General features: G+C 35.3%; 2 protein-coding genes and 6 pseudogenes across 10 annotated transcripts; all 8 read right to left on the minus strand.

The window, feature by feature from the left end:
• Positions 1–8,532: 8,532 nt before the first annotated feature.
• On the minus strand, positions 8,533–33,860 carry LOC101404399 (UDP-glucuronosyltransferase 2B31-like). 5 transcript variants are annotated; one of them, XM_087434709.1, is made up of 6 exons: positions 33,389–33,860; positions 31,341–31,489; positions 16,311–16,442; positions 14,225–14,312; positions 12,882–13,101; positions 8,533–8,812 (listed from the first exon to the last, which is right to left on the minus strand). In XM_087434709.1, exons 1-6 carry the CDS (start codon positions 33,858–33,860, stop codon positions 8,533–8,535), a joined length of 1,341 nt encoding a protein of 446 aa, XP_087290835.1. The 5 variants fall into 5 exon arrangements, with proteins under 5 accessions (XP_087290835.1, XP_004419182.1, XP_087290837.1 ...); XM_004419125.3 differs by having other exon boundaries at positions 33,137–33,860; XM_087434711.1 differs by having other exon boundaries at positions 31,341–31,485; positions 33,133–33,857.
• Positions 33,861–48,822: 14,962 nt separating this feature from the next.
• LOC101399339 (adenylyltransferase and sulfurtransferase MOCS3-like) lies at positions 48,823–50,134 on the minus strand (annotated as a pseudogene).
• Positions 50,135–52,394: 2,260 nt separating this feature from the next.
• On the minus strand, positions 52,395–73,768 carry LOC147916468 (UDP-glucuronosyltransferase 2B31-like; annotated as a pseudogene).
• Positions 73,769–82,980: 9,212 nt separating this feature from the next.
• Positions 82,981–94,007, minus strand: LOC101399604 (UDP-glucuronosyltransferase 2B31-like; annotated as a pseudogene).
• Positions 94,008–101,190: 7,183 nt separating this feature from the next.
• Positions 101,191–119,394, minus strand: LOC101404855 (UDP-glucuronosyltransferase 2B31-like; annotated as a pseudogene).
• A 14,512-nt stretch (positions 119,395–133,906) lies between these two features.
• On the minus strand, positions 133,907–143,089 carry LOC101399860 (UDP-glucuronosyltransferase 2B31-like; annotated as a pseudogene).
• A 40,332-nt stretch (positions 143,090–183,421) lies between these two features.
• On the minus strand, positions 183,422–198,128 carry LOC101405114 (UDP-glucuronosyltransferase 2B31-like). Of its 5 annotated transcripts, none has more exons than XM_004419127.3 (6): positions 197,387–198,128; positions 195,624–195,772; positions 189,863–189,994; positions 187,792–187,879; positions 186,982–187,201; positions 183,422–183,701 (listed from the first exon to the last, which is right to left on the minus strand). In XM_004419127.3, the coding sequence occupies exons 1-6, from the start codon at positions 198,108–198,110 to the stop codon at positions 183,422–183,424; spliced, it is 1,593 nt and encodes a 530-aa protein (XP_004419184.2). In that variant the 5' UTR covers positions 198,111–198,128. The 5 variants fall into 5 exon arrangements, with proteins under 5 accessions (XP_004419184.2, XP_087290839.1, XP_087290841.1 ...); XM_087434713.1 differs by having other exon boundaries at positions 197,639–198,110; XM_087434715.1 differs by having other exon boundaries at positions 195,624–195,768; positions 197,383–198,107.
• Positions 198,129–211,416: 13,288 nt separating this feature from the next.
• LOC101400121 (UDP-glucuronosyltransferase 2B31-like) lies at positions 211,417–286,641 on the minus strand (annotated as a pseudogene).
• Positions 286,642–288,358: the final 1,717 nt, after the last annotated feature.

Raw genomic sequence — 288,358 nt, forward strand, 5'->3', positions numbered from 1 at the left:
CTTTTTTACATTTTTTGAGGAAGTTCTATACTGTTTTACATAATAGCTGCCCAATTTACAGTCCCACCAACAGTGTACGAGGATTCTCTTTTCTTCACATTATTGCCAACACTTGTTATTTTTTGTGTCTTTGCTAATACCCATTCTGACAGGTATGAGGTGGTATCTTCTTGTGGTTTTGATTTGCATTTTCGCAGTGACTCATAACATTGAGTGTCTTTTCATGTGCACATTGGGCACCTGTATGTCTTCCTTGGAAAATGTCTATTCAAGTCCTCTGCCGATTTTTAGATCAAGTTGTTTGTTTTATTGATATTAACTTGTGGAAGTGCTTATATAATTTGGGTGTTAACCCCTTATCAGATGTATGAATTTTAAATATCTTCCCCTGTTCAGTGGGTTGTCTTCTTGTTTTGTTGATGGTTTCCTTTTTTGTGCAAAAGTTTTTTAGATTGAATAATTTCATTTGTTTATTTTTGCTTTTGTGGCCCTTGCCTGAGGAGACTCTTCTGAAAAAATATTGCTAAAACCGATGTCAAAGAGTGGACTGCCTATGTTTTCTTCTAGGAGTTTTATGGTTTCAGGTCTTATTTAAGTCTCTAATCCATTTTGAGTTTATTTCTGTGTGTGGTGTAAGATAGTGGTCCAGTTTCAGTCTTTTACATGTAGCTGTCCAGTTTTCCCAACACCATTTATTGAAGAGACTATACATTTCCCATTGTATATTCTTGCCTCCTCTGTCATAGATGAATTGGCTGTATAAGCATTGGTTTATATCTGGGTTCTCTATTCTATTCCATTGATCTATGTGTCTCATTTCATTCCAGTACTATAATGTTTGGATTACTATAGCTTTGTAGTTTAGTTTGGAATGAGAGAGCATGATACCTCCAGCTTTGTTCTTCTTTCTCAAGATTGTTTTTGCTATTCAGGGTCTTTTGTGGTTTTACACAAATTTTAGGATATTTTGCTGTAGTTCTGTGAAAAATGCCATTGGTATTTTGATGGGAAATACATTGAATCTGTAGATTGCTTTGGGTAGTATGGACATTTTACAATATTAATCTATAATATGTGGTATATCTTTCCATTTAATTGTGTCATCTTCAAATTCTTTCTTCAACGTCTTATAGTTTTTGGGTTACAGGCCTTTCACCTCCTTGGTCAAATTTATTCTTAGGTACTTTTTTCTTTCTGATGCAATTGTAAATGGGATTGTTTGCTTAATTTCTCTTACTGATACCTTGTTATCGATGTATAGAAATCAGTGTATAGTTGCATTCCTATAGAGTATAGGTAATCTATAAAGTATCTGCAACTTTACTGAATTCATTTATTACTTCTCACAGTTTTTTGTTGGAGAATTTAGGGTTTTCCATATATATAATCATGCCACTTAAAAATAATGACAGTTTTACTTTTTCTTTTCCTATTTGGATGAATTTTATTTCTTTTTCTTTTCTAATTGCTGTGGCTAATACTTCCAATACTATCTCGAGTAAAAGTGGTGAGAGTGGGCATCCCTGTCTTGTTCCTGATCTTGGAAGAAAAGTTTTTAGCTTTTTACCATTGGGTGTGATGTTAGCTGCAGGTTTTTCATATAGAGCCCTTATTATTTTGTGGTATTTTCACTCTATACTCACTTTGTTTAGAGTTTTTATCATGAATAGATGTTCAATTTTGTCAAATGCTTTTTCTGCATATATTGAGATTATCATGTGATTTTTATTCTTTGTTTTGTTAATGTGATGTACTACATTAATTGCTTTGTAGATGCTGAACCATCCTTGCATCCCTGGAGTAAATCCCACTTGATCTTGGTGTATAATTCTTTTAATGTATTGTTGAGTTAGGTTTGCTAATATTCTGTTGTGGATTTTTGCATCTATGTTTGTCAGAGTTTTTGGCCTAGGATTTTCTTTTCTCATGGTGTCTTTGTGGTTTTGGCTTCAGGGTAATGCTGGGCTCATAAAATGAGTTTGGAAGAGCTCCTTCCTCTTCATTTCTTTGAGAAGCATAAGTATTACGTCTTCTATAAATGTTTCATAGAATTCACCTGTGAAACCATTTTGTCCTGGTCTTTTGTTCTCTGTAAATCTTTAAATTACTGATTCAATTTCATTAGTTGTAACCGGTCTACTCTGATTTAGTATTTCTTTGTGATTCAGTCTTGACAGCTTGTGTATATCTAAGAATTTATCCATTTCCTCTAGGTTGTCTAGTTTGTTAGAGTGTAATTATTCATAGTAGTCTTTCATTATCTTTTGTCTTTCTGTGGTGTCAGTTGTAACTTCTCCCCTTTCATTTCTGATTTTATTTATTTGGGCCCTCTCTTTTTTCTTGATATGTCTGGCTAAAGATTTATCAATTTTGTTTATCCTTTCAAAGAGCCAGCTTTTAGTACATTGATCTTTTCTTTTTTTTTTTTAGTTTTTATTTCATTTATCTCTGCTCTGGTCTGTATTGTTTCCTTCCTTCTTCTGACGTTGGGCTTTGCTTGTTCTTCTTTTTCTACTTCCCTTAGTACTAAATTTAGAGTATTTATTTGAGACTTTCGTTATTTTCTGGGCTAGGATTGTATCACTTTGTTCTTCTCTCTTAGAACTGCTTTTGCTGTGTCCCATTGATTTTGGAAAGTTATGTTTCCATTTTCATTTGTTTCAAGGTATTTTTTGACTTCCTCTTTGATTTCTTCATTGACTCATTGGTTGTTTAGTGGCATGTTGTTTAGTCTCCACATGTTTGTGTTTTTCCTGTTTTCTCCTTAAAGTGATTTCTAGTTTCATACTGTTGTGGTCAGAAAAGACACTTGATATGACTTCATTCTTCTTAAATTTATTGAGACTTGTTTTGTGGCCTAATATGTTATCTATCCCGGAGAATGTTCCATGTGCAGTTGAAAAGAATGTGTATTCTGCAGTCTATGGATGGAATATTCTGTATATATCTGTTCAGTCCATCTGGCTTAGTGTTTCATTTAAGGCCAATATTTCCTTATTGATTTTCTGTCTGGATTACCTATGCATTAATATGAGTGATGTATTAAGGTTTCCTTCTATTAGTGTATTACTGTCAATTTCAACCTTTATGTCTGTTAATATTTGCTTTATATATTTAGGTACTCCTATGTTTGTGCATGAATATCTACAAATGCTCAACTTCTTATTGGATTGGCCCCTAGTTACTATGTAATATCCTTCTTTGTCTTTAGTTACAGTCTTTTTTTTTAAAGTATATTTCTTCTGATATATGTATTGTTACTCCATCTCTCTTTTCATTTCCATTTACATGGAATATTTTTTTCCATCCCTTCACTTTCATTCTGTGTGTGTATTTAGATCTGAAGTGAGTTGTTAGAGGCAGCATATAGATGCTTCCTGTTTTTCTATCCATTCAGGCACCCCATGTATTTGGATTGGAAAATTTAGTCCGTTTTCCTGTAAAGTAATTATTGATAAGTATGTACTCATTTCCATTTTGTTAATTCTTTTCTAGTTGTCTTTGTAGTTCTTCTCTTTTCCTTTCTTCTCAGCTTGGTCTCTTCCCTTGTGGTTTGACATTTTTTTTTTTTTATTACGTTTGGATTTATTTCTATTTATTTTCTTTGGATGTATTGTAAGTTTCTGATTTGTCATTACCATAAGGTTCACATATCAACCTATATATATAGCAGTGTATGTTCAGGTAGTAATTGCATAAGTTTGAATGCCTTTTAAAAGCACTGCATTTGTATTCCCCCCAATGTTTATGTTTTTGATGTCATATTTTACATCTTTTTATTTTGTGTATCCTTCAACTATTTATTCTAGTCAGAGTTAATTTTACTACTTTTGTCTTTTAATGGTCATACTAGCTTTAGAAGTGGCTGATCCATTGCCTTTACTAAATATTTGTCTTAAAACTGAGATTTTTTCTTTCATATGTTTTCTTATTTGTAATTATGGCCTTACTTAAAGAAGACCCTTTAACATTTATTGTAAGGCTGGTTTAGTGGTGATGATCTCCTTCAGTTTTTGCTCATCTGGGAAACTCCTTATCTTTCCTTCAATTCTGAATGATAATCTTGCTGGGTAGAGTACTCTTGATTGTAAGTTTTTTCCCATCAGCACTTTGAATAAATCCTGCCCCATCTTTCTAGCTTGAAAAGTCTCTGCTGAAGAATCAGTTTATAATCTTATAAAGATCCCCTTGTACGTGACATGATTTTTTTTCCTCATGCTACCTTTAAGATTCTCTCTTTAGCTTTTGCCATTTTAATTATAATATGTCTTACTGTGAATCTCCATGGTTTCATCTTATTTGGGACTCTCTGTGCTTCGTGTACCTGGATGTCTGTTTGCTTCTCTAGGTTCAGGAGTTTTTTAGCCGTTAATTCTTCAAATAAGTTTTCTATCTCTTTCTCTCCCTTCTCCCTCTGGACACCTATAATTCAAATGTTAGTATGCTTGATATCGTCTCAGAAGTCTATTAAGCTATCCTCATTTTTTTTCAATTCTTTTTTCCTTTTGCTGTCTGTTTTGGTGATTTTCACTATTTTTGCTTTCAGATTGCTGATCTGTTCTTCTGTATCATCTAATCTGGTGTTGATTCCCTCTAGTGTATTTTTCATTTCAGTTATTGTATTCCTCAGCTCTGATTCATTCTTTGTAATATTTTCTAACTCTTTGTTGAAGTTTTCACTGTGTTCCTCAATTCTTCTCCTGAGTTTGGTGACCATTTTTATGACCATTCCTGTGAACACTTTATCAGGTAAATTACTTGTTTCCACTTCTTCAAGATTTTTTTTTCTGTGGTTTTCTCTTCTTTTTTTTGGAACACATTTCTTTGTCTCTTCATTTTGCTTGTCTTTCTCTGACTGTTTCTATATATTAGGGGAAATCGCTACCTCTCCTAGTCGAAGGAGTGGCCCTGTGTTGAAGTGTCCCCTGTGTAGACTGTGTGTGCCAGATGGCTTTGGTAGGCAGTCTGGAGCTGACAGGGGTATGGACCAGGAAATTCCTGAAGCACACGGAGCCTAGGCTATCTTGGCATGCCATCTGGAGCTGGAATGTATGCTGTCTGGAAGAGTCTTGGGGTGCTGCACCTGGGCCATCTTGGTAGGATGGATGGGGCAGGATTGGGTCCTGGCAGTTGTTTCCTGGGGAAAGCCATGACAGGCCAACTTTGGGGGATGCCTGGAGCTGGGTGGTCATGAGATGGGCACCTTGCACTGTGGATGCACCTGGGGATGGCTGGAGCCAGAGTGGGCATGGTCCATGTGGTTCCCTTGGTTCATCATGCTGGAGCCAATCTTGGGAACAGCTGAATCAAATGTACGTGTGAACTGGTTGATTTCCAGATCTCAACTGGTAAAGGCCCACCTTAGGGTATGGCTGGAGCCAGAATGGGCACTGACTTAGGGAGTCCTAGTGCTTACCTTGCTGGGGTTGTCCTTAGGGGGCTGCTGGATCTGGTGTGGACCAGGGGCCTGTGGCTTACTGGTGCAGTCTTAATAACTGGCTAAATCATGTGGATCCTGCTCCCTCAATGCTATCTGGTAGAGGGTAATGCAAAAAATCGTGCTTGCTGACACCTTCCACCCCTGAGGGAGTTCCAGCAATGCCCTGCCTGTTTTGCAGATATTCTGGGGCTAGCAAATTGGATTTCCTTCCCATGTAGTCTAGGTGCTCTCTAAAACATTTTTCTTGCTGTTCCCCAGGGCACAGAACCCTGTGTAGCTCTTCTGTGATATCCATCCCCGCTGCCAGTCACCATATCAGAGGTGGGGCTCCCCTCAAGACTATGTCTCCATGTCTCCTATCCTTTTCTATGCCATCTATTTGCTGTGCAGCAACTATTCAGTCAGACCCCAGTTCTTCTTCAAGAGGAATTGCTCTATATGTAGGAGTAGATTCAATGTGTCTGTGGGAGGAGGTGATTTCAGGGTCTTCCTATGCTGTCATCTTGAAACACTCCTGTAGACATATCTTAAATCACCACAAATATAACCTTTTGAAGTAAGCCAGCAGAGGTCAGTAGGCTACTATAAAATTCATTAAATATTGACAATAAAAACAGTAAAATCATTAAAAATTGTGTTATATTTTTGCAACTATTGAAAATTTTAATAAACATTGTAACATATTTAATTCTAGATATTTTAAACATAAAATGGGTGTCCTAAATAAGGCTCCGATTCAATAAAATATATAGTACACCAGATTTCTGGTCAATTCAAGTATTCTGAATGACACTAATGATAACATAGTATCAAACTCTTGGAACCTTTTAACTAGAATCAATATATTTATTTAATTAATTAACTTTTTAAACTACATAATTAATACTTGAAAACACTATTGTGAAAGGTCAACAATGATGATGAATGTAGAGTAAATATTTAAATTCTTGTCATTGGAAATTCTGTGTTCTTCTAAATGATTTCCTTTGAGTATATACAAATTTACATATAGTTAATTTTATTTTCCAAGAAGAGCTTAATGTTTGTTTTTTTAACATAGACCTTGTTTTTTTATTTAGCACTATGACATGGAGAGCATAACAATAATGTTTGTAATCTACCTGTTCTCTGTAATTTTTGCATACCTTATAACTTTCCTAGGAGGTGAGTGTGTTTGTTGATGGATAGCTATTTAAGTGCTTTAGGGAACTTCCTGCACAGAATTTGTGGATGCCTAAGTATTTCTGCAGTTTCCTAGATGTAGAATATAGGGTTAAACAGTATGCTTCACTTTCATGTGAAAGTGTTATTCCAATTTATACTCCCTAAAAAATAATTTTCTCAGATTCTTATTTTTCATAAATCTTCTCTGTGAAAATAATGTATTGACTTAATTTATATTTCCTGAAGCATCAGTGCTTTTGCTGTCTGTTATACATTATAGGCCATTTTTACTTCCATCAATTGCCTGTTCAATCCTCCATTTATTTTCATATTGGACTATTTTTCTTTTTGTTTGTGATTTATAAGATTTTTCATCATATAATGGATATCAATCTTTTTCCTGTTATATGAGCTGCAGGATAGATTTGAGCAAAAGCTAATTAAGCCTATATGCATATTTTAACAATTGATTCTACTGTGGCACTTCATTAGTCCTATTCTTTTTAAATGTTTCAATTATCTAGAGGAGTCATATTGGAAAATTTGTAATAAACTTATCCTATAATTCCGTAAGCATCATTTATTTTTTAAAATAAATTCATGCAGTTGTCTGGAGAATATTTGTTGAGAGAATTGATGATCGTCTCTTGACCAATAAAACAGATATGTTTTTCTCAACCTGGACAACTTTGATCATGAAGTGAATTCTTGATTCAGGAAGGCCTGGAGAATCATGTTTTTACATTTACCTATTTTCATGAAATTTACATAATTTTTGCATTCTTTGCATTGTTATTGATTATGGTTAGTCATAGTGTGCCTAGGTATAAATGAAAATGGTGATTGTGTTCTTTTTTTTCCAAGTAAAAGGATTTAAAGTTCCCGTATTAGGTTAATGAGAGGGATGAGACAATAGGCTTCTGAGGAAAGAGAGAAGAAAGGAGATGTGTTGATCTAGTATAGTTATATAGAATAAGAATCAATGTTTCAAACTGCTTCCAACAAATACATTGACTTGCTCACCATATCTGTAGGTAGCTAAGTGATGCAGTGCCTTGTTTTGAAATAAGTGGACATATGCCTGCACACACATTTAGAGGGAAAGAAAATTCAGTAAGTCCTTTTAGGAAAAAGATTATATGTTATCACAACCTACAACTGGGACCTTACATCCATTAGCAAAAGCTAAATGAGAATGAGTGAATCTTTTAAAAGGGCTATTAGGTAAAGAGAATAAGTTAGTGAAACCATAGATTTTTCATAAATTGCTAAATTGTATAACATAAAGCAGGTAGCAGTTGTTATATTTCTAAATCCACATACATACCACTGGGAAAAGAGTTAAACTGGATGAAGGCAAACATTTTGCCTTGTCTTTAGGTCAGGGTGATTCTGAGGCAGGATGCACAGTCAAGGCCAAGCAGCATTACTGGTCTCCCAGAAAGAAATAGAAAGGTGAATCTTTTAACACTACTCTTAACTATTGAATAATTTCTTTAGCAAAAGTTAAAACTACAAAATTCTGTACCAAAATGAAGTTAAAATATTCTGAGTATTTGGACAATAATACTGATTTTGTGAATAGACTACTTAATGTTCTCTTGTCCATATGCATTGTTCGAAACAAAATTAAGCTCAATAAGTTTTTTGGTACACCTTTTGAATTAGAATAATAAATTTCCATATACACTCATATAGTTTTATATTTATTTTATTTTTCCCAAGATTATTTTCTTCATGGATGACATATTTCTAACAGTTAAACATGTAATAAATCACTTGAAAACAAATTTTGATCTGAGAAGCTAAAATGTGAAAGGTTGTTTTGTCATAAAAGGAAGGGACCCTTACATCACAACTTCTTCTTGCTGGAATTAACTGGAGGAGTCCCACCTATGAGGCATTCCAGCTTCAGGCCTCAGATTCAACTACTCCCTTTTTTCCTTTCTTTCTGTTTTAGCAAACTTCTGGCAACAAAAGAGACAACATTTTGTGATGACAAATATAGCAGTTCCCACACAGGCCAGCAGGAACCCAAGCACATCCAAAGAGTGGTACTGGAACCAGGTAAGGTCATGGGAGGCTGGCCGCAGGTGTTTGGCTCCTTTGTGGCGCATGACAAACTCGATCCAGAAGACCGCTCGATCTAGAGGCTTCACTGGTTGATCATGTTGAATTTTTGATAATTTCATAGCATTCTCTTTATATCTAAAGGAGAAACACAAAGATGCAACATTGAAAGGAAGTTAATTTGCCTAAGCAAATCATTCCCACGAAATGTTTTTGAAAAGTATCACATATATTTTTCAAAATAAATGTCGTAGAACTGCAGAAGTAATAGTATGTTTTTATTTCGGCTTTCATAGATGGTTTGCCTTATAATTTGCAATTTTCTGATTGACAAATATCTTAAAAAGTGAAAATGGAATTTAAGTTGGGATCATTTAATCTTTTCTAGCAGAGGAAATGATATGAGCCATTGTATGAGCTATAAATTAGATGGTGGAAATGCACTTTTAGAACGATCCGCATGAACTATCTGAAGAGGAATTGTGTCATCGTGGGTGAAATGCCTCCTCCCCAGTCCTTGTGCTTCCACTCTTCTCTTCTACACTCTACTCTTTATTTTCCATTCTGTAGACAAAATCATTTTTGAAAGATTATGACACTCCCCTGCTCAAAATTTCCATATGGCTTCTCATTATATCTGGAATAAATTCCATGTCTAGTCTTTGCCCCTGAAGGACCCTACATGTTCATATCCCTGGTAACCTCTTCTCCTACCACTTTGTCCTATGCACACCCTGTTGTAGGCACATTAGCCTTTTAGCTGATCCTGGAACATGCCTAAGGTGCTCTCACCTCATCACCTTTGCACTTTCAGTCCCCTCTGTCCTTCTCCTGGAACACTCTTCCCTTCCACATCCCAAGGCTTGCTTCCACCTCCTGATAGTAGAGGTAGTCACATCTCAGAGAGGCTTTCCTGGACATGCTATTATAGCATCCCCCACATGTCTTTGAATTTTTTTGGTATTCTTTTCTTTTTTTCTTATTTGATTCCTAAACTTTCTAAATACAATACATTTTTTAAAATATTTCTTTTGATTATGAGATACATAAGAAAAATGCACATATCTTAAGCACTCAGCTCAAAATTTCAAAATTAGCTAGAAAATTTCATTAAAAAAAATACAAATGTCCTCACTACCCAGATATTGATATAGGATTCCACAAGCTACATCAAAGCACCCCATTTTCCTGGACACTTTCACTGTTCCCATCCCTGAATCAACTACTATCTTGACTTTTAGTACCATAGCTTAGTTTTTCTTGTTTACATAGTGGAATCATATAGTATGGACTCGTTTGTTTTTGTCTTTTCTGTACCAATTTTTAGTTAATTACTTTGGTGTATTGTATTTTATGGTGTATTGTATTGGTGTATTGTCATTTTATGACACTACAAATTATCTATTCATTTATTGATTGATGGACACTTGAATTGTCAATAATTTATTGACCCTTACTACTAATGCCATTATAAACATTCTTGTATGTATCTTTTGGTTTACATTTTTATGCAGCTCTGTTGCAAATGTACCTAGAAGTGAATTTGATGAGAAGAAGGTGCATATATAATTATTATTTATTTGTTGATTCTGAATTATTTAGCAATGTATTTCTTAAATTTCAAAATTTAGAGATTCTTTATTTATCTTTTTTAATGATTTTTAACTTAATTCTAGTCTGGCCAAACAATATACTCCATATGATATGAAAATTTCCAAATATTTTATTTTGGTTTATGCCACAGCATATATCTTCAGTTCCACTAATAGTTCTATACACTCTTGAAAAATGTGTTTTCCTCATTGTCATATAAATAAAAGAGGTTACATTTTAAAAACATGTTCTTCAAATCTTTTTTGTACTTATTATTTTTTCATCTTTTTCTATACTATTAGGAAAGGCTTTTAAAAATGTCTTATTATGGGATGATTTGTACATTTTGGTTTTTATTTTTATCTACTTTTAATTTGTTTATTTGGAGGATTTATTTGTAGATGTTACCAGTTAATAACGTGCATTGTTTTGAATGATTAACCTATTTGTCATTATGAAGTTTTTATCTTTATTTTTACTAGTGCTTCTAGACTACTGTGTCTGATATTAGCAGACATAAGGCATCTCTCTATGGTTACCACTAAAAGAGATCCTTTCCTACCTTTGTACTTACAGTATTTTATATAATTTTATGTAAGCATATCTTGTAAACAGTATGTATAGTTAGTTTTTGAAATTTAGTCTGACAATCTTTGTGTTTAAATGATTTAGTCTGTTTAGATTTACTGTAAGTACTGACATCTTTACACTTGTACCTGCTACCTTATCCTGTATTTTCTTTTCTATTTGCCCAACCTGCATTATACTTCTTTTTTCTATTCTTTCTTGTCTCCTTAAAGGTATTTTTTAATTCAGTTGTACTACTGTTTTCTTTTTTTTTTTTTTTTTGCAAAGATTTGCCCTGAGCTGACACCTGTTACCAATATTCCCTTTTTTTTATCTTCACCAAAGCCACAGGGCATGCTTGTATGTCCTAGTTTAAGTTCTCCTATGTGAGCCACCACCACAGCATGGTAACTGACAGATGGGTAGTGTTGTTCCAGGACTGGGAAATAAACCTGGGCTGGACTGGGAAATAAACCCAGGCTGCCAAAGCAGTAAGAGTGCCTATTTTAACCACTAGGCAACCAGGGCTGGCCCCTGTTTTCTTCTTGATAATACATATTTAACGTATTCTTAGGTGATATCCTCCTAATAAAATAATAATGCTGATAGTAGTTATAATTGATGGTCACTGTGCTAGGTCACTAAAAATTCCACATTATTTTCCTTTGGAATATAAAAATATAATTATTAAAGATTTATTTTATCAAAATTAAAAAGTTTTCTACTTGAAAGAACACCAGAGAGTGAGAAATCAACCACCCAGAACGGGAGAAAATATTTGCAAATCAAATATCTGATAAGGTACTTGTATTCATAGTATATAAAGAATTCTTTACTTCCAATAATGAGTAGACAAATAACCCAATTAAAATATTGGCAAAGGATTGAAATCGGCATTTCTCCAAGTAAAATAGATGAATGGCCAATAAGCATAAGAAAAGATCTTCAAAATCTTTGCCTACAAGGGAAATGCTAATCAAGACCGCACTGAGTGACCATTTTACACCCAGTAAGATGGCTATAATAAAAAAGACTGGTGATAATAAGTGTTCACAATGATGTGGAGACTTGGAACCCTCATACACTGATGGTGGGAGTGGAAAATGGTGCAGCCTCTTTGGACATGGGTTTGGCAGGTCATCATAAAGTTAACCATGTGACCCAGTATCCACATGTAGAAGCTACCCAAAATAAATGAAAACATATGTTTATACAAAAACATAATAGCAGTATCCATAATAGCTAAACACGAAACAACCAAAATATCCATGAACTGATAAATGGGTAAAGAATATGTCTGTATTCACATCATAGAATATTATTCAGCAATACAAAGATACAAAAGGGAAAAAACCCAAAAACATTATCTATGTGAAAGAAGCCAGTAGAAAAAACCATACGTTACGTGTTTCCATTTACGTGAAATGTCCAGAAGGGCTAATCTTTGGAGACATAAATTTAATTAACAGTTCCTAGGGCAGCAGGGTAACTTTGAAGGCATGTCAGGTTTCTTTTTGCAGTGATGAATATGTTCTAAATTTATATTATGTTGATGATTTTGTAGCTATGTAAACTTACTACATATTTTTGAATTTTCTACTTCAAAGAGATGAATTTTATGGTATGTAAATAATTTTTATGTATAAAGTATATTAAAATAATGATAAAATCAATTTAGAGCAAAAGATATTTGTAAATTTAGAAATTTTAGGTACTGAATTGATATATTTTATGATGTTTCTTCTAGCTCATCATTCTTTCCTGCTATGAGTTCTACCATAGTCTTAAAATGTGTCCTTTTTACAAATACCTATAGAACTTTACATTTTTTGTGTAAAAATTATTGCACCAGTTGGTTACCCATTAAATCAATGGGGTTAAAATGCACCTTGAAATAAATGTGGTTAAAATTAAAAGTAGATTTAAGAATGGTTAAATCTTGTTAATAATTTCAAATTAACTTATAAATGGGATGAAAATCATATTCACCATTAAGAACAGAACATATCTATAAATAAGATCTATTGAAAAAAACTGTGATACTCACGAAGGGTCGTTAATGACTGTCTTCAATGCATTGAGCAAATCTGTACTAGATATTGTGTTGAAGTCCAGCCTAACAGCTGCTCCCTTGGCCTTCATGTGAGCAATGTTATCAGGTTGATCAGCAAACAAAGGAAGACCCAGCATAGGGATCCCATGGTAGATCGCCTCATAGATGCCATTGGTTCCACCATGAGTTATAAAAGCTTTGGTTTTTGGATGACCTAGGATTGAGTGAATATCAGCAAATTGTTAATTATAAGTCTTAGACTAAACTGACAGTAGGCCCATATAAGGTACTGAAAAGGCAGTGTATTTAGATAACAGATTAATATACATTGAAACTTCAGTAAAATATCTTTGAGTTCTCAAAGGAAGAAGCATCTCATTTAACTGGAGAGGTAAGTGAAGGCTACAGGGAAGATTGGCGTGTTTCTTTTGATTTGAAAAATGAATAAAGGTTTCCAGGTGGACAAATTGAAAGAGATTATTCTAGATAACACAAAGAGTATGTGTGAGCCAGCCCTGAAGGCCAAGTTTTTAAAGTTTAGTGCATTCTTCTTCAGCAGCCTGGGTTATGTTCCTGGGAGTGGAACCACACCACTCATTTGTCAGTAGCTGGGATGTGGCAGTAGCTCACATAGAAGAACTTACAACTAGAATATACAACCGTATCCTGGAGCTACAGAGAGAAAAAAAGAGGAAGATTGGCAACAGATGTTAGCTCAAGGTGAAAATTTCCCAGGGGGAAAAAAATAATAAGAGCAAGTGCCAAAACCTAAGAAGGCATGAGAGAATATACTCTCTTAATGAAGCAGCATAGTCAGTGAGTCTAATAAGTAGTGTGCCAAGGCAGCAGGAAGCATGATGCTGGTGGAATAGGAATCAGTGGAAGGAAAGGTCACACTTTATCATGAAATGTGTTATTACTTCATGAAAAAGACTGGATTTCTTTCCTATAGAAAATAGAGTCACTGGTAATAGAAGATGAGCTTTTATATCAGTGGCACATGGTATACCCCCACAGTGGGGGAAAGGATTTGTAAGAGGAGCATTAGGTGATAGAATGACAACCCAGAATGGTGTTGAAAAAGGCTCTGTGAGAGGTAATTAGACGTGAATTAAAGATACTTTGATTCTGGCCATAAGGAGTGTGACTGTGTATAATAAAATGCCAACTGTTATATCTTACCCTTTTCCCCTAAGACTGGGAAATAAAATAAGAAAGTTAAGTTTTATTTTTGATGTTTACAATAATAAACGTTCAACACATTTCTTTGCTGGTGAAGTATTATCATTCTGGTTGGCTGTTCCTTTCATTTCAGTGTTTGTTTCCCAGAGTCTTACCAAGAAGGTCATTCTGGGGGATCCACTTATAGAGCCGAGTATTTGGCCCTACGGTATCTGGCTTCTTGCCATCAAATCTCCATATAACCTGTTAGAGTAAAAAAAAAGTCCTTATTCCATGAGGCAAACATCTAAGACACAGCATGTTAGAATCTAAAAAGATTGAGTCTTCTAATTAAACCCCTTCCAAATGACAGATGTGGAAATGAGGATAAGAGATGTTAGATAATGAGAACCAATAAAACACTGATGTAATAGGGATACTCGTATTACATGTACTTACTTTTATGTTGATCAGGTATGAATGCAATCATGTTGTTTCACACTTAGGGGTTAGACAATGAGATTATCAGTGACCAAGTAAATCATATAAAAATTTTTAGGTAGTCAATATAATATTAATGCAAAAAGCAGTAGCAAATTACTAATGATCTGCACATTTTGTTTTAACTATTTATCACAATAGCTCTCACCTTCCTGATGTAATACTAACCTGTTTATTTCTTTTTCAGTGATATGGGAGGTGGTTTAGATACATTCTCTTGTTTCAAAAGTTATTTTATTACATTTACATCTTTTGATTTAAAAATCAACTCACATATTGTGAGAATTAAATAATTCTGATATTTAACAATGTACTAATAATAATAAATAATTTCTGCTTAACAAGTATGCTTAGCTTCTTTTAGATTACTAATTATTAATCACTGCTTCCAAGAAAAATTTTAAGTGGTATTATTTTACACGAATCCAGTATTATCACTGTTTCTAGGCTTGAAAATTCTTTAAAAGTAGAAAAGAAGAGCCCATTGGCACTTCATAAATAACAGTATAGCCATTGGAAAAGATTGAACACCATGATATTGCTAAATATCATTTAACCAATGGTTAACACTTCGATGATGTGATAAAATGCATTGACAGCGTTGATTATTATGGTTTTCTATAGCCAAGCCATTTAGAAGTCCCGTACCAAATTTCGGTACAGATTTTGGAATTTCCACGATATCCTTATAAGCTGGACTTTAAAATACCAGTGGTTAACCTCTATTTGCTATGTGAGACTTGAAGTAACTTCAGTTCTCAGCAAATTAGCATAGATTATAAGAAGAAAGGTATATCAGTTAGGAAACTAAAAAGTAGTTCAGAAATATCCAGAGACTTCAGGTATGTGATTCTATATATTAGAAATAATTTACTACCATATTTTATGGAAAAGGGGCATCTGAAAAATTTTTATGCTAGACTTGCTTCTGGATGACTCCTTTTTATGTTTCATTCTCTTTCTTCAACCCAGGAAGTTATTATCTGATGGATTAGAAGCAGAGTCCTTCAGAACCACATTTTGTAAAGTACAAGGTCACCTTAACAGCTGGATCCACCTCTGCCTTTTGTCTTATGTTTTCCTGCTATAGACTTCAGCAGGGCCCAGTTCACAAGGGCAGTTTTTTTCCTTCTTCTTTTTCAGGTTGGTTTTTTTTTTTCTTTCTCTAAGTCATCGTGGCTGAATAGTTACCTGGAGGCAGCTTGGTGAAACCTGGTCATCCTTTATCTAATTAGCACCCTAAAAAGCACATTGAATGGGCCTATTCCAAAATTGAGGGGAAGTAAAAGAGGCCTGGTTTATCTGGCAAGCCTAAATTTGAGGATGCCTTTCCGACTGTTATCAATTCTTGCTTAATGTTATTGTTAAAATTTAACTGCCTTTTGAATACATCTGCAGTGTGTACAGTGCCCTCAGGAATCCTGCAAGGAAAAGGAGCAAATGACAGGGCAGAATTTGGTGATATTTGTAATTGCCTGCAATATCTTTATAATACCAAAACTTCATACCTCTTAAATAAATTTCTTTTTGGTGACAATGTTAATGCCAAAGTTATCATCAGTCAAAGATACCCTCTATACTACTTTAGCACCTGCCGTGTATATTTTGGTTTTTAAATAACATCTGAGAGAAATTGGATCTATATAATACAGTGTAGTTTACCTTTTATGCAGGAAATTTCTGTAATCAGACTAATCAGACATTTTTCCAAGTTTAACAGACCCATTAAGTAATTGTTCACTATAGGGTACTTGATATTACCTTTTGTGGAATCTGGGCAAGGGCTGATGCAATCACATTGGCCCTTTCTTCTGTCATGTTACTGATCATCGACCCCAGAGTAAAGACCACAATACCATTTTCTCCAGAGCTCTGGGCAAACTCCTCCATTTCCTGTGGAGGAAAATTTGTTTCATCACAAAAGAGCAATTGCATAGCAAACACTATTGAAAGGATTATTACAAACAACTAAAGAGAGATAATTTTGTATTATCAGGAATTATTAGAGTAGTGCCTGTTTTTTAATTGTGGTAAAATGCACATAACATAAAATTCACCATCTTAACCATTTCTAAGTGTTAAGTATGTTCACTTTGTTGTGTAACCAGTGTCTGATATTTTTCATCTTGGAAAACTGGGAATACAATAAGTCCCCAATTTCCCCTTCTCCAGTCCCTGACAACCAACATTCTACTTTCTGTTTCTATGAATTTGATTAGTCTAGATAGCTCATATAACTGGAATCATACAATTTTTGTCGTTTTGTGAGTGGGCTATTTCACTTAGCATTATATCCTTAATGCTCAGCCATGTTGTAGCATGTGTTAGTATTTCCTTCAATTTTAAGGTTGAGTAATATGCCGTTGTGTGTAAATTCCACATTTTGTGCATTGATTCATCTGACTATGGACACTTGGGTTGTTTCCACTTTTTGGCTCTTGTGAATAGTGCTGCTATGAAGATGGTGTACAAATATGTCATCTGGATCTTAATATCTATTTGTATGGATATACAACCAAAAGTGGAATTGCTTAACCAAAAGCGGAATTGCTCGACCAAATGGCAACTATTTTTTTTTTTGTGAGGAAGATCAGCCCTGAGCTAACATCTGATACCACTCCTCCTCTTTTTGCTGAGTAAGATTGGCCCCACGCTAACACCCGTGCCTATCTTCCTCCACTTTTCTATGGGACACCGCCGCAGCATGACTTGACAAGCAGTGTGTCGGTGCACGCCTGGGATCCGAACTTGCAAAACCCAGGCCACCAAAGCAGAGTGCGTGCACCTAACCACTCTGCAATCGGGCTGGCCCCGGTAATTCATTTTTAATCTTTTGAGGAACCTGCATTTCTTTTATATGAGTGGCTGTTTATGATAGACCTAATCCCTCATTTCCTTTGCCAGTATACAATTGATATGAGATTGATTTCCTTTATTATACATATATGTGCAAATATGTGTATCTCTGTGTGAGTGTGTGTGTGTTTGTATAAGCAAGAAATGAAATAGAGCCAGTACACAGCATTAAGGAGGAAATGCTCTTAAACAATATTACATCCATACTCTTTATTTATAATGTTACTAAATAGAGGCATACCTTGGAGATATTGCAGGCTCAATTTCAGACCACTATGATAAAGTGAATATTGCAATAAAGTTAGTCACAATTTTTTTTGTTGTTTTCCTAGTGTATATAAACGTTATGTTTACGCTATGCTGTAGCCTAAGTGTGCAATACCATTATGTCTAAAAAATGTACATACCTTAATTAAAAAATACTTTATTGCTAAAAAATGCTAACCATCCTCTGACCCTCAGTGAGTCATAATATTTTTTCTGGTGGAGAGTCTTGCCTCAATGTTGATGGCTGTTGACTGATCATGGTGGTGGTTGATGAAGGTTGAGGTGGCTGTGGGAATTTCTTAAAATAAGACAACAGTGAGGCTTGCTGCATTAATTGAGACTTCCTTTCATGAACAACTTTTCTGTAGCATGTAATGCTGTTTGATAGCATTTTAGCCACAGTAGAACTTCTTTCAAAATTGGGGCCAATCCTCTCAAACCCTGCTGCTACTTTCTTAACTAAGTTTAAGTAATATTCTAAATCCTTTGTGGTCATTTCAACAATTTTCATAGTATCTTCATCAACAGTAGATGATTCCATCTCAAGAAACCACTTCATTTGCTCATCCACAAGAAGCAATTCCTTATCCTTTAAATTTTTTTCATGAGATTGGAGCAATTCAGCCACACCTTCAGGCTTCACCTCTAATTCTAGTTTTCTTGCTATTTCCACGATATCTGCAGTTTCATCCTCCACTGGCATTTGAACCTCTCAGAATCATCCATAAAGTTTGGAATCAACTTCTTTCAAATTCTTGTTAATGTTGATAGTTTGACCTCTTCATATGAATTATAAAGGTTCTTAATGTCATCTAGAATGGTGAATCCATTGCAAAAAGTTTTCAATTTACCCAAATTCAACAGAGGAATTCCTGTGTGTGGCATCTGTAGCCTGACAAAATGTATTTCTTAAATAATAAAACTTGAAAGTCAAAATTAGTCTTTGACCCATGGACTGCAGAAGGACTATTGTGTTAGCAGGCATGAAAACAACATTAATCTTGTTGTATATCTCCAACAGAGCTTTTGAGTGATCAGGTGAATTGTCAATGAGCAGTAATATTTTGAAAGGAATCTTGTTCTTGGAGCAGTAGGTCTCAACAGTGGGCTGAAACTATTCAGTAAACCATGTTGTAAACAGATATACTGTCATCCAGGCTTTGTTGTTCCATTTACTGAGCATAGGGAGAGTCAATTTAGCATTATTAAGGGCCCTAGGATTTTCAAAATGATAAATGAGCATTAGCTTCAACTTAAAATCACCATTAGACCCTAACAAGATAGTCTGCCTGTCCTTTGAAGCTTTGAAGCCAGGCATTGATTTCTCTCTAGCTATGAGAATCCTAGCTGACATCTTCTTCCAATATAAGGCTGTTTCATACACATTGAAAATATTGTGTAGTGTAGCCACCTTCATGAATTATCTTAGCTAGATCTTCTGGATAACTTGTTGCAGCTTCTACATTAGTACTTGAGGCTTCACCTTGGACTTTTATGTTATAGAGATGGCTTCTTTCCTTAAACTTTATGAACCAGCCTCTGCTAGATTCAAACTTTTCTTCTGCAGCTTCCTCACCTCTTTCTACATTCACAGAATTGAAGAGAGTTAGGGCCTTGCTCTGGATTAAGCTTTGGCTTAAGATAATGTTGTGGCAGGTTCAATTTTCTACCCTGACCACTAAAAGTTTCTCCATATCAGCAATAAGTCTGTTATGGTTTCTTACCATTCGTGTGTTCACTGGAGTAGCAATTTTAATTTCCTTCAAGAACTTTTGCTTTGCATGTACAACTTGCTTAACTGTTTGGCGCAAAATGTCTAATTTTTGGTCTATCTTGACTTTCAATATGTCTTCCTTACTAACCTTAAACATTTCTAGCTTTTGATTTACAGTGAGAGATGTATGGCTCTTCCATTCTCTTAAACACTTAGAGGCCATTGTAGGGTTATTAATTGAACTAATTTTAATATTGTTGTGTCTCAGGGAATAGGGAGGCCAGAGGAAAGGGATAGAGATGGGGGGAATTGCCAGTTGGTGGACCAGTTAGAACACACACATTTATTGATTAATTTCATTGTCTTATATAGGCATGGTTTGTGGCATCCCAAAACTATTACAATATTAACATCAAAGATTATGGATCACAGATCACCTGAATAAACATAATAATAATAAAAAATTTGAAATATTGTGAGAATTAACAAAATATGACACAGAGACATGAAGTGAGTAAATGTTATTGGAAAAATGTTGTTGATAGATTTGCTTGATGCAGAGTTACCACAAAGCTTCAATTTGTAAAAAACACAGTATTGATGTAGAATTCTAGGGGGGGAATTGTTCCCTTTGTCTCTCCCCTTGAAGTTACAACCAGTAAGACATCCACAGACCAACAAAGGACTCTCTGCACAGCACACCAGAATGCCTGAGAGATCCATATATCTATGTATCTGAAGGTAGGTGGATGGGACCTCCTGGAGGTGGTGGAACTAGGGGAGCAGTGGGGACAGTTCCTAAGACTGGAGACCAGGAACCATGGCCAGGGGCCACAGGAACTGAGGCAATGCCAATAAATGGAAGCCCCAAGAAACCAGGCAGCCCCCGCCCCCAGATGTTCCAGGAATCAATACAGGGCCTGGGAGCAGGGTCTCTGGGAACTGAGGTGATACCTGTAACTCAGCCCCTGCTCCTTCCCCCAGTGGTAGTGCCTTCAACCCCAGCCATCTCGGCAAAAGTGGCTACATCCAAGACCCTGATACTCCAGTAGTAGTGGAGGTACCTGTGTCCTGATGTTCCAGGAATTGTGCTGGTGCCAGAGACCAGAGGCTGCAGGAATCACAGCAACATTCATGACGAAGGCCCTTCCCTTTCCTGAGCAGTGGTGGGTGGCACACTTGACCTTTAGCTTCAGGAACCACAGTCTTGCCAGTGACCCAGTCCCTGTTGGTGGTGCCCCTGAAACTGGTCCTGACAATAGCAGGGACTGCATATAAGACCCTAAGCCCCCCAGCAGCTGTGGCGGTCTCTGTGACCTAAGGTTCCAGGATCCATGCAGGCCCTAGAGATCAGAAACTTCAGACACTTGCTGTGCTCGTGACTCAAGTACGACTCCCCTCGTGTCAATAGCAGTGCCTCCTGTGACCTTGGCCCACCCAGCAGCATTGGTGACTCTCATGAACCCAGAAACCCTGGCAGTGGTGTTTCCATCAATTCCAGATAATCCTGGAGCAGCAGCATAGGTGGCACATATGGCGGCTGTGCCCAAGCCCATGGAAAGCCTGCAGAGAGCCAGGTAACAATGACAGCAGAGCCCATGACCCTGGTGCGCCTGCCAGTTGCAGGAGTGCTGGAAACTTCAGCACATCAATCCATAGTAGAAGTGCCTGCAGATCCAAAAAACCCAGATGTGGCAGGGGTGCATGTGATCCTGGCTCCCAACTCAATTTCTCCAGCTGTCCCACTGCAGTGGGGGAACCCTGAACAAGGGGAACCCTGAAAAAGCACAGTCACCAGCCCAGTGACCCTGATGGTGAAACCCACACCTGCAGCAACATAATAAGGAGCAAGTTACCAGCAACCTCAGAGGCACAAGCAGCACATCGAGGTCACTGATGACACCTCTGGCAGAGGCAGTGGAGAGTGGAAAATGCAGGTTCTCAAATATAACAAGAAGTAGCTCAGAATCAAAGTAAATAAAGCCTTACCCTAATTAGAAAGGTGTTTGTTGCCACAAATGTGTCAGCAGAGGAACAACTCATCAAGCACTATGAAGAACTACAGCTACACAGTATCACAAAAAAGAAAATGACAACTTTCCAGAAACCAAACTTGAAGTCACAGAAGATTACAGTCTAATTAACAGAGAATTCAAAATAGTCGGCCTTTTGAAAGATATCAAAGACACAAATATACGGAAAGATATTCCATGTTCATGGATTGGAAGAATTAACATAGTTAAAATGTCCATACTTCCTAAAGCAATCTACAGATTCAATGCAAACCTATCAAAGTCCCAACAACATTTTTTCACAGAAATAGAACAAACAATCCTAAAATTTATATGGAACAACAAAAGACCCTGAATTCCAAGAAGAATCCTGAGAAAAAAGAACAAAGCTGGGTCTTTTTTTGCCCTGATTTCAAAATATGCTACAAAGGTACAGCTACCAAAACATCATGGTATTGAAACAAACTGACACACAGATAAATGGAACAGAATTAAGAGCCCAGAAATAAACTCACACATCTAGGGGCAGCTAATTTTTGAAAAGGGAGCCAAGAACTTACAATAGAGAAAGGGAAGTCTCTTCAATAAATGGTATTGGAAAAACTGGACAGCCACATGAAAAAGACTGAAAGTAGACCATTATCTTACACCATACACAAAAATTAACTCAAAATGGATGAAAGACTTTAATGTAAGTCCCGAAACCATAAAACTTCTAGAAAAAAACATAAGCAGTATGCTTTTGACATCATTCTTAGCAGCATCTTTTCTGATATCATGTCTCATCAAGCAAGGGAAACAAATGAAAAAATAAGCAAGTGGAACTACATCAAACTAAAAATCTTCCACAAAGCAAAGGAAGCCATCAACTAAATGAAAAGGTAATCTAATAATTTGGAAAATATATTTGCAAACCATACATCTGTTAAGGGGTCAATATCCAAAATATGAAAAGTACTCATACATCTCAAACAACAAAAATAAACCAACTCAATTAAAAAATGGGCAAAAGATATGAACAGACACTTTTCCAAAGAAGATATACAGATTACTGACATGCACACGAAAATACATTCAACCTCACAAATTATTAGGGAAATGCAAATCAAAACTACAATGTGATATAACCTAAAGCCCATAAGAATGGCTAGAAATAACAAGACAAGAAATAACAAGTGTTGGAGAGGATGTGGAGAAAAGGGAACACTCATACACTGCTGGTGGGAATGCAAACTGGTGCAGCCACTGTGGAAAATCATATGGATATTCCTCAACAAGTTAAGAATAGAACTACCATATGATCCAGCTATTCTGCTTCTGGGTATTTATTCAAAGAATATGAAACATGAATGCATAAAGATATATGCACCCCTTTGTTCATTGCAGCATTTTTCACAATAGCTAGGACTTGGAAAAAACCTCAGTGCCATCAATGGATGAATAGATAAAGAAGATGTGGCATATATATACAGTGGGATACTACTCAGCTATACAAAATGATGAAATCTTGCCATTTGCAACAATATGGATGGACCTTGAGGTTATTATGGTAAGTGAAATAAGTCAAATGGAAAAACTAACATAGCTTATTAATTCACTCTTTAGTAGGAGAGAAAAACAAGGACAAAAACAAACAAATACGTATATACAGAGATTATATTAGCAGTTATCAGAAGGGTGGGAAGGGAGGGAGGAAGGGAAAAAGAGTGATAAGGCATGTGTGTATGGTGATGGATGGTAATTAGCCTTTGGGTGGTGAACAGGATGTAGTGTACACATAAATAAAAATGAAATGATGTGTACCTGAAATTTATATAACATTATGAACCAGTGTTACCTCAATAAAGAAAAAATAGCTGTCATGAAGAAACTTAATGAGTTACAATTAACTCATAAAGATAGTTCAATGAGTTCAGGAATGAAATGAATGAACAGAAGGAGTACTTCACCAAAGAGACTGAAACTCGGAAAAAAACCCCAGAAATTCTGGAGCTGAAGAACACAATAAATGAGGTGATGAATAAAGTAGAATGCATTGGAAAAAGAGCAAACCATATGGAAGAGAGAATTAATGAACTAGGAGATAGAAATCTAATGATACAGATGGAAGAAGAGAGAAGACCAAGATTTGTAAAGAAATGGAGAAATTCTATGAGTAATATCCAATTAGTTAAGAAAGGCAACATAAGGATAATGTATATTCCAGAAGGAGAAGAGAGAGAGAAGGGAGTAGACAGCATATTTAAAGAAATAATAGCTGAAAAGTTCCCAAATGTGGGGAAGGAGTTGGATATACAAGTATGTGAAGTTAATAGAACCCTCAATTTTCTCAATGAAAACAGATCTTCTCCAAGGCACATTATATTAAAACTGTCAAAAGTCCATGACAAAGAAAGAATGTTAAGAACAGCCAGAGGAAAAAAAATAATGACCTACAAAGGAGCCCCTATTAGGCTTTCAACAGATTTCTCAGCATAAACTCTAAAGGCCAGGAGAGAGTGGAATGATATATTTAAAATATTGACAGATAAAAACTGTCAGTCAAGAATATTCTATCCAGTAAAGTTATCTTTCAAATATGAAGGAGAAATAAAGACTTTCCCAGACAAACAAAAGGTGAGGGAGTTCATTACCACTAGACCTGCCTTAAAAGAAATCTTGAAAAGAGCTCTCCTACCTGAAACATAAAGGCAAAGGTATACAAAACTTGAAATAAATAGGTATATATAGGTCACACCATCCCAAAGCAGAAGAATATATGTTCTTCTCAAGTGCACATGGAATATTCTCAAAGATAGACCATATGCTGAGACACAAAACAAGTCTCAATAAATTTAGAAGAGTGAAATCATATAAAGCATCTTTTCCAATCACAGTGGTGTTAAACTACAAATTAACTAAAAGAAGAAAGTTGTAAAAGTCACAAATATGTGTAGACTAAACAACATACTACTGAACAACTATTGGATCAATGATGAAATCAAATGAGAAATAAAAAGATACCTGTAGACAAAATAAAATGAAACACAACATATCAAAACCTATGGGATACAGCAAAAGCAGTACTAAGAGGGACATTCATAGCAACAGAGGCCTATTTGAGGAAACAAGAAAAATCTCAACAATCTAAGACAACATTTAAAAGAAGTATGAAAAGAACAAACTAGCCAAAGTTAGTAGAAGGAAGGAAATAATAAAAATCAGAGGGGAAATAAATGATATGGGGACTAAAGAGACAATAGAAAAGGTCAATGAATCTAAGAGCTGGTTCTTCAAAAATTTTTTTAAAATTGACAAATTTTAGATACACTCATTAAGAAAAAAAGACAGAAGGCTCAAATATATTAAATCAGAAATGAAAAAGGAGAAATTACAACAGATACCATAAAAATACAAAAAGGTTATAAGAGAATACTATGAAAAGCTATATACCATCAAATTGGCTAACCTAGAAGAAATGGATAAATTCTTAGAATCACACAATCTCCCAAAACTAAATCAAGAAAAATAGAGAATCTGAATAGACCAACCACAAGTAAAGAGATTGAAACAGTAATCAAGAACTTCCCAAAAAACTAAAGTCCAGGAGCAGATGGTTTCTCTGATGAATTCTACCAAACCTATCCAAAGATTTAATACCTATCCTTCTGAAAGTCTGAAAAGTTGAAGAAAATGGGATGCTTCCTATCTCATTTTACAAGGCCAGCATTACCCCAATACCAAAACCAGATAAGGACAGCATAAAAAAGAAAAATTACAGGCCAGTATTGCTGATGACCACAGATGCAAAAATCAGCAACAAGATATCAGCAAATTGAATACAACAGTTCATTCGAAGGATCATTTACAGTGATCAAGTGGTATTTATTCAAGGAATGCAGAGATTAACACCCGTAACTCAATCAATGTCACATACCACATTAACAAAATGAAGAATAAAAATCACATGATCCTCTGAATAGATGCAGAGAAAGCATTTGACAGAATTCAAAATTCATTTATCATAAAAACTGTCAATAAAATGGGTACAAAAGGAAAGTATCTCAAAATAATAAATGGCATATGTGACAAACCCACAGCCAACACTATACTCAGTGGTGAAAAGCTGAAAGCTATTCCTGTAAGAAGAGAAACAAGACAAGGATATAAACTCCTGCCGTTTTTATTCAACATAGTATTGTAAGTTCTAGCCAGAGCAATTAGGCAAGAAAAAGAAACAAAAGGGATCCAAATTGGAAAGGAAGAGGTAAAATTGTCACTCTTTGCAAATAACACGAATCTATATAGAGAAATCACTAAAGAATACCTGAAAAACCTATTGGAAATAACTTATGAATACAGTAAATTTGCAGTATATGAAATCAACATTCAAAAATCTATTCTGTTTGTATACAATAAAAACCAAGTTGCAGAAAAAGAAATTAAGAGTAAATCCCATTTACATTCACATCAGAAAGAATAAAATACCTAGGAATGCATTTAATCAAGGAGGTGAAAGACCTTTACACTAAAAGCTATAACACATTGTTGAAATAAATTGAAGAAGACACAAAGAAATGGAAAGATATTCTGTACTTATGGATTACAAGAATTGACATAGGTAAAATGTCCATATTATTTAAAGTAATCTCAGATTCAATGCAATCCCAATCAGAATCCCACTGACATTTTTCATGAAAAGAAAACAAAGAATACTAAAATTTATATCAAACAACAAAAGATCTTGAATAGCTAAAGCAATCCAGAGAAAAAAGAACAAAGCTGGAAGTATCACACTCTCTGATTTTGAAAAACACTACAAAGGGATAGTAATCAAAAGAGCATGGTACTGGCATTAAAAAACACACAGATTAATAGAATAGAATCAATAGCCCAGAAATAAACCCACACATCTATTGACAGCTAATTTTCAACAAAGGAGCCAAGAACATACAATGGAGAAATAAAATTCTCTTCAATAAATGGTGTTGGTAAAACATGACAGCCACATGCAAATGAATGAAAGTAGACCATAATCTTACACATACACAAAAATCAACTCAAAATGGGTTAAAGACTTGAATGTAAGACCTGAAATCATAAAATTTCTAGAAGAAAACATAGGTAGTATGCTCTTTGACATCGCTCTTAGCAGTATCTTTTTGAATACCATATCTCCTCAACCAAGGGAAACAAAGAAAAAATAAGCAAATGTGACTACATCAAACTGAAAATCTTCTGCACATCAAAGAAAAACATCAGAAAAAACCCAAAAGACAATCTACCAATTGGGAGAAGATATTTGCGAATCATATATCCGATAAGGGGTTAATATCTAAAATATATAAAGAACTCATACAATGTAACAAAAAAACAAACAATCTGATCAAAAAATGTGCAGAGGATATAAATGGACATTTTTTCCAAAGAAGATATACAGATGGCCAACAAGCACATAAAAAGATGTTCATCATCAATAATTAAAAAGGAAATCAATCAAAACTACAATGAGATATCACTTCATGTCCATCAGAACGGCTATTATTAAAAAAAAAAAAAACAAGAAATAAGTGTTGGAGAGGATATGGAGAAAGGGAACACTTGTACACTGCTAATGAGAATGTAAATTGGTATAGCCACTATGGAAAATATATGGAGATTCCTCAAAAAATTAAAAATAGAACTACCATATGATTCCATTATTCCATTTCCAGGTATTTACCCAAAGAACATGAAAACACCAATTAGAAAAAAATATGCACCCCTATATTCATTGAAGCATTATTAACAGTAGCCCAAATTGGGAAGCAACCTAAGTGCCCATCAGTGGATAAATAGATATAAAAGATGTGAGATATATATACATAATAGAATACTAGGCCATAAAAAAAGATGAAATTTTACCATTTATGACAACATGGATAGGCCTTGAGATTATTATGCTAAGTGAAATAAGTCAGACAAAGAAAGCCAAATATCATATGATTTCACTTGTGTGTGGAAGCTGAACAATCAAACAGGCATATAGATACAGAGAACATATCAGTGGTTATCAGAGAGGTAAGGGTGGAGGGGAAGGCAACAGGAGTAAAGGGGCAGATGTGTAAGGTGACGGAAGACAACTAGACCTTGGTGGTGAATATGATGCAGTCAATACAGAAGTCATAATATAATGACGTACACTTGAAATTTCTATAACGTTATAAACAAATGTTACCTCAATTTAAGAAAAACGCAATATCTGCGAGCACAATGAAGCAATAGAAATAAAGCGAAGTAGGCTTACATTAGTATAGAGTCTTGGAAGGAAGCTACACAGCAGGATCTTAACTCATCTTTCATTCTTTACCATTATAGTTCTACAAAAACATTTGTGTTTATTCCAGGCAGGTTTTCTTTTTTTTATATAATTTTTTAATTTATTTTTGCCCCAAAGCCCAAGTAGATAGTTGTATGTCATAGTTGCACATCCTCCTAGTTGCTGTATGTGGGACGCGGCCTCAGCATGGCCAGAGAAGCGGTGCGTCGGTGCGCGCCCGGGATCCGAACCCAGGCCGCCAGTAGCGGAGCGTGCGCACTTAACCGCTAAGCCACGGGGCCGGCCCCAGGCAGGTTTTCTGAAGAATGACTATGAGCACTAAAAAGAGTCTTTATGGTTGGGATGACTTCATTATTTTTCCCTCTCAGCTCTACAATAATTTATACCTCACTTTAACCTTTGTCAGAATTTCTCAAAACTCTCTCCCTAAATTACTCATTAAAGGCTGGAGGTTAAGAATCACTCACTCATAAGTCTGATATTACTATTTGGAATTTACCTGAAATAGGCTTAAGATCCCTATTTATAATCCAGAAATATACTTGTCTAGTTACTTATTTTAGAGACCATATTTCTGCCTTATTTATGTTTAACACCTTTTGCCCTGAATTCATATTGTAAAATTGATATCCCAGTAGAATGTGCTATGAGTAACTGGCTGTGAGGGGCCCTCATCATCGCCTCACCAAGTCTCCCAGGGAGCAACTGCCCCACAGTGGGAGAGGTACAGCAGGGCTTTCTACAGCAGAGATCTGGTCACATTCTTGTGGAGCTCAGGTCAAACTAGATAAAGTTCCTGGTGAATCTGTGCTTGCACGGAAATGTTTCAGAATTATTCTGACTGTAGTCCCAGATCTTTGCCAATTAAAAAAAAATATTGCTTTCTATAATAGAACAATTCCTCATTGCTCAAAATACTCTCTTACTACCACCACCACCACCAACAACAACAATAGAAAACAAATGTGTAGGAGCCAAAGTTTTCCTGGATATCTCATCAAAACTGCATATTAAATTTTTCTTCAGTCTTTCTATTTTAAAGTCATGTGTTTATTCTAAATTCATTTATTTGTACTTTTCTCTCTGGAAAATAAAGACCTAATCCTTCCAATATAAAGACTATACTTTCGGGCCAGCCCCGTGGCTTAGCGGTTAAGCACGCTTGCTCCGCTGCTGGCGGCCCAGGTTCAGATCCCAGGCGCGCACCGACACACCGCTTCTCCGGCCATGCTGAGGCCGTGTTCCACATACAGCAACTAGAAGGATGTGCAGCTATGACATACAACTATCTACTGGGGCTTTGGGGGAAAAAATAAATAATAATTTAAAAAAAGAGTATACTTTCTCATCCTAATCATTTTTGTAAAGCTTTTTTTCAAAGATGTTTTTTACAGAATAAAGAAAGAAGGGATAAATTTCCAAATTTTACCTTGCAGACTCTACCTTGTCTAGAGAATTCTTCAAATGTATAATTCCACCCTGATGACATAAGTTTCGTATGAAAGTCATTGTACTTTCCTGTGACTAATGTTGTGCCCTCAGGTAACCTGGGGGAGTCCAGTAACCTGTAGCAAAATTTATAGTTACCTGTGTCCAATATTTTGTCTCATTGGCTCTCTGCCAATAGCCTTCTTCAACCATGCTGTGGAAGATGGTTCCCTACAGAACTATAGTAATACAACCTCTCTTTATAGCTTTATCACTGAGTTGAACTGGTCATCTTCATTCTGTGACACCATTATAAAAACAGCACATGCTTATTGAAACAGCACTAGGAAATGTATGAAAAAGAATCAAGAAGGAAGTATGATTCTGCTCTACTCTCCATCCAGGTATATCCTTGCTGTGAATTTTTATGTATTTTTGCACACTGTGATTACTTTTCTCTGTATAGTTTCATAAGAGTATATTATGAAGTCAAAGTCTATAAGCATTTTTAAGAATCTTGTTGTAATTTGTCAAATGTCTTATTTCTTAAAAAGAAAGTACATAAATTATCTGTGACCTTGACAGTTAATGGAAAGCAAGTAGTTAGGGGAACAATTTACTTTATACAATAAAAAATAAGGACAGGTTTCACAATTATTGACTTGCATTCAAGTCTTGTTTCTGCAACATAATAACAATAGCTGCTATTACTAATTATTATGATTATACCGCTATTCATCCTTCTCCTCGTCTTCCTTCTCCTCCTCATCTTTTTTCACTCCTACTGACTTTGTCACTTCCTGTTAATATGAAGAAGGACATCTTTCAAGAATAGGTTTAGATTAAATAGAACTTTCAATTATCTTACTTCAGTTTTTACCCTTTTGAAAGTTTTCATATGAGCCTAAATAATTTTCCATTGAGAGACATATTGCCTTAACCCTTGAATAAGATCTCAGTTTTATGCTATTGCCAATCAAATGGTAGACAAAAAGGATCTCTTAGTAGATCATTTAATAGTTCATTAAAGGGTGCTTGCTTTCTATTTATGTCTTTTTGTGTGTGTGTGTGTGAGGAAGATTAGCCCTGAGATAACATCCGACGCCAATCCTCCTCTTTTTGCTGAGGAAGACTGGCCCAGGGCTAATATCCATGCCCATCTTCCTCCACTTTACATGGGACGCAGCCACAGCATGGCTTGACAAGCGGTGCATTGGTGCATGCCTGGGATCCAGACCCTGGGCGGCAGCAGCGGAGCGTGTTCACTTAACCGCTGTGCCACCGAACCCGCCCCCTATTTATGTCTTAAAGGTACAATATCAACTTAAAACATACAGATTCTTTCTTTCTCTCATAAGGAATATCATCCTATATACTAACCGAATTATTTTGCAATTTTAAACTAAGGGCAGGTTTCAGATCAAAGTGGTAGAAATTATTTGGTCTTTGTGAAATATGCAGAATTTATGGTTCTTAATATATATGCAGTGCACATTTTCTATTTGATCATTTTGACAAGCAGCTATGATGTTGAGAACCATGTATATCCTTGTAATTATTTGTCTCTAACTTACCTCTCCAGCATCATCTGCCTCTTTACTCAGCCTTTTTCCACTAGGCTAAACCTAGAATTCTTGACAACTCCCATTATTACTCTACCTGTTTTACTTTTTGCATCGTCCTCCCTCTCCAACCCTTCCTCCTGTTACTGCACATCCTTCAGGTCTCACTTAAGTATTAGTGACTCTGAGATCCTGGGGTACATTCTCTAGCATTGTGATCTTTCCTTATTATAATACTTTTCATGAAATTTTTATTACTTGGTTATATTCTATCATTCCAAGTTAAATGTTAGGTGTATATGGATGGAAATTGTTTATGCACTGTTTCTCTGTGTATCCAGCACTATCCCTGGACTATGCTAAGAATATTCTTTGAATGAATGACTGATACTTTCTTATGTGTTGAATAATGAGGCTTTAATTTAACTGATCCTATTCCCAAAGTCTTCCAGCTATAATACTTTATTCAGTAATGATAATGAAATTCAGATAATTGCAATAGTATTGAAATATTTAAGTTTCTAATTGGCAGGTCACTTTACCCAGCTTCCCATATCTCTCTCACTGTCAGTCAAACATTCTAAATAAAGATCCCAGATACCTTCCTACGGAAAATGCCAAGTAAGATAAGCAAAACAAACAGTAATAGGTTACCTTAGGTAGGGGTTTGGCAGGTTTGCAGTGGAGTCCTCCAACAAATTCAAAATGTGGTAAGAGTGGGCGAGGAAATTCAAAATCCCAATAGGTTCGAATGAGCCACATTTCAGCTTTCCTCCTTAGCTCAGATAATGTAGTGGGTCTTCCTGAAGGGACAAAAGCAAACAACGTAGAGAAAGTGAGAATATTGTAATGTGAATATGCAGGAAATTTTCTGAAAGGAGCTTGGAGTGACGTAGCCAAAGATGTTTAAAAGTGTTTGTGGAGTGGAAATGCAAATTTGTATACATATATGTGCATGTGTACATACATATGTATGTGTGTATAGGCACATATAAATATACACGTTTTATATATATGTTGTTCACATATATAGACAAAAAGTGTAATAGACTTTTATCTCTAGTGTCACATCAGGATATACAAGATCATAAACAACTATTAGGCCTAAGCTACCAGAGAACTAAACATGCATTTGTTTATCTGTAAAGCTGCAAAAGTAACAAATGCAAATATAAACAATGATTTTAAAAGCTCCATTAACTCTACCATACCTACAAAACAACTTTCCCTAGAATATTCTGTCTAGTTTCTACAATTTGCAAGCTATTCCCTTGATCCCAGATTTTCCAGGTAAACTCTGAGGTTTTTGAGAATATAGCTACTCTGGCATTTGGTTCATGTTAGGAACCAAATAAACATTAAACAAATATTTAATACTATTTGCATCTTAAATAAAAATATTTGCAAAAACTGCTGGAAAATTGTCATAATGTATGGAAATAGATGTGCTCACTCTTAATTTTGGCCATTTTTTCTTGAATACAAAGATATAATTTTGAAAAAATATAGACTAAAAATGTGTATGTCCCCCTTTCAGTAAGATTTTAGACCTTTAAAAAAGATCATTTGTAAGTACTTAGTGAAGGAATGTGCAGTCATTAAGAACCCAAATTATAGATTCCTGTGTCAGGATAGAGCCACTATATCTTTTAACTGTGAAGGAATGCTTCAAATAATATGGCAAAAGAGTTTAATTTTAAATGACTCTAAAGTATACAAGAGGAAACAATTTCTTCAATGCTCCATAGACAGTTGTGCTAGACGCATGTAATACTTCTAACTAAATCTACGTGTCTGCATTTATAAAGGTATTTAGTGAAATTTCTAATATCTTCTACTAAGGATGAAAAAAAATTATAGTAGGATGAATACACAGAGCAGAAGAGATTTTTAGGGCAGTGAAACTACTCTGTATGATACTATAATGGTGGATAAATGACGTTATAAATTTGTCCAAACTCAGAAAATGTAGAACACCAAGAGTGAACCCTAATGTGAACTGTGGACTTTGGATGATAATGATGTGTCAGTATAGTTTTTTCAATTGTGGCAAATGTGGTTCTCTGGTGATGAATTTTGATAATAGGGGAGGCAATGCATGTGAGCGAGCAGGGAATATATGATAAATTTTTCCTTAATATTGCTGTAAGCCTAAAAGTTTTCTATAAAATAAAGATTATTACAAACAAGCAAATAAGCACGAATGGATATGTGATTGCTTAAAGAACTCCTCATTGTTTCAATTGAGATTTTTGACTTCCTGAAATGTCCTGTACTTGTAATGAACCAGAGGGGTCTATCACACCCTATAATTTAAGCGTTTCATAATATTTGTTAAGTGATCATTTTATATTTTCATTTCATCATTTCTCTTGTAAAAGACAAATACAAACTCATCTTCCCAGGCACTAGGAAAGTTAGGACTTCAAAATACTGAAAACATGACTTACCTAGTATTTCAGTGTAAAACTCATCCCACTTCTTCTCATTAAATGTTTGAAACCAAAAATCAAAATAAAGCACATACATCATATTTTTTACCCTCTCCACGAATGTCATTTGATCACTTAATTCTGACATAACAACAGGTACGTAAGATGGTGGGATTGGAAGTCCACCACTATACTTTTCAATTTGATAACCCGGAGAGAAGCGGAGACTGTACACTAAAGTTATCTTCAGTAGCTCAGCCAGCAGCTCACCACAGGGTCCGATGGCATCTGCGAGAAGGAGATCAAACCCTGACTCTTGTAGTTTTGTTATAAGTTTCTTGTTCAAAACTAAATTTTTACAGAATTTTTCAAAACAATCAGAAAATTCCCAAAAGATTTCTCGCATCAGTGAAAAATATGTCCAAAATGTAGCTTTCGGCAGATCATATGTCAATCTGTGGATCATTTTTTTAAATAAAACCTCAAAATCATGTTTCGTTAAAGATGTAGGATAAATTTCAAATTTAATAGCGGATGGTTTGTTGGTATCAATAAGAATGGAAGCTGAAGATGTCAGAACCGTCACTTCATGACCTCTCTGGACAAGTTCATCCAGGATTGTCTTCATGTTGATCCAATGGCTGTATTCTATTGGCCACACCAGCACCTTTCCACCATTTCCAGGGCTAAAGTAACAACCCAGCTGTAGCAGCAGCAGGACTGAAATCCATTTCATAGACATCCTTGTGGAACGCAATGCTTCTTTCCACCTTCCTATTCCCTTTTGCCATTGCTCATGTTCATATCCAAGGAGAAATCAATCAGAAAGTTAAAATATAACTCTTACACCTCAAAGTAAATATATTATATGAATAGTCAGAGTATTTTTATGATAACTGGAAAAAGCAAAATATAGGTGACCTCTAGTTTATACAAATGTTTTTGATGTCTGTTTTTTTTTAAACAATTATTTATTTTATTTTATTTATTTATTTTTTGTGAAGAAGATCAGCCCTGAGCTAACATCCATGCCATTCCTCCTCCTTTTGCTGAGGAAGACCGGCTCTGAGCTAACATCTATTGCCAATCCTCCTCCTTTTTTTCCCCCCAAAGCCCCAGTAGATAGTTGTATGTCATAGTTACACATCCTTCTAGTTGGTGTTCGTGGGATGCGGCCTCAGCATGGAAAGAGAAACGGTGGGTCCGTGCGTGCCCAGGATCCGAACCTGGGCCGCTAGTAGCGGAGCACGCGCACTTAACCACTAAGCCATGGGGCCGGCCCTTGATGTCTGTTTTATGATTATAAGTGCTATCATTCAGCCATTAGTCAATGACCTGGCAGGTGCAAGTAACCTGTGTTATGTAATATATTTTACAAGAGTGTCAAGGACAGTGGTAATTGAGAGACAACCGTGTCTGCAGTCTCCTTTACTCAAGAAACAGAGATAAAGCTATGATACAGTGAATCAGAATTTCTTGCATATGATGGTGAAACAGAGTTTTTTAAAATAAAAGCTTTGTTGACATATATTTCACATACCATGCAATTGCAAAATTTAAAGTGTAGAATTCAGTGTTTCATATTATGTTCCCAGAATTGTGCAACCACTATTATGATCAATTTAAGAGCATTTTCATCTCTCCGAAAAGAAACTTTTACCCTTTAGAGAGAAATCCCTGACATCTGTCTATCTCAAGCCCTAGCTAACCATTAACGTAGTTTCTATCTCTATATATTTGCCAAATCCAAGCAATTCCTGTAAAGAGAATCATGCAATATATGGTCTTTCGTGAGGGGCCTCTTTCAGTTATTGTAATGTTTTAAATGTTAGTCTGTGTTGTAGCATTTATCAGGTCTCCATTCCTTTTTATTGCTGAATTGTATTCCGTAGAATGGACATACTTTTTTTGTTTATTCATTCATCAGTTGATTGACATTTGTTTTTTTCTTCCAATTTTTGGCTATTATCAATAATGTTGTTTATTAACATTCATGTAAAAGGATTGAGTGGACATGTTTTCCTTTCTCTTTCATATATACCGAGAAATGGACTTGTTGCATTATATGGTAACTCTATGCTAGGCCTATGAGGATATTGCATACTGTTTTCCAAAGTGGTCACACCATTTTCCATTCCCACTGTCTATGTATGATGGTTCCAATTTCTCCATATTTTTACCACCACTTGTTATTATTCGTCTCCTTGGTGATAGCCATGCCTGTGGAAGAGAAGTCACATCTCATTCTTGTCAGCCTTCAAAAATAGAAACCAGATTAAGAGGCAAAGTGTTTATTTGGGATCAAAGAACTGCAATCTGAAGAACACAGCTTCAACTAGAAACATAAATAATGTCTCAACTACAGAGTGAAACCAAGAGGTTTTTATGAGAAAAGGAAGGGGATAATTACAAGAGTTGAAAGAGGAAAGAAAAAAATATTGGTGTTAATAAGCTAAGCAACTCTAGTTTATACATTGATTGCTATTGATTCTATCTTCAGGAAGTCACGATCATCAGTCTTTATGATCAGGATATCCATTTTCTGGCTGACTTCACAAACAATTGCTTGTAAAACAATTCCAATTTTGGCCCAGTCCAAAGGTTTAGCCTATTCTAAGTGTTATGAAACAAGAGGAGCAAGGCAGTTCCCCTCAAATGGCTGCTCTGACTGTATTTTAAAATGGCTCCACTTGTATCAATTTTCATATTTTCCTCTTCTGATCAATATCTTTCTGTAAAAAAATTGCTGATCAACCATTTGAAATAATTGCTTATTGACTATTTGAAAGCATCTTTGACCCCCCCCCCCTCACCAGGAAGACTCGTTTCTAGTATGTCATGTTCTATATAGGAGGGAGAGTGGTTTCATTAGGAGCCTTTAGGCCATATTTGAGCAAGAAGAGCACCAGATCAGAGGAATTGTAATCGAATTTTATGAAATATGCAAAAGTTAGTAAAGTTTCTTTAATTAGCCAACTAAGTATTAGAATTTAGTTTAAAATGTTGTGCTACCATGATTTGCATGGATTTTTTTTAGCATTGTTAAAATAAATAGAAACAGAGTCTCATAATGATAATTCCTAGAATCACAAGCAAGACATTAATATGAAGTGTAGAATAAATCTAAACCATGAAGGTATATCTGAGGGTAGCCAACTACATAGTCCAACACTATTGAATCATCTGTTTCTTAAAACTATCAGCCTAAAGTAATCCTCATGCTAAAGGGATACATTTCGGGTGGGACAATTTTGCTTCCTCATAGTCCTGCCTTTAAAACTCCTCATAAGTTTCACAGTGCAGAAGTTGAGTTATCAGATTGTTCCAACTCATTGAACCAGTCTCTTAGACTTGATAATATGTCAGTACCGTAAAATATATTTCAGGAGACAGTGATGCAGGCGCATTCCCAAAGTTGGGCCTATATTGTGTAAGCCAGCAACCAGGTATTTAATAAGAGGTATTTCTGTGGAAACAAAAGGAAAAAAATGTTAATGGTTGGAGCAAATTATAAACCAGTTTCTGAGCCCAGGGAACAGCCAGTCCAGAAAATTTCTAGATTTCAGAGTCAAAGCATCTTTGCAGTTTTAAATGTCTCTGACGATGTCATTGGTGTTCAGTTAAACATTCTGAGTGGCTAATACAGTAGCAGGCATGAAGATGGTCTAACATGGGCTATTGTGATGATTTCTCTGAAGTTTATATCAAGTCATCGAGCTTCAAGTTGCACACTTACAGAAGAAGGCAGCTTAAGTTCTCAATGATTCCAAGTGAAAAGTGGAGGAAAAGTTGGAAAAATTAGCTTAAGAGTTGTATACAATTATTTGAGGAAACTGGATGATTTCAGGATCCAGCTCAGTTTACAGGTAGAAAATAAAACCATAAAAACAGTGAATAGCATTGGAATCTAATATCCACAAAGGTGTATTACTGAAATGTAATTTTTATTTTTAAAATCACCCTCATTTTTACCAAAGATAGCCAAATTAAGATTAATTTCTTTGCAAAATATGTTTAGTTTCAATAAACCTGGCTTATTTACATAAGAACAGCAAAAATAGTGATTGATTTTATAGGGTAGTTTAAATTTGCTTTCCTGGAACTTTTTGTAAGGAATCCCCAGATTGAACTTTTAAATGTGTCTCGAGACCAGGAAGCCAACCTGAGGACTTGCTATCAGACTTGGTGCAATACCTGTAGATTTGGGTGAATTCCTGTCTTCTCAGGTTCCCCAAAATATTGAGTTTCTTGCACCTGCCGGGAAGTGTCTTTCCTTACTTACCTGGTAAGGATGCTGGAATCCCATAAGCAAACTACAGGCTGTTTTCTCCCTCCCACCCCAAGAGGCTTTATTGGCACTATAAAGTCAATTTAGTTTCTTAAACCTGTCTGGTCATATCTGAGTCTGTACATTTCTCTCAATTATGACATTCCAGTCAAAGCCTTGGTAATATAACCAGTGTTTCCAATTGTATGCTGCTACAAGGAGAACAGATACTTGTTGAACTTATATAAATAAATACATTTTAATGAAAATAAGAATACTCACTGATAGTGTCTGAATTCTGGAGGGATCAGGTAGGGAAAAACTCACCATTTCATCTTTGTTCACAAAGTTATATATTAGCAAATTGTTGATAGCTTAAGAGAAAACATTTTTTTAAATTTAGAAAAACATTAAAGAACCAGAAATATTTTACACACACAGTCATAAAAATTATAATCATCCTCATCGTTTCATTCAGTCCCATATTATTAATTCATGTGCTCCTTGAGCCCAGTTTTTCCACTAGTTCTCTTCACCTTTCCTGATGCTAGAGTGATAGGGACAATGATAATTCCAAGAAGTTTGCAAGGTTTTTTTTTTTTTAAGGCTCATGTGATTTGCACAGTTAAGTTGATACCTTTTTCACTGGAGACTGTGGAAGGTATACCCCACTGCAAAACAGACTCTCTAACAGTTTCTTTGCCATTGTGAGGACATCAGCCTTGGGGCAAGGGAAAGCTTCAACCCATACAAAACCATATATACGATAACAAGAACATATTGACAACATATACGCGGTAGTAGTTGATGAAGTTCAGTTGTGGGCGATCAAAGGATCCTGAGGGAGGAGGTCTGAAGCCTCTGGGGACAAAAATAGTTTATTTTATGGTGGGTGAAGGAATGCAAAGACCAAAAAATGAGATTTTGTCAGGGAGCCTGGAAGAACTAAGTGACTGTCTTGGGTTTCCCATAGCCCAACTGTTTGCTTAATTTGTAGCCATTGTTTTCTCATATTAATATCTCTGACTCAGGTGCAGACTGTTGTCATGTAACAAGAACATCAGGATGGCAAAAGTCTGACAATGAGGACCTGTTCTTTGCAAACTCAGAATGGACTTCCTCCACATGTGTCAAATTCTTTATAGAGTCTCCTGTTGCCGCCTTTGTATAAAAGTTAGCTAGGGCATTTTCCTGATACTCAGATTCAGTCTTTTGAGTGTGATCTTCAATTTTGATGACAATGTTTTATATTGGGACATATCAGATTTCTAGGAATTTCACATAATTTCTAGAAACTTATGTATATATGTGAAAATACAAGATAAAGAAGGCTTAGTAGTACTTTTTATTTGACAATGGTTTGCATGTAATTTAAAATACCAAGTATGCTTAATTAGTCTAATAATTAGACTAATTAGACTTTTGGAATGTTCTAGGTCCTCTGGAAAAATCCCAAGTTTCTTCCAGGTCAAAATGAGTTTATTTAGAATCTGATTTGCAGAAGTATGTATATATATATATACACATGTGTGTGTGTGTGTATATATATACTTATATCATATATATTTATATCATATATATATATCTGTGTGTATATATATAATTATATATACATAAATATTTTAAAACACTTGCCTAAACAGGACTACAGATTATCATGAAACTTAATACTTAATTATCTAGTGGCAAAACATTTCTTTTAATGTTAAGAAGACTCAATTTTTCCTAAGTAATCAAAGATCTGATAAAGCACAGAAAATTATTTTGATAAAACATAAAATCTTTGTTTTCCTTTTTAATTTCTTCTTAGAAGCAGATCTAATAGTCTCAGAAAACTGTGTCCTTTTATCAGATGAAAGAAAATTAATGTTTATTTTATATCAGTTCACTGATCGATATTAAAGCCTTTTTCCAAAACCCTGATAATAACAATCCAATTTTTAACCAACTTGACTACATAAGGTGAAATTTTCCCTTTCTCTCTTCTTAACTTTCTATATACATTCAGGTTGTGCTTCATTTTTTTCTTCCCTTTCTGAAATAAAAGTAGTCTCATTTCCCTTAACAAAAATGCATCTTCATATTAGAATATTTAACCTTTAAAAACCTTAATTTCTAGTGAAAATTAAAAAATTAAACAATTCTGATCTGTCTTTTATATTAGCATTTTGTGGATTGGCAGATTTATAAACACATTTTATAATTTCTAGCAATATGTGTTTTTCCATAGAAAATTTCTCAGTACAGCACAAAACATGTTTATAATAGACCCAAATATCTTCAGTTTCTCTGCACTAGGAAGCCAAAAGTAGATGAATCTATGTTTAGTAATTAATGTTTCACTATTTTATCTTATTTGGAAATGATCCTGGTATTCAAGTAATTTTCATCTTTTAATTTAACTTAGCAAAACTCTAAAGTTTCAAGTTACCAAAGAGACTTGGGAAACTATTTTTTTTAAGTACACAAACCATATGATTATTGCTAAAGTGTTCACCTAAAAACTTTTTATCTTACACCATCTGAATCCTTTGCTCCTAGCAGTTATGTTTAGATTACCCAGAAAAACTTCATGAGACATTAGAGAAAACCAATCATCATTCTAAGTTATTTTTTTTGCTGAAAAATTTCACAACAGATATAACATGAATTTGACTAATAAACCCAGGTAGAATAAAAGTTGTTTATCTGCATTATATTCAATGCTGATAATTTTAAAGACATGTTTGTTTTAATTAAATCAATGAAGTTAAATTGATTTTAGTTACTAAGGATTAATCCTAGATTGTGTAAACTTGAAAACCATTGGGGTTAGTTTTTACATTCCCGAGAGTGTTAGAATACTCAGTCCTGACAAGTGCTTGACCTTTAAACCAACTAAATAGTGTTAGTTTATAAATCAATTTTAGCAATGTCATCTGGAGGTAGAAAAGTATCATACATTTACAACACATATATATAGAGAGAGATGTACATACATAGAGACCCAGGCTTTAGTTATTTAAAATTACTGCCACAAATTAAATACAGTAATGTAAAATTCACTAGTTATGAAAGAATAGTTGGATCCAAACTTTGTTTTGGCAGTTGGAATAGGGTGAGTTTATCTGCTCAGATGGCAAAAGCTTTTTTAATAAATTTGTGGAGAAGAGTTTAGATTTGTATTTGCCCTTGACAAGTTAACTCATGAGGGCTATGGGAGAGGGACTTTATAGCAGTTTGAATTTTAAAAAAGCCTCTTCTCTTTTTTTTTGTCAGTTTTAGGAATTGGGGATGGTCTAGATAAGAGTTACCTGCAGGAGACTTGGTACAATTTTTACATCTCAAAGGCACAGGAAAGAATGCAAACACCTCCAAGAAGGACTTTGGTTTCTTAAGGCCAGAATACTTAAGTAGCCTTTAGAGCGAAAGTTGTGGAGGTTTTGGAATTAATGAAGAGGAGTTGGTGGAATTTGAATTACCACTAGAGTTACATTTCCGGTTTGCAAAGATTTGTAAGATGTAAATTAAATGACATCATAGCTTGATTCACCCATCCAACTATATTGTCCCCAATTTGCTTCTTTTCCTCTTGGTACACAGTCTTATTTTAAATTAGGAGAGAAAGCCTAAAAAAAGTTCCTATCAGGCTCTGAATATCAGCTTCCAATTTGGCCAAATTTCTGATTATTAAATTCTTTCAAGGGGCCAGGCCAGTGGCGTAGTGGTTAAGAGCCTGCGCTCAGCTTGAGTGGCCCGGGGTTTGCAGGTTCAGGTCTCAGGCATGCACTGATGCACTGCTTATGAAGCCATGCTGTGGCGGCGTCCCATATAAAATAGAGGAAGATGGGCACGGATGTTAGCCCAGGGCTAACCTTCCTCACAAAATGAATGAATGAATAAATAAATAAATAAATTCATTCATTCATTCATTCATTCATTCTTTCAAATATCTTGTCAGGTTTTAGCCAGGACAAATAGTAAACATTTCTGGTGATATTAACCAACCCCATGAATTTTTAACTTTAGTTCCACTTTGGCAGTTTAAGAGAATAATGTGGCAGTTTACCAAAAAATTTCTCAGAGTCTCATCAACTGTAGGAGGCAATCATTTGGTGACTCTCCTTTGCATGTAGATATGGGAGTGTCTGTAAGGTCATTAACTTGGCAGACTTTTGTTTAAAGTTTTAGTCTTTTCTTTTAGGTACCTCACATCTTTAATTTTCATTAGCTTTTTTGCAACAAAACTTTCAGTGAAGCTATTTTGGAATTTTGAAGCATTTACTTTTAAGGGCACTTCTTAAATAATCTTATCTAATTTGAATGTTCCTCATATTGGTAATTCTACGTTGTAATTCCCCTGAGGCTTCCAATAGTTTGGTAGGACCTGAGCTGCAAATGGAGTTCATTTTCAATTTCTGCTCAGCCATATCCAGTTGCAAATGGGATGCAACCCACATTTTTGTCTGATTGTATTCTGGGACGCCCAACCTGATGGTTACAAAGCCAAACTCTCAGAACATGAAACAAGCTTAGAAAGATTTTTCTGCTTTTGTAAATATTTCTAGCTTCTGGGACCGTAGTTCTTGAGCAAGTGTGCTGGATGTGTGTACTTAACTTTTAGAAATTCAAGACTTCATTCAATTTGATCTTAAATCAGTGGTTCTCAAGTCTATTGTGAAAAAGGACATTTTGGGAGTTCCTGGGAGAAGAGTCTATTCAGAACCTTTGTTGATTTAAAAAATTGGGTTTATTGTCTTAGTATTGAATTGTGAGATTTTTTTTTCATATAACCTGTAAATAAATCCCTTATGAGATATATTATTCACAAATATATTTTCTAATTGTGTGGGTTGTCTTTTCACTTTCTTGAGAGTGTCTTTTCACTTTCTTGGTCATTTAGACACCAAAAGTTATAAACTTTAATGAAGTCCAATTCATCTGTTTTTAATTTGCTTGTGCTTTTGGTGTCATAGCTAAGAAACCATTGCTAAATCCAAGATCTCAAAGTTTTACCCCTATATGTTTTTCATAAGAGTCTTATAGTTCCAGTTTTACATTTAGGTTTTTTGTCCATTTTGAGTAATTATTGCATATGGTTTTAGGTAGGCAGTCCAACTTCATTACTTTACATGTGGATACTTACTTTTTCCAGAAGAATTTATTTAAAAGTGTTCATTCTGCTGTCAAAAATCAACTGACCATCTATGTCTGAGAACATTTCTGGATTCCAAAATCTATTCTATTGATTTATACACTTGTCTGTATGCCTCTATCACATTCTTTTGATTACTGTAGCTTGTAATTGGCTTTGAAATAAGTGTAATTTCTCAAAAATGTTCTTTTCTTTTTTAAAATTTTTGACTATTTTTAGGTCCCTTGAATATTTATGTCCATTTTAGCATTAGTTTATCAATTCATTAAAAAGTAGTCAGCTGGAATTCTGATAGAGATTGTGTTGAATCTGTATATCAATTTGTAGTGAATGGCCATTACAACAACATTAAGTGTTTGAATCTATGAATAAGAAGGTTTTCATTTTATTTAGAAATTTTTAAGTATCTTTCCACAATGATCTGTAGTTTCCACAGTATAAGTTTTGCGCTTTTCTTCTTAAATTTACTCCTAAGTATTTTATTTTTTGAAGGTATTTAGTGGGATTGTTTTCTTAACTTCATTTTGGATTGTTCATTGAAATTATGCATTGTATATTTTCTAGTAAATTCTCAAAGATTTTCTCAATATTAGACCATGTCATCTGCCAACAGAGAGAATTTTAGGTCTTCTTTCCAAGGTGGATTTCTTTATTTTATGTTCTTGCCTACCTGTTTTGGCTTGACCCTCCAACAAAATGTTGAATAGAAGTGATAAGAGTGAACCTCCTCATCTCAGTCCTTACATTAGAAAGAAAGCATTTAGTCTTTCACCATTAAATATGATGTCACTCTGAATTTTCTGTATACGCCTTCTATCCATTTGAGGAAGTTTCCCTCTATTCCTAGTTTACTGAGTATTTTTATCATGAAAAGTATCGGATTTTCTCAAATGATTTTTCTTTGTTTATTGAGATGGTCACGCATGTTTTGTTATTCATTCTATTGGTATGGGGTATTATAATAACTGATTTTTCAGCTATTAAAGTAACTTTGCCTTCCTAGGATAAATTATAGTTTTTCTTGATGTATAATCCCTTTTGGCTATTCCTGGATTCAGTTTGCTAGCCTTTCATGGAGGACTTTTGCATCTACATGCATAAGAGACCTTGGTCTGTAGTTTTCTTTTCTGCAGTCTTTGTGTGTTTTTAATATCGGAGTCTTATTGAATAACTTGGAAACTGTTCTCTCTTGTTCTTTAATTTGGACAACACTTTTGAACAATTGATATTAATTCTTCTTTAAATTCTTTGTAGAATTTACACTGAAGCAATCAGGACCTGAGATTTTCTTTGTGTTTTTTTTTTTTTTTTATTATGAATTCAATGTCTTGTTTTTGTTATAGGCTTCTTTCTTCTTGACTCTATGTAATAGTTCATCTTGTCTGCATTGAAATTTCTGTCACACTGAGTAAATAGGACAATGAGAGAGTAGATCATGATTCAGATCCTGTAGATTCTTACTATTTTTACCATGTCTTGGCATTTTGTCTGTATAAATCTTTCTTTATTTGCTGTATGTCCTTATGACAATTCCTAGAGACTTTTTTTTTTTTTAGTAAAATCCATCTTAAATGCTAAAGGTATATTGATGTTTTACCTTTGTTACAACTAGGATCTATATGGTATAATTTAAACTTTAAGTTAATAGACACAGTTAAATAGAAGATTTAGATTTTGTAATTTTATGTTCCCATTAACACATTATTATAGTAGTAGTTATTTTTACTACTGTTGTCTTTTAACATTCATACTAGCTTTATAAGTTATTAACCCACCACCTTTACAACTGGAGATTATTCTGAATTTTACTATATATTTTTATTTACCAGTGAGAGTTATAATTTCATATGTTTTCCTCTTTCAAATTAGCATCCTTTTTGTTTCAGCCAAGGAAGTCCCTTTAAAATTTCTTGTAAACATGGTCTTGTGGTTATGAACTCTAAACTTTTTCTTCTCCAGAAAACTCTTTATCTCTTCTTCAATTCTGAAGGACAACTTTTCTGGGTAGAGTATGCTTGGTTGGCTTTTTTTTTTCTTGTCTCACTTTGAGTATATTGTGCTACTCCCTTCTGGCCTACAAAGCTTCTGCTGAAAAATCTGTTGATTGTTTTAAGAAGCTTCCCTCATACATAACACATTGTTTTTCTCTTGCTGCTTTTAAGACTCTGTCCTTGTCTTTAGCTTTTGACATTTTAAATATAATGTGTCTTGGTGTGGGTCTCTTTGGGTTTATCTTATTCGGAACTATCTGAAATTCCTGGATCGGCATGTCTGTTTCCATATCCAGACTAGAGAAATTTTCAGCCATTATTTCATCAGAAAATTTTTTTGCCCCTTTCTCTCTCTCTTTTCAATCTGTGACCCCTATAATGCAAATGTTGGTCTGCTTAATGTTGTCCCATAAGTTTCTTAAGGTATCTTCACTATTCTTCAATCTTTTTTCTTTTTACTGCTCTGATTGGATGAGTTAGTTCCACTGCCTTGTTTTCAATGTCACTGATCGTTTCTTCTTCTTCATCTAGTCTGCTGTTGGACCCATGTATTGTATTTTTCAGTTCAGTTATTGTATTCTTGAGTTCTGTGACTGCTATTTGGTACTCTCTTATATTTTCTGTCACTTTGTTGAAATTCTCACTTGGTTAATCCATTCTTTTCTTGAGGTCAGTGTGCATCTTTATGATCATTATTTTGAACTCTTTATCAGGTAAATCATTTGTAGAACATATAACACAGCATCCAGCCACCAGAGAATAAGCAGAATATACATTCTTCTCAAGTACACATTGTTCAGTCTTCAGTATAGAACACATATTAGGCAACAAAACAAGTCTCACTAATTTACAAAGGTTGAAATAAAAAAAAATAACTTCTTCAGCAATAATGAAATGAACTAGAAATCAATAACCAAAGGAAAACTGGAAATTAAAAAACGTATTCTTATTTAATTAATATGTGACAGGGAAAATCACAGGGTAAGTTGGAAAATGCTCTGAGAAAAATGAATAGAAGAACTCTGTGTGCCACGACTTATTGCATCCAGCGAATGCACTGCTCAGAGGAAACTTTTTATCTGTAAATGCATGCATAAAAAAGAAGAAAGATATCAAGGGTTATTGTTTAGGTTTTTGAAACTAAATATACCTACCTTAAGGACCTAGAAAAAGAACAAACTAACCCACAGCTAGGAAAGAAAAGGAAATAATAAATTTTGAATATAGTTAAAAGAAATAAGGAATAGAAAAATAATAGACATAACAAAACCAAAAGTTGATTCTTTGAAAAAGCAGCAATATAGACAAACCTTTAGCTGGATTCATAAACTACCAAAAGGAAAATGGAAGTAACTAAAATTAGAAATGAAAATAGGGACATAAGTGTTGATTCTACAAAGAAAAATTATAAGAGAATACTGTGAACAATTGTATGCCAAAAAACTAGATAACCTGGATGAAATTTAAAAATTCCTGAAAAAAAATTACTTAAATTGATTTGAGAAGAAATGCAAAAGTTCAACATACCTTGAAAAAGTAAAGAGATTCAATCAGTAATCAAAAACCTTCCAATAAAGAGAAGCTAAGGACCAGATGACGTCACTGCTGAAATCAATCAAATACTGAAGGAAGAATTCACACGAATCCTGCTAAAATTCTTCCAAAAAATACAAGAAGAGAATGTTCTCTAATACTTTCCAACTAATGCTATGAGGTCATCATTAGTCCTATAGCCAATTCAGACAATGTAACAAGAACTAAAATTACAGATTAATATCTCTTATGAATATAATGCAAAAATCCTCAACAACATCCTAGCCAATTGAATCCAAGGACATATAAAAAATTATATAGAATTTTCAAATGCGATTTATCCTAGAAATGCAACGGTGGTTCATCATTAAAAAAAATCAATCAATGTAATACATCGGATAAATAGAATGAAGAGAAAAAGAGCATATGGTCATCTCAATAGACACATAAAAAGATTTAACAAAATCTAACATCCTGTCACTGTGAAAATAGTCAACAAATTCATCCTAGAGGCAATTGCTTCAGCATGATAAGGGTATATATGAAAGCCCATAGCTAATGTGATACTTAACGATAAAAGACGGAAAGCTTTCCCTCTAAGATCAGGAACAAAACAAAGATGCCTGCTCTCGTTACTTTTACTCTACTCTATTGGAAGTTCTAGCCAGAGCAATTAGACAAGAGAGAGAAATAAATGTCATCCAGATTGGAAAGGAAGAAGTAAAATTATCTCTAGTCACAGATGATATGATCTTATATATTTAGAAAATCCTAAAGAATCCACAAAAAATCTACTAGAGCTAATAAAGATATTCAGAGAAGTTTCAGGATACAATGTTATCATACAAAAGTCAGTGTATTTCTTTACACTAGCAATGAAAAATCCAAAAAGAAAATGATTCCATATACAATAGCTTAAAAATATAAAATATTTAGGAATAAATTTAACTATGGATGTGTAATTCTTGTATCATAAAACTACAAAATATTGCTGTAAACAATTAAAGAAGACAAATAAATGGAAGGACCTCGATATTCACAGACTGGAAGACAATATTGTAAAGATGGCAATAACCTCCAAGCAATCCACAGATTCTGTGCAATCCTTATCAAAATTCCAACGGCCTTTTTTGCTAAAGAGGAAAAACTGATCTTGAAAGTCACATGTAATCACAAGGGGCATTGAACAGCTAAAACATCCTTGAAAAAGAACAAACTTGGTGTATTCACACTTCTGATTTCAAAACCTTCTACAAGTCCATGATAATCAAGATTACCTTGGACAGATGTAGATATCAATAAAATAGATTGAGAACCCAGAAATACACCTTTACCTTTTGGTCAACTGATTTTTGACAGAGATGCCAAAACGATTCAATGGGGAAACAATAATCTTTTAAAATATGGTGCTGAGAATATTGTATATCCATATCCAAAGGTAAAAAATGAAGTTGTGTTCTTACATCACTTACAAAAATTAACTCAATGTGAATCAAAACCTAAATGTAGGATATAGAATTATGAAACTGTTAAAAGAAAAGATAGGAGTAAAACTTCTTGACCTTGGATTTGACAACAGTTTCTTGGATATGACTCCAAAGCACAAGCAACCAAAGTAGAAACAGATAATTAAACCTCATGAAAATTAAAAACCTTTGTGCATCAAATGCCATATCAAGAAAGTGAAAAGACAACCCATAGAGCTGGAGAATATATTTCCAAATCATATATTTGATAAGAGACTTGTATCAGGAATATATAAGGAACTCTTACAACTCAACAACAAAAAGAAAAAACAACCCAATTAAAACATGGGCAAAGGTTCTGAATACACATTTCACCAAGGAAGATAAAAAAGTTTCAATGAACATATAAAATGGTGCTTAATATCATTAGGCATCAGTGAAATGCAAATGAAAACCAAAATGAGGGCCGGCCCTGTGGCTTGGTGGTTAGGTGCGCGCGCTGCGATGCTGGCGGCCCGGGTTCGGATCCCGGGTGCGCATTGAGGCACCACTTCTCTGTCCATCCTGGGGCCGAGTCCCACATACAGCAACTAGAAGGGTGTGCAGCTATGACATACAACTATCTACTGGGGCTTTGGGGGCAAAAAATAAAATAAATAAAAAAAAAATTTAAAAAAAAAAAAAGAAAACCAAAATGAGATATCACTTTGTAACCACTATGATGGCTACAATTAAAAAAGCAGAAAAAAGCAACTTTTGGCAAAGATATGGAGAAATTGGAAATCACATCTGTTGCTGCTGAGAATATAAAATGGTAAAACCACTTTGGAGTACAGTCTGTCGGTCCTCAAATGTTAAAGCTAGTATTACCATGTAACCCAGCAATTCCACTCCTAGTAAAACACAAAATCCTATCACTTACATTATATCTCAGATGTTCAAGACACCATTCAAGGGCTGAAAACACAAGACAGTTCTCAGAAATAGTATTATAACCCATTTGCAACTACCTCAGCCAACAAATTACAATAAAAAAAGCCCTTCCTAAAAAGGAATCCATGTATTCACAGATATTGTAGAATCCCAGGCTCTTCTGTACATTACTGAAAAAAAATGCAAATAAATGTATCTTTAATACTGTTTCTGAGAACTGCCTGGTGTTTTCAGCACTTGAAGGGGTATGGAGCATGTGAGATGTAAGAGACAAAATTTTGCATTTTAAACTTCAGATTATTTTCCTGTCCTGCTTTTATTCCACCTCCCCAATCCAAAAGCTCTCTAAATCATCCATTATACAACAATCCACAATTTTCTCAGGTCAGACCATATCCACCACCACAGTACTTCAGAAATGTTCCATGCATTTTGGCAGCCCAGTCCATAAGGCCCCCACAACTCCCTGGATTGTTAAAGAGACTAACTCTTGGACTGCTCTCAAGGACTACAGGGTCTTCATGGCTTTCTGGGAGTCACTGACCAAATTGGAAATCACATAAATGAGGAGAGCTGCCCCTTCCTGTGTGCCCTGCTTCCCTTGCTGGATTGCCTCTCCTAAGAGTTTCAGGCTCTCCATCCCTCTGTTCCAAATATTTCAAAGGGATGCGTAGAGCATGAGGCAAATGACAGATATCTACATCCACTTGAGGCCTGATGTCCAGCAAAAGTTAGGGTGACCCAGAATCTAGAAGTTGCTTATAGTCAGTGACAACTTGCTCCTCTGGGGTCAGCCAATGCAGGGGCAGAACTTATTGGTGGTGAGGAGTAACAGAAGGCTTCCTAGTCCTTCAGGTAGTGACAGTGTATTCCATCTCTGTAGCCAAATACAGCGCTTATGTTTTCTGAGGTCATCAAAGAGCAGCAGGCTGCCACTGTTACACAGACCCAGTCCTGCAACAATATTCAACACTTCCAGTGCCTGCACGTGGCCCAGGACTCCAGTTACTATACCAAGCACCCCGCCCTCAGTTGGCCTCCAGTTGGTCACCATTTCCACTGGAGGTGGTTGGGTGAAAACCAGGCCCACTGCCATAGTGGTAGACTGTGATTTGACCCTCCAAGGGCAAGGCGCTGGCTAACACGAGAAGCCGGCCGGCCAGCACACAGGCATCGATAACCAAGTAGTGAGTTGGCACGCTGTCTGAGCAATCAGCCACCAAGTTACAGCTGCGGACCAGGTCGAGCAGCATGGTTCTGTAAGCGCCTGATACTAGAGCACGCAGCCCCGGGTGGAATCAAGGCAGCGCAGCCAGCCGGCGGCAGAAAAGCTTTGGCTTGGCCGGCCTGTGCCTCGCCATGCAGCAGTTGGCGGGCCAGGTTGCTCATTTCTACTAGCTCGTAGTCCCTAAGGCATGGGCAACCGAACCCACCGCACCCCTTGTCCAGCACTGATGCGGTCGCCATGCATAGCTGTCCCTGCATGCCCAGCAGTCCTAGCTGCTGGCTTATGCGCAGAACCTCTTTTCCGGACAGGGCGGCCTTAGGCTGCAGGGTCAACACCTCAACCGGCCTCTCTGGCTCCTGCTCCACCAGAAAAGCCGCACTCAGTCTCTGCTTCACAGAACTCAGCTCCTCCTCATTCTGGGCAACTTCAGCCTGCAATGACAGTACTTCCCCCCTGGCAGCCATGGTGGCCTCTGCACTTGTGGAATCTTATGTTTGATATATGCTCCGTGGGAGACAATTTATTGACTTAATTTACATTTTCCTACAATCAGTGCCTTTTGCCATCCTTTGTATGTTAGTGGGCATTTTTACTTCTGTGAATCGGCTGTTCACATTCTTCATCTATTTTCATATTGGACTGTTTATCTTTGTGATCTGTAATATTTCTCGCTATACAAGGATTACCAACCTTTATCTGTTACTTGTGTTACAGGATAGATTTGAGGAAAATTAATTAAGCCTATATGCATTATTTAACAATATCATCTACTGTGGCACTATATTATTTCGATTTTTTTTAAATGTGTTAATGATCGAGAGAAGTGTGTGGAAAAATCTGTAGTAAAATTTTCTTGTAATTCCCCTAGCGTCAAAGTTTTTATTTATTTATTTTTTTAATACGAGAAGCAGTCTCCTTTTTTTTTTGTGAGGAATATCAGCCCTGAGCTAACATCTATTGCCAATTCTCCTCCTTTTTTCCCAAGGCCCCAGTAGATAGTTGTATGTTATAGTTGCACATTCTTCTAGTTCCTGTATGTGGGATGCCGCCTCAGCATGGCCCAACAAGTGGTGCGTCGGTGCGTGCCCAGGATCCGAACCTGGGCCACCAGCAGCAGAGCATGTGCACTTAACCGCTAAGCCACAGGGCCGGCCTCTTTATTTGTTTTTAAAATAAAGTCATGACTTATGCTATAGAGTTATGAGACTTTAATGATGGTCTTGACCAATGAAGATAGGTATGTTTTTCTCACCTGGACCACTTGGATACTAAACTGATTCCCTAATGTGTATGTCTTAGGAAGGCCTTGAGCATCCTTGTGGTTTTATTCTTTCTATTTCCATAAAATTGACATAATTTTTTATTCTTTGCATAGTTATTATTTATAGTCAGTCATGGTGTGCCTAAGTTTAAGAAAATGGTGATTGTATTATTTTTTGTCATGCCAAAGGATTAAATGTTTCCATATTGGGTTAATGGGAAGGATGAGACAACAGGCTTCTGAGGAAAGAGAGAAGGAATGAGACATGCTGATCTAGTATGGTTATATAGAATGAGAATCTTTGTTTCAAACTGCCTCCAACAAACACATTGAATTGCTCAGTGTATCTGTAAGCAGCTAGATAATGTTGTGCCTTGTTCTGAAAAAGTGGACATATATATATATATATATATACAGTTTCTATATTATCAAACCTGCAATTGGGAACTTATCTCCATTATCAAAGGCTAAAATCAGAGTGAAAGCAACCAGGTGAATCATTTTAAGGGGCTATGAGGTAAAGAGAAAAAGCTAGTGAAACCAAAGTCTTTCTTAAATAGGTCAGTTTTATAACAGGACCAGGTAGCAGTCGTTATATTTCTAAATCCACATACATTCCACTTGTATAGGAGTTAAATTGGATGAAGACAAACATCTTGCCATGTCTTGAGGTAAGGAATGATGCTGAGGCTGGATGTACAGTAAAAGCCAAGCAGTATTAGCGGTCTTGAAAATGAAATGGAAGGGTAAATCATTTTGCACAATTCCAACTATTGAATAGTTTCTTTAACAAAAGATAAAACTACAAAATTCTGCATCAACATGAAGTTAAAATATTCTGAGTATTTAATAATAATACTGATATTGTGAATAGACTACTTCTTGTTCTTGTGTCCATGGGCAACGTTTGAATACAGTTAAGCTCAATAATTTTTTTGTGTGTGTGTGAGGAAGATTTGCTCTGAGCTAACATATGTTGCCAATCTTTCTCTTTTTGCTTGAGGAAGACTTGCCCTGAGCTAACATCTGTGCCAATCTTCCTCTATTTTGTATATGGGTCTCTGCCAAAATATGGCTGCCCACGAGTGGTGTAGGTCGACTCTAGGAACTGAACCTGGGCTGCTGAAGTGGAGCATGCCGAACTAAACCACTAGGCCATGGGGCCGGCCCCTCAATAACTTTTTTGGTATGACTTTTGAATTAGAATGATAAATTTCAATATACCCATGCAGTTTTATTTTTATTTTATTTTTCCCCAAGTGTTTTTCTCTTTGGCGTGACATATTCCTAACTTTTAAACAGTTAGTAAATCATTTGAAAACAAATTTTGATCTGAGAAGCTAAATTGTGAAAGTTTGTCTTGTAACAGGAGAAAGTGACCCTTACATCTCAACTTCTTCTTGCTGGGATTAACTGGAGGAGTGCCATCTATGAGGCAGACCAGCTTTAGGCCTCAGATACAACTACTCCCTTTTCTCTTTCTTTGCTGTTTTAGCAAACTCTAGGCAACAGAACAGAAAACATTTTGTGATGATGAATACAGCAGTTGCCACACAGGCCGGCAGGAACCCAATCACATCTAAAGAGAGGTACTGAAACCAGGTGAGGTCTTGGGAGGCTGGCCTCAGGTGTTTGGCTCCTTTCTGGTGCATAACAAACTCAATCCAGAAAACTGCTACATCTAGAGGCTTCATTGGGTGATCACGGTGAATTCTTGATAATTTCATAGTATTCTAGATTAAGCAGATTTATGAAATACTTATCTTAAATCCTTTATGGGCTTGCATGTCCATGTTGGGGTTTGGGGCGGATCTGGTGCTTCTGTTGGTGAGGCTTGGTTTATTTGAGTGTGATGTATCCACGGCTTAACTCCAGTGAGTTTTATGGACAAATGGGTGGTAAGTAGCACATCAAAAAGACCTTTCTATTTGGTTGCCAGTTGATTTTCAGGTCCTTGTTCTCTCCAAGTCTTTAGTAGGACTCAGTCAATGGGACAAAAAGGGTGCAAGGATACATTGGATGGGTTAGTTGACCTGTTGGAAGCAAACTCATGAGTAGAGTTTAATATAGACCTCAAAGATTTAACATAAGTTGTAAACGTAATGTCTTTTAGGGTCTCAAAGGATTCTTCTTCAAAAGAAGAAGGCTGAAATATCCTGCCATATAGAATTTAAAAGAGTTTAACTGAAGCCTACTTCAGGGAGCCACTGTAATCCATAATGGCAATGGGTAGCACCTTATCCCAGGTAAACTGCGTCTCCTGACATATCTTTTCAATGCTTCTTTTTAAGGTGTGGTTCATCTTCTCCATTTTCCCAGTTGACTGGGGTCTCTGTATTGAATTTAACTTCCATTTGATGTTCAGTACCTTAGATATCTGTTGTGTGATTTGAGAAATAAAGGCAGGTCAATTGTTACTCTGTAAAGTGTTACACAGGCATCTAGGAATAATCTCTTTTAGTAAAATCCCAACTACCTCTGATGCTTTTTCAGTTTGAGTGGGAAAGGCTTCTACCCACCCAGAGAAGGTATCCACAAACACCAGCAAGTACTGGAAGTTTCCAACTACTTGTGGCATTTGAGTAAAATCTATTTGCCAGGCTTTAGTGGGCCAGTCCCCTTTATGTTGGATTCCCATATGAGAGAGTACTGGAGCTGTCTTAGAGTTGATTTTTGCATGTCATGCAATTTTTAGTCACTTGTATCATTTTCTGTAAATTAGGTCTCATGATGTACTTCTGGAACCATTGTAAGGTAACATATCTTCCATAATGGGTGCTTCCATGTATGTGCTTTAAAATTGGGTACAGAAGAGCCTTAGGAATTAAAATTATTCCCTGGGCATTACTTTTCCTGCCCCTTGGATGCTCAGAGATGAAACTTCATTCTTTTGCCCAGTGTAGGCCCTTTTCTGAGTATGCTGGTTGGTACCCTGATAAATCTATACCACGGAGCAAAAAGCTCCGTGGGTATGGACCACCGAAAATGCATATCAGAAATGTGTATAGACATTTGCCTTTTTCCCTTGAGATAAGAGTAAGGCACTGGTGAGGGCAATGATCTCAACCTTCTGGGCTTAAGTCCCTGGGAGGTAATGCCCTGGCTTCTAGGGTTTTCTGTAAGGTTACAACTGCACACCCCACACCCCTCTTACCTTGGTCCATGAAGCTACTACTATCTACTACTACTACCATGAAAGCTCCAGTTTGGGTTCTTCTAATGGCTGGTCCTTTAGATCTGGCCAGCTAGAATAAACTGTTTCTATGACCTGTAAGCAGTCATGCTCTAAAGCTTGTGAAGTCTCATCGGGGATCAAGGTGGCCAGGTTTAGAGTTGAGGTGATTTGTAACCTGACATTTGGATTGTCCAAAAGGATGGCTTTGTATTCGCCCATCTTTCCTGTTCTGAGCCAGCATCCCCCTTTCTCTTGCTGTAATGTGAGGACGTGGTGGGGTACATATACCTTGGTAAGTTGACCTACAGTAAATTTTTCAGCCTCTTGAAGAATGTCACATGTGGCTGCTACTGTCCAGATGTTAGGGGGCCATCCCGTCACTGTTTGATCCAATTGTTTACAGAAATAGGCCACAGGCCTAGAGGTTGTTCCTAACTTTTGAGTTAATACTCCTGGAATTATGTGTTGCCCCTCATGCACCTAGAGACTGAAGAGCTTGTCCAGGTTTGGCAGTCTTAAGTCTGGAGCTGAAGCCAGCTTGGCCTTAATAGTGTCAAATGCTCACTGGTATTCTTTAGTCCACTCCAAAGATTCTGAGTCCAGACCCTTGAGAACATCATATAGTGGCTTTATTATGAGCCCACAATTAGGAATCCAGATTCAACACAAGCCTGCCATTCCTAAGAAATCTCGCAGTTGTCAGAGAGTTTGGGGAAGACTTAAGCAGGCTATTGCCTTCTTTTGGCACTAATTCTCTTTGTCCCTTGGGTGTATGGCAAATCTCAGGTGTGTGACCTTTTGTTTACAATTTTTAGCTTTCTTTTGAGAGACCTTATATCTGCATTCTGCTAAGTAATTTAAAGTCTCAATTGTGTGTGTTTGACCTTCTTTATAAGTGGGGCTTGCTATCAGTAGGTCATCTACATAGTGTAATAACAGGCTTTCTTTTGGTTTTAGATGACTTAAATCTCTGGCCACTGCTTCCCCAAATAAAGTGAGTGAATTCTTAAAGCCCTGGGAGAGGACAGTCCAATAATATTGTTGTGTCATATGAGTGTCTGAATCATTCCATTCAAAGACAAACAGCTGTTGCGCCTCCTCGGCCAATGGTATGCAGAAAAATGCATCCTTTAATACTGAAAACCAACCATATTCTCCTGGTGTATTTGTTAATATGATATAGAGGCTAGGCACCACAGGGTATAAGTCTTGAACCACCTCGTATGGAGACTGGAAGAGTCTAATTAATCCTGCCTCTAAGAATTTTTTGAGAACAGGCTGTATGCTCCTCTAAGCCACCTGTTTTAACAGATATTGTTTCAGGTTAGGCTTTATTCTCTTCTCTTTTAAGGATATTCATACTGTTGGGCATTCTTTGCTTTCCCAGGGGTCCTATTTGCCCATATATCAGGCCTTACCTTCTCATAGATTTCAGTTGTTCCCAGTTCTGTTTCCAACTCTAAGAGACGCAGCGAGGCCATGTGCAAACTTAGGGACTGTTCTTGGGGGACTGTATATCAAGCTGTCTTGGAGCAAAGGTTACCTGTGCATTTGATTTACAGAGAAGATCTCAACTCAGAAGTGGGACAGGCCATTTTGGCATGTATAGGAAACTGTGTTTCAGAGTCAGATCCCTCACCTTACATTCCAATGGCTGTAAGAATGAGCAATCTTGTATTTCACCAGAGACTCCAGTAACGGGGGTCGACCTTGATATTTTCTTTATTAATTTGGCATTTAAGACAATATAGGTGGCACCAGTTTCAACTGAAAAGTCAATTAATCTGTCCCCCACTATTAGTTGTATCTGGAGCTCCTGTGGGGAAATTTGGATGGGATGCCACAAATCCAAAGGAGCCCCTGGTCCCTTCAGTCTTCATCAGAATATTCATCTCTTTCCACCACTTAGGAGGTACCCCTCATTCTCTCATGTGCACTTCCATTTTCTTTCTTAGGGTGTTCTGTCTTCCAGTGTCCTCCCTTTTTACAACAGTCACTTTTATTTCTCCCCAGGGGTCATTTAATTCACTTTTGTTGCCTTGTTTTCCCTGTCTGATGGCCTGGGTTTTGTCCACCCAAGGCAACAGCCTAGGAGAGCAACATTTCTCTTACAGTCTTCCTGTTTTGTTTGGCGTTTTCTGTTGTTGTAAACATTAAAGGCAATATCTACAAGCTAAGAGGGATCCATTCCTAAAACCCCATCCAGTTTTTGCAATTTATTTCTACTATCTGGGGCACTTTGTCCTATAAAATCATATTAACCATCCTAAGTTTCTCAGGGCCTCTGGATCTGCATCTGTGTAGCACCTATAGGCTCGGTAAATTCTTTTTAGGAGTTCAGATGGGTGCTCATCAGATTTTTATTGGATTCTTTGAATTTTATTTAGGATTTTTTGGTTGGGGCCCCCAGTTCTTAGACTCGCTAAGATGTATCTCTTGCAATGTTCCAATCTTATTCTCCCTACAGGGTCCTTGGGATTCCAAGCTGGTTCAGCTATTGGGACAGCTTTATTAGCCTCAAGGGTACCAGTAGGGTCTGCTAGATAAAGCTGGTGAGCTTCCTCTCTGGCTTTGTCTATTATCATTGTTTTCTCATCTCCCATTAGAAGCATGTTCATTAACATATGAACCTCTGCCTGTGATAGATGACAGGTGTCAAAGATGGATGAGAACAATTCTGTCATCCACAAGGGATCCTCCCAGTAGGAAGGATTATTTTTCCAGTTAAATAAGTCAGTAGTGGAAAAGGGGTTATGCATCCATATGAATCCTGCAGGTTGTCTTTGGGAATTAATCCCTATAGGATATTGTCTTAATGGAAATTGCCCTGCTCCAGTGAGAGCCTCCTGACCAAATTGGGTTCTCTGTCTAGTACAGCAGGGTGAAACCTAGCCCATTGTCCCTGGGTCCATTTCAGCCCTCCTCTCATGTGAGGGTGGAACAATTGCCTCAATTACCGGAGGCAGTGGCCTCAGGGGCGCAGCCACAAGGACTGGTGCTGGTACAACTAGGGCAGGATTAGGAGTTTGTATCAACATTACCTCATCATCATCCTCTTTAACATCCCATAAAACAGATCACTTTTGTTCCTTCTCTGCTCTCTGTACCATAAGGAAGTCTTTTCCTCCCTTTTTTTCATCCTGGTACAACAATATAAAAACTTGTACATACGGGACTTTATCATCTTTTCCAGCTCTTCTACAAAATAATTCTAACTGTAAGATAGTATAGTAATTCAGTGAGCCATTAAATGGCCAACGCTCATCAGATCCCAAAGAATATTGTGGCCATGTGGTGTTACAATAGAAAATCAAACTTAGACATTGGCTTATAACTATAATCAGACCATCTACTCAGAATCAGCCCCAGTGGGCTCCACTTGGGGATGGATGGCACGTTCCCCGTTCTGATACACAGAGATGGACAGACACACAGATACGGATACAGAAAAACCAGACACCAGTGAACCAGTTCCCAGATTCTGGGTAAAAGTCCTACAACTATTTCCACACTGGCAGGGCACCCTATCAACCAGGCAGTCTCCCTCTCAAAGAGGGAAGGACCCCAGATGGAGAGGGAAGGGCGTTTTCAGTTTTCCATACCAAGGTGACTTACCCTACTCCCTGTTGAGGCTGTTGAATCACCAGAAAAGCTGTTGCTCCCTTCCACCACAGACAGTGTTTAGAGGTGGCCAGTGTGGGAATGGGAAAACCAAAAAGAAAAACCTCCAAGGTGAAAGTGAGCCTCAGTAGCTGCTAGAGACTTACCCAAGAGAGTCCCTGTCTGAAGTTGGCGAGCCCTGGGCAGAACTTAAAGGCCCCACATTTGGCACCAATTTGATACCAAGAAAGGTCTTGATTTTCTCACTGTGAGACAAAAGCAAATCTGTCAAGAGGAAAGTTTGGAGAGAGAGAAACTTTATTAAGCATTGAGCTAGCTGATCAGAGGATGGTGGACTATCATCCTAAAACAAAATATCTTAAAGGGGAACTGATTTGGGAACAACTTATATAAGGCAAACAGGGTTAGGGAGGGGCCTCAGGAGTGTAAGGTGTTGGATAACTGCAGATAGTTGGGCACCTCTCCGTAGATAAAAGTTTTGGATCAGCTGAATGTCACATTCCTGAGGAAGCTAAGAAAATATTAGTTATTTTCTTATCAGGTAGAGAAGGAACGGTTTGGGCAGAGGTCTTAAATCTTCTGGTAACAATTCCTTCTCTCTACTGGTTACTGACTAGTTACTGATTAGCTTGCCTTTGTGCAGTTCTAAGCATTTCTCTAAAGCACACTGTGAGAATAAGATGGGGGTGGGTTTTAGACATGGAGTCTCTCACGCTAACTTGGTCTCAATTGTGTTGAATTTGTGTATCAATTTGCAGTGAATTCCCATGACAACAATGTTAAGTGTTTAAATCTATGAACATAAATGTCTTTCTTTTTATTTAGAATTTTTAAAGTATTTTTCCATAATGTCCTGTGGTTTCCACAGTATAAGTTTTGCACATTTTTTGTTAAATTTATTCCTAAGTACTTTATTCTTTTAAGGGTGTTGCAATAGGATTGTTTTCTTAATATCATTTTGGATTGTTCGTTGTAGCTGTGTATTGTTTCTATTTGAATTCCTGAAGATTTTCTCTATATAAGATCATATAATCTGCTGACAGAGATAGTTTTATGCCTTCCATTCCAACGTAGATTTCTTCATTTTATGTTCTTGCCTAATTCTCTGGGCTTGAACCTCCAATAAAATACTCAATAGAAGCGATGAGAGAGGACCTCCTCATCTTGTACCACATCTTAGAAAGAAAGCATTTAGTCTTTCATCATTGACTATGATGGCACTGTGGGGTTTTTGTAAGTGTCCTTTAACTATTTGAGGAAGTTTCCTATTTCACTGAGTATTTGTATTATGAAAGGTATTGGATTTTGTCAAATGATTTTTATGTGTTTATTGAGATGATCATGCAGTTTCTGTTCTTCATTCTATTGGAATGGGGTATTATAATAATTGATATTTCAGAATTTGAAGGAACTTTGGATTCCTAGGATAAATGCCAGTTTTTCTTTGAATATAATCCCTTTTGTATATTCCTGGATTCAGTTTGATAGCATTTAGTGAAGGACTTTTGCATCTACATTCATAACAGGTATTGCTCTGTAGTTTTCTGTGACATCTTTGTGTGGTTTTAGTATCAGGGCCTTATTTAATATCTTGGAAACTCTTTTCTTCCATTCTTTTATTTGGAGGATCTTTTTGAAGAATTGATATTAATTCTTCTTTAAATTCTTTGTAGAATGTATCAGTGAAGCCATCTGGATCTGAGCTTTTCCTTGTAGGTAGTTTCTTTGATTACTAATTCAATCTCTTGTTTTTGTTATAGGTCTATTCAAATTTTCTCTTTCTTCTTGAGTCCATATAATAGTTCATCTTGTGTGCACCTACTAGTGATGGAGTTTCTGTCTCACTGAGTTGAGAGTGCAATGAGAAAGTGGGTCATGGTACAAATGCTTTAGGTTTTCACTGTTTTTACTATGTCTTATCATTTTGTCTGTATAAATGTTTCTTTATTTGCTGAAAGTTCTTATGACAATTCCTAGAGACTTATTTTTGTTTTAGTAATGTTCATTGTTAAATGCTAAAATTGTATTGAGGTTTTATCTTTTGTACAATTAGGATCTTTATGGTATTATTTAAACTTTATTTAGTAGACATAAAGAGAAGTTTTAGAGTTTTTTTTATTTTGTGTATCCGTTAGTGCACTATTGCAGTTGTAGTTATTTTTACTACTGTTTTCATTTAACTTTCATAACAGTTTTATAAGTCATTAACCCACAATCTCTGCAACTGGAGATTATTCTGAATTTTACTGCATATTTTCCTTTCATAGTGAGATTTATACTTTCATATGTTTTCCTCTTTCTAGTTAGTGTCCTATTGTTTAAGCATAAGGAAGTCCCTTTAACTTTTCTTATAAAGATGGCCTACTTGTTATGAACGCTTTAAACTTTTGTTTGTGTGGAAAACTCTTTATTTCTTCTTCAATTCTGTAAGACAATTTTGTCAGGTAGAATATCTTGGTTGGCAAGTTTTTTTCTTTTTGTACTTTGAATATATTGTGCTACTCCCTTCTGGCCTGCAAACTTTCTGCTGGAAAATCTGCTGATAGTCTTACGGGGGTTCCCTTTTATGTAACAAGTTGTTTTTCTCTTGTTGCTTTTAAGATTCTGTCCTTGTCATTAACACTTGACACTTTAAATATAATGTGTGTTGGTGTGGGTTTCTTTCGGTTTATCTTATTTGGAACTTGCTAGACTTCTTGAATCTGGATGTCTGTTTCCATATCCAGATTAGAGAAATTTTCAGCCGTTATTTCTTCAGATAATTTTTCTGCCCCTTTCTCTCTGTCTTTTCCTTCTGTGAGCCCTAATAGGCACATGTTGGTCTGCTTGATGTTCCCCATAGGTTTCTCAAGTTATTTTCACTCTTCTTTAATCTTTTTATTTTCTTTTTACTGCTCTGATTGGTTGAGAACTATTGCCTTGTTTTCAATTGCACCCATCCTTTCTTCCACTTTATCTAGTCTGCTGTTGAACCCCTGTATTGTATTTTTCAGTATGGTCTTCAGCCCCATGACTTTTATTTGGAACTTTCATATATTTTCAGTCTCTTTGTTGAAATTCCCACTTTGTTAATCCATTCTTCTCTTGAGGTCAGTGAACATCTCTATGATAATTATTCTGAACTGCTTATCAGGTAAATCATTCACAGAACATATAACACAGCAGCCAGCCACAGAAGAATAAGCAGAGTATACATTCTTCTCAGCACTCATTGTTCAGTCTTCAGTATAGAACATATATTAGGCCACAAAACAAGTCTCAATAAATGGACAAAATTGAAATCATACAAAATATCTTCTTCAGCCATACTGGAATGAATTAGAAATCAATTACCAAAGGAAAACTGGAAATTAAAAAACATATTCTTATTTAAGTAACATATGAGAGAGAAAATCACAAGGTAAATTAAAAAATGCATTGAGAAAAATGAGAAGAAAAACTCAGTGTACCAAAATTTATGGGATCCAGTGAAAACATTTCTCAGAGGAAAGTTTATGCCTAAAAATGCCTGCCTAAAAAAGAAGAAAGATATAAAAGGTTATTATTTACGTTTTTGAACCTAAATATGCCTTAAGGACCTAGAAAAAGAAGAACAAACTAGCCCAAAGCTAGTAGAGAAAAGGAAATAATAAAGCTTGCATAGAGTTAAATGAAACAGAGAATAGAAAAATAATGGAGACAATCAACAAAACCAAAAGTTGATTCTTTGGAAAAATCAGCAAATTGATAAATGTTCAGCTAGACTCCCACATTGAAAAGAAGGAAAATACAAATAACTAAAATCAGAAATGAAAATGGGGCTGTGTGTTGATTCTACAGAAAAAATATTTTAAGTAAATAGTATGAACAATTGTATGCCAAATTAGATAACCTGGATAAAATGAACAAATTCCTTTAAAAAATTACTTAAACTGACTTGAGAAGAAATGGAAAAGTTCAACATATCTTTAAAAAGTAAAGAGATTGAATCAGTAACCAAAAACCTTCTGACAAAGATAAGGTAAGGACAAGATGACTTCATTTCTTTAGTGTATCAAATAGTCAAAGAAGTATTAACACCAATCCTTCTAAAACTCTTCCAAAAAATACAAGAACAGAATGTTCTCTATTACTTCCCAACTAATTCTATGAGGTCACCATTAGCCGTATACCAAATTCAGACAACATCACAAGAAATAAAACTACAGATTAACATTCCTTATGAATATAACACAAAAATCCTCAACAATATACTTGCCGACTGAATCCAGCAACATATAAAAAAATTATTCAGCATTTTCAAATCGGATTCATCCTGGAAATGCACAGTTGGTTCAACATTAAAAAATCAATGTAATACATCACATAAATAGAATGAAGAGAAAAAAAGCACGTGGTCATCTCAATAGACACATAAAAACATTTAACAAAATCTAACATCCTGTCATTGTGAAAATAGTCAACAAAGCAATATTAAAGGCAATTTCTTCAGCATGATAAGGGTATGTATGGGAGCCCATAGCTAACATCATACTTGGTGATAAAAGACTCAAAGATTTCCCCCCTAAGATCAGGAACAAAACAAGGATGCCTGCTTTCATCACTTCTACTCTACATTGCACTGGAGCGCCTAAACAGAGTAATTAGACAAGATAAAGAAATAAGAGTAATCCAGATTGCAAAGGAAGAAGTAAAACTATCTCTATTCACAGATGATATGATCTTATATATAGAAAATCCTAAAGAATCCACAAAAAATCTACTAGAGCTAATCAAGAAATTCAGAAAGTTTTCTACATACAATGTCAGTATACAAAAGTCAGTGTACTTCTCTACACTTGCAATGAAAAATCCAATAAAAAATAATTCCTTTTACAATAGCTTCAAATAGAATAAAATATTTAGGAATTAATTTAACAATGGAGGTGGAAATCTTGTATTGTAAAACTTAAAAATATTGCTGAAAGCTATTAATGAAGACAAATAAATGGAAAGGCATCCTATATTCACAGAGTGGAAGACTTAATATTGTAAAGATGACAATAACCTCCAAGCAACCCACAGATTCAATGCAATCTCTATCAAAATTCCAATGGCCATTTTTTGCAAAAGTGGAAAAATTGATCCTGAAATTCATATGGAATTGCACGGGGTTTGAACAGCCAAAACAATCTTGACAAAGAAGAACAAATTTTGTGGACTCACACTTCTCACTTCAAAACCTAATACAAGTCCATAGTAATCAAGATTGCTTTGGACAGATGTATATATCAACAAAACAGATGTGAGAATACAGAAATATGTCTTTACCTTATGATCAAATGTTTTTTGACAGAAATGTCAAAACTATTCAACAGGGAAACGACTGCCTTTTAAAATGTGGTGCTGGGAATATTGGATACCTATATCCAATGCTAAAAAGTAAAGTTGGATTCCTACAGCATTCACAAAAATTAACTTAATATAAATCAAAACCTAAATGTAAGCCATAGAATTATAAAACTGTTAGAAACAAAAATAGGAGTAAATCTTGATCATGAATTTGACAACAATTTCTTGGATATGACACAAAAGCACAAGCAACCAAAGCAGAAATAGATAACTAGACTTTGAAAATTAAAAAAATTTGTACCTCAAAGGACACTATCAAGAATGTGAAAAGACAACCCACAGCACTGTAGAAAATATATTTGCAAATGGTGTATCTGGTAAGGGACTTGTGTTGGGGAAAATAAGGAATTCTTACAACTCAACAACAAAAAGACAAAACAACCCAAATAAAATATGGGCGAAGGTTCTGAATATACATTTCTCCAAGGAAGATATAAAAGTTGCGAATAAGCCTATGAAAAAGTGCTCATATCATTAGGCATCACTGAAATGTAAATCAAAACCACAATGAGATATCACCTTGCAACTATTAGGATGGCTAAAATTTAGAAAGTGAAAGAGGCCAGCCTGGTGGCATAGTGGTTAAGTTTGGTACACTCTGCTTCAGTGGCCTGAGGTTTGCAGGTTCAGATCCCGGGTGCGGACCTGCACCACTCATCAAGCAATGCTGTGGTCGTGACACGCATACAAAATAGAGGAAGATTAGCACAGATGTTAGCTCAGGGACAATCCTCCTCAAGCAAAAAGAGGAGGATTGGCAACAGGTATTAGTTCAGGGCCAATCTTGCTCATGAAAGAAACAAAAAGCAGAAAATACAAGTTTTGGCAAAGATGTGAAGAAACTGGAAATCTCATATGTTGCTGTTAATAACATAAAATGGTACAACCACTTTGGAATACAGTCTGACAGTCCTCAAATGTTAAACCTAATATTACAATTTAACCTAGAAATTTCACTCCTAGTAAAACAGGATTCACATTGTATCTCACATGTTCAAGATACGTTTCAAGCACTGACTACACAAGGGACTCCTCAGAAACAATATTATAACCCATATATAACTACATCAGCCAACAAATTACACCTCCCCCAATCAAAAAGCACTCTAAATTGTCCATTATGTAATAATCCACATCTGTCTCAGGTCAGACTATACCAGTCACCTCAGTACTTCAGAAATTTTCGGTCCACTTTGGCAGCCCAGTCCACGAGGCCCCCCACAACGTCCTGGACTGTGAAAGAGACTAACTCTTTGACTGCTGTCAAGGACTGCAGTATCTTCATGGCTTTCTGCGTATCATTGTCTGGATTGCAAATCAGAGCCGGTCTTCCTCAGAAAAAAAAAAAAAAAGAGTAGGATTAGCATGGATGTTAGCTCAGGGCTGATCTTCCTCACACACACACACAAAAGACAACATTTGGTGATGAGAAATATAGCGGTCACCACACAGGCCAGCAGGAACCCAATCACATCCAAAGAGTGGTACTGGAACCAGGTGAGGTCATGGGAGGTTGGCCGCAGGTGTTTGGCTCCTTTGTGGCTCATGACAAACTCAATCCAGAAGATTGCTCAATCCAGAGGCTTCACTGGTTGATCATGATGAATTCTTGATAATTTCATAGCATTCTCTTTATATCTAAAGGAGAAATACAAAGATAGTAACATTGAAAGGAAGTTAATTTGCCTAAGCATGTCGTTACCATGAAAAGTTTTTGAAGTGTGTACATATAATTCAAAGTAAATCTCATAGAATTGCAGAAGATATATATTTTTATTTGGGTCTTCCCATATAGTTTGGTTTTTATATTGGAATTTTCTGATGACAAATATTTAAAAAGTGAAAAAGAATATAACCTGGGAAAGTTAAACCTTTGCTAGCAGAGGAAAGAATAGGAGCTATTCTTAGGGCTATAATTCAGGTAGTGAATGCAATTTTAGGATGATGCTCTTGAAATTTTTAAAGAGGAATTGTTTCATTCTGGGTAACATGGCTCCTCACCAGTCCCTGTACTTCTACTCTCCTCTTCCTAACTCTACTGTCTATTTTCCACCAGGTAGTCAGAATGATTTTTTTTTTTTGAAACACATCAGATTATGACACTTCCCTGCTCAAACTTTCCATCTGGCTTCTCATCACATGTAGAATAAATTCCAAATCTGTGCTTTGGCCTGCAAGACCTATATGGACAGACCCTTGGCAATCTCTTCTCCAATCATATCACCCCATGCACACTCTGTTGTAGGCACATTTGCCTTCTGGCTGTTCACTGATGCTGCCAAACGTGTTCCCACCTCAGCGTCTTTGTACTTTCTGTCCCCTCTGTCCCCTGCCTGGAGCACCATTCCATGCAACACCCCAAGGCTTGCTTCTAACTCCTGAAGGAGGCTTTGACCTCAGTGTCACATCTCAGAGAGGCTTTTCCTGGCCCCATTAATAGCACTTCTAGGCATTGCTTCTATATTTTTCATTTTTTTTCTATTTGATTTATAGATTTCTGAATACAATATGTTTTGTAAAATATACCTCTAATTTAAGCATAAATACATAAAAAATACACATATCCTGAGTGAACAGCTCAATATTTCATAATCAGCCAGAAAATTAATATGAATACACCAATGTACTTACTACTACATATTGATATAGGATACCACAAGCTACTAGAAGTTCTCCATTTTCCTGAACCTTTTGGTCACTAATCCCTTCTACAAATTAACAACTATCATTACTTTTAACATCATAGATTAGTTTTTCTGGTGTATATGCAGAATCATATAGTAATAATCATTAGTTTTTGTCTTTTCTGTAGCAGTTGTTGGTGAATTCCACTGCTGCATGGTATCCAAAGTATGACAATACCTCAGGTTATCTCTTCATAATGATGGATGGATATGTGGATTGTTAATAACATTTTGGCCATTTCTACTAATGCTGATGTAAATATTGTTGTGTATGTCTGTTGGTTTATATATTTATACATTTCTATTGTGTAGTACCTAGAAGGGAATTGCTGAGTAGAGGGTGCATTTATGATTATGACTTCTTTGTTTACTCAATTATTTAGAAATGTATTGCTTAAAATCCACTATTTAGAGATTTTTTTAGTTCTTTTTTTTTTTTTTTATGATTTCTAGCTTAATTCTTGTCTGGCCAGAAAATATGCTCTTTATAATTTGGAAATTTTCAAATACTAAGTCTTGGTTTTGCCCCAGCATGTATGGTCAATTCCATGCTGTTGAAAACTGTGTTTTCCCCATCATTATATGCATATGCATGTAATATATATAGATATATATATCAAACATAATTGTATTCTTCAAATCTTTTGCATGCTTATTTATTTTTTATCTTTTTCTATGTCATAGAAAAAGGTTTTAAATCATCCTATCATGTCTACAGATTTGTGTGTTTAGGCTTTGCTTTTTGTCTATGTTTACTTTATTTATTTGGAAGATTTATTAGTAGTTATTACAAATTAGTAATTTGTATTGTTTTGAAAGATTACCATATTTATCATTACGAAATATTCCTTTCATTTTAGTAGTATTTCTGGTCTACTGTGTCTGATAGCAGTACAGCTACATGCATCTTTCTTTGATTGCTATTGGAATAGATTTTTTTCTGACCTTTGTACTTACAATCTTCCATTTGTACTCTTCTATTTAAGCATGTCTTGTAAATAGTATAGTTAGTTTTTAAAATCCATTCTGACAATCTTTGTCTTTAAATGACGTAGTCTGATTAGATTTACTGTAAGTACTGACATCTTTACATACATTCACACAAAAACATAGATAGCAATATTCATAATAACCAAATGTGGAACAACCAAATTATCCATGGACTGACAAATGGATGAATAAAATGTGCTATGTCCTTATCATAGAATATTATTCAGCAATACAAAGGTACAACAGGGAAGAAAGTCAAAAACATTACCCTATGTGGAAGAAGCCAGTTGCATAAGACAATGTATTGTATGATTCCACTGTTATGAAATGTCCGAAAGGGTTAATCTATAGAGACAAAGGTTATTAATGGTTGCTCAGGCAAGGGTGAATGGAAATCGACTTCTAAGGCAGGTCAGGCTCCTTTTTGTAGTGAAGAATGTGTCCTAAATTTATATTGTGGTGATGGTTTCATAGCTCTGTGAAGATACTACATATATTTGAATTTTATGATTTTAATGGTGAATTTCATAGTATGTAAATTATATATTATTATAAAATCTATTAAAATGATAATAAAATCAATTTTTCATAAAAAGAGATGTATAGTTTCAGAAATTTTAGATACTAAATTGAAAGAATTTATGATATTTGTTCTAGTTCATCATTTTTTCCTTCTCTAGCCTATCTTATTTTTAAAAATGTCTCCTTCTAACAATTAACTATGTAATTGTACATTATTTCAGGAGACAATTTTTGCACCAGTTGGTTACTCATTAAATCTATGGCATTAAAATACAGCTTTGAAATAAATATCTGGGTGAAAATACAAGTGGATTTAAGATGGGTTAAGTATGTTAATAATTTCATAATTAGCCTCTTAAAAATGGGGTGAAACTCATACACACCATTGGCAAAAGAACCTATCTGTAAATACTATCTATTAAAAAAAAATGTGATACCCGTGCTGGGTCATTAATGACTGTCTTCAATGTGTTGAGCAAATCTGTACTTGACATTGTGTTGAAGTCCAATCTAACAGCTGCTCCCTGGGTCTTCCTGTGGGCAATATTATCAGGTTGATGCACAAACAGATAAATGCCCATCATAGGGATCCTATGGTAGATCACCTCATAGATGCCATTGGCTCCACCATGAGTTATAAAGGCTTTGGATTTTGGATGACCTAGGATTGACTGAATCTAGCGAATTATTAATTGTCACATTTAGAGTTAAATGACAGTAAGGCAATATAAGGCACTGAAGGAAGTATTGTATTCTAGATAACATATTATTATATGTATGAAACCTCATTAAAATGTCTTTCAGGGCTCAAAGGAAGAAGCACCTAAGTCTGCTGTAGAGGTAAGTGAAGGCTATATAGAAGATTCACGTATGACTTGAAACTTGAAAAATGAATTCAAGAATGCCAGGTAGAAAAATTAAATGAGAACATGCTGAATAAAAAAAAAAAAAAGAGAGAGAACGAATGCATGTATGAGGCTGGTCCTGTGGCCTAATGGTTACGTTTGGTAAGCTCCGCTTTGGTGGCCCGGGTTCCATTCCCAGGTGCAGACTTACACCACTCGTCAAGGCCATGCTGTGGCAGCAACCCACATAGAAAATAGAGGAAGATTGGCATAGCTATGAGCACAGGGTGAATCTTCCTCAAGCAAAAAGAAGATTGGCAACAGATGTTAGCTCAGGGTGAATCTTCCTCAGAAAAATAGAAAAATATGCATGGAGAAAAAGGTGGGGGAGGGGATATGTTAGAATATATTAAGGAAATAATGAAGTCACTGAGTCTGAAAAGCAGTGTGTCAGGGCAGCAGAAAGTTGATGATGGTGGCACAGGAATCAGACGAAGGAAAAGCTACACTTTATAATGAAATGTTTTATTACTTCTGAAAGAGATTTGGGATGTTTTTCCTGTAGAAAATGGAGAGTCACTGGTAATAAAAGAAGAGCTGATGTTTATTAGTGGCACCTGATATATCTGAACAGTGGGAGAAAGGATTGGTGTAAGGGGAGAATTAGGAGACAGAGTGACAATCCAGAAAGGTATTGAAAAATGCTCTGTGAGAGGTAATTACACCTGAAATAAAGATACTTTGAATCTGGCCATAAGGAGTGTGAACGTGTATAATAAAAAGTGAACTGTTGTTTCTTATCCTTTCCCCTGAGTACTGGGAAATAAATATAAGAAAGTTAATTTTTATTTTTGAGGTTTCCAGTCATTAATATTCAATAAATTTGTTTCCTTTTGAGCTATTATCATCTGGTTAGAGTACTCTCATTTGAGTGTTTGTTTTCCAGAGTCTTACCAAGAAGGTCATTCTGGGGGATCCACTTATAGAGCCGAGTATTTGGCCCTAAGGTATCTGGTTTCTTGCCATCAAATCTACATACAACCTGTTAAAGAAAATACCTTTTCCATGAGTCAAACTTCTAAGACATAGCATGTTAGAATCTGAATAGATTAAGAGGTATCTAGTTAAACCCGTTTAGTATGACAGATGAGGAAATGAGGACAACAGGTGCTAAGTAACGAGAACTACTAAAACACTGATGTAATAGGAATACTCATCTTTCATGTACTTATTTTATATTCAATCAAGTATAAATGTAATCACGATGATTCACATGTGGATTAGACAAATTAGATTATTCATGAACAATTTAAGTATATAAAATTTTTTTAGACAGTCATTATAATTCTAGTGCAAAAAAATTGCAAAGTACAAATGATGTCCTAATTTACTTTAACTATTTATTATACTAACTCTCAGCTTCCAAATTTAATATTAACATGTTTATTTCTTTTTGAGTGTTGAAAGAAGTGACTTACTCATATCACTTATTCCGTAAGTTATTTTGTTACAGTTGTGTATCTTTTGATTTACAAAAAGGGAAATGTATGCAATCAGCTCTTTGTGAGAATAAAATAATTCTGATTGCTAACAATTTATTATCAATAATGAATAATATCTACTTGGTAAGTACATTTAGCATCTTTTAAACTACTAATTATTAATCAGTGCCTCCAAGAAAAATTTCAAGTAGTAATTTTTTTACATGAGCCAGAGTATTATCACTATTGCTAGGTTTGAAAATTTTTTAAATGTTGAAAAGAGGACCCTGTTGGTACTTCATAAATAACAGTATAGCTGTTGAAAAAATTGAATATTGTGACGATGTTAAATTTTATTCCCTGACTGTTGACACTTTAAGGATCCACTCCAAACATTGACAGCATTGATTAATATGGTTTCTTATAGCGAAGACATTTCCAAGTCCAGTACCCAAATTAGGTACAGATTTAGGAATTCCCAAGCAACCCTCATAAGTTGGATTCTAATTTACTAGTGGTAACATCTATTTGCTATGTGAGTCTTGAAGTAACTTCAGTTCTCAGCAAATTAGTATAGATGATAAAGTGAAAGCAATACCAGTTAGGAAACTAAAAAGAAGTTACAAATGCCCAGATACTCCAGGTATGTTCTAATAGTTTATTACCATGTTTTACGGTGAAGGGGAATTCTGACATGTTTCCACGCTAGTCTTACTTCTAGTCAACTCCTTTTTAAACTCCCTTCTCCTTCTTCAATCAGGAGGAGCTATATTCTAATAGGTTAAAATCAGAGTCCTTGAGGTGTGACATCTTATAAAGCACTGGATCACCTTAAGGGCTGGACACACCTCAACCCTTTCTTTCTCTTTTGTCTTCTTGCTTCAGACTTTAGCAGGGCCCAGTCCACAAGAACAGTTTTTCTCTTTCTTTTTTTCAGGGTGGTTTTTCTCTCTCTCTAAATCATCGTGGCTTGGTAGGTACCTGGATGCAGCTTGGTGAGCCCTGGCATTCCTTTCTCTGTATAGCTCCCTGAAGAGCACATTGAATAGGCCTATTCTGAAATTGAGGGGAAGTCAAAGAGGCCGGGTTTACCTGGCAAGCCTAAACTGTAGGGTGCCTTTCAGACTGTTAGCATTTCTTGCTTAATATTACTGTTAAAATTTAACTCCTTTCTGAAAACGTGTAGCGTGTACAGTGCCCTCAGGAATCCTGCAAGGAAAAGGAGCAAATCCAGTGCAGAATTTGATGATATTTCACATGCCCACAATAGCATTATAATACCAAAAAATCTTGCTGCACTTCTTAAATACTTTTATTTCTGATCTAGATGTTAATGCCAAAGTTATTGTCACTCAAAAACACTCTCTGCACTATTAGCAGCTGCCGTGTATATTTTGATTTTGAAACTAATATCCAGATAAATTGGATCTATCATAATACATTGTAGTTTACCTTTCATACAGAAAATTTCTGTAATCACAACATTTTCACAATTTAACAGATGTATTAAATAGTTGTCCACTATAAGGTATTTTATCTTACCTTGTGTGGAATCTGAGCAAAGGCTGATGCAATCACATTGGCCCTTTCTTATGTCATGTTATTGACCATTGACCCCAGAGTAAACACCATAAAACCATTTTCTCCAGAGCTCTGGGCAAACTCTTCCATTTCCTGTGAAGAAAGAATTTGCTCCACCACAAGAGAACAACAGCTTAGCAAACAGTGTTGAAAGGATTGTTACAAACAACAAAGAAGAGAAAATCATATATTATCAGGAATTCTTAGAGTCATGCCTGTTTATTTTTAATTGTGATAAAAATATACATAACAATTAATTCCCATCTTAACCATTCCTAAGTTTATAGTTCAATAGTATGTATATTCTCATTGTTGTACAACCACTCTCCAGAACTCTCATCTTGAAAATTGAGAGTTTACCCATTATACAATAATTTTGCATTTTCCCCTTCACCAGACCCTGGTAACTGTCATTCTACTTTCTATTTCTATGAATTTGACTAGTCTAGATAACTTATAAAAGTGAATCATATAGTATTTGTGTTTTCATGAGTGGCCTGTTTCACTTAGCACAATGTCCTTAAGGTTCAACCATGTTGAAGTATCTGTTAGAATTCTGTTAGAATTTTCTTTAATTTTAAGGATGAGTAATATTCCATTGTGTATAAATACTCGATTTTGTTTATTGATTTAACCATCAATTGACACTTGGGTTCATTCCACGCTTTGTCTTTTGTGAATAGTGCTGCTATGAAGATAGGTGTGCATAAATCTCATTGGGATCCTAATGTCAATTGTTTTGGATGAATGCCCAGAAGTGGAATTGCTGGACCTTATGGTAAGTGTATTTTAATTTTTAGAGGAACCTCCATTCTGTTTTCATCAGTGGCTGTTTATAAAGGATCTAGTACCTCATTTCCTTTGGAATGATGCAATTGCTGACGTTGATTTCCTTTAGTATGTATATTTGTGCAAACGTGTGTGTGTGTGTGTGTGTATAAGCAAGAAGTGAAATAGAGCCAGGAGACAGTAGTGTGGAGGTAATGCTCTTAGACAATATTATACCTAGACTCTTCATTTACCCTGTTATTAATTACTAATATTGGTCCTTGGAAGGAGACCACAGAACAACATCTTAACTCACCTTTAATTCTTTATTGTTATAGTTCTACTAAATCACTTGTGTTTATTCCAGACAGGTTTTCTGGATAATTATTTTAGTTTAGTCATTAGTCTTTTATTTCTCTGACTATGAACACTAAGAAAAAGTCTGTCATGATTGGGATGACTTTACATCTTTTTTCTTTCAGCTCTGTAATAGCATATACCTCACCTTAACCTTTGTCAATGTTTCCCAATCTTCCCCCCAATCACTCTCTAAAGGCTGGAGAATTGCTGTCATTCATGAGTCTACTATTACTGTTTGGAATTCCCATGAAACAGTCCTAAGATTCCTATTTATAATCCATAAATATACATGTATATTACTTGTTTGAGTGACAATGTTTCTGGTTTACTATGTATCACACTTTTGCCCTGAAATCATATTGTAAAATGGATGTCCTAGTAGAATGTGATACGTGTAACTGACAATGAGGGGCCCTCATCGTCGCCTCACTGAGTCCCCCATGGAGCACCTGCCCCAAGGTGGGAGAGGTACAAGAGAGATTTCTGCAGCAGAGATCTGATCACCCTCTTGCCTGGAATTGTTTCAGAATTATTCTGACTTGTGGTCCCATATTCTTGCCAATTTAAAAACAATTTATTACTTTATGTACTGGAATAATTCCTTATTGCTCAATATACTCTCATACCAAAAAAAAAAAAAAAAAAAAAAAATAGAGAAGAGCCAAAAGTTTCCCAGATGTCTTGTCAAAACTGCATACTCATCCTACATTTTTTTTCAGTCCTTCTATTTTAAATTCATTATTTGTTCTTTTTTCTCTGGAAAATAATGATGTAACCTCTTCAATATAAAGAGTATACTTTCTGATCCTAATCATTGTTGTTCAATGATCCATGCTGGATATTCTTTAGCATTGTGGTATTTCCTTATTATAATACTTTTCACACAGTTTTTATTACATGCTTATATCCTATCTCTCCAAGTAGAATGTTAGGTGTGTTTGGGGGGAAATTGTGTATACGCTGCTTCTCTGCATATCCAGCTCTCATCTCTGGACTATGCTAGTCACTTTAAGAATGTTCTTTGAATGGGTGACTGACACTTTCTTATGTGTTGAATAACGCATCTTAATTTAACTGACTCTATTTCCAAAGTCTTCCAGATATAATATTTTATTCTGCAATGATAGTGAAATTCAGATTCTTATAATGCTATTGAAATATATGTGTTTCTAATTGGTAAGTGACATTATCTAGTTTCCCATATCTCTCTCACTGTAATCAAACATTCTAAATAAAGAACACAGAATCATTTCTATTGAAAATGAAAGTAAAGAAAAACAAGCAGGAATAGCTTACCTTAAGCAGGGGTTTGGCAGGTTTCCAAAGGAGTTCTCCAACAAATTCAAGAGGTGGTAGGAATGCGCGATGAAATTCAAAATCTCAATAGGTTCTAATGAGCCGCATTTCAGCTTTCCTCATTAGCTCAGATAAAGTAGTGGGTCTTCCTGAATGAAAAAAAAACAGAGGTAGAGGAAACAAGAACATTGTAATGTGAATATGCCAGCTAATTTCCTGAAAGGAAGTTGGAGTAACATAGCCAAAGATATTTAAAAGTGTCTATGGTTTCATAATGCAAATATGTATGTGTGTATATATGTGTGTGTGTGTATATATATATATATATAAAATATACATGTTTATATATGTTGTTTATATATATATATGAGACAATGTAAGAGACTTTCATTTCTAACACGAAATCAGTGCATTCACAATCATAGACAATTATTAAACCTAAGACACTAAAGAATTAAACATGCATGTGTTTACTCTGTAAAGATGCAAAAGTAGCAGATGCAGATGTAAACAATGATTTCAACTGCTCAATCACCATACTCATGGATGTACCTTTCCCTAAAGTTCTCAGTCTAATGTCTATAATTTAGGAAGCTATTCCCTTAATCCTAGATTTTCCAGGTAAACTGTGAGATTTTTGAGAATATGGCTACTCCTGCATTTGGTTCATTTTAGGAGCTTAATCATATTTGTGCAATAAATACATGTTGTTGCCAAAAATGGCTGGAAAGTTTTCATAAAGTATGGAAAGAGATGTGCTCACCCTTAATTTTGGCTCATTTTCTCTTTAATGGAGAGACATTGCTTTCCAAAAATATAGACTATTAACTTGTATGTCCACCTTTCAATAAAATTGTAGGCCTTTAAAACAGACGATTTGTAAGTATTTAGTGAAGGAATGTGTAATCGTTAGAAACTTTGAATTGTAGGTTCCTGAGGCTAAGATAGAGCCAGTATATCTCTCAATTGTGAAGGAATTCTTCAAGCAATATGGCAAAATGGTTTATTTTTTAAATGAATCTAGACTATACAAGGGGAATCAATTTCCTCAATGCTCCATAGACAGTTGTGTTAGAAATATGTAACTCCTCAATCTATATGTCTGCTTTGAGCAAGATATTTGTTTTCCCTCTATTCCTAGTTTACTGAGTATTTTTATCATGAAAGGTATTGGATTTTGCCAAATGATTTTTCTGCGTTTATTGAGATGATCATGCAGTGTTTATCCTTCATTTTATTGATAATGGTGTATTATATTAATGACTTTTTAGTTGTTAAAGCAAATTTGCATTCCTGGGGTAAATTCTAGTTTTCCTTGGTGTATAATCCCTTTTATATATTCCTGATTTGGGTTTGCTAGCATTTTGTCAAGGACTTTTGTGTATACATTCATAGGAAATATTGGTCTGCAATTTTCTTTTCTGTGATATATTTGTGTGTTTTTAATATCAGGGCCTTATTGAATATGTTGGCAAGTGTTTCTTCCTTTCCATTTTTTGGAAAATCTATCTGAAGAGTTGATACTAATTCTTGGTGAAATTCATCAGTGAAGTTTTCTTCGCCTGAGCTTTTCTTTGTAGGTAGTTTTTTATTACTACTTCGATCTTTTTTTTATTATAATCCTATTTAGATTTTCTTTTTCTTTTCGAGTTTATTTAATAGTTGATCTTGTCTGCAACTATCAATACTGATGTGTCTTTTTTTTAATTGAGGTATAATTGACACACAATATCATGTTATTTTCAGATGTACATCATAGTGATTTGATATTTATATACACTGTGAAATAATCATCACAATAAGTCTAATTACCATCTGTCACCATACAAAGTTATAACAATATTATTGACTATATTCCCTATACTGCATATTACATCACTGTGACTTATTTATTTTATAACTAGAAGTTTCTACCTCTTAATCTACTTGACCTACTTTGCCTGCCCCTTAACCTCCATCCCCTTTGGCAACTACCAGTTTGCTTTCTATATCTATGAGTTTGTTTCTGTTTTGTTCTGTTTGTTCATTTGTTTTGTTTTTTAGATTCCACATATAAGTGAAGTCATACAGTAACTGTATTTTTCTGTCTGCTTGATTTCATTTAACATAATACCCTTTTCCATCCACGTTGTTGCAAATGGCAAGAATTCTTTCTGTTTTACGGCTGAATAATATTCATTGTGTGCGTGTGTGTGTGTACATACATGATATCTATATATCACATCTTTTTTATCTATTCATCTGTGGATGGACACTTAGGTTGCTTCCATATCTTGGCTATCGTAAATAATACTGCAATGAACATAGCAGCGCATATATCTTTTTCAATTAGTGTTTTTGTTTCCTTTGATAAACAGAATAGAATGGCCAGATTGTATGATAGTTCTAGTTTTAATTTTTTGAGGAAACTCCATGCTGTTTTCCATAGTGGCTGCATTAATTTACATTCCCACCAACAGTGCACAAGCGCTCCCTTTTCTTCACATCCTTTCCAACATTTATTATTTCTTGTCTTTTTAATAATAGCCATTATGACAAGTGTGAAGTGATATCTCATTGTGGTTTTGATTTGCATTTCCCTGATGATTAGCAATGTTGAGCATCTTTTCAAGTGCCTGTTGGCCATCTGTATGTCTTCTTTGGTAAAAAGTCTATTTAGTTCCTTTGCTCATTTTTAATGAGGTTGTTTGGTTTTTTGATATTGAGTTGTATAAGCTTTCTATATATTTCGGATATTAATTCCTTATCTAATATATAATTTGTAAATATCTTCTCCCATTCAGTAGATTGCCTTTTCATTTTGTTATGGGTTTCCTTTGCTGTGCAAAGGATTTTTTGTTTGAAGTAGTCCTATTTATTTATTTTTTCTTTTGTTGTCCTTGCCTGAGGAGACAAGTCCAAAAAAATATTACCAAGACTGATGTTAAAGAGCCTACTGCCTATGTGTTCTTCTAGGAGTTTAATGATTTCAGATCTTACATGCGAGTCTTTAATTCAATTTGAATTTAATTTTGCATATTGTATAAGAAAGTGGTCCAGTTTCAATCTTTTGCATGTAGCTGTCCAGTTTTCCCAACACCATTTATTGAAAAGGCTGTCTTTTTTTCATTATGTATTCTTGTCTCCTTTGTCATAGATTAAATGATCATATATGCACAGGTATATTTCTGGGCTCTCTATTTTGTTTCGCTGATCTATGTGTCTGTTTTCATGCCAGCACCACACTGTTTTTATTACTATAGCTTTTTAATATAGTTTGAAATCAGTGAGCATGATATCTCCATCTTTCTTCTTCTTCTCAAGATTATTTTGGCTGTTCAGAGGCTTTTGTGGCTTCATACAAATTTTAGGATTCTTTGTTCTAATTCTGTGAAAAATTCCATGTGTTTTGATAGGGACTGCATTGAATCTGTAGATTGCTTTGGGTAGTATGGCCAATTTAACCATATTAATTTTTCCAATCCATAAGTATAATATGTCTTTCCATTTATTTGTGTCACCTTCTATTTCTTTCATCAATGTCTTATAGCTTTCAGAGTATAGGTTTCATCTCCTTGGTTAAATTAATTCCTAGGTGTTTCATTATTTTTGGTACACTTGTAAATGGGATTATTTTCTTAATTTCTTTTTCTGATAGCTTGTTACTAGTGTATAGAAATGCAACCAATTTCTGTATATTAATTCTGTACCCTTTAAATTTACTGAATCTATATTTAATTTAATACATTTCTGGTGGAGTCTATAGAGTTTTCTCTACAGTCATACATCATTTAATGATTGGGATATGTTCTGAGAAATGTGCCACTAGGCAATTTCATCATTGTATAAACATCATGCAGTGTACTTACACAAACCTATATGGTGTAGCCTACTACAAACCTACGCTATATGGTACTAATCTTATGGGACCACCATCATTACGCAGTCTCTCATTTACTGAAACATTATTATGTGATTCATGATTGTATACAGTATCATGTCATCTGTAAATAGTGACCATTTCCTTCTTCCTTTCCAATTTGAATTCCTATTATTTCATTTTCTTTCCTAATTGATGTGGTGAGGACTACCAATACTATGTAGAATAACAGTGGGGATAATGGACATTGTTGTCTTATTCCTAATCTTAGAGGAAAAACTTTCAACTTTTCACTGTTGAGTATGGTATAGCTGTCAGTTTGTCATATATGGCCTTTATTATGTTGAGGTATATTCACTTCTTGAGAGTTTTTATCATAAATTAATATTGAATTTTGTCTGATGCTTTTTCTAAATCTATTGAGATGATCATGTTACTTTTACCTTTGGTTTTGTTATTGTAGTGTATCACATTGATTTGTAGATGCTGAACCATCTTTGTGTCTCTGGGATGAATCCCACTTGATCATGGTGTATGAACACTTAAGGTGTTAGTGAATTTGGATTGCTAGTATTTTGTTGAGGATTTTTGCATCTAAGTTCCTCAGGGATATTGGTGAGTAATTTGCTTTCTTTTTGGTGTCCTTCTCTGGTTTTGGCATCAGAGTAATGCTGGCCTCATAAAATGTGTTGGGAATCTTCAATTTTTTAGAATAATTTGAGAAGGCTAGTATTAACTCTTCTTTAAGTGTTTGGAAGAATTCATGAGTGAAGCCATTTGGTCCTGGACTTTTGTTTTTTAAACTACTGATTCAATTTCATTCTAGTAATCAGTCTATTCAAATTTTCTATTTTTTCTTGATTCAGTCTTGGAAGATTGTGTGTTTCTTGGAATTTATCTATTTCTTATAGGTTGTCCAATTTGTTTGCATATAATTGTTCATTGTAATCTCTTATGGTTCTTTGTATTTCTGTGGTATCAGTTGCAACTTCTCTTTCATTTCTGGTTTTATTTATCTGGATCTTCTTTCTTTTTTTCTTTTGAATCGGGATAATAGTTTATCAATTTTGTTTATTTTTTGAAAGAACTAGCTCTCGTTTCATGATTTTTTCTATTTTTTTTTTTTTGTGTGTGTGTGTGTGTGTGAGGAATATCAGCTCTGAGCAAACATCCATGCCAATCCTCCTATTTTTGCTGAGGAAGACTGGCCCTGAGCTAACATCCGTGCCCATCTTCCTCCACTTTATGTGGGACACCGCCACAGCATGGCCTGACAAGCAGTGCATCAGTGCACACCTGGGATCCGAACCCGGGGCACCAGCAGCAGAGCGTGCGCACTTAACCACTATGCCACGGGGTCAGCCATTTTCTATTGTTTGTCTTAGTCTCTATTTTATTTGTTTCTGCTCTGATCTTTATTATTTCCTTCCTTCTACTAACTTTGGGCTTTGTACTTTTTCTAGTCCCTTTAGGTGTAAAGTCTGATTGGATATTTGAGATTTTTCTTTTTTCTTGAGGTAGGCCTGTATCGCTCTGATCATCCCTCCTAGAACTGTTTTTGCTGGGTCCCATAGATTTCTGAAAGTTGTGCTTCCATTTTCTTGTGTCTCAAGGTATTTTTTTTTATTTCCTTTTTCATTTGTTGACCCATTGGTTATTCAGTAGCAAGTTGTTTAGTCTGCAGGTTTTTGTGTTTTTTTCCAATTTTCTTCTTGTAATTGATTTCTATTTCCATACCATTGTGGTCCGAATAGATGCTTGATATGATTTAAATCTGCTTAAATTTATTGAGACTTTTTTTGTGGCCTAACATGTGGTCTATTATGGAGAATGTTTCATGTGCACTTGAAAAGAATGTGTATTCCGCTGATTTTGGATGGAATGTTCTGTATATATCTATTAAGTCCATCTGGTCTAATGTGTCCTTTAAGGTCAATGTTTTCTTACTGATTTTCTATCTGGATGATCTATTCTTTGATGTAAGTTGGGTATTAAAATACCTTATTACTATTGTATTATTGTCAATTTCTCCCCTTATGTCTGTTCATGTCTGCCTTATATATTTAGGTGCTTCTATGTTGAGTGCATAAATATTTACAAATGTTATATCCTCTTATTATATTGATCCCTTTATCATTATGTAATGTCCTTCTTTGCCTTTTCTTACAGTCTTTGTTTCAAAGTCTGTTTTGTCTAATATGAGTATTGCTATCACAGATTTCTTTGTGTTTCCATTTGCCTGAGATATATCTTTTCATCCCTTCACTTTCAGTCTGTATGTGTCTTTAGATCTGAAGTGAGTCTTGTATAGGCAGTATAAAACTGGGTCTTCTTTTTTAATCCATTAAATCACCCTGTGTCTTCTTCTGATTGGAGAATTTAGTCCATTTACTTTTTATTGATAGATGTGTACTTAGTGCCATTTTATTAATTGTCTTGTTTGTTTTTGCAGTTCTTTTGTGTTTTTTCTTCTTCTCTTGGTCTCTTTCCTTGTGGTTTGATGACTTTCTTTAGTATTGTGTTTAGGTTCCTATCTTTTTATTTTTTATGTGTTATAAGTTTTTGGTTTTTGGTTACCATGAGGTTCATATATAGCAATCTATGTACATAGCAGTGTATTTTAAGCTGAAAGTTGTTTGTCTAAATGCATTCTAAAAACTCTACATTTGTACTCCCCCCTCCATAGTATATGTTTTTGACATTATATTTTACATCTTTTTATTTTGTGTATTCTTTAACTACTTATTATAATTATAATTGATTTTACTGCATTTGTCTTTTAACCTTCATATTAGTTTTATAAGTGGTCGATCCACTACCTTTACTATATAATTGCATTTACCAGTGATGATTTTCTTTCATATATTTTCTTATTTCTAGTTATGGCCTTTTGTTTTTTGCTTAAAGAAGTCCTTTTAACATTTCTTATAAGTCCAGTTTAATGGGGGTGAACTCCTTCAGTTTTTGCTTTTCTGGGAAAGTCTTTATCTCTTTTTCAATTCTGAATGATAATCTGGCCAGTTACAGTATTCTTGGTTGTGAGGTGTTTTTTTTTTTTTTTTTTCTATAAACACTTTATATATATTCTGCCACTCCCTACTGGCCTGTAAACTTTCTGCTGAAAAATCATCTGATAGTCTTATGGGAGTTCCCTTGTATGTGACATCTTGTTTTTCTCTTGCTGCATTGAAGATTCTCTCTTTGACTATTGCCGTTTTAACTATAATATATCTTAGTGTGGATCTCCTTGGGTTCATCTTATTTCAGAATCTCTGTGCTTCCTGGACCTAGATGTCTGCTTCCTTCTTAGGAAAGTTTTCAGCCATTATTTCTTCAAATAAATTTTCTACACGTTTCTCTCTTTCTTGACCCCTATAATGCAAATGCTAGGATACTTGATATTATCCCAGAGGTCCCTTAGACTATCCTCATTCCTTTAAATTATTTTTTCCTTTTGCTGTTCTGATTGGGTGATTTCCACTACCCTGTCTTCCAGCTTGCTGATCTCTACTTCTGTATCATCTAATCTGCTGTTTGATCCCTCTAGTGTAATTTTCATTTAAGTTATGTATTCTTCAGCTGATTGGTTTCTTCTAATATTTTCTAAGTCTTCGTTGAAGTTCTCCATTGTTCTCCCAAGTTTGGTGAGCATCCTAATGACCATTACTATTAATTCTTTGTCAGGTGGGTTACTTATCTTTGTGTCATTAAGGTCTTTTTCTGAGAGTTTGTCTTGTTTCTTTGTTTGGAGCATATTTCTTTGTTTTTCTTTTTTTTTTTGGCTCTCTGTGTTTGTTATTATGTATTAGGGAAACCTCTCTCAGTCTTGCAAGAGTGGCCTTGTGTAGGTAATGATTTTACCAGTTCATCTCTACACTAGCTCTTGGTTGACTCTGGAAGCTATGTGGTTGTCTAAACCTCCTGATTTATATTTGGTATGCCCATGTTGTTGAGTTTGTGCCTAGACCTTCAGCGTTCCAGGGATGAAGAATCTCATTCAGCATCTAGTGTCAGGATTATGGAAGCCACATACTCAGGCAGCAGCTTTTAAAGTATGCAAATATATGCAGTCCTATGGGGCTTCATTTGTAATCCCTGCTGTCCTTCAGACCAGGAGATCTGGAGGTGTCCCCAGGGTGATAGCTGCAAATTTCGGGGCTCCTGGCAGTGTATAAGTTCCTTTCTTGTTACAATCCTGTGGAGCTCAAGAATGCCAGCACCTCTGGCCACCAGGGCCTGACAGTGAAGATCAAGGTGTGTCCCCTATGTGGATTGTGTGTGCTTGCTAGCTTTAGTGAGGCAGATTGAGAGAGTAAGGGAGAGGACTTGTTCTTGGGCTTCAGAAAAAGCAGCAGGAAAAATGACTGGAATGCATGCATGGGCTTCAGCAGTGCAGGAAGAAAGTCCTTTTTCTGTGTTCTTATATAGGTTTTAAGTGGGGAGCAGGTGAATGTTGTGACTGCTTGCACTTTACAGTCTCAGCCTGGGTACAGGAGAGTGTTGCAACCTCCTGCATTCTCAGACTTTAGCTAGAGAGCAGGAGAATGCAGCATTCATTCATGACCTTCCTCAGCCAGATAGAGGGAGAATGCTGCAACTGCCAAATCTCTCTGGGTTCAGCAAATGGTGGGATAGTACCACAAATGCCTGCCCCTGCATCTGAACTCACCTGCCTGTGCTGGCATATTTGGTTGGGAGTACACAATGACATCTGCTAGCACCTCCATCCCTGGAGAGTGTTTCCATGGCCCCTGCCCCTTCAGCTAATGCTTTCAATTCACAAATGACTCTCCTTCATATATAGTCTTAGCACATTCCAAGCTGCTGTTATTTCCCTGGGTCTTGGGGCAGGTGAGACCACAGGTGAGCCCTTTAAGAGGGGCATCTCAGTTTCCTATAGCACTTTGAGACCCTTAGCTGTCAGCCTCCTTGGCTTTCTAAGCCACATGTTTTGGGAGCTCATCTCTGTGGTGCAGATCCCAGAGGCTCAGTGACTGTTGTGGGTCATCAATGTCTTGCACCTCTAGGAGAAGTATGCATCTAGTGAGACCCCTCTCTATAGTCACGTTTTGCTTAACAATGGGGATACATTCTGAGAAATGTGTCAGTAGGCAATTTCATCGTTGTTTGAACATCATAGAGTATACTTACACAAACCTAGATGGTTTAGCCTACTACACACCTAGGCTATATGTTACTAATCTTAAGAGACCACTATCCTATGTGAGTTCTGTCATTGACTGAAACATCATTATGCAGTGCATGACTGTATCGTGTGCTGCCATGCAAGGGATGAGGTATTTCAGGAGAGCAGTTCTTTGCCTCTCCTACCCATCTTGATGTGGTCTCTTTTTTCCTTTGTTGTGGAGCAGGTATTCCTCTAGCTCTTGTTCTTTTCCCAAGGGGAATTGATCCATATGTAGCTGTATATTTGTTGTGTTCATGGGAGGAAGGAAGTTCCGAGTCTTCTTGTGCTGCTATCGTGAACCTCCTTCATTTAATGCCCCTTCTTTTTGGTGTTAACATTCATCTGGCAACAAAACAGACAACATTTTGTGATGAGAAATATAGGATGCTACTCAGACCAGCGTTAACCCAATCCCATCCAAAGAGTGGTACTGGAAACAGGTGAGGTCATGGGAGGCTGGCCAGAGGTGTTTGGCTCCTTTATGGCACATGACAAATTCGATCCAGAAGACTGCTCAATCTAGAAGCTTCACTGGTTGATCATGATGAATTCTTGATAGTTTCATAGCATTCTCTTTATGTCTAAAAGAGAAATACAAAGATGCCAATATCGAAAGGAAGTTAATTTGACTAAGCATATCATTCCTATGAAGGATTTGAAAAATTTCATACATATGATTCAAAATAAATGCCATAGAATTGTAGAAGAAGTAGTATATTTTTTATGTGGGTCTCATAAAATTTTGGCTTTGAAATTTGAATTTTCTGTTTGACAAATGTTTCATAAAGTGAAGATGGGAGATATGGATGGAAAGTTAAACTTGTTCCAGCAGTTGAAGTGATAGAATCCATTCTCAGCACTATAAATCAGATGGTAGAAATGCATATTTATGATGATGCTTTTGAAGTATTTAAAGAGGAATTGTGGGGGTTGGCCCGGTGGTGCAAGGGCTTAAGTGCGCATGCTATGCTGCGGCGGCCCAGGGTGCGCCGGTTCGGATGCTGGGCGCTCACTGACGCACCGCTTGTTGAGCCATGCTGTGGCGGCATCCCATATAAAGTGGAGGAAGATGGGCATGGATGTTAGCTCAGGGCCGGTCTTTCTCAGCAAAAAAAAAAAACAAAAAAAAAGAGGAGGATTGGCAGATGTTAGCTTAGGGCCGCTCTTCCTCACAAAAAAGAGGAATTGTGTCACTGTGGGTGAAATGCCTCCTCTCCAGTCTTATGCTTCTACTCTTCTCTCCATAACTCTACTGCCTATTTTCCTCCCAGTAGCCAGAATTATTTTTTTAAACACAGCAGATTGTGACATTTCCCTGCTCAAAATTTCCGTCTGGCTTCTCATCTCTTTTAGAATAAATTCCAAATCTGTTTTTTGTACTTCAGAACCTACATGTTCATACCCTTGGCAAATTCTTCTCCTATCACTTTGTCCCATCAACACTCAATTTTTGGCACATTGACCTTCTAGCGGTTTGTTGAAGTTGCCAACATGTTATCACCTCAGCATGTTTACAATTTCTGTCCCCTCTGTCCCTCTCTTGGAGCACTCTTCCCTGAAGCACCCCAAGACTTACTTCTACCTCTTCATGGAGGCTTTGGCTTCAATGTCACATCTCAGAGAAACTTTAGCTGACCACACTACAATAGCACTCTTAGGCATTTCTTCTATGTTTTTTATTTTTTTTTTATTATTTGATTCCAGAATTGCTAAATGCAATGTATTTTGTAAAATATACTTTTAAGTATGAAATACAGAGGAAAAATACACTTATCCTAAGTGAACAGTTCAAAATTTCATTTTTGGCTAGAAAATTGTCACGAAGTATATAAACAATGTACATACTACATAGATATTGACGCAGGATTCCATGAGTTGCATAGAAGCACCTCATTTTCCTGACCTTCTAGTCAGTACTCCCTCCTGAATTAGCTACTGTCTTTACTTCTTATCACCTACGATTAGTTTTTCTTGTTTATATATTGAAATCATATAGTACTCACCTGTTTTTGTCTTTTCTATAAGAGTTTTTGGTTAATTCCATTGCTATATAGCATCCATTGTAGGACAGTATGCCAGTACCACAGATTATCTCTGTATTTAATGATTGACGGACATTTGGATTGTTAATAATTTTTTGGCCATTTCTGCTGATGCTTTTATAAATATTCTTTTATATGTTTTTTGGTTTATATTTTACACATTTCTATAGCATATATATACCTTGAATTGGAATTGCTGCGAAGAAGGTGCATGTATGATTATAATTTCTTTGTTAACTCTGAATTATTTAGATATGTATTATTTAATTTTCATAATTTAGAGATTTTTTAGTTATACATATTTCTTGATGATTTCTAACTTAATTCTAGTCAGGCCAGACAGTATACTGTTTCTGATTTGAATATTTTAAAATACTGAATTATGGTTTGTTTCCCAGTGTAAATGGTCAATTACATTAGCAATTCCATATGATCTTGAAAAATGTGTATTCCCCATTGTTATATATAAAATATGTGACATTTGAAAATTGTGTTCATCAAATCTTTTATGTACCTATTATTTATTTTGTCATCTTTTTCATATTATAGAAAAAAAGTCTTTAAAAATATCCCATTATGACTATAGATTTGTGTATTTTGTTTTTTCTTTTTGTTTACATTTATTTGTAAGATTTATTAGTAGGTGTTAACAATTAATAATGTGTATTGTTTTAAAAGATTAACTTATTTGTCATTGTGAAGTATTTATCTTTATTTTTAGCAGTACTTCTGGTCTACTGTGTCTGATATTAGTATAGGTACATCTTTCTTCGGTTACTGCTGAAATAGATCTTTTCCTGTCTTTGTACTTACAATTTTCTTGTACACCTAATCTAAGCATGTCCTATAAACAGTATATATACTTAGTTTTTGAAATCTAATCTGACAATGTTTGTGTTTAAATAATTTAGTCTGTTTAAATTTACTGTCAGTACTGACATATTTACATTTGCATCTATTACCCTCTACTGTATCTTTTATCTTTATATATAATCACACAAAAACATAGCAATATTCATAATAGCCAAACATGGAACAACCAAACTATCCATGAAATGTTAAATGGATCAATAAAAGGTGCTATGTCCTTATCATAGAATATTATTCATCAATGCAAAGCTACAACAGAAGAAAGTCAAAAACATTATCCTATGTGGAAGAAACCAGTTGCAGGAGACCATATATTGTATGATTCCATTTATATGAAATGTCCAAAACTGCTAATCTATAGAGACAGAAAGTTGATTAATAGTTGCTTGGGCAGGGAAGAATGGAAAGTGTCTTCTAAGGCTTGTCAAGCTTCTTTTAGCAGTGATGAAAATGTCCTAAACTTATATATGGTAATGGTTTCATAGCCCTGTAAATGTATTACATATATTTGAATTTTCTAGTTAAACAGGTGAATTTTTTGTGTGTGTGTGTGAGGAAGATCAGCTCTGAGCTAAGATCCATGCCAATCCTCCTCTTTTTTGCTGAGGAAGATTGGCCCTGGGCTAACATCTGTGCCCATTTTCCTCCACTTTTTATGGGACACTGCCACAGCATGGCTTGACAAGCGATGCACCGGTGTGCGCCCAGGATCCCAACCCAGGCCGCCAGCAGCGGAACACGCGCACTTAACCACTGTGCCATGGGGCCAGACCCAAAACAGGTGAATTTTATGGTATGTTAATAATAGTTAACTATAAAATCTGTTAAAATAATGATAATAATAAAATGAATTTTTGATCGCTAAGAGATTTATAGTTTCAGAAATTTTAGACACCGAATTAAAAGAATTTATGATATTTTTTGTAGTTCATCATTTTTTCCCTCTGAGGGTTCTACCACATTTTTTAAAATGTGTCCTTTTTACAATTATCTATATAACTTTACATTATTTGAGGAGAAAATTGTTGCAACAGTCGCTTGCCCACTAAATCTATGAAGCTAAATTTCAACTTCAAAATAAATGCCTGGGTGAAAATAAAAGTAGACTTAAGATGGATAAAGTCATGTTAATAATTTCAAAGTTAATAATTTCAAAATGGATGAAACTCATACCATTGACAAAAGAAGCTACGTATAAATACTATCCATTAAATAAAAATTGTGATAACTCACAAAAGGTCATTAAAGCCTATCTTCAATGCACTGAGCAAATCTGAACTTGACATTGTGTTCAAGTCCAATCTAACAGTTGCTCCCTTGGTCTTCGTGTGGGCACTATTATCCCGTTGATCTGCCGGCAAAAGAATGCCCAGCATAGGAATGCCGTGGTAGATCACTCCATAGATGCTATTGGTCCCACCATGAATTATAAAGGCTTTGGTATCTTGATGACCTAGGATTGAGTGAATTTCAGCAATGATTAAGTATAAGTCTTAGAATAAAATGCAAGTAGGGCAATATAAGGCACTGAAAGAAGCATTGCATTCTAGATAAAAAATTATTATACCCATGAAACTACATTAAAATGTCTTTCAACTGAAAGGGCAAAGCAACTAAGTCTGCTGGAGAGGTAAATGAGGTCTAGATAGAAGATCGATATGCAACTTGTGAGTTCAAAGATGAATACAGAATTGACAGGTGGACAGTGTTAGACAAAACACGTTAGAGAAAAAAAAAAAAAAACAGTGTGGTGGAAAAAAACCCAAAAAACAAAGAGACTGGGGATATGTTAGAAAATATTCTCTTAATTAAATAGTGACGTCACTGAGTCTGACGTGAAGTGTGTCAAGGCAGCTGGTGGCGTGATGGTGGCGGCGCAGGAAGCAGAGGAAAGAAAAGCTACACTTTATCATGAAATATGTTATCACGTCTGAAAGAGATTTTGGATTTCTTTCCCACAGAAAATGGAGAGTCACTGGTTATAAAAGAGGAGCTGGTATTTATCAGTGGCACTGGATATACCCCCACAGTGGGGGAAAGGATTGGTGTAAGGGCAGAATTAGTAGACAGAGTGCCAACCCAGAGTGCTGTTGAAAAATGTTCTGTGAGAGGTAATTACACCTAAAATAAAGATACTTTGATTCTGGCCTTAAGGAGTGTGACTGTGTATAATAAAATGCCAACTGTTATATTTTATCCTTTCCCCCTAGGACTGGAAAATAAATATAAGACAGTTATTTTATTTTTGAAGTTTTCAATAATACTTATTCAATAAATTTGTTTCCTGTTGAACTATTAGCATCTGGTTGGAGTTACTCTCATTTGAGTGTTTATTTTAGAGTCTTACCAAGAAGGTCATTCTGGAGGATCCACTTACAGAGCCGAGTATTTGGCCCTAAGGTGTCTGGTTTCTTGCCGTCAAATCACCATAAAACCTGTTAGAATAAAGAGAATACTTATTTCAAGAGTCGAACTAGCAGTTAGAATTCTAAATAGATTAACAGACATCTAGTTAAACCGCTTACATATGACAGATGAGGAAATGAGGATAAGAGACGCTAAGTAACAAGAACTACTAAAACACTGATGTAATAGGAATACTCATCTTTAATGTACATAATTTATATTCAATCAAGTATGAATGCAATCATGATGTTTCACACTTGGGTGAGACAAATGAGATTATGAATTACCATTCAAGTGTATATAAAATTTGGTGGGCAGTAACTATAATCCTAGTGCATAAAACAGTATCAAATTACTAATGATATGCACATTTATTTTGTTTTAACTGTTTATTATACTAGCTGTCAACTTTCAAATTTACTATTAACTCATTTATTTCTTTATGGGTGATATGGAAAGGGGTTTACCTATATCCACTTATTCCACAAGTTATTTTATTAGTTTTGATTTTTTGATTTACAAAAAGGGTAACGTATGCAATCAGCTATTTCTGAAAATTAAATAAATCTTATATTTCATAACTTATTAATAGTAATAAATAATTTCTGCATAATAAGTAAATTTACCTTGTTTTAGGTTACAAATTATTTAATCACTACTTCCAAAAAAATTTCAAGTCGTACTTTTTTTCATGAATCCAAAGTATTGTGACTATTGCCAGTTTGGAAAACCCTTTGGATGTAGAAAAGAAGAGCCACTTGGCACTTCATAAATAACAGTATAAGTTTGAAAAAAGTCAAATATCACGATGATGCTAAATTTTATTCAACTGACTGCTAATACTTCAAGGATGCACGCCAAACAATGACAGCGTTGATTAATACGGTTTCCTATAGCCAAGCCATTTCTAAGTACAGTACCAAAGTTAGGTACAGATTTTGGAATTCTCAAGCAATCTTCATAAGCTGGATTCTAATTTACCAGTGGTCAACATCTATTTGTTATGTGAATGTTAGAATAATTTCAGGATCTCACCAAATTAGCATAGGTGATAAGGAGAAAGCAATAACAGGAAACTAAAAATTGGTTCTCAAATCCCCAGAGACTCCAAGTCTGTTCTATATATACTAGAAATAACGTAATGCCATGTTTCATGGAGAAGGGAGTATCTGAAACTTTCCCATGCTAGACTTGCTTCTGGTTGATTTCTTTTTATATTTGCCTCTCTGTCTTCAATCAGGAGGAGCTAATATTCTGATAGAGTAGAATCAGAGTCCCTTCAAAATCACATTTTATAAAGCACAGTGTCATCTTAAGGGCTGAACCCACCTCCATCCTTTCTCTTTCCTCTTCCTTCCTCAGACTTTAGCAAGGCCCAGTCCACAAGGGAGGTTTCTTCTCTCGCTCTTTTTTTTTTTTTTTTCAGCCTGGTTTTCTCTTTTTCTAAATAATTGTGGCTGGGGTAGGAACCTGGAGGTAGCTTGGAGAGCCCTGGCCATCCTTTCTCTGATGCTTTTTCTCCCTGAAAAGCACATTGAATAGGCCTATTCCAAAATTTAGGGGAAGTAAAAGGCCTGGATTAACTGCCAAGCCTAAATTGCAGGATGCCTTTCAGACTGTTATCAATTCCTGCCTAATGTTACTTTTAAAATTTAACTTCTTTCTGATAACCTCTGCAGTGTGTACAAAGCCCTCAGGAATCCTGCAAGGAAAAGGAGGAAATGACAGGGCAAAATTTGGTGAGTTTTTTACCTGCCTGCAATATGATTATAAAGCCACAACTCCCCGCTGCACTTCGTAAATATATTTCTTTTTGATCACAAGGTTAATGCCAAAGTTATTGTCCATAAAAAATATCCTCTGCACTACTTTAGCACCAGCCACTTATATTTTGGTTTTTAAGCTGATATCTAAGATAAATTTGAATGATCATAGTAGTTACCTTTAGTGCAGGAATTTTTGTAATCAGAACCTTTACAGAGTTTAACAGACTCATTTAGTAGTTGTTCACTATAAGGTGCTTTATTTTATCTTTTATGGAATCTGGGCAAGGGCTGATGTAATCACACTGGCCCTTTCTTCTGTTATGTTTATGACCATTGACCCCAGAGTAAACACCACAATATCATTTTCTCCAGAGCTCTGGACAAAGTCTTCCATTTCTTGTTGACAAAGATTTGCTCCATCACAGAAAAGCAACAACGTAGAAAATACCATTGAAATGATTGTTAAAAACAACTAAAGAGAGAAAATCAAGTATCATCAGGAATTAGAGATTAGTGTTTTTTTTTTTAATTGTAGTAAAATACACATAACATATCATAAAATTAACCACCTTAACCATTCCTAAGTGTACAGTTCAGTAATGTTAACTATATACACTTTGTTGTGTAACTAATCTCCAGAAATTTTCATCTTGTAAAACTTGGACTATACCCATTATACTATCATTCTCCATTTGCCTGTTCACCAGCTCCTGGCAATCATAATTCTACTTTCTATTTTTATGAATTTGACTAGTCTAAATACCTCGTATAAGTGGAATCATACAGTATTTTTCTTTTGGTGATTGGCCTATTTCACTCAGCCTAATGTCCCAAAACTCATCAGTGTTGTAGAATGTGTTAGAATTTCCTTTCTTTTTAAGGCTGAGTAATATTCCATTGTGTGTAAATACTACATTTATTTTTTTATTGATTCATCTGTCAATGGACACTTGGGTTGTTTCCACATTTTGGCTTCTGTGAACAGTGTTTCTATGAAGATGAGTGTGTAAATATCGCACTGGGATCCTAATTTAAATTTTTGGATAAATACCCAACAGTGTATTTTCTGGACCTTATGGTAATTCTATTTTTATTTTTTGAAAGAACTTTCATTCCATTTTCATAAGTGCCTGTTTTATAGCAGATCTAATCTCTCAGTTCCTTAAGAAAGATACAAGTAATATGAGATTAATTCCCTTTATTATGTATATTTTTGCAAGTGTATGTGTGTGTGTGTGTATTTGTGCGTGTATAAGAAAGAAATTGCAAAGAGCCAGTACACAGTAGTGAGGAGGAGATGCTCTTAGGAAATATTATACTCAGACTCTACATTTATACTGTTATTAATTACAAAGGTAGATTCTTGGAAGGAGGCCACACAGCAGGATATTAACTCACCTTTAATTTTTTAGTATTACAGTTCTACTAAAAGACTTCTGTTTATTCCAGGCACGTTTTCTGGAGAATTATTTTTAGTTTAGTCATTAGTGTTTTATTTCTCTATGAACACTAAGAAAAAGTTAATTATGATTATGCGTTTTATCTTTTTTCTCTCAGCTCTATAATAATGTATACCTCACTTTAGTCCGTCATAATTTTCCAAGATTTCCCTTTAAATCTCTCTTTAAAGGCTGGAGGTTAAGAATTGCTGTCATTCATGAGTCTGATACTACTACCTGGAATTTCCATTAAATAGCCCTAGGATTCCTATTTAAAATCTAGAAATACTTGTATAATTACTTATTTGAGTGACTATATGTGCTGTATGTCACTGGCTGTGAGGGGCCATCATCGTCACCTGACTGAAGCTGCTCCCCCAGGGAGCAGCTTCCCTACAGTAAGAAAGGTACAGCAGGGCTTTCTGCAGCAGAGACCTGGTCACCCTCTTGAGGAGCTCAGTTCAAACTATATAAAGCTCCTTTGAAGCTGTGTTCGCCTGGAATTGTTTCAGAATTTTTCTTGCTTGTGTTTCCTGATCCTTGCCAGTTTTTGAATTTTATTACTTTCTATCCTAGGTAAATTCTTCATTGTTCAATGTACTTCCTACCCCCTCCCCAAAAATGTAAGGAACCCAAAGTTTCCTGGATATCTGGTGAAAACTTCGCACTCATTTTTCTTTTTTGATCCTTCTGTTTTAAATTGATTTTTTTCCCACCCGGAAAACAATGACCTAATCTTTCCAACATAAAAAGTTTACTGTCTTATCCTAATCATTTTTGTAAACTCTCTTTTTTAAAATTGAGATATTTTTGACATATAACATTGTGTAAGTTCAAGGTATACAATGTGTTGATTTGATTCATATATATATTGCAATATGATTACCACTGTAGTATTAGCTTGAAATATATTAGGTCACATAATTATCATCTTTTTGTGTGTTTGGTGAGAACATTTTAAATGCAGTCTCTAGAAAATTTCAAGTATATAATAGAGTGTTGTTGATTATAATCACTATGCTGTGCATCATGTATCCGGAACTTATCATCTTTGAGTTGCGAGTTTGTACCCTAGACCAATATCTTCTCATTTCTTCCCCTGCACCAGCCCATGTAACCACCATTCTACTGTCCGTTTTTACAAGTTCAGCTTTTTTAGATTCCACATACAAGTGATATCATACATTATTCATCGTCTTCTGTTTAACATCTCACTTAGCATAATTCCCTCAAGGTCCATCTATCTTGTCTCAAATGGCAGGATTTATTTCTTGATTGTCGCTGAATAATATTCCATTCTGTGTGTGTATGTGTATGACATCTTCTTTACTCATTCATCCATTGACTGACACTTAAGTTTTTTCCCTGTATTGGCTGTTGTGAATAATGCTGCAATAAACATGGTATTGCAGATATCTTTTTGATATCCTGATTTTCTTAACTTTGGATCTGTACTCAGAAGTGGGATTGCTGGATCATAGGGTAGTTCTATTTTTGAGGAATCTCCATATTGTTTTTCATGCTGTATGCACCAATTTACATTCCCACCAACAGTGTACAAATGTTCTGTGTTTTATTGTAGATCATTGAGTTTCCTTAAAACAGCTATTTTGATTTCTTTATTGGGTAAATGTTATATCTTCATATCTATGCATTTGGTTGCTGGAGGATTAATGTGAACTTTCAGTGATCTCAAATTTTCTTGATTGTTCTTGTTCTTTGGGGTTTTGTGTTGCTGTTTTTGCATTTGAAGTAGCAGTCAACTACTTCAATCTCTACTAACTGCCTTCAGGGTAGACATGACTTTCCTTAGCGCTGCTATAGACAAGGCTTTCTCAGACCTTGTATGAATACACCTGCTCCCTGCGTCTTGATCTCTCTTGTGCTTGACTTGGTAAGGTTGTATGTCTTCTCTCCATCCTAAAAAGCACCAGGCCAGATGCTGATAGCCAGCCTTTTGTTTTCCTGAAGGTGTTGCTATAGCTCAAGGTTTGTGGTTTCTCTCTTGCCCCAGACCCTTTACTGCTTTCTGCTCAAGCTCCCTAGCCTTCTATCAAATCTTGCTCTTGTAGGGAACTGCCTGCAGAGGGGAGGAGTTGTCGGTTTGGAACACAGTGCTCTGTGGGTGCCCACAGGCTAGCATGGGTATCTGCAAGAGAGGTTTTCTTCATGGTTTGTGGTCAGATGGGTGGGATGTTCTCTAGCATTATAGTAGCTTTATGTTTTGTCCTTGTTATAATACTTTTCACCCAATTTTTATTACTCTCTTATATTCTATCTTTTGAAGTAGAATATCTGGTGTCTTGGGGCAAAACCTGTGCCTACACTGCTTCTCTCCTTATCCAGCACTTATCCCTGGGCTATGCCAGTTACTTTAAAATTGTTCTCTGAATGAATGACTGATACTTTCTTATGTGTTCAATAATGAGGCCTTAATTTAACTGACCTTATTCCCAAAGTCTCCCAGGTATAATACTTTATTCTGCAATAATAATAAAATTCAGGTAACTGAAATTTTATAGAAATATATGAGTTTTTTAATTGCCTGGTCACTTTATCCAACTTCCCATATCTCTCTCACTGTGTTAAACATTTTAAATAAAGAACACAGAATCATTCCTACTGAAAATGCAAAGTGAAAAAAGCAAAGCAAACAGAACTAGGCCACCTGAGGCAGGTTTGCAGTGGAGTCCTTCAACAAATTGAAAAGATGGTAAGAGTGGATGAGGAAATTCAAAATCCCGAAAGGTTTGACTGAGCCACATTTCAGCTTTCTTCATTAACTCAGATAATGTGGGTCTTCCTGAAGGGAAAAAAGAAAGCAAATGTAGAAGAAACTAGAATAATGTAATGTGAGTATACCAGGTAATTTTCTAAAAGGAACTTGGAATGACATAGCTAAAGATGTTTAAAAGTGTCTGTGGTTTGAAAATACAAATGTATATACATATATACACGTATAAGTGTATAAGTATACGTATATGTGTATATATGTATATGTATATATGTCTATATATGTTTGTATGTATATACATGTTTTATATATGTTTATGTTCTATATGTGTTTACGTTTTATACTTTTTTAATATATTTTTCATATATATATATATACAAAAGACAAAGTGTAGTAGACTTTTGTCTCTAACATTACATCGGGTCACTCAGAGTCATAAACAATTAGTAAACTTAAGCCGCTAAAGAATTAAACATGCATTTGTTTACTCTCTAAAGCATCAAAAGTATCAAATGCAAATATAAACAATGATTTCAATTCCTCAGTTAACCCTACCATACTCATGGGAACACCTTTCCCTAGAGTACTCAGTCTAGTTTCTACAATTTAGCAAGCTATTCTCGTGATCCTATATTTTCCAAGAAAACTGTGAGATTTTTGAGAGTGTGGTTACTCCTGCATTTGGTTCATGTTAGGAGCTGAATAATATTTGCTTATTAAATAAAAATATTTGCAAATAACAACGGGAATTTTTTTATAAAGTATGGCAATAGATGTACTCCCTCTAAATTTTGGCTCACTTGTCTTTAATGAATAGACAATTTTCAAAAAACTACAGTTTAATAACTGATGTATCCACTCTTCAACAGCGTTTTAGGTCTTTAAAGAGATGATGTGTAAATACTTACTGAAGGAATGTAAGATCATTAGAAGCCTCAAATTATAGGTTCCTGAGTTGAGGAAAGGGCCAATATATCTCTCATTGGGAAGGAATCCTTCAAGTAATATGGTAATAATGTTTAATTTTTAAATGAAACTAGATAAAAGATGAAAGACACAAAAGGCCACAGTTTGTATCAATCCATTTACATTAAATGTACACAATAGGCAGTTCATGGATAGAGAAAGCACATTAGTGGTTGCCAGAGACTATGGAAAGGGAGATATGGAAAGTGATGGCTTAAATGGTCTCCTTTTCGGGTGATGAAAATGCTCTGGATCCAATTGTGATGATATGGCCCAACATTGTGAATGTATTAAATGCCCCTGAACAGCACCTTTAAAATGGCTAAAATTGTGAATTTTATGTTATGTGAATATATCTCATTAAATAACAACAACAACAACAGATGACTGGCCAGAGTTGGACTAGAAACCCTAGTTTGTCAGTCATTGGGTTGTACCATAAATGTAATTCCTACATAGTCAAAATAAGAATTGCTGTTATTTTTATCATTTACATTTGAAACATGTTACATTTGAAACATATATTAAGCAATTTATATAGAAACTAGAATCATTGTGGAAATATTCCTAGTGATTTAATAGTGATAGTTAACGCAAATTGAATACAAGTATATAGAACAAATGTTTTCAGCACTTTACCATGTTTTGCATTACTTCCATCTGGTTTAATGTTTCATTTAAGGATTATGTTTCCTTACTGATTTTCTGTCTGGATTACTTATCCATTGATATAAGTGGGGTTAAGTTTCCTACTATTGTTTTATTACTATCAATTTCTTCCTTTATGTCTGTTAATATTTGCTTTATATATTTAGGTACTCCTATGTGGATGCATAAATATTTATGGATGTTAAATTTCTTCTTGGATTGACCCTTAATTACTATGTAATGTCTCTCTTTGTCTTTTGTTACAGTCTTTGTAAAAAAAGTCTATTTTTCCTGATATGAGTCTTGCTACTCCAGCTTTCTTTTCATTTCCATTTGCGTGGAATATCTTTTTCCATTCCTTCACTTTCAGTCTGCATGTATCTTTAGATCTGAAGTGAGTTGTTAGAGGCAGCATATAGATGGTTCTTGTTTTTTATCCAGTCAGCCACCCCATGACTTTGGATTAGAGCATTTAGTCCATTTTCATTTAAACTAATTATTGATAGGTATGTACTGATTTCTATTTTGTTAATTGTTTTCTAATTGTCTTTGTAGTTCCTCTCTCTTTCTTTCTTCCCAGCTTGGTCTCTTCCCTTGTGGTTTGATGTGTTTTTTTATTGTTATATTTGGGTCTCTTTCTATTTATTTATTTATTTTTTAGATGTACTGTAGGTTTCTGGTTTGTGGTTAACAAGAGATTCATATATATCAACCTGCATATATAGCAGTCTATTTTCAGGTGGTAATTGCATAAGTTTGAATGCATTCTAAAAGTGCTGCATTCCCCCACACACACATTTTAGGATTTTGATGTCATATTTTACATCTTTTTATTTTGTGTATTTTCAACTACTTATTCTAGTTATAGTTACTTTTACTGTTTTTGTCTTTTAATGTTCATAATAGCTTTAGAAGTGGCTGATCCATTGCCTTTACTAAATATTTCAACTTGAAACTGAGATTTTTTCTTTCATATGTTTTCTTGTTTGTAATTGTGGCCTTCCTTCAAGAAGACCCTTTAACATTTATTGTAAGGCTGGTTTAGTGGTGATGATCTCCTTTAGTTTTTGCTTATCTGGGAAACTCTTTATCTCTCCTTCAATTTTGAATGATAACCTTGCTGAGTAGAGTACTCTTGATTGTAAGTTTTTTCCTTTCAGCACTAAATAAATCCTGCCACATCTTTCTGGCTGGAAAAGTTTCTGCTGAAAAATCAGCTTATAGTCTTATGGGAGTTCCCTTGTATGTGACTTCTTGTTTTTCTCTTGCTGCCTTTAAGATTCTCTCTTTAACTTTTTCCATTTTAATTATAATATGTATTAGTGTGTATCTCCATCGTATTGGGACTTTCTGTGCTTCCTGGACCTGGATGTCTGTTTCCTTCCACAGATTCAGGAAGTTTACCACCATTAATTATTCAAATAAGTTTTCTATCTCTTTCTCTCTCTTCTCCTTCTGGGCACCTATAATGGAAATGTTAGTATGCTTAATGTGGTCTCAGAGGTCCCTTAAGCTATCCTCATTTTTTTTCAGTTCTTTTTTCTTTTTGCTGTCTGCTTGGGTGATTTCCACTATTTTGTCTTTCAGATTGCTGATCCATTCTTTGGTATCATCTAATCTGCTAGTAATTCCCTCTAGTGTATTTTTCATTGCAGTTATTATATTCTTCAGCTCTGATTGGTTCTGTCTTATATTTTTAACTCTTTGTTGAAGTTCTCACCATGCTCCTCAATTCTTCTCTGGAGTTTGGTAACCATTTTATGATCATTCATTTGAAAAATTTATCAGGTAAATTACTTACCTCCATTTATTCAGGGTTTTGTTTCCTGGGTTTTATCTTGTTCTTTTTTTGGAACATATTTCTTTGTCTCTTCATTTATTTGACTTTCTATGATTGTTTCTATATATTAGGTAAAATGGCTACCTCTCCTAGTTTTGAAGGGGTGGGCCTGTGTTGAAGTTTTCCCTGTGTAGACTGCACATGACAGGTAGGCTGACTGGAGCTGACAAGGTCACAGGCCGGGAAATTCCTGAAGCACAAGGAGTCTGGGCTTCTTTGACTTGCCAGCTGGCACTGCAGTGGGTGCATGCTGGAAGAGTCTTGTTGTGCTGTGCCTGGGCCATCTAGGTAGGATGACTGGGGTAGTATTTGGTCTGGGCCAGGTTTTTCCTGGGGTGAGACATGCCAGGCCACCTTTGGGCGTTGCCTGGAGCTGGATGGGGCATGGAATGGGGTGTCAGAGGCATGCTGCACTGGGGGTGCACCTGGGAATTGTAGGAGCCAGAGTGGGCATGGGCCAGGTGGTTCCCACAGTTCATCATGCTGGGCCCACCACTGGGGAATGGCTGAATCAAAAGCAGGTGTGGACTGGTTGGTTTCCAGAGCTTCACTGGCTGAGGCCCACCTTAGGGGATGGCTAAAGCCACAATGGTCACTGATAGTGAGTCCCAGGGCTTACCTTGCTGGGGCTGCCCTTAAGGGTTGGCTGGAGCTGGTGTGGATCAGAAGCACCTGGCTCACCAGGGCAGCCTTAATAAACTGGCTAGAGCTCTGGATCCTGCTCCCTCCAAGGCTACCGGGTGGAGGGCAATGCAGAAAATGGTACTTGTTGGCACCTCCCACCCCAGAGAGTGTTCCAGCAGGTCCTTGCCTGTTTTGAAGATTCTCTGGGGCTAGCAAATTGGATTTTCCTCACATGTAGCCTAGGTGCTCTCTAAAACACTATTTTGGGCTGTGCCTCATGGCAGGCAAGCCTGTGCTTCCCTACTGTGATATCCCTCTCTGCTGCCAGTCACTGCATTGTAGGTGGGGTTCCCCTTGATACTATGTCTCCATCTCTACTACACTTCTCTATGTATTTCCTCTGTTTGTTGTGCAGCAGCAATTCAATCAGAACTTAGGTCTTCTTCAGGAGCAATTGCTCTATATGTATGTGAAGATTCAGTGTGTCTGTGAGAGGAAGTGATTCAGAGTCTTCCTATGCTGCCATCTTAGACTACTCCTGTACGCATATCTTAAATCACCACAAATATAACTTTTTGAAGTAAGCCAGCAGAGGGCAGTAAGCTACTATAAAATTCATTAAATATTGACAATAGAAACAGTAAAATCGTTAAGAATTGTGTTAGATTTTTACAACTATTGAAATTTTTAATAAACACTGTAATGTATTTATTTCTAGATATTTTAAACTTAAGTGTCCTAAATATGGCTCTAATTTAATAAAAATAAATAGTACACCAGATTTCTGGTCAATTCAAGTATTCTGAATGACACTAATGAATTGATAACATTATCAAAGTCTTGGAACTTATTATCTTGCACCAATATATTTATTTAGTTAATTAATTCTTTAAACTACATAATTAATACTTGAAAACACAATTGTGAAGGGTCATTGGTGAGGACATATTTAGAATAAACATTAAAATTCCCTTCATTGGAAATTCTGTGTTCTTCTTAATGATTTCCTTTGTGTATATGCAAATTTACATATATTTAATTTTATTTCCAAAGTGGAGCATAATGTTTATTTTTTTAACCTGGAACTTGTTTTTTTATTTAGAAATGTGACATGGGGAACATTCAACAATAACGCTTGTAATCTACATGTGCTTTGTAATCGCTATATACCTTATAACATTCATAGGAGGTGAGTCTATTCATCGATGGATAGCTACATAGATGCTTGAGGGAACTTCCTATGCATAATGTGTGGATGTGTAAGTATTTCTGTAGATAGTTTCCCATATGTAGAGTCACATGGTTAGATGGTATGTTTAAGTTTTATTTGAAAGTGTTATTCTACATTATACTTCTTAAAAAATAATTTTCTCAGATTCTTATGTTTGATAAATCTTCTCTGGGAAAATAATTCATTGATTTAATTTATATTTCCTGAAGTATTTGTGCTTTTGCTGTCTGTTATACGTTATGGGCCATTTTTACTTCTGTGAGTTGCCTGTTCAATCCTCCATTTATTTTCATATTGGAATGTTTGCCTTTTTGTTTGTGATTTGTAAGATTTCTCCTCACACAATGGATACCAATCCTTTTCCTGTTACATGCGTTGCACGATATATTTGAGGAAAATTTTAAAAAGCCTATATGTATTATTTAACAATATTATTTACTATGATACGCTTTACCTTTTATTAATTTATTATGATACTTTATTATTTTATTAATTTATATTATATTAATATTATTTATCATGGCACTTCATATTTTTAAATGTATCAATTATCTAGAGTAGTTGTATGGGAAAATCTGTGATAAATTTACCCTGTAATTCCCTCAGCATTAAAGTTTTAACTTGTTTTTTAAAATAAATTCATGCCATAGACTAGAGAAAGTTTGTTGTGAGACTTTGATGATGGTCCCTTGACCAATAAATACAGATATATTTTTCTCAAACTGGACCACTTTGATTATAAATTGAATCCCTGATTTGTAGGATTCAGGAAGGCCTTGAGAACCCTTGTCATTTGATTTACATATTTTCAAAAATTTATGTAATTTTTGAATCTGCATTATTATTGATTATGGATAGTCATGGCATGCCTGGGTTTGAAAGAAAATGGTGATTGTATTTCTTTTTTGTCATGCCGAGGGATTCAATGATTCTGTATTAGGTTAATGGGAGAGATGAGATGGCAGGCTTCTGAGGAGAGAGAGAAAGAATGAGACATGTTAAACTAGTATTGTTATATAGAATAAGAATCGTTATTTCAAACTGCATTTAACAAACACCTTGAATTGCTCACCATATCTGTAAGCTGCCAAGTGAAGTTGTGCCCTCTTTTGAAGAAGTGGACATATATGTATGTACACATAGATTTGGAGACAATGAAAATTCAATAATTCTTTTAGAGTGCAGGTTCTATATTACCAAACCTACAATTAGAACCTTACGTCCATTTTTAAAGGCTAAAATGAGAGTGAAAGCAACCAGGTGAATCTTTTTAAAGGGCTGTGAGCTAAGGAGAATAAGCTAGTGAAACAAAAGTCCTCATAAATAGGTCAGTTTTATAATAGGAAGCAGGTAGCAGTTGTTATATTTCTAAATCCACATACATCCACTGGGAAAGGAGTTAACACTCGTTGAAGGCAAATGTCTTTTCCTGTCTTTAGATAAGGAATGATGCTGAGGCTGGATGCACAATAAAAGCCAAGCAACATTAGTGGTCTCCCAAAAGGAAATGGAAGGGTGAATCATTTTACACATATCTAAATATTGAATAGTTTCTTTAGCAAAAGACAAAACTACAAAATTCTGCACCAAAATAATACTGATATTATGAATAGACTATTTAATTTTCTTGTGTCTATATGCAGTGTTTGAAATACAATTAAGCTCAATTTTCTTTTTTGGTATAACTTTCGAATTAGAATAATAATTTCAACATATACGCAAGTAGTTTTATTTTTACTTTATTTTTCCCAAGTTTTTTTCTCTTTAGATGACATATTTCTAACTCTTAAACAGGGAATAAATTCCTTGAAAACAAATTTTGATCTGAGAAGCTAAATTGTGAAAGGTTGTTTTGTCATAAGAGGAAGGTACCTTTACATCATATCTTCTTCCTGGAATAAACTTGAGGAGTCTTATCTATGACGCCTTCCAGCTTCAATGCCTCAGACACAACTAGTCCCTTTTTCCCTTCTTCCTTGTTTCAGGAAACTTCCGGCAATAAAACAGACAACATTTTGTGAAGACAAATATAGCAGTTGCCAAACAGGCCAACAGGAACCCAATCACATCCAAAGAGTGGTACTGGAACCAGGTGAGGTCATGGGAGGCTGGCCGCAGGTGTTTAGCTCCTTTGTGGCGCATGACAAACTCAATCCAGAAGGCTGCTCGATCTAGAGGCTTCATTGGCTGATCATGGTGAATTCTTGATAATTTCATAGCGTTCTCTTTATATCTAAAGACGAAACACAAAGATAGCATCATTGAAAGAAAATTAATTTACTTATGCTTATCATTTCCACGAAAAGCTTTTGAAAAGTGGTGTACATATCTTTTAAAATAAATGTCATTGCAGCATTATTCACAATAGCCAAGACTTGGAAGCAACCTAAGTGCCCATCAAGGGACGAATGGATAAAGAAGCTGTGGTATATATACACAATGGAATACTACTCAGCCATAAGAAACGATGAAATCCAGCCATTTGTGACAACATGGATGGACATTGAGGGTATTATGCAAAGTGAAAAAAGTCAGAGTGAGAAGGTCAAATACCGTATGATTTCCTTCATTATGTAGTAGATAACAACAACAATAAACAAACATATAGACACAGAGATTGGATTGGTGGTTACCAGAGGGGAAGCGGGTAGGGAGAAGGGCGAAAGGGATAATTCAGCACATGTGTGTGGTGATGGATTGTAATTAGTATTTGGGTGGTGAACATGATGTAATCTATGCAGATATAGAAGTATAATGATGTACACCTGAAATTATACAATGTTATAAACCAATGTTACTGCAATAAACAAAAAATTTAAAAAAAAAGAGACGTAAATTAAGACAAAAAAATAAATAAATGTCATAGAATTGCAGAAGTAATAGTATATTTATATTTGGGTCTTCATAGATGGTTTGGCTTTTAAATTGGAATTTTCTGAATGACAAACACTTTAAATAAGTGAAGATGGAAGTTAAGTTGGACTCGTTTAATCTTTTCTAGCAGAGGAAATGATATGAACCATTGTAAGAGCTATAAGCGAGATGGTGGAAATGCACTTTTAGAATGATCCTCATGAAGTATTTAAAGAGGAACCATGTCATCGTGGGTTAAATGCCTCCTTAGCAGTCCCTATGCTTTCACTCTTTTCTTCTACCCCTTGCTCTTTATCTTCCTTCCTGTAGGTAGAATCATTTTTTAAAACAGATTATGACTCTTCCCTGCTCAAAATTTCCATCTGGCTTCTCATCTCATTTAGAATAAATTGCAAATCTGTTCTTTACCCTACAGGACCCTACATGTTCATATCCCTGGTAACCTCTTCTCCTATCACTTTTTCCTATGCACACCCTGTTGTAGGCACATTGGTCTTCTAGCTGATTCTGGAAGTTGCCTAAGGTGTTCTCACCTCATCACCTTTGTACTTTCAGTCCCCTCTGTCCCTCTCCTGGAGCACTCTTCCCTGCAACACCCCAAGGCTTGCTTCCACCTCCTGATAGTAGAGGTAGTCACATCTCAGAGAGGCTTTTCTTGGCCATGATATTATAGCAACCCCTACATTTTTTCGATTTTTTTTTGTATTTTTTTCCTTTTTTAACTATTTGATTCCTAGAATTTCTAAATACAATATATTTTGTAAAATATTCCTTTTAAGTTTGAGATACATAAAAAAATGCACATATCCTAAGTGATCAGCTCAAAATTTCAAATTTAGCTAGAAAATTGTTATGAAATGCACATACCAATGTCCACACTACTCAGATATTGATATAGGATTCTAAAAGCTACATAGAAGCACCCCATTTTCCTGGACCTTTTCACCACTCCCTTTCCCAAATTAACTACTATTTTGACTTTAGATATCACAGTTTAGTTTTTCTTGTTTACATATTGGAATCATAGTGTGTTACCATTTGTTTTTGGCTTTTCTGTAACAGTTTTTATTTAATTACTTTGCTATATTGTATTTTATTGTGTGACAATATCACAGACAATCTCTTCATTTATTGATTGATTGACATTTAGATTGTTTATATTTTATTGGCCATTACTACTACTGTTGTTATAAACATTCTTGTATATGTCTTTTGGTTTACATATTTATGCATTTCTGTTGTGTAATACCTAGAAGTGGATTTGATGAGATTAAGGTTGATATATGATTATGATTTATTTGTTGACTCTGAATTATTTAGAAATGTATTGCTTAAATGTCAAAATTTAGAGATCTTTTTTCATTAACGTTTTTTGATGATTACTAACTTAATTGTAGTCTGGTCAGACAATATACTCTGTCTGATATGAAAATTTTCAAATATTGCATTTTGGTTTATGCCACAGCATATGTAGTCAATTACATTAGTAATTCTGTATGCTCTTGAAAAATGTGTCTTCATCATTGTCATATAAATAAAATAGGTTACATTTTAAAAATATGTTACCTCAAATCTTTTTTGTACCTATTCATTATTTTGTCATCTTTTTCTATACTATTGAGAAACGTCTTTAAAGATGTCCCATTGTGACTATAAACTTGTATAATTTGTTTTTCTTTTTTGTCTACTTTTACTTTGTTTATTTGGAGGATTCATTTATAGATGTTACCAACTAATAATATGTATTATTTTGAAAGATTAACCTATTGTCATTATGAATTATTTATCTTTATTTTTAGTGGTGCTTCTGGTCTACTGTGTCTGATATTAGTATAGGTACAGCATCTTTCTATGGTTACTGTTGAAATAGGTCTTTTTCTTCCTTTGCACTTAGTCCTCTTGTACATGTCCATGTAAGAATGTCTTCTAAACAGTATATATATATATATATATATATATATATGTACATATATATAGTTAATTTTGTTAATGTTAAACGATTTAGTCTGTTTAGATTTACTGTCAGTACTGAAATCTTTGCACTTGCATGTACTATCTTATCCTGTATTTTCTTTTCTATTTTTCCAACCTGCTTTATGTTTATTTTTCTATTCTTTCTTGCCTCCTCTAAAAGTGTTTTTTATTCAATTGTACTACTCTTTTCTCTTTAATAATACATATTTAAAGTATTCTGAGGTGATACCCTCCTAACATAATAATAATGCTGATAGTAGTAATAAATGCTAAATTGATGATTTCTGTGCTAGGCACTATAAATTTCACACTATTTTCCTCGGGAGTATGAAAAAATTTAATTATTAAAGATTTATTTTATCAAAATTAGAAAGTTGTACACCTGAAATTTATACAATGTTATAAACCAATGTTACTGCAATAAACAAAAATAAATAAATAAAAATAACAACAACAACAAAAATGTTTTCTGCTTGAAAAAATACAATGAAAGAGTGAAAAATCAACTACCCAGAATGGGAGAAAATATTTGCAAATCAGTTATCTGATAAAGTACTTGTATCCATAGTATAGAAAATATTCTTACAGTCTAATAATAAGAAGACAAATAACCCAATTAAAAAACAGGCAAAGAATTAAAACAGGCATTTTTCCAAGTAACGTATATGAATGGACAATAAGCTTAAGAAAATATGCTCAACACCTTTGGTTATAAGGGAAATACTAATCAAGACCACAAGGAGAGACCACTTTATACCCATTAGGATTGCTACAATAAAAATGGCTGATGATAACACGTGTTTGCAATGATGTGGAGACCTGGAAACGTCATGTATTGCTGGTGGGAGTGTAAAATGGTACAGCCTCTTTGTACAACAATTTGGCAGTTCATCGTAAAGTTACCATGTGATCCAGAATCCACTTGTGAATAGCTACCCAAAACAAATGAAAACATAATGTTCACACAAAAACATAAGAGCAATAATCATAATAGCCAAACATGGAAACAACCAAAATATCCATTAACTGATAAATGGATAAATAATATGTGCTATATTCATATCATAGAATATTATTCAGCAATACAACGGTACAAAATGGAAGAAACTCAAAAACATTATGCTGTGCAAAAGAAGCCAGTTGCAAAAGACTGTATATTATCTGATTCCATTCATGTGAAATGTCCAAAAGGATTAAACTATAGAGTCAGAAATTTGATTAATAGTTCCTTGGGGAGCAGGAAATGGAAAGTGACTGAAGGCATATCAGATTTCTTTTTACAATAATGAATATGTCCTAAATTTATATTATATTGATGATTTCATAGATCTGTAAACATATTAAATATATTTGAATTTTATACTTAATTTTATACCATGTAAATTATATTTAATTATAAATTGTATTAAAATACTGATAAAAATCAATTTTGAGCAAAAGATATTTGCAGTTTAGAAATTTCAGGTACTGAATAGATATAATTTATGATATTTCTTCTAGTTCATCATTCTTTCCTTCTATTAGTTCTATCATGTTTTTAAAAATGTGTCCTTTTTACAAATACCTGTAGCACCGTACCTTTTGGGTGTAAAAATTGTTGCACTAGTTGGTTACCCATTAAATCAAGAGGGTTAAAATGCACTTTGAAGTAAACATGTGGCTCAAAATAAAAGTAGACAAGAATGGTTAAATCTTCTGAATAGTTTCAAAATTACCTTCTTAAAAATGTGATGAAACTCATTCTCTGTTAACAAGAGAACATATCTATAAATACTATCTATTGAAAACAATTTTGATACTCATGAAGGGTCATTAATAACTGTCTTCAATGCATTGAGCAAATCTGCACTTGACATTGTGTGGAAGTCCAGTCTAACAGCTGCTCCCTTGGCCTTCATGTGAGCAATATTATCAGGTTGATCCCCAAACAAAGGAATGCCCAGCATAGGGATCCCATGGTAGACCGCCTCATAGACGCCATTGGCTCCACCATGAGTGATAAAGGCTTTGGTTTTTGGATGACCTAGGATTGAGTGAATTGCAGCAAATTATTAATTATGAGTCTTAAAATAAACTGCCAGTAGGTCAATATAAGGCACTGCAAGTGTTGGTATATTTAGATAACAAATTAATATACACTTGAAACCGCATTAAATTGTCTTTCAGATCTCAAAGGAAGAAACAGCTCAGTCAGCTGGAGAGGCAAGTGAAAGCTACTGAAAAGACTGATGTGTTTCTCTTGACTTGAAAAATGAATACAAGTTGCCAGGAGGACAAATTGAAAGAAATTATTCTGGATAAAAAAAGAATATGTTCAAAAAAAGAGGGGGAACATGTGAGAATATATTCTCTTAAGGAAGCAGAGAAGTTACTGAGTCTGATAAGTACCGTGTCAAGGCAGCAGAAAGCATGATGGTGGTGGCACAGGAATCAGTGGAAGGAAAAACTACACTTTATCATGAAATGTATTATTACTTCATGAAAAAGATTATGGAATTTTCCTATAGAAAATAGAGAGTCACCAGTAATAAAGAGATGTTATTTATCAGTGGCACATAGTATACCCCACAGTGGTGGAAAGAATTGGTGTAAAGGGAGAATTAGGTGACAGAGTGACAACCTAGAAAGGTGTTGAAAAATGCTCTGTGATAGGTAATTACACACCAAATAAAGATACTTTGAGTCTGGCCATAATGAATGTGACTGTGCATAATAAAATGCCAAGTGTTATATCTTCACCTTTTCCCGTAAGACTGGGAAATAAGTATAAGAAAGTTAAGTTGGGGGCCGGCCGGGTGGCACAAGCGGTTGGGTGTGCGCGCTCCGCTGCGGTGGCCTGGGGTTGGCTGGTTCGGATCCCACGCGTGCACCAATGCACTGCTTGGCAAGCCATGCTGTGGCGGCGTCCCATATAAAGTGGAGGAAGACGGACACGGATGTCAGCCCAGGGCCAGTCTTCTTCAGCAAAAAAAGAGGAGGATTGGCAGATGTTAGCACAGGGCTGATCTCCTCACAAAAATAAATAAATAAATAAATAAAAGAGAAAGTTAAGTTTTATTTTTGACGTCTTCAATAATAAACATTCAATAAATTTCTTTCCTGGTGAACTATTATCATTCTGATTGGCTGTTCCTCTCATTTCAGTGTTTGTTTCCCAGAGTCTTACCAAGAAGGTCATTCCGGGGAATCGACTTATGAAGCTGAGTGTTTGGCCCCAAGCTATCTGGTTTCTTGCCCTCAAATCTCCATATAACCTGTTAGAGTAAAGAAAATACCTTATTCCATGAGTTGAACTTTATAATTATAGCATGTTAGACTCTAAATAGACTGAGATGCCTAGTTAAACCCCTTCCATGTGACAGATGAGGAAATGAGGATAAGAGATGTTAGATAACGAGAACCAATGAAATACTAATGTAACAGGAATACTCATATTACATGTACTTATTTTTATATTGAATCAGGTATGAATGCAATCATGCTGCTTCACACTTAGGGGTTAGACAGTGAGATTATCAATGACCATTTTAAGCATACAAAAAAATTTACATAGTCATTACAGTTCTAATGCAAAAAACAGTAGCAAATTACTATTTGTACATTTATTTTGTTTTAACTATGTATTATACTAGCTCTCATCTTCCAGATTTAATATTAACTTGTTTATTTCTTTTTCAGTGATGTGGGAAGCAGTTTACATACATCTTTTTATTTCATAAGTTATTTTATTACATTTACATCTTTTGATTTAAAAATCAATGCAATCAGCTATTCATCAGAATTAAATAATCCTGATCTTTAACAATTTGTCAATAATAATAAATAATTTCTACTTAACAAGTATGCTTAGCTTCTTTTAGATTACTAATTATTAATCTCTCCTTCCACAAAAAATTTCTAGTGGTAATTTTTTACATGAATCCAGAATTATTACTATTGCTAGGTTCAAGAATTCTTTAAAAATAGAAAAGAAGAGCCCATTGGCAATTCGTAAATAATAGTATAGCCATTGGAAAAGATTGACTATCATGATGATGCTAACTTTTATTCACCTGACTGTTAACACTTCAGTGATGCGATACAATGCATTGATAGCAATGATTAATATGGTTTCTTATAGCCAAACCATTTCCAATCACAGTACAAAAATTAGGGACAGATTTTGCAATTCCCAAGCAATCCTCATAAGGTAGATCTTAATGTACAAGTGGTTAACATCTATTTGCTATGTGAGTGTTAAAGTAACTTCAGATTCTCAGCAAATTAGCATAGGTGATAAGGAGAAAGGTATATCAGTTAGGAAACTACGAAGAAGTTCACAAATACCCAGAGACTCCAAGTCTGTTCTACTTGAAAATTTCTAGTAGAAATAATTTACTACCATATTTTATGGAAAAGAGGAATCTGAAAATGTTTTATGCTAGGCTTGATTCTGGTTGAATCCTTTTTATATTTCCTTCTCCTTCTTCAATCTGGAGGGGTTATTATTTGATGGATTAGAAGCAGAGTCCTTGCAGGGACACATTTTATAAAGTGCAGGGTCACCTTAAGGGCTGGACCCACCTCCACCCTTTGTCTTATGTTTTCCTGCTTCAGACCTTAGCAGGTCCCAGTTCAAAAGGGCAGTTTTTTCTCCTTCTTCTTTTTCAGGAGAGTTTTTTTCTTTCTCTAAATCGTTGTGTCTACCTGCACGCAACGTGTTGAACCTTGATCATCATTTCTCTGAATAGCACCCTGAGAAGCACATTGAATAGGCCTATTCCAAAATCCAGGGGAAGTAAAAGAGGCCGGATTACCTAGCAAGGCTAAACTGCAGGATGCCTTTGAGACTTTTATCAATTCCTGCTGAATGTCACTGTTAAAATTTAACCACTTTCTGAGTACATCTGTAGTGTGTATAGTGCCCTCAGGAATCCCATGAGGAAAAGGAGCAAATGACAGGGAAGAATTTGGTGACATCTGTAATTGCCTGCAATATCTTTATAATACCAATACTTCATACCTGTTAAATAAATTTCTTTTTTATTGCAATGTTAATTCCAAAGTTATTGTCAGTCAAAAACACCCTGGTACTACTTTAGTACCTGTCGTATACTTTTTGTTTTTTAAACTAATATCTGAGATAAGTTGGGTCTGTCATAATACAGTGAAGTCTACCTTTCATGCAGGAAATTTCTGTAATCATACTCCTTTCAAAAATTAACACACACATTAAATAATTGTCCCCTACAAGGGACTTTATCTTACCTTTTGTGGAATCTGGGCAAGGGCTGATGCAATCACATTGGCCCTTTCTTCTGTCATGTTTCTGACCATTGACCCCAAAGTAAACACCAGAATACCATCTTCTCCAGAGCTCTGGGCAAACTCTTCCATTTCCTGTGGAGAAAGATTTTGCTCCATCACAAAAGCACAACTGCATAGCAAACAGTATTGAAAGGACTACTAGAAACAACTAAAGAGAGATAATTTTGCATTATCAGGAATTATTAGAGTAGTGCCTGTTTTTTTAAATTGTAGTAAAATACACATAGCATTAGACTTACTACCTTAATGAATCCTAAGTGTACAGTTTAGTGGTGTTAAGTATATTCACTTTGTTCTGTAACCAATCTTCACAAATTTTTCATCATGGAAAACTGGGGCCATATCCATTATACAATAAATTCCCATTTCCCCCTTCAAAAGTCCTGGCAACCATCATTCTATTTTCTATTTCTATGAATTTGACTAGTCTAGATACCTCATATAACTAGAATCATACAATATTTGTCTTTGGGTGAGTGGCCCATTTCACTTAGCATAACGTCCTTAAGGTTCAGCCATCTTGTAGCATTTGTTAGAACTTCCTTCAGATTTATGGCTAACATTCCATTGTGTATAAATATCAATTTTTTATTTATTGATTCATCTGTCAATGGACACTTGGTTTGCTTCCATCTTTTGTCTCTTGTGAATAGTGTTGCTTTGAAGACGGGTGTGCAAATATGTCATCTGGATCCTAATATCAATTCTTTTGGATATATACCCAGAAGTGGAATTGCTGGAGCAAATGGTAATTCATTTTTAATTTTGTGAAGAACCTCCATTTCTTTTACATTAGTGGCTGTTTATATCAGACCTAATCCCTCATTTCCTTTGCTAGTATATGATTGATATGAGTTTTCTTTCCTTTTTTATATATATTTGTGCAAATATATGTGTGTGTTTCTGTGTGTGTTTGTTTGAATAAGGGAGAAATGAAATAGAGACAGTACACAGTATAGAGGAGGAAATGCTCTTAGACAATATTATATCCATACTCTTTATTTATAATGTTATTAATTACAGGCATACCTCAGAGATGTTGCAGGGTCAGTTTCAGACCACAAAGCTAATGTTGCAATAAAGGGAGTCACACAAATTTTTTGGTTTCCTAGAGCATATAAAAGTTATGTTTACACCACACTGTAGCCTGTTAAGTGTGCAATAGCACGACATCTAAAAAACAATGTACATTCCTTAGTTAAAAAATACTCGATTGCTAAAAAATGCTAAGCAGCCTCTGACCCTCAGCAAGTCATAATATTATTGCTGGTCGCGGGCCTTGCCTCAGTGTTGACGGCTGCTGACTGATCAAGGTGGTGGTTGATGAAGGTTGGGGTGGCTGTGGGAATGTCTTAAGATAAGACAATAGTGAGGTTTGCTGCATTGATTGAACCTTCCTTTCATGAATAATTTCTCTGTAGCATGTGATGCTGTTTGATAGCATTTTACCTGCAGTAGAACTTCTTTTAAAATTGATATCAATCCTCGCAAACTCTGCAGCTGCTTTATCAACTAAGTTTATGTAATACTCTAAATCCTTTGCTGTCATTTTAACATACTTCACAGCATCTTCATTAGGGGTAGATTCCATCTCAAGAATCCACTTACTTTGATCATCCATAAGAAACAACTCCTTATCTCTTAAAGTTTTTTCAGGAGATTGCAGCAACTCAGCCACGTTTTCAGGCTCCACTTCTAACTCAAGTTCTCTCGCTATTTCCACCACATCTGCAGTTACTTCCTCCACTGAAGTCTTGAACCCTTCAGAGTCATCCGTGAAGGTTGGAATCAGCTTCCTCCAAACTCCTGTTAATGTTGATATTTTGAGCTCCCCCTATGAATCACAAGTGTTTTTAATGGCCTCTAGAATGAAGAATATTTTCCAGAAGGTTTTCAATTTACTTTGCCCAGATCCATCATTGGAATCACTGTCCATAGCAGCTGTAGCATTATGAAATGTATTTCTTAAATAATAAGTCTTGAAAATCTAAATAACTCCTTGATCCACGGGTTGCAGAATGGATGTTGTGTCAGCAGGCATGAAAACAACATTAACCTTGTACATGTCCGTCAGAGTTTTGGGTGATCAGGTGCACTGTAAATGAGCAGTAATATTTTGAAAGGAATCTTTTTTTCTGAGCAGTAGGTCTCAACAATGGGCTTAAAATATTCCATAAACTATGCCGCAAACTATGCTGTAAACAGATGTGCTGTTATCCAGGCTTTGTTGTTCCATTTATAAGGCACAGGCAGGGTAGCTTTGGCATAATTCTTAAGGGCCCTAGGATTTTCAAAATGGTAAATGAGCATTGGCTTCAACTCAAAGTCACCAGCTGCATTATCCCCAAACAAGAGAGTCAGCCTGTCCTGTGAAACTTTGAAGCAAAGCATTGACTTCTCCTCTCTAGTTATGAAAGTCCTGGATGGCATCCAGTATAAGGCCGTTTCATCTACATCGAAAATATGCTGTTTAGTGTAGCCACCTTCATAATTATCTTAGCTATGTCTTCTGGATAACTTGCTACAGCTGCTTCACTTTGCACTTTCATGTTATGGAAATGGCTTCTTTCATTAAACCTTATGAACCAACCTCTGCTGGCTTCAAACTTTTCTTCTGCAGCCTCCTCACCTCTCAGCCTTCGTAGAATTGACGAGAGTCAGGGCCTTGCTCTGGATTAGGTTTTGACTTAAGGGAATGTTGTAGCTAGTTTGATTTCTTATCTAGACCACTAAAACTTTCTCCACGTCAGGAATGAGTCTGTTATACATTTTTTTTTTTTTTTTTTTTTTGCTGAGTAAGATTAACCCTGAGCTAACATCTGTGGCTAGTCTTCCTCTTTTTGCTTGAGAAAGCTTCGTCCTGAGCTAACATCCATGCCAATCTTTCTCTTTTTTGTGTGTGGGTCAGCGCCCCAGCATGGGCGCTGATGTGTAGGTCTGCACCTGGGAACTGAACTTGAGCCGCTGAAGTGGAGTGCATCAAACTTAACCACTAGGGGCGGGGCCATCCCCCTGTTATACTTTCTTATCATTCATGCATTCACTCGAGTAACATTTTTAATTTCCTTCGAGAACTTTTCCTTTGAATTTACAACTTGGTTAACTCTTTGGCACACAGGCCTAGCTTTTGGCTTATCTCGGCTTTCAATGTGCCTTCCTCACTAAGCTTAATCATTTCTAGCTTTAAGTGAAATAAATGAGACAGAGAAAGTCAAATACCTAATGATTTTACTTGTATGTCAAAGATAAACAAACACACAGATACAGGGAACGGATTAGCGGTTACCAGAGGGTTAAGGGTGGGGGAAAAGCAAAAAGGGTAAAGGGGCACATGTGTACAGTGATGGATGACAACTAGACTTGATGGTGAACACAATGCAGTCTATACAGAAGTCAAAATATAATTATGTACACCTGAAATTTCTATGTTATAAACAAATGTTACGTCAATGTAAAAACATGCAATATCTGAGATGCACCATGAAGTGATCAAAATAATATGAGGTGGGCCTACACAAATACAGATTCTTGGAAGGAGGCTACACCGCAGGATCTTAACTCCACTTTGATCCTTTATTGTTCTAGTTCTACTAAAACATTTGTGTTCATTCCAGGCAGGTTTTCTCGAGAAATGTTTTTGTTTAGTCATTAGTATTTTATTTCTCTGACTATGAGCCCTGAGGAAAAGTTCATTATGATTGGGATGACTTTATTTTTTTTTTCTCTAAGTTCTATATAATTTATACCTCACTTTAACCTTTGTCAGAATTTCCCAAGCTCTCTCCCTAAATCACTCTTTAAAGGCTGGAGGTTAAGAATCACTGTCATTCATGAGTCTGGTAATACCATTTGGAATTTTCATGACATAGCCCTAAAATCTTTATTTTTCATCCAGAAATATACTTGCCTAGTTACTTATTTGAGTGACCATATTTTTGGCTTGTTTATGTATAACACCTTTTGCCCTGAATTCATATTATAATATTGATATCCCAGTAGAATGTGCTATGTGTAACTGGCTATGAGGGTCCTTCATCATCACCTCACTGAGTCCCCCAGGGAGCACCTACCTCACAGTGGGAGAGGTATAGCAGGGCTTTCTGCAATGGAGATCTGGACATCTTCTTGAGGATCTCAGGTCAAACTGTATAAAGTTCATGGTGAATCTGTGTTTGCCTAGAATGCTTTCAGAATTATTCTGTCTTGTAGTCCCAGAACTTTGCCAATTAAAAAAAATATATTGCTTTCTGTCCTAGAATAATTCCTCATTGCTCAATGTACTCTCTCACAAAGAAAAAAAAATGTAGAGGAGCCAAAAATTTCCTGGATATCTCATCATAGCTGCATATTCAATTTTTATTTTTCAGCCATACTATTTTAAAGTCATTTGTTTATTCTAAATTCATTCATTTCTTCTTTTCTCTCTGGAAAATATTGACATAATCCTTTCAATATAGAGTGTTCCTTCTTATCCTAATCGTTGTCGTAAACATTCTATTCAAGCTGTTTTTTTACAGAATAAACAAAAGAGGAATACATTTCCAAATTTTACATTGCAGACTCTACCTTGTCCAGAGAATTCTTCAAAAGTATAATTCTACCCTGATGACATTAGTTTCATATGAAGGTCACTGTACTTCTCTATCAGTAACATTGTGCACCCTGGTAATCTGTGGGAGTCCAGTAACCTATAGCAACATTTACAATTACCTGTGTTCAGTGATTTGTCTCATTAGCTCTCTGCCAATAGCCTTCTTCAACTACGCTGTAGAAGGCGGTTACCTATACAACTATAGTAATACAACTTCTCTTTATAGCTTTATCACTGAGTTGGAGTGGTCATCATCATTCTGTGACACCCTTATAAAAATAACGCACACTCATTGAAAGAATGTTTGGAAATGTATAAACCAGAATCTAAAATGAAGTAAGATTCTGCTCTATTCTCCATCCAGTTATATCCTCAGTGTGAATTTTTTTGCTTTTTTCACATCTTGATTATGTTTCTCTGTATATTTTCATGAGGATATTATGAAGTCAAAAGCTATAAGCATTTTTAAGAATCTTGTTGCAATTTCTCATATGTCTTATTTCTTCAAAGGAAAGTACATAAATTATCTCCGATCCTAATAATTAATGGAAAACAAGTAGTTTGGGGAACAATTTACTTTCTATAATAAAGAATAAGGACAGTTTTCACAATCTTTGACTTGGATCCACGTCTTGTTTCTGCAACATAATAACAACAGCTGCCATTCCTAATTATTATGATTTTACTGCTATTCATCCTTCTCCTTGTCCTCCTTCTCCCCCTCCTCTTTTTTCACCCTTACTGACATTGCCACTCTCCCTTAATATGAAGGGGACAACTTTCAAGAATGGGTTTAGACCAACTATAACTTTCACTTACCTTACCTCAGCCTTTACCCTTGTGAAAGTTTTCATATGAGCCTAAATAATTTGCAATCAAAAGCGGGGAAAGGGGGAGGCAGGAGGTTGAAAATGATGATTAAGCACATGTGTGTGATGATGGATTGCAATTATTCTTTGGGTGGTGAACATGATGTAATCTATGCAGAAATAGAAGTATAAGGATGTACACCTGAAATATATAATGTTATAAACTGATGTTACTACAATAAGAAAATAAATAAAAGACCTTGCTTACTAGTAAAAAGAAAAAGGAGATATTGCATTAACCTTTGAATAAGATCTCAGTTTTTTGGTGCTGCTAATCAAATGGTAGACAAAAAGAATCTCTTAATAGATCATTTAATAGTTCATTAAAAGATCCTTGTTTCTATTTATGTCTTAAAGGTATTATATCAATTTAAAATATATAGGTTCTTCCTTTCTTTCATAAGGAATATCATCATATATACTAACGGAAGTATTTTGTAATTTTAAAGTATGAGCAGATTTCAGATCCAAGTGGTAGAAATTATTTGGTCTTTGTTAAATATGCAGAATTTATGGTCATTTATATATATATATACAGTATACATTTTCTCTTTGATTGTTTTGACAGGCAGCTAAGATTTCTAGAATGATGTTCCCTGAGGAATCTTTACTGAGATTTCATATGGGCTTGGTGTGTGGCAGAACATACCTGCTCTAATAAGCAAATTCCTTTTATGCTCTAATATGCCCTGGATCTTAAATGAATTGTTAAATGCTGTAGTGAAGGCAAGTAAACATTGGGGTTTGGCTGCCAATATTGTTGGGGCACAAATTCATATTGTTGGGAATGGTCTTCCCTTAATGCTAAAATACTGGTGAAGTGCTTCTACCCTCACAAGAAATTTTAGCATTTCCATTTGCTCATCTGATTGCCAAATTATACATTTACTTTTTTAGTACCTCTCAGGATATCTGTTCTCTATGGTTTTGGTTGAAAATACAATATGGATCTATTGGAAACCAGTTCTTATTAAATGAGAAATCATATCAAAATAAGCTGAAACATAGTAGTTATTAATAGTATTCATAATAGTAACAAAAATAACAATAATGACAGTACTTAATACTACTTCTTTATCCCTGACTATGTGCCAGAGACATTTTAAGCGTTTTATCTGTATTAAGTAATTTTTTCCACTCAATAGAAATAGGAGGTTGATATTATAAGAGTAGGTGTAGTCATAACCTTAATGTCCAGTTTTCCATCATCTGTTGCCTGAATTCTTGAAACAACCTCCTATGTGGTCCTCCTTTCCACTCTTTCGCCTCTGCAGTCTAATCCAGTGACTATACTTGTGAGCTTTTTAAAAAAGGAAATTTGACCATATTTCTCCATTTTTTCCTTTTCATTGGCTCCCTAATGCCCTTACTAGATGCCTCAACAACCCTATAATTATTTTTCTCTAACTTACTTATCCAGCATCATCTGCCTCTTTATTCAGCATCTTCCCACTAGACTAAACCTAGATTTCTTGACGACACCCTGTATTACTCTACCTGTTTTACTTTTTGCATCTTCCTCTATCCCCTGCCCTTCCTCCTATTACTGAACATCCTTCAGGTCTCACTTAATTATCAATGATTCTGAGATCCTGCAGGATATTCTCTAGCATTGAGGTTTTTCCTTATTATAATACTTTTCATGCAATTTTTATTACTTCTTTATATTCTATCATTCCAAGTTGAATATTAGGTGTGCACGAGTGGAAATCATTTCTGCACCGTTTCTCTGCATATCCAGTCCTTTCCAAGTACTACGCTAAGAATATTCTTTGAATGATTGTCTGATACTTAATTATATGTTGAATAAGAGACCTTAATTTAACTGACCCTACTCCCAGTCTTCTAGGTATACTACTTTATTCTGCAATGATAATGAAATTCAGATAATTGCAAAGATATTGAAATATTTAAGTTCCTAATTGGCAGGTCACTTTACCTGGCTTCTAATATCTCTCTCGCTGTGAACAAATATTCTAAATAAAGAACACAGATAACTACCTACTAAAAATTCCAAGTAAACTAAGCAAAACAAACAGGAATAGGTTACCTGAGGCAGGGATTTGGCAGGTTTGCAGTGGAGTCCTCCAACAAATTCGAAATGTGGTAGGAATGGGCGAGGAAATTCAAAATCTCAATTAGTTAGAATGAGCCACAGTTCAGCATTCCCCATTAACTCAGATAATGTAGTGGATCTTCCTGGGAAAAAAGCAAACAAAGGTAGAGAAAATGTGAGTATTGTAGTGTGCATATACAAGGTCACTTTCTGAAAGGAGCTTGGAATGACATAGCTAAAGATGTTTAAAAGTGTTTGTGATGTGAAAATACAAATTTGTGTACATATATGTGTGTGTACATATATATGTGTGTGTATGTATATATGTGTACATGTTTTATATATATGTTGTTCATATATATAGACAAAAGTTTGGTAGACTTTTATCTCCAGTGTCACATCAGGATATAAAGAATCATAAAGTATTATTCAACCTAAGCTACTAAAGAAATGAATATGCATTTGTTAATCTGTAAAGCTGCAAAAGTAACAAATGCTAATATAAACAATGATTTTAACTACTCAGTCAATTAACCCTACCATATCCATGGAACGACCTTTCCCTAGAGTACTCAGTCTAGTTTCCACAATTTACCAAGCCATTCCCTTGATCGTAGATTTACCAGGTAAACTGTGAGGTTTTTGAGAGTATGTCTGCTCCTGCATTTGCTTCATGTTAGAAGCTTAATAATATTTGCATCTTAAATAAAAATATTTTCAAAAAACTGCTGGAAAATTGTCTAAAGTATGGAAATAGATTTGCTCACTCTTAATTTGGGCCATTTTTTCTTTAATATAAAGAAAGAATTTTGAAAAAATGTAGGCTAATAATGAATATGTCCACCCTTCAAAATCATTTTAGGCCTTTAAAAGAGACAATTTGTAAGTACTTAGTGAAGGAATGTGTAATCATTAAGAATTCAAATTATAGACTCCTGCATCTGGGATAGAGCCACTGTATCTCTAAGTTGTGAAGGAATCCTTCAGGTAATATGGCAAAATAATTTAATTTTTAAATGAATCTAAAGTGTACAAGAGGAAACAATTTCTTCATGCTTCAGAGACGGTTGTGCTAGACGTATGTAATTCTTTAATCTAAGTGTCTGCTTTGGTCAAGGTATTTAGTGACATTCTAACGCATTTTATTAAAGATGAAAAAAATTATGATATAATTGATGTGTAGGATGATTAAGCAGAGCACAGAGGATTTTTAGGGCAGTGAATCTACTCTGTATGTTACTATAATTGTTGATAAACGACATTATAAATTCATCCAAACTCAAAGAATGTAGAATACCAGGAGTAAACCTAATGTGAACTATGAAACTAGGAGGATATTGATGTGACATAGTTTCATAAATTGTAGCAAATGTACTTTTCTGGTGGGACATGTTCAGAATAGAGGAGGCGATGTATGTGAGGGAGCAGGGAATATATGATAAATCTATACTCAGTATTGCTGTGGACCCAAAACTCCTCTAGGAAATAAAGCCTATTACCAACAAATAATAAACAAGAATGGATACATGATTGCTTAAAGAACTCCTCATGGCTTCAATTCATGGTTTTTGAATGTCCTGTACTAGTAATGGACCACCGGGTTCTAACTGACCCTGTAATTTAAGCATTTCCATAATATTTGTGAGATTGAGAGATCATTTTGTATGTTCACTTCATCATTTATCTTGTAAAAGATGATTGCAAATTCATCTTCTAGGGCACTAGAAAGTTAGAACTTCAAGCTACTAAAAACGTGACTTACCTAGTACTTCAGTGTAAAACTAATCCCACTTCTTCTCATTAAATGCTTGGAACCAAAAGTCAAAATAAAGCACATATATCATGTTTTTTACCCTCTCCACGAATGTCATTTGATCACTTAATTCTGACATAACAACAGGTACGTAAGATGGTGGGAGTGGAAGTCCTCCACTATACTTTTCAATTGTATAGCCTGGAAAGAAACGGAGACTGTACACAAAAGGTGTTTTCAGTAGCTCAGCCAGCAGCTCAGCACAGGCTCCAATGGCATCTGCGAGAATGACATCAAACCTTGATTCTTGCAGTTTTGTTATAAGTTTCTTGTTCAGAACTACATCTTTACAGAGCTTTTTAATACAATCAGATAAGTCCCAAAAGTTTTCTTGCTTTAGTGAAAAATACGTCCAAAATGTATCTTTTGGCAAGTCATATGTCGATTTGTGGGTCACTTTTCTGAAAAAAATCTCAAAATCATGTTTTGTTAAAGACATAGGATAAAGCTCAAATTTAATAGCAGGTGGTTTGTTGGGATCAACAAGAATGGAAGCTGAAGATGTCAGAACAATCACTTCATGACCTCTCTGGACAAGTTCATCCAGGATTGTTTTCACATTGATCCAATGGCTGTATTCTGTGGGCCACACCAGCACCTTTCCACCACTTCCAGGGCTAAAGTAACAACTGGGCTATAGCAGCAGCAGAACTGAAATCCATTTCATAGACATCCTTGTGGAATGCAATGCTTCTTTTCAAATTGCTCTTCGCTTTTGCCATTGCTCATGTTTGTTTCCAGGGAGGAATACAGCAGAAAGTTAAAATATAACTCCTACACGTCAAAGTAAATACATTATATGAACCTTCAGAGTATTTTTATCGCAAGTGGAAAAAGTAAAATTGGATGCCTCTAGTTGATACAAAAGTGTTTGATGTCTATGATTAAATTACTATGAGAAACACAGAGATACCAACATTGAAAGGAAGTTAATTTGGTTACACATGTTATTCCCATGAAAGGTTTTTGAAAAGCTTTTGAAATCATACCCGTGATTCAAAAAATGTCATTGAATTCCAGAAGTAATGGTGTATTTTTATTTGGGTCTTCATAGATGGTTTGGCTTTTAAATTGGAATTTTATGAATGACAAAAATTTTAAAAGAGGAATATGGAAATTAAGTTGGGGTAGTTTAATCTTTTCTAACAGAGGAAATGATGTGAGCCATTGTAAGAGCTATATACGAGAAGGTGGAAATGCACTTTCAGAATGATCCTCACAAAGTATTTAAGGGAATTTTGTCATCATGGGTGAAATTCCTCCTCACTGGTTCCTTGCTTCCACTCTTCTCTTTTATCCTCTTTATTTTCCATTCTGTCGCTAGAATCATTTTTGAAACAGACATCAGATTATGACTCTCCCCTGCTCAAAATTTCTATCTGGCTTCTCATCCCATTTAGAATAAATTCCAAATCTGTTCTTCACCCTACAGGACCCTACATGTTCGTATCCCTGGCAACCTCTTCTCCTATCTCTTTGTCCCATGCACACCCTGTTGTAGGCACATTGGCCTTCTAACTGCTCCTGGAAGTCAACTAAATTGTTCTCACCTCATCACCTTTCCACTTGCAGTCCCCTCCATCACCGTCCTGGAGCACTCTTCCCTGCAACACCTCAAGGCTTGCTTCTACCTCTTGCTGGACATCTCAGCTTCAGTGTCACATCTCAGAGAGATGGCCACACTATGACAGCACCTCTAGGAATTTCTTCCATGTTTTTTGTGTTTATGCTGCTATTTGATTCCTAGAGTTTGAAAATACATTATATTTTCTATAATAAACGTTTAGGTGTGAAATACATGAGAAAGATGCAGTAGCCTAAATGCACAGCTCAAAATTTCAAAATTAGTTAGAAAATTATTGCGAAGAGAATATACTGATGTACCTATTATTTAGATTTTGATATAAGATATCACAATCTACCCAGAAGCACCTCATATTCCTGGACCTTTTTATTCACTACTCCATTTCCTGAATTAACTGCTATCCTAATTTTTAACACCATATGTTACTTTATCTTGTTTGTATATTGGAATCATAGAGCAGTACTAATTTGATTTTGTCTTTTGTGGATCAATTCTTGGTTAATTCCAATGCATAGTATTCCGTTGTATGGCAGTACCACAGATTATTTCTTCATTTAGTGATCAACGGTCATGTGTGTTGTTAGTGTTTTGCTGTTACTACTAAAGCTGTTGTAAAAATCTTGTATATGTGTTTTGCGTTAAATATTTATATAGTTCTGTTCATATATTTCTAGAAGTGGAATTGCTGAGAAGGTATATGTATGATTATGATTTCTTTATTGACTCTGAGTTATGTAGAAGTGTATTGCTTAATTTTCAAAACTTGAAGATGTTGTATTTTTCTTTTTGATGATTTCTAACTGGCTTTCAGTAAGGTAGACGGTACACTCTTTATGATTTGTATTTTTCAACTTTATTGAATTTTGGTTTATGGCCCAGCACATGGTCAATTCCAGTGTGTATTCTATTCTTGAAAAGTGTGTGTTGAGATACATATATATATGTACGTATTTATAAGTATTTATTTTAGAATTATATCTACTATATTTATAAATATATATTTATATATATAACAAGTTACATTTTTAAATATTGTAGGTTAAAACTTTTAGTTACCTATCCAACATTTTGTCATTTTTTTCTATGTTCTTGAGAAAGATGTTTAAAAACTCTCTATTATGACTAGAGATTTATATAATTGTTTATTTTTCTTTTGTACACTTTTGCTTTTATAATTTTGAGGTTTTATTAATACGCGTTAACAATTGATAATTCGTATTGTTTTGAAAAGTTAACATATTTATCATTGTGAAATATTTATCTTTATTTTTAGTAGTGTTTCTGGACTACTATGACTGATAGTAATATAGGTACAACATTTTTTTATGGTTACCACTGAAATAGATCTTTTCCTACCTTTGTACTTAACAGTCTTCTTGTACACTTCTATTTAAGTGTGTCTTCTAAACAGTATATGTAGTTAGTTTTTAAAATGAACCCTGACAATCCTTTTCTCTAAATTATTTAATCTGTTTAGATTTAATATAAATACTGGCATATTTACATTTGCATCTTACTATCTTACTCTATATTTTCTTTTCTATTTGTCCAACCTGCTTTATGTTTCTTTTTCTATTCTTTTCTGCCTTTTTAAAAGTATTTTTGTCATTCATTTGTTCTACAATTTTCTTCTTATAGTACATTTTTCAAGTATTCTTTTAGGTGATGCCCTCCTAATATAATAATAATGCTGATAGTAGTAATAAATGCTGAATTGACGGTTGCCATACTAGGCACTATAAGTTCCACCACATTACTTTCATCTAATATGGAAAAATTTGATATTTGTCTAATCAAAATCTTTCATGTTTTAAAGGACACAATTGAAAATGTGAAAAATCAACCCACCCAGAATGAGAGGAAATACTAACAAATCATATATGTGATAATGTACTTGTATCCGTAATGCATAAAGAATTCTTTATATTCAATGATAAGAAGACAAGTAACCAGGCCAGTCCAGTGGTGCAGTGGTTAAGTTTGGTGTGCTGCACTTCAATGGCCTGGGGTTCACGGATTCAGATCCCAGGCGCGGACCTACACCACTCATTGGCATCCATGCTGCAGCGTTGTCCCACATAAAAAATAGAGGAAGATGGGCAGAGATATTAGTTCAGGGCCACTCTTCCTCAAGCGAAAAGAGTAAGATTAGCAGAAGGTGTTAGCTCAGGGCCAATCCTCCTCAACAACAACAAAAAGAAGACAAGTAACTAAATTTAAAAGTTATCACAGTATTAGACTAGATAGTTCTCTAAAGAGGATATATGAATGGCCAATGCTTTTGGAAACTTTCTCTCACAGTGGCTCATAAAGCCTACACTCGTGTCATATGCCCAAAATATAATCTAGGGAAACTACTTCATGAATCACAAGGCCTTTTTCCCTTTACTAAGGGACTCTTTGAGGTATGGCAATTGGACTTTGTCCAAATGCCACTATCTCAAGGATAAATATATCTTGTAATGATCTGTGTGTTCTCACATTTGATTGAGGCCTTTCCTTGCAGAAGAGCAACGGGTCTAATAGTAGGTAAAGGACTCTTAGAGGGAATAATTCCTGTTTGGGGAATTCCTGCTGAGTTACATAGTGACCAGAAAACTCATTTCACTGGACAAATAATTAAATCTATTTATAATATTTGGCCAACGATGCAGCATTTCCACTGCGCTTACTATACCCAATCCTCAAGATTGGTGGAAAGAACTAATGGCACAATCAAAACTCAATTAGCAAAGCTTTCAAAAGCATTTAATCTCTCATGGCCAGAAGCTCTTCTGCTAGTGCTCCTCAATCTTAAATCTACTTTGGTAAACACCAGCTGTCTCCTTTCTATATAATAACTGGACAACCTATGCAATTAGACAAAGAAATGTATGAACCAACTTTGCTTAAAGAAAATATCTTAGTTATTGTCAGGTTCTCATTGAAACACTTAAAAAATATATATATATATATTTACACATATATGAGAAGTTGGTAGCTGATTCTTTTTATAAAGAGCTCCCATACCTTAAGGATTATAACTTGGAGAATTTATTTATCAAAAGAGACATCAAATAAAAAAACTCTTTATAGCCCTATGGGAAAGGACCATAACAAGTACTTTTAACCAATTCATGTGCTGCAGAATCAGAAGGCATAGACTCATGGATCCACATTTCTCATTTTAAAAAGAGGTTTTTCCGCCCGAGTGGGTTTCAGTTCCTATTTCTGATACCCGACTTCAACTGGCCAATATGAATATCTCCAAACCAGGATGAGAAGAAGATACATCTGTTGTAGACAGCTGTCCCAAGACTCTGGACCAGCCCTGTATTCCCAACCTTAAATCTCCTCATTTAAACTTTTGTTATGCTTAAATTGTATACCTATTTTACTGTTGTTGCATTTAAGGTTTTCGGAATACTATCATACTTAAAAAATTAAGTGATTGATTTAAAACAGACTGGTCTTGAAGGCCAGCCATGTATCGGGTGGCTCCTAGTGGAACTTAATGGTTATGCGAAACATATCTCTGGCCTTGGCTACTGGCTGGATGGCTAAAACACTAAACCCTGAGCTTCCCTCGGATGCAGGGAAGGATTCACTGTGACACCTGCTGCCAACCCTCCTCTCCTTAAGGCCAGACAGGCTCGTTCAGTGTTCCACTGGTATGACCACCAAGCAGCTAGCTAGATTTGTTCCTTCTTTGGGGCTAAAAGATATCGTATCACATACAGAAACCCTTAATGACAGTCAAGGAGGAATTGCCTTATTAAATACTAAAATGTCTTTAAGGAAAAAGACTGTCCTTTTAAAATAAAATGACTTTAGATATTTTAACTACATCCCAAGATGGTACATGTACAATCAATGAAAATGAATGCTGTGTTTTTATACCTGATGTGTCTTCCAATGTGCCATCTCTGCTAAAGAACGTGAAAAAGCAGGTGAATGCCTTAAGTGGTCCTGCACCCAGTCTTGAGTTGTTTGGTATGCTCACTCCTGGTATCAGTTCCCTTTTTCGAGCCAGATTACAATTCCTATTTCTATTACTTCTCAGAAATCTTGTACTAGTCATAATATTCAAACTGTTGTTTTTCTTTGCTTGGTGTTATAAGACTGGCATGAAAGCTAGAGTAATGAAACTGGAGGTGGTCGATTGATCTTACAACCCTGGACAAATTTCCTTTCCTGATAAGGACTGTGCTTAAGAACTCATTTTATTTTAGGATTCTTTGTTCTTTTATTTTTTTTAATTTTTTGTTTATTGCAGTAACATTGGTTTATAACATTGTAAAAATTTCAGGTGTACATCATTATACTTCTATTTCTGCATAGATTACATCATGTTCACCACCAAAATACTAATTACAACCCATCACCCCACACATGTACCGAATTACCCCTTTCACCCTCCTCCGTCCCCCCTTCCCCTCTGGTAACCACCAATCCAATCTCTGTCCCTATGTGTTTGTTTATTGTTGTTATTATCTATTACTTAATGAAGGAAATCGTACGGTATTTGACCTTCTCGCTCTGACTTATATCACTTTGCATTATACCCTCAATATCCATCCATGTTGTCACAAATGGCTGGATTTCATCGTTTCTTATGGCTGAGTAGTATTCCATTGTGTATATATACCACATCTTCTTTATCCATTCGTCCCTTCATGGGCACTTAGGTTGCTTTCAAGTCTTGGCTATTGTGAATAACGCTGCAATGAACACAGGGGTGCATGTACCTTTACAAATTGGTGTTTTCAAGTTCTTTGGATAAAAACCCAACAGTGGTATAGCTGGATCATATGGTAGTTCTATCCTTGATTTTTTGAGGAATCTCCATACTGTTTTCCATAGTGGCTGCACCAGTTTGCACTCCCACCAGCAGTGTATGAGAGTTCTCTTCTCTCCACATCCTCTCCAACACATGTTGTTTCCTGTCTTGTTAATTATAGCCATTCTGACGGGCATGAGGTGATATCTCATTGTAGTTTTGATTTGCATTTCCCTGACAGTTAGTGATTTTGAACATCTTTTCATGTGTCTGTTGGCCATCTGTATATCTTTGGAGAAATGTCTGTTCAGGTCTTTTGCCCATTTTTTAATTGGGTTGGTAGTTTTTTTGTTGTTGAGATGCATGTGTTCTTTATACATTTTGGAGATTAAGCCCTTATCAGATGTATGGTTTGCAAATATCTTCTCCCAATTGTTAGGTTGTCTTTTCGTTTTGTTGATGGTTTCCTTTGCTGTGCAGAAGCTTTTTAGTTTGATGTAGTCCCATTTGCTTATTTTTTCTATTGTTTCTCTTGCCTGGTTGGACATGGTGGTTGAAAAGATGTTGCTAAGACTGATGTCGAAGAGTGTACTGCCTATGTTTTCTTCTAGAAGTTTGACAGTTTCAGGTCTTACATTCAAGTCTTTAATCTATTTTGAGTTAATTTTTGTGTATGGTGTAAGGTAAGGGTCTACTTTCATTTTTTTGCAGGTGGCTATCCAGTTTTCCCAACACCATTTGTTGAAGAGACATTCCTTTCCCCATTGTATGTTCTTAGCTCCTTTGTCAAAGATTAGCTCTCCATAGATGTGTGGGTGTATTTCTGGGCTTTCGATTCTATTGTATTGATCTGTATGTCTGTTTTTGTGCCAGTACCATGTTGTTTTGGTTACTATAGCTTTGTATTATATTTTGAAATCAGGGAGTGTGATACCTCCAGCTTTGTTCTTTTTTCTCAGGATTCCTTTAGCTATTCGGGGTCTTTTGTTGTTCCATATAAATTTTAGGATTCTTTGTTCTATTTCTGTGAAAAATGTTGTTGGAACTTTGATAGAGATTGCATTGAATCTATAGATGGCTTTAGGAAGTATGGACATCTTAACTATGTTAATTCTTCCAATCCAAGAGCACGGAATATCTTTCCATTTCTTTGTGTCTTCTTCAATTTCTTTTAGAAATGTTTTATAGTTTTCAGTGTACAGATATTTCACCTCTTTAGTTAAGTTTATTCCTAGATATTTTATTCTTTTTGTTGCAATTGTAAATGGGATGGTATTCTTAATTTCTCTTTCTGCTAGTTCGTTGTTAGTGTACGGAAATGCAACTGATTTTTGTATGTTGATTTTGTATCCTGCAACTTTACCATATTCGTTTATTACTTCTAAAAGTTTTCTGGTGGATTCTTTAGGGTTTTCTATATATAAAATCATGTCATCTGCAAATAGTGACAGTTTCACTTCTTCCTTTCCAATTTGGATCCATTTTATTTCTTTCTCTTGCCTGATTGCTCTGGCTAGGACTTCCAGTACTATGTTAAATAGGAATGGTGACAGTGGGCATCCTTGTCTGGTTCCCGTTCTTAGAGGGATAGCTTTCAGTTTTTCACCATTGAGGATGATATCAGCTGTGGGTTTGTCATATATGGTCTTTATTATGTTGAGGTACTTTCCTTTTATACCCATTTTATTCAGAGTTTTTATCATAAATGGATGCTGTATCTTGTCAAATGCTTTCTCTGCATCTATTGAGATGATCATGTGATTTTTATTCTTCATTTTATTAATGTAGTGTATTACATTGATTGATTTGCGAATGGTAAACCATCCCTGCATACCTGGAACAAATCCCACTTGATCATGGTGTATAATCTTTTTAACGTATTGTGTATGCGATTTGCTAGTATCTTGTTGAGGATTTTTGCATCGATGTTCATCAGAGATATTGGCCTGTAATTTTCTTTTTTTGTGTTGTCCTTGCCTGGTTTTGGTATCAGGATAATGTCAGCTTCGTAGAATGAGTTAGGGAGCTTCCCCCCTCCTCAATTTTTTGGAAGAGTTTGAGAAGGATAGGTATTAAGTCTTCTTTGAATGTTTGGTAGAATTCACCAGGGAAGCCGTCTGGTCCTGGACTTTTATTTTTGGGGAGGTTTGTGATCACTGTTTCGATCTCCTTACTGGTGATTGGTCTATTCAAATTCTCTACTTCTTCTTGATCCAGTTTTGGAAGTTTGTATGATTCTAAGAATTTATCTATTTCTTCCAGATTGTCGAATTGGTTGGCATATAGCTTTTCATAGTATTGTCTTATAATCTTTTGTATTTCTGAGGTGTCTGTTGTAACCTCTCCTCTTTCATTTCTGGTTTTACTTATTTGTGCCTTCTCTCTTTTTTTCTTGGTGAGTCTAGCTAAAGACGTGTCAATTTTGTTGATCTTTTCAAAGAACCAGCTCTTGGGTTTATTAATTTTTTCTATTGGTTTTTTGGTCTCTATTTCATTTATTTCTGCTCTGATTTTTATTATTTCCCTTCTTCTACTGATTTTGAGCTTTGTTTGTTCTTCTTTTTCTAGTTCCTTTAGGTGCATTGTTAGATTGTTTATTTGAGATTTTTCTTGTTTGTTGAGATAGGCCTGTATCGCTATAAACTTCCCTCTTAGAACCGCTTTTGCTGTATCCCATAAATTCTGGCATGTCGTATTTTCATTTTCATTTGTCTCCAGGTATTTTTTGATTTCTTCTTTGATTTCTTCATTAAGCCAGTCGTTGTTCAGTAGCATTTTGTTTAATCTCCACGTATTTGTGGCTTTTCTGATTTTCTTCCTATTGTTGATTTCTAGTTTCATACCATTGTGGTCAGAAAAGATGCTTGGTATTATTTCAATCTTCTTAAATTTATGGAGACTTGTTTTGTGGCCTAATATGTGATCAATCCTGGAGAATGTTCCATGTGCATTTGAAAACAACGTGTATTCTTCAGTTTTTGGATGGAATGCTCTGTATATATCTACTAGGTCCATCTGTTCTAGTGTGTCATTTAAGGCCAATGTTTCCTTATTGATCTTCTGTTTGGATGATCTATCCATTGGTGTAAGTGGAGTGTTAAAGTCCCCTACTATTATTGTGTTACTGTCTATTTCTGTTTTTACGTCTGTTAATAATTGCTTTATATATTTAGGTGCACCTACATTGGGTGCGTAGATATTTACAAGTGTTATATCCTCTTGTTGGATTGTTCCCTTGATCATTATGTAATGCCCTTGTCTCTTTTTACAGTTTTTGTTTTAAAGTCTATTTTGTCTGATATGAGTACCGCTACCCCAGCTTTCTTTTGATTTCCATTTGCGTGGAGTATCTTTTTCCATCCCTTCACTTTCAGTTTGTGAGTGTCTTTAGGTCTGAAGTGTGTCTCTTGTATGCAGCATATATATGGGTCTTGTTTTTTTATCCAGTCAGCCACCCTATGCCTTTTAATTGGAGCATTTAGTCCATTGACGTTTAAAGTAGCTGTTGATAAGTATGTACTTACTGCCATTTTTTTAACTTTTTTTTTTTCTCAGTGTTTTAGTCCTTCTCTGTTCCTTTCTTCTTCTATACAGAATCGATGGTCACTTTAGTTTGACCTCTGTCTGAAAGCTGTACTCTTTAACTCCCCTCCTCACTCCTTTTATGTTTTTGATATCATATCTAACCTCTTTTTTGTGCATTTGTATCCATTACGTTCTTACCATGGAAATAGATATTTTTTCCTATTTGTGGTCTTCTCTTTTCCCCTTAAATCAGTCCCTTTAACATTTCTTGTAGCACTGGTTTCTTGGTGACAAACTCCTTTAATTTTTGCTTATCTGGGAAAATTTTGATCTCTCCTTCCATTTTGAATGATAAGCTTGCAGGGTAGAGTATTCTTGGCTGTAAGTTTTTTCCTTTTAGCACTTTAAATATATCGTGCCATTCTCTTCTAGCCTGTAAGGTTTCTGCTGAGAAGTCAGCTGATAGCCTTATGGGGTTTCCTTTGTATGTAACTTGACATTCTCTTGCGGCTTTTAGGATTCTCTCTTTATCTTTAATTCTGGACATTTTCATTATGATGTGTCTTGGTGTGGGCCTCTTTGGGTTTATCTTGTTTGGGGATCTCTGTGCTTCCTGTACTTGGATGTCTGTTTTCTTCCTTAGGTTAGGGAAGTTTTCACCTATTATTTCTTGAAATAGATTCTCTGACCCCTTGTCTCGCTCTGCTCTTTCCGGGACACCTATAACACGGATGTTAGTGTGCTTGATGTTGTCCCAGATGTCCCTTAGACTGTCCTCACTCTTTTTAATTCTTTTCTCTTTTACCTGTTCAGCTTGGGTAATTTCTTCTAGTCTTTTGTCCAGCTCACAGATCCGTTCTTCTGTCTCCTCTACTCTGCTTTTGAGTCCCTCTAATGAATTTTTCATTTCCAGTATTGTATTCTTCATTTCTGATTGGTTCTTTTTTATATCTTCCATTTCTTTGTTGACATTCTCACTGAGTTCATCTATTCTTCTCCCCAGATCAGTGAGCATCCTTAACACTCTTAGTTTGAACTCTCTGTCGAGTAGGTTGCTCATTTCTGTTTCACTTAGTTCCTTTTCTGGGGTTTTGTCCTGTTCCCTTACTTGGAATGTATTCTTTTGCCTCCTCATTTTGCCTCTTTCCCTGTGCTTGTGTCTACGTATTAGGTAGATCAGCTACGTCGCCTGCTCTTGGATAGGTGACCTTATGTAAGTGATGCCTTAGGAGGCTTCCAGTGTGCTTCCCTCAGTTCTCACTGTTCCAGGGGTGGCCCCTATGTGGGCTACGTGTGTCCTTCTGTTGTGGCCTATTTGCTCTCCCTGTAGGCACCCAGGGAGGCCGATTTATGCTCCAGGCCAGCTGTTGTAATGCTCAGCTGCTTGTAGTTGTTGTGGGCCCTTCAGTCTCTTTCTCAGGTGTGGGGAGCCCCAGCACAGTTGGCTGCAAGTTCTAATACCACATTTGTGTTGCAGTATTTCTTTCAAGTGAGTAGGCCCCCAGCGTGGCAGGTTGTTAGGCTCAGGGCCTTACAATTGCTGTAAGCCTCTAGCTTATTAGGTCTTTTGTCAGCTCTCTGAGGATTGCAGCTGGGTGGGGCTGGCCTCAGGCACAGGAGCACTCAATTGTTTTAGGCTTTGGAAGGTGGGGCAAACCGTCTATGTGGGTCTTTGGGAAGAACAAGTCTCCTGCAGCTGACAAGCCCTGCTGCCCACAGGTCCACAACCCAGTCAACACAGTCCTGACCCATGTGTGCGCCCCAACCTCCCTAAGCGGACCCAGTCTCTCCACGGCGGGAGCCCCACACACTCTGCCACCACCCCACACTCTCCACCCGCTCCTTGTGCACACCCTACCCCGCTAAAGTCAGCTCACTTGCCAGGCTGCAGAGAATCCAGTCACCAATCTATGCAGGCCCACAAGTTGCCTGAGGGCTTGTTGTTGGGTGGGGCCAGTCTCTAGGGTGGGCTGCCTGCCCTGGCTGAGCTGGATTAAATAGGTGCTCTAGCGGGTGGGGCAGCCCTTGGGCTAGCAGGCCTCAGGGAGAACTCCAATGGCATCTGTGTCAGCACCCACACCAGGCCACAACAATGGCCGCCGCCAATGTCTCAGTCCCTGGAGAGGTTTCACCCCTCACTGAGATGCACGCAGGGCCTGTCAGGTGAATCTCTTTTCACCAAAGCACTGTGCACCTTTCTTTCTGGTGATTTTAGGATGCTTTCTGAAACGGGTGAGTTTGTGCGCGGGCCCTTTAAGAGCCGGTTTTAGTTTCTTTGTGAACCGGGTTTTCTGGGGGTACTCCCCAATTTTTTAGCAGCAGGCAAAGTCCGATATTATGCCGCTGGTCTCGATTGTGCTGGGTTCACAAAATGCCCACAGCGGGGGGCGCTCCCCGGCTCAGGGCCCCCCGCGGTCAGGGAGGGCTGCGTACCTGTGCACTGCTCCCGGCGGCCGTGAGGCGCTGCGGCTTGTGAAGGCGGCGTTTTTTCTCTCCAGAAGGGAGTCTCTGCCTCTTCAGTTAGGATTGTCCGTTGTTGCAGGAGTTCCTCTTATCCAGTTTTCAGTTCTGTCTCAGGGGTAATTTTTCCACGAGTAGTTGTAAATTGGCTGTGTCCACAGGAGGAGGTGGGTTCTGAGTCTGCTTACGCTGCCGTCTTGACTTGAGATCTAGGATTCTTTGTTCTATTTCTGTGAAAAATGTTGTTGGAACTTTGATAGGGATTGCATTGAATCTGTAGATGCTTTAGGAAGGTCAAATACTGTATGACTTCCTTCATTAAGTAGTAGATAATAACAACAATAAACAAACACATAGAGACAGAGATTGGATTGGTGGTTACCAGAGGGGACGTGGGGAGGGAAGAGGGCGAAAGGGATAATTCGGCACATGTGTGTGGTGATGGGTTGTAATTAGTATTTGGGTGGTGAACATGATGTAATCTATGCAGAAATAGAAGTATAATGATGTATACCTGAAATTTATACAATGTTATAAACTAATGTTACTGCAATAAACAAAAAACAATAAATAAATAAATAAATAAATAAATAAATAAATAAATAAATAAAAAGAACTCATTTTAAACTAATCTTTTCAGAGGCCGGCCCCATGGCTTAGCGGTTAAGTGCGCGCGCTCTGCTACTGGCGGCCCGGGTTCAGATCCCGGGCACACACTGATGCAACGCTTCTCCGGCCATGCTGAGGCCACATCCCACATACAGCAACTAGAAGGATGTACAACTATGACATACAACTATCTGCTGGGGCTTTGGAGGGAAAAAAAAAAAGGAGGAGGATTGGCAATAGATGTTAGCTCGGAGCCAGTCTTCCTCAGCAAAGAGAAGAGGATTAGCATGGATGTTAGCTCAGGGCTGATCTTCCTCAGAAAAAAATAAATAGATAAATAATCTTTTCAAAGATGTTAAATTTTTATCATTGTTACTGTACTTGTTCTATAATTGTGAATGGTGTAAACATAAGGAGTCATAAATAGCATATATATAATGTTTGTGCAACAACCTAAAAATATCCAAAACCCATGAAATGCTTCCTCTATTAATATATATATACCTCTTTGCTTGTCCACTATATCCAATTAATTCCCCCCAACATGGACAACTGGGCAAATAAATGAAATAAAAGCCTGGCACCGTGGGACATGATGGACCTGGGGCAGGCAGCAACCACCCTTGCGCTGAGGGACAATATTTGGATCATCAATGCTTTCTATTGAAAGATTATAGAGCAAAAGGGGGGAAATGATAAATAAATAGCAAGCAATAGGATATGTTGGAGCATATGAGGAAGCCATTTTTTGTAAAACTAATTCGGCCTGAGTTTGTTTTTCCAAAAGGGACTGTCACCTTTGAACATGCATTGTGTTGATTGCTTTAAGCAATTATCATGTCCCAAAGAGAAGAATAAATGCCCTAAGATAAGGATGCAACTTCTCCCACCTTGGCATTTCCTTAAGGATAAACATTTCTTCTTAGGCTAGGATTTGATTGCTGTGCTCATCCTGTGACCACCCAACTCCAGAATGCAGACCTGCCACCAGACCTGCCCATCGAGACAGTAGACCTGCTACCTGCTGTGTCCATCAATAGCTATGCTGACAGGGCAATCTGACAGGGTGATCTGCTCTTTGATGGTATATAACCGCTCGGTACACCCCACTTCTTTGGTGCCCTTCCTTCTTGGGGAAGGAAGGCCCCAGGCTATATGGTCTTCAAAAGTTGGCTCATAATAAACTCACCTCAATTTTCATTTATAGATAGATTATGGATTATTTACGTCAACAATAACAAGTGTTGATAATGATGTGGAGAACTTGTATTTCTCATACACAGCTGATGGGAATGTAAAATGGTGCAACTTATTTGACATCAGCTTGGCAGTTCCTCATAGAGTTAACATATGACCCAGGAAATCTACTCCTGGATGTCTATCCCAAAGAAATGAAAACATATGTTCACATAAAAACATCTATAGCAATGTTCGTAATAGCCAAATGTGGAAACAAATAAAATGTTCATGAACCGATAAATGCATAAACAAATGTAGCATATCCATACCATACGAAATTATTCAGCAATACAAAACTAACACATGGATTGAACTCAAAAAGATGCTAAGTGAAAGAAGCCAGTTGCAAAAGACCATATATTGAATGATTCCGTTTCTGTGCAATGTCCAGAATATGGTAATTTATACAGACAGAAAGTAGGTTAAGGTTGCCTAGGGTAGGGGGAATGGGGGGTGACTTATAAGGCATATGAGATTTGTTTTTGGGCTGATGAAAATGTCCTAAATTTAGATTATGTTGAGGGTTTCATACCTCTGTAACACACTACATATCTTTGATTTTTATACTTTAAATATTGACTTCTATGTTATGTAAATCATATATCATTGTAAAATACATTAAAATGACAATAATAAAAACCAAGTTTGTTAGAAGAAGAGATTGATAGCTTTTGGTTCTGAATTGAAATATTTTATGTAACTTCAAGTTCTTCATTCTTTCTTTCTATGGGTTCTATCATATTTTTTAAAATGTGTCCTTCTTATAATTACCTATATAACTTTTGCATTTTTTAATGTAGAAAATTGTTGCAGTAGCTGGTTACCCAATAAATCAATGGGGTTAAAATGCAATTTTGAAATAAATGTGTAGTTGAAAATAAAAGCAGAATTAGGATTGGTTATAACATATTAATAATTTCAAAATTTCCTCAAATATGCGATGAAACATACTCACCATTGACAAAAGAACCTATTTATAAATACTAACTATAAAAGAAAATTATGATATCATGAAGGGTCATTTATGACTGTCTTCAATGCATTGAGCAAATTTGTACTTGATATTGTGCTCAAATCCATTCTGACATCTGCTCCCTTGATCTTCATGGGAGTGAAGGTATCAGGTTGATCTGCAAACCAAGAAATGCCCAGCATAGGGGTCCCATGGTACATCACCTCATAGACGCCATTGGCTCCACCATGAGTGATAAAGGCTTTGGTTTTTGGATGACCTAGGATTGGATGAATTTCAGAAAATTTTTAATTGTAAGTCTTAGACATAAAATGAGAGTTGGGCAATATAAGGCTTTGAAAGAGGCAATGCATTCTAGGGAACAGATTATTATATACATGAAACTGCATTAAAATGTCTTTCAGATCTCAGAGCAAGAAGCACTTAAGTCTGCTGGAGAGGTAAATGAAGACTAGTGTGGTACTTTTGACTTGAAAAATGAATACAAGATTACCAGGTGAACAAATTGAAAGAGACCATTCCAGATAAAAGAAATAGCATGTGCATAAAAAAAGAAAAAGAGATGCACGTTAGAACATATTCCCTTGGGGCTGGCCCGGTGGCGCAGTGGTTAAGTACGCCCACTCTGCTTCAGTGGCTTGGGGATCGCAGGTTCGGATCCCGGGCATGCATGGATGCACCGCTTGTCAAGCCATGCTGTGGCGGCATCCCATATAAAGTAGAGGAAGATGGGCACGGACGTTAGCTCAGGGCCAATCTTCCTCAGCAACAAAAGAGGAGGACTGGCATCAGATGTTAGCTCAGGGCTGATCTTCCTCACACACACACAAAAAGAACATATTCCCTTAAAGAAATAATGAGGTCACTGAGTCTAACACGTAGGGTGTCAAGGCAGCAGGAAATGTGAGTGTGGTGGCTCTGGAATCAGAGGAGAAAAGATGACACTTTACCATGAACTGTGTTATCATCTCATGCAAAAGATTATGAATATTTTCCTATAGAAAATGGAGAGTCCCTGGTAATAAAAGAGGGGCTTTTATTTTTCAGTGGTACTGAATACCCACATAGAAGGGGAAAGGATAGAAATAAGGTGGAAGAAATAGGAGGCAGAATAATAATCTAGGTAGTTATTGCACAATTCTCTGTGAGAAGTAATTACAACTGAATTAAGGATATTTTTATTCTGGCCATAAGGAAGGAGGCTGTGTATAATAAAATGCTAAGCTATAATTTATCCTTTTCCTCCAGGACTGGAAAATGAATATAAGGAAGTTAAGTTTTATTTTTGAGTTTGTCATAATAAATGTTGAATAAATTTCTTTCCTGTTACACTATTATCACTCTGGTTAGAGTTACTCTCATTTCACTGTTTTCCAGTCTTACCAAGAAGGTCATTCTGTGGGATTCACTTATAGAGCTGAGTGTTTGGTCTTAAGGTATCTGGTTTCTTACCAACAAATCTCCATAGAACCTATTAGAGTAAAGAAAATACCTTATTCCCTGGGTCAAACTTGATAGTTAATAGCGTGCTAAAATTCTAAAGAAATTAAGAGATAATCCAGTTAAACCCCTTTCATAGACAGACATGTAATAAGGACAAGAGATACTACAAATGAGAATTACTAAAACACTGATGTAATAGGAATACGTACATTTTTTGTTCTTATTTTTATATTTAATCAGGTGTGAATGCCATCGTGATGTTTCACACACATGGGTTATACAAATGAGATTATCAATGATGAAGTATCTAAGAAATTTTTAGGCAGTCATAATTTGAATGAAAAAACGATAGGAAGATACTAAGATCCACAATTTATTTTATCTATTTGTTATAATTGCTCTCATCTTCCAATATATTAACTTGTTTGTACCTTTTTAAGTGTTACAGAATGTACTTTACTTATATCCACTTGTTTCATAAGTTAATTTATTAGAGTCTTACATCTTTTAATTTACAAAAACTATCGTCTATGCAACGAAATCCTTATGAAAAATAAATAATTCTGTTTATTAATAATTTATTAATAATATAATTTCTCCTTAGTAAGTACATTCAAATTCTTTAGATTATTAATTATTAGGCACCATATCCAACAAAAATTTAAAGAGGTAATTTTTTTACGTGAATCCAGAGTATTATTACTATTTCTAGGTTTGGAAATTCTTTAAATGTAGAAAAGAAGAGCCTGTTGGCACTTCATAAATAACAATCTAGCTGTTGAAAAAACTCCAAAATTGTGATAATGCTAAATGTATTCCACTGAGTATTAACACTTCAATGATGCACTACAAAGTATTGACAGCATTGATTAATGTGGGACCTAAGCAATTTCCATGCCCAGGAACAAAATAGATTCTGATTTTGGAATTCCCCAGCAATCCTCATAAACTAGATTATAATTTACAAGTGGTTAAGATCTACTTGCTATGTGAATGTTAAAGTAACTTCAGATTCTCAGCAAAAATTAGCATAGATGATAAGCAGGAACGACATAAGTTAGGAAACTAAAAAGTAGTTTGTAAATACCCAGAGGTTCCAAGTATGTTCTACACGTTAGAAATAATTTACTACCATATTTTATGGATAAGGGGCATCTGAAAGTTTCCCATGCTAGGCTTGCTTCTAGTTGACTCCTTTTTATATTCCCTTCTTGTTTCTCTATCAGGTGGAGCCATTATTCTGATGGGTTAGAAGCAAAGTCCTATGGGGGCCACATTTTATAAAGCATGGGATCACTTTAAGGGCTGGGCCCATCTCCCTGCTTTCTCATTTATCTTCTGCCTTCAATTTCATAGGGCACAGTCCCCCAGGGCACCCCACTTTCTTTTTCTCTAAATCATCGTGGCTGGCTTGGGTACCTGGTTGCAGCTTGGCGAGCCCTGACCATCCTTTCTCTGAATAGCTCCCAGAAAATCACACTAAATAGGCCTATAAAATTTAGGGGGAGTAAAAGAGGCTGAGATTACCTGGCAAGACTAAACTTGCATGACGTCTTTCAGATTGTTATCAATTCCTGCTTAACGTTACTGTTAAAATTTAACTCCTTTCTGATAACATCTGCAGTGTGTACAGTGCCCTCAGGAATCCTGCAAAGAAAAGGAGAAAATAACAAGGCAGAATTTGGTGATTTTGGTAGCTACTCACAATACCATTATAATACCAAACCTTACATTGCAACTCTGAAATGTTTTCATTCTGATCACAATGTTAATGCCAAATTTATTGTCCACCAAAAACACCCTCTACATTACTTTAGCACCTGCCATACGTATTTTGCTTTTTAAACCTATATCTGAAATAAATTTGAGCTATCATAATAGGTTACCTTTTATTCAGGAAGTTTCTGTAATCACACCCTGTACAAAGTTTAATAGACTCATTAAGTAGTTGTCCACTATAAGGTACTTTATCTAGCCTTTTGTGGAATCTTGGCAGGGACGGATGCAATTGCATTGGCCCTTTCTTCTGTCATGTTACTGACCATTGACCCCAGAGTGAACACAATACTGTTTTCTCCAGAACTCTCGGTAAACTCTTCCATTTCCCGTGAAGAAAAAATTTGCTCCATCACTAAAGAGCATTAGCATAGCAAACACTGTTGAAAGGATTACTGTAAATAACTGAAGAAAGAAATCAAGTATTATCAGGAATTATTAGAGTAGTGATGTTTTTAATTGTAGTAAAATACACATAACATGAAATTTACCATCTTAAACATTCCTAAGTGTACAATTCAGTACTATGCATATTTACACTATTGCGCAACCAAGCTTCAAAACTTTCTCATCTTGAAAAACTGGAACTATAGCCATTGCAAAATAATTCCTCAGTCCCTGGCAACCATCATTCTACTTTCTGTTTCTATGAATTTGACCAGTCTAGATACCTCTTACAACTGGAATCATACAGTATTTGTCTTTTCGTGAGTGGCCCATTTCACTTAGCATAATGTCCTTAATGTTCAGCCATGTTGTAACATGTGTTAGAATTTCCTTCAATTTTAGGGCTGAGTAGTATTACACTGTGTATAAATACCACATTCTGTCTATTGGCTTATCCATTGATGGACACTTGGATTGTTTCTACTTTTTGGCTCGTGTGAATAGTGCTGCTACGAATATGGGTTTGCAAATATCTTATTGAGATCCTGATTTTAATTCTTTCAGATGTGTACCAAAAAGTGGAATTGCTGTACCATATGGTAATTCTATTTTTAATTTCTTGAGAAATTTCCATTCTGTTTTCAGTAGTGGCTTTTTTTTTTAAATATACCTAATACTTCAGTTCCTTTAAAATGCATATTATGTGAGATTGATGCATGTAATATAAGATTGATTTCCTTTACTATGTATATTTTTGCCCATGTGTGTATGTGTGTCTGTGGTGTGTGTATGTATAAGCAAGAAATGAAATAGAGCTAGAACACAGTAGTGAGGAAGAAATATTGTTAGAGAATAAGAAGAGTAGTGAGGAAGAAATATTGTTAGACGATATTAGACTAAGACTCTTCATTTATAATGAAGGGAGATTTACTGAGGTTTTTTATAGGCTTGGTGGGGGCAGAAAACACCTGTTCTACTAGACTCTCATCTCTTTTGTGCTCTAAGATGTAAAACCCTGCGATCTCAAATGAGGAATGGTTTAAATGCTGGAATGAAACCAAGTAAATGTTGGATTTGGCTGTAAAAATGAGTGGGGCGTGCATTTATACTGTTGAGGGATGTCTTCCTTTTAGTAGAGCACAGGTAAAGAGCCTCAACCCATACAAAAAGTTTTATCATCTCAGGTTGCTCACCTGTTTGCCAAAATGTATATATTTGCTTTAAACAGCTCCATAGGCTATCTTCTCTCTAAGACCTCGCTAGAGAGCATAATCTTGATGTGTTGGTAAAGTAGTTCCTATTAAATGAGGAATTAGATCCAGGTGGCTGGCATACTTTGGTTTATTAAAGGTACGTCATAGTAGCAAAGTGGCAACAATCACAAGAGTTAATATTTCTTCTGGATCACTGAGTATGTGCTAGAGACATTCTGGAGGTTTATATGTCTTATTTTTTTCCCCACTACAACAGTATGAGGTTGGTATTCTTCTTATAAGAGTAAGTGTGGTCATCTCTGTATGAAAATTCTGGTCTACTTATCTACCATTGTTGCCCGTATCTCACAACAATCTGCTAAATGACCACCTTTCTACTCTTGACTCCTTACAATGTAACCCAGTGACTACAACTGAGGGATATTTTTTAAACAGGAAATGTGATCCTATCTCTCCCTTTCTTAAACCTTATCATTTACTCCCTACTGCCCTTACTAGACATTTCAAACTCCTTGTAATGATCTGTCTCCAACGTACCTCTCCAGCATCATCAGCCTCTTTGCTCAGCCTCTTCCTGCTAGACTAAACTTGGAGTTTTGGATAACCGTCATTACTACTGTACCTGCTTTTATTTTGTGACTTCCTCTATCCCTTCACCCCCATCTCCTCTACCTATTCCTGCACATCCTTCAGATCTTACCTTAATTATCAACGACTTGGAAATACTTTCCATATTTCTAACATCCCCCTGGATGTTCCATTAGCATTGTGGTCTTTCCTTATTATAACATTTCTTGCCCAATTTTTATTATTTGCTTATATTCTGTCTTTCCCGGTAGAGTGTCAGGTGGGTGAGAGCAGAAACTGTCTACACTGTTTCTCTGCATATCAGCACTTACTCCTGGAGTATGCTAGTCACTTTATAAGTATTCTTTAATGAATGTCTCATACTTCCTTAGGTGTTGAATAATGAAGGCCTTAATTTAACTGAAACTATTCTCAGTCTCCCGGATATCCCACTCTATTCTGGAATGATAATAAAATTCAGATACTCGTGTTGGTATGGAAATAGATGAGTTTCTAATTGGCAAGTCATTTTATCCAGCTTCCCATATCTCTCTGTCTGTAATCAAACATTCTAAATAAAGAATGCAGAGTCCTTCCTATTGAAAACACAAAGTAAGCAAAGCACAACAAACAGAAATAAATTACCATAGGCAGAGATTTGGCAGGTTTGCAGAGGAATCCTCCAACAAATTTAAAATGTGTTAAGAGTGGCCAAGGAAATTCAAAATCCCCGTAGGTTCGAATGACCCAGATTTTAGCTTTCCCCAATAAGTCAGATAATGTAGTGGGTCTTCATGAAGGGAAAAGCAACAACAAAAAAACACAAATGTTAGATGAAATGAAATATTGTCATGTGAATATACTGGGAAATTTTCTGAAAGGAGCTTGGAATGATGTCGCCAAAGATGTTTGAAAGTGTCTATTCTTTCAGAGAGCAAATATACATATGTGTGTGTGTGTATAATATATATATATACATATATATATAATTTAAATGTATAATATACATGTTGTATATTTACATAAGTATGTATTGAGATCTATATATAGGAAAGGTGAAGTGAGAAAAATGTGAGAGGAGCCTTAGATCTCTAACATCACATCTCTCTATTTACAATTATAAAAAATTATTAAATATAAGCCATATAGAAATAAACATACATATGTTTTCTCTCTAAGCTATAAAAATAAGAGATGCAAATGTAAAAAACTACTCCAACTGCAAAATTAACCCCACCATACCCATGAGAACACATTTCCTGAGAGCTCAGTGTAATTACCACAATGTAGCAACCAAGTCCCTTGATCCAAGGTTTTCTAAGTAAAGTGTGAGGTTTTTGAGAGTATGGTTCATTTTATTGAACCGATGGCCTGATTTGGTTCATACTAGGAGTTTAATAACATTTGTTTATTAAATCAAAATATTTGCAAATAGTAGGTAAAAATATTTCAAAAACTATGGAACTAGAGATTTGTGCTTACCTTTAATTTTAGCTCACTTTTTTAAAAAATAGACATTGTTTAAAAAAGATACAGACTAAAAACTTGTATGTCTACTCTTAACAAAATTTGAGATCTTTAAATCAAGATTGTAAGTACTTACTGAAGGAATGTGGAATTATTGGAAATATCAAATTATAGGTTTCTGAGTCTGAGATGGAGCCACTATATCTCTCAACCGTAAAGGAATACTTCTGGTAATATAGCAAAATAGTTTAATTTTTAAATAAAGAAACTGAGCTACACAAGTGAAAATAATTTCCTAAATACTACATAGACACTTTTGCTAGACATATATGTGTAACTACTCAACATACGTGTCTTCATTTCATCAAGACATTTTATGAGGTTTCTAGTGACTTTTCTAAGCTAAAGGAAGTTTAGATGAATATATAATTGCTTAGAGGAGTCCTAGGTACTTCAATTTGTGGTTCATGACCTCCTGGAGAGTACTATACTAGTAATGGGAGACAAGGTTCTAACTTATCCTATAATATAAGCCTTTTTCTAATATTTATAGGATTGATGGATCATTTTACATTTTGATTTCATCATTTCACTTATAAAAGACAAATACATCTGATTTTATACAACCTCACCTTCAAAGGCACTAAGAAAGTTAGGACTTCAAGTTATCAGCCAAAAACATGACTTACCTAGTTCTTCACTGTAAAACTGATCACACTTCTTCTCATTAAATGTTTGGAACCAAAGTCAAAGTAAAGCACATATATCATATTTTGTACCCTCTTCATGAATGTCATTTTATCACTTAATACTGACATAACAACAGGTACATAGGAAGGAGGGAATGGAAGTCCTCCACTATACTTTTCAATTGTGTAGCCAGCGGAGAAGCAGAGACTGTACACTAAAGGTATTTTCAGTAGCTCAGCCAGCAGCTCACCACAGGGTCCAATGGCATCTGCGAGAATGACATCAAACCTTGATTCTTGTAGTTTTGTTACAAGTTTCTTATTCAAAACGACTTCTTCACAGAACTTTTCAGCAATATCAGAATATTCCCAAAATATTTTTCTCATTATTGGAAAACACGTCCAAAATGTATCTTTTGGCACATATGTCCAGTCCCTGATCAATTGTGTGAAAAAAAACCTCTAAATAATCTTTAGTGAAAGATGTAGGAAATATCTCAAATTTAATATCAGGTTGATTTTTGAAATCAAGAAAAAAGGAAGATCTCAGAACAGTCACCTCATGACCTCTTGTGACAAGTTCATCCAGAATTGCCTTTAAATTGACACAATGCTATATTCCATTGGACACATTAGCACCTTTCCACAACTCCTGGAACAATAGTAGCAATTAAAGTAGCAATTCAGCTGTGGCAGCAGTAGAAGTGAGATCTATTTCATAGACATCCTGGCCAAATGCAATACTTCCTTTAAATTGTCGTTCTTTTTTTTGCCATTGTTCATGCTTATAGCTAAGGATAAACCAATCAAGAAGTTAAAATATAACTCCTAAACATCAAAGTAAATATATTACATGAACAATCAGAGGCTGTGGAAAGCAAGTGAAAGGGCAAAGTGTGGAAGACTTCATGATTATACAGTGTGTTTAATATTGTTTTATGATTTACAGTGCTTTCATGCAGCTAGAAGTCTATGACCTTGCACATGCAAATCAACTACACTATGTAAGAGATAAGATGGGTGTAAAATCAGTGGTAAGTGAGAAGCTCTTGTGTCTGCAGTTTCCCTGACACAGAATTAGAAATAAGGTGACATCAGCAGGTGGGAGTGTTAGGAGATCCCAATGCTAGTGTCCCCTACAAAAACAATAAAAAAAAAACTGCAAACCAATGAAAATTACTTTTGGAAAGCTCTGGACTACAAGCAAGGAGCAGCAGAAATCCTGCAGAGCTCAAAACCTGAAGATAGCCATACTGAAAAGTATAGAAAGCATTTTACCTGCATGATCTTCTCCTCCAGTCCAGAGCAGCTTGGCATGAGGAGGGATCCCCTCAGAGGGATTTTACCCCATGGGGAAAAGGAAAGCTGGAGAACCCCAGTAAGCCTCACCACCCTAGATGTTCACAGCCTTTGTGACTGAGGACTCCCACAGCCTTCACCAACACTGATACCAGCTGAAAAAGCTGCTCACAGTCCCTGCTACTGTGTTTGCTCCCTCGGGCTGGAGCTATTGCTGTGGTGAGACCTGCTCCTTGGTGCCCAATTACTGCTTTGCCCCACTCTCCTGGATGGGATGCCACAGCAGCTTGCCATCTATGGGACCAAAGCTGCTGTTGCTTTGTGCCCTGACCCTGGGTCCCAAGTCAGTGCTTTGACCTGCTATAACTCGGGCCATGCTGCTATTGCTTTGTACCCCACCCTATATACCAAGTTGTGGCTTTGACCAACCATTATCTGGGCTGAGCTGTTGCTGGTCTACGCTCCGTTCCCAGTCCTAATTAATGTCTTTAACCTATCATTCCCAAACGCTGCTACAGAATGCTTCTACTCTGTACCTCATCTGTGGGTCCTAATTTAGGGCTTGACCCACCTGTACTGGGGCCATGCTGCTGCTGCTCTGCACCCCAACCCCTTGGTTCTGACACATAGCTTTAACAGCCCATTACCAGGAATGTGCTGCTGCTGCTTTGTGACTCCACCTGGGGCCAGATTTGGAACTTTGACTCACCATCCACAAGCTGTGCTGCTATAGCATACTGCCCCCTTCACCCAAGCCACCACTGCACACTCTCATCTTAGAGTTTGTGCCACTGCTACACTACTCTCTGGGCCCAAGTCACTGAGACAAACCCCAGACAGACCTATTTCCATGGGATATCTGTATATGCTTACACCTCAGACAATGACACCACTGACCCAGCACATACACCTGTGCCCTAGGGACAAGACAACGTGGTAGTCTTGTGTGAGCCTGATCCCAGCACCTTAGCTCTGCTGCCACTCTGAGTGTCAGTGCTCCAGACCTGGTGCCCAGAGGGATCTCCTCAGTTAGAACTATCCACCATGGGCCAAAAAAGAAGACAGTACAACCCAGCAGAATTTGCCTCCAAGGACCCCAATAGTCCTAGATGACACTGCCATCTGTAGGACTTTTGTAGTATAGGTCACAGAAGACCAACGCAGTATTCACAGATGTTGACCTATGCTGATGGAACTGCATAGACTATGCCACTGCGTGGTAACAAAGACTCTACACCCTACTCATCCAGTGCCCTTGCAGCCACCTTCAAGTGAAAGTCTTTTCCCAACAAAGTGAGACCAAAAAGGCTAGAAAATGTTCTTGCTACCTTTAATGCACAGACATCAACAAAAGCCATCAGAAATGTTAAAAAGCAAGGAAAAATGACACCACCAAAGGAACACAATAGTTTTCCAGTAACTGACTGCAAAGAAATGGAGATCTGAAGGTTCCCAGAAAAATAATTCAAAATAATTATTTTAAGGAAGCTCAGTCAGATTTAAGAGAATACAGACAGACAATTCAGTGGAATCAGGATAACATGCCTGAACAAAATGAGAAGTTTAACAATGAAATAGGAACCTTAAAAACGACTAACAGGAAATTCCAGAGCTGAAGAATGTGATGAGTAAAATAAAAAATGCAATAGAGAGCTTCAACAACAGGCTTAATCAAACAGAAGAGAGAATCTGCAAACTTGAAGACAAATGTCATGATATTATCTGCTCAGAAGAGAAAAAGGAAATAAGAATGAGAAAGAGTTAACGAAGCTTATGTGAATTGTAGGGCACTGTCAAGGAAACAATATTCACACTATGAGAATACCAGAAGGAAAAGAGAAAGAAAACAGGACAGAAAACTTATTTAAAGAAATAATGGCTGAAAATTTCCCAAATCCGGGGAAAGATACGGCCATCCAAGAACATGAAGTTCAAATATCCTCAAACAGATTCAACTCAAAGAGATCTTCATCAAGAAACATTATAACCAAGCTCTCAAAAATTAAAGACAAAGAGTGAATTTGGAAAGTAGTAAGAGGAAAGAAGATTCATCACATACAAGGGAACCCTAATAAGACCATCAGCAGATTTCTTAGTAGAAACTTTGTAGGCCAGAAAGGAGTGGATTATATATTCAAAGTGCTCAAAGAAAATAACTGACAACCAAGGATAATTTACCCAGAAACTTGTCCTTTAGAAATGAAGGAGAGATTAAGACTTTCCAAGACAAAGAAAAGCTGAGGGAATTTATCACCCCTACACCTGCCTTAGAAGACATTCTAAAGGGAGCTCTTCAAGCTGAAACAAAAATATACTAGTTACTAACAATGAAATATATGAAAGCATAAAATTTACTGGTGAAGATAAATAATCAAATTTAAAATACTCTGATATTGCAATGATGGTATGTAAACCTTTTGTACTCTACCATACAGATTAAAAGACAAAAGTGTTAAAAACTATATCTACAATATTTTGTCAATGGACACAAAAAATAAAAAGATGTGAATTGGGACATCAACAACATAAAATGCGGAGAGGGCATGTTAATGTGTAGAAATTTTTTTATGGAATTGAGGTTAAGTTGTTGTCAGCTTAAAATAGACTGTTATAACTATAAGATGTACTATGAAAACTTCATAATAATAACAAAGCAGAAACTGAGATACACAAATGACAAAGAGAAAAGAATAAAAGCACACTGCCATAAAAAACAGCAATTTACAAAGAAAGAGAGCAAGATAGGAAGAATGGATCAAAGAAACTACAAAAGAATCAGAAAGAAATTAACAAAATGGTGATAACTATCAATCGTTACTTCAAATGTAAGTAGATTAAATTCTCCAATCAAAAGATATTAAGTGGATGAATGGATTAATAACCAAGACCCTACAATATACTGCTTACAAGGGACTCATTTATGTGTTAGGGACACTCATAGACTGAAAATGAAGGAATGGGAAAAGATATTCCATGCAAATGGAAAACAAACGAAAGCAGGGATAGCTATACTTATATCAGATAAAATAGACTTTAAGTCAGAAGCTCTAACATCAGACAAAGAAGGTCATTATATAGTGATTAAGGGGTCAATTTTTTGAAAGATATAACCATTGTCAATATGTACATCCAGTTTTGGAGCACCTAAATATATTAAACAAATAATGACAACCCAAAGGGAAAAAGTAGAGAGCAATACAATAATGATAGGGGGCTTCATGATCCCGCTTTCAACAACAGAGAAATCATCCAGGTGAAAATAAATAAGAAAATCATGAACTTGAACTACACGTTATAACAAATGAGTCTAACAGACATATACAGAACATTCCAACCAACAGCAGCAGAATACACATTCTTCTCAAGCACACAATGACTATTCTCCAGGATAGACCTCATGATAGATCACAAAAGAAGTCTTAGCAAGTTTAAGATTGAAATCCTACCATTATCTTTTATGAACTTTATGGTATGAAGCTAGAAATCAGTAAAAGGAGAAAGACTAGAAAAATCACCAATAAGTGCAAATTAAACAACACACTCCTGAACAATTAATGAGTCAAAGAAAGGGGAATGAAAAAATATCTTGAAAAATTGAAAATGAAGACAAAAATTTCAAAACTTATGAGATGAAGCAAAAGCAGTACTAAGAGGGAAGTTTAGAGCAATAAATGCCTATAATAATAATAACAAACCTCTCAGATACACAGCCTAACTTTACACCTGAAGGAGTTAGAAAAAGAAGAATAAACTAGGCCAAAAGTTAGTAGAAGGAATTAAATAACAAAGATAAAAGTAAAATAAATAAGAGTCCAGAAAAACAATAAAAAATCAATGGAAGTACGAGGTGGTGTTTTGAAAACATAAAATATAAAAACTTTTAGCCAAAAAAATAAAACAGAGAAAAGGCTCAAATTGATAAAATTATAAAGAAAAGTGGAGACATTACCACTGATAGCACAGAAGAACAAAGGATCATGAGAGCCTACTGTAAACAATTATACCAAAAAATTAGTTAACTTAGAAGAAATAGATGAATTCCTATAAACATACAACTAACAAAGACTGTATCATAAGGTAATAGAAATACGAACACACCAATAACTAGCAAAGCAATTGAATTACTAATTAAAAAAATCTCTCCACAATTAAGCCCGGGACCAGATGACTTCTGGGTGAATTCTTTAAAGAAGTATTATTGCCAAACTTTCTTGAACTCTTCCAAAAAAAGCAAGAGAAGAGATAACTTCCAAATTCATTTTACAAGGCCAGCATTACCCTAACAGTGAAGAGAGGGAAAGAAAAGAAAGTTACAGGCCAATATCCCTGATGAAGATAGATGCCAAAATCCTCAACAAAATACTAGCAAACCGAATTCCAAGTGACGTTAAAAGGATCTTCTATCATGATCAAGTGGGAATCATCCCCATGGATGAAAAGATAGTTCAACAAATCAATCAGTGTAATACACCACACACACAGAATGAAGGATAAAAATCGCATGATTATTTTAATAGATGCAGAAAAAGCGATTGACAACACTTAATCTTTCGTGATAAAATCTCTCAACAAATTAGGTATGAGGAATGTACCTCAGCATAATAAAAGCCATACATGGCTAGACTACAGTTAACATCACACTCAAAGGTGAAAATTTGAAATCCTTTCCTCTAAGATCAGGAAGAAGAGAAGGATTCCCACTTTTACCATTTCTATTCAACATAGTATTGGAAGTCCTAGTCAGAGCAATTAGGCAAGAAAAAGAAGTAAAAGTAATCCAAATCAGAAAGGAAGAAGTAAAATTATCTCTGCAGGTGACATGATATTCAATATAGAAAACCCTAAAGACTCCACCAAAAAATTATTGCAACAAATAAATTAATTCTGTAGAGTTGCAGGATACAAAGTCAATGTACGAAACTCAGTTGCCTTTTTACACACTAACAATAAACTATCTGAAAGAGAAACTAAGACAGCAATTCCATTTACAATTACATCAAAAAGAATAAAACACTCAGGAATTCATTTAACCAAGGAGGTGAAAAATTAGTACACTGAAAACTTTGAGACACCGAGGAAAGAAATTGAAGAAGATACAATTAAATAGAAAGATATTCCATGTTTATGAATTGAAAGATTTAATATTGTTAAAATGTTCATACTACCCAAAGTGTTCCACAGGTTCAATGTAATCACTATCAAAATCCAATAGCATTTTTCACGGAGTACCAGATGTCTACATGCAAAAGAATGAAACTGGACCCCTGTCTTACACCATACACAAAAATTAACTCAAAATAGATTAAAAATTTCAATGTTAGACCTGAAACTATAAAACTTCCAGGAGAAAACATGGGGAAAAAACTTTTTGACATGGGTCATGGCAATTACGTTGGATAAGATAACAGGCAGCAAAAGCTAAATTAAACAAGTAGGACTACATCAAACTAAAGATCTTCTGCACAGCAGTGCAAACAATCCATAAATTGAAAAGGGAATCTACAGAAGAGGAGAAAATATTTGCAAATCATATATCACATAAGAGATTAATATCCAAAATATATAAAGAACTCATAAAACTCAATAGCAAAAGAAGTAATCTAATTAAAAAATGGGCAAAGGACCTGAGTAGGAATTTTTCCAAAGAAGACATACAAATTGCCAACAGGTATGTGATAAGGTGCTCAACATCACTAATCAGCAGGGAAATGCAAATCAAAACCACAATGAGATATCTCACACCTGTTAGTATGGCTATTATCAAAAAATGAAATAACAAACATCAGTGAGGATGTGGTGAAACAGGAACCCTTATACAGTGTTGGTGAGTATGGAAATTGATCTGATTGATATGGCAGTTCCTCAAAAAATTAAAAGCTGAGCTACCATACGATCCAGCAATCCCACTCCTGGATATACAACCCCCCAAAATGAAATCATTATGTCAAAGAGATATCAGCACCCCCATGTTTATTGCAGTATTATTCACAATGGCCAATATATAGAAACAACCTAAGTGTCCTTTGACAGATGAACGGATAAAGAAATTGTGGTACATATACAAAAAAATATTATTCAGCCACAAAAAAAAAGGGAATCCTTCCATTTGCAACAACATGGATGAATTTGGAGGGCATTATGAAATAAGAAGCCAGACAGAAGGATGGATACTATGTGGTATCACTTATGTGTGGAAACTAAAAAAAAAAAAAAAAAAAAAAGCCAATTTCATAGAAACAGAGACTAAAATGGTGATTACCAGGGACTAGGGGGAGGAGAAATGGAGAAAAGTAGGTTAAAGAGTAAAATTTCAGTTATAAGAAGAAAAAGAAGTTCTGCAGATCTAATGTACAGCATGGTGACTATAACACGGTATCATAAATAATAATACAGTATCATATAGTTGAAAGTTGCTAAGAGTAGATCTTAAGCATTCTCATCAAAAAAGAAAATTAACTATGTGACATGATGGATATGTTAATTATCTTTAACCTAGCAATCATTCCAAATGTATATATCAAGTCATCATGTTGTACACTTCATATATATATACAATTATATTTATCATTCAAATATTCTTGAATATAGTTGAAAAAAAAACTAGAGATAAAATATACAGCAGAATCACCATTTTTTGGATATCAATAATGAGAGATTTTTGTTTTGTTTTTCTAAAAGCTTTGACCATGTTGACATGCAATTCACATACCATTCAATTGACCAATTTAAAGTGTACAGTTCAGTGGTTCATAGTATATTCACAGAATTATGCAACCATGACAATAATCAATACTATAGCATTTTCATCATCCCTAAAAGAAAACCTATACCCTTTAGCCATTACCCCCCAACTTCTGCATTCTTCCAGCCATAGGCAACAACTAATCTGCTTCCATGTCTATGGCTTTGCCTATTCTAGGCATTTCATGTAAATGCAATCATAAAAAATGTGGTGTTTTGTGACTGGCTGCTTTAGCAAAACTTAGCAAAAGTTTTAAAGGTTCATCCATTTTGTAGCATGTAACAGGACTTCATTTCTTTTTATTGCCAAATAATGTTCCATAGTATTGATATACCACATTGTGTTTATTCATCAGTTGATGAACATCTGTTTTTTTCCCCCAATTTTTGGCTATTTTTAATATTGTTGTTTATTATCATTATTATATAAGTTTTGTGTGGGTATATTATCCTTTTTTGTGGGTATATACCTAGAAGTGGAATCGCTGGTTCATATGGTAGCTCTATGTTTAATCTTTGAGGAATTTGCAAATTTTTTTTCAAAATTGCTGTATCATTTTTCATTTCCACCAGCAATATATGAGGATTTTAATTTCCTCACATACTTGCCAACACTAGTTATTGTTTGTCCTTTTGTTTATAGCTATGCTACTGGGAGTGAAGTTGTATCTCATGTGGTTTTGACTTATATTTCCCTGATGCATAATGATGTTGAGCATTTGCTCATGTGCTTATTGGCCATTTTTATATCTTCCATGGACAATTGTCTTTTAGATAATAGGCTCATTTTTGATTGGGTTATTTGTCTTCCTATTATTGAGTTATAAGAGTTCTTTATTCTCGATACAAACACTTTATCAGATATGATTTGCAAATACATTCTCCAATTCTGTGGGTTGTTTTTTCACTTTCTTGATGGTGTCCTTTGGAGTAAAAAAGTTTTAATCTTGATTAAATCCAACTAATATATTTTAATTTGGTTGCTTGCGTTTTTGGTGTCATATCTAAGAAACCATTGCTAAATCCAAGGTTACAAATATCACCTCTATGTTTTCTATTAAGAGTTTTATTATTAATGTCTTACATTTAGGTGTTTATCCATTTTGAGCTAATTTTTGTACATGGTTTAAGGTAGGGGGATCCAACATCGTTCTTTTACATATGGATAATTTCCCAGAAGGATTTATTTCAAAGATCTTCCTTCTCTACTGAATTGTCTTGGCACCCTTGCCAAAAATCAATTGACCATACATGTGTGTATTTTTCTGGACTGTAAATTTATTCCATTGATCTATATGTTGATCCCTATGCCTGTAGCATACTCTCTTGATTACTGTAGATTTATAGTTGGCTTTGAAATCAAGTAGTGATTAGACCTTCTTTACTTTCCTTCACAATGCTTTATAGTTTTGGCGGTATAAGTTTTTAATTTCTTTTGTTGAATTTATTCCTAAGTATGTTAATCTTCTTGATGGTATTGTAAATGGAGTTGTTTTCTTAAGTTTACTTTGGAGTGGTCATTGCAAATGTATGGAAATACAATTGATTTCTGTATATTGATCTTATACTCTGAAAACTTACTCAATTTTTTGGATCTAATATTATTTTAGTGGTTTCCTTTGGATTTTCTCTACTTAAGACCATGCCTTCTGCTTATTGGCAGATAGTTTTACTTCTTTTTTTCAAGTATGGATTCATTTTGTTTCATGTTCTTGCCTAATGCCTTGGCTAGTACCTACATATCATGTTAAACAGAATCGAAGAGAGTGGTCCCCCTTGTCTTTTCCTTAGTCTTTCACCATTAAATAGGTTGACAGCTACAGGTTTTTTGTAGATGTCCTTTTTCAGTTTGAGGAAGTTCACCTCTATTCCTAGTTTATTGAGTATTCTTATCATGAATGTTGTAGAGTTTTGTAAAATAACAATGGGATTTGTCTGCATTTATTGAGATGACCATGCAGTTTTTGCCCTTTATTCTATTGGTATGGGGTATTATATTAATTGATTCTTCAGATATTAAAGCAACTTGGCAATTCTGGGATTAATTTCACTTGTTTTTGTGTATAGCTCTTTTTATATGGTTAACTATTTGGTTTACTAACATTTTGATGAGGATTTTTACATATATTCATAAGAGATATTGGTCTTTAGTTTTTTTTTTTTCTTCTTGTGATGTCAATTGGTATTAGTATCAAGTCTTATTGAATACGTTTTTTCCTAGTAGTATTTTGAGGATTTTAAGAATTTATGTTAGTTTTTCTCTCAATTCTTTATAAAACCAATCACTGAATCCATCTGGGCCTGGCCCTTCCTTTGTGGGTAGCTTTTTGATTACTAATTCAAATCTCTTTTTTTGTTATAGGCCTATTCAGATTTTGTGTTTCTTTAAGTCTATTTCACAGTTCGTGTCTTTCTCGTGATTTGCCCATTTCATCTAGTTATCACATTCATTGGCATATGATTGCTGTCAGTATCCTCTTATGATTCTTTTTATTTGCTTAAGGTCAGTAGTAATATCTCCAGTCTCATTTCTGATTTTAGAAACATAAGTCTTCTCTTTTGTTGGATGTCCATCTACCTAAAGTTTTATTAATTTTGTCGATATTTTGAAAGAACTAATTTTGGTGTTGTTCTTTTGCCTCATTGTTTTTTATTCTCTATTTTTGGTTTTTAAATTTATTTTCCCATTTTATTGAGATATATTGGCATCTTACATTGTATTAGTTTAAGGCACACCACTTAAATATTGTACCACTTAAATATTAAAATAATTTGATATACATATATATTGTGAAATGATTGCCACAAGAAATAGTTAACACCCATCACCTCGTGTAGTCACAAGTTTATTTATTGTGATGAGAAATTTTAAGATGTACTCTCCTGGCAACTTTCCAATATACAATACAGTAATGTTAACCAGAGTCACCATGCTGTACACTACATCGCCAGAACTTATTTATGTTACAACTGGAAGATTGTACTTTTTGATGACCTTCACTCATTTTCCCCAACCCCCAGCCCCTGCCTCTGGCAACCACTAGTCTGTTCTCAGTTTCTATCAGTCCAATTCTTTTAGATTCCACATATAAATGAGATCATACAGTATTGGTATTCTCTGTCTGACTTATTCACTTAGCATAATGCCCTCAAGGTCCATCCATGTTGTTGCAAATGGAAAGATTTCTTTTTCACAGTTTAATAAAATTTGCATATATATACACTACATTTTCTTTATCCATTCATCATTGATGGACACTTAGGATGTTTCCATGTCTTAGCTTGTAAATAATTGTAAATAACGCTGAAGTGAACATGCGAGTGCAGATATCTCTTTGAGATAGTGATTTCGTTTCCTGCAGATACGTATCCAGAATTAGGAAAGCTGGACCATATGGTAGATCTATTTTTAATTTTTTGAGGAATCGCCATACTATTTTCCATAGTGACTGCACCACTTTACATTCCCACCAATAGTATAAAAGGATGACTTTTTCTCCACAAACTTACAAACACTTGTTATCTCTTGCACTTTTTTCTTTCTTTCTTTCTTTTTTTTTGATGAGGAAGATTTGCCCTGAGCTAACATCTGTTGCCAATCTTCCTCTTTTAGCTTGAGGAAGATTCACCCTGAGCTAACATCCATGCCAATCTTCTTCTATTTTGTATGCGGCTCGCTGCCACAGAGTGGCCACCGGTGAGTGGTATAGCTCCATGTCCAGGAACCAAACCCAGGCTGCCAAAGTAGAGCACGTTGAACTTAACCACTAGGCCATAGGTTCGGCTCCTATCTCTTGCCTTTTTGATGATAGCCATTCTAACAGGTATGAGGTGATATCTCATTGTGATTTTGTTTTGTATTTTCCTGATCATTAGTGTTGTTGAACATCTTTTCATGTACCTGTTGCCATTTGTATGTCTTTGGAAAAATGTCTTTTCGGTTCCTTTGCCCATTATTTTAATTGGATTCCCTATTTTGCTATTGAGTTTTGAGTTCTCTCTCACTCTTTCTCTCTGTCTATGTATATATATTTACATATTTATATTTTTATAAAATACATATGTATATATTTTAGACATAAGGATCGTTTTTTATTTTTATTTATTTTTTCTTGAGGTAACATTGGCTTATAATATTATATACATTTCAGATGTACATCATTATATTTCAACTCTGTATAGGCCACATCATGTTCTTCCACCAAAAGTTTAGTTTCTACCAGTCACCAAACAAATGTCGCCCTTTACTTCTTTTGCTCTCATCCCCACCCCCCTTTCCTTCTGGTAAACACCAATCTGTTCTTTGTTATCTATGTGTTTGTTTGTTGTTGTTGTTGTTTTATCTTCTACCTATGAGTGAAATCATATGGTATTTGACTTTCTCCCTCTGACTTATTTTGCTTAGCATAATATCCTCAAAGTCCATCCACGTTGCCATAAAGGGCAAAATTTCATCTTTGTTATGGCTGAGTAGTATTCCATTATATATATTTATATACATATACACACACACATATATATGTATGTATATCTCACATCTTCTTTGTTCATTCATCTGTCAATGGGCACTTAGGTGTTTCCAAATCTTGGCTATTGTAAATAATAATGTAATGAATATAGGGGTGCATATATCTTTTTGAATTAGTATTTTTGTGTTCTTTGGATAAATACCCAAAAGTGGACTAGTGGGATCATATGAGAGTTCTATTTTTAATTTTTTGAGAAATTTCCATACTGTTTTCCATAGTGGCTGCACCAAGTTACATTCCCACCAGTACTGGATGATGGATCCATTTTCTTCACATCCTCTCCAACACTTGTTATTTCTTGTCATTTTAATAATAACCTTTCTGACTGGAGTAGGTGATATCTCATTGTGGTTTTGATTTACATTTCCCTAATAATTAGTGATGAAGAACATCTTTTCATGTGGCTTTTGGCCATCTGTATATCTTCTTTGGAAAAATATCTGTTCATATCCTCTGCCTGTGTTTTAATCAGGTTGTATTTTTTGTTGTTGAGTTGTATGAGTTGTTTCTAAATTTGGATATTTATACTTTATTGGATAAATGATTTACAGATATCTTCTCCCAATTGATAAGCTGTCTTTTCATTTGGTTGATGGTTTCCTCTGCTGTGCAGAAGCGTTTCAATTTGATGTAGTCCTGTTTGTTTATTTTTTCTTCTTTTTCCTTTACCTGAAGAGACATGTTATTCAAAAAGATACCGGTAAGACTGATGTCAAAGAATGAACTGCCTATGTTTTCTTCTAGGAGTTTTATGATTTCAGGTCTTACATTTAAATTTTTAATCCATTTTGAGTTAACTTTTGTGTTTAGTATGAGAGTGGTCTCTTATTCTTTTTCATGTGTCTGTTCAGTTTTCCCAACACCATTTATTGAAGAGACTCTCCTTTCTCCATTGCATGCTCTTGGCTCCTTTTGCTGAAAATTAGCTGTCCATAAATGTATAGATTTATTTCTTGGCTCTCAATTTTATTCGATTGATCTGTGCACCTGTTTTTCTGACAGTAACTTGGTCTTTTTGATTACTATAGCATTGTAGTATACTTTGAAATCAGGAAGTGTGATACCTCCAGCTTTGTTCTTTTTTCTGGGAATGCTTTGGCTATTCAGGGTCTTTTGTTGTTCCATATAAATTTTAGGATTCTTTATTCTATTTCTGTGAAAAATGTCAGTGGGATTGTGATAGAGATTGCACTGAATCTGTAGATTGCTTTAGGTAAGATGGATATTTTTACTGTGTTAATTCTTCCAATCCATGAGCACAGAATATCTTTCCATTTCTTTAGGTTTCCTCAATTTCTTTCAACAATGTCTTACAGTTTTCAGTGTATAGGTCTTTCACCTTCTTGGTTCAATTTATTCCTGGGTGTTTTATTCTTTTTGTTGTAATTGTAAATAAAATTGTATTTTTAACTTCTCTTTCTGCTACTTCATTGTTAGTGTATGGAAATACAACTGATTTTTGTATATCAATTTAATACCCTGCAACTTTACTGTATTTGTTTATTATTTCTAAAAGTTTTTTTGGGTGATTCTTTAGGGTTTTCTATATATAAAATTGTATCTCCAAATAGTGACAATTTTACTTCTCCTTTCCAATTTGAATAGCTTTTATTTCTTTTTCTTGCCTAATTGCTCTGGGTAAGACATCCGATACTATATTGAATAAGAATGGCAACAGTGGGTATCCCTGAGTTGTTCCTCTTCCACGAGGGATAGCTTTTAGTTTTTCACCATTGAGTATGATGTTAGCTGTGGGTTTGTCATATACGGCCTTTATTCTGTTGAGGTATTTTTGTTCTAGACCCATTTTATACAGAGTTTTTGTTATAAGTGGTTGCTTATAAGTCTTATAAAATAATTTATCTCTATTGAGATGATCATTTGATTTTTATTCTTCATTTTGTTAATGTGGTATATCACATTGAGTGATTTGCTGGTGTTGAACCATCCTGAATCCCTGGAATAAATCCTACTTGATCAAACTGTATGATCCTTTCAATATATTTTTGTATTTGGTTTGCTAGTATCTCACTGAGGATTTTTGCATCTATGTTCAAAAGCAATGTTGGCCTATAATTTTCTTTTTCTTGTGTTGTCCTTGTCTAGTTTTGGTATCAGGGTAATATTGGTCTCATAAAATGAGTTAGGAAGTCTCCCATCCTCTTCACCTTTTTGGAAGAGTTTGAGAAGGATAGGTATTAAATCTTTGAATGTTTCATAGAATTCACCAGAAAAGTCATCTGGTCCTGGATTTTGTCTTTTGGGAGGTTTTTGATTACTGTTTCAATCTCCTTACTAGTGATCGGTCTATTCAGATTCTCTATTTCTTCTTGATTCGCTTTTGGGTGGTGTATGAGTCTAAGAATTTATCCATTTCTTCTGCTTATTCAATTTGTTGGTGAATAGCTTTCATAGTATCCTCTTAAAATCCTTTGTATTTCTGTGACATTTGTTGTAATTTCTCTTCTTTCATTTTTGATTTTATTTATTTAAGCCTTCTTTCTATTTTTTCTTAGTAAGTCTAGGTAAAGGTTTTTCAATCTTGTTTATCTTTTAAAGAACCATCTCTTAGTTTCATTGACTTTTTCTCTTATCTTTTTAGTCTCTATTTTATTCATTCCTACTCTTATTTTTATTAATTCCTTGCTTCTACTGATTTTGGGCTGCATTTATTCTTCTTTTTCTAGTTCATTTAAGTGTAATTTTAGATGTTTATTTGAGATTTTTCTTGTTTTTTGTGGTAGGGCTAAATTGCCATAAACTTCCTTCATATTGCTTTTGCAGTATCCAATGGGTTTTGGTATGTTTTACTTCAATTTTCATTTGTTTCCAGGTATTTTTTGATTTCTCCTTTGATTTCTTCATTGAACCAATATGTTTTACAATAGCGTGTTGCTTAATTTCCACATATTTATTATTTTTACAGCTTTCTCCTTAGTGGCTTTCTAGTTTCATAACATTTTGGTCAGAAAAGATGCTTGATATGATTTCAATCATTTTAAATTTGTCAGTACTTGTTTTGTGACCTAAAATGTGATCTATTCTGGAGAACGTCTCTTGTGCATTTAAGAAAAAATGTGCATACTGCTGTTGTTGGATGGAATGTCATGTATATACCTATTAAGTAAATCTGGTCTAATGCGTCATGTATGGTGAATGTTTCTGTATAGATTTTCTGTCTGGATGACCTACTCATTGATAGAAGTGGAGTGTTAAATTCTCCTACTATTATTGTGTTACTGCCAATTTCTCATTTTAAGTCTGTTAATATTTCCTTTATATAATTAGGTGCTCCTATGTTGGGCACGTAGATATTTACAAGTGTTATTCCCTCTTGTTGTGTTGTTCCCCGTATTGTTATGCAATGTCTTTCTTTATGTCTTGTTACAGTTGTTGTTTTAAAGTCTATTTTGTCTGATATAAATATTGCTACCTCAGCTTTCTTTTTGTTTCTACTGCATGGAATATATTTTTCTTCCCTTGACTTTCCGTCTGTGAGTGTCATTGGATCTGAAGCGCATCTCTCATAGGAAGCATATAGATAGGCCTTGTTTTCTCATCCATTCAGCCACCTTATGTCTTTTGATTGGAACATTTAGTTCATTTACATTTAAAGTAATTATTGAGAGGTATGTACTTATTGCCATTTTGTTACTTGTTTTCTGAATATTTTTGTAGTTCTCTGTTCCTTTCTTCTTCTTTTGCTCTTTTCTTTTGTTATTTGATGACTTTCTTTAGTGTTCTGTTTAGATTCCTTTCTATTTATTTTTTGTGTATTTATTATATTTTTTTGGTTCCTGGTAACCATGTGGATCATATATAACACCCTAAGTATGTGGCAGTCTATATAAAGTTGATAGTCTCTTAAGTTGGAACACATTCTAAAAGCCCTACATTTTTACCATCCCCCCCATATTTTATGTTATGACATCATATTTTATCTCTTAATTTTGTCTATGCCTTAACTTCTTATTGTAGACAAAAATGATTTTAGTATTTTTGTCTCATGATCTTCATACTACCTTCGTAATTGGTTGATGCACTACCTTTACTGTATATTTGCCTTTACGAGTGATATTTTTTCTATGATAATTTTGTCGTTACTATTTATGGCCTTTTATTTTTCTTAAAGAAGTCCTTTTAATATGTTTTGCAAGGCCAGTTTAGTGGTGATGAACTCATTTAGCTTTTACTTGTCTGGGAAGTTCTTTCTCTCTTTTTCTATTCTGAATGATAACTTTGACAGTTACAGTATTCTTAGTTGTAGGTTTTTTCCTTTCAACATTTTGACTATATCATGCAACCCCCTTTTAGCCTGTAAGGTTTCTGTTGTAAAGTCCGCTAATTGTCTCATGGGAGTTCTCTTGTACATGACTTGTTTCTTTTCTCTTGTAGCTTTTAAGACTCTCTTTTTATCTTTAATTTTTGCAATTTTACTTATAATGCCTCTTGGTCAGGACATCTTTAAGTTCATCTTGTTTAGCACTCTTTGTATTTCCTGCATCTGGATGTCTGTTTCCTTCCCCAGGTTACAGAATTTTTCAGGTATTATTTCTTCAAATAAGTTTTCTGCACAATTTGTCTCTCTCTTCTCCTTTTGGGACACCTGTAATGTAAATGTTAGAATACTTAACCCATGAGACAACCAGTGCTAGCTATTAACCACTTATGAGATATACAATTTGCAAATATTTTGTCCCATTATGTAGGTTACATTTTCCTTTTGTTGATTCTTTCCTTTGCTGTGCAGAAACTTTTTTAGTGCATTGTAGTATCATTTGTTTATTTTTGCTTTTGTTTGCTTTGCTTTTTATACCATATCCAAAAAATCACATCCAAGAGAAATTTCAAGGATCTTACTTCCTACGTTTTTTTCTGTATGATTTATGGTTTCAACTCTTACATTCAATTCTTTAGTCGATTTTTTGTTGAGTTTTGTGTCTTGTGTAAGACAGGGGTTCAATTTCCTTGGTTTTCTGTTCAATTTTCCCAATGCATTTTATTGAAGAGGCTGTCCTTGACTTTCTTTTACCCATTGTATTTCCTTGGCTCCCTTGTTGTAAATTAATTGACCATGTGTTCATGGGTTTATTTCTGGGCTGTCTATTCTGGTCCATTGATTTATGTGTCTATATATATACCAATATGGTATTGTTTTGATTAATATAGCTTTGTAATATGGTTTGAAATAGAGAAGTGTGATACCTTCAGCTTTGTACTTCTTTCTCAAGAGTGCTTTCATTATTTGTTTGTTTTTTGTGGTTCCCTACAAATTTTAGGATTGTTTGTTTTATTTTTGTGAAAAATGCTATTGGAATTTTGATAGGGATTGCATTGAGTCTGTAGATAGCTTTGGGTAGGATGGACATTTTGACAATATTAATTCTTCCAATCCATGAGCATGAAGTATCTTTCTGTGTATTTGTGTCTTCTTCAACTTCTTTTATCACTGTCTTATAGTTTTCAGTGTAAAAATCTTTCATCTCCTTATTTAAATGTATTCTTCAGGTTTTTATATATTTTTGATGCAGTTGTAAATGGGATTGCTTTCTTAATTTCTCTTTATGATAGTTAATATTAGTGTAGAGAAATGCAACCAATTTTGGTGTATTGATTTTGTATCCTACAATTTTATTCAATTCCTTTATTACTTATAACAGTTTTTTTGATGGAGTCTTTATGGTTTTCTACATATAATATTATGTCACCCGCAAACAGTTTTACTTCTTCCTCTCCAATTTGAGTGATTTTGTTTATTTTCCTTACCTTGGGAAGGGCTTCCAGTACCATGGTGAATAAAAGTGGCAAGAGTGGGCATCTTTGTCTTGTTCTTAATCTTAGAGAAAAAGCTTTCAGCTTTTCACCATTGAGTATGATGTTAGCTGCAGGGTTGTCATACAAGGCCTTTAGTATGTTGATGTTTGTTTCCTCTATACCCAGTGTGTTGAGAGTTTTTATCACATATGGATGTTTACTTTTGTAAAATGCTTTTTCTGCAATTATTGAAATGATTATATGATTTTTATCCTTTAGTTTGTTAACATGATATATTCCGTCGATTGACATGCAGATGTTGAACGGGAATAAATCCCACTTGGTGATAGTGAATGATTCTTTTAAGTGTTGTTGAATTCAGTTTGCGAATATTTTGTTGAGGATTTTTGCATCTATGCTTGTTAGGAATATTGGCCTATAATTTTCTTTTTGTGTGATATATTTGTCTGGTTTTGGTAACAGGTTAATGCCAGCCTCATAAAATCAGTTTAGAAGTGTTCTATCCTCTTCTATGTTTTGGAAGAGTTTGAGAAATATTGTTATTAATTCCTCTTAAATGTTTGGTGGAATTCACCAGTGAAGCCATCTGGTCCTGATTTTTGTTTGTTAGGAGGTTTGATTACTGATCTCCTCACTGGTAATTGCTCAGTTCAAATTTTCTCTTTCTTCATGATTCAGTCTTGGTAGATTGCATATTTCTAAGAATTTTTCCATTTCTTCTAGGCTGTCCAAATTGTTGGCCTGTAACTGTTCATAGTAATCTCTTATGATCAGTTGTATTTGTATAGTATCAGTTGTAATGTCTCCTCTTTCATTTCTAATTTTATTAATTTGAGTCCTTTCTCTTTTTTTCTTGGATAGTCTAGTTAAAATTTGTCTATTTTGTATATGTTAAAGAAAAAACAACTCAGTTTCATTGATATTTTCTATTTTCTTTTTAGTCTCCATTTCATTTATTTATGCTCTGATCTTTGTTATTTCCTTCTTTGAACTAACTTAGGTGTCGTTTCTTCTTCTTTTTCTAGTTTCTTGAGGTGAAAAGTTAGTTTTTTTTTCATATGAGATCTTTCTTTTATCTTAGTGTTAGTGTTTATCTCTATGAACGTCCCTCTTAAAACTGCTTTTGCTACATCCCATAAGTTTCCTTATGTTTTATATCCATTTTCATTTGTCTCAAGATACTTTTTTGTTTTCCTTTTTGATTTGTTTTTTGATCCATTGGTTGTTTAGTAGCATGCTGTTTAATGTTCACATATTTGTGTATTTTCCAGTCCAGTTTTATTTTGGAAACGGTTAATAGTTTCATACCTGTGTGATGAAAATTCTCCAGTCTTCTTCCTGTTTTTCTCCTTTACTCGCACACTATTACCCCACTCACAGCACTTCTGACAATTCTGGTCACCAAATAAATCGTGGGTTTTAACATATCAAGTGATTCTCTGTGACACCAGCTGGGTATCCTACAATTTAACTCAATTCTGATACTATCTACCTGGAGATAGTGTCAGATCACACAGGTTAAGGGTGTTAAGGATGCTTAAAGTCATTAGATATCAGGGACATGGAAATCAAATCCACAATGAGACATCACTTTGTAACCACTAGGGTGGCTACAATAAAAAAAATAGAAGAAAACAAGTTTTGAGAAGGATGTGGAGAAATTAGAACATCATGATTTGGTGCCGAGAATATAAAATGGTACAACTACTCTGGAGGACAGTCTGGCAGTTCCTCAAATGGGTAAACATACAATTACCATAACGGAGCAATTCCACTTCTAGACATGTGCATACCCCAAAGAATTGAAAACAGGTGCTCAAACCAAGGGTTGACATGAATGTTCATAGCAGCACCATTCACAATAGGCCACTTATAGAAACATCTTAAATGTTCAACAACAGATGAATGGAAAAACAGAATGTGGTATGTCCATAGAATAGAATAGAATTCACCATTAAAAGGAATGAAGTAATACTACATGTCACAACATAGATTAATATTAAAAACATGCTAAATAAAAGAAGACAGACACAAAAGACCACAGTTTGTATCAATCCATTTACATTAAATGTACAGAATAGGCAGACCATGGATACAGAAAGCACATTAGTGGTTACCAGAGACTACGGAATGGGAAATATGGAAAGTGATGTTTTAAATGGTCTCCTTTTGGGGTGATGAAAATGCTCTGGATCCAATTGTGATGATATGGCCCAACATTGTGAATGTATTAAATGTCCCTGAACAGCACCTACAAAATGGCTAAAATGGTGAATTTTATGTTGTGTGAAAATACCTCATTTAAAAATAAAACATCAACAACAGATGACTGGCCAGAGCTGGACTAGAAGCCCTAGTTTGTCAGTCATTGGGTTATACCATAAATTTAATTCCTTCATAGTCAAAATAAGAAATGCTGTTATTTATATCATTTACATTTGAAACATGTTACATTTTAAACATATATTATATAGAACCTAGAAGCATTGTGGAAATATTTCTATCTATTTAATAGTGATAGTTAATGAAAATTGAATTTTGCTAATACAATACTGCAAGCATATAGAACAAATGTTTTTAGCATTTTACCACACTTTGCGTTAATTCTTTCAACAATCACAAGATGAACATAACACCATTACCATGATCTCAATTTCACTGGGGAAGTAAGGCATAGCGAGGTTAAATAACTTACCCAACCCCACATAACTCTGTAGTGGTTTACCTAGACTTGAATCCAGGCTATTTTGGTCCCGAGAGCAAGCTCTTAACTACCATGCTACACTGACTCCTCTTTCTTGGTTACAGTTATTTACAAAATATAAAATTTATAGTTTCTCATTTATGCAGCTATATCTTAATTATAATATTATTACAAATTTATGACTAAAAATATGCTCAAACATTGTTTCAGTTGTTATTCACTACATAACAAACAGTCCTCAAATGTAGGGGCTTAGAACAATGCTACTCACATTATTATTATCTTTTGTAATTTTGGTGTTGGCTGGGCTCAGCTAGTTGGTTCTTCCATAGTTTCTCAGGTGGTTACAGTCATATGGTGGTGAGGGCTGTAATCATCTGAAATTTGCTCACCCACAATTCTGGTGATTGGTTTGAGAAGACTCTGCTGGGAGGCTGGAAAAACTGAGACTTCTTAGGCCTGTCTATGTATCTCTGCACCACATGATCTCTTTTTCTTGAGTAGTATGGGTATGGCACAAGGCTCCAACGTAAGTGGATAAAGCAAGAGAGGGAGAGAAGTAAAGAGAGTCAGAGAGAAAGAGAGAGAGAGAGAGGGGGAGAGAGAGAGAGAGATGGACTTTACTGCCTTTTCTACTGCAGACTGGAAGTTAAGCTGCATCAATTCCAGGGCATTCTTTTACTGAGACAGCTGCAAGGCCTGCTGGAGTTCAAGAGGTGGAGACATGATGGGAGGACTGTCGAAGTATTTGTAGTCATGTCTTTCTTCTTTGGTATAATTTCATTTGTTTTCCTTTAATGAGGAATAATTGACATACAATATCCTCTTAGTGTCAGATGTACATCATAGGGGTTTGATGTTTATATACAGTATGAAATGATCAACACGATAAATCTAGTTACCATCTATCACCATACAACATTTTTATATATCATAAACTATATTTCCTATGCTGTATATTACATTCCCATAACTTATTTGTTTTATAATTGGAAGTTTGTACCTCTTAATCATATCCCTATTTCACCCACCCTCCAATCCCTTCTCCCTCTAGTATTCACTAGTTTGTTTCCTGTATCTATGAGTATGTTTCTGTTTAGTTTTGTTTGTTCATTTGTTTTCTTTTTTATATTCTATATATAAGTGAAATCATATGGTATTTGTCTTTCTCTTTCTGATCTATTTCACTTAGCATAATACCCTCTAGATCCACCCATGTTTTTGCACGTATAATATTATGTCTACGTAATATTAGAGTGTATATATATATATATATACACTATGCCTTCATCCATTCATCTATTGATGGACACTTAGGTTGCTTCCATATCTTGGCTATTGACAACAATGCTGCAATGAACAGAGGGGTGCGTATATCACTTTGAATTAGTGTTTTTGTTTTCATCATATAAATATCCAGAAGTGGAACTGCTGGATTGTATGGCAGTTCCATTTTCAATTTCTTGAGGAACCCCCAAACAGTCTTAAATATTGGCTGCCCCATGTAAATTCCCACCAACAGTGTATGAGGGTTTCTTTTTCTTCACAGTCTCACCAACACTTGTTATTTGTTGTCTCTTTGATAATACCCATTCTGACAGGTGTGAGGTGGTATCTTGTTGTGGTTTTGATTTACATTTCCCTGATGATTAGTAATGTTGAGCATCTCCTCTTGTGCCCATTGGGTATCTGTATGTCTTCTCTAGAAAAATGTCTATTCAAGTCCTCTGCCCATTTTTAAATCAAGTTGTTTGTTTTTTTGATATTACCTTGTGTAAGTTCTTTATATAATTTGGGCTTTAACCTCTTATCAGATGTATGATTTGTTAATATCTTCTCCCATTCAGTGGGTTGTCTTTTTGTTTTGTTGATGGTTTCCTTTTCTGTACAAAAGCTTTTTAGATGGATGTAATCTCATTTGTTTATTTTTGCTTTTGTTGTCCTTGCCTGAGGAGAGTGGTCTAAAAAATATCGCTAAAGCCAATGTCAAAGTGCTGACTGCCTATGTTTTCTTCGAGGAGTTTTATGGTTTCAAGTCTAAATTCAAGTCTATAATCCATTTTGAGTTTATATTTCTGTATTGTGTAAGATAGTGGTCCAGTTTCATTCTTTTGATGTAGTTGTCCACTTTTCCCAACACCATTTATTGAACAGACTATCTTTTCCCCCTTGTATATTCTTGTCTCCTCTGTCATAGATTAATTAGCCATAATGTGTGGATTTATTTCTGCATTCTCTATTCTATTCCATTAATTTATGTGTCTCTTTTCATGCCAGTACCATAATGGTTGCATTACAATAGCTTTATAATTTAGTTTGAAATCAGGAAGCATGATACCTCCAGCTTTGTTCTTTCTCAAGCTTGTTTTGGCTATTCACAGTCTTTTGTGGTTTCGTACAAATTTTTTGGATTTTTGTTGTAGTGCTGTGAAAAACGTCATTGGTATTATGATGAGAAGCGCATTGAATCTGTAGATTGCTTTGTGTAGTATGGACATTTTAACAATATTACTTCTTCCAACCCGTGGCTTGTCTTTCCATGTATTTGTGTCATCTTCAAATTCTTTCATCAATATCTTGCAGTTTAGGGGGTACAGGTCTTTCACTTCCTTGGTAAAATTTATTCCTAGGTACTTTATTCTTTCTCATTAATTGTAGATGGGATTCTTTTCTTAATTTCTGTTTCTGATGGTTTGTTATCAGTGTATAGAATTGCAACTAATTTCTGTATATTAGTTTTGTAGCAGCAACCTTACCAACTTCAGTTTTTAGTTCTCACAATTTTTTGGTGGAGACTTTAGAGTTTTCCATATATATTATCGTGCCATTTAAAATAATGACAGTTTTACTTCTTCCTTTCCTATTTGGATGCCTTTTATTTCTTTTCCTTGTCTAATTGCTATGGCCGGGCCGGCCCTGTGGCTTGGTGGTTAAGTGCGCGCGCTGCGATGCTGGTGGCCCGGGTTCGGATCCCGGGTGCGCATCGAGGCACCACTTCTCCGTTCATCCTGAGGCCGAGTCCCGCATACAGCAACTAGAAGGATGTGCAGCTACGACATACAACTATCCACTGGGGCTTTGGGGGGAAAAAATAAAATAAATAAAATCTTTAAAAAAAAAAAAAAAAAATTGCTATGGCTAGGACTTCCAATACTATTTCAAATAAAAGTGGTGGGAGTGGGCATCCCTATCTTTTTCTTGATTTTAGAAGAAGAGCTTTTAGCTTTTCACCATTGGGTGTGGTGTTAGCTGTGGGTTTGTCATATATAGCTTTTATTATGCTGAAGCATGTTCCCTCTACAATCACCTTGTTGAGAGTTCTTATCATAATTAGATATTCAATTTTGTCAAATGCTTTTTATGCATCTATTGAGATGATCATATGATTTTATCTTTCATTTTGTTAAAGTAGTGTACCACATTGATTGATTTGCAGATGTTGAACCATCCTTGCATCCCTTGAATAAATCTCACTTGATCATGGTGTTTAATTCTTTTAACACATTGCTGAATTCGGTTTGCTAACGTTTTGTTGAGGATTTTTGCATCTATGTTCACCAAGGATGTTGGCCTGTGATTTTCTTTTCTCATGGTGTCTTTGTGATTAGGTCATCAGAGTAATTCTGGCTTCATAAAATGAGTTTGGAAGCATTCCTTTCTCTTCATTTTTTGGAAATAAATTGAGAAGGGTAGGTATTAACTCTTCTTTAAATGTTTCATAGAATTCACCTGTGAAACCATTTTGTCCTGGTCTTTGGTTGTTTCTGGAGTCTTTACGATTCAATTTCATTAGTTGCAATCAATCTATTTGGATTTTGTATGTCTTTGCGATTCAGTCTTGCAGCTTGTGTATATTTAGGAATTTATCCATAACTCCTAGGTGGTCCAGTTTGTTGGAATAATTGTTCATAGCCATCTCTTCAGATCTTTTCTATCTCTGTGGCGTCAGTTGTATCTTCCCCTCTTTCATTTCTGCTTTGCATTGTTTGGGACCTCTCTCTTTTGTTCTTGATGAGTCTGGCTAAAGATTTTGTGATTTTGTTTATTTTTCAAAGATTCAGCTTTTAGTTTCATTGATCTTTTCTATTTTTTGTTTGTTTGTTTTTATTTCATTTATTTCTGCTCTCGTCTTTATTATTTGCTTCCTTCTACGGAGTTTGGGCTTGTTTGTTATTCTCTTTGTACTTCTTTTAGGCATAAAGTTATATTGTTTATTTGAACTTTTTCTTGTTCCTTGGAGTAGGCTTGTATCACTATGAACTTCCCTCTTAGACCTGCTTTTGCAGTGTCCTATAGATTTTGGAAAGTTATGTTTCCATTTCCATGTGTCACGAGGTATTTCTTGATTTCCTCTTTGATTTCTTCATTGACTCATTGGTTGTTTAGTGGCATGTTTTTTAGTATCCAAGAGTCTGTGATTTTTCCAGTTTTCTTCTTAAAGTGATTTCTAGTATCACACTGTTGTGGTCAGAATAGATATTTGATATGATTTCAATCTTCTTAAATTTTTTGTGACTTGTTTTGTGGTCTAATATGTGATCCTTCTTGGAGTATGTTCCATGTGCCTTTGGAAAGAATGTGTATTCTGCAGTATATCAATGGAATATTCTGTATATATCTATTAAATCCCTGTGGACTAGTGTTTCACTGAAGGCCAACGTTTCCTTATTGATTTTTCTCTGTCTGGATTACCTATCCATTGATATAACTGGGGTATTAAAGTTTCTACTATTATTGTATTATTGTAAATTTCATCCTTTATGTCTGTTAATCTTTGCTTTATATATTAGGTAGTCTTACATGGGTGCATAAATATTTACAAATTTTAAATTTCTTCTTGAATGGACCCCCCATTGCTATGTAATGTCTGTCATTTCTTTTGTTACAGTCTTTGTGTTAATGTATATTTTTTCTGATATTACTACTGCTACTCCAGCTGTCTTTTCCTTTCCACTTGCATGGAACACTCTTTTCCATCCTTTCGCTTTCGGGCTGTCTGTGTCGTTAGATCTGACGTGAGGTCTTAGAGACAGTATATAGATGTTTCTTATTTTCTTTCCATTCAGCCACCCCATGTCTTTGGATTGGAGCATTTAGTCCATTTACATTTAAAGTAATTAAGGATAGATTGGTACATTTTTCTATTTTGTCTTTGTAGTTCTTCTCTGTTCCTTTCTTCTCAGCTTGGTCACTTCCCTTGTGGTTTGATGCATTCTTTTATTGTTATGTTTGGGTTTATTTCTAATTTTATTTTTGGATGTATTATAGGTTTCCAGTTTGTGGTTACCGTGAGATTTACACATAAGCAGTCTATTTTCAGGTGGTAATTTCTTAAGTTTGAACTCATTCTAAAAGCACTACATTTTTCTTCCCCCCAATATTTTAAGTTTTTCACATCATATTTTACATCTTTTTATTTTATATATCCTTAACTACTTATTCTACTCATAGTTAATTTTACTACGTTTTTATTTTAATGTTCATAATAGCTTTATAAGTGGCTGATTCACTGCTTTTACTAAATATTTACCTTTACCATCGAGAGTTTTTCTTCCATATATTTTCTTATTTGTACTTGTGGCCTTCCTTAAAGAAGACCCTTTAACATTTATTGTCAGGCTGGTTTAGTGATGACGATCTCCTTTAGTTTTTGCTCATCTCGAAAACTCTTTATCTTCCCTTCAATTCTGAATGATAACCTTATTGCGTAGAGTATTCTTGGTTGTAAGTTTTTTCCTTTCAGCACTTAGAATAAACCCTACCATATCTTTGTGGTCTGAAAAGTTTCTGCTGAAAAATCAGCTTATACTCTTATGGGATTTACCTTGTATGTGACTTCTTGTTTTTCTCTTGTTGCCTTTAACATTATCTTTTTAACTTTTGCCATTTTAATTATGATATATGTTAGTGTGGATCTCCATGTGTTCATCATACTTGGGAGTCTATGTGTTTCCTGGACCTAGATATCTGTTTCCTTCCCCCAGGTTCAGTAATTTTTCAGCCAATAATTCTTCAAATAAGTTTTCTATCTTTTTCTCTCTCTGTTACCCTTCTGGGCACCTATAATGCAAATGCTAGTGTGCTTGATGTTGTCCCAGATGTCCCTTAAGTGATCCTTATTTTTTAAAATTCTTTTTGCTGTCTGCTTGGGTGATTTCCACTATTTTGTCCTTCAGATTGCTGATCCGTTCTTCTGTACTATCTAATTTGCTATTGGTTCCCTCTATTGTATTTTTCATTTCAGTTATTGTATTCTTCAGCTCTAATTGGGTCTTTCTTATATTTTCTAACTCTGTGTTAAAGTTCTCACTGTGCTTCTCAATTCTTCTCCTGAGTTTGGCATCTATTTTATGACCATTCCTTTGAACAATTTATCAGGTAAATTACTTATCTCCATTTCTTCAGGGTTTTGTTTCCTGGGTTTTATCTTGTTCTTTTTTGGAACATATTTCTTTGTCTCTTCATTTGTTTGACTTTCTATGATTGTTTCTATATGTTACATGAAATGGCTACCTCTCCTAGTCTTGAAGGAGTTGCCCCATGTTGGAATGTCCCCTATGTAGCTTGTGTGTGTCAGATGGCTTTGGTAGGCAGGCTGGAGCTGTCTGGGTCCCATCCTGGGGAATTCCTGAAGCATGCTGAGTCTAGGCTACCTTGGCCTGCTAGCTGATGCTGGTGTGGGTGCAGGCTGAAAGTCTTTGGGCACTGAACCTGGGCCATCTAGGTAGGATGGCTCATGTGTGATTGGGTGTAGGCCAGGTGTTGCCTGGGGTGAGCAATGCTGTGCTACCATTGGTGAATGCCTGGAACTGGATGGGGCATAGGCTGGGGCGTTAGAGGCACCCTGCACCAGGGCTGCACCTGGGGATGACTAGAGGCAGAGTGGGCATTGGCCAAGTGGTTCCCAGGGTTCACCATGCTGGGGCCACCTCTGGGGAACGGCTCATTCAAAACAGATGTGGGCTGGGTGGTTCTCAGCTTGCCTGGCTGAGGCCCACGTTGGGGGCTGGCTGACGCCAGAATGGGCACTGAATTAGTGAGTCCCAGGGCTTGCCTTGCTGGGGCTTCCCTTGCTGGGGCTTCCCTTAGGGCTTGGCTGAAGCTGGTGTGGACCAGGACCCCATGGCTCACTGGGGCTGTCTTAACAAGCTGGCTAGAGCATCTGGATCCCCCTCTCACCTGTTCTATCTGGTAGAGGGGAATGCACAGACTGGCGTTTGCTGGCACCTCCCAACCCAGAGAGAGTTCTATCAGCTCCCTGACTGTTTTGAAGATGCTCTGGGCCTAGTAAATTGGATTTCTTTCCCATGTAGTCTTAGTGCTCTAATACACTGTTTTCTTGCTTTTTCCCAGGACAGGCAAGGCTGTGCAGACTTCTGTGATATCCGTCCTTAATGCCAGTTGCCACATCAGGTGGAGTTTCCCTCGATACTATATCTCCATCTATCCCCTCCTTCTCTTTGAATTTCCTCCGTTTGCTCTGTTGGAGCTATTCAATCAGACCTCAGTTCTTCTTCAGGAGGATTTGCTATATATGAAGGTGTAGGTTCAGTGTGTCTGTGGGAGGAGATGAGTTCAGGATATTTCTATGCTGCCATTCTAGACCACTCCTATAGTCATGTCTTAGTTTACCACAACAATAACCACTTGAAGTAAGCCAGCACAGGTCAGTAAGCTAATATAAAATTCATTCAATATTGACAATAAAAATAGTAAAATCATTAAGAATTGTGTTAGACTTTTACAACTATTGCAATTTTTAATAAACATTGTAATAGACTTATTTGTAGAAATTTTAAGCATATAATCGGTGTCCTAAATAGGGCTCCACGTCAATAAAAATGGATAGTACACCAGATTTCTGGTCAATTCAAGTATTCTGAATGACACTAATGAATTGATAACATAACATCAAAGTCTTGGAACTTATTATCTTGAATCATTGTATTTATTTAATTAATCACTTTTTTAAACCACATAATTAATACTTGAAAACACTATTGTGAAAGGTCAGCAATGAAGAGATATATAAACATTTAAATTCTCATCATTGGAAACTCTATATTTTTCCAAATGATTTCCTTTGTATATATACAAATTTACAAATATTACAGTTACTTCCAAAGAGGAGCATAATGTTTATTTCTTTAAAACTGGAGCTTGTTTTTTATTTAGCCATCTGACTTGGAGACCATTCAACAATAATCCTTGTAATCTATCTGTTCTCTGTAATAGCTGTACACTGTATAATTTTTTATTATGTTCATTAATGGAAAGCTATTTAAGTACTTGAGGGAACTTCCTCTACGTAATTTGTGGGAACTTCCTGTACATAATTTATGGATGAACAATATTTCTGCAGATGGTTTCCTAGATGTAGAGTCACGGGGTTAAATGATATGTTTAAATTTTATTTGAAAGTGTTATTCCCACATTATACTCCCTGAAAAATAATATTCTCAAATTCTTATGTTTGATTAATCTTCTCTGGGAAAATAATTTATTGGTTTAATTTATATTTCCTGAAGTATCAGTGCTTTTGCTATTTGTTATATGTTATAGGCCATTTTTACTTTGATGAATTGCATGTTTAATTGTCCCTTTATTTTATTTATTTATTTTTTTTTGGTGAGGAAGATTAGCCCTGAGCTAACATCTGTTGACAATCCTCTTATTTGCTGAGGAGGATTGGCCCTGGGCTAACATCCATGCCCATTTTCCTTTACTTTACATGTGGGAAGCCTGCCACAGCATGGCTTGATAAGGGGTGTGTAAGTCCACACCCGGAATCTGAACCTGCAAACAACGGGCTGCCGAGGTGGAGTGCATGAACTTAACCACTACGCCACCAGGCTAATCCCAATCCTCCATTTATTTTCATATTGGACTTTTCCTCTTTTTGTTTGTGATTTGTAAGATTTCTCATCATACAATGGATACCAGTCCTTTTCCTGTTATATGTTTGCAGGATAGATTTGAGGAAAATCTAGTTAAGCCTATATGCATGATTTAACAATGTTGTTTACTATTGCACTTTACTTTTTATTAATTTATTTATTATGGCACATTATTTTATTAATTTATTTTGTATTAATATTATTTATTATGGCACTTTTTTTAAATGTGTCAATTATCAAGAGTAGTTTTATGAGAAAATCTGTGATAAATTCATCCTATAATTCCCTCAGCATTAAAGTTCTAACTTGTTTTTTAAGTAAATTCATGCCATAGACTAGAGAGAATTTGTTGTGAGACTTCATAATGGTCTCCTGACCAAGAAAGACAGATATATTTTTTTCAACCTGGACCGTTTTGGTCATATCGTGAATCCCTGATTTGTAGGATTCAAGAAGGCCTTGAGATCCTTGTGGTTTGATTTACATATTTTCAAAAATTTACAGAATTTTTTTGTACTCTTTGCATGATTATTGATTGTGGTTAGTCATAATGTGCCTAAGTTTAAAAGAAAATGGTGAGTGAATTTTTTTTTTATTATGCCAAAGGATTTAAAGTTTGCATGTTAGGTCAATAGCAGAGATAATACATCAGGCTTCTGAGGAAAGAGAGATGAATGAAACATGCTGACCTAGTATGGTTGTATAGAATAAGAATCATTATTTCAAACCACTTTCAACAAACACATTGAGCTACTCACCATATCTGTAAGTAACCGAGGGATGCTGTGCCTTGTTTTGAAATAAATGGACATATGTATGTATACACACATTTGGAGAGACTGAAAATTCAATAAGTCCCTTTAGATAAAAGGTTATATGTTGTCACAACCTACAATTGGGATCTTACAACCAGTATCAAAAGCTAAAATAAGAGTGAAAGCAACCAGGTGAATCTTTTTAAAGGGCTATGAGGTAAAGGGAATATGCTAGTGAAAAAAAACTGTTTCTTGAGTAGCTCAGTTTTATAATAAGAAGCAGGTAGCAGTTGTTATATTTCTAAATCCTTGTACCTTTCACTGGGAAATGAGTTAAACTGGATGAAGTAAAACATCTTGCCATGTCTTTAGGTAAGGAATGATGCTGAAGCTAGCTACACAGTAAAAGCCAAGCAGCATTAGTGGTCTCCCAAAAGGAAATGGAAGGGTGAATAATTTTGTACAATCCTAACTATTGAATAGATTCTTTAGCAAAAGATAAAACTACAGAATTCCGCACCAACATGAAGTTAAAATATTCTGAGTATGTGCACAATAATACTTATATTATAAATAAAATACTTAATATTCTTGTGTCCTTGTGCAATGTTTGAAACACAATTAAGCTTGATATTTTTTTGGTATAACTTTGAATTAGAATACTGAATTTCCGGGCTGGTCTGGTGGCACAAGCAGTTAAGTCCACGTGTTCCTCTGTGGTGGCCTGTGGTTCACCGGTTTGGATTCCACGCGTGCACCAACACACCGCTTGTCAAGCCATGCAGCGGCGGCGTCTCATATAAAGTAGAGGAAGATGGGCATGGATGTTAGCCCAGGGCCAGTCTTCCTCCGCAAAAAAAAAAGAAGATAAAAAAAAGAGGAGGATTGGCAGATGTTCGCTCAGGGCCGATCTTCCTAACCAAAAAAAAAAAAAAAAAATAGAATACTGAATTTCAATATATACTCATAAAGTCTTATTTTATTTTATTTTTTCCTAATTCTTTTTCTGTTTGGATGACATTTAGAACTCTTAAGCAGGGAGTAAATTACTTGATAACAAATTTTGATCTGAGAAACTAAATTGTGAAGGGTTGTTTTGTCATGAGAGGAAGGGACCCTTACATCATATCTTCTTCTTCCTGGAATAAAATGGAGGAGTCTTATTTATCAGGCATTCCAGCTTCAGGCCTCAAATACAACTTTCCCTTTTTCCCTTCTTTCCGGTTTTAGTGAACTTTCGACAACTAAACAGAGTACATTTTGTGATGACCAATATAGCACCTGCCACACAGGCCAGCAGGAACCCAATCACATCCAGAGTTGTACTGGAACCAGCTGAGGTCATGGGAGGCCAGCCGCACGTGTTTGGCTCCTTTGTGGCTCATGACAAACTCGATCCAGAAGACTGCTCGATCTAGAAGCTTCATTGGCTGATCATGGTGAATTCTTGATAATTTCATAGCACTCCCTTAGTATGTAAAGGAGAAACACAAATATACCAAAACTGAAAGTAATTTAATTTACCTATGCACATCATTTCAATGAAAGGCTTTGAAAAGTGCCACAATGTGTTTTAAAATAAATGTCCTAGAATTGCAGAAGTAATAGTATATTTTTATTTGGATCTTAAAAAATAGTTTGGCTTTTTAGATTGAAATTTTCTGAATGACAAATATTTTAAAAAGTGAAGATGGAAGTTAAGTTGGAATAGTTTAATCTTTTCTAATAAGGAAAATGTTATGAGCCACTGTAAGAGCTATAAGTGTGATGGTGGAAATGCACTTTTAGAATAATCTTCATGAAGTATTTAAAGAGTAATTATGTCATAATGAGTTAAATGCCTCCTCAGCAGTCCCTGTGCATTCACTCTTCTCTTCTACCCTCTGCTCTTTATTTTCCTTCCTGTAGCCAGAATCATTTTTGAAACATACATCAATTTACGACACTCTCCTGCTCAAACATTCCATCTGGGTTCTCATCCCACTTAGAATAAATTCCATGTCTGTTCTTTTCCCTAAAGGACCTTACATGTTCATATCCCCGGCAACTTCTTCTAATACCTTATAGCAAGCACACACTGTTGTAAGCACATTTGCCTTCTAGCTGATCTTTGAAGTTGCCTAAATTGTTCCCACCTTATCACCTTTGTACTTTGTCTCCTTTGTCACATTCCTGGAGCACTCTTCCCTCAACACCCCAAGGCTTGCTTCCACCTCCTGTCAGTGAGATAGTCACATCACAGAGAGGCTTTTTCTAGGCATGCTGTTGTAGCATTCCCTCCACTTCTTCTATTTTTTTTGGTATTTTTTCTTTTTTTTGTTATGTGATTCCTGGAATTTCTAAATAGAATATATTTTATAAAATACTCTTTTAAGTATGACATACATAAGAAAAAATGCACGTCATAAGTGATCAGCTCAAAATTTCAAAATAAGCTACAAAATTGTTGTCAAATGCACATACCAATGTCTCCACTACCCAGATATTGATATAGGATTCCACAAGCTACATAAAAGCATCCCATTTTCCTGGACCCTTTCACTACTCCCTTTCCCAAATTAACTACTATCTTGACTTTAAATATCATAGTTTAGTTTTTCTTGTTTACTAATTGGAATCATAGCATGTACTAGTTTGTTTTTATCTTTTCTGCAGCCATTTTTGGTAAATTACTTTTCTGTATTGTATTTTATCGTATGATGATATCACAGATCATCTCTTCAATGATGGATCAATGGACATTTGAATTGTTAATAATTTCTTGGCCATTACTACTACTGTTGTTATAAACATTCTTGTATATGTCTTTTGGTTTACATATTTATGCATTTCTCTTGCGTATGTACCTAGACGTGTATTTGATGGGAGGAAATTCTATTTATGATTATGATTTATTTGTTGAGCCAATTATTTAGAAAAGTATTGCTGAATTTTCAAAATTTAGAGGTTCTTCCGTTAGCTTTTTTTGGATGATTTCTAACATAATTCTAGTCTGGCCAGAGAATATACTCCATATGATATGGAAATGTTCAATTATTGCATTTTGGTTTATGCCACAGAGTATATAGTCAATTTCATTAATAATTCTATATGCTCTTGAAAACTGTGTTTTCCTCATTGTCATATAAATAAAAGAGGTCACATTAAAAACATGTTTCTTAAATCTTTTTTGTACCTATTCATTATTTTGTCATCTTTTTCTAGATTATTGAGAAAGTTCTTTAAAATTGTCCTATTATGACTATTGATTTGTAAATTTTGGTGTTTTCTTTTTATCTACTTTTACTTTGTTTATTTGGAGGATTTATTTGTAGATGTCACCAATTAATAATTTGTATGGTTTTGAAAGATTAACCTATTTGTCATTATGAAGTATTTATCTTTATTTTTAGTAGTGTTTCTGGTCTACTGTGTCTGATATTAGTACAGGTACAGCATCTTTCCATGGTTACTGTTGAAATAGACCTTTGTCTTCCTTTGTACTTAGAGTCTTCTTGTAAACTTCTATGTAAGCATATATTGTAAACAACATATATAGTTAGTTTTTGAAATCTAGTCTACCTTTTTTTAAACGATTTAGTCTGTTAGATTTACTCAAAGTATAGACATCTTTACTTTCGCATTTACTACCTTATCCTGTATTTTCTTTTCTACTTCTGAACTTGCTTTCTTTCTTTTTCATTTCTTTCTTGCCTCTTAAAAGTATTTTTTAATTCAATTTTACTGCTGTTTTCTTCTTGATAATACATTTTTAAAGTATTCTTATGTGATATCCTCCTAATGTAATAATGATGCTCTTAGTAGTCATAAACATTAGATGGATGTTCACATGTTAGGCACTATTAATTCCACATTATTTTCCTTTGGAATATGAAAATATTTCATTTTTAAATATTTATTTTACCAAAATTAAAAAATTTTCTGCTCAAAAGGACACCAATCAGAGAGTGAGAAATCAAGTACCCAGAATGGGAGATATTAACCAAAATGGCAATATTAACCAAACCCATTAATTATTTTACTTTTGTTCCACCTTGACAGTTTAAGGGAATAATGTCACAATTTATCAAAATATTTTTTAGAGTCTTATCAACTTGGGGAGGGGCCCATATGGGGACCCTCCTTCAAAGGTAGATATGGGAGTGTCTGTAATATCATTAACTTGGCAAACTTTTGGTTATGGTGGTAGCCTTTTCTTTTAGGTACCTCATTTTTAATTTTCACTAGCTTTTAAGAACCAAAACTTTCATTGAAGCTCTTTTGGAATTTTAAAGCCTTTGTTTTAAAGGCGTTTCTTAAATTGTTACCAGTACATTGAGTTCTTGCTGTGCCCCAGGATAGAAATCAAGAGAGACGACAAATGGGAACAAAAAACTAAGAGTTTATTAGCTTGTGCACAGGAGAGACACAAAGGAGCCAGTGCAGAAAGGAAAGGGGCAGGTGACTGGCTTATTAGGTAATGGCATTGTGGGGCTTTTATTAGGCAAAGGTTGGGGAGGAGTGCCTCTTCATGGCATGTAAAGGTAGGATTTTTCTTGTTCTTGTGCTGTTGTTCGACACGCCACCACAGGTGTTGCATGTATCATTAGCGTGCTAGGTCCCCACCCCTGAGTGTGATTTTTAGTATGGTAATGGGGCTGAATGCGGCTGTCACCTTCAGACAACTCCTGGGTGCTAGGGCACATATGTAAGCCTGGAAAGTCCGAAAACTGCAGAATGTGGATCTGGGTGATCTCTATCTGATTCTCCCTGCATGAGGATTGGTTAGGGGCCTTATCTTGTAAGGCCAGGGGCCTTGCAGGTGACCCTGTCTCATTAGGCTGGTTCCTGTCTCAAAATGATCTTATCTAATTTGAATGTTCCTCATAATGGTCATTATTATTCTAGATTGTTATTCCGCTGAGGCTCGCAACAGTTTGGTAGGAACTTAGCTACAAATGAAGTGCATTCTCCATTTCTGCCCAGCCATATCTAGCTGCAAATGGAGTGTGACCACACTTCTGTGTGACTGTATTTGGGATTCTCATCCTGATGCTTACAAAGCCAAGCTCTCACAACATAAAGCAATCTTAGTAAGATTTTACTGTCTTTGTAAATATTTCTAGCTTCTGGGGGCATAATTTTTAGGCAGGTGTGCTGGAAGGTGGTGTGCTTAACTGTTTAGAAATTCACGATCTCATTCAATTTGTTTTTTCTTAAATCTGTGCTTCTCAAGTCTAGTGTGCAGAAAGCCAAGTTTGGGGAGTTCAAAAGAGCCCCAAAATAGCCACTGTAATTTTAAATCATTCTTAGTAATTTTATTCTGTTGAGGTAGAAATTTACGAGAGAAGGGACCATAATTTTTGAGCATAAAACCAGCTGGAGTTCCCAAAGGAGGAATTTCTCAGGGATTTTTTAGAAATTAACTGTCCCATATTAAAGAAATTGTTCAACAAAGATAATAATAGAGGAACCCCTACCAAAGAAAGTCCTTTTAATTTAGTTAGAGTACTCACCAGATAAAGAGGGAAACCCTTCCAGACAGCAATAGTTATGAGCTGGGAAGCTGTCTGAAATAGGGAAATGCTTCTGAATGGCAAATGCCATGAACTGGCTTTGAGACAATTATCTTATGCTGGGCAATTGTCGCCAAATCCCAAAGCAAGGCAATGGCTTTAACCAAAAGGAAGGAAGTCGAAGTCTGAGAGGACTCATTGTTGGAAGAGGCGGTGGTCCATGTAAGTGGTGAGCACAAGAGGCTCATGTAGGTACTGTTCCCAGTTTCAGGGGATGCTTGTCCCCAAAGGTGTGATCGCTTCAGGTCCTGCTTCTGATCCCATAGGTCAACCTTAAAAAACAGAAACAGGGGGGCCGGCCCCATGGCTTAGCAGTTAAGTGCACACGTTCTGCTACTGGTGGTCCCGGTTCGGATCCCGGCGCCCACCGATGCACCGGCTTGTGCAGCCATGCTGAGGCCGTGTCCCACATACAGCAACTAGCAGGATGTGCAACTATGACATACAACTATCTACTGGGGCTTTGGGGAGAAAAAGGGAACAAAAGAAGGAGGATTGGCAATAGATGTAAGCTCAGGGCCGGTCTTCCTCAGTAAAAAGAGGAGGATTGGCATGGATGTTAGCTCAGGGTTGATTGATCTTCATCACAAAAAAATAAAATAAAATAAACAGAAATAGGTTTAAGAGATGAAGTGTTGAGACAGAAGAATTGCAATTTGAGGCGCACAGATTCAGGTAGAAACCCGAACAGCGTCCCAATTACAGAATGAAAGCAAATGGTTTTTATGAGAAATGGAAGTGGATAATTACATGAGTTGAAAGAGGAAGGAAAAAAAAATTCTCCTGGTTTTAAAAACCTAAGCTACTCTTGGTTATACATTCATTGATTATTGGTTCTATCTTCAGAAAGTCCACAATCATCAGTCTTTCTGATTTGAATGTTCTTTTTCCCGCTCACTTCTCAAACAGTTGCTTGTAAAACAATTGCTGTATTGGCCCAGTCCAAGCTTTAAGGAACAAGAAGAGCATAGCAGTTGCCCTGGAATGGCTGCTCCAGCTCTATTTTAAAATGGCTCCACTTATGTCAATTTTACCATTGTGGTTTCGAGTACCTTTCCTAGGTATCTAAGAATATTAAGCACCCTTACAAATGCTTGTTGACCACTTATATATCTTCCTGGGAGAAAAGTCTATTCAGAACATTTGTTGATTTAAAAAATTGGGTTGGGTTGTCTTATTATTGAATTGTAAGATATTTTTTTCATATAGCCTGTATATAAATACCCTAAGAGATATATGATTTGCAAATATATTATCGAATTGTGTGGGTTGTCTTTTCACTTTCTTGACAGTGTCGTTTATAGAACAAAAGTTTTAAATTTAATGAAGTTCAATTTCTCTATTATTAATTTGCTTGTGTTCTTGGTGTCACATTTAAGAAACCGTCGCCAAATCCAAGATCTCAAAGTTTTACCCCTATAGATTTTCCCTTAAGAGTCTTATAGTTGCAGTTTTACATTTACGATTAGTTTGTAAGTTCATACGAGGCAGTCAGCTGGAATTTTGATAGAGATCTATTGATTTGTAGTGAATTGCCATTACAACAATATTAAGTGTTTCAATCTATGAATATTGGATGTCTTTCCTTCTATTTAGAAAGTTTTAAGTGTCTTTCCAAAATGATCCATAGTTTTGACTACAGATCAGGATAAGTTTTGCACTTTTCTTGTTAAATTTATTCCTAAGTATTTTATGCTTTTGAAGGTATTGTAGTAGAATTGTTTTCTTAACTTCATTTTAGATTATTCGTTGCAATCGTGTACTGTATATTTTCTAGTGAATTCCCAAAGATTTCCTCTATATAAGACCATGTCATCAGCCAATAGAGAGAGTTTCAGGCCTTCCTTTTCATTGTGGATTTCTTTATTTTACGTCCTTGCCTAATTGTTTTGGCTTGAACCTCCAATAAAATGTTGAATAGAAGTGATGAAAATGAATCTCCTCATCACATTCCTCATCTTAGAAAGAAAGAACTTAGTCTTTCACCATTAAGTATGATATTGTTGTGCATTTTATGTAGACTCCTTTTATCCATTTGAGGAAGTTTCCCCCTATTCCTAGTTTACTGGATATCTTTATCAGGAAAGGTATTGGATTTTGCCCAATGATTTTTCTGTGTTTATTGAGATTGAAACTGAGTTTGAAGGAGTTAAAATTTCCTGCATTAGGATGAAACTGTGCCTGTACCCACAAGGTTAATGTGGGAAACAAAGTAACCAAAGTGTCTGAGCTTGCCTTGCAGAACAGCAGGAGGACCACTCATAAGAGAGTAGCTTGCTGGCAGCCCTCTGCCGGAGTAAGCATCATGCAGGAGTTTTAAGAAGTTAAAATGACCGATTGTAAGCTTCACATGTCATAGACTAAAGGTCCACCGCGTGGAACACATAGAACGCCCCCAATTTGCACATGCAGCCCATGAAAAAAATATGCAAGATAGTTGCTCCTGTGCAGAGGACTCGTAGAACTTAAGACCCCAAGGCCACATGCTCCCATCCCCATCTTATCCCTACAATATGCTTTGGAAAACATGCCTAGAACTGCATGTAGGCAAGCTAATCTGTAACTGGTAGAAAGAATAAGCTGTTAGCAGAAAATTTATGTCCTCCGCCCAAACTTCCTTTTGTCCCAGATAAGGAAGTAACTGAGGTTTTCTCAGATTCCTCAAGAATGTTGCATTCGGCAGATCCACTGCAGAGAGGTGCCCGATGTTCTTCAGTCATCCATCACTTGACATTTCTGAGCCCCCTTCAACCCAGTCCTGTTTGCCTTATATAAGTCATTTCCAAATCAGTTCCCTCTAAAATGGGCTTTTTAGGATGATAGTCTACCATATTCCCATATGCTAGCTTATTGTTTATTAAAGTTCTTTCTCTGCCACCACCTGCTTGGCCTTCTATCATCTGGTGAGCAGATCCAGCCCTTGCCTGGTATCAAGACGAGCATTCAAGTTTTGTTATTCATTCTCTTGGTATGGGGTATTATAATAATTGATTTTTCAGCTACTAAAGTGACCTGCCTTCCTAGAGTAAATTCCAGTTTTTCTTGGTTTATAATCCCTTGTGTATATTCCTGGATTCAGTTTGCTACCATTTTGTGGAGGCCTTTTGCATCTACACGCATGAGAAATATTGGTCTATAGTTTTCTTTTCTGTGATGGCTTTGTGTGTTTTTAATATCAAGGACTTACTGAATATCTCAGCAACTGTTTTCTCCTGTTCTTTCCTTTGGAGGATATTTTTGAACAACTGATGTTAATTCTCCAAATTCTTTATAGAATTTATCAGTGAAGCCAACTGGACCTGAGCTTTTCTTTGTAGGTATTTTTTTTTTTTTTTATTCCTAATTCAATCTCTTGTTTTGGTTATAGACCTATTCAGATTTTCCCTTCCTTTTTGATGCTATGTCTCCCCATGCAGCACGTGGCAGACCAGGTTGCTCATTTCTACTAGCACTTCCTCTGCAAGGTGTGGGCAGCCGAGCACACCACAGCCCATGAGCAGCACAGATGTTGTCGCCAGGCACAGCTGTCCCTGCATTCCCAGTGCAGGCAAGACTAGCTGCTGCCTTATGCGTAGAAACTCTTTGCCGGACAGGGTGGCCTTAGGCTAGAGGGTGACACCTCAACCAGCCGCTCTGGTTCCTGCCTCACCAGAAGAGCCACCACCAGCCTTTGCTTTAGGGAACACAGCTCCTCCTCACGCTGGGCAACTTCAGCCTACATTGACAGTACTTCCCTTCCTGGCTACCATGGTGGTCTGTGTCCTCTCAGATTCTTACGTTTCATGCATTGTCTGTGGGAGACAATTTAATGACAATTTATATTTCCCTAAAATAAGCGCCTTTTGCCGCTTTTGTATGTTATTGGCCATTTTTACTTCTGTGAGTTGCTGTTCACATCCTCCATCTATTTTCATATTGGACTGTTTGTCTTTCTGTTTGTGACTTGTAATATTTCGCACTATACTATGATTACCAACCTTTATCTGTTGCACGCGTTACAGGATAGATTTGAGGAAAATTAATTAAGCCTGTATGCATGATTTAACAATATTATCTACTATGGCATTATATTATCTCTATAAAAAATGTGTCAGGGCTGTCCCAGTGGCACAAGCGGTTAAGTGCGTGTGCTCCACTGCAGCGCACAGTGTTCGCCAGTTCGGATCCCGGGCGTGCACCGACGCACCGCTTGGCAAGACATGCTGTTGCAGCGTCCCATATAAAGTGGAAGAAGATGGGCACGGATGTTAGCCCACAGCCAGTCTTCCTCAGTAAAAAGAGGAGGATTGGTAGATGTTAGCTCAAGGCCGATCTTCCTCACAAAAAAAAAAAATAAAAGTGGCAATTATCTAGAGCAGTCATATGGAAAAACCTGTGAGGAACTTTTCCTATAGATTGCTTAGCATCAAAGTTTTAATGTGTTTTTAAAATAAACCCATGGCTTATGCTGGAGAATGGTTGTTGTGAGACTTCGATGATGGAGTTCTTGACCAATAAAGATAGATGTGTTTTCTCACCTGGACCACTTGGATCCTAAAGCGATTCCCTGATGTTTATGTCTTAGGAGGGCTGTGAGTCTCCTTGTGGTTCGATTTTCCTATTTTTCTAAAATTTAAATAATTTTTGTATTCTTTGCATCATTATTGATTATGACAGTCATAGTGTAACTTAGTTTAGGAAAATGATAATGTATTCTTATTTTTTTCCATGCTAATGGATTTAATGTTTCTGTATTAGACCAATGGAAGGGATGAGACAACAGACTTCTGAGGAAAAAGAGAAGGAATGAGACATGCTAATCTAGTATGGTTATATAGAATAAGAATCATTATTTCAAACTACCTTCAAAACATACATTGAACTGCTCACCATATCTATAAGTAGCTAAGTGATGTTGTTCCTTTTTTTGAAGAAGTGGACATATGTACACACATATTTGGAGAGAATGAAAATTCAATAGTTCCTTTAGAGAACAGACTCTATATTGTCGAACCTATAATTGGGACCTTACATCCATTATCAAAGGCTAAAATGAGAGTGAAAGCAACCAGGTGAATCTTTTTAAAGGGCTGTGAGGTAAAGAGAATAAGCTAGTAAAACCAAAGTCTTTCTTAAATAGCTCAATTGTATAATAGGAAGTAGGTAGCAGTTGTTATATTTCTAAATTGGTATACATTCCACTTGCAAAGGAGTTAAATTGGATGTAGGCAAACATCTTGCCATGTCTCTAGGTAAGGAGTGATGCTGAGGCTGGATGCACATAAAAGCCAAGCAGCACTAGTGGTGTCCCAAAAGGAAATGGAAGGGTGAATCACTTTGCACAATTCTAACTGTTGAACAGTTTCTTCAGCAAAAGATAAAACTACAAAATCTGCACCAACATGAGGTTAAATTATTTCCACCAAAATTTATATTGTGAATAGATTACTTAATGTTCTTGTGTCTATGCACAATGTTTGAAACACAGATAAGTTCAATATTTTTTTTGGTATGACTTTTTTATTAGAATAATAAATTTCAATATACCCTTATACTTTTATTTTTATTTTATTTTTCCCCTTTTTCTCTTCGGCATTATATATTTCTAACTCTTAAACAGGTATAAATCACTTGAAAACAAATTTTGATCTGAGAAGCTAATTATGAAAGATTGTTTTGTCACAAGAGGACAAAACCTCATAACTTCTTCTTGCTGGAATTAACTAGAGGAGTCTCAGCTATGAGGCATAACAGCTTCAGGCTTCCTATACAACTACTCCCTCTTTTCCTTCTTTGCTGTTTTAGCAAACATCTGGAAACACAACACACAAGATTTTGTGATGACAAAGATAGCAGTTGCCACACAGGCCAGCAGGAACCCAAGCACATCCAAAGAGTGGTACTGGAACCAAGTGAGGTCATGGGAGGCTGGCCGAAGGTGTTTGGCTCCTTTGTGGCGCATGACAAACTCGATCCAGAAGACTGCTCGATCTAGAGGCTTCACTGGTTGATCATGTTGAATTCTTGATAATTTCATAGCATTCTCTTTATATCTAAAGGAGAAACGCAAAGATAGCAACATTGAAAGGAAGTTAATTTGCCTACGCATATCAATCCCATGAAAGTCTTTTGAAGTGTCATACATATGTTTCAAAATAAGTACCATAGAAGTGCAGAAGAAGTATATTTTTAATTGGGTTTTCATAAATAGTTTGGTTTTTACGCTGGAATTTTCTGATGGCAAATATTTTAAAAGTGAAGATGAAGATAAGGTGAGAAAGTTAAATCTTTTCTAGCAGGGGACATGATAGGAGCCATTTGAAGGACTATCAGCCAGAGGATGAATGCAATTTTAACATGATCCCCTTGAAGTTTTTAAAGAGGAATTCTGTCATCTTGTGTAAAATGTATCCTAACCAGTCCCTGTGCTTCTCCCCTTCTCTTCATAACTCTACTGTCTATTTTCCATACAGTAGCCAGAATGATTTTTTTCAAACACGTGTCGGATTATGACAATTTGCTGCTTAAAATTTCCGTCTGGCATCTCATCCCATGCAGAATAAATTCTAAATCATCACTTTGGCCTCCGGACCTACATGCAGAGACCCCTGGCAACCTCCTCTCCAAGCATTTTGTCCCCAGCACACTCTGTTGTAGGCACATTGGCCTCGTAGCTGTTTGTTGAAGCTGCCAAATGTGTCCCCACTTCAGCACTTTTGCACTTCCCATCCCCTCTGTCCCTGTCCTGGAGCGCCATTACCTGTGACACCCCAAGGCTTCATTCTATCCCCTGATGGAGGCTTTGGCTTCAGAGTCACTTCGCAGAGAGGCATTTCCTGACCATACTAGTAGTACTCTTAGGAATTGATTCTATATTTTAATTTTTTTTTCTATTTGATTTCTAGATTTTTAAATACAATACATTTTTTAAAAAATATTTTTTATTTAAGTATAAATATATAAGAAAAATGCACATATCCTAAATGAACCGCTCAAAATCATTCAGGTAGAAAATTGTCATGAAGTGAATATACCAATGTATCTGCTACCTACATATTGATATAGGATCCCACAAGCTACTAGAAGCTCTCCATTTCCCTGGACCTTTTAGCCACTAATCCCTTCTACAAATTAACTGCTATCATTACGTTTAACATCATAGATTAGTTTTTCTGGTTCATATATTGGAATCATATACTAATACTCATTAATTTTTCCCCTTTCTGTAGCAATTGTTGGTGAACTCCGTTGCTGTAGAGTATGCAATGTAAGAGAATACCACAGATTATCTCTTCATAGTGATCAATGGGCATGTGGATTGTTATTAATATTTTGGCCTTTGATACTAATGCTAATGTAAATATTCTTCTAAATGTCTTTTTGTTTACATATTTATACATTTCTCTTGCATAATACCTAGAAGAGAATTCCTGAGAAGACAGTGCATGTATGATTATGATTTCTTTGTTGACTGAATTATTTAGAGATGTATTGCTTAATTTTCCAAATTTAGAGGGTTTTTTAAAATTTTTTTTTGATAATTTCTCACTTAATTCTTGTCTGGTCAGATAATATGCTCATTATAATTTGAAAATTTTCAAATACTAAGTCTTAGTTTTACCCCAGCAAGCATGGTCAATTTCATTCACTATTCTAGATGCTGTTGAAAAATGTGTTTTCATCATCATTATACATATATTATGTATATATATATATATATACAAATCTTTCATGTACTTATTTATTTTGTCATATTTTTCTGTATTATAGAAAAAGGTCTTTAAAAACATCCTATTATGACCATAGATTTGAATGTTTCATTTTCTCTCTTTTTCTACTTTTACTTTGTTTATTTAGAGAATTTATTAGTAGGTGTTACAAATTAATAATTTGTATTGTTGTAAAAGACTAACTTATTTATCATTATAAATTATTTATCTTTTATTTTAGTAATGTTTCTGGTCTACTGTGTCTGATATTAGTACAGCTACATACATCTTTCTAGGGTTACGGTTGAAATAAATATTTTCCTACATATGTATTTACAATCTTCTTATACTCTTCCATTTAAGGGTATCTTATAAATAGCATAGATAGTTTTTAAATCCATTCTGACAGTCTTTGTCTTTAAATGAGTTAGTCTGTTTAGATACTGTAAGTATTGACATCTTTATGTATATTCACACGAAATCATATATAGCAATATTCATAATAGCTAAACATGGAACAATCAAAATATCTATGAACTGATAAATGACTAAATAAAATGTGCTATGTCTTTATCACAAAATAATATTTAGCAATAGAAAAAAAGCCACAACAAGAAAAAAGTCAAAACATCATCCTGTGTGAAAGAAGCCAGTTGCCAAAGACCATATATTGTATGATTCCGTGTATAAAAAATGTCCAGAAGGGCTAATCTATAGAGACAGAAAGTTGATTAATAGTTGCTTGGCCAGGGTGGACCCCGTGGCTTAGCGGTTAAGTGCGTGTGCTCTGCTACTGGCAGCCTGGGCCCGGAGACAAGGCATGCGCTGACACACCGCTTGTCCAGCATGCTGAGGAGGCATCCCACGTACAGCAACTGGTAGGCATACAACTACTACTGGGGCTTTGGGGAGAAAAAAGGAAAAAAAAAAGGAGGAGGATTGGCCATAGACGTTAGCTCAGGGCCGGTCTTCCTCAGCAAAAAGAGAATTGGCATGGATGTTAGATCAGGGCTGATCTTCTTCACACACACACACACAAAAATAGTTGCTTAGCCCGGGATGAATGGGAAGTGACTTCTAAGGCATGTTAGCTTTCTTTTGGTGGTGACAAAAATGTCCTAAATTTATATTATTTTGATCATTTCATAGCTCTGTAAACATACTACATATATTTGAATTTATAACTTTAAAGTAAATAAATTTTATCTCATTATAAATCTGCTAAAATAATGAGAATAAAATCAATTTTTCATGTAGAATGATTTATAGATTCAGAGATGTTAGGTACTGACTTGCAAGAATTTATATTTCTACTAGTTCATCATTATTTTCTTCTCTGGTTCTATTATACTTTTAAAAATGTGTCCTTCTTACAATTACCTATGAAACTTTATATTATTTGAGGAGAAAATTGTTGCACCAGTTGGTTACCCATTAAATCTATGAGGTTAAAATACAGCATTGAAAAAAAATGTCTGGGTGAAAATAAAAGTGTATTTAAGAATGGTTAAATCATGTCAGTAGTTTCATAATTAGCCTCATAAAAATGGAATTAACTCATATTTGCCACTGGCAAAAGAACCTATCTGTAAATAGCACATACTAAAAAAATTGTGATACTCACGATGGGTCATTAATGACGGTCTTCATTGCATTGAGCAAATCTGTACTTGACATCGTGTGGAAGTCCAGTTTAACAGCTGCTCCCTTGATCTTCATGCGAGCAATATTGTCAGGTTGATCCGAAAACAAAGGAATGCCTACCATAGGGATCCCGTGGTAGATGGCTTCATAGATGCCATTGGCTCCACCGTGAGTTATGAAGGCTTTGGTTTTCAGATGACCTAGGATTGGGTGAATTTCAGCAACTTATTAAGTATAAGTCTTAGAATAAAATGAGAGTAAGGCAATATAAGACACTGAAAGAGGCATTGCATTCTAGATAACAGATTACTATACACATGAGACTACATTGAAATATCTTTCAGAACTCAAAGGAATAAGCACCTAAATCTGCTCTAGATGTAAGTGAAGGCTACATAGAAGATTGATGTATGATGTGAGACTTGAAAAATGAATAAAAGATTGCCATGTGGACAATACTGAAAGACATCATGCTAGATTATAAATGAATGTGTAGGAAAAACAGGGGGAGGGCATACGTTAGAATATATTCTCTTAATGACATAGTGAAGTCACTGAATCTGCCAGTAGCGTTTCAAGGCAGCAGGAAGTTGAGGGTGGTGGTGCAGGAATCAGAGGAAGGAAAAGTTACACTTATCCTTTCCCCCAGGACTGGGAAATAAATATAAGAAAGTTAACTTTTATTTTTCAGATTTCCAATAATAAACGTTCAATAAATTTGTTTCTTCATGAAATATTACCATCTGGTTGGAGTTTCTCTCATTTCAGTGTTTGTTTCCCAGAGTCTTACCAAGAAGGTCATTCTGTGGGATCCACTTATAGAGCCGAGTATTTGGCCCTAAGGTTTCTGGCTTCTTGCCATCAAATCTCCATATCACCTGTTAAAATAAAGAAAATACCTCATCCCTGAGTCAAACTTAAGATACAGCACGTTAGAATCTAAATAGACTAAGAGGCATCTAGTTAAACCCATTCAGTATGACAGCTGAGGAATTGAGGACAAGAGATGCTAAGTAACGAGAACTACTGAAACACTGATGTAATATGAATACTCATGTTTCATGTACTTATTTTATATTCAATCAAGTGTGGATGCAATCATGATATTTCACACTTGGATTAGACAAATGACATTTTCAGTGACCAATTCAGGTGTGTAAAATATTTTTAGGTAGTCATTATAATTCTAGTGCAAAAAAATTGCAAATTACTAATGATATAGTAATTTATTTAGCTATTTATTATACTAGCTCTCAGCTTCCAAATTTAACATTAGCCTGCTTATTTCTTTTTGAGTGTTGGGAGAAGCAGCTTCCTTATATGAGCTTGTTCCATAGGTTATTTTATTAGAGTTTTACATCTTTTGATTTACAGAAAGGGAAATGTATGCAATCAGCTATTTGTGAGAACAAAATAATTCTGATTATAAATAATTTATAATTAATTATAAATAATTTCTTCTTGGTATGTTTAGCTTTTTGTAAATTACTAATTATTAATCATTACTTCCATGAAAAATTTCATGTAGAAATTTTTTTACATGAATCCACAGTATTATCACTATTGCTAGGTTTGACAATCCTTTAAATGTTGAAAAGAAGAGCCTCTGGGTATTTCATAAATAACAGCAAAGCTGTCAAAAAAAATTGAATATCATGATGATGCTAAATTTTATTCAACTGACTGTTAACCCTTTAGGGATGCACTCAAACATTGACACCATTGATTAATATGGTTTCTTATAGCCAAGCCGTTTCCAAGTCCAGTACAAAAATTAGGTACAGGTTTTGGAATTCCCAGGCAATCCTCATAAGCTAGACTCTAATTTACCAGAGTTAACATCTAATTTCAATGTGAGTCTTAAGGTAACTGTAGTTCTCAGCAAAGTAGCATAAATAATAAGCAGGAAGCTATATAAGTTAGGAGACTAAAAACTAGTCCAAAAATACCCGGAGACTCCAGGTATGTTCCATATATTGGAAATAATTTACTACCATATTTTATGGAGAAGGGGCATCTGAAACTTTCCCATGCTAGCCTTGCTTCTAGTTGACTCCTTTTTATATTCTCTTCTCCATCTTCAATCAGGAGGAGTTATTTTTCAGATGGATTATAAGCAGAGTCTTTGCAGGGCCACATTTTATAAAAGACCTTAAGGGCTGACCCACCTCCACCCTTTCACTTATGTTTTCCTGTTTCAGACTTTAGCAGGGCCTAGACCACAAGAGCAGTTCTTTCTTTCTTTTTTTAGGGTAGGTATTTCTCTCTCTCTAAATCACAGTGGCTGGATAGGTACGTGGATGCAGCTTGGTGAGCCTTGGCCATCCTTTCTCTGTATAGCACCCTGAAAAGCACATTGAACAGACCTATTCTGAAATTGAGGGGAAGTAAAAGAGGCCTGGATTACCAGGCAAGCCTAAACTGCAGGATGCCTTTCAGACTGTTATCTTTTCTTGCTTAATATTATTGTTAAAATTTAACTCCTTTCTGAGAACATTGGTAGCAAGTACAGTGCTCTCAGGAATCATGTAAGGGAAAGGAGCAAATGACAGAGCAGAATCTGACGATATCCGTATGTGCCCGCAATATCATTATAATACCACACTTCATGCTGTACCTCTTAAACATGTTTATTTCTGATCTCAATGTTAATGCCAAAGTTATTGTCAATCTAAACACCCTCTGCACTGTTGGCAACTGCCATATAATATATACTTTGATTTTTATACTGTATCTGAGATAAATTGGACCTATCATAATACAGTGTAGTTTACGTTTCATGAACGAAATTTCTAATCAGACCCTTTTCAAAATTTGAAAGATGCATTAAATAGTGGCCACCATAAGATACTTCATCTAACCTTTTGTGGAATCTGGGCAAGGGCTGATGCAATCACATTGGCTCTATCTTCTGTCATATTATTGACCATTGACCCCAGAGTAAACACCACAATACCGTTTTCTCCAGAGCTCTGGGCAAACTCCTCCATTTCCTGTGAAGAAATAATTTGTTCCATCACAAAAGAACAGCAGCATAGCAAATACTATTGTGGGGATTGCTACAAATAACTCAGGAGAGAAAAATCATCTATTATCAGGAACTACTAGACTAGTGCCTGTTTATTTTTAATTGTGGTAAAATATACATAACATAAAATTTATCATCTTAACCATTCCTAAGTGTACAATTCAGTAGTATATACATTCTCATTGTTCTACAACCAATCTCCAGAACTTTTCATCTTGCAAATTGAAACTATACCCATTATACAATAATTCCCTGACAACTGTCATTCTACTTTCCCTTTCTATGAATTTGACCAGTCTAGATAAGTTACTCAAGTGAATCATACAGTATTGTTTGTTTCATGAGTGGCCCATTTCACTTAGCATACCATCTTTAAGTTTTAGCCATGCTGTAGCGTGTTTTAGAATTTCCTTCCATTTTAAGGTTGAGTAATATTTCATTGTGTGTAAATACCACATTTTTTTAAATTAATTCATCCGTCAATTGACACTTGGATTTCTTCTACATTTGACTCTTGTGAATAGTGCTGTTATGAAGACGAATATGCATATATGTCATCGGGATCCTAATGTCAATTGTTTCGGATAAATACCCAGAAGTGGAATTGCTGGACCTTCTGGTACTTCTATTTTTAATTTTTTGAGGAACTTCCATTCTGTTTTCCTCAGTGGCTGTTTATAATAGATCTAATCCCTCATTTCCTTTGGAATGATACAATTGATATGAGATTGATTTCCTTTATTTTGTATATTTGTGCAGACGTGCTTGTGTGTGTGTCTGTGTGCATGAGCAAGAAGCGAAATAGAAACAACGACTGGGTTAATGAAGAAATCAAAGAAGAAATCAAAAAATACCTGGAGACAAATGAAAATGAAAATACTTCATGCCAGAATTTATGGGATACAGCAAAAGCGGTCCTAAGAGGGAAGTTTATAGCGATACAGGCCTATCTCAACTAACAAGAAAAATCTCAAATAAACAATCTAACAATGCACCTAAAGGAACTGGAAAAAGAAGAACAAACAAAGCCCAAATTCAGTAGAAGAAGGGAAATAATAAAAATCAGGGCAGAAATAAATGAAATAGAGACCAAAAGAACAATAGAAAAAATTAATAAAACCAAGAGCTGGTTCTTTGAAAAGATCAACAAAATTGACAAACCTTTAGCTAGACTCACCAAGAAAAAAAGAGAGAAGGCACAAATAAGTAAAATCAGAAATGAAAGAGGAGAGGTTACAACAGGCACCTCAGAAATACAAAAGATTATAAGACAATACTATGAAAAGCTATATGCGAACCAATTCGACAATCTGGAAGAAATGGATAAATTCTTAGAATCATACAACCTTCCAAAACTTGGTCAAGAAGAAGTAGAGAATTTGAATAGATCAATCACCAGTAAAGAGATCGAAACAGTAATCACAAACCTCCCCAAAAATAAAAGTCCAGGACTAGACGGCTTCCCTGCTGAATTCCACCAAACATTCAAAGTAGACTTAATACCTATCCTTCTCAAACTCTTCCAAAAATTTGAGGAGGGGGGGAAGCTCCCTAACTCATTCTACGAAGCTGACATTACCCTGATACCAAAACCAGGCAAGGACAACACAAAAAAAGAAAATTACAGTCCATTATCACTGATGAACATCGATGGAAAAATCCTCAACAAAATACTAGCAAATCGCATACACAATACGTTAAAAAGATTATACATGATCAAGTGGGATTTATTCCAGGTATGCAGGAATGGTTTAACATTCACAAATCAATCAATGTGATACACCACACTAATAAAGTGAAGAATAAAAATCACATGATCATCTCAATAGATGCAGAGAAAGCATTTGACAAGATACAACATCCATTTATGATAAAAACTCTGAATAAAATGGGTATAGAAGGAAAGTACCTCAACGTAATTAAGGCCATATATGAGAAACCCACAGCTGATATCATCCTCAATGGTGAAAACTGAAAGCTATCCCTCTAAGAACAGGAACCAGACAAGGATGCCCACTGTCACCACTCCTATTTAACATAGTATTGGAAGTACTAGCCAGAGCAATCAGGCAAGAGAAAGAAATAAAAGAGATCCAAATTGGAAAGGAAGAAGTGAAACTGTCACTATTTGCAGATGACATGATTTTATATATAGAAAACCCTAAAGAATCCACCAGAAAACTTTTAAAAGTAATAAACGAATATGGTAAAGTTGCAGGATACAAAATCAACATACAAAAATCAGTTGCATTTCTGTACACTAACAACGAAGGAACAGAAATAGACATTAAGAATACCATCCCATTTACAATCGCAACAAAAAGAATAAAATACCTAGGAATAAACTTAACCAAAGAGGTGAAAGATCTATACACTGAAAACTATAAAACATTTCTGAAAGAAATTGAAGAAGACACAAAGAAATGGAAAGATATTCCATGCTCCTGGTTTGGAAGAATTAATATAGTTAAGATGTCTATACTTCCTAAAGCCATCTATAGATTCAATGCAATCCCTATCAAAGTTCCAACAACATTTTTCACAGAAATAGAACAAAGAATCCTAAAATTTATATGGAACAACAAAAGACCCCGAATAGCTAAAGGAATCCTGAGAAAAAAGAACAAAGGTGGAGGTATCACACTCCCTGATTTCAAAATATACTACAAAGCTATAGTAACCAAACAGCATGGTACTGGCACAAAAACAGACACACAGATCAATGGAATAGAATCGAAAGCCCAGAAATAAACCCACACATCTATGGAGAGCTAATCTTTGACAAAGGAGCCAAGAACATACAATGGGGAAAAGAAAGTCTCTTCAACAAACGGTGTTGGGAAAACTGGATAGCCACATGCAAAAAAATGAAAGTAGACCCTTACCTTACACCATACAGAAAAATCAACTCCCAATGGATTAAAGACTTGAATGTAAGACCTGAAACTATGAAACTTCTAGAAGAAAACATAGGCAGTACGCTCTTTGACATTGGCTTTAGCAACATATTTTCAAGCACCATGTCTGTCCGGGCAAGAGAAACAATAGAAAAAATAAACAAATGGGACTACATCAAACTAAAAAGCTTCTGCACAGCAAAGGAAACCGTCAACCGAACGAAAAGACAACCTAACAATTGGGAGAAGATATTTGCAAACCATACATCTGATAAGGGCTTAATCTCCAAAATATATGAAGAACTCATGCATCTCAACAACCAAAAAACTAACAACCCAATTAAAAAATGGGCAAAAGACCTGAACAGACATTTCTCCAAAGATATACAGATGGCCAACAGACACATGAAAAGATATTCAAAATCACTAACTATCAGGGAAATGCAAATCAAAACAACAATGAGATATCACCTCACGCCCGTCAGAATGGCTATAATTAACAAGACAGGAAACAGCATGTGTTGGAGAGGATGTGGAGAGAAGGGAACTCTCATACACTGCTGGTGGGATTGCAAACTGGTGCAGCCACTATGGAAAACAGTATGGAGATTCCTCAAAAAATCAAGGATAGAACTACCATATGATCCAGCTATTCCACTGTTGGGTATTTAGCCAAAGAACTTGAAAATACCAATTTGTAAAGGTACATGCACCCCTGTGTTCATTGCAGCGTTATTCACAATAGCCAAGACTTGGAAGCAACCTAAGTGCTCATCAAGGGATGAATGGTTAAAGAAGCTGTGGTATATATACACAATGGAATACTACTCAGCCATAAGAAACGATGAAATCCAGCCATTTGTGACAACATGGATGGACATTGAGGGTATAATGCAAAGTGAAATAAGTCAGAGGGAGAAGGTCAAATACCGTATGATTTCCTTCATTAAGTAGTAGATAATAACAACAATAAACAAACACATAGGGAAAGAGATTGGATTGGTGGTTACCAGAGGGGAAGGGAGGAGGGAGGAGGGTGAAAGGGATAATTCGGTAATGTGTGTGGTGATGGGTTGTAATTAGTATTTTGGTGGTGATCATGATGTAATCTATGCAGAAATAGAAGTAAAATGATGTACACCTGAAATTTTTACAATGTTATAAACCAATGTTACTCCAATAAACAAAAAATTAAAAAAAAAAAAAGAAGCGAAATAGAGCCAGTACATAGTAGTGTAGAGGAAATACTCTTAGAAAGTATTATACCTAGACTCTGAATTTACACTGTTATTAGTTACTAATGTAGATCCTTAGAAGGAGACCACAGAGCAGAATCTTGACTCACCTTTGATTCTTTATCATTGTAACTCTACTAAATCACTTGTGTTTTTTCCGTTCAAATTTTCTGGAGAATTATTTTAGTTTACTCATTAGTATTGTGTTTCTCTGGCTATGAGTACTAAGAAATAGTTTGTTATGATTGGGATGACTTCACATCTTTTTTCTCTCAGCACTATAATAATTTATAATAATTTTCCATATGTCCCAAGCTCCCTGCAAATCACTCTTTAAATGCTGGAGAATTGCTGTCATTCCTGAGTCTGGTATTACTGTTTGCAGTTTCCATGAAATAGCCCTAAGATTCCTATCTATAATCCAGAAATATACATATATATTATTTGTTTGAGTGACCATATTTCTGGTTGTTTTACGTATGATAACTTTTGCCCTGAATCATATTATAAAATGGATGTCCTAGCAGAATGTGCTATGTGTAACTGGCTGTGAAGAGCCGTCATCATCACCTGACTGAGTTCCCCAGGGAGCAGCTGCCCCACGCTGGGAGTGGTAGAGCAGGACTTTCTACAGCAGAGATCTGGTCACCCTCCCGCCTGGAATTGTTTCAGAATTATTCTGACTTGTTGTCCCATATTCTTGCCAATTTAAAATCAATTTATTACGTTCTGTACTGGAATATTTCCTTATTGCTCAGTGTAGACTCTTATCAAAGAAAAAAAAAAAAACCAAAAAAACAAAAAAGAAAAACAAAATAAAAGAGCCAAAAGTTTCCTGGATATCTCCTTGAAACTCCCTACACATCCTTTGTGTTTTCACTCCTTCTGTTTTAATTTCATTATTTGTTCTTTTCTCTGTGGAAAATAATGATGTAACTCTCCCAATATAAAGAGTATACTTTCTGATCCTAATCATTGTTGTTCAATGATCCTCGCTGGATGTTCTCTAGTCTTGTGGTACTTCCTTATTATTATACTTTTCACACAGTTTTAATTGCATGCTTATGTTCCATCTTTCTAAGTAGAATGTTAGGTGTTGGGGGTGTTATATTGTGTCTACACCGCCTCTCTGTGTATCCAGCACTTATCTGTGGACTATGCTAGTCACTTTAAGAATATTCTTTAAATGAGTGACTGATAATTTCTTATGTGTTGAATAATGAGGTGTTTATTTAACTGACCCTATTCCCAAAGTCTTCCAAGTATAATGCTTTGTTCTGTAATGACAATGAAATTCAAATTCTTTTAGTGCTACTGGAATATATGAGTTTCTAATTGGCAGGTCACTTTACTCAGCTTCCCATATCTCTCTCACTGTAATAAAACATTCTAAATGAAGAACACAGAATCATTTCTATTGGAAATGCAAAGTAAACAAGCCAAACAAACAGGAACAGGTCACCTTAGGCAGGGGTTTGGCAGGTTTGCAGTGATATCCTCCAATATATTTGAAATGTGGTAACAATGGGCGAGGAAATTCAAAATCCCAATAGTTTCGAATGAGCCACATTTCAGCTTTCCTCATTAACTCAGATAATGTAGTGGGTCTTCCTGAAGAGAAAAAAGCAAAGAAACGTAGAGGAAATGAGAGTATTGTAAAGTGAAAATACCAGGTAATTTTCTGAAGGGAGCTTGGAAAGACACCAAAGCTGTTTAAAAGTATCTGTGGTTTCATGATACAAATATGTGTGTGTATATATATAATATACATTTTATATATGTTATTTATATATAAATGAGAAAGTGTAAGAGACTTTCATCTCTAACATCATATCAGTGCATTCACAATCATAAACAATTTTTAAAACTAAGCCACTAAAGAATTAAATATGCATTTGTTTACTCTGTAAAGCTGCAACAGTAATTGATGCAAATGTAAACGATTTTAACTGCTCAATCAATCAACTCTACCATATCCATGGAAACACCTCTCCCTATAGTACTCAGTCAAGTTTCTGCAATTTAGCAAGCTATTCCTTTGATCCTATATTTTCCAGGTAAACTGTAAGTTTTTGGAAAGTATGGCTACTCTTGCATTTGTTTCATCTTAGGAGCATAATAATATTTGCATATTGAATAAATGTTTTTGCAAAAACAGCTAGAAATTATTAATAAATATTGGAAATAGATGTGCTCACCCTTAAATTTGGCTCGTTTTATCTTTAATAGAGAGACATTGTTTTTAAAAAATGTAGACTAGTAACTTGTATGTCCACCTCTTGACAATATTTTGGGCCTTTAAAACAGATGATTTGTAAGTCCCTTGTGAAGGAAAACGTGATCATTAGAAACGCAAATTATAGTTTCATGTGTCTGAGAGAGAGCCATTATATCTTTCATTTGTGAAGGAATCTTTCAGGTAATATGGCAAAATAGTTAATTTTTTAAAAGAATCTAAACCAAACAAGGAGAAGCAATTTCCTCAAGGCTCCCTAAACTGTTGTATTGGAAATACATAACTCATCAATCTATGTGTCTTCTTTGATCAAGATATTTAGTGAAATCTCTAATGACTTTTATTGAAAACGGAAAAAAATGATACTAAAATTGATGTGTAGGCTGAATAGGCAGAGCACAGAGGATTTTTAGGGTAGTGAAACTACGCTGTATCATATTGTAATGGTGGACATATGACAACATAACTGTTCAAATTCATAGAATGTACAACACCAAGAGAACCTTAATATAAAATATGGACTTTGGATGATAATGGTGTGTCAATATAGTTTCATCAATTGTAACAAATATAGTTCTCTGGTGGTGGATGTTGATAATAAGGGAAACAAGGTGTGAATGGGGTCAGGGTGTATATGGAAAATCTCTACTCAATATTGTTGTGAACCTAAAACTCCTCTATGCAAGAAAGCCTATTACAAACAGACAAATAAACAAGAGTGGATATGTGGTTACTCAACGAACTCTTAGTTCTTTAATTTTTAGTCTATGATTTCCTGGAGTGTCCTGTACTATGATGGGGCCCAGGGTTCTAACTGACCCTATAGTTTAAGCGTTTCCATAATATTTGTGAGTTTGAGAGATCATTTTGTATTTTTATCTAAACGTTTTACTTATGAAAGACAAATCCCTCTGACTTTATACAAACTCACCTTCCAAGGCACTAGAAAAGTTAGGATTTCAAGCTACCCACTAAAAAACATGACTTACCTAGTACTTCGGTGTAAAACTGATCCCACCTCTTCTCATTAAATATTTGGAACCAAAAGTCACAATAAAGCACATATATCATATTTTTTACCCTCTCCATGAATGTCATTTGATCACTTAATTCTGACATAACAACAGGTACATAGGATGGAGGGAATGGGAGTCCTCCACTGTACTTTTCAATGTTATGGCCTGGAGTGAAGCGGAGACTGTACACTAAAGGTGTTTTCAGTATCTCAGCCAGGAGCTCACCACAGGGTCCAATGGGGTCTGAGAGAATGAGATCAAACCTTGATTCCTGTAGTTTTGTTATAAGTTTCTTGTTCAAAACTGCATCTTTACAGAGCTTTTGAATATAATCAGAATATTCCCAGAAGAGTTCTTGCACTACCGGAAAATATGTCCACACTATATGTTTTGGCGTATGATAGATCCATTTGTTGATCACTTTTCGGATCAAAACCTCAAAATCATGTTTTGATAAAGATGTAGGGTAAATCTCAAATTTAATAGCAGATGGTTTGTTGGGATCAACAAGAATGGAAGCTGAAGATGTCAGAACACTCACTTCATGACCTCTCTGGACAAGTTCTTCCAGGATTGTCTTCATACTTATCCAATGGCTATATTCTGTGGGCCACACCAGCACCTTTCTGCCACTTCCAGGGCTAAAGTAACAACCCAGCTGTAGCAGCAGCAGGACTGAAATCCATTTCATAGACATCTTGGTGAATGCTCTGCTTCTTTTCAAATTGCTGATCCTTTCTACTGCTGCTTATGCTTATACTCAAGGAGAAATCATCAGGAAGTTAAAATATAACTGCCACACCTCAATGTAAATATATTATATGACCAGTCAGAGAATTTGGTTAGCAAGTGGAATAAACGAAAAGTAGATGACCACATTTATGTACAAATGTGTTTAATGTCTGTTTCAAGATTAATAGTGCTATCATCCCGTAAGAGGTGAAGCCATTGTATGTGTAAGTCATCTGTTATTTGGAAGAGTGTCAAGAACAGTGACAAGTTAGAGGCAACTGTGTCTGCAGTCTTCTTGAACTTTAAAGTGTACAATTCAATAGTTCATAGCATAGTCACAGAATTGTGCAACCACCACAACAATCAGTTTAAGAGAATTGTCATCACCTATGAAGAAATTTTACCCTTTAGATGGAACTCCCTGATCTCTGCCTCCCCAAGCCCCATCCAACCATTAATCTAGTTTCTGTCTTTAGATTTGCCTAGTGTGAGCATTTTCTGGAAATGGAATCATGCAATATATGATCTTCTGTGACTGGCTTCTTTCATTTAGCATAATGTTTTAAATGTTCATCCGTATTGTAACATGTCCGGGCCTCATTCCGTTTCATTCGCAAATAATTCAATAGTACGGATATCCCATATTTTGATTATTCATTCATCAGTTGATTGACATTTTTTTTTGCATTTTTTGACTAATATGAATAATGTTGTTTATTAACATTCATGTAAAAGTTTTGAGTCGACATGTTTTTCTTTCTCTTGCACATGTACCTAGAAGTAGAATTGCTAGATCATATAGTAACTGATGTTTCACCTTTTAGGATATTTCCAAAGTGACTGAACCATTTTTTATTCCCACTAGCAACATATAGTGGTTCCAAAATCTCTCTATCCTTTCCAACACTTTGTTGTTCTTTGTCTCTGTAATTATAGGTATGCTAGCAGGAGTGAAGTTATACTCTCATTGTGGTTTGAGTTATCTTTCCTTGACACAAATAATGTTCAACACCTGTGCCTATGCTTGTTCAACATTTATATATCTTCTTTGGAGAAATATCTATTCAGAAGCTTTCTTAATTTTTTAATCGCAGTATTCACCTTCATATTATTCAATTATAAGAGCTTTTAAAAGTATATTTTTGATATAAATCCGTTATGAGATATATGATTCCTAAATGTTTTCTTCAATAATACTGGTTGTCTTCTTTCTTGATGGTGTCCTTTATAGAACAAAAGTTTTAACTATGAAGAAGTTCAGTTTCTCTGTTTTTCATTTGGTTGCTGTGATCTTGATGTCGTATCTAAGAAACCATTGCCAAATCCAATATCACAGTTTTACTTACGGTTTTCCTTAAAAGTATTATAATTCAATTGTTAAATTTAGGTTTTTTGATCCATTTTGAAGACTGTTCCCATATGGTTTGAGATCGGCAGTCCAACTTCATTCTGTTACACTTGGATAATCAGTTTCTCCAGAAGCATTTATTTAAGAATGTTCATTTCTTTGTCAAAAATCAATTGACCACCAATGTGTCATATATTTCTGGATTTTAATATCTATTTTACTGATTTATATGCTTATCTGCATGCCTGTATCACACTCCCTTGATTACTGTAGTTTGTAGTTGGCTTTGAAATCACTTAGTATAATTCCTCCAATTTTGTTCTTTTTTTCAAGATTGCTTGACTATTTTTAGCTCTCTTGAGTATCTATGTAAATTTTAGGATTTGTTTGTCAATTCATGCAAAGAATTCAGTTGGGATTATGAGGGAGATTGTGTTGAATCTGTGTATCAATTCATGGAGAATTTCCATTACAACTATATTAAGCGTTTTAATCCTAGAATATGAGATGTCTTTCCTTTTATTTAGGTCTTTTTAAATACATTTCCACAATGCTTTGTAGTTTCCACAGCATAAGTTTTGCAATTTTCCTGTTAAATTTGTTCCTCAACATTTTGTTCTTTTGGTGCTATTGTACAGCCATGCACTGCATATCAACATTTCAGCCAACAACAGACTGCATATACAATGGTGATCCCGTAAGGTTAACATCATACAGCCTTAGTCTACATACTAGCCTATACCATCCTGGTTTGTGCAAGTGTTCTCTATGATGTTTGTACAACGATGAAAATGCCCAACAACGCATTTCTCAGAATGTATCCCTGTTATTAAGTGACATATGACTGTGGTGGGATTGTTTTCTTACTTTAATTTTGGATTGTTTATTGCAATTTTATATTGTGTATTTTCTAGTGAATTCCTAAATATTTTCTCTACATATAATCATTTCGTATGCCAACAGAGATATTTTATGTCTTCCTTTCCAATGTGGATTTCTTTATTTTATGTTCTTGCCAAATGTCTCGGCTTGAACCTCCAAAAAAATATTGAATAAAAATGATGAGAGTGGACCTCCTCATCTTGTTCCTTATCTTAGGAAAAAAAAAATTGGTTTCACCATTAAGTATGACATCAGCTGTGTGCTTTTTGTAGGTACTTTTTATCCATTTGAGGACGTTTCCCAGTATTCTTAGTTTATTGAGTATTTTTGTACCGAAGGGTATTGGATTTTGTCAAATGATTTTTCTGCATTTACTGAAATGATGATGTAGTTTTTGACCCTCATTTTATTGATAATGGTGTATTATATTAATGATTTTTTAGTTGTTAGACCAGCTTTGCATACCTGGGATAAATTCAAGTTTTTCTTGGTGTATAATCCCTTTTACATATTCCTGATTTTGATTTGTTATCATATTGCTGAGGACTTTTGTGTCTACATTCATTGGCGATAGTGGTCCGTAATTTTCTTTTCTTGTGGTGTCTTTGTGTGTTTTAATATCATAGCCTTATTGAATACCTTGGCAAGTGTTGCCTCCTTTTCTATTTTTTTGGAGAATATTTTTCAAGAACTGATATCAAGTCTGGTGAAATTCATCAGTGAAGTCTTTTTGCCTTGAGATTTTCTTTTTAGGATGTTTTTTGATTGCTAACTCAATCTCTCTTTTTTTTTTGTAGTCGTATTCAGATTTGCTCTTTCTGTTTTAGTTTATTTAATCATTTATCTTGTGTACATCAAACAGTACCGGAGTTTTTCTTTCTTTTTTTTCTTTGCGGTAACATTGGTTTATAACATATAAATTTCAGGTGTACATCATTATACTTCTATTTCTGCATAGATTACATCATGTTCACCACCCAAATATTAATTACAATCCATCGCCACACACATGTACCTAGTCATTTTTTATTAATTAATATAGAATATCATATTAGTTCAGGTTTACATGACAGTGATTGGATATTTGTATTTATTATTAAATGATCAGCATGATGAGTCTATTTAGCATCTTTTATCATACAAAGTTAATACAATGTTATTGACTATATTCCTTATACTGCTCATTATATCCCTATGACTTATTTTATAACTAGAAGTCTGTATGTCTTATTCCACTTCGCCTTTTTCACCTTCCCCAAACCCTCCTCCCTTTTGGCAACCAAGAACTTGTTTTCTGTCTCTATGAGCCTATTTCTGTTTTTTTTTTTTTTTGCTGTTGTTCATTTCTTTTGTTGTTTAGATGCCAAAAATTAGTGAAGTCATATAGTAATTGTCTTTCTTTATCTGACTTATTTCATCCAGAACAATACACTTTTCCATCGATGTTGTTGCAAATGGCAAGATTTTGCTCTTTTTTAGGCTGAATAATATTCGTTGTTTATATATATCACATCTTTATCCATTCATCTATTGATGGACACTTTGGTAGCTTCCATATTTTGCCTATTGTAATAATGTTGCAATTAACTTACAGGTACATATATATTCGAAGGCAAGTTAATGTTTTCATTTCTTTGGGATAAATACCTAGAAGTGGAATTTATGGATCATATGTAGTTCTATTTTTAATTTTTTCAGGAGCCTTCATATAATTTTCCGTCGTTTCTGCACTAATTTACATTCCCACCAACAATAGATGATGGTTACCTTTTCTCCACATTCTCACACTTGTTATTTCTTGTCTTGTTAGTTATAGCCATTCTGACAGGTGTGAAGTGATATATCATTATAGTTTTGATTTGCATTTCCCTAGTAATTAGTGACATTGAACATCTTTTCAGGTGCCTTTTGGCCATCTGTATATCTTTGGAAAAATGTGTATGCATATCCTTGGCCTATTTTTTGATTGAGTTGTTCATTTTTTGTTGTTGAGTTGTATAACTTTATATATTTTGGAAATTAACTCTTTATTGGATATATGATTTGCAAATAATTTCTCCCAGTTAGTGGGATGTCTTTTCAATTTGTTGATGATTTCCTTTCCTGTGCATAAGATTTTTAGTCTGATCTAGTCCCATTTCTTTATTTTTTCTTTTGCTGCCTTGGCCTGAGGAAACGTGGTATTTGAAAAGATACCACTAAGACCAATGTTGAAGACTGTACTGTCTATGTTTTCTTCTAGAATTTTTATGGTTTTATGTCTTACATTCAAGTTTTTAATTATTTTTGAGTTAATTTTTTGCGTATGATGTAAGATTATGGTCTACTTTCTTTTTTTTTGCATGCGGCCATCCAGTTTTCCCGTTTATTGCAGAGACTTTCTTTTCTCCATTGCATGCTCTTTGCTCCTGTCGAAGATTAGCCATCCATAGATGTGTGGTGTTATTTCTGGATCTTCAATTCTGTGCCATTGATCTGTGTGTCTGATTACGTGCCAGTACCATGCTGTTTTGCTTACTTTAGCTTTGTATGGAGTGTGATATCTCCAGCTTTTTCCCCCCAGGATTGCTCTGTCTATTTGAGATTTTTGTTGTTCAATACGAATTTTGTGTTTCTTTGTTCTATTTCCATGAGTAATGTCATTAGGATTCTGATTGGGATTGCATTAATTTGTAGACTGCTTTTGGTATAATGGACATTTTAACTATGTTTAATCTTCCAATCCATGAGCATGGAATACCTTTCCATTTCTTTATGTCTTTGATTTCTTTCAACAATGGCTTATAATTTTCAGTGTATATGTCTTTCACTTCCTTGGTTAAATTTATTCCTAGGTATTTTATTTTCTTTGTTTGGATTGTAAATGGAATTGTATTCTTTATTTCTTTTTATGCTAGTTCATTTTGTTAGTGTATAGAAATGCAACGGATTTTTGTACGTTGATTTTCTACTTGACACTCCTCTATTCGTTCCTTTATTCTAATAGATTTTTGGTGGATTCTTTAGGGTTTTCTATATATAGAATCATATCTTTTGCAAATAGTGACACTTTTCCTTCTTCCTTTCCAATTTTGATAAATTTTATTGTCCTTTCTTGCCTAATTACTCAGGCTAAAAATTCGAGTACTATACTGAATAAGAGTCACAACAGTGTGTATCCTTGTCTTGTTCTTGTTCTCAGAAGAATAATGTTCAGTTTTTCACCATTGAGTATAACTATCATATGGGTTTGTCTTATAAGACCTTTATTATGTTGAAGTATTTTATTTCTAGATCCATTTTATTGGGAATTTTTCTTTATCATAAACCGATATTGGATCTTGTCAAATGCTTCCTCTCTGTCTATTGAGATGATTATATGATATTTATTATTCATTTCATTAACATGGTGTACCACATTGATTGATTTGTGAATTTGAACCATCTCTGCATCCCTGGAATAAATCCCACTTGATTGAGGTGTATGATCCTTTTAATGTATTGTCGTATTCAATTTTCTAATATTGTGTTTAAGATTTTTGCATCTATGTTCATCAGTGATACTGGTCTGTAATTTTCCTTTTTTGTGTTGTCTTAGTCTGGTTTTGGTATCATGGTAATGTTGGCCATGTAAAATGAGTTGGGAAGGGTCCCACCCTCTCCCACCCTCTTCAATTTCTTGGAAGAGTTTGAGAAGGATAGGTATTAAATCTTCTTTCAATCTTTGATAGCATTCACCAGAGAAGCCATCTGGTCCTGGACTTTTATTTCTTGGAAGATTTTTATTACCATTTCATCTCTTTACTTGTGATTGGTCTATTCATGTTCTCTATTTCTTTTTGATTCAGGTTTGGAAGGTTGTTTGATTCTAAGAATTTACTCATTTCTTCTGGGTTATCCTGTTTGGTGTAAGGTAGCTTTTCATAGTATTCTCTTGTAATCCTTTGTATTTCTTCGGCATCGGCTGTAAATTTCTCCTCTTACACTTCTGATTTTATTTATTTGAATCTTCTCTCTCTTTTTCTTAGTGTGTCTGGCTAAGTGTTTGTCAATTCTGTTTATAATTTCAAAGAACCAGCTCTTAGTTTCATTGATCCTTTCTATAGTTATTTAGTCTCTATTTCATTTACTTCTACTCTTTTGTTATTTTCTTCCTTCTACTGACTTTGGGCTTTGTTTGATCTTCTTATTCTAGTTCCTTTAAGTATAATGTAATATTGTTTATTCCAAAGTTTTCGTGTTTATTAAGTCTTGTATTGCTATAAACTTCTCTATTAGTACAGCTTTTGCTGCATCACATAACTTTTGGTATGTTGTGTTTTCATTTTCATTTGTCTCCAGGTAATTTTTGATCTCTCCTTTGATTTCTTCATTGATTCAATGGTTGTTTAGTATCATTTGTTTAGTCTCCACATATTTGTGATTTTTCCAGCTTGTTTTCTTGTAGTTAATTTCTAGTTTCATACCACTGTGGTCAGAAAAGATGCTTGATATGATTCCAATCTTCTTACACTTATTGAGGCTTGTTTGATTTCCCAACATATGGCCTATCTTCAAGAATGTTCTATGTTAACCTGAGAAAGATGTTTATTCTGCTGCTTTTTGATGGAATGTTCTGTATATATCTATTAAGTCCATGTGGTCTGATATTTCATTTAAGGCCACTGTTTCCTTGTTGACTTCCTGTCTGGATGATGTATGTATCCATTGATGTAAGTAGGGTGTTAAAATCCCCTACTATTATTGTGTTGCTATCAATTTCTCCCCTTTTATTTGTTAACATTTGCTTTAAATATTTAGGTACTCCTATGTGGATTCATAAACATTTACGAATGTTACATTTCTTCTTGGATTGGCCCCAAATTATTATGTAATTTCTTTCTTTGTCCTTTATTACAGTCAATGTTTTAAAGTGTATTTTTTCTGATATGTGTATTGCCGCTCCAGCTTTCTTTTCATTTCCATTTGCACAGAATATCATTTTCCATCTCTTCACTTTCCTTCTATATGTGTCTTTAGATCCAAGGTGAGTTCTTAGATGCAGCATATAGAAAGTTCTTGTTTTTCTATCCATTCTACCACCCCATGTGTTTGGATTGGATTATTTATTCCATTTACATTTAAGGTAATTTTTCATAGGTGTTTACTGATTCCCATTTATTAGTTTATTTCCACTTGTCTTTGTAGTACTCTGTCCCTTTCTTTTTGACTTGGTCTTCTCTTGTGGTTTGATGCATTTTTTGATTGTTATGTTTGTGTTTCTTTCTATTCATTTATTTATTTTTTGGGGATGGATTATAGGTTTCTGGTTGTGATTACCATGAAGTTCCTGTATATGAACCTGTATATAAAGCAGTGTATTTTCTGATGGTAATTGCTTAAGATTGAATGCATTCTAAACTCACTACATTTTTATTCTCCCACATTTTAAGTTTTTGAGATTGTATTTTACATCTTTTTATATTGGGTATCCCTCAATTACTTTTTCTAATTATAGTTAATTTTATTAGTTTTGTCTTTTAATGTTCATAATATCATTTTAAGTTCCTGATCCATTGTCTTTACTAAATACTTGCCTTTACCATCAAGATTTTTTTCTCTCATATATTTTCTTATTTCTAGTTATGGCCTTCCTTAAAGAAGACCTTGTAACATTTATTGTAAGACTGGCTTAGTGGTAATGATCTCCTTTAGTTTTTCCTTTCTGGGAACTCTTTATTTCCCCTTCAATTTTGAATAATAACATTTCTGGGTCGAGTATTCTTGGTTGTAAGTTTTTTCCTTTCAGCACTTTAATTAAATACTGCCAATCTTTTGACTGAAAAATCAGCTTATACTCTAATGGTGATTCCCTTGCATGTGAATTCTTCTTTTTCTCTTGCTGCCTTTGAGATTTTCTCTTTAACTGTTGCCATTTTAATTATCATATGTTTTAGTGTTGATCTCCATGAGTTTATCTTATTTGGGACTCTCTGTGCTTCCCGGACCTTGATGTCTGTTTCCTTCCACAGGTTCAGTAAGTTTTCAGCCATTAATTCTTCAAATACATTTTCTTTCTCTTTCTCTCTCTCTTCTCTTTCTGAGACACCTATAAGGCAAATATTAGTATGCTGGATGTTGTGTCAGAGATTCCTTAAGCTATCTCCGTTTATTTATGTGTGAGGAAGATCAGCCCTGAGATACTATCTGTGCCCATCTTCCTCTACTTTACATGGGTTGCTGTCACAGCATGGCTAGACAAGCTGTTCATTGGTGCGCACCCAGGATCGAAACCTGTGAATCCCGGGCTGCTGCAGCAGAGCACACGCACCCAACCACTTGCGCCACCAGGATGGCCCCTTAAGCTATCCCCATTTTTAATTTTTTTTTTCTTTCTGCTGTCTTCTAGGGTGATTTCCACTATTTTGTCTTTCAGATTGCTGATCCATTATTCTGTATCATCTAACCTGGTGTTGATTCCTCCTGGTGTATTTTTCATTTTAGTTATTGTACTCTTCAGCTCTGTTTTTTTCTCTCTTGTGCTTTCTAACTCTTTATTGAAGTTCTCAGTGTGCTCCTTAAATATTCTCCTGAGTTTGGTGACGATTTTTATGACCATTGCTTTAAACTCTTTATCAGGTAAATTACTTATCTGCATCTCTTCAGGATTTTTTCGAGGGTTTTATTTTGTTCTTCTTTTGGAACATATTTCTTTGTCTCTTCATTTTGTTTGAGTTTCTATGATTGTTTCTATATATTAAGTGAAAGAGCTACCTCTCCTAGTGTTGAAGGAGTGGCCCTGTGTTGGAGTGTCCTCTATGTAGACTTTATTTGCCTGATGGCTTTGACAAGCAGGCTGGAGCTGGCAAGGTCATAGGCCAGGGAATTCCTGAAGCATGCTGAGTCTAGGCTACCTTGACATGCCAGCTGGAGCTGAAGTGGGTACATGCTGGAAGACTCTTGGAGCACTGCTCCTGAGCCATCTTGGCAGACTGGCTGGGCTACCATTGGGCACACACCAGGTGTTTCCTGGGGAGAGCCATGCCTGGTCTGCTCTGTGGGATGCCTGGAACTGGATAGGGCATAGTCTGGGGTGTTAGAGGCACCCTGCACCAGTGCTGCACCTGGGGATGGCTTAAGCTGGGGTGAGCATGGGCTGGGTGGTTTGCAGGGTTCATCATACTGGGGCCACCATTGGGGAACAGCTGAATCAGAGCAGGTGTGGGCTGGGTGGTTCTCAGAGCTTCCCTGCCCAAGGCCACCCGTGTGGAATGGCTGGAGCCAGAGTGGTTGCTGACGTAGTGAGTCCCAGGGCTTGCCTTGCTGGGGCTGCCCTTATGGGTTGGCTGCAGCTGGTGTGGACAAAGGACCCAAGGCCTACTGGGGCAGCCTTAACAAGCTGGTAACAGCATCTGGATGCTGCTCTCTCCTGTGCCCTCCAGTGGCGCAGAATGCAAAAAATTGTGCTTGCCAGCACCTCTCACCCTGGAGAGAGTTCCAGCAGCTCGCTGCCTGTATTGAAGATGTGCTGGGGCTAATATATTGGATTTTCTTCCCATGTAATCTAGGTGCTTTCTAAAACTGTTTTCTTTTTTTACTGTTCCCCAGGGCAGGCAAGCCTGTGCAGCCCTTCTGTGATATCTTTCCCTGTTGCTAGTTGCCGCAGCAGAGGTGGAGTTCCCAATGATATTTCTCCATCTCTCTTATCCTTCTCTGTCTGTCCTCTGTTTTCTGTGTAGCAGCTACTCAATCAGACCTCAGTTCTTTTAGGAGGATTTGCTCTATATGTATGTGTGAATTCAGTGTGTCTGTGGGAGGAAATGAGTTCAGGGTCTTCCCGAACTGCTATCTTAGACCACTCCTGTAGTCATATCTTAAATCACCACAAATACAATCTTTTGATGTATACCAGCCTAGGCCATTAAGCTACTATAAAATTCGTTAAATAATGACAGTAAAAACAAGAAAATCAATAAGCATTGTGATAGATTTTTACAAATATTGAAATTCTTAGTGAACATTGTAATATATTTATTTCTAAATATTTTAAACATAAAATAGGTGTCCTAAAAAGGGCTTCATTTTACTAAAAATAGATAGCACATCAGATTTCTGGACAATTCAAGTATTTTGAATGATACTTATGAATTGATAATGTAATACTAAAATCTTGGAACTTGTTATCTTGAATAAATATAATTTTTTAACTAATCAATTTTTAAGCTACATAATTAATACTTGAAACCACTATTGTGAAATGTCTACAATGAAGACATATAAAGAATAACATTTAAATCCTCATCATTGGAAATTCTGTGTTCTTCCAACTGATTTCCTATGTGTATACAAATTTACACATATTTTATTTCCAAAGAAGTGTATCATGATTATTTTTTTAACATGAAACTTGTTTTTTATTTAACCATGTGAGATGGAGAGCATTCGACAATAATGCTTGAATCTACTGTTCTCTGTAATTGCAATATACCATATAACTTTCATAGGAGGTGAATATGTTCATTGATGGATAGCTATTAAAGTGCTTGAGGGAACATCCTGCACATAATGTGTGGATGTACAAGTATTTTTGCAGACAGTTTCCTAGATGTAGAATCACAGGGTGAAATGGTATGTTTAAATTTTATTTAAAAGCTTTATTCCACATAATAATCCCTGAAAAATAATTTTTCCTGATTCTTATGTTTGATAAATATTCTCTGGGAAAATAATTTATTGATTTAATTTATATTTCCTGAAGTATCAGAGCTTTTGCTGTCTTATACATTATAGGCCGTTTTTACTTTAGTTAATTGCCTGTTCAACCCTCCATTTATTTTCATATTGGACTATTTGTCTTTTTGTTAGTGACTTGCAAGATTTCTCATCATACAATGGATACCAATCCTTTTCCTGTTTTACGTGTTATAGGATATATTTGAGGAAAAACTAATTAAGCCTATATGCATGATGTAACAATAGTATTTACTATGACATTTTATTTTCATTAATTTATTTATTATGGCACTTTATTATTTTATTAATTAATTTTGTGTTAATATTTTTATAATGGTATTTTATTCTTTTAAATGTGTCAATTAATAGAGAGTTGTATGGGAAAAGATGATAAATTTATCCTATAATTCCCTCAGCATCAATGTTTTAACTTGTTTTTAAAATAAATTCATGCCATAGACTGGAAAATGTTTTTAATGAGACTTTCTTGATGGTCTGTTGACCAATAAATACATATATATTTTCTCAACCTGGACCACGTTGACCATAAAGTGATTCCCTGATGTGTAGGATTCAGGAAAGCCTTCAGAGTCCCTGTGGTTTGATTTACATATTCTCCAAAGTTTACATAATTTTTGTATTGTTTGCATTGTTACTGATTATGGTTGGTCAAATGTGCCTAGGTTTAAAAGAAAATGGTGATTGTATTTTTATTTTCTGATGCCAAAGTATTTCATGTTTCTATCTTAGGTTAAAGGGATGGATGAGAAAACAGGCTTCTTTGTATTTATTATTTTTCTTTCAATTATTTTATTGAGGTTAATTATTTTATTAATGGTTTATAAAATTATGTAATTTCAGTTGTACATTATTGTTTATCAGTTTCATTATAGACTGCATTGTGTTCACCAACAATAGTCTAATTTTTGTCTGTCACCCTACATGTGTGCCCCTTTACCCCTTTTACCAATGCCCCAACTTCTATCCCCTCTGGTAACCACTAATCTGTTCTCTTTATCCATGTGTTTTTTTATCTTCCACAAATAAGTGAAATCACGTGGTGTTTGTCTATCTCTGTATGAGTTGTTTCCCGTAATGTCATACCCTCAAGGTCCATCCATCTTGCTGCAAATGAGATCATTTTGTCATTTTTATGACTGAGTAATATCCCATTGTATATATATACTACATCTTCTTTATCCATTCAGCAGTTTATGAGCCCTTGGTTTGCTTCCATGTCTTGGCTATTGTGGATAATGCTTCAATGAACAGAGGGGTGCATAAATATCTTTGCATTGCTGATTTCAAGTTCTTTGGATAAACACCCAGTAGGCTTCTGAGGAAAGAGAGAAGGAATGAGACATGCTGATCTAGCATGGTTATATAGAATAAGAATCATTATTTCAAACTGCCTTCAACAAACACATTGGATTCCTCCCCATATCTGTAAGTAGCTAAGTGATGCTGGGCCTTATTTTGAAATAAGTGGACATATGTAGGTACCGACATTAAGAGAGAATAAAAACTCAATAATTCCTATAAAGTACAGGTTCTATATTATCAAATCTATAATTGGGACCTTACATCCATTATCAAAGGCTAAAAGGAGAATGAAAGCAAACAGGTGAATCTCTTTAAAGGGTCTGAGGTAAAGAGAATACACTAGTGAAATCAAAGTCTTTCTTAAATAGCTCAATTTTATAATAGGAAGCATGTAGTAGTTGTTATATGTCTAAATTCACATACATTCTACTGGGAAATGAGTTAGACTGGATGAAGGCAAAAATTTTTCCCTGTCTTTAGGTAAGGAGTGATGCTGAGGCTGGATGCACAGTAGAAGCCAGGCAGCAGGAGTGGTCTCCCAAAAGGAAATGGAACAGTGAATCATTTTACACAATTCTAACTACTGAATAGTTTTTTTAGAAAATGATAAAATTACAAAATTCTGCACCAACACGAAGTTAAATTATTCTGAATATTTACACAATAATACTCATATTGTCAGTAGACTACTTAACGTTCTTGTGTCCATGCACAATGTTTGAAACACAGTGAAGATAAATATTTTTTGATATTAAATTTGAGTTAGAATAATAAATTTCAATAAATACTCATAAAGATTTATTTTTCATTTTATTTTTTCCCAAGTTTTTTTCTCTTTGTATGATATATTTCTAACTCTTAAACAGGGAGTAAATTCCCTGATAACAAATTTTGATCTGAGATGCTAAATTGTGAAAGGTTGTTTTGTCACAAGAGGAAGGGACCCTTTCATCATATATTCTTCTTTCTGGAATAGACTAGAGGAATCTTATCTAGGAGGCTTTCCAGCTTCAGCCCTCAGATGCAACTACTCTCTTTTTTCCTTCCTTCATGTTTTAGCAAACTTCCAGCAACATAACAGACAACATTTTGTGATGACGAATATAGCAATTGCTACAGAGGTCAACAGAATACAAGCAGATCCAAAGAGTGGTACTGGAACTAGGTGAGTTCATGGGAGGCCGGCCACAGGTGTTTGGCTCCTTTGTGGTGCATGACAAACTCCAGAAGACTGCTCGATCTAGAGGCTTCATCGGCTGATCGTAGGGAATTCTTGATAATTTCATACCATTCTCTTTGTATCCAAAGGAGAAACACCATCACTGAAAGTACATTAATTTACCCAAGCATATCATTCCCATGAAAGGCTTTTGAAAGTGTCATACATATGTTTTAAAATAAACGTCATAGAATTGCGGAAGTAATAGTGTATTTTTATCTGGGTCTTCATAAAAGATTTGGTTTTTAAATTGGAATTTTCTGAAGGGCAAATATTTTTTAAAATGAAGGTCAAGTTTAGTTGGGATAGTTTAATCTTTCTAGCAAAGGAAATGATATGAGCCATTGTAAGAGTTATAAGTGAGATGGAGGAAATGCACTTTTAGAATGAGTCTCATGAAGTATTTAAAGAGGAATTGTTTCCTTGTTGGTGAAATGTCTCCTCACCAGACCCTGTGCATTCACTCTTCTCTTCTACCCTCTGCTATTTATTTTCCTTCCTGTAGCCAGAATCATTTTTGAAACAGACATCAGATTATGACACTCTTCTGCTCAAAATTTGCATCTTGCTTCTCATCCCATTTAGAATAAATTCCAAGTCTGTTCTTTGACCTGAAGGACCCTACATGGTGATATCTCTGGCAACTTCTTCTATTACTTTGTACCATGCATACTCTGTTGTAGGCACGTAGACCTTATAGCTCATTCTGGAAGTTGCCTAAATTGTTCTCCCCTCATCACCTTTGTATTTGAGTCCCCTCTGTCCCTTTCCTGGAACACTCTTCCCTCAACACCCCAAGACTTGCCTCCTCTGCCTGAGAGTAGAGATAGTCGCATATCAGAGAGGCTTTTCCTGGCCATGCTATTATAGCAATCCTAAGCATTTCTTTGATTTTTTTGGTGTATTTTTTTCTTTTTTTACTATTCAATTCCTAGAATTTATAAGAAGGATGTGTTCTGTAAAACATTTCTTTTAAGTATGAGATACATAAGAAAAATGCGCGTATCCTAAGTGATTAGCTCAAAATGTCAAAATTAGCTAGAAAATTGTTGTGAAATGAATATCCCAATGTCCCCACTATCCAAATATTGATATAGAGTTCTACAAGCTGCATAGAAGCACCCCATTTTCCTGGACCCTTTCACTACTCTCTTTCCCGAATTAACTACTATCTTAACTTTAAATACCATAGTTTTGTTTTTCTTGTTTACTAATTGGAATCATAGTATGTACTCATATTTTTTGTCTATTATCTAGAAGTTTTTGGTTAGTTACTTTACTATATTGTATTTCATTGTATGATAATACCACAAATTTTCTCTTCATTTATTGATTGATAAATATTTGGATTATTAATAATTTATTGGCCATCACTACTAATGCTGTTATAATTGTTCTTGTATATGTCTTTTGTTGTATGCGTTTCCGCATTTCTGTTGCATATATACCTAATAGTGGATTTGATGAGAAGAAGGTGCATGTGTGATTATGATTTATTTGTTGACTCTGAATTATTTAGAAATGTATTGTTTAATTTTCAAAATGTAGAGATTATTTTAGTTATCTTTTTTGATGATTTCTAACTTTATTCTAGTCTGGCCAGACAATATGCTCCATACGACATTTTGAAAATTTTCCAATATGGCACTTTGGTTTATGACATAGCATACATGCTCAATTCCATTCACAATTCTATGTGTTCTTGAAAAACGTCTTTTCCTCATTGTCATATAAATAAAGTAGGTTACATTTTAAAAATGTGTTCCTGAAATCCTTTTGTACCTATTCATTTTTTTGTCATTTTTGTCTATATTTCTAATTTGTGTTCTTTTGAAAGATTAACCTATTTGTTGTTATGAAGCATTTATTTTTAGTGGCGCTTCTGGTCTAATGTGTCAGATATTAGTATAGGTACAGCATCTTTCCATGGTTACAGTTGAAATCTTAACCTTTTTCTTCCTTTGTACTTACAATCTTCTTGCACACTTCTGTGTAATCATGTCTTGTAAACAGTACACACATAGTTTTGTTTATGTTTAAATGATTTAGTCTGTTTAGCTTTATCTACAGTATGGATATCTTTGCATTTGCATCTACTACCTTTTCCTGTATTTTCTTTTCTATTTGTCAACCTGCTTTGTTTCCTTTTCTTTTCTTTCTTGTCTCCTTTAAAAGTATTTTTTAATTCAATTATATTACTGTTTTCTTCTTGATAACGCACTATTAAAGTATTCTTAGGTGATATCCTCCTAATATAATAATAATGCTGTTAGTAGTAATAAATACTGAATTGATGTTCACGTCCCAGGCACTTACAAATTCCGCATTATTTTCCTTTGGAATATGAAAAATTTAATTATTAATGATTTATTTTTATCAAAATTAAAAAGTTTTCTACTTGAATGCACAGCAGCCAGAGAATGAAAAATCAACCATCCAGAATGAGAGAAAATATTTTCAAGTCAAATATCTAAGATAAGTGTATCCATAGTATATAAAGAATTCCTACAATCCAATAATAAGAAGACAAATAACCCCATTAAAAAATAGAATTGAAAAGGATTGAAATAGATATTTCTCTGAGTAAGATATATGAACGGATAACAAGCGTAAGAAAAGATACTCAACATCTTTGGCTATGATGGAAATACTAATCAAGTCCACAACGAGAGACCACTTAACACCCACTAGGATCACTATAATCAAAACGGCTGATGATAACAAGTGTTTGCAATGATACAGAAACTGGGAGCCCTCATATACTGCTCATGGGAGTGTAAAATGGTCCAGTCTCTTTGTACAACAGTTTGGCAGTTCATCATAAAGTTACCATATGACCCAGAATCCACTTGTAGATAGCTTCCCAAAACAAATTAAAGCATGTGTTCACACAAAAACATAATAGCAATATTCATAATAGCTAAATATGGAAACAACTAAAATATCCATCAACTCATAAATGGATAAATAATATATGCTATCTTCATATCATAGAATATTATTCAGCAATACAAAGCTACAATAGGGACGAAATTCAAAAACATTATGCTATGCAAAAGAAGCCAGTTGCAAATGACTACATATTATATGATTTCATTTATGTGAAATGTCCAGAAGGACTAAACTCTAGAGTTCATAAATTTGATCAGATGTTCCTCGGGAAGTGGGGAATGAAAAGTGACTTTGAGGGCATGTCAGATTTCTTTTTACAATAATGAATCTGTCTGAAATTTATATTATGTTGATGATTTCATAGATCTTTAAACATACTACATATATTTGAGTTTTATACTTTAAACAAGTCAATTTTCTAGCATGTAAATTATACTTAGTTATAAAATATATTAAAATAATGGCAAAAATCAATTTTGAGCAAAAGATATTTGTAGTTTAGAAATATTAGGCACTGAATCAATATATTTTATAATGTTTCTTCTAGTTCATCACTCCTTCCTTTTATGGGTTCTATCATATTTTTAAAAATGTGTGCTTTTTACAAATACCTATAGAACTGTACCTTTTAGATGTAAAAATTGTTGCACTAATTGGTTACCCAATAAAAGAAGAGGGTTAAAATGCACTTTGATATAAATGTGTGGTTAAAAATAAAAGTAGATTTAAGAATGGTTAATTCTTGCTAGTAATTTCAAAATTAGCTTCTTAAAAATGTGATGAAACTCATACTCACTGTTAATAAGACAACATACCTATATAAACTCTCTATTGAAAAAAATTATGATACTCACAAAGGGTCATTAATGACTGTCTTCAATACATTGAACAAACTATTACTTGACATGTGGAAGTCCAAGCTAACAGCTGCTCCCTTGGTCTTCATGCGAACAATGTTATCAGGTTGATCCACAAACAAAGGAATGCCCACCACAGAGATCCCATGGTAGAGGGCCTCATACATGCTGTTGGTCCTACTGTGAGTTATAAAGGCTTTGGCTTTTGGGTGATCTAGGATTGAGTGAATTTCAGCAAATTATTAATTATAAGTCTTAGAATGAGCTGACAGTAGGTCAATATAAGGCACTGCAAGTGGCAGTGTATTTACATAACAGATTAATATACACTTGAAACTGATTTAAAATGTCTTTCAGATCTCAAAGGAAGAAGCAGCTCAGTCAGCTGGAGAGGCAAGTGAAAGCTACAGAGAAGACTGTTGTGTTTGTTTTGACTTGAAAAATGAATACAAGTTTCCAGGTGGACAAATTGAAAGAAATGATTCTGGATTAAAAAAAAGAGTATGTGCAAACAAAAAAATGTGGGGTGAGCATGAGAGAATATCTTCTGTTAACGAAGTAGAGAAGTAGCTGAGTCTAATAAGTAGTGTGTCGAGGCAGCAAGAAGCATGACGGTGATGGTGCAGGAATCAGTGGAAGGAAAGGCTATACTTTATCATGAAATGTATTATTACTTCATGAAAATGATTGTGGATTCTTCTCCTATAGAAAATGGAGAATCACTGGTAATAAAAGCAGAGCTGTTACTTATCAGTGGCACATAGTATACGCCCACAGTCGGGGAAAGGATTGGTGTAAAAGGAGAATTACGTGACAACGTGACAATCCAGAAAGGTATTGAAAAATGCTCTGTGAGAGTTAAGTATGTGAAATAAAGATACTTTGACTCTGGCTATAAGGCATGTGACTGTGTATAATAAAATCCAAGTGTTATATCTTACCCTTTTCCTCTAAGACTAGGAAATAAATATAAGAAAGTTAAGTTTTATTTTTGTCATTTTCAATAATAAATGTTCAATAAATTTCTTTCCTGGTGAACTATTATCACTCTGGTTGACTTCACCTCTCATTTCAGTACTTGTTTTCCAAAGTTACCATGAAGGTCATTCTGGAGGATCTACTCATTAAGCCGAATATTTGGCCCTAAAGTATCTGGTTTCTTGCCATCAAATCTCCATATAACCTGTTAGGAAATACCTTATTCCAAGAGTTGAACTTCATAATTATAGCATGTTAGAATCTAAATAGATTGAGACATCTAGTTAAACCTTTTCCATATGACAGATGAGGAAATGAAGTAAAGAGATGTTAGATAATGAGAACCAATGAAACACTGATGTAATAAGAATACTCATATTTCATGTACTTATTTTTATATTGAATCAGGTATGAATGCAATCATGTTCTTTCACACTTAGGGGTAAGACTGTAAGCTACTCAATGACCAATTTAAGAATACAAAAATCTTTAAGTAGTCATTCTAATTCTAATGTAAAAAACAGTAAAAAATTACTAATTATCTGTATATTTATGTTGTTTTAGCTATGTATTATTCTAGCTCTCATCTTCCAGATTTAATATTAACCCATATATTTCTTTTCCAGTGAAATGGGAAGCAGTTTAGATACATCCTCTTGTTTCCTAAGTTATTTTACTACATTTACATCTTTTGAGTTAAGAATCAATGCAATCAGCTATTTGTGCAAATTAAATAATTCTGATCTTTAACAATTTGTTAATAATAATAAATAATTTCTGTTTAACAAGTATGCTTAGCTTCTTTTTTTTTTTTTTTTTTTTTTTTTTTTTTTTTTGTGAGGAACATCAGCCCTGTGCTAACGTCTGCCAATCCTCCTCCTTTTTTGCTGAGGAAGACTGGCCCTGGGCTAACATCTGTGACCATCTTCCTCCACTTTATATGGGACGCTGCCACAGCATGGCTTGCCAAGCGGTGCGTCGGTGCGAGGCTGGGATCCAAACCAGCAAAACCCGGGCTGCCGCAGCGGAGCATGTGCACTTAACCGCTTCCTCCACCCAACCGGCCCCTGCTTAGCTTCTTTTAAATTACTAATTATCAATCTCTCCTTCCAAGAAAAATTTCAAGTGGCAACTTTTTACAGGAATCCAGTATTATCACTACTGCTAAGTTTCAAAATTCTTTAAAAGTAGAAAAGAAGAGCCCGTTGGCACTTCATAAATAGTAGTATAGCCATCTGAAAAGACTGAATATCATGATGATGCTAAATTTTATTTATCAGACTGTTAACACTTCAATAATGTGATACAATGCATTGACAGCATTGATTAATATGGTTTCTTATAGCCAAGCCCTTTTCGAGTGTAGTACCAAAATTAAGTACAGATTTTGGAATTCCCAAGCAATCCTCATAAGCAAGAATTTAATTTACAAGTGGTTAACATCTATTTGCTAGGTGAATGTTAAAGTAACTTCAGATTCTTAGCAAATTAGTATAGGTGATAAGGAGAAAGTTATATCAGTTAGGAAAGTAGAAAGTAGTTCAGAAATATCCAGAAATTCCAAGTATGTTTTATGTATTAGAAATAATTTACTGCCATATTTTGTGGGAAAGGGGTATCTGAAAAATTTTTATTCCAGGCTTGCTTCTGGTTGAATCCTTTTTATATTTCCTTCTCCTTCTTCAATCCAGAGGAGTTATAATCTGATAGATTAGAGCAGAGTGGTTGTAAGGATACATTTTATAAAGCACAGGGTCACTTTAGGAGCTGGACCCACCTCCATCTTTTGTTTTATGTTTTCCTGCTTCAGACCTTGGAAGGGCCCCATTCACAAGTGCAGTTTTTTCTCCTTTTTCAGGCCCATTTTTTTTTCTCTAAATCATCGTGGCTGGATAGGTACTTGGATGCAATTTGGTGAGCCCTGGCCATCCTTTTTCTGAATAGCACCCTGAAGAGCACATTGACTAGGCCTATTCCAAAATTGAGGGGAAGTAAAAGAGGCCTGGATTACCTAGCAAGCCTAAACCACAGGATGCCTTTGAGACTTTTATCAACTCTTGCTGAACGTTAATGTTAAAATTTAACTACTTTCTGAGTACATCTGTGGTGTGTGCAGTGCCCTCTGGAATCATGCAAGGAAAAGGGGGAAATGACACGGTAGAATTTGGTGATATCTGTACCTGCCTGCAATATCACTATAATACCAGTAATTCACACTACACCTCTTAAATATTTCTTTCTGATCACAAATTTAATGCTAAAGTTATTGTCAGTCAAAGACACTTTTGTACTCCTTTAGCACCTGCCATACATATTTGGGTTTTTAAATTAGTATTTGAGATAAGTGGGATCTGTCATGATACAGTGAAGTTAACCTTTCATGAAGGAAATTTCTGTAGTCATAGTCTATTCCAATTTTAACAGACTCATTAAATAGTTGCCCACTATAAGGTACTTTATCTTCCCTTTTGTGGAATCTGGGCAAGGGCTGATGCGATCATATTGGCCCTTTCTTCTGTCAAGTTTCTGACCATTGACCCCAGAGTAAACACCACAATGCCATTTACTCCAGGGCTCAGGGCAAACTCTTCCATTTCCTGTGGAGATAGAATTTGCTCCATCACGAAGGACCAACAGCATAGCAAACACTATGGAAAGGATTAACTACAAACAACTAAAGAGATAATTTTGTGTTATCAGGAATTATTAGAGTAGTGCCCATTTTTTTAATTGTGGTCAAATCCACATAGCATTAATTTACCACCTTAACAAATCCTATGTGTACGGTTTAGTAGTGTTAAGTATTCACTTTGTCCTATAACCAGTCTCCAGAAAATTTTCATCTTGGAAAACTAGGACCATTTCCATTATACGAGAAATCCCTGTTTCCCTCTTAACCAGTCCTGGCAGCCATCATTCTACTTTCTGTTTCTATGAATTTGACTAGCTTAGGTACCTCATATAACTAGAATCGTACAGTATTTGGCTTTTCGTGAGTGGCCCAATTCACTTAGCATAACATCTTTAAGGTTCAGCTATATTGTAGCTTGTGTTGGAATTTCCTTCAGTTTTAAGGCTAGTATTCCTGGGGTATAAATACCACATTTTGTTTATTGATTCATTTGTCAATGGACACTTGGGTCGCTTCCACCTTTGGGCTCTTGTGAATAGTGTTGGTATGAAGATGGGTGTGCAAATATGTCATCTGGATTCTAACATCAATTCTTTTGGATATATACTTAAAAGTGTAATTGCTGGAGCAAATGGTAATTCAATTTTAGGTTTGTGAGGAACCTCCATTTCTTTGACATTTGTAGCAGTTTATATCAGACCTAATCCCTCATTTCCTTTGCCAGTATATGATTGATATGAGTTTTCTTTCCTTTTTTATATATATTTGTGCAAATATATGTGTGTGTCTCTGTGTGTGTTTGTGTGAATAAAGAAGAAATGAGACAGAACCAGTACACAGTTTTGAGCAGTCAATGCTCTTAGACTATGTTATATCCATACTCTTTATTTATAATATTATGAATTATAGGCATACCTCGGAAGTATTGTAGGATCAGTTTCAGACCACTGCAATAAAGTGAATATTGCAAAAAAGGGAGTCACGCAATTTTTTAGTTTCCTAGAGCATAGAAAAGTTATGTTTACACTCTAGGCTATTAAGTGTGCAATAGCATTATGTCTAAAAAATAATGTGCATTCCTTAATTAAAAAATTCTTTATTGCTAATAAATGCTAACAATCCTGTGACCCTCAGCAAGTCATAATATTTTTGCTGGTGGTGGGCCTTGCCTCACTGTTGATGGCTGCTGATCAAGGTGGTGGTTGATAAAGGTTGGGGTGGCTGTGGGAATTTCTTAAAATAAGACAACAATGAAGTTTGCTGCATCGATTGAGTCTTCCTTTCATGAATGATTTCTCTGTAGCATGTGATGCTGTTTGAAAGCCTTTTCCCCACAGTAGAACTTCTTTCAAAATTGGCATCATTCCTCTCAAACCCTGCCGCTGCTTTATCAACTAAGTTTACGTTATACTCTAAACCCTTTGCTGTCATTTCAACGTACCTCACAGCATTTCCTCAAGAGTAGGTTCCATCTCAAGAAACCACTCACTTTGGTCATCCATAAGAAGCAACTCCTTATCCATTAAAGTTTTTTCATGAGATTGCAGCAACTCAGCCACATTTTCAGGCTCCACTTCAAATTCTAGTTCTCGTGCTATTTCTACCACATCTGCAGTTACTTCCTCCACTGAAGTCCTGAACCCCTCAGAGTCAGCCATGAAGGTTGGAATCAACTTCTTCCAAGCTCCTGTTAATATTGATATTTTGAGCTCTCCCCATGAATCACAAATATTCTTAATGGCATCTAGAATGATGAATCTTTTCCAGAAGGTTTTCAAGTTACTTTGCCCAGATCCATCATTGGAATCACTGCCTATGGCAGCTATAGCCTTATGAAATCTATTTCTTAAATAATAAGACTTGAAAGTCTAAATAACTCCTTAATCCATGGGCTACAGAATGGACGTTGTGTTAGCAGGCATGAAAACAACATTAACCTTGTGGTACATGTCCATTAGAAGTTTTGGGTGATCAGGTGCATTGCCAGTGAGCAGTAATGTTTTGAAAGGAACCTTTCTTCTGAGCAGTAGGTCTCAACAGTGGGCTTAAAATATTCAGTAAACCATGTTGTAAACAGACGTGCTGTTAAGCAGGCTTTGTTGTTCCTTTTATATAACACAGGCAGGGTAACTTTAGCATAATTCATAAGGGCTCTAGGATTTTCAAAATGGTAAATGAGCATTGGCATCAACTCAATGACCCCAGATGCATTATCCTCTAACAGGAAAGTCAGCCTGTCCTTTGAAGCTTTGAAGCCAAGCATTGACTTCTCCTCTCTAGTTATGATAGTCCTAGATGGCATCTTTTTCCAATATAAGGCTGTTTCATCTATATTGAAAATTTCCTGTTTAGCGCAGCCACCTTCATGACCAACTTAGCTAGATCTTTTGGATAATTTGCTGGAGCTTCTACATCAGCACTTGCTCCTTCACCTTGCACTTTTATGTTATGGAGATGGCTTCTTTCTTTAAACCCTAGGAACCAACCTCCGCTGGCTTCAAACTTTTCTTCTGCAGCCTCCTCACCTCTCTCAGCCTTCAGAGAACTGAAGAGAGTCAGGGCCTTGCTCTGGATTAGGTTTTGGCTTAAGCGAATGTTGTGGCTAGTTTGGTTTCCTATCCAGACCACTAAACCTTTCTCCATATCAGCTTTAAGTCTGTTATACTTTCTTTCTTTTCTTTTTCTAGGTAAGATTCACCCTGAAATAACATCTGTTGCCAATCTTTTCTTTTTGCTTGAGGAATATTTGTCCTGAGCTAACATCTGTGCCAATCTTCCTCTATTTTGTTTGTGGGCCATGGCCACAGCATGGCTGTCAATGAGTGGTGTGTGTCTATGCCTGGGAGCTGAACCCAGGCCGCCAAAGCAGAATGTGCCAAACTTAACCACCAGGCTATGGGGCCAGCCCCTTGTTACACTTACATATCATTCATGTGTTCACTGAAGTAGCATTTTTTTTTTTTTTGAGGAAGATAAGTCTTGAGCTAACATCTGTTGCCAATCCTCCTCATTTTTTGCTGATGAAGACTGTCCCTGCGGTAACGTCCATGCCCATCTTCCTCTACTTTCTATGGGACTCCGCCACAGCATGGCTTTGATAAGCAGTGCTCAGCTCTGCATCTGGGATCCGAAACCATGAAACATACTCCGCCGAAATGGAGCGCATGCACTTAAAGACTATGCCACTGGGCTAGCCCGTGGAGTAGCATTTTTAATTTCCTACAAGAACTTTTCCTTTGAATTTACAACTTGTATAGTGATGAATGACAACTGGCGCTTGGTGGTGGACATTATGCAGTCTATACAGAAGTCAAAATATAATGACGTACACCGGAAATTTCTCTATTATAAAGCAATGTTACCTCAATTTTAAAAAATGCAATGTCTGTGATGCACAATGAAGGGATTGAAATAAAACGAGGTAGGCCTACACTAATATATATTCTTGGAAGGAGGCTACACAGCAGAATCTTAAGTCTCCTTTGATCCTTTATTTTTCTAGTTCTGCTAAAACATTTGCATTTATTCCAGGCAGATTTGCTAGAGAAATATTTTAGTTTAGTCATTAGTATTATATGTCTCTGCCTATGAGCACTAAGAAAAAGTTTGTTATGATTAGGATGACTTTATTTCTTTTCTCAAATTTCTATAATAATTTATACTTCATATTAACCCTTGTTAGAATTCCCCAAGCTCTCTCCCTAAGTCACTCTTTAAAGGCTGAAGGTTAAGAGTCACTGTCATTTATGATTCTATTACTACTATTTGGAATTTCCATGAAATAGCCCTAAAGTCTTTATTTTTAATCCAGAAATATACCTGTCTAGTTCCTTATTTGAGTGACCATATTTCTGGCTTATTTATGTTTGACACATTTTGCCCTGAAATCATAGCATAAAATTTATGTCCCAGTAGAATCTGCTATGTGTAACTGGCTGTGAGGGGCCCTCATCATCACCTCAGAGTCCCCCAGGGAGCAGCTGCCCCACAGTGGGAGAGGTACACCAGAGCTTTCTGCAGCAGAGATCTGGTCACCATCTTGAGGAGCTCATGTCAAACTGTATAAAGTTCCTGGTGAATCTGTGTTTGCATAGAATTGTTACAGAATTATTCTGACTTATAGTCCCAGATCTTTGCCAATTTAAAAATATATATATATATTACTTTCTATACTAGAATAATTCCTCCTTGCTCAATGTATCCTCTCACAAAAAAAAAAAAAAAAAGGAAAAAAATGTAGAGGAGGCAAAAATTTTCTGGATATCTCATCAAAATTGCATGTTCAATTTTTTTTTTTGGTCGTCCTATTTTAAAGTCATTTGTTTATCCTAAATTCATTCATTTGTTCTTTTCCGTCTACAAAATATTGACTTACTCTCAACATAAAAGGTATAACTTCTCTTCCTAATCATTGTTGTAAAGGTTCTTTTCAAGCTGTTTTTTACAGAATAAACAAAAGAGGAATACATTTCCAAATTTGACCTTGAAGACTCTACCTTTTCCAGAGAATTGTTCATAAAGATAATTCTATCCTGATGACATTAGTTTCTTATGAGGGTCACTGTACTTCCCCATAAAGAACATTATGCATCTTGATAATCTGTGGGAGTTCAGTAACCTGTAGGAACATTTATAGTTACCTGTGTGAATGTTTTGTCTCATTAGATCTCTGCCAATAGCCTTCTTCAACCATGCTGTGGAGAATGGTTCCCTATAGTACCATAGTAAGACAACTTCACTTTATAGCTTTATCACTGAGTTGGACTGGTCATCTCCATTCTGTGACATCCTTATAAAAATAACACACGCTCATTGAAAGAATATTTGGAAAAGTATGCAAAGGAATCAAAAAGGAATTAAGATTCAACTCTACTCTCCATGCAAGTACATCGTTGGTGTGAATTTTTATGCATTTTTCACATCTTGATTATTTTTCTGTGTATAGTTTCATACGAGTATATTGTGAAGTCAAAGGCTATAAGCATTTTTGAGTATCTTGTTGCAATTTGTCAAGTGTCTTATTTCTTCAAAGGAAAGTATAGAAATTATCTCCCATCCTAATAATTAGCAGAAAGCAAGTAGTTTGGGGAACAATTTACTTTCTATAATAAAGAATAAGGACCAGTTTCATAATCATTGACTTGGATTCAAGTCTTGTTTCTGAAACTTAGTAACAACAGCTGCCATTACTAATTATTATGATTTTACTGCTATTCATCCTTCTCCTTGTCCTCTTTTTCCTCCTCCTCTTTTTTTGCCCCTACTGACATTGCCACTCTCCCTTAATGTGAAGAAGGACATCTTTCAAGAATGGGTTTAGACTGAATAGAACTTTCACTTATCTTACCTCAAGGTTTACCACTGTGAAACTTTTCATATGAGCCTAAATAACTTTTAATCAAAAGAGATATTGTGTTAACCCTTGAATAAGGTCTAAGTTTTATGGTGTTGCCAATCAAATGGTAGACAAAAAAGGATCTCTTAATAGATCATTGAATAGTTCATTATTGGATCTTTGCTTTCTGTTTATGTCTTGAAGTTATGATATCAATTTAAAATGTATAGACTCTTTCTTTCTCTCATAAGGAGTATCATCTTATATACTAACAGAATTATTTTGTCATTTTAAAGTACGGAGAGTTTTTTCAGACCCACGTGGTATAAATTATTTGATCTTTATTAATTATGCAGAATTTATGGTCCTTTATATATATACAGTGTACGTTTTCTCTCTGATCTTTTAGACAGGCATCTATGATGTCGAGAACCATGTTCCTCGAGGAATCTTGACTGAGATTTCATGTAGGCTTGGTGTGTGGCAGAACACATTTGCTCTAATAAGCAAACTCCTCTTATGCTTTAGCTATCAAACCCTGGATCTCAAATGAGGAATTGCTTAAATGCTGTAGTGAAGGCAAGTGAACGTTGGGTTTGGCTGCCAATATTGTTGGGGCACATATTCATATTGTTGAGGAATGGTCTTCCTTTAATGCTGAAATACTGGTGAAGAGATTCTACCCTCACAAAAAATTGTAGCATTTCCATTTGCTTGTCTGATTGCCAAATTATGCATTTGCTTTTAAGTACTATACAGGATAACTTTGCTTGAAAATACAATCTTGATCTATTGGAAGCTAGTTCTTATTAAATGAGAAATAATATCAAAATAAGCTGAAACATAGTAGTTATGAATACATAATAGTAACAATGATAACGTAATAATAGTAACATAACAATAGTAACATAATAGTAACAAAAATAACACTGACGACAATACTTAACGTTACTTCTTTATCACTGACTATGTGCCAGAAACATTTTAAGCATTTTATCTGCATTAAGCAGTGTTTTCCATTGAAGAGGAGGTTATTATTATAAATATAATTTCTGCTTAGTAAGTACATTCAACTTCTTTAGGTTACTAATTATTAGGTACTACATCCAGGAGTATTATTTCTGTTTCTATGTTTGGAAATTCATTAAACGCAGAGAAGAAGAGCCTGTTGACCCTTCATAAATAATAATATAACTGTTAAATGTTATTCAACTGACTGTTAACACTTTAATGATGCACTGCAAAGTATTGACAGTATTGATTAATATGGGACCTAAGAATTTTTCCATGCCCAGGAGCAAAATAGATTCTGATTTTGGAATTCCACAGCAATCCTCATAAACTAGATTATAATATACAAGTTTTAATCTCTACTTGCCATGTGAATGTTAAAGTAACTTCATTTTCAGCAAAAATTAGCATAGATGATAAGCAGGAACTACATAAGTTAGGAAACTACAAAGTAGGTCACAAATACCCAGAGATTCCAGGTATCTTCTATATATTAGAAATAATTTACTACCATATTTTATGGAGAAAGGGCATCTGAAACTTTCCCCTGCTAGGCTTGTTTCTAGTTGACTCCTTTTTATATTCCCTTCTCCTGTCTCAATCACGTGGAGCCATTGTTCTAATGGGTTAGAGGCAGAGTACTTTGGGGGCCACATTTTATAAAGCAGGGGATCACTTTAAGGGGTGGACCCATATCCCTACTGTCTCATTTATCTTCTTCCTTCAATTTCATAGGGCTCAGTCCACCAGGGCACCCTAGTTTTTTTTTTCTCTAAATCATTGTGGCTTGCATGGGTACCTGGATGGAGCTTGGATAGCTTTGACCAACTGTTCTCTGAATAGCTTCCAGAAAAGCACACTGAATAGGCCTATTCCAAAACTTAGGGGAAGTAAAAGAGTCTGGGATTACCTGGCAAGCCTCAATTTGCATGACGCCTTTCAGACTGTTATCAATTCCTGCTTAACGTTACTGTTAAAATTTAACTCCTTTCTGATAACATCTGCAGCATGTACATTGCCCTCTGGAATCCTGCAAAGAATAGGAGCAAGCAACAGGCAGAATTTGGTGATTTTGGTATCTACCCACCATACCATTATAATACCAAAATGTACATTGCAACTCTGAAATATGTTTCATTCTGATCACAATGTTAATGCCAATGTTATTACCCATCCAAAGTACAGTCTGTATTACTTTAGCTCCTGCCATATATATTTTGGCTTTTAAACTGATATCTGAGATAAATTTGAGCTATCATAATTGGTTACCTTTCGTGAAAGAAATTTCTGTATCACACCATGTGCAAAGTTTAACTGACTCATTAAGTAGTTGTCCACTATACAGTACTTTATCTTACATTTTGTAGAATCTGGGCAGGGACTGATGCAATCACATTAGTCCTTTCTCCTGTCGTGTTACTGACCACTGACCCCAGAATGAACACCACAATACCAGTTTCTCCAGAACTCTTGGCAAACTCTTCTATTTCCTGTGAAGAGAAATTTAGCTACATCGATAAAGAGCATTAGCATGGCAAACACTATTGAAAAGATTGCTATAAATAAACAGAGAGATCAAATAGTATCAGGAATTATTAGAGTAGTGATTTTTTTGATTGTACTAAACTACCCATAACATAAAATATAACACCTTAAACATTCTTTTTTATTTATTTATTTTTTAATAAGCCTTTTATATTTTAATGTTAAAACTTCAGGACAGTTTCAGGAGTGGTGGTAAGAACACAAATAATGCTAGAATCAGTTGCACACAGGCTTCAAGAACTTGGTGATATAGTACCATCACTATTTACAAAAAGCTTTTAATTGAATTAAATAATATGACAGCAGCAAAGAGGTATTAAATGGAATGTGTTTTGCTTCCTTGTAGGGATGTCTTTGTCTTAACTGGGGATACAGGATGGTGAATCTCACTATGCTTCAGTTTACAGAATGAACACACACACAAAAATCCAGTGAATTTTTTTGTAGAACCAATATTAATGAAATGATAAATCAAATGAGTTCTTTATTATTAAGTGTACAATTTAGTGGTATGTATATTCACATTGTTGTGCAAACAATCACCAAACTTTCTCGTCTTGCAAAACTGGAACTATACTCATTATAAAATAATTCCTCAGTCCCTGGCAATCATTATTCTACTTTCCATTTCTATGAATTTGACCAGTCTGGATACTTCATATAAGTGGAATCATACAATATTTGTCTCTTTGTGAGTGGCCCATTTCACTTAGCATAATGCCCTTAAGGTTTAGCCACGTTGTAGCATGTATCAGAATTTCCTTCAATGTTAAGACTGAGTAGTATTACATTGTGTGTAAATACCACATTTTGTTTATTGATTCATCCATCGATGGACATTTAGATTGCTTCCACTTTTTGTCTCTCATGAATAATGCTGCTATGAATGTGGGTTTGCAAATATCTCATTGAGATCCTGATTTTAATTCTTTCAGATATATACCAAGAATTGGAAAGTCTGTTCCATATGGTAAACTATTTTTAAATTTTTGAGAAATCTCCATTCTGTTTTCAGTAGTGGCTTTTTAAAAATAGACGTACTCCTTCACATCCTTTAAAATTCATGTAATATGAGATTGATTTCCTTTATTATGTATTTTTACAAATGTGTATATGTGTGCTTGTGTTGTGTGTGTATAAGCGAGAAATTAAATAGAACTAGTACACGGTAGTGAGGAAGATATATTATTGGACAATATTAGACAAAGACTCTTCATTTATAATGTTATTAATTACCAATATAGACTTTGAAATGAGGCCACATAGCAGCTCTTAACTCACCTTTAAGTCTTTATCATTATAGTTCTACTAAAGCACTTGTGTTTATTACTGTCAGGATTTTTGAGAATTATTTTAGCTTAGTCATTAGTATTTTGTTTCCCTGTTTATGAGCTCTAAGAATTATGATATGGGGGAGCCGGCCCCGTGGTTTATCGGTAAAGTGTGCGCTCTCCGCTACTGGCGGCCAGGGTTCGGATCCCAGGCGCGCACCGACACACCGCTTGTCTGGCCATGCTGAGGCCACGTCCCACATACAGCAACTAGAAGGATGTGCAACTATGACATACAACTATCTACTGGGGCTTTGGGGAGAAAAAGGGAAAAAAAGAAAAAGGAGGAGGACTGGCAATAGATGTTAGCTTAGGGCCGGTCTTCCTCAGCAAAGAGAGGAGGATTGGCATGGATGTTAGCTCAGGGTTGATCTTCTTCAAAAACAAACAAACAAAAAAAAAAGAATTATGATATGGGACTTAATATCTCTTTTTTTCAGTTCTATAATCCTTGCCCTAAACTTTGTCAGAATTTCCCAAACATTCCCCATAAATCTTAATGACTGGAGGTTAAGAAGTCCTGATATTCAGGAGTCTGATATCCCGGTTTGGAATTTCCATGAATGGTCCTAAGATGCCTATTTATAATCCAGAATTACATATGTGTAGTTACATATTTGAGTGACCGTATTTCTGGGCTTGTTTACATATGACATCATTTACCCTGAAACCATGTTGTAAAATTGGTGTTCCTTTAGAATGTGCTGTGTATAACTAGCTGTGAGGGACCCTCATTATCACCTTACTGAGTCTACCAAGGTGTGCATTATTCATAGTGGGAGAGGTACACAAGGTCTGTCTCCGGTAAACATCAGATTAGCTTCTTGAGTAGCTCACCTCCAACTATCTAAGTCTCCTGTTCAAGTCAGGTTTGCCTGGAACTGTTGAAGCCAAATTTTAATCTGTGGGTCACGATCCTTGTCAATTTTTATAATTTTGTTACTTTCTATAGTGGAGTAATTCCTCATTGTTCAATGCACTCTCGCGAAAAAAGTGAAATGTAGAGGAGCCATAAATTTTCTGGATATCTTGTTAAAACTGCTTACTCATAGTTTGTGTTCATTCCTTTTTATTTTAAGTTCATTTATTCTTTTCTCTTTTGAAAATAATGACCAAACCTTTCTGGAATAAAAATATACTTTCCAATTCCAATAATTGTTATAAAGATTCTTTTGAAGCTGTTCTGTTACAGAAAAAAGAAAAGAGGATAAAAATTTCCAAACTTTGTCTATGCAGACTATATAATGTCTAGGGAGATCTTCAAAATTATGATTTTACCCTGATGACATTAATTTCAATATGAAGGTCATTGTACTTTCCTATGAATCACATGGTGCATCCAGGTTATCTGGGGATTCCAGTGACCTGCAGCAGCACTTAAACTTATCTGTGTTCAATGTTTTGTCTCACTAGCTCACTGCCAATAGCTTTCTTCATTCATGAGTTGAAGATGCTTCCATATGGTACTATACTAATACAACCTCTCTTTGCAGATTAATCACTGATGTGGACTGGTGGTTCTCATTCTGTGACACCCTTATAAAAATAATATGTGCTAATTGTAAGCACATTTTGAAAACTATGAAAATGACTTAAAAGGAAATATGTTACCCATATTCTCCATCCAGCACTATCCTCAATGTAAAATGAGAAGGTTTTCATTCTAGTGTTTATTCTGTTCATATAACTAAATATCCATATATGACATACACTTAGAAAATATTAATCCTAATACATATTTCCTTTTTCATCCTATTAGAAAATTTTCATATATTTATTATATGTACAAATTATTTAACAATTCCTTAATTTTGGATATTTAGTATATATCCAACATTTACTTTTATGAATAACTACCATAAATATTGCTTTTCACATCTTGATTATTTTTCTGAGTATAGTTTTATATGAATATACAAACTGTCCCTGACTTACAATGACTGAACTTACAATTTTTTGACTTTAAATGGTACAAAAGCAATATACATTCAGTAGACATGTACTTCGAATTTTAAACTTTGATCTTTTCTTGGGATAGTGATATGTGATACAATACTCTCTTGTGATGCTGGGCAGTGGCAGTGAGCTGCTGCTCCCAGTAAGCTACAGGAATACAACGGTAAACAACTGATACACTTACAACCATTCCATACCCATATACCATTCTGTTTTTCACTTTCAGTACATTATTCAATAAATTACATGAGATATTCAACAATTTATTATAAAATAGGCTTTGTATTAGATGATTTTGCCTAACTGTAGCGTAATGTTAGTGTTTTGAGCACATTTAAGCTAGGCTAGGCTAAGCCATAGTGTTCGATAGGTTAGGTGTACTAAATGTATTTTGACCTACAGTATTTTCAACTTAGAATGGATTTATCAGGATGTAACCCCATCATAAGTCAAAGAAGATCTGTACTATGAAGTCAAAGGCTATAATTAGCTATAAGAATCATGATGCAATTTGCCAAATGTCTTTTTTCTTAAAAAGAAAGTACAGATATTTTGTGAGAATCTAATAATTAATGGAAAGCAAGTAGTTTGAGGGAAAATTTCCTATATATAATAAAGAATAAAGACAGGTTTCACAATCATTGACTTCTATCCATCTTGTTTTGCAAATTAATAACAATAGTTACTACTATTAATTATTATGATTACAGTGCTATCCATCTTTCTCCTTGTTCTCCTTCTCCTCCTCTTTTCTCCAACTCCTACTGACATTTCATTTTCCCTTCATGTGAGGAGTGAAATCACTAAAAACTAGGATTAGATTGACTCCAGTTCAAGATGGTGACATAGGAGCCTCCTAAACTCACCTCCTCCCATGAACACACCAAATCTACAGCTACACACAGAGAACTCCCCTTGAGAGAATTCCAGAAACTAGCAGTGACTCCTACATGTTGAGTGAATGAGAAAATACCCACATCCTTCACTTCAAAACTGATAGGAAAGGCAGAGAAAAAATGTTGTCATATACCTTATTCTTGGCATAGTGACAGACAATTGAAAGGGAACTCTCAACTCCTAGACAGCCAAGGATTTGGAACCACATCAAGTGCTCCATCTTTTAAGATTCTCACTTGAGAGACCAGCCCCCCAAACACGTATCTCTGAAAGCCAATGGGGCTTGAATCCTTGAGACCCACAGAACCTTAGGATACAAAGAAACAGCTTTTCAAAGGGCTCATAACGACTATCTGTTGTTATCCACCTAGGGCTTAGCTCAGAGGGAGCAGACAGAAATGGCCATCACCCAGTCTTTCCCTGAATGAGGCCTATTCACATACTGTAAAAGTTGCTGTCTAAGGGTCAAGTTTCTTTCTTTCTTTTTTTTTTGTTTAGGTAACATTTGTTTATAACATTACATAAATTTCAGGTGTACATCATTATATTTCAATTTCTGTGTAGATTACATAATATTCACCACCCAAAGACTAATTAACATCCATCACTCTCTGGGGGCTGACTCTGATCCTTCCTGGAGTCCATGGAAGCCAGCAGAGACCATCAACACCTTCTCACTTAAGCCCACCTCTAATCACAGATATATCCCTAGAAGGAGCTTGTACACATACCTGGCAGCCCACTTTTGTGGCTACTGTCCAAGGGATAAGTATCTAGATTGACTGGCTTTGATAGCCAATGAGTCTTGTATTCATGAGTCCCATAGGACTGTATCAAGCAAAGAAACAGCTATTATTGGTGCAGGAGCACCCCTCTCAAGACTACAATAGTGCCGATGGAGCAGGCAAAAAGCCCATCTCCCAGTATGTCTGTGGAAAAGCCCTACAACCTACTTTCCTAAGTGTTGCCTGAGGGTCAAACGTCTAATCAGCCTACATCTAGGTGCTAACTGCAATCATCCCCTTTGAAATAATGACAGATCTTGGCACACCCTCAGTTACTGGGAGCCACTAAGTATAAAGAAGGTGGCTTGGACAATCACAAAGGTTTGATACACAACCAAGAGCTCTGGCTAGGATTATTGATAAAGTTCATCTCCCACATGAGACCACTCTGTCAAGACTGGGAGAGGTGGCTGTTTTATCTAACGTGTTGGAACTAACACAGAGAGTCAAGGAAAATGAAGAAATAAAGAAGTATGATCTGAACAAAAGGGCAATGCAAAACTCCAGAAACATACCATAATGAAGTGGAGATAAGTGACTTACCTAATAGAGAGTTCAAAATAACAGTGGTCATAAAGATGCTAACCGAGGTCAGAAAAACAAGTAATGAACAATGTGAAAGTTTCACAGGGTTAGAAAATATAAGAATGTTTCCAACAGAAACCACAGAGCTGAAGAAAATAGGTACGTTGAAATTTTCAATAGAAGGATTCAAAATCAGACTAGATCAAGCAGACAAGGATGAGTGAACTCAAAACAGGGCAGTGAAACTTGTCCAGTCAGAGAAACAAAAGAAAAAAAATGATAAAGAGTGAAAACAGCTAAAGGGACATATAGAATATCATCACTTGCAACAACATATGCATTGTAGGGTTCCTAGAAGGAGAAGAGAGAGAAAAGGGGCATAAAGATTATTCAAAGAAAGAATGACTGAAAACTTTGCTAATCTGAGAAAAGAAACAGTTATCCATTTTCAGGCAGTGCAGAGTCCCAAAAAGGAGGACTCGAAAAAGACCCACACCAAGACACTTTACAATTAAACTGCCAAAAGTTGAAGACAAGGAGAGGATCTGTAAAGCAGCAAGAGACAAAAAAAAAAAAAAAAAAAAAAAAAAGCTTGTTACATACAAAGGAATAACCATAAGAATATCAGCATGTTTTTAGCAGATACTTTGCAGGACAAAAGGGAGTAGCATGATATATTCAAAGAACTGAAAGAAAATATTGCCAATCCAGAATATTCAGTGCAGCAAAGTTGTCCTTCATCATTGAAAGAGAGATAAAGAGATTTCCAGAGAGGCAAAAGCTGAAGGAGTTCATCACCGTTAGCACTAGCCTCATAAGAAATGTTACAGAAGCTCTTCAAGCTAATTTGAAAGAATGCTAATTAATAACTGGAAAACATCTGAAAGTAAAAATCTCACTGGTGAAGGTAAATATATAGTTAAATTAGGAATACTGTAATGTAATGGTGCTGGATAAATCACTTATAACTTTATTATGAAAGTTAAAAGACAAAAGTACTGAAAATAACAATAACTGCAATAAATCATTATTGGATACAAGGGTAAAGGAATATAAATTGTGGCAACGAAAACATAAAATGTGTGTGGAGGAGAGTGAAAATGTGGAGCTTTCGTATGCCTTCAGATTTAACTTATCAGCTTAAAATAGACTATTTCAATATACAAAAATCAGTTGCATATTTATACACACACAATGAACTATCAGAAAAAATAAATGAGACTATCTCAAACTAAAAGCTTCTGTACAGCAAGGGAAACCATCAAAAAAAATTTGAAGGCAACTTATGGAATGGGAAACGATATTTGGATATCATTTATCTGAATATGTGTTAACATCCGAAATATATAAAGTACTCACACGACGCAGTAGCAAAAAAAACCCAAGAAATCTGATTTAAAAAATGAGCTGAGCATCTAAATAGACATTTTCCAAAGAAGACATAAAAGTGGCCAAGAGGTACATGAAAAGGGGCTCAATATCACTAATCATCAGGGAAATGAAAATAAAAACCACAATGAGACATCACCTCACAAATGTTAGAATGCCTGTCATCAAAAAGAAAAGAGATAAGTTTGGTGAGCGTGTTGAGAAAAAGGAACATGTGCACTCTTGGTAGGAATGTAAATTGATAGAGCCACTATGGAAAAGAGTATGGAGTTTCCTCAAAAAGTTAAAAGTATAAGGACTGTATGACCCATAAATCCAAGGTTTGGGCATACATCCAGAGGAAATGCAAACAGGATGTTGAAGAGACATCTGTACAATTGTGTCACTTAATGATGGTGATATGTTCTGATAAATGCATCATTTAAGCAATTTCGTCACTGTGAGAACATCATAGGGTGAATTGACACAAACCTAGATAATATAGCCTACTACACAACTAAGCTATACGATATAGCGTATTGCTTCTAGGCTACAAACCTGTACAGCATGTTACTGTACTGAATACGGTAGTCAATTGTAACACAATGAAAGTATTTGTGTATGTAAACATACCTAAACATGGAAAAGGTAGAGTAAAAATGTGGTGTAAAAGACAAGAAAATGATACACAACTGTATAGGGAACTCAACATGAATGGAGCCTGCAGGACTGGAAGTTGCTCTGGGTGAGTCAGTGAGCGAGTGATGAGTGAGTGTGAAGGCCTAGGACATTACTGTACACTACTTTAGACTTAATAAAAATGGTATAGTTAGGTTACACTGAATTTATAAAAATCTATTTTTCTTTCTTCAATAATAAATTAACCTTAGCTAACTGTAACTTTTTTACTTTATAAACTTTTTTATTTTTTAAACTTTTTGACTCTTTTGTAATAACTCTTAGCTTAAAATAGAAGCACATTGTAGAGCTGTACAAAAATATTTTCTTTCTTTATGTCTTTGTCAGCTTTTTTCTATTATTATTATTATATTTTTTACTTTCTAAATGTTTTTGTTAAAAACTAAGACATAAACACGTATGTTAGCCTAGGCCTACACAGCGTCAGGATCATCAGTATCACTGTCTTCCACCTCCACATGTCTCCCACTGGAAGTTCTTCAGGGGCAATAATATATATGGTGCTGTCATCTCCTCTGATAACAATGTCTTCTTCTGGGAAGCTCCTGATGGACCTGCCTGAGGTTCTTCTTGAGGACGTGTCACTCCTTTCAGAAATATGTCCATGGTACTTTTCTTCTTTTCTTCATCATAGATTTGCTTGTTAAGCAGATAATACACTATACACCCTCTATCACTGAAAATCTTTCAGTGTTGGGATCCATGTTTTCAAACATTTTAAGGAGCTTGTTGAGGTCTGCAAAGGCTTCTGCTAAACCCTTCACTGTGAATTCTCTTGGGGGTTCTTCCCTTTCTTCTCCAGCACTTTTCTTTTCTCTTGCCTCTTCTTCAGCTATACCTTTCTGTTTCAATTCAAACAACTCCTCATTAGTGAATTCCTAAGGAAAGACCCCTAGGAATTCCTCAATGCCATCTTCATTCACACCCAGGTTAAAGTTGTTTGCCATTTCAACCACATCTTTGTTGATTTTTGCAACCTCTTCATTCTTGGCAAGTCCTTTGAAGTCATGGGTGAACTTTTTGAGTGTCTTCTTCCAGATGCCATTCATATGCTCCTTGATGACATCACCCCAAGCCAAAGCAAGTTTCTTCATGCAGTCATGGATGTTGTCATCCTTCCAGTATTGCATCAGTCCTTCTCAGTGTCTTCCTCACTTACAGCAATAGACTGGGAAAAGATCCTTCTCAGGTAGTAGAACTTAAAAGCTGCTATAACTTCTTGATCCGCTTGTTGGATCAAAGAGGTGGTGTTTGGTGGGAGAAACACGACTTTGATATTGGGATGAAGATCACCAATAAAAGGAAGATGTCTGGGAGTATTATCAACAATAAGCAATAGCTTGAGAGGCATATTATTCTTTGAAGAGTACTTCTCCATTTTTCTGGTATAGTAATTCAGGTGGGCAACTTGGAAGAGGAGCTGCGGCATTCATGACTTGTTATTGCTCCTGTAGTACACTGGTAGTGTGTGCTTACTGATATGCTTGAAGGTCCTGGGGTCCTTACTATGCTGGATCACAAAGCGTTTCAATTTGTAGCCTACAGTGTTGGTTGCCCTGAAGCAAGACAGCTATTCTGAACTTAAAAGCCTTGAAAACTGGCATTGACTTAGCCTCCTCATGGATCAATATCCTTTCACGTTACTGTTTCCAGAAATGAAAGCTTTCATTCATATTGAATGTTTGCTCTGCCAAATAATTTTTCTCCACAATTAGCTCATCTGGAATTTCCAAAAAATCTTTAGCTGTCTTCACATTAACATACACAAACTCACCACTCAATTTCACATTATGTAATGAATAACAATTCTTAAATCATTTAAACCACCCAGAGCTAGCAGTAAATTCCACTTTGTAGTTTGGTCCAGCATTTCCTTTCAATATTGCAAACAAATTCTTTTGTTTTGGCTGTGATCATCATGTTACTGAGAGGAATATGCTTCTGTGTCTGGTCCTCAATCCAGGTCATTAAAAGTTTATCCATGTCTGATATAAGCCCTTCTCAAATTTTTGTTAGTCTTGTTGCCTTCAATGAAGCAAATCCTTTAACAGCTTCCATCACTTTGTTCTTGTTCTTCAAGATAGTAGCTATGGTGGAATGGGACATGCCTGACAGGCAAGGAATAACCATCACTTCTTTTCCAACTTTGTAGTCCTTAATCACTTTAAATATCATTTCTACATCAATCACTTGACATGGCTTCTTTCTGGTAAGATTAACATTGCGTTTGAATGCTTAAGGGCCATAATGAACAAAACAACATGAGATTATACCAAACACAAGAGAAAACAATGCACTCAAGAGACGTGGTAAACATAAGACATATGAGGCTGCTGTTGGTGTAACATGGCATACTGTTTTACAGTAATTTTTTTTACAAGTAGAAAGGGTACACTCTAAAAAAATGATAAAAAGTATAGTATAGTAAACACATGAACCAGTAACAGTCATTTTTTATCGTTATGAAGTATTATGTACTATACATTATTGTATGTGCTATACATTTATACCACCACAGACACGTGAGTAATGTAGTAAAACAAACAGTTGTACTACACTGTTATGATGGCTATGACATCACTAGGTGACAGGAATTATTAGTTCCGTTATAATGTTATGGGATCACCATTGTGTAAGTAGTCCATCATTGACCAAAACATTGTTATGTGGTGCATGACTGTACTCCCATGTTCATTGCAGCATTATTTACAATAGCCAAGATATGGAAGTAACCTAAGTGTCTATCAAGGGACAAATGAATCAAGAAAGTGCAATATATATATATATGAATATTATTCAGCCATGAAAAGGAAAGAAATTGTTCCATTGGTGGCAATACAGATGGACCTTGAGGGTATTATGTTAAATAAACCAAAGAGAGGAAGACAAATACTGCATACTATCACTTATATGTTGAATCTAAAAAAAATCTAAAAAAAAAAAAGGTAAACATAGATAAAGAGAGTGAAAAGTAGTTGCCAGTGTCTGAGGGGTGGAGGAAATAGGGAGAGGTTGGTATAAGATTACAAAATTTCATCCATAAGATGAATAAGATCTGAGGATCTAATGTAGAACTTGATGACTACAGTTAATAACACTACATTGTATAACTGAAATTTGCTAGGACTATAAGTCGCACACACCCAAAAAAAGGTAAACGTGGAGTGATGGATGTGTTAATTAACTACATGAGGGAAAGCTCTTCATGATGTATATGTATATCACATCACCACGATATACGCTTTAAATCTCTTACAATTGTATATGTCAGTTATACCTCAATAAAGCTGAAAAAAAAAAAAGATGGTTAGATTGAATAGACCTCTTACTAATTTTAGCTCAGGCTTTAGACCTTGTGAAAGTTACCATACATAGGTAAATATTTTACAATCAATTGTGATTTTGAGTTAACCCTTGAATAAATTCTGTTTTATATTGCTGCCAATCAAGTGGTAGACAAACAGGATGTCTTAATTGATCATTACATAATTCGATAAAGGATGCTTATTCTTTAATTATGTCTTAAAGACATATCAATTTAAAACATGTTCGATTATTGCTTTCCATCATAAAGCATATTATCCTATACACTAAGAGAATTCTTTTGCAATTTTATATGATGGGCAGTTTTAAGATACAAGTGGTAGAAATTATTCGGTCTTTTTTAAATATGCATACTGTATGGTCCTTACATATGCAGTGTTTATTTTCTCAGTGCTTATTTTATCAGTCAGCTATGATGTCAAGCACCATGTTACCCAAGGGATTTTTACCGAGGTTTTGTACAGGCTTGGTGTATGGCAAAACTCACCTGCTCTAATAGGCTAAGCAATCTCTTTTATGCTCTAAGATGTCAAACCTTGGGATCTCAAATGAGGAATTGTTTAAATGTTGGAGTGATAGCAAATAATGTTGGATTTGGCTGCAAATATTGTTGGGGCACATATTCATATTGTTAAGGAGTGGTCTTTCCTTTAAGCTAGAATACCAGAGAAGATCCTCAAAGCAAATAAAAGAAAATAAACAGGAATAGATTACTTTAGGCAGTGGTTTGGCACATTTGCAGTGGAGTCCAACAAATGCATAATGCAGTAAGAATGGGCGAAGAAATTAAAAATCCCAATAGATTCAAATGAGCCACATTTCAGCTTTCCCCTTTGTCTCACGAAATGTAGTGGGTCTTCTTGAAGGGAAAAAAGTAAACAAAAGGTAGAGGAAATGAGAGTGTTTTAATGTGAATACATGAGGTAATTTCTGGAAGGAGCTTGGAATAATGTAGCCAAAAATGTTTAAAAGTGTGTGTGGTTTGATAACACACATATATATAATTTACCTATATTATATATATGTTGATTGTATATATATGTGTGTGTGTAAAAGACAAAGCGTAAGAGAATTTTATCTCTAATTTCACATCAGTACATTCTCAATACTAAACAATTATTAAACCTAAGCCACTAAAGAAGTAAACATGCATTTGTTTACTCTGTAATGCTGCAAAAGTAACAGATGCAAAAGGAAACAATTATTTGAGCTCCCAATCAATTAACTAATGAATACACCTTTCCTTAATGTATTCGGTCTAGTATATACAACTTAGCAAGCTATTCCTTTCACCGTAGATTTTCCAAGAAAACTCGTGATTTTTGAGAGGATGGCTCATTTCCTTATACCTGCATCTGCATTTGCTTGATGTTAGGAAGTAAACAACATTTGTGTAATTAATAATAATATTTGCAAATAATAGCTAAAAATTTTTCATAAAGCATGGAAATGGATGTGCTCACCCTAATTTTGGCTCATTTTCTCTTTAATGGAGAGACTGTTTTCAAAAAATATAGATTAATAAGGTTGATGACCACCCTACAATAGAATTTTAGGCCCTTAAATCATAATTTGTAAGCACTTAGTGAAAGAATGTGTAATATTAGAAACCTCAAATTATAGGTTCCTGAGTCAATGATAAAGTCAGTGTGTCTCTCCATTGTGAAAGAATTCTTCAGGTAATATTGTAAAACAATTTAATTTTCAAATAAGGAAACAAGATAAACAAGTATCCTCAGTGCTCCACAGACAGTTGTGCTAGAAATATGTAACTCCTTTATCTAGATGTCTGGGTTGATCAAGAAAGTGAAATTTCAAACGCCCTTTGTTACAGATGAAAAAGAGTATAGTAAAACGGATATGTAGAAAATAGGCACAGCACAGAGGATTATTAGGGCAGTGAGTCTACTCTGTATGATACAATAATGGTAGATACATTCATTATAACTTTTTCAAAACCCATAGAATGTACAACACTGAGAACTATGGAATGTAGGTGAAAATGATGTGTCAATATAGGTTTATCAGTTGTAACAAATGTGCTACTCTGATGGGAGATGTTCATGTTGGGGGAGTCTATGCACTTGTGGGAGCAGACGTTATATGGCAAATCTCTAATCAATATTGCTCTGAGCTTAAAACTGCTCTAAAAGTGTAAGTACGTGATGGGTAATATTTTGACCCTATACTTAATAAACAACCAAGGGAGAATGAAACATTTTACCCAGAGAAAAAGAATAAAAAAATAAAGTATATTACACATTAACAAACAAAGAATGGATATATAATTGCTTCAAGAAATCCTCAGTGCTTCAATTTGTGTTTTGACTTCCTGAAATGGCCTCTGCACTAATGACAGACCACAGGGTGCAAACTGAACTTTCAATATAAGCCTTTCCATAATATTTGTGAGGTTGGAGATCAGTTTTTAATTTCATTTCATCAATTCACTTGTAAAAGACACATTCCTCTGAGTTTATATTTATGCAACCTCACCTTCCAAGGCACTAGGAAAGTTAAGACTTCATTCTACCTCTGAAAATATGACTTGCCTAGTACTTCAATATAGAATGGATCCCGTTTCTTCTCATTTAATATTTGGAGCTAAAGGTCAAAATAAAGCACATATATCATACTTTTTACCTCTACACGAATGTCATTTGATTAGTTAATTCTTGTGTTTAAGTCGTATATTTGAAACAAATAATACTGGCACAGAGATTGTAAAAATAAAGTTACATCAATTGAGTTTTTCTATGTGACCACTTGGAGTTTTGTACTTAAATTTTTTTGACTGTGGAGACATTTGAAAACTGCTAGAAACAATCTTGAAGAAAAAAACACGAGTAGTATTTCCATTTGCAGAATTTAGTATATGATGTTATTTTTATGACTTTCTGCCAAGTACATCTTCATGTTTACATCTTTTCCTGACTCCATGTGTGTACATATATATATATACTGCTGCATAATAAATATATATTGCTGTTTTTATTGAAGTAAAATTAACATGCAATATTCTATTAGTTTTAGATGTACATCATAGTGATTGAATATTTATGTACATAATGAAATGATCACCACAATAATTCTAGTTACTGTCAGTCAGCATACAAAAAAGCATTAAAAAATTAAAATATTATTGCCTATATTTCTTATGCTGTACATTACATCCCCATGACTTATTTATTTGATAACTGGAAGCTTATACCTATTAAACCCATTCAGCTGTTTCCCTCACCCCTCAGCTCCTCCCTACTCTGCTAAGACTTAGTTTGTTTCCTGTTTTTATGAGTCTGTTTCTGTTTTGTTTGTTCATTTGTTTTGTTTTTTAGGTCCCACATATAAATGAAATCATACACTATTTATCTTTCTCTGTCTGACATTTCACTTAGCATTATACTCTTTAGGTCCATCCATGTTGTTGGAAATGGAAATATTTCCTTCTTTTTTATGGCTGAGTAATAGTCCACTGTGTACATATATGTACATATGTATGTGATATATATGTATGTATATATCACATCTTCTTCTTTCTTCTTTTTTTTTTTTTGAGGAAGATCAGCCCTGAGCTAGCATCTGCCAATCCCCCTCTTTTTGCTGAGGAAGACTGGCCTTGGGCTAACAACCATGCCCATCCTCCTCCACTTTATATGGGACGCTGCCACAGCACTGCTTGACAAGCACTGCGTCGGTGCGCGCCCGGGATGTGAACTGGTGAACAACGGGCCACTGCAGCAGAATGCACGCACTTAACCGCTTGTGCCACTGGACCGGCCTCTATACCACATCTTCTTTAACCATTCATTTTTTGGTGGGCACTTAGATTGCTTCCATATCTTGACTATTGTAAATAATGCTGCAGTGAACATAAGGGTGCAAATATCTTTTTGAACTAGTGGTTTTGTTTCCTTCCTCCAGAAGTGGAATTGCTGGATCTTATGGTAGTTCTGTTTTCAATTTTTTGAGGAACCTCCATACTGTTTCTATAGTGGCTGCCCCAGTTTACATTCCCAACAGTAGTGCATGAGTGTTCTCTTTTCTCCACATCCTCACAATGTTGTTATTTTTTATATTTTTGATAGTAGTCCTTCTGACAGGTCTGACATGGTATCTTGTGGTTTTGATTTGCATTTCCCTGGTGATTAGTGATGTTAAGCAACAAAGAACCAGCTCTCAGTTCCATTGATCGTTTTTATGTTTTTTAGTCTATTTCGTTTATTTCCACTCTGATCTTTATTATTTCCTTCCTTCTAATAACTTTGAGCATTATTTCTTCTTCTTTTCCGAGTTCCTTTAGGTGTAAGTTTAGATTGTTTCTTTGAGAGTTTTCTTGTCTCTTGTTGTAGGCCTGTATCACTATGAGCTTTCCTCTTAGAACTGTTTTTGCTGCATCCCATAGATTTTGGAAAGTTATGTTTCCATTTTCACTTGTTTCAAGGTATTTCTTTTTTTTTTTTTTTTTATCTTTTTCATCCCTTCATTAACTCATTGGCTGTTTAATAGCATGTTGTTTACTCTTCTTGTGTTTGTGTTTTTTCCAGTTTCCTTCTCATAATTGATTTCTTGTTTCACATAGTTGTGGTTGGAAAAGATGCATGCTATAATTTCAATCTTCTTAACTCTATTGAGGTTTTTTTTTTGGCCTAATATGTGATCTATCCTGGAGAATTCCATGTGCTCTTGAAAAGAATGTTTATTTTGCAGTTATTGGTTGGAATGTTCTGTATATATCGCTTAAGTTCATCTGGTCTAAATTGTCATTTAAGGCCAATTTTCCATATTGATTTTCTGTCTGGATGATTTATCCATTGATGTAAGTGTGTTGTTAAAGTCTCCTACTACTATTGCAGTACTATTAATTTCTCCCTTTATATCTTTTTTTTTTGGCAGGGATTCTCCTTTGTGTGTGTGTGTGTGTGTGCGTGTAAGATCGGTCCTGAGCAAACATCCATGCTAATCCTCCTCTTTTTGCTCAGGAAAACCAGTTCTGAGCTAACATCTATTGTCAATCCTCCTCCTTTGTTTTCCCCAAAGCCCCGGTAGACAGTTGTATGTCATATCTGCACATCCTTCTAGTTGCTGTATGTGGGATGTGGCCTCAGCATGGCCAGAGAAGTGGTGCATCGGTGAATGCCCAGGATCCAAACGTGGGCCACCAATAGCGGAGCGCGCGCACTTAACCACTAAGCCATGGGGCCGGGCCTCCCTTTATGTCTTTTAATGTTTTCTATAAATATTTAGGTGTTTTTATATTGGATGCATAAATAGTTACAAATATTATATAATCTCCTTGGATTAAACCCTTCATCACTACGTAATGCACTTTTTTGTCTTTTGTTACATTCTTTGTCTTAAAGTTAATTTGTCTGATATGAGCATTGCTACCCCAGCTTTCTTTTCATTTCCACTCACATGACATATCTTATTCCACCTCTTTACTTTCAGTCTGTGTGTGTCTTTAGATCTGAAGTGAGTCTCTTGTAGACAATGTATAGATGTGTCTTTTTTTTTTTAAATCCATTTAGCGACCCTATATCTTTTTATTTGAGCATTTAGTTCATTTATATTTAAAGAAATAATTGATAGGTGTTTTCTGATTGCTATTTTGTTAGTTGACTTCTGATTATTTTGGTAATTCTTCTCTGATATTTTCTTTTCTTGGTCTCTTCCATTGTGTTTGAATGGCTTTCTTTAGGGCTGCTTTCTCTTTATTTTTTGTGTATCCGTTCTAGGGTTTTGGTATGTGACTACCATGAGGTTCATATATAAATACATTTATAATGTGTATATATATATTTATATACAGCAGCCTATTTTAAGGTGATATTTGCCTAAGTTTGAACACATTCTAAAATCACTACCTTTTTACTTCCCCCTTCCATGTTTTCTGTTTTTGATGTCATATTTTACATCCCTTTATTTTGTGTATTATTTAACTACTTATTTCAATTATAGTTGATTTTACTGATTTTGCCTTTTAACCTTCATGCTAGCTTTTTAAGTCACTGATCCATTACATTTACTAAATGCCTATATCAGTGAGATTTTTTTTCTTTCATAAATCTTCTTATTTCTAGTTATGGCCTAATATCTTCCACTTAAAAAAGACCCTCTAAGGTCTTGTAAGGTGATTTTAGTGATGATGGAACTCCTTTAATTTTTGCTTCTCTGAGAAAACTCTTTTTCTCTCCTTCAATTCTGAATGATCACCTTGCTGGGTAGAGTAATCTTGGTTGTAACTTTTTTTCTTTCAACAATTTAAATATATCCTGCCACTCCCTTCTGCCCTGTAAACTTTCGGTTGAAAACACAGCTGATAGTCTTATGGGGATTCCCTTGCATGTGACTTCTTGTTTTTTTCTTGCTGCTTTTAAGATTCTCTCTTTATCTTTCTATTTTGCCATTTTAATTGTAATATGTCTTGGTGTGGATCTCTTTGAGTTTATCTTGTTTGGGAGTCTGTGCTTCCTGGACCTGGATGTCTGTTTTCTTCCTCAGATTAGGGAAGTTTTTAGCCATAATTTCTTCAAATAATTTTTTTTGACCCTGTCTCTCTCTCTTCTCCTACTGGGATGCCTATAGTGCCAATATTAGTTGTCCCAGAGATTCCTTAAACTATTCTCAGTTTTTAAAATTCGGTTTTCTTTTTGATGTTCTGATTGGGTGATTTCCATTATATATCTTCCAGATCACTGATCTGTTCTTCTGTATTGTCTAATCTGTTATTGACTTCCTCTAGTGTATTTTTCCTTTCAGTTATTGTATCCTTCAGCAGTAATTGGTCTTTTCTTATATTTTCTAACTCTTTTTTGAAGTTTTCAGTGTGCTTTCCATTCTTCAGTTCAATGAGCGTATTTATGATATTACTTTGAACATTTTATTGGGTAAATTACTTATTTTTGTTTCATTAGTGTTTTCTTCTAGAATTTTACCTTGTTTTCTCATTTGGAACATATTTGTTTGTCTTCTCATTTTACTTGTCTTTCTTGTTTGTTTCTATGAATTAGGCAAAACAGCTACCTCTCAGTCTTGAAGAAGTGGACTTTTTTGTAGAAATGTCCCTTGTGTAGAGTGTATGTTGGCCTGACTTAGTAGGATGGTGGAGTCTCAGTGTGCATGGGCCAAGGGGTCCCAAAGTTTACTGTGCTTGGTCCACCTTGGAGGTATGGCTGGATCTTGTGTGGGCCAGGGACAGGGACATGCTGGGATAGCCTGAGTAAGAAGGCCAGAAGTTCTGGACCATGCTCCCACCTGCACTACTAGATGGAGGGGTATGCAAAAAATGGTGCTTGCCAGTGTCTCCAACCAGGGAGAGGGTTCCCGCAGTTCCCTGCCCATTTGGCAGATGTTTTAGGGTTAGTATATGGATTTCCTTCTTGTATATTCTAGGTACACTTTAAACTACTGTTTTTTGATGTGCCCCATAGCAAACAACAATCCTTCATATGAGCCCTTCAGTGATACCCCTTCTTGCTGCAGGTTGCCACATTGGGGGTGGGTTTTGCATCAATACCTTGTCTGTGCCTCTCCTACTCATCTCTATGTGTTCTCTCTATTGTTTGTTTTGCAGAATGTGTTCAATCAGCCCTCAGTTCTTCTTCAGGAATAATTGCTCAATATGTAGATGTAGATTTGATGTGTCCATGGGAGAGGGTAAGATCAGGGTCTTCCTACAGCACCATCTCAGACTCTCCAACCTATATACTTTACTTTATGAAAAATGTCTTTTCAAAATTAAAAGGAATGAGATGTCAGCATCATGTCAGAATGAGCTTTTCCATAAAGTCTCCCTGGATAAGACACAACAAAAATGACATTCACATACCAAGAAAGGACATTCACACAACACAAAAGGACATCTGAGAGGCCGATGCAGCTGCACATCTGAGAGTAGACATGTTGGAGCCCCTGGAGGAACTGAGGAGAGGTATGGAGAAATCCTCCCCTCCCCATCCTATTGGTGACTCTGGGTCCACACAGCTCCCAGAGAGGAGGGAGGGGAGGCCCTCTGCAGGGAAACTGTCACTCTCCAAGTTCTTTCACAGCCTGTGGGAAAACCCCATATAGAGGAGTCTGAAACGTAAAGGGGGTGCCATCAATATCTGAGCACCCCAGGAGAGTAGATAGTGGAGGAAGAACAAGATTCCCTCAGGGATTGGGCAGGCAAAAGAGAGAGCCCCTCCCACCCACACGTCCGGCACTTCATCTCAGCCGGTCGGCCACAGCGCTTTGTCAGCCAGAGTGCTCGCAGATCGCAGTGGGCTCAGAATACACAGCCCTTGACCCCCACACAGTGACAGCAGGTGGAAACTGCAACCATATATTGTTAGGATGAGGAAGAACAAGTCAACTTCAGCAGGCACAATGCAAAAATATATTAAATCTCCAGTCCAGAAGGAAGATGACCAGCACCCAGAAATCAACCCTGAAGGCACAGAAATTTATAACCTAAATGATAGAGAATTCAAAATAGCCATCATAAAAAAGCTCAACGATTTACAAGAAAACACTGATAAACAATACAACAAGATCAGGAATTTCTTCACAAAAGAGATTTAAACCATCAAGAAAAACCAATCAGTATTGTTGGAGATGAAAAACACAATGGAGGAGATAAAGGAAAATCGAGAATCTTTAAAGAACAGAGCTAATAATATGGAGGAAAGAATTAGCACTATTGAGGATAAGAATACAGATATGCTCCAGATGGAGAAAGAAAGAGAAGAAAGACTAAAAAGAAATGAAGAAATTCTCCAAGAAATATCCTACTCAATTAGGAAATGTAGCATAAGGATTACAGGAATTCCTGAGGGAGAAGAGAGAGAAAACGGAACAGAGAGCTTATTCAAGGAAATAATTGCTGAGAACCTCCTAAATATGGGCAAGGAGTTGAAAATACCAGTAAAAGAAGCCAATAGATTACCTAAATATATCAACTGGTAAAGGACCTCTCCAAGGCATTTAGTAGTAAAGCTGGCAAAAGTCAATGGCAAAGAAACAATATTAAGGGCAGCTACACAAAAACAAAAAATAATGTACAAAAGAATTCCCATCAGGCTCTCAGCAGATTTCTCAACAGAAACTTTACAGGCTAAGAGACACTGGAATGATGTGTTCACAATTTTGAAAGACAAAACCTTTCAGCTAGGAATACTCTATCCAGTGAAAATATCCTTCAAATGTGATGAAGAAATAATAACTTTCCCAGATAAACAAAACCTAAGTGAGTTCACGGCCATGAGAACCCCACTACAATAAATGCTCAGGAAGGCCCTCATGCCTGAAAAATAAAAAAAGAGAAAGGGGACACAAAGCTTTGAGCAAGGAGAAAAATTGGTAGACAAAATCAGAAAAATAGTAGCTCTCTATCAGAACAGATTAGCAAACACTTAAATACCAAAATCAAAGACTAAACGAAGGAAAACACCAAAAATAAATATAACCTCATCACTTTAAACACACACTCAGTACACAAGATAGAATAAGTTGTGACAATAATAATTTAGAAGGGAAGAGGAAATTGATTGAATCAATTTAGTCTAAGGATATAAGAGGTCATCAGATAATGGACTATCTCATCCATGAGATTTTTTTATACAAACCTCAAGGTAACACTAAATAAATATTCAGAACAGAATCACACATGACAAATAAAGAGAAAACTAAAAGAGTCACCATACAGAACTACCAAACTGAATTGGTAGTCCGAAACACATGAGAGGAGAAACAATGGAAATGCAAAAGAACCAGAAAATAAGCGACAAAATAACAATATTAAGCCCTCATATATCGGTAATCACTCTAAATGTAAATGGATTTAATTCTCCAATCAAAAGACACAGAGTGGCAGAATGGATTAAAAAGCAAGACCCAGCAATATGCTTCCTCCAGAAACCACATCTCAGCTCTAAAGACAAACACCGGCTCAGAGTGAAAGGAGGGAAGACAATACTCTAAGCTAATGACAAACAAAAGAAAGCAGGTGTTGCCATACTTATATCAGACAAAGTAGACTTTAAGATAAAACAAATAATGAGAGACAGGGAGAGGCAATATATAATGATAAAAGGGACACTCCACCAAGAAGATATATCAATTATAAATATATACACACCCAGCATAGGAGCACCAAAGTACTCAAAGCAACCATTAACAAACATAAAGGAATATTAACAACAACACAATAATAGTAGGGGATCTTAATACCCCACTTAAATCAATGGATAGATCATCCAGACAAAAAGTCAACAGAGAAATAGTGGACTTAAACCAAAAACTTGATGAGATGGACTTAATAGACATTTGCACAGCACTCCATCCAAAAACAACTGACTACACAATCTTCTCAAGCACACGTGGAACATTCTCAAGGATAGATCATATGTTGGGAAACAAGGCAAATCTCTATAAATTTAATAAGATTGAAATCATAACAAATATCTTTTCTAACCATAATGCTAAGAAACTAGAAATCAACCACAAGAAAGTAACTGGGAAAGTTACAAAGATGTGGAGATTAAACAACACACTACTGAATAACCAAGGGATCATCAATGAAGTTAGAGGAGAAGTAAAAAAAAAAACTGGAGACAAATGAAAATGAAAACACACCATACCAACTCGTATGGGATGCAGCAAAAGCAGTCCTGAGAGGGAAACTCATAGCAATACAGGCCCACCTTAACAGACAAGAAAAATCCCACATAAGCAACCTTAAACCACGCCTAACAGAACTAGAAAAAGAAGAACAGGGCCCAAAGTCAGCAGAAGGAGAGAAATGATAAAAATTAGAGCAGAAATAAATGAAATTGAAACCAAAGACAGAGTAGAAAGGATCAATGAAACAAAGAGTTGGTTCTTTGAGAAGATGATAAACAAAATTGACAAACCCTTAGCCAGACTCACTATGAAAAAAGGAGAAAAGGTACAAATAAAATTAGAAATGAAAGAGGAGAAAGTACAACGGATACCACAGAAATACAAAGGATTATAAGAGAATACTATAAAAACTACATGCCAACAAATTGGACAATCTAGAAGAAATAGAGAAATTCTTAGACTCATATAACCTCCTAAAACTGAACCAAGAAGAAATAGAGAATCTGAATAGATGAATCACAAGTAAGGAGATTGAAACAATAATCAAAAACCTCACAAAAAATAAAAGTCCAGGACCAGATGACTTCTCTGGAGAATTTTACCAAACATTCAAAGAAGATTTAGTTATTATCCTTCTCAAACTATTCCAAAAAATAGAGGAAGTTGGAACACTTCCTAACACATTCCACAAGGCAACATCACCCTGATACCACAGCCAGAAGAGGACAATACAAAGAAGGAAAAGTACAGGCCAATGTTGCTGATGAACGTAAATGCAAAAATACTCAACAAAATATTGGCAAACAGAATACAGCAATATGTTAAAAAGATCATACATCATGGCCAAGTGGGATATATACCAGGGATGCAGGGATGGTTCAACACCCACAAATCAAACAATGTGATACACCACATTAACAAAATGAGGAATAAAACCACATGATCATCTCAATAGATGCAGAGAAGGCATTTGACAAGATCCAACATCCATTTATGATAAAAACTCTCCACAAAATGGGTACAAGAAGGAAATTCTCTCAACATAATAAAGGCCATATATGACAAACACATAGCCAACATCATATTCAATGGGGAAAGTTTGAAAGCCGTTCCTCTGTGAACAAGAACAAGACAAGGATGTCCACTCCTGCTACTCTTATTCAACGTAGTACTGGAGGTTTTAGCCAGAGCGATTAGGCAAGAAAAAGGAATAAAGGTAATCCAAATAGGCAAGGAAGAAGTGAAACTCTCACTATTTGCAGATGACATGATTTTATATATAGAAAACCCTAAAGAATTCATTGGAAAACTATTAGAAATAATCAACAACTACAGCAAAGTTGCAGGGTGAAAAATCAACTTACAAAAATCAGTTGCATTTTGCTATGCTAGTAATGAACTGACAGAAAGAGAACACAAAAAGATAATCCATTTATAATTGCAACAAAAAGAATAAAATATCTAGGAATAAAGCTAATCAAGGAGATGAAAGACCTATACCATGAAAACTATAAGACATTATTGAAAGAAATCGATGATGATGTAAAGAAATGGAAAGATATCCCATGCGCATGGATTGGAAGAATAAGCATAGTTAAAATGTCCATACTACCTAAAGTAATCTACAGATTCAATGCAATCCCAATCAGAATCCCAATGACATTCTTCATAGAAATAGAGCAAAGTATACTAAAATTCATATGGGGCAACAAAACACCCTGAATAGCTAAAGCAATCCTGAGAAAAAAGAACAAAGCCGGAGGCATCACAATCTCTGACTTCAGAACATACTACAAAGCTATAGTAACCAAAACAGCATGGTACAAAAACAGGCACATAGATCAATGGAACGGAATTGAAAGCCCAGAAATAAAACCACACATGAGTGGACAGCTAATCTTCAACAAAGGAGCTAAGACTGTACAATGGAAAGAGAAAGGAAAGTCTCTTCCATAAATGGTGCTGAGAAAACTGGACAGCCACAAGTGAAAGAATGAAAGTAGACCATCTGCTTTTGCCATTCACAAAAATTAACTCGAAATGGATCAAAGACCTGAGGTGAGACCTGAAACTATAAAACTCCTAGAAAAAAATATAGGCAATACACTATTTGACATTGGTTATAAAGGAATCTTTTTGGATACCATGTCTACTCAGACAAGGGAAACTAAAGAAAAAATAAACAAGTGGGTCTTCATCAGAATAAAGAGATTCTACAAGGAAAATGAAACCAGAATCAAAATGAATAGACAACCCACAAGCTGGGAGAAAATATTTCCAAATTATATATCCGACAAGGGGTTAATCTCCAAAATATATAAAGAACTCACACAAAAGAAGAACAAAAAAACATTCTCCATAGCAGATATACAGATGGCCGATAGGCACATGAAAAGATGTTCAACATCACTAATCATCAGGGAAATGCAAATCAGTACTACACTAAGATATCACCTTATACCCGTTAGAATGGCTATAATCACCAAGACAAAAAACACCAAATGTTGTAGAGGTTATGAGGAAATAGGAACCCTCATTCGCTACTGGTGGGAGTGCAAACTGGTGCAGCCACTATGGAAAACAGTAATGGAGAGTCCTCAAAAAATTAAAAATAGAAAGGTCCTATGAGCCAGTTATCCCACTACTGGGAATCTATCCAGTGAACCAGAAATCAGCAGTCCAAAGAGGCTCGTGCACCCCTATGTTCATTGCAGCATTATTCACTATAGCCAAGAAGTGGAAGCAAGTGTCCCTCAACTTATGATTGGATCAAGAAGATGTATTCCTACCAAATGAAAGATATATTCCTTAAAAAAATGAAAATGAAAATATGCTTCTCATGGTGCTCATTTACGATGAAAAATAGTTGTGCTAAAATTAAAATTAAATAGCACTGCTTTTAAAAAACAAATGTCCACTGAGCTATTATTATAAATATATTCTCAAACAAATTATATTATTTCCAAAGTTGTTATGAAAAAAGGCAAAAATATATACATAAAAATTATGATATTAATAATAATAGTAATAGTATAACTGAAATTCACGTATATCGTAAAAATAATTTGAAAACGAAATATTTCAGATTCCAGAAAATTTGGCTTTTAAATAGGAATATTCCAACATATCTCTTCAAAGTCAATTACTTTTATATTTTATAGTTCTTCCAAACAAGACAAAAACAAGCACAATCAAAACAACTAAGAATATGCCTACATTTGTAAGTAATATCTACTTAGTTTAGTTTACCACTAAACCAAAGTTATAGTTGGGTAAATTTGAAAGTCCTGCTTGTTTGCCATTTATCAGTGATGGGCTCAAAATATTAGCATAGAAAATTTGAGTAGTCTCAAATGGGAATTTGAGATTGATTACGTCATGCTGGTTTACTGAAAATAAACCATTTTAGAAGAATTTAAAACGTTTGATGAGTTCTCATGCTGAAAGAAAGCTATAACTGCAGATTAGTAGTGTTATAACATTCACGGTTTCCTACATCAACTTTGTTCCCAATGCTTCCTCTTAACCCTATACCATTTCAGTGATTCTTCTCATCCTATTGATTGGCTTTTTCAAAATTTCTCCACTATTCTGAACCTTTGAAAAACCTTTCCCTTAAAGCCACCTAAAAAAACTGAATGTGACAGTAACGCTGAGTTATCAATTACTGTTCAAAGGATTGAGTAAACAGTACTCATCATCGTGTTCATGTCAAGGCTCATTTCTGCCCTCCTGGTCTTCATATGAGAAGATCTCTAGAAATAGTATCGAGTAAAAACAATAGTATACTCATGAAGCATCATTAATGACTAGTTTCAATGCATTGAGCAAATCCGTACTTGACATTGTGTGGAAGTCCAATCTAACAGTTGCTCCCTTGGTCTTCATGTGAGTGATATTATCAGGTTGATCCTCAAAGGAATACCCAGCATAGGGATCCCATGGTAGATTGCCTCATAGAAGCCATTGGTTCCACCATGATTTATAAAGGCTTTGGCTTTTGGATGACCTAAGAAAGAGTGAATTTCATTAAACTTATTAAATATAAGTTTGAGAAATGGGCATTATAAGGCACTGAAATAGGCAATGTTTTTTAGATAACAGATTATTATACGCTTGCACCTGCATTTAAATTGTTTCAGAACTCAGAGCAATAAATACCTAAGACTGATGGAGAGGTAAGTGAAGACTACATGAAAGAAGTGGTATGTCACTTGAACTTCAAAAATGAATACAAAGTTAGGAGGGGAACAAACTGAAAGAACATTCTGGATAAAAGAAATAACGTACAAAAAATGGTGGGGGGGGGGATGTTGGAAACGTATTCTCTTAAAGAAGTTGTGAAGTTGTTGAGTCTGATGTGAAGGGTGCCAAGACAACAAAGAAGGTGATGGTGGTGACACTGCAACCAGAGGAAAGAAAAGCTACATTTTATCATGAAATGTGTTATCACTTTGTGAAAAACATTGTGATTTTTTCCCTTTAGAAAATGGAGATTTTCTGGTAATAAAAGAGGAGCTGTTATTTTTCAGTAGCATTTCAAATATCCCTACAAGTAGGAGAAAAGATAGGTGTAAGGAGAGAATTCACAGACAGAGCAACAGTCCAGGAAGTTATTGAAAAATTCGCTGTAAGAAGTAATTACATCTAAATAAAGATATTTTAATTCTGGTCATAAGGAATGTGACTGTATATAATAAAATGCCAACTACTATATTTTATCCTTTTTTTCCCCTAGGACTGCAAATATAGAGAACTTAAGATTTATGTTTGAGTATTTGAATAACATATGCTCAATAAGTTTGTTTCCTGTTGAACTGTTGTCACTCTGCTCATCTGTTACTCATGTTTTCAATATTTGTTCTCCTGAGTCTTAACGAGAAGGTCGTTCTGGGGGATCCACTTACAGAGCTGAGTATTGGTTCCTAAGGTATCTGGTTTCTCACCATCAAATCTCCATAGAACCTCTTAGGGTAAAGAAAATACCTTATTCCATGAGTCAAATTTCAAAGTTACAGCATGTTAGAATTCTAAAGAGATGAACCAACATGCCTTCCACAGGGTGGATGAGGAAAGGAGGACAAGGGATGCTTGGTAATTAGAGCCACTAAAACACTGTTGCAATAGGAATACTCCTATTACATGCACTTATTTTCATGTTCAATCAGGTATGAAATGCAATCATGGCATTTCACACATTCTAACACAGAGGAATCAGGGTGACATAGGTTATGAATACAAATTCAAATATTTAGGAAATTTTTAGGCAGTCATAATTCTAGTGCAAAAAACAGTGGGAAATCACTAATAATCTACACATTTATTTTGCTTTATTTTATATACTGACTCTAATTTTCTAAATTTAATATTAACCTGTTTGTTTCCTTGAACTGTTATAGAAGGGAGTTTACTTACATTCACTTGGTCCTTAAGTTATTATATTAGACATTTACTTTTTCTTTACAAAAAGGCTAATCTGTGCAATCAGACACTAGTGAAAAAGTAATATTTCTGCTTATTAATAATTTATTAATAATTAATTAATTCTGCATAGAAAGTGAGTATACCACTTTTATATTACAAATTAAATACTATCTCCAAGAAACATTTGAACTTGTAAATTTTGACACAGAACCAGAGTATTATCACCATTGCTATGTTTGGAAATTCTTTAAATTTAGAGAAGAGCCTGTGGATAATTTATGAATGACAATATTGCAGTTGAAAAAATTCCAAAATTATGACGCTAAAATTTATTCAACTAGCCCTTAACACTTCAACAAATGAAACACAAAGCACTGACAGCATTAATCAACATGGTTTATATGCCCAGTACCAAATAAGACAACAACTTTGGATTTCAAAGAAATGGTCATAAACTGAATTATATTTTACCAATGTTTAAATTCTATTTGCCATGTGAATGTAAGTAACTTTAAGTTCTCAGCAAAAATTATCATAGATTATTAGGAGAATACTATATCAGATAGAAAATTAAGAAGTAGTTCACAAAATATACAAAGGACCCAGGTATATTTTATACATTAGAAAAAAGTTACTACTATATTTTATGGAGAAGGAGGGATCTGAAAGTTTTCCCCCCCAGGCTTCCTTCTGCTTGACTCCTTATATTCCCTTCTCCTTCCTCAGTCAGGATGAGTAGTTAATCTAAAAGGTTAGAGGCAGAGTTCCTTAGGAGCCAGATTATATAATGCACAGAGTTCAACTTAAGAGCAGAATCCATCTCCTCCCTTTCTCTTTTATCTTCCTGCTTCAGACTTCAGGAGGGCCTAATCAACCAGGGGAAGAAGTCTATATTTTTTCTCTTTTTCTAAATCTACGTTCCCGGCTTGAGTACCTGGAGGCAGCTTGGTTAGCTTTGGTCATCATTATTCTGAATAGCACCCTGAAAAGCACACTGAATAGACCTATTCCAAAATTGAGGGGAAGTAAAAGATGTCAGGATTACATGGCAAGTGTAAACTGCATGATGCATTCAGACTTTCATATTATGTTAATATTGCTAGACGTTATTGTGCTAGTACGGTGGCTGTTAAAATTGAACTCCTTTCTGATAACATCTATACTGTGTACACAGTGCCCTCAGGAATCCTGCAAGGAAAAGGAGCAGATGAGAAGGCAGCATTTGACGATTTTTGTAGCTGCCCACAAAACCATTTTAATACGAAAACTTCCCACTACACCTCTTAAATATGTTTCATTTTGATTACATTGTTAATGTCAAAGTTATTGTGAGTCAAAGACACCTTCTGTACTACTTTAGTACCCGCCAAGGATAGTTTGCTTTGTAAACTCATATCTGAGATAAATTGTAGGCGTCATAATAGTTTTACCTTTCTTGCAGGAAATGTTTGTAATCAGACACTTTACAGAGTTTAAAAGACTCGCTAAGGAGTTGTCCACTATAAGGTACTTTATCTACCTTTGTGGAATCTGACCAAGAGCTGGAGCAATCACACTGACTCTTTCTTCTGTCATATTACTGACCGTTGACCCCAGAGTAAACACCACAACACCATTTTCTCCAGAGCTCTGGGCAAACTCTTCCATTTCCTGTGAAGAAAGAATTTGCTCCATCACAAAAGAGCAACAGCATAGCAACACTATGGAAAGGATTGCTACAAACAACTAAAGAGAGAAAATCAAATATCACAATTAGGAATTATTAAAGTAGTAGTTGTTTTATTTTTAATTGTAGTACAAAATAACAAAATTTACAATCTCAGCCTTTCCTAAGTGTACAGTACAGAAGTGTTAAGTATATTCACATTGTACAACCAATCTCCAGAACTCTTTCATCTTGTAAAATGGTAAGTCTACGTCCATTAAAAAATCTCCATTTCCCCTTTCCCTGGGCCCTGGCAATCATCATTCTACTTTTTATTTCTACGAATTTAGCTAGTTAGATAACTTATATATGTTGAATTGTACAACATTTGCTTTTCTGTGACTGACATTTCACTTAGCATAAGGTTCATTCATGGTATGATATGTGTCATAATTTCCTTCCTCTTAAAGGCTAATATTCCATTGTTTGTATACTACATATTTTTGTTTATTGCTTTATCGGTTGATGGCCACTTGAATTGCTTCAACTTCTTGGCTCTTGTAGATAGTGCTACTATGAACATGGGTGTGCAAATATCTTGTTGGGATCCTAATTTCAATTCTTTTGGATATATACCCAGAAGTGGAATGGAGGAATCATATAGTAATTTCATTTTTAATTTTTTAAGGAAAATCCATATGTAAAGATACTCTGTTTACAGATTGATCACTGATGTGTACTGGTCATTCTCCTTCTCTGATATACTTATGAAAATAACATAAGCTTTTTGCAAGAAAATTCGCAAAAGTATGAAAAATTATAAAAAAATAAATAAGATTTACTCATACTTTCTAATCAGGGATCTCCCTGGTTAAAAATTTGTATGCTCTCTTTTTTTAGTTGAAATACATTTGACCATAATATTGTGTAATTTAAAGTGTACAGCATATTGATTTGATACATTTGGTATTGTAATATGATTGCCATTGTAGTGATAGCACCTCTATCACATTACACAACTATCATTTCTTTTTTTTGTTGGAATAATTAATATCAAGTCGCTTATCAAGTTTGATGATTATACCACAGTATTGCTGTGTTATACAGTCACTGTACTGTGCATAAGCTCTCTAGGGCCTATTGCTATTAGTTGCAAGTTTGTACCCTCAAGTGATGTCTCTCATATTCCCCCACCACTCAGCCCCTAGTAACCACCATGTTACTTTCTGTTTTTACAAGTTTGACTTTTTTAGATTCCACATATAAGTGATATTATACAGTATTTGTCTTTCTCTGTCTTTTCAAAAAGATAAACAGAACTGACAAAACTTCAGCTAGACTAAGAAAAAAGAAGACTCAAATAAATAAAATTAGAAATGAAAGAGGAGACATTCAACTGATAATACATAAATAAATAGAATCATAAGAGACTACTATGAACAATTATATGCCAACAAATTAGATAATCTAGAAGAAATGGATAAATTCCTAGAAACACACAATCTACCAAGACTGAATCATGAAGAAATAGAAAATCTGAACAGACCATTAATGAATAAAGAGATTGAATTGGTAATCAAAAACCTTCCAACAAAGAAAACCTCAGAAACAGACAGCTTTGCTGGTGAATTCTACCAAAGATTAAAGAAGAATTAATGCCAATCCTTCTTGAATTCTTTCAAAAGATTGAAGAGGAGGAATACTTCCAAACTCATTCAATGAGGCCAGCATTACCCTGATGCCAATGCCAGATAAGGACACACAAGAAACGAAAACTATAGACCAATATCCCTGATGAAGATAGATGCAAAATTCTCAACAAGATAGTAGCAAAACAAATTCAAGAACACATTAAGAGGACTATACACCATGACCAAGTGGGATTTATCCTTCAGACGCAAGGATTGTTCAACATATGCAAATCCATAAATGTAACACATCACATCAGTAGAATGAAAGATGAAAATAACAGAGCCCTATTAATAGCTTTAAAACAGCATTTGACAAAATACAACATCCTTTCTTGGTATAGAAATATACTCTTAACATATGGGGTATAGAAGGAACACACCTCAAGAAAATAAAGGTCATATATGACGAATCCACAGCTAACATTATACTGAAAGGTGAAAAATTGAAAGCTTTTTCTCCAAGACAAAGATGGCCGCTCCCACCACTCTGAGTTAATACAGTAGTTGGAGTCCTAGCTGGAGCAACTAGGCAAGACAAAGAAAAAGAAGGCATCCAAATCAGAAAGGAAGAATTAAAATTTTAATTATCCGAAGATGATATAATTTTGTATGTAGACAATCCCAAAGACTAACGCAAAAAACTTTTGGAACTAATCAACAAATTTGCTAAAGCTGCAGGATATAAAGTCAACATACATAAATCAGTTGCCTTTCTATACATTTGTAATCAATTATCTGAAATAGAAATAAAATTATCCAATTCACAATAACATCAAAAACAATAAAATACCTAGGAATCAATTTAACCAAGGAAGTGAAAGATCTTTACAATGAAAACTACAAGAATTTACTGAAAGAAATAGAAGACACAAATGGAAAGACATCCTATGTTCATGGGTTGGAAGAATTAATATTGTTGAAATGTTTATACTACCCAAAGCTATCTATAGATTCAATGCAATCCTTATCAAAATCCTAATGGCATTCTTCACAAAAATAGAGTAAACAGTCTTTAAATTTGTATGGAACCACAAATGACTACAAAAAGCCCAAGCTACCTCTAGGAAAAATACAAAGAGGCATCACCCTTCTTGATTTCAAACTATATTACAAAGCTATAGTAATTAAAACAGTATGGTACTGGCATAAAAATAGACACATAGATAAATGGAACAGAATACAGAGTCTAGAATTAAACCCCCATATGTACAGTCAACTAATATTCGACAAGAAAGCCAAGAACACTCAATGGGGAAAGGACAGTCCCTTCAAAAAATGGTGTTGGGAAATCTAGATAAATATACACAGAAAAATAAAGTTGAACCTCTCTCTTACACGACTCAAAAACTTAATTTGAAATGGACCAAAGACTTAAATATAAGGCCTGATACCATACACTCTTAAAAGAAAACACAGGGAAGATGCTCCTAGACATTGGTCTTGGCAATGGTTTTTTTTTTTTTTTTTGATATGACACCAAAACCACAAGCTATAGAAGCAAAATTCAGCAAGTGGGGCTACATCAAACTTAAAAGCTTCTGCAGAGCAAAAGTAACAATCAACAAATGAAAAGGCAACCTACAGAATGGGAGAAAATTTTTGCTAACCTTACATCAGATAAGGGGTTAATATCCAAAATATACAAAGAACTCATTCAAAAAAACCAAAATCTGTTTAAAAAGTGGGAAGAGGAACTAAACAAATCTTTTTCCAAAGAAGACGTCCAAATGGCCAACAGGTACATGGAAAGAGGCTCAACATCACTAATCACCAGGGAAATGCAAATCAAAATCACAACAAGAGATCACTTCACACCTGTTAGAATAGCTATCATCAAGAAGGCAAGAGACAAGTGCCAGCAAGGATGTGGAGAAAAAGGAACTCTTGTACACTGTACATGGGAATGTAAATTGGCTCACCTATTAAGGAAAATAATATGGAAGTTCTCAAAAAATTAAAAATGGATCTACAATATGATCCAGCAATTCAACTTCTGGGTCGAAAGGAAATGAAAACAGGTTATCAAAGAGATATATGCACTCTCATGTTTATTGCAATATTATTCACAAAACCAAGAGAAACATCCTAAGTGCCCAACAACAGATGAATGGATAAAGAAAATGTGGCATATATATATATAATGAAATATTATTCAGGCATAGGAAACAAAGAAATCCTGCCCTTTGCGATGACATGGATGGACCTTGAGGACAGTATGCTAAAATATGTAAGTTTTCATTCTGATCTTGATTCTATTCATATAGCTAAATCTACATTGTGACATATATTTTGAAAATTGTAATCCTAATTTATAATCTTTATTCATTCTACAAGAAAATGTGAATTTATTATATTTATTGTGCCCCTCCGTAACCAACTGAACCTCGTATTGTAACTGATTTAGTGTAATTAAGCGTTCTTCAATAAAACTATTGTAATGGTGTGATATGCACATTTATAAGTTATTTAATAATTGGTTAATTTTAGATAGTTAGATTACTTCCAATGTCTACTGTTATGAATAACTTCCTAAAATATTTTTTGCACATCTTGATTATTTTTCTTTGTATAGTTTCATATGTGTATATTATGAAGCTAAACTCTATAAGCATTTTTTAAAACTCTTGAGTTACTTTGCCAAATGTCTTAATTCTTAAAAAAATACAGAAACTTTCGGAGAATTTAATAATTAATGGAAAAATAAGTCATTTGGACTAACAATTTTTATATAACAAAACATTCTCAATCATTGGATTCAAATCTTGTTTTTGCAATTTAATAACAACAGCTACTATTACTAATTATGATGATTATATTCTATTCATCCTTCTCCCTGTCCTTCTCCTCCTCCTCGCACTCCCCCTCTTACTGACAATCACTTTCCCAAAATGTTAATGAGGAAGCCTTTCAAGAATAGGGTTAGAGAGCATAGAACTTTCACTAATCTTATCTCAGCCTTTAGACCCCATGAAATTTACCATAGATAGCCTAAACAATTTGAAATCAAGAGATATTGTGTCTTACGCTTGAATAAGATACCAGTTTTATGTTGTCACCAATAGGGAGGTAGACAAAAAGGATCTCTTAAAAGATTCTAAGATGGATCACCAATGATTGCTTGTTTCCTTCCTATTTATGTCTTTAAGGTATTATATCAGTTTAAAACATTAGATTCTTGCTTTCCTTCATGCGGAATATCATCCTATAAATTGTACAAAATTCTTTGTAATTTAAAGCTATATGTAGTTTTCAGATTCAAGTGGTAGAAATTATTTTGTCTTTATTATATGTGCAGAATTTATGGTGTTTATTATATACGCAGTGTACATTTTCTCTGTGCTTTCTCTGTCATGCAGCTATGATGTTAAGACCTGTGTTCCCAGAGGGAGGTTTACTGAGGTTTTGTATAGGTTTGATGCAGGCAGAAAACATCTGTTCTATAGACTGTCATCTCTTTTGTGCTCTAAGATGTAAAACTCTGGAATCTCAAACGAGGAATGGTTTACATGTTGGAATGAAAGCAAGTAAAGGATGGATTTGGCTGTAAAAATGGTTGGGGCGTTCATTTATACTGTTCAGGGATGTCTTCCTTCTAGTAGAGCACAGGTGAAGAGCCTCAACTCTTACAAAAAGTTTTAGCATTTCAGCTTGCTCATCTGTTTGCCAAAATGGATACATTTGCTTTTAAACAGCTCCATAGGGTATCTGCTCTCTAAGACCTCGCTAGAGAGCGTAATATTGATGTGTTGGTAAACCAGTTCCTACTAAATGAGGAATTAGATCCAGGTGGCTGGCATACTTTGGGTTATTAATAGTATATAATAGTAACAAAGTGGCACCAATCACAATGGTTAATATTTCTTCCGGATCACTCAGTATGTGCCAGAGACATTCTGGAGGTTTATATGTACTATTTTTGCCTCCACTACAACAGTATGCGGTTGGTATTCTCATTATAAGAGTAAGTGTGGTCATCTCTCTATGAACACTGTGGTCTGCTTTTCTATCATTGTTGCCTATATCTCACAACAATCTGCTAAATGACCCCCTTTCTACTATTGCCCCTTTACAATCTAACCCAGTGACTACACCCCGAGGGATATTTTTTAAAAAGGATATGTGATTCTGTCTCTCCCTTTCTTCAACCTTGTCATTACTCCCTACCACCCTTACTAGATATCTCAAACTCCTTGTAATTATCTGTCTCCAACACACCTCTCCAGCATCATCAGCCTCTTTACTCAGCCTCTTCCTGCTAGACTAAACTTGGAGTTCTTGGGAACTGCCACTACTACTTTATCTGCTTGTCTTTTGTGTCTTCCTCTACCCCCTGCTCCCATCCCTTCTACCTATTCTTGCATGTCCTTCAAATCTCACCTTAATTATCAATGACTCAGAGATCCTTTCTATGTTTCTCACTGGAAGTTTCATTAGCATTGTGGTCCTTCCTTATTATAACACTTTTCACCCAATTTTTATTTCTTGCTTTTCTCCTGTCTTTCCAGATAGCGTGTCAGATGGGTGGGAGCAAAAACTGTGTCTACACTGTTTCTCTGTATATCAGCATTTACCTCTGGAGTAGGCTTGTCACTCTATAATTAATGAATGTCGGATATTTCCTTATGTGTTGAATAATGAATGCCTTAATTTAACTGACACTATTCACAGTCTCCCAGATATCCCACTTTATTCTGTAATGATAATGAAAATCAGATATCGGTGTTGGTATGGAAATGTATGTGTTTCTAATTGGCAGGTCGCTTTATCCAGCTTCCCATATCCCTCTCTCTGCAATCAAACATTCTAAATAAAGAATGCAGAATCATTCCTATTGAAAATAAAAACTAAACAAAGCACAGCACACAGAAATGGATTACATGAGGCGGAGGTTTGGCAGGTTTGCAGAGGATTCATCCAAAAAATTCAAAGTGTGGTAAGAGTGGGCGAGGAAACTCAAAATCCCAACAGGTTTGAATGAGCTGCATTTCAGCTTTCCTCCTTAGCTCAGACAATGTAGTGGGTCTTCCTGAAGGGACAAACAATAAACAAACAGAAATGTTAGATGAAATGACATATTGTCACGTGAATATACCAGGTAATTTTCTGAAAGGAGCTGGAAATGATGTAGCCAGAGATGTTTGAATGTGTCTGTTCTTTCAGAAGGCAAGTATACATGCATGTTTGTGTATAATATATATATATAATTTAAATGTATAATACACTTGTATATTTATATAGGTCTATGTATAGATCTATACATGTGAAAGATGAAGTGAGAGAAATGTGACAGAAGCCTTACATCTCTAATGTCACACCTGTATATTTACAATTACAAACAATTATTAAATATAAGCCATATAGAAATAAGCAAGCATTTGCTTTGTCTCTTAGCTATAAAAATAAAAGACGAAAATGGAAAAAACTTTTTCAACTGCAAAATTGCCCCACCACACCCATGAGAACACATTTCCTTAGAGCTCAGTGTTATTACCCCAATTTAGCAACCAAGTCTTTTGATCTTAGGTTGTCAAAGTCAAAGGTGAGGTTTTTGAGAGTATGGTTCAATTTCTTGTACCTATTGCTGCATTTGGTTCATACTAGGAGTTTAATAACATTTGTTTATTAAATTAAAATATTAGCAAATAATAGCTACATTTTTTTCATAAATAATGGAACTAGAGATTTGTGCTCATCTTTAATTTTAGCTCATTTTTTTAAATGGAGAGACATAGTTTAAAAAAGATATAGACTAAAAACTTGTATGTCTACTCTTCAACAAAATTTGAGACCTTTAAAACAAGATTTGTAAGTACTTAGTGAAGGAATGTGGAATCATTGGAAATCTCGAATTATAGGTTTCTGAGTCTTTGATTGAGCCACTACTATCTCTCAATTGTGAAGGAATACTTCTAGCAATATTACAAAATAATTTAATTTTTAAATAAGGAAATGGAGCTACACAAATGGAAACAATTTCCTAAATGCTACATAGATACTCTTGCTAGACACATATGCGTAACTTCTCAATCTATGTGACATCGTTTCATCAAGACACTTTATGAGGTTAGTTAGTAGTGATTTTTTTTTGCGTGTGTGAGGAAGATCAGCCCTGAGCCAACATCAGATGCCAATCCTACTCTCTTTTTTTTTTTTTTTCGCTGAGGAAGGTTGGCCCTGAGCTAACATCCGCACCCATCTTCCTCTAATTTATACGAGACACCACCACAGCATGGCTTGACAAGCAGGGGGTCGGTGGGCGCCTGGGATCTGAACCTGCAAACCACAGGCTGGCGAAGCAGAGCATGAGCACTTAACTGCTTGCACCTCCGGACGGGCCCCGAGTAGTGATGTTTTTAAGCTAAAAAAAGTTTAGTAAGATGAATATATAATTGGTTAGAGGAGTCCTAAGTACTTCATTTTGTGGTTCATGACCTCCTGGAGAGATGTATACTAGTAAAGGGAGGCAAGGTTCTAACCGATCCTGTAATATAGGGCTCTCTCTAATATTTATTAGACTGACAGATCATTTTATATTTTCATTGCATCATCTCACTATAAGAGGCAAATACCTCTGATTTTATACAAACTCACTTTCCAAGGAACTAGGAAAGTCAGGACTCAAGCTATCAGCCAAAAACATGACTTACCTAGTACTTCACTGTAAAACTGCTCTGACTTCTTCTCGTTAAATGTTTGGAACCAAAAGACAAAGTAAAGCACATATGTCATATTTTGTACCCTCTCCATGAATGTAATTTTGTCACTTAATTGTGACATAACAACAGGTACATAGGATGGAGGGAATGGAAGTCCTCCACTGTGCTTTTAAACTGTATATCCAGGAGAGAAGCAGAGAATGTTCACTAAAGGTGTCTTCAGTAGCTCAGCCAGCAGCTCACCACAGGGTCCAATGGGGTCTGAGAGAATGAGATCAAACCTTGATTCTTATAGTTTTATTATCAGTTTCTTATTCAAAATGACATCTTTAAGGAACTTTTCAAGAATATTCCCAAAATATTTTTTTATTGGAAATATGTCCAAAATAGATCTTTTGGCACATATGTCCACTTCCTGATCCATTGTTTGAAAAAAGATGTCTTGTTTTCTTATCCATTCAGCAACCCTATGTCTTTTGATTGGAACATTCAGTCAATTTACATTTAAAATAATTATTGATAGGGAAGTAATTATTGCCATTTCATTACTTGTTTTCTGGATATTTTTGTAGTTCTCTGTTCCTTTCTTCTTTTGCTCTTTTCTTTTGTTATTTGATGACGTTCTTTAGTGTTATGTTTAGTTCCTTTCTCTTTATTTTTTGTGTATTTATAACAGGTTTTTGGTTTGTGGTAACCATGAGGATCATATATAACACCCTATATGTATATGGCAGCCTATATTAAGTTGATAGTCTCTTAAGTTTGAACACATTCTAAAAGCCTTACATTTTTACATTCCATATTTTATGTTATGGCATCATATGTTATGTCCTTTAATTTTGTGTTTCTCTTAACCTCTTATTATAGACATAAATGACTTTAGTATTTTTGTCTCATGATCTTCATACTAGCTTTGTAATTGGTTGATAAACTACCTTTACTGTATACTTGCTTTTACCAGTAATATTTTTTCTACGATAATTCTGTCATTTCTATATATGGCCTTTTCTTTTCCACTTGAAGTCCTTTTAACATGTTTTGTAAGGCCAATTTAATGGTGATGAACTCCTTTAACTTTTACTTGTCTGGGAAATTCTTTTTCTCTTTTTCCATTCTGAATGATAACTTTGCCAGTTATAGTATTCTTGGTTATACGTTTTTTCCTTTCACTATTTTGAATATATCATGCCACTGCCTTCTAGCCTGTAAGGTTTCTGTTGTAAAGTCAGCTGATTGTCTCATGGGAGTTCCCTGGTACATGACTTATTTCTTTTCTCTTGTAGCTTTTGAGATTCTCTTTTTATCTTTAATTTTTGCAATTTTAAGTATAATGTGTCTTGGTCTGGACCTCTTTAAGTTCATCTTGTTTAGCACTCTTTGTATTTCCTGCATCTGGATGTCTGTTTCCTTCCCCACGTTACAGAATTTTTCAGGCATTATTTCTTCAAATAAGTTCTCTGCCTTATTGTCTCTCTCTTCTCCTTCTGGGACACCTGTAATGTAAAAGTTAGTATGCTTAACTCACTAGACCACCAGGGCTGGCTATTAACTGCTTATCTGATATATAATTTGCAAATATTTTCTCCCATTCTGTAGGTTACCTTCTCATTTTGTTGATTGTTTCCTTTGCTGTGCAGAAACTTTTTAGTGTGTTGTAGTATCATTTTTGTTTATTTTTGCTTTTGTTTCCTTTGCTTTTGATGTCCTATCCAAAGCATCATTGCCAAGATAAATTTCAAAGAGTTTACTCTGCATGTTTTTTTCCATATGATTTATGGTTTCAACTCTTACATTCAATTCTTTAATCCATTTTGAGTTGACTTTTGTGTACGGTGTAATATAGAGGTCCAATTTCCCTGATTTGCTTTTCAGTTTTCCCAACACAAGTTATTGAAGAAACTTTCCTTTACCCATTGTATTTTCTTGGCTCCTTTGTTTTAATTTAATTGGCTATTTATGCATAGGTTTATTTGTGGGCTCTCGATTCTGGTCTATTTATGTATGTGTCTACATTTATGCCAAGGTGATACTGTTTCGATTAATATAGCTTTGTAACATAGTTAGAAATCAAGAAGTGTGATGCCTCCAGCTTTGTACTTCTTTCTCAAGAGTGCTTTCATTATTTGTTGTCTTCTTGTGATTCCCTACAAATTCTAGGATTGTTATTTCTATTTCTGTGAAAATGCTATTAGAATTGTGACAGGGATTACATTGAGTCTGTAAATAGCTTTGGGTAAGATGAACATTTTCATCATGTTAATTCTTTTAATCCATAAGCCTGAAATATCTTTCCATGTATTTGTGTTTTCTTCAACTTCTTTTGTCACTGTCTTATCGTTTTCAGTGTACAAATCTTTCACCTCCTTAGTTAAATGTATTCTTGAGTCTTTTAATTTTTTTGATGCAATTGTAAACGGAATTGCTTTCTTAATTTCTCTTTATGGTAGTCAATGCTAGTGTAGAGAAATGTAACTGATTTTTGTGTACTGATTTTGTATCCTACAATTTTATCAATTCCTTTATTACTTCTAACAGTTTTTTGACAGAGTCTGTATGGTTTTCCATATATAGTATTATGTCATCTGCAAATAGAGACAGTTTTACATCTTCCTCTTCAATTTGGACGATTTTGTTTATTTAATTTACCTATTGCTCTGGGAAAGAATTGCTGTACTATGTTGAATAAAAATGGCAAGGTTGGCCATCCTTGACTTGTCCTGATCTTAGAGAAAAAGATTTCAGCTTTCCACCGTTGATTATGATGTTAGCTGCAGGGTTGTCATATATGGCCTTTATCCTGTTGAGGTGTGTCCCATCTATACCCAGTTTGTTGAGAGATTTTATTATCTATGGATGTTGATTTTTGTAAAATTCTTTTTCTGCACTTCTTGAGATGATTATATGATTTTTATCCTTAATTTTGTTAACATGAGATATTACATTGATTGACTTGCAGGTGTTGAATGGAATAAATCCCGCTTGATGATAATGTGTGATTCTTTTTAATTGTTGTTGCATTCAGTTTGCTAATATTTTGTTGAGGATTTTTGCATCTATGTTTTTCAGGAATATTGGCCTGCAATTTTATTTTTCTTGTGATATTCTTGTCTGGTTTTGGTATCAGGTTAATGCTGGCCTCATAAAATGAGTTAAGAAGTGTTCTATCATCTTCTATGTTTTGGAAGAGTTGAGAAACATTGCTATTAATTCCTCTTTAAATGTTTGGTCAAATTTACCAGTGAAGCCATCTGGTCCCGACTTTTGTTTGTTAGGAGGTTTGATTATTGATTCAATCTCCTCGCTGGTAATTGCTCAGTTCAAATTTTCTCTTTCTTCATGATTCAGTCTTGGTAGGTTGTATCTTTCCAGGAATTTTTCTATTTCATCTAGCTTGTCCAAATTGTTGGCCTGTAACTTTTCACAGTAGCCTCTATGATCAGTTGTATTTGTACAGTATCAGTTGTAATGTCTCCTCTTTCATTTCTAATTTTATTTATTTTAGTCCTCTCTATTTTTTCTTGGTTAGTCTAGTTAAAGTTTGTGTATTTTGTTTATCTTTTCAAAAAAACAACTCAGTTTCATTGATCTTTTGTATTGCCTTTTTAGTCTCCATTTCATTTATTTCTGCTCTGATTTTTGTTATTTCCTTCTTTGAACTAACTTGGATGTAGTTTGTTCTTCTTTTTCTAGCTCCTTGAGGTGAAAAGTTAGGTTTTTTTTTATTTGAGAGCTTTCTTTTTTCTTAATGTTACTGTTTTTCTCTATGAACTTCCCTCTTACAACTGCTTATGCTGCATCCCATAAGTTTTCTTATGATGTATATCCATTTTCATTTGTCTTAAGATTTTTTTGTTTTCTTTTGATTTATTTTGATCCATTGGTTGTTTAGTAACATGTTGTTTAACCTCCACATATTTGTGAATTATCCAGTTTTCTTTTTTGAAGTGATTTCTAGTTTCTTACCTGTGTGATGAAAAACCTCCAGTCTTCTTCCTGTGTTTCTCTTTTACTCTCATACTACTAACCCACTCACAACACTTCCTACAATTCTGGTCACCAAATATATGAGGTTATTTTTACCACACCAAGTGATTCTCTGTGACACCAGCTGGGTATCCTACAATTTAACTCAATTCTGACACTATCTACTGTGATAGAATCAGATTACACAGTTTAAGGACTCTGTCCCTCAAGACTGCCCCTCACCCACTTCAGATGTCAACCTCAAGTAGTAGGTCCCCTAGTTACTCATATCTTCTGTCTGACTTGGCTACAAATCAGAGGTTTCCATGATCTCTTCCCCCTTGGATTTTATTATTTTCTAGAACAGGTCACAGAATTCAAAGCAACATTTATGTTCACCAGTTTATTAAAGGATATGAACAGCCAGATGTAGAGATACATAAGAGGAGGTCTGGGGGGATCCTGAGTGCAGCAGGTTCTATCTCAGTGGAGTTGGGGTGCATCACCCTCCCAATCCATGAACATATTTACCAAGCTCACCGAACCCTGTACTTTTGCGATATTTATGGATGCTTCGTCAAGTAGGCACAATCAATGTTAACTCCATTTCTAGACCCTCTCTGCTCTGTAGTAAAGTAGGGAGTGAGGCTGAATATTCCAAACTCTGGTTATGCCTTGGTCTTTCTGGTGACCATCTCTTTTCAGGAGACATCCAGAGTTTCCTCATCAGAGCGAAAGATGCTCCTAGTGCTCCTATCATTAAGAAATTTAGAAGGGTTATAGAAGCTCTGTGTTAGGAACCGGGAGCAGAGAACAATATATATATTTCTTATTATTTCACAATACTATTGTGTTTGGAAAGTTACTTGATATGATTTCAACCTTATTAAATTTACTAAGACCTGTTTTGTGGCCTAGCATATGATCTATTCTGGAGAATGATCCATGTGTGCTTGAGAAGAATGTGTATTGTGCTGCTGTTAGATGAAATGTTCTTTAAAAGACTTTTAAGTCCATCTGCTCTAACAAGTAATTTAAGTCCAATCCTTCCTCATTGATTATTTGTCAGGATGATCTCTCCATTCTTGAAAGTGGGTATGGAAGTTTTCTGCTATTATTGTATTGCAGTCTATTTCTCTCTTTAGCTCTGCTAATATTCTCTTTATATATTTTGGTGCTTTCACGTTAGGTGCATAAATGTTTACAAATATAATATTCTTTGTAGGATTGACCCATTTATCATTTTATTTGACCTTCTTCATCCTTTATTACAATCTTTGGCTTAATTACTATTTTTTCTGATGCAAGTATAGTTTCCCAAGTTTTCTTGTGGTTTCCATTTTCATGAAATATCCTTTTCCATTCCTTCACTTTCAGTCTGTGTGTGTTCTTAAAGCTGAAGTGAATATCTTCTAGGTAGCATAGAGTTGGGTCTTTCTTTTAAATCTATTCAGCCACACTATGATGTTGATTGGAAAATTTAACCCATTTAAATTTAAAATAAGTATTGAGAAGTATGGACTTACTACTGTTATTATACTACTTGTTTTCTGGCTACTTTTGTAATTCCTTTGTTCCTTTCTTCCTCTCTTGCTTTCTTCCTGGGTGATTTCATGCTTTCTGTAGTGGTATTCTTAGATTCCTTTTGCTTTATCTTCTATGTATCTACTATCGGTTTTTACTCTGTGGTTACCATGAGGCTTACATAAAATATCTTATATTTATAACAGTCTGTTTTAAGCTCATAGCAACTTAAATTCAAAGGCATATTAAAACACTATATTTATACTCTTCTCCATACAGATTTTATGTATTTGATATCACAATTCATATCTTTTCCCCTTGTTTATCCATTTACAATTTATTGTACTTATAGGTGTTTTTAATATGCTGTCTTTTAATTTTCATATTAGAGTCATAAGTGACTTATCCAACACATCATAACATTAGACTCTTCTGAAGTTCACTACGTATTTACCAATGAGATTTGTACTTTCATATGTTTTCCTATTGCTCATTAGCATCCTTTCATTTCAGCTTGATGAAGACCCTTTGACTTTGCCTGTGAGTCTGCTGTAGTTTTGATTGAATGCCTTCAGCTTTTGCTTTTCTGGAAAAGTTTTTATCTCTCCTTCAATTCTGAAGGATCAGTTTCCTGGGTAGAATATTCTTGATTAGCAGTTTTTTTTTTTTTTTTTTCAGTACTTTGAATATATCATGCAGCTCCCTCTGGTCTTCAAAATTTCTGCTGAAAAAATCTGCTGATAGTATTGGGGTTTCCTTTGTACGTAACAAGTTGTTTTTCCCTTGCTGATTTTAAGATTCTCTCCTTGTCTTTAGCTTGGGAAAATTTAATTATAATCTGTCTCCCTGTGGGTCTCATTGGATCCCTCTTTTTGTAACTCCATGGGCTTCCTGGGTCTGGATGTCTGTTTCTCTCCCCAGGTTAGGGAAGTTTTCAGCCATTACTTTTTTGAGTAAGTTTTTTTTCACCTTTTTCTCCCTCTTCTCCTTTGGGACTTCTATAATGTGAACACGTTCAGTGTGATGGTGTCACATAACCCACGTAAGATATCTTTACTCTTTTTCATTTTTTTTTCCTTTTGCTCCTCAGATTGGATGAGTTCCACTGCCCTGTCTTTGATTCTGTCTTCTGATTGATTTAGTCTGATGCTCAACCATTCTATAGAATTTTTCAGTTAAGTTATTGTGTTGTTTAGCATTGTGACTCGTGTTTAGTGCTTCCTTATATTTTCTATCTCATTGTTGAAATTCTCATTTTGTTCATGCATTGTTTTCCTGATCTTAGTTACCATCTTGATGGCCATTATTTAGAATTCTATCAGGTAAATCACTTATCACTGTTTCACTAAGGCATATTTCTGGAGTTTTATCTTCTTCTTTTGTTTGAAACATATTCCTTTTTTTCTTCATTTTCCTTGATTCTCTGTGTTGGTTTCTGTGCATTAGACAATGCAGTAACCTCTTCCAGTCTTGATGGAGAGGTTTTGTGTAGGAGATAAACATTATTGATCAGCCTCGCTATATCTCTTCTTCATTTCTCAAACCTTGTGATTGCCCAAGTTACCTTTGTTGTACTTAGTCACTCCCAGTAATTTAAGGTTTGCCAAGAATTGTAAGTGTCTCAAAAGAGAGGACCTCAGTCAGCATCTAGATGCAGGCTGATGTGAAGCCAGATCCTCAGGCAGAAACTTTTAAAGTATGCAAGAGACTTCTCAGGGAATGACTAGAACTGGACATATCTGTCTGTTCCCTCTGTGCTGAGTTCTAGGGGTAAAGCCTATTAAGATTTTTTTTTTTTTTCTGTTTGCTAGAGTCCTATGCAAACTATAAATGCAAGCCCCTCTGGCCACCAGAGCCAGACAATGAAGGGATGTGTCCCCTGTGTGACTGTCACAAAAGCCAGTATGTCAGATATGTCTACAAGTTTGTTCCAGGAAGTCAATGGTGACCTGGAGTAGGCTAGAGGGAGAACATGAATATGGTATCTTGTGGCCTCCCTGGACTTCAGGGGGATTGCTGTTAGTCCCTAGATGTGTGCTAATTTGATGCCTGATACTCAGGCAGCATCCTTTGAAGTATGCAAGTAGGTCTCTTTCAGGGAAAGCCTGGGAGATGGGCATTTCTATCTGCTGCCTCTGTGCTAAGGTCTGGGGAAACAGCTGGTTGAGAACTGTCTTTTTTGCTATAATCTGGTGGTTCTCATGGATGCAAGCTCCATTTGCTTTCAGGGGTAGGTATTTGGGGAGCCAATCCCTCAGATGGAAGTCTTAAAAGTTGGAGTACCGGATGTTGGGTTCAAACTCTTAACAATTCAGGGAAAAGCTGGGAGGTGTGAGTTTCCTCCCAATTGTAAGTTACTGTGCCAGGGGTGGACATTCCTACCCATTTCAATGTGGGTTTTCAATTGCCGGACATGCCGGAGTTGCTCAACTAGTTTCTGGAGTTTTTCAGAGAAAATTGTCCCATGTGTAGCTATAGATTTGGTGTGTCCATAGGAGAATGTGAGTTCAAGAGCTTCCTCTGTCACCAGCATGGTCTGGATGCTATCTTTCTCTGACTCCAGTTTCTTAAGGTATAAGTTTAGTCTATTGATTTTAAATACTTATTTTTTAATATAGGCGTTTACAACTATGCATTATTCTCTTAATAGTGTATTCCAATAAGTTTTATTGTATTTGGTTTTTTTCTCACTTTTCCAAAATTATTTTCTAATTTTCTTTTATTTTCATCAGTGATCCATTTGTTTTTGAAGTTTATTGTATAACTTCCATATATGTGTGAACTTCTCAAATTTCTTTTTATTTATTGCTTTTTTATTGTCAATCTATTGTGATTAGAGATCATACTTTGTATAAGTTGAATCCTTTTAAATTTATGGAGAGTTTTTTATTCTTTTGCGTAGTCTATCATGGAAAAGTTTACGTGCACTTAAGTAGATTGCATATTTTGCTTTTTTTGGGGAGACTCTTCCATAGATCTCTCTTAGATCTAGTTGGTTTATAGTGTTATTAAAGTCTTCTATTTCCTTATCAATCTTCTCCCTAGTTTTTCTATTCATTATTAAAAGTAAAGTAAGATGGTATCCAAATATTATTGTTGGATTACCTATTTCTCCCTTAATTTCTGTTTGCTTTTGCTTCATGTGTTTTATTCGCTGATGTTAGGTGCTTATCTCTTTATATTTTTTATATTCCTGATAGATTGACACTTTTATAATTAAAAAATGTGCCTCTTCCTCTCTAGTAACATTTTTGGTTTTAAAATCTACATGGCTAATGTTAGTGTAGCCATTTCAGCTTTCTTCCGGTTACTGTTTGTCTAGTACAGCTTCTTCTGTTCTTTATTTCAACCTGTGTGGTTGTTTGAAGTTATGGTGTGTCTCCTTAGGTTTTTCTGTCATTCAGTATAGTTGGATGCTTTTTGTTTTGTGAGGAAGATCAGCCCTGAGCTAACATCCATGCGAATCCTCCTCTTTTTGCTGAGGAAGACCGGCTCTGAGCTAACATTTATTGCCAATACTCCACCCCTTTTTTCCCCCACAAAGCCCCAGTAGATAGCTGTACGTCACAGTTGCACGTCCCTCTAGTTGCTGCATGTGGGACGCGGCCTCAACATGGCCGGAGAAGCGGTGCGTCGTTGCGCGCCCGGGATCCGAACCAGGGCCGCCAGTAGCGGAGCGCGCCCACTTAACCATTAAGCCACGGTGCCGGCCCTAGTTGGATACTTTTTTAATCCAGTCTGTAATATGTGTCTTTAATGGAATTGTTTAATCCATTTACTTCTATAGCTGTTATTGTTATTGTTAGATTAATATCTATTTTACGTTTTTCTACATGTCATTTCTAAAAGTTCTTTTTCTCTGTATGTCTTTCTTTTGCATTAGACGAATATTTACTAGTGAAACATTTCAATTCATTTAATAATTTTTCAATAATTCTTGTGGTAATTTTTCTGGCAGTTGCTATGTGGCTTACCATATATACACGTTAAATTATTGGAATTTACTTCATATTTATATTAACTTAATTCTTGTCCACTGTAGAAAATTTGCTTCTAAATAGCTGTGCTATTTTCCCCACTTTTGTGCTGTTATTTTTACACATATTATATATTTATATATTTTAATGCCAACAATATATTGTTACTATTATTTACATAATCTGATGTCTTTTCAGAAGCTGAGACAAGAAAAGAAAGTAAAAATTTATGACAATGTTTACGTTAGTTTTTAGTTTCAATTTCTGTTTATTTTTTCCTGTGTATTCGTCTTATCATTTAGTATCATTATTTTCTCCAATACAGCTTGCTCCCATCACCTACTTTGTCCTGCTTTTGACAAGTATAGTAACTGTCTATATGTCATATACCTAACAATACAACTATGTCATGTTGTACATTCTTTCCTTTTATGTTTGTAAAGAGAAGAAAGGAGAAGAAATGAGCATTTATAATGTCTTTTATAACTGCATAATCATGTTCATCAGTGCTCTTTGGTGTATCATGTGGTTGAGAATTGCAGTCTGAGTTTACCTTCTTCAGCTTAAAGAACTTCTAGTTTATCTTGTAAGGCAGATTTCCTAGCAGTAAATTCTCTTTTGGGGTGGCAGGGGTGATATCTGCGCTTTGTTCTCACTTTTGAAAGATAGTTTTGCTAAATGTAGAATTTTTTGTTGACAGTTTTTCTTTCAACATCCCACTGCCATATAACATCCACTGTTTCTGACGAGAAATCATTTTAATCTTATTGGAGTTCTCTTGTATTGATGAATTATTTTCCACTTAGTGCTTCAAGATGTTCTGTCTTTATCTTTTAGTGTTTGACTATATAGTGTCTGTATATGAATTTCCTTGTGTTTATCCTACTTGGAGTGGTTGAACTACTGGTTGTGTAGATCAATATATTTCATCATACATGGGATGTTTTCAGGCACTGTTTTTTTTTTAATATTTTTCTCTTCTCCTTTTTCTTCTTGTGGCATTCCCATTTTGTGTATGTTGATGTGCTTGAGTCCCACAAATCTCTTGGTTTTCTTTATTCTTTGTTGTCTTTGTTTTTTGGATGATATTTTCTTTATTAATCTATCTTCAATTTTGCTTATTTTTTCATCTGCTCCTTCAAATCTACTGTTGAGTCTCTCTAGTGAATTTTTCGTTTATTATTATAATTTTTGGCTCCACAATTTCCATTTGATACTTTATAAAAATATGATTTATCTTTTTTTTACATACTCCATTAGATGGGACATTGTTATACCTTCCTTTACTTCTCTAAGCATCATTTCATGAAGGTAGGTTGTTTGCTTCTAGAAATTTACCTATTTTTTCCAGGTTGTCCAATTTGTTGGTGTATCATGATTCATAATATTCCCTTATGTTCTTTCTATTTCTGGTATAATATCCTATTTTGTTTCTCATTATATTTACTTGAATGTTTAGTCTTTTTTCATAGTTCCCTTTAGGTCTTCAACCACATTGGCAATAGCTAATTTGAAATTTTTGCCTATTAAATCCAACAACTGGTCTCTAACAGGCAGTTTCTATCGCCTGCTTTTTACCCATGTAGGTCACATTTTTCTGTCTCTTTACATGTCTTGTAAAATTTTTGTTAAAAAATAATATTTAGATAACAATTTGTAACAATTCTCAATACAAGTCCTCTCCCCCCAGTTCCATGTATTGTTTTGTTATTTGTTTATTTGCCTGATGACTAATGGACTATTTTCATGAAGTCTCTTTCCCCTGTGGCGTGAAGACTGTATATATTGCTAGTCAGAGGGGGAAGCCTTTGGCATATTTGCGTTACCTGCAATTACAGTGGCTTTAGTAGGGCACTTTCTGTGACTGTTTCTTTTCTTGCTGTTAACCTTCCCCAATTGCTAAGTGACTGCCTGTAGTTTTTGATAATGCTTTGAGGGCATAAATTACTCCACAGTCTGACCCAATTAAATTCATGCTCTTTGCAGGGGTATATTTTGAAGTTAGTATCTGAAGTTTGTTCTGACTCTAGGAAGGCTCTTTTTAGTTGTGTCCTTCTCTGGTTTTCTCTGATAAACTAGCTTGCCTCTGGCTAACTTGTATCTGTAATGGAGTAACCAGCATCCTCTTAACTGTTTACAAACAAATCTTCCACATTTTAGGCTTGAACTTCCCAAAGTCTGTTTCAAAAGAAGTGAGCTCTTTTAGGGATAACTTTGGAGCTCTCTGTTTTATGCCTTAATCTCCCTTTGATCAAAATCTCTGAATCTTGGCTCCTAGAGCTAGGGTAGGGACAGTGGCACACTTCTCCTGAGTGACATGCATGTATTAAGAGTAAGGCAGTAGCTTCTATTTTTAGTTTATGTCTTACATCATGGAACCTGCATCTTATGAATGAGCTAGAGCAATGGCTATATGGGAGTCAGTATTCTCAATATGTTGTGCCTGAATAGAACCTCTGCCCTGTGGGTGGTGCTGGGTGGAAGAAAGGAGAACATTCTTGGCTGTGCTTGTCTGTAGTTTAGCCTCTGTAACACAATGCTGGTGTGTGTGCATGAGAAATTCAAGTGGCCTGACCTGTCGAAGAAGATACCATAGCACTCAAATGAGAGCTGTGGGAAGTGGGGGCCCTGTGTTCTTTCTGAACCTACATGATGGAGTAGATTCTCTCACTCTGAGTAAGTGGGGTGGGAGAGAGAGGGATCCGGTGGTGCTTTCAATGCCACGGGGTCTCACTGACTTTACTAAGTGTTACTATATTTTCTTGAATAAATGTGTTGTAATGTGCTGTATGCCTTTAGGTCAATTCCTAGACACTTTAAATGTTTTAAAACATAATTTTCACTAGGTATGCTTGTTTCTCATGGGAGTTGATCCATGAAGAATGTCACGCTGCCATACAGGAATTGGGAGGTTCACAGTGTTCTTGGTAATTTCTCTCTATATTCTACTGAATGTTCTTACATATATTCAATAAAAGAGCAATCAGAAAGTTAAAAATAATTTTTATACATCAGAGAAATTCAATTTTAGAACCAAGAAGAAGTGTGAAAAGTATGGAAAGAGCATCTGCTTAAGTTATAGTTTTGTATCTTCTCTTTTATTTCTTTTTGGTGTTTCCTAATAGTATGTAGCGTGATGTTAACAAAATGTCAATTTGCTAGGGCCTGGGGATGGGTGAATGAGAAGTAACTATCTAATGATATATTTTTTCCTTCTGAGGTGACGAATATGCTCTGGATTTCGATAGGGATGACAGTGGCACATCATTGTGAATGTATTAAAGACCACTGAATGGCACACTTTATAATGGTTGAAAAGGTGTTTTTTATGTTATATGAATTTTACCTCAATAGTAAAAACACAAATGGCTGCCCAGTTTTGGCCCAGAGGCCATAGTTTGTCAGCCCTTGGTTTGTACCATAAATGTAATCCCTACATATTTAGTTTCTATATATTTCCTAGGAATTATTATCTATCTGCTATTACTATTATCACTTATATTTGAAACATGTTACATTAAAATATCTTAAGTTACTTGTATGAAGACCAAAATCATTGTGGAGATTTTTCCATGCATTTAAATGATAATAGTTAATGCAAATTATATTTCACTATGTACAGCAACTATTTTTAGTGCTTTACAATGTTAATACATTCATCCTTTCAACAACCCCTCGAGGTAGTTAATACCATTAGTTTATCTGCATTTCTCTGGTAGGGAAGCTGAGGCATGGTGAGTAAGTAACTCGCCCAACCCCACATGACTCTTTAGTGGTGTTACAGGGACTTGAATCCAGGCTGCAAAACCACTCTGGGCCATAGTACAAGCTGTTAACCACCATGCTGTGGTGACTCCTTGTTCTGAGTTACAGTATTTTTAAAATGTAACATTTATAGTTTCCCATTTTTGTAGCTATCTCTTAATCATAATACTGTTACAAATGTATAATTTGAAAAATGTAGAAATATTGTGCCAGTTATCTCCCACTATATACCAAACTGCCTGTAAATGAGCAGGCTAAGAACATCAACAGTCATTTTATTATCATCTCTCATAGTTTTGAGTGTCAGCAAGGCTCAGCTAGGTGATTCTGCTACAAACTTTCTCAGGTGGTTACAGCAATTTGGTGTCTGGGGCTGTAATCATCTCTGGGACATATCTGGTGATTGTTTTGAAAAGAGTCAAACTGCTGGAGAAATGGAACAACTGGGACTTATGCATATCTATACATTCTCTCCACCAAATGGCCTGTTTATCGTGGACACTCTGGGTACTACACAGGGCTCCACAGTGAGTAGGGAGAGAGAGAATGAGAGACAAAAAATGAGTAGAAAGAGATAGAGAGATACCCATACACACAGACAGAAAGACCAAGAGAGACAGAGAGTATGCTGCATTTTGTAACCACGCCTTGGAACTTAACATGCAACAGTTGTACTGCATTTCTTTGTGAGGCTGCAATAAGACTTACTAAAGTTCAAGAGTGGGGGCATTACTTGATGAGAGGGGTGTCAAAGTATTTATAGTCATGTCTCAAAATCACCACGTATAAGCTTTTGAAGTAAACCAGCAAAGGTCCCTAAGCTGTTGTAAACTTCATTCAATATTGACATTAAAACCACAGTAATGTTGTTAAACTTGTGTGTGAAGATTTTTAAAACCTTTGAAATTGTATATACATGTTGTAATATATTTATTTACAATATTTTAAATATGAAATAGATGTCCTAAAAAAGTCCCAATTAGATATATTAGATAGTATACCAGATTTTCAGTCAATTCAAGTGTTCCAAACAAAACTAGACATTGGTAATGTGATATCAAAATCTTAGAATTTGATATCTTTTTTTTTTTTTTTTGGTGAGATTAGCCCTATGTTAACATCTGCCTATCCTCCTCTTTTTTTTGCTGAGTATGACTGACCCTGGGCTAACATCCATGCCCATCTTCCTCCACTTTATAAGGGACGCTGCCACAGCATGGCTTGCCAAGCAGTGCGTCGGTGCGCCCCCAGGATCCGAACTGGCGAACCCCAGGCTGCCGCAGCGGAGTGCATGCAGTTAACCGCTTGTGCCGCCGGGCCGGCCCCCTAGAACTTGACATCTTGAATCAATATTTTTATTTCACTAATTATTTTTTTAAACCACATAATTAATAAATGAAAACATTATGTGAAAGATCAAATAATGAAGAAGTATATAGAATAAAAATTGAAATTCTCATCATTGGAAATTCTGTGTAGTCTTCCAGATCGTTTTTTCTGTTGTTATACAAATTTACATACATTTCATTTTATTTCCAAAGAAGAGTGTCATGCTTGTTTTTGTAATTTCTACACGTTGTTCTTTATTTAGTAATGTGACATGGAAAGCATTCAACAATATGACCTGTGATCTACCTCTTTTTTCTACTGGCTATATAACTTATACCTAACTTATTATAACTTATTCACTAACGATAGTCATTTAAGTGCTAGTGGGAACATTCTAAAAATAATTATGAACCTGTGCAAGTATTTCTGCATGACAGATTCCTAGATGTAAAACTGCACTAGCAAACGATATGTTTAAATTTTATTTTAAAAAGTATTTCCACATTATATTTCCTCAAAAATAGTTCCACCAGATTATTTGTTTGGCAAATCATCTGTAGGAAAATAATTTTTTTACTTCATTTTCATTTCCTGAAGCCCTGGTGACCTTTGTCATCTTTATATGTTATTGGCCATTTTATTTCTGTGAATTTCCTGTTCATATTCTTCATCTATTTTCATATTGTCCTGTTTGATTTTCTGTTGGACATTTGTAGTAGTTCTCACTATGCAGTGCATACCAATCCTTTTTCTGTTACATGTGTTGCAAGGTAGATTTGAGGAAAATTAATTTTGCCTATATGCATGATTTCACAATATTATCTACTATGGCACTATATTTTTATTTAAAAATATGTCAATTACCTAGAGTAGATGCATGGAAAAATCTGTGGTCAACTTTTCCTATTATTCCCTCAGCACCAAAGTTTTAATTTGTTTTTAAAATAAATTATGCCTTAGACTGGAGAATGTTTGTTGTAAGGCTTAGATGGTGATCTTCTTGACCAATAAAGACAGGTATGCTTTTCCTAACCTGGACGACTTTGATTACAAAGTGCTTTCTTGATGTGCAGGTTTCAGGAGGGCCTTCAGATTCTTTTGGTTTGATTTACCAGTTTTCCAAAAAAATTATGTAATTTTATTCTTCTTGCTGTTACTGGTTATGTCAGTTATAATGTGCCTAATTATAAGGAAAAGGACAACTATTTTATTTTTGTCATGACAACAGATTTAATGTTTACATAAAAGATTTATGGGACACATGGGGTACCAGGCTCCTGAGGAAAGAGACAAAAGAATGAGACACGCTGATCTAAAGGGTGGTTATAATGAATAATAGTCATTATTTCAAACTGTCTTCAACAAACACATTGGATTTCACACTGTATCTGTAAGTAGCTAAGTAATGTTGTGTCTTGTTTTGCAAGAAGTAGCCATATATATGTTCATGTACATTTGAAGAGAATGAAAATTCAGTAAGTCTCTTTAGAGTACAGGTTCCATAGTATCGCACTCTACATTTGAGAACTTACCTCCAGTATCAAAGGCTGAAAATGAGAATAAAAGCAACAAGGTGAATATTTTTAAAAGCCATGAGGAAAAGAGAATTAGGTTGTGAAATCAGATTTTCACATATATCTCAATTTTATAATAGGAAGTAGGTAACAGTGGTTTTATTTCTAATTCCACAAGAGTTCCACTGGGAAATGGGTTAAACTGGACAAAGGCAAATGGCTTGCCATGTATTTAGGAAAAGAGTGATGCTGAGGCTGGATGCACAGTAAAACCCAAGTAATGTTAGTGGTCTACCTAATGAAAGGGCTAATCTTTTTACACAATTCTAATTATTGAACTGTTTCCTTAGCAAAAGACAAAACTGGAAAATTTTGGGCCAAAACGAAGTTAAAATATTCTGAATATCTGAAAAACAATATGGATACTATAAGTAGACTTCTTGTTCTTCTGGTGTCTATGCACAATATTTATTGTTAATTTTAGTTTTTCCCCAGTTTTTCCTATTTGGCATGACCTATTTCTAAATCTTAAACAGGTAGTAAATCACTTGAAAACAAATTTTGTCCTGATAAGTTAAATTGTGAAAATTTGTTTTGTCATGGAGGAAGGGACCCTTACATCGTAACTTCTTGCTGGAATTAACTGGAAGAGTCCCATCTCTTAGGTATACCAGCTTTAGGCCTCAGTAGACACAACTACTCCCTTTTTTCCTTCTTGCCCGTTTTAGCAAACTTTTGGCAATAAAACAGATAACACTTTATGATGACAACTTGAACAGTTGCCAAACATGCCAGCAGGAGTCCAAGCACACCCAAGAGTGGTACTGGAACCAGGTGAGGTCATGGGCTGCAACCCGAAGGTGTTTGACTCCTTTGTGGTGCGTGACAAACTTGATCCAGAAGACTGCTGGATCTAGAGGCTTCATTGGTTGATCACGATGAATTCTTTTTTTTGTGTGTGTGGTAATATTGGTTTATAACGTTGTATAAATTTCAGGTGTACGTCATTATACTTCTATTTCTGCATAGATTATATCATGTTCACCAACCAAATACTAATTGTAATCAAATCATGATGAATTCTTTATAATTTCATGGCATTCTCTTTACATCTAAATGAGAAACACAGAGATGGCAACCTTGAAAGGAAGTTAATTTGCCTAAACAATTCAAACCTATGAAACGTTTTGTCCTACAAATAATTTCAAAATACATGCCTCAGTGTTGCAGAAGTAGCAGTATATTTCTATTTGTGTCTCAAGAATGTTTGACTTTTAAATTGGAATTTTCTGTCTGTCAACCATTTCTAAAGTGAAGATAGAAGATAAAGTGGGAAAGTTAAATCCTTTATAGCAGGGGAAATGATAGTGGCCATTCTACTATTTAGTTCTACTAAATATTTCTTGCTTGTTCTAGGCAGGTTTTCTGGAGAATTATTTTAGTTTAGTCATTAGTATTTTATTTCTCTGACTATGAGCACTAAGAAAAAGTTAATTATGATGGGAATGACTTAAGTCTTTTTTTCTTTCAGCTCTGTGATTTATACCTCACTTTAACCTTTGTCAGAATTTCCCAAGTTGTCCCCCTATATCACTCTTTAAACACTGGACGTTATGAATCACTGTCATTCATGAGTCTGGTATTACTGTTTGAAATTTGCATGAAACAGTCCTAAGATTCCCTTTTATAATGCAAAAGTATACTTGTATAATTACTTATTTGAGTGACCATACTTCTGATTTGTCTATGTATGACACCTTTTGCACTGAAATCAGATTGTAAAATGATGCCCTAGTAGAATGTGCAACTTGTAACTGACAATGATGTGTCCTCATTATCACCTCACTGAGTCTCCCAGGGAGCAGCTGCCCCAGAGGGGTAGAGTTGTAGCAGGGCCTTTTCTAGCAGAGATCTCATCACCTTCTTGTGTAGCTCAGTTCAAACTATAAAGCTTCTGGTTAAGACGTGTTTACCTGGAATTGTTTCAGAATTATTTTGTCATGTGGTCCCTGACTCGTGCCAATTTTTAAATTTTGTTGCTTTCTGTGCTAAAAAAATTCTTCATTGCTCAAAGTACTTCCACCTCCCATCCAGCCAAAAAAAAATGTAAGGAGACAAAAATTTCCTTGGTATCTGGTCAAAAGCATACTCATCTTTATTTTTTTTCCCCCCGCCGGTCCTTCTGCTTTAAATTGATTGTTTTTTCTCTCTGAAAAATAGTGACTTAACTCTTCTAACATAAAATGTTCACTCTCTTGTCCTGATCAGTGTTTAAAGCTTCTTTTTCCTAAAAAAATTGAGATATAATTAACATACAACGTTGTGTATGTTTAAGGTATACAACGTATTGATTTGACACATTTATGTATTTCAATCTGAATACCATTGGATTGTTAGCTTACACCTCTATCAGGTCACAGATTTAACATTTTATTTGTGTGTGTGTGTGCTGAGAACATTTTATGATCTAGACTCTAGAAACTTTCAAGTATATAATATTGTTGACTACAATCACTATGCTGTGTCTTATATCTTCAGAAATTAATCACCTTCAACTTGCGCCTTTGTACCCTTTGACCAACATCACCTCAAACCACCCATCTCCCCAGCCCATGGTAACCAGCATTCTGCTCTGTTTCTAGAAGTTGGCTTTTTTAGATTCTGCAAATAAGTGATATCATACATCATCTGTCTTTCTCAGTCTGATGTCTCACTTAGCATAACGCCCTCAAGATCCATCTGTGCAGTCCCAAATGGCAGGATTTTCTTCTTTCTCATGGCTGAATAAAATTCCATTGTGTGTGTGTTTATCACATATTTATTCATTCACCCATTGACAGATACTAAAATTGTTTCTATATATTAGCTATTGTGAATAATGTTGCTGTAAACATGGTACTGTGGATATCTTTTCGATATCCAATTTTTCTCACCTTTGGATATATACCCAGAAGTGGGATTTCTGGATCATACGGTAGTTCTATTTTTAATTTCTTGCCGTACCTCTATACTGTTTCCACGGTGGAGGCACCAGCATACATGCCCACCAACAGTGCATGAGGGTTCTGTGTTTTCTTGTAGATTGTTGAGTGTTCTTAAAAAAGCGATTTTGACTTCTTCATTGGGTAAATCATATATCTTCACGTCTATGTATTTGGTTACAGGAGGATTAATGTGAACTTTCAGTGATCTCATGTTTTCTTGATTGTTCCTGTTCCTCTGAGTTTTGTACTGCTGTTTTTACATTTGAAGCAGCAGTCACCTACTTCAGCTAACTGCCTTCTCTACTAACTGCCTTCAGGGTAGAAATGCCTTTGTCAGCCCTGCTACAGATGAGGCTTTCTCAGACCTTGTATACACACACCTGCTCCACGCTTCTTCCTCCCTCTTGTGGCAGAATTCTTAAGCCTGGATGTCTTTTCTCCATCCTATAAAGCACCAGGCCAGAGGCTGATAGCCTCCCTTTCATTTTCCTGAAGGTGTCGCTACAGCTCAAGTTTGTGGTTTCTCTCTTGTCCCAGACCCTTGCCTGCTTTCTGCTCGTGCTTCCTAGACTTCTATCAAATTTTACTCTTGCCACTGCCCCTGGCAGCATGTACAGGGAACTGGCGGCAGAGGGGAAGAAGTGGGGGTTTGGAACACAGTGCTCTGTGGGTGCCCACAAGCCAGTTAGAGGGATCTGCAGGAGAGGTTTTATTCATGATCTGTGGTCAGGCTTCCTGATGGATTCCAGAACACAGTAAGGAGGAACTAAGTCCCTTTAATGTCCTCTGGGAATTTTATATGCCACTCTCCTGATCTGCTCTCTTCTACCAGTCACTGGGATCCTAATTTAATACTCTGGATGCTGTGAGAAAGAAATGAGTCTTTGGAGGCATCCTAACAGCTGGGGAAGCTGGGCATTCACACACGGGCTCTCCTTTTCCCCTGTGGGAGAAATCCTGGGCCTTCTCATAGTCTTAAACTGTAATGCCTTAGAGGAGGGGTGATGCTGGCAAAGTTAAGCTATTCCTCTTACTCAATCCAATGCATTGAAACTCATGTATTTTGTGCTCCAGGCAAATGCTGGAACTTCTTCTCTGGAAAGCTGGACTTCCATAAAAGCTTTCTTATCTGTAGGTGATTCTCCAAGGCAGTGTTCTGTAGGTGCTCCTTGACTGTGTCTATGAGGAGCTGGAACCAACTCACAATCACCTGTAGGTACCACAGGCAATACTGGAGTCTGTCTGCCTATTACCAGAAGCACAGGTGAGCGAGACTCCTCCTGGTTCCCTTGGCTATGGTGCTGGATCCCAACACTCCCACTAAGGCACTTTTGTTGATGGATAGATGCCAAATTTTGCTGTTGAACCAAGAATGCTGCTGTCACTCCTGAGGTACTATGATCCATCCCCATAGGATGTTCTCTAGCATTATAGTAGCTTTATGTTTTGTCCTTATTATAATACTTGTCACTCAATTTTTATTACTTGCTTATATTATATCTTTCAAAGTAGAATGTCTGGTGTGTTGGGGCAAAAAATGTGCTTACACTATTTCTCTGCTTATCCAGCACTTATCCCTGGACTATGCCAGTTACTTTAAAATTGTTCTCTGAATGAACGGCTGATACTTTCTTATGTGTTGAATAATGAGGCCTTAATTTAAATGACCCTATTCCCAAAGTCTCCAAGTATAATACTTCATTCTGTAATGACAATGAAAATCAGATACTTGCAATAGTTTAGAAATATATGAGCTTCTATTTGGCAGGTCACTTTACCCAGCTTCCAATCTCTCTCTCATCGTGAGTCAAACATTCGAAAGAAAGAATGAGAATCCTTTCTATTGAAAATGCAAAATAAACAAAGCAAAAAAAGCAGGTGTAGGTTATCTGAGGCAGGGGTTTGGCAGGTTTGCAGTGGAGTCCTCCAAGAAATTCAAAATATGGTGAGAATGGGCGAGAAATTCAAAATCATGATAGGTTCAAATGAACCACATTTCAGCTTTCCCCATTAACTCAGGTAATGTAGTGGCTCTTCTTGGAGGGAAAGAAAGCAAACAAAAGGTAGAGGAAATGAGAATATTGTAATGTGAATATACCAGGTAATTTTCTGGAAGGAGCTTGGAATGACAAAGCCAAAAGTGTTTAAAAGTGTCTGTGGTTTGAAAATACAAATATGTGTGAGTGTGTGTGTGTGTTTATACATGTATACATATATACACACACACATATGTGTTTTATATATATGTTGTTCATGCATATATAAAATATAAAGTGTAAGAGACTTTCATCTCTAACATCACATCAGTACATTTGCAATCATAAGAAATTATTAAACCCAAGCCACTATAGAATTAAACATACATTTGATTACTCTATAAGTTGCAAAACTAACAGATGCAAATATAAACAAAGATTTCAACTTTTCAATCAATTAAACATGTTTCCCTAGAGTACTCAGTCTAGTTTCTACAATTTAGCAAGTTATACCCTTGACCCTAGATTTTCCAAGAAACTGTGAGGTTTTTGCATGTAATGCTATTCTCGTATGTGGTTCATGTTAGAAACTTAAAAATATTTGCTTATTAAATAAAAATATTTTCAAATAACAGCTGGAAATTTTTCCTAAACTATGATAATAGAGGTGGTTACTCTTAATTTTGGCTCATTTTGTCTTTAATGAAGAGACAATTTTCAAAAAATATAGTTTAATAACTTATATGTCCACCATTTAACAAATCTAGGTCTTCATACAGATGATTTACATGTACTTGGGGAAGGAATGTGAAATCTTCAATTATAGGTTCCAGAATCTGGGCTAGAACAACTGTATCTCTCTGTCGTGAAGGAATCCTTCAAGTAATACGACAAAAAGCTTTAATAGTAAATGAAACCAAACTATACAAGAGGAAACAGTTTCTCAATGACCATATAATTTAAGCATTTCCATAATATTTATCAGATTGAGAGATAATTTTATAATTTGATTTCATGATTTCACTTTTAAAAAACATATTTCTTTGACTTTGTATTTGTACAATGCACCTTCCAAGACACTAGAGGAGTTAGGACTTCAAGCTACAAACTAAAATCATGACTTACCTAGTACTTCACTATAAAACTGATCCCACTTCTTCTCATTAAATGTTTGGAACCGAAAGTCTAAATAAATCACCTATGTAATATTTTTTACCCTCTCCAGGAATGTCATTTGATCACTTAATTCTGACATAACAACAAGTACCAAGGGTGGTGGAAATGGAAATCCTCCACTATACTTGTCAATTGTGTAGCCAGGAGAGACGCGGAGACTGTACACTAAAGGTATTTTCAGTAACTCAGCCAGCAGCTCACCACAGGGTCCAATGGCATCTGCGAGAATGACATCAAACCTTGACTCTGGGTAGTTGTGTTATAAGTTTCTTGTTCAAAACTACATCTTTATAGAGCTTTTCAATACAACGAGACAATTCCAAAAAGAGTTCTTTCATTAGTGAAACATATGTCCAAAATGTATCTTTTGGCAGACCGAATGTCCATGTGTCAATCACTTTTCTGAAAAAAATTCTCAAAATCATGTTTTGATAAGATGTAGGATAAATCTCAAATTTAATAGCAGACTGTTTGTTGAGTTCAACAAGAATGGAAGTTAAGATGTGTGAACACTCACTTCATGAACTCTCTGGACAAATTCATGTGGGATTGTCTTCATATTGATCCAATGGCTATATTCTGTAGCCACACCAGCACATTTCCACCACTCCCAGGGCTGTAGTAACAACTCAGCTGTAGCAACAGCAGAACAGAAATCCATTTCATATACATCGTGGTGAAACACAATGCTCCTTTTCAAATTACTGATTCCTTCTACCATTGCTCATGCTTCTATCCAGGGAACATGCAAACAGGAAGTTAAAATATAACTTCTCCACCTCAAGGTAAATACATTATATGAACAGTCAGAGCATTTTTTTTGGCAAGTAGAAAAAACAAAAAGTAGATGAACCCATTTTTATACAAATGTGTTTAATGTCTGCACATGCTATCATCCAGCTAAGAGTCAATGATCTTGTATGTGCAAGACAAGTGTGTTATGTAATATATGATAGATGAGTGTGAGAGCTATAGGTAGTGAGAAGTGACTGTGTCTGTAGACTCTATGAAGAAACAGAGATAAAGCTGTTACACAGCTGACTCAGAATTTCCTGGATGATGATTCAATAGGTTTTATTTTCTTATAAAACTTTGTTCCACAAGTAATTTGCACACCATTAAAGTGATGAATTTAAAGTGTACAATTCAGTAGTTCAGGGTATGTTCACAGAACCTTGCTACAACCATGATGATCATATGAAGAGCATTTTCTTCTCCTGAAAGAAACCTATACCCTTTAGATGGAACACCCTAATCTCTGACTCCCCAAGCCCTACTCAATCATTAATCTAGTTTCTGTCTCTTAGATTGATATTTTCTGAGCATTTCCTATAATCTTCACATAATATTTTAAAGATTTATCTGTATTGTAGCACATATTAGAGCTTCATTCTCTTTTATTAACAGATAATATTTGATAACATGGATAACACCACATTTTGTTTATTTGTACATCCGTTGATAGACATTTGGGTTTTTTTCCCCTAACTTTTTGGCTTTTATGAATAATACTCATTAACATTCATGTGCAAGTTATGAATGAACATGTTTTCTTTTCTCTTGGGTATATACCTAGAAGTGGAACTGCTGCATCATATTGTAACTCTATGCTTAACCATTGAGAAATTTACAGACTATTTTCCAAAGTGACTGCACCATTTTTCACTCCCACCAGCAATCTATGTTGGTTTCAATTTCTCCATATACTTGCCAACATCCATTGTTATTTGTCTCTTTCATTACATCCAAGCTAGCAGAGATGAAGTCATATCTCATTGTGGCTTTGTCTTACCATTCCCTATGGTTTAAAGATGTTAAGCATTTTGACATATGCTTGTTGATCACTTGTATATCTTCCTTGGAAAAATGTCTATTCAGAACCTTTGTCACTCTTCTGATTGGGTTATTTGTCTTCCTCTTGTTGAATTGTAAGAGGGTATATATATATAAATCCCTTATAAGTAGTGTATAGAAACACAATGTTTTTTGTATATTGATTTGTATCTTGCAAACTTACTGAGTTTATTTATGAGTTCTCATATTTCCTCTGTGGGGTCTTTAAGGTTTTCTACATATAAGACTAGGTCATCTGTAAACAGAAATCATTTTATTTTATCCGTTCTGATTTGGTTACATTTTAATTTTTTTGTTGCTTAATGGTCTGCCTAGAACTTCAGTAAAATATTGAATAGAAGTGGTATGAAAGAGTATCTTGGCCTTCTTCTTAATTTTAGAGAAAATGCTTTCAGTTTTTCATCTTTGAGTATGATGTTAGCTGTAGGCCTCTTATATACAACCTTTCTTATGCTCAGATAATGTTCTTCTATTCATAGTTTGTTGACAGTTTTTATCATGAAATGGTGTTGAATTTTGTCATATGCTTTGTCTG

The sequence above is a fragment of the Ceratotherium simum genome, chromosome 8 (assembly GCF_057802395.1).
Source record: "Ceratotherium simum simum isolate JZ-2026a chromosome 8, ASM5780239v1, whole genome shotgun sequence".
Classification (NCBI taxonomy): domain Eukaryota; kingdom Metazoa; phylum Chordata; class Mammalia; order Perissodactyla; family Rhinocerotidae; genus Ceratotherium; species Ceratotherium simum.

Coding starts and splice junctions, on each gene's coding strand:
- LOC101405114 (XM_004419127.3), bottom strand. CDS start 198,110: ATGTCTATGAAATGGATTTCAGTCCTGCTGCTGCTACAGCTGGGTTGT. Junction 189,995..195,623: donor CTGCCAAACCCCTGCCTAAG/GTGACCTGTTCC, acceptor ATTTCTTCACAG/GAAATGGAGGAGTTTGCCCA. Junction 187,880..189,862: donor TTGCCCAGATTCCACAAAAG/GTTAGATGAAGT, acceptor TTATTTTAACAG/GTGATATGGAGATTTGATGG.
- LOC101404399 (XM_004419125.3), bottom strand. CDS start 33,860: ATGTCTATGAAATGGATTTCAGTCCTGCTGCTGCTACAGCTGGGTTGT. Junction 31,490..33,136: donor GTTTTACACTGAAATACTAG/GTAAGTCATGTT, acceptor TTGTCCCTTCAG/GAAGACCCACTACATTATCT. Junction 13,102..14,224: donor CCCCCAGAATGACCTTCTTG/GTAAGACTCTGG, acceptor ACTCAATCCTAG/GTCATCCAAAAACCAAAGCT.